Here is a 243793-nt window from a genome sequence, read left to right on the forward strand (position 1 = left end):
CATTCCTCCCTTCTCACTTCTCACTTCTCGCCTCTCACTTCTGAATTTCCGCTTCTCTCTTTTCACTTCCCACTTCTTACTCCTCACTTCTCGCTTCTTACTTCTCCCTTCTTATTTCTCACTTCTTACATCTCACATCTTACATATTACTTCTCACATCTCACTTCTCACTATTTCCTTTTCACTTTTCAAAAATCACTTTCCACTGCTCACCTTTTACTTCTCACTACTCGCATATCATTCCTTACTTCATACTTTCCATTTCTCCCTTCCTATTTCTCACTTTTCACTTCTCACTTCGCACCACTCGTTTCTCACTTCTCAGTTCTTACTTCTCACTATTCACTACTTACTCCTCACTTCTCACTTTACACTACTTACTTCGCATTTCTCATTTTTCACTTCGTACTTCCTACTTCTCTCTTCTCACTTCTTTCATCTTAAATTTCACTTATCGTATGTAATTTATCATTAATCGTATGTAATTTTCATATCGCTTCTCACATCACACTCCTCACTTCTCCCTCCTTGCTTCTCACTTCTCACAAATTACTTCTCATTTCTCACTTGTCACCCCTCACATCTCACTTCTCACCATTCACTTCTTGCTTCTTGTTTCTCACTTCTTACTTTACACATTTTTTCTCATTCCTCACTTCTCATTCGGCCTAACGGCTGTGGCAAAATGACCTTCGGGAATGACGGCCTTTGCTCTAATGACCCAGCATCGTACCTCCATTAAATACTCCAAGTGTTTTCCCTTGAAAAAAAAAATTTGTATAATAAAATCCTAAATCCGCGTAAAAAACGACTTTTTCAAAAATCGATCAAAAATCAACTTTTTACAATTTTCACGTGATTTCAAGACTTTTTCGAAAAATCGCGTAGAAAATAAAATCCGCGTAAAAAAAAACCGCGTAAATCCCAAAAACCGCGTAAAAAAGCGACCCGCATAAAAAAACGCGTAAAAGCGAACCCAGTGTACCACCTAAATATTCTTCGATTTTTCGTGGGGTTTGTGTGACTTCAAATGCCCGGAGCGAAATACGATGACAACAGCTCTGTGTCATGCACGCCATGTGCGTGTGGACGCCACAGAGATCTGACAATCTGGGTTAGCTGAAAGAATGAAACGGGCCATAGTGGATCGAGCAAGAACTTTGTTGTTTGACGGAAGTCTTGGCAAGCATTTCCAGTAAGAAACGGTTCATCAATGACCCCAGAAGATAGTTTTTCCGGAAAGCAACCGGATTTATCGCACTTGAAACTATTTGGTTCAACAGCTATGTCTTTTGTGCCGTAGGTTAGACGCAGGAAGTGGGATTGAAACTCTGAAGAGTGTTAATTTGTTGGATACGCTAGTAACGGGAATGACTACCAATTATGTTTATGATCGAGCAACCAAGGAGTATGTCAGCCGAGACGTGATTTATCTCCGTCTCTCCGGCCCTAGTCAAGATTAATGGGCAGCCGATCAAACACCTGAAACTCGTCAAGGTCCTCGGAGTCTCCATCGACCGCGGACTGACCTTCGTCCCTCATTTCCAAGCGATCAAAGTCGGCTGCAAATCAACGATTTGCATTATTAAACAAACGTTAGAACATTATCAAGACCGCATAGGACGAACAACAGGGCCACTCGGTATCGTATCGGCCAAGCGCTGATTGACAGCAGACTGCTGTACGGACAACTGACTTGTGTAGCACATTGTGAGCTTGTCAACATACTATCTCCAGTCTTGAACTGTTGGGAGCCACAGAACCACCAACAACACTGCTTGCTTACTGGTAGCCAGGAGAGTGAAACGCCTGTCATCCGCGGTACAATCGCACTCTACCCAACATCGTTTCTGGTACTTCTGTTTTTGGTACCCAGTTTCTGGGGTGTCAGGCCATTAGGTCGAAGGCCGTTAGGCCGAAGGCCATTTGGCCGAATGGCCATCAGGACGAATTAGCAAAAAAAGGAAGAAGTGACAAATGAGAAGTTCTTTCTTCACCTTTATTTATTTATTATCAGACTAAGGCCGGAGTGGCCTGTGCTGCACATAAAAGTCTTCTCCATTCAGCTCGGTCCATGGCTGCACCAACCACGCAGTCTGCGGAGGGTCCGCAAATCGTCCTCCACCTGATCGATCCACCTTGCCCGCTGTGCACCTCGCCTTCTTGTTCCCGTCGGATCGTTGTCGAGAACCATTTTCACCGGATTACTGTCCGACATTCTGGCAACGTGCCCGGCCCACCGCAGTCTTCCGATTTTCGCGGTGTGAACGATGGATGGTTCTCCCAACAGCTGATGCAACTCGTGATTCATTCGCCTCCTCCACGTACCGTCCGCCATCTGCACCCCACCATAGATGGTACGCAACACTTTCCTTTCAAAAACTCCCAGTGCGCGTTGGTCCTCCACGAGCATCGTCCAGGTCTCGTGCCCGTAGAGAACTACCGGTCTTATAAGCGTTTTGTAGATAGTCAGTTTGGTACGGCGGCGAACTCTATTCGATCGGAGCGTCTTACGGAGTCCAAAGTACGTACGATTTCCAGCCACTATGCGCCTCCGAATTTCTCTGCTGGTATCGTTATCACCAGTGAGCCCAAGTACACGAATTCTTCAACCACCTCGATTTCGTCACCACCGATAGAAACTCGTGGTGGGTGGCTTACATTGACCTCTCTTGAGCCTCTTCCTATCATGTACTTCGTCTTCGACGTGTTGATGACTAGTCCAATCCGTTTAGCTTCGCTTTTCAGTCTGATGTAGGCTTCCTCCATCCTCTCAAAGTTACGTGCCATGATATCAATGTCGTCGCCGAAACCAAATAACTGGACGGACTTCGTGAAAATCGTACCACTCGTGTCAATCCCTGCCCTTCGTATTACTCCCTCCAAAGCGATGTTGAATAGCAGACACGAGAGACCATCACCTTGCCGTAACCCTCTACGCGTTTCGAAGGGACTCGAGAATGCCCCTGAAACTCGAACTACGCACATCACCCGATCCATCGTCGCCTTGATCAACCAACCGTATCAGTTTATCCGGAAATCCGTTTTCGTGCATTTAGCTGCCATAGCTGGTCCCGATCGATTGTATCATATGCGGCTTTGAGGTCGATAAATAAATGATGTGTGGGCACGTTGTATGGGCACGCTGCGGCAGAACCTCATCCTCCCAAACCTTGGTAATCACCCAGTGCAGCGCTCTAGCCAGTGCTTCAGCACCGTATTTAAACGGCTCTCCTGGTAGTTGGTCAACTCCAGGGGCTTTGTTGTTTTTCAGCCGGTCGATCTCCTCCTGGATTTCCTGGAGATTCTGAGCCGGAAGTCGCATGTCCTGCGCGCGTGCTCCTAGGTTCATTACCATACCGCCACCGTTGTCTGCCATATCGCCATTCAGGTGCTCTTCGTAGTGCTGCCGCCACCTTTGGATCACCTCACGCTCGTTTGTAACAAGATTCCCGTTTATGTCCTTACACATATCGGGCTGTGGCACGTGGCCCTTACGGTGCAACTTCTCATAGAACTTTCGTGCGTTATTAGCGCGGTACAGTTCCTCCGTCTCTTCACGGTCTCGATCTTCCAGCTGGCGCTTTTTCCTCCGGAAAATCGAGTTTTGTCTGTTCCGCGCCCGTTTGTATCGTGCCTCGTTCGCCCTCGTGCGGTGTTGCAGCAATCTCGCCCATGCTGCATTCTTCTCCTCAACTAACTGCTCACATTCGCCGTCATATCAGTCGTTTCTCTTTCTTCACCTTACCCATTTTTTATTCTGCCTTTTTGCATCTTCTTTCTTCCTTCTTCCTTATTCGTTCTTCCTTCTTCTTTTTTCCTTCTTTCTTCTTCCCCCTTCTTCCTTCCTTCTTTCTTCTTCTTTTTTCTTTGTTACTTTCTTTCTTCTTTCTACCATTTTTTCCTTCTTCGATCTTCCTTCTTTTTTTCACCTTCCTTCTTTCTTCTTCCTTCTACTTTCTTTCTTCTTCCTTTTTCTTTATTCTTTTCTTTCTTCTTTCTACCGTTTTTTTCTTCCTTCTTCTTTCTTTCTTCTTTCTTCATTCTTCCTTTTTCCTTCTTTCTTCTTCCTTCTTCCTTTTTTCCTTTTCCTTTCTTCCTTTTTCCTTATTTCATCTTCCTTCTTTCTTCTTCTTTCTTCCTACATCCTTCTTCCTCCTTTTTCCTTTCTACTTCTTGCTCATTGCGCAATACTCACTTCTAACTCCTCAGTTCTCATTCGGCCTAATGACCCAGCATCAGTTTCTGGGTAGTATACCCCAATTCAGCGCTCATTTTGGGTGATTGGTTCGTACGCAGTTACTGCTAATTATCGGCAATTAACTTCTCCTGGCGAAAACTTGCAATTAGTTGATGTACATCGAGCCTTTTATGTTTGTATGGCTTCTTTATGTCGAAAAATAGCTCGTCGATACTTCCGAAGTTTTGTTATCATGAATTAAACGAAAAAAATTAAAGAACAACAACAATATTCTCCCATTATGTTTTGTTATGTATTCAGACCGCATGCTTCCCGCGAATGTTTGTTTATGTTTTAGTTCGTCTTCTAATAAAGTTTTTAATATGTTTATTTTGTATGTGCGCGTTTAACTTATGTGCAACGATGCACTCGAACACCCTGTCGGCGTGTACATAACATGAACCAATACCTCCGCATAGCTTCCGGACTTCTTCCTTTCACACCACACTTGCCTGCGCTGAAGCAGGTGTTCTCCCATTTCGCCATCGTGTGCAAGTGGCTTCCGCCACATCCGGAAACCATAGGAACCCTCTCCTTGTTCAAGGGGATCGGATCATGCACATACTGGCCGGCGTCAATCTGCCCCCGGTGGCCCCCGGAGCGAGGAGCTGGTACTCCTCCACAGCCAACATAAACAGCTCCATTGCGAGGCGCTTTAAAAGAGGGGACAACACGAAAACTCTTCGAAGATCGGTCGCCGAGTTGCTAAACACTGAGTTTAGGGACCATGAGCATCGATACACTGACGGTTTCCTTTCGAGAGAAGGGGTCGGCTTAGGCGTTACTGGGAGCAACCTAACGGTCTCGGACAGCCTTCCTGCACAATGCAGCGTCTTCTCGGCGGAAACCGCAGCTCTGTTGATTGCCGCTACTACCCCTTCCGACCTAGTCCTAGTTTTGACTGATTCCGCTAGTGCCAATGCTGCGCTACAAAGTGACCACGCGAAACATCAATGGATCCAGGCCATCCTTACTGGTGAACAACAATCGACAACTTTCGCTTGGATTCCCGGCACTGTGGGGTGCCAGGCGACGTCACTGCGGACATTCTGCCTGGAGCCGACCACCAAGGCCAGCATTTCACAACATCGGTTCCCTTGGCTGACGTTAAAGCCTGGATCAAAAAAAAATGTCAGACAGGATTGGGAAAACCAATGGGCTGCTTCCAGTACCACACAATTCCGGAAGGTCAATGGATCCACCCTGAAACGACGTGCCCAGTCTGAAGGACCAGCAAGTAATCTCCCGCCTCCGCACCGGCCACACCCGGCGGAAAGCCCTTTCCTACCGTTTGTGACATCTGCGGAGTACAAAACTCAGTGGAATACGTGATCTGCCGATGTCCATAGTTCGACATTCCTCACTCCAGCTACGAAATACCGACAAACATACGAGATGCCCTAGCTGACGACACCGCTCTCTGCTTCCTCAAAGATGGAGGACTGTGCCACCAGATCTAGATCCAGCTTGACTTTCGGGGCACTCCAACCCGGAAATAAGTCCCACCCAGTGCTGTAAGTCCTCACGCTTCCCACAGTCCCCATGGCTGCGTTTCCTTCCTTCCCAACTTCGCTAATATCGTCTCCTCATCTTGATACCAACCTACAAAATCCTGTGTAGCAGGAATACGAAAGCTGTCGCTTTCAGAGTGAGCCACACTTTCTCCGAAGTTTTTTGTTTTATTTTTAAATGCGGTCTGAATTTTGTCATCGCTGATCAGTTTATTGCGGAAATCCTCCGCTCCGAATATTTTTTTTTTTCAAAAGTCCTTCGCTCTGAAAAGTTTTCCCATCTTCGGTCAGTTTCAAGGATCGATGTTATGCGCTAAGGTTGGGTTTCCTATCTGGTTGCAGCGACAATTGGATTCTTGTATACAGAAATAAGTCTGCGACGAAAGACCAGCAACCGGTTGAGCTTCTCAAACATGACAGTAAGCTCGAAAACAAAGGTTCCCCGTAAACCCCCAATCTATCAGCTGTTTCGCTTGCTGTAAAGACGTCCTTCCTCTTCAAGTTTCTCCCGGAGCTGACCGACGACCATACTCTCAATGTGTATGGACGGCAGTAGATCTGGAAGTTGATCATTCGACAAAATTAGAGCTCACATCGGAGGCGTTGGTACGATAGATGGAGACACCTCCGATGTTATGGACGAATTTGAAGACCTCGAATTTCTCCTAGCAGCAGATAATCCTTGAGAAACTCGAGGAAAACTCAGCGGCAAGACATTACTATGAAGAATGGCCATACAAATGAATGGACAAAAATATTGCTTCTCAGATATAAAGAGTATTCGCATAGAGACATTCGCGATGCAAACAAACTGAGAATTCGTTTTAATGAAATAAAAAAACTCGTTTCCCTTTTCAGATAAGGATGTGATACACACTAACCAGCAGTTCCAAAAGTCGTCGGCGTTCAATGTTTTGCATGTTTTTGTTTTTGCTTCATGCAGTTCCCTATAACCTGTCGGGAACCAATATCTATATTATGTCACTGATTTCTTTGTTTTTAAATTTACCTTCAGTACGATATATCATAATTCTTAATGTTTATATGCAACTGTTATCCTTCCTTCAAGTTATAAGAATTAACACTTACGACGATCTTTCTTCTTTTACATTACATTATCCTTCCTTCCTGTGCATCGTTTCGACTCCTATTTTTCCCATCCTGATCGAACTTTCTTTTTCGATTTCAAGTATCTTCCACTAGACAACAGGGAGGGGGACAAGTTCCAGGTTTTGCTATCCGAAAGGCTTACTAATAGTAAGGAAGGGACCACCATTCCTCAGATACTTGCAACGAAACCAAGACAAACCGAAACAATCAATAAAGTGATTCTACAATTTACAAACTAGCGTTTTGTCTCAGTTTCGAGCTTTTCTTTTTCGTGCAATTTTTCCGCTTCATCATCAATCGAGTAAAAGTTCAGGTAGCATTTTTCCATGTGTATTTTTGTTTGCTCTCTATTATTATTCCGAATTCAATGACCTCGAATCAATTTATCATTCCGAACAAAGGTGATTTAGATAGTTTCTGCATGACGTGATGCGATCTCAAAATGACTATGCGCTAATACAAACGATCAAATATGCCGGAACAAGCCAAAAAATGCAATTCTACACTGAAACAAATTTTCTTGGGGTGTGGAACGTATCCTACGTGCTAAAAAAAAGTGTTATTTTCCTTCACTAACTTTGAATCCAATATTGTAGTCTAAAACTTACGAACGCAGAGAATGAGGAACAAACAGACAAATGTTATTGGATCTAAAATGATCTAAAATTGTGTTAAGTTGTTTGAATTTTGCCTACTTGTCTGCTGCGTGGGTCTACTTTGATGAAGTTTTTATATTAGAGTTTTATATTTTAGTGTCACATTTATTCCAAAAAGAAAAAAAAGTAATTCTTGTTAAACAAATATCAAGTGAATAAATGTGCTTTATCCCACCGAGTAATCGTTAATTTTGTTAGTTATACATTTTGTTTTGAATATTTTTTTCATATTGTTCCATATTATAAGATTGTTTCTATGTGTTTTTAATGTAAGCTTAATTTTCTAATTTAGCTTGCTTATATGCTTGAATCTGCTACCATTATCATTCTCATATCATATGTTTTCCACTTACCCCTTACTTCCGTTTCCTGCGATTGCTTGACTGATCTTGTTCCTCGAAAATTTCGCTTTTCATCTCGTAGTATAAGTAGCTAATGGCTAAGTTGCTACTGATCGCACGTGTAAATGTTTGTCTTTGCCTTAGCTGCTAAACAAAGGAAGAGTTTCTCTACGTCGGAATCGGCGCCTTCTCTATTTCCACGTAGCTGCCGTCGATACCGACGCCACCCTTTCCTCCTCACGACAGGTAGATAGTTTGAGTTGTTTCAAATCTCACTCGGTCTCTTCTAATGCTTCATATCAAAATACAATAGTAGGATGCGATCGGTTTTTGTGAAATGTGTAAATCCTTATGTAGATGGTGTGTATAGATTAACAGTATAGATAAGGTTGACTTTCAGTTTTGTTTCGCAGAAAATTTCAATCCGCTCGACTTTGATTGGCGGCAATATTAGCAAACTTCAATCACTTTTTTTTCAATTGCTTCGAAGAGGTTCACCGGACTCCGCTTCCAAATATGCTCAAACAAAATGGATCATTGCTGCCTCGATTTTTTTTCCATTTTTTCTTCTTCATCTCCAAAACAAAAGAGGGGTGGCAGGCAGCGTGAGTGTGTCCCGTTCTCTCGATCCGATACGCTTCACGGGTGCGACCCCCTCGATGCAGATGGCGCTTCATGTGCGCGCACGCAGTCACCTTAAAAGTCGCGGGCAAGCAAATTGACTGGCTTGATGCGGCCACCGTCACCCTCGGAGACGAACCGCTTGCGGCCTCTGGAATTGACAAACATAAATATAGGAAACATTAGCTTAATAATCATTGAATTCAGCCGAAACATGTAAATAAGCGTTTTACATTCGAGGTCGTCTTATTTCATCTACCTATTTAGCAATAGCATTGAATAGCCCAAATTCTTGATAAAGCTCATAATATTATATCAACCTCCCTCCATCCACCCACATGCTTTACATTCCCCGGACCTCTAGGAAAACAAGAGACACACAAGCCGTAAATGGGTATCTGAGTAGCCGGGCCTCGTCGGTGCGGACGCTATAACCCAACCGGAACTGGGGAACAATGCCCGACGCTCGGATGTCATTCCACAAGGACCGGAGTCAGTCTCTGCTGATCTTTATGACAAGCTCAATGTAAGAAGGTTTGGTCTTGCCCTTAAATTGCCCGGCCCCTCCTACAGCGGTACCAGCAGCTGATCGCGACGAGGGACATGCCTTCGAAAGAGCTCTGAGTAAACCTACGCACGTCCTCCTCCAGCGGTCTGCCGAAGTAGGTGAGGACGTTTACCAATTGATCGCAGTTGGAGTATTGGTGAAGGTACCCATCTCTGAGATTGTTGTTGATGACGATTTTTCAACGGTCGCGGTAAGGTTTCAGTGGCTCTTCCCCATAACTGTGGCTTCCATTTACATCCACAAAGGAAAGTTTCCTTGCTAAACAGGCTATAGCAGATTTTCGGAAAGCCGACGCCAGCCTCATCATATTGAACGATGGCTCACCCACCTTCCGTAGATGACTCGTGAGGTCAACCATCGACAGCTCATGTTCAGTCGTGGGTATGCTGCTCTGATCCACGGACATGGACCCTAGAGGTAGCAATCACGCTCCGAATCTCGTGGCGCTTAATAGTCACCGGACAGAGATCGCTCACAGACTACGGTGGATCCTATGACCGAGCAGACTGGGGCAGCTACGGAATTAGAACTGGACCAAAAACCACCAACAACGATTGTCCAACTGAGGTGGTTCTTCGGGCAGCCAAAAACTTCATTCCTAAAACTAGCCCAAAACCAGGAAGAAAAGCTGTCCACAGCAAAGCAAAGAAACAAAGAAAGCGATCATGTACGGGCGCAAGGCGCTAAGAACACTCAAAAGGGCCAAGAATCAACTGTTACCGGATAGCTCAGCGTTGGATAATATGATGATCAGAGAAGTCCGCATGTCCAGGCAATATGGGATACCCCGCCCAGCGGAAAAATTGCCCTCCTTGAGGGATACAAGGAATAGCTAAGCGGCATACTCCCTACGGAATGGAATTCTAGCAACGTGGTATACCCTTTCAAAAAAAAAATAATTGTGCCCTACTCCGTCGAACTCGGAGCACACTCTTTCAAGACCATGAAGGAGGAAATCGAGGTTCCTCAAGGATCCGTGATCGCCGTAACACTTTTTCTGGTGGCCCTGGAAGAGGTGTTTGCTGACCTACCGAAGGGGGGTCTTTACCCAGTTCTAAGCGGACGACATCCTTCTCGTCGCTGTTGGAAAGAACCCAAAAACCGTTAGGAGGAAGGGTCAATCAGCAGCCCAGTCAGCAGGCTACCAAGCGACTGCCAACGAGTATGTACGAGCGCATATCTGCGAGCCCAACCATTGGCCTCCAACAGGACTTCATCCTGTACGGGAGTGCAGAAAAAAACTTCCAGTAATGCAAGTGTTCTTACATAACGCTAAATTTTGTGATTTTGGACCCCCAACCTCCCCCTCGTAACATTTCTTGTATGGAAGGTTTACATTTTTTGTATGGATCGTAATGCTCGAATGGACCCCTCCCTTCCCCTTCAGCGTTACGTAATTTGCGAAAAATCCCCTAACTCGTTGTGAGTGCAAAGCGAGAACAAATATAATCAGGCTAATCTTCCGAAATTGAACCAGGAGCGACCGTTCCACTCGGTACCGTGTACCAAACGTAGTCATCACCAGCCATCTCCTATATGGCTTTCAGCAATTTCCCAGAACTCATCCGGTCCCTCGCGCAGGTCCAGAACCGAACGATAAGATTCGTTTCCTGTCTTCTACCATTCACACCGGCGGGAGTAGAGTGTGCTGAAGCTGGCGTGTTTCCTTTTCGCTACAAGGCTACTTGGGCTCACTGCTGCAGAACAATTCGCTACCTGGAGAAGACCAGGGGTAGTCATGATTCCTGCTGCCTGATCAGCTAAACCAACTTAGTACTCCAGCAACTGTGTCTATACATCTTCGAAGAATCGCTGGTCAATCTTCCGCCAAAAACTGACCTACGCTTAAAAAGCTGCTGAAAAAATAATTGAACAAGCAGCAAGCACAAAGAGACAAGACGAGGACAAGCACCGATCTTCAACAATCCGTTACATATCAAGCATCGGTCTTTCAAGCAGTCGTTGAACCAAGTAAAGATTCTACTTATTTTAATAACTAGGATAATTATATTGATGAAATTCAGTTCGAATAAGATTAATTTTGGGCGAAGTTAGGGCTTGCGAGAGTTATGCGTGAGTTATGCGCTCTTGTATGAATATCTGAAAATATGCCACGAACTGTTAACGATTTCCGAACATCACATTAGCGGGTTGAAGTCGCTGTTATTTTAATGGACGTTAAGCAGAATAACAGCGATCTCAACAATGCTTGTTCGCTCACATGGCCCTCTGGGGACTTCCACATAAGGCTGAATCACACTAGGCTGAAAACTCAAATCACGAAAGGCTGAAAAAGTAAAAATCTTACACAAGGCTCAAAATCGTGAGAAACCGATTTTGGTGGAAGAATTCACATTTGACGTTAATAGCCCCTAGGGGCTCAAATTAAAATAATTCGAAACTTTCTTGCGACTTCTTGTTGTCTTTAAATTTTTATATGGAATTCTCATTTTTTAGTCTGTATCTGTACAGCTCAAAAAATTTGGATGTAACATAAAAAGGAACGAGACTTTATTCCTCTTTATGTCTTATATTTCTTGTATTTGGTTTTTGATTCTTGCCAAGACTACTTTCATAATTTTTATTGTCTATTCTTTATTCTTCACTTTCCTTCCTTCTTCTTTTTCCTTCTTTCTTCCTACTTTCTTCTCTCTTTTCCTTCTTTTTTATTCCCTTTTTCTTGTTTTTCTTCCTCTTCCCTTCTTTCTTCTTCAACCCTTTCTAGTTCCTTCTTCCTGTTTCATTCTCCCTTCTTCGTTCTACCTTATTTCTTCTTAGTTCTTCTTCGACAGTTCTTCCTTCTTAATTCCTCTTTCCTTGTTCCCATTTCCTTCTTCCTTCTCCTGTCTTCCTTGTTCCTTCTTTCTTTTTTGTTTTCTTCTTCTTTCTTCATTCTGTCCTTCTAGCTTTTCCTTATTTTTTCTCCTTTCTTTTTTCCTTGTTTTTTCTTCATTCTACCTTCTTCCTTTCTGTTTTCTTTCATTTACCTACTTCCTTTTCCTAGTTTCTTTTTCCTTACTCCTTTTTCTCTATTCTTTCTTCATTTTACCTTATTCCTTCTTTTATCCTTTTATTCCTCTTCTTTAGTTCGTCATTTCTTCTTCTTCATTTTCGTCCTTGTCCTTTGTTTCTTCATTTTTCTTTTTTTATTTCGTCCTGTTCCTTCTTCCTTCACATTCCTTCCTTTTTTCCTTTTTCCTTCTACCTTCTTCCTTTCATTTTTTTCTTCATTCTTGTTCTTTCTTCCTTCTTTATCCTTCCTTCTTCATTGTTTCTTCTTGCTTCATTATTATTCCTTTTTCCATCTTTATCTTACTTTTTTCCTTCTTCCTTCCACTATGTTCTTTCTTCAATCTTTTATCATTTTTTCTTTTCCCTACTTCCGTCTTGTTTCTCCCTTCTTCCGTCTTCTTTCTTCCTTTTTCCTTCTGTCTTTCTTCTTACTTGTTTCTTCTTGCATCATTCATTCCTTCTTCCATTTTTATCTTACTTTTTCCTTCTTTTATGTTCTTTCTTAAATATTTCATCTTCTTTTCTTCTCCCTTCTTCCGTCTTCTTTCTCCCTTATTCCGTCTTATTCCATCTTCTTCCTTCTGTTTTCTTCCTTCCTTCTTCCCTGTGCAATTTTTGTTCTTTATCCATTACTCTTCGTTATTTATTCTTTATTCTTTACTCTTCATTATTTTCGCGTTATTCTTTATTCTTTACTATTTACTCTTTATTCTTTAGTCTTAATTCTTTCTTTATTCTTTTTTTTTTTCATTATTCTTTATTCTTTATTTGTTATTCTTTGTTCTTTATTCACTATTCAACCACTCAACATGGTTAGTACTACAACTAGTATGGTTGGGATTCATTTCATCCCATCAGACTTTCAGACTTTCAGGATTTCAGCATTTTAAGTTCAGCCTTATGAGTATTCAGTCTTATGAGTTTCAGCTTTTCGTAGGATACCCGCTCTTTGCTAATCTTCAGTTTCTATTCATTTCAAACTTGCCGCTCGCAGGAGGTTGTGGGTTCAATCCTCGGTCCGTTTCATTCCTTCTACTTTGTATCTTTTCATATATTTCTCATGTTCTAGCAATCGCTGGAACTAAAAATGGGCTTTCATACCGTTTCCATCTTCTATCCCTATATCTACACAACTTGATTAGTTCTAGCAGGTTACTGTTAGAATTCGAAATGAGCAAAAAAGCTCGTTTCGGCATCCAATTAGAATATACACCACCCTTTCATTACTATCACATTGGCAACCCGTTAACCAAGACGAACCTCTGCCATAAAACCTAACCCCCAGATTCCAATAAAATTCCGCAGGAACTCGTGGCGAGTGCAGAGGTGTTCTCGGCTTGCAGTGGGCGAGTAACTGCATCATCAGTTCCTTCCCATCCCCGATGACCGTGAGTACGTGGCCAGCGCTGTTATCGACCGTCCAAAATACTAGAGCTCTCGGCCTGTGCACATTGAGGTTGCAGAGCAAAATCCCATGCTTCCATCTATTGGTTCCCTGTGCAATTGCGATTGTTCTGGTCGATCACGGAGTAGCAACTACGAAATGCACGGTCATCATGCTCATGCATGCTCATTTCAAACTTGCCGCTCGCTTGCGGAGTCAATCGAATCTGTATCTTCATTACTTTCATTCACTCCCTTTCGCTTTGAGTAGTATAATTATCACCGAAAAAGCCAATAAATTGATTTCGATAAAGATTCGACTTCCCTTCATTCAGACAACCCACATGAACATCACTCTGATTTGGGTTGTACCCTCCGGCCACGCAAACATCACACGCAACCTGAGCTACGGTGATTTCCGTCGTTCAACTCTTGCCAGCTTTACCATAAGCTCCGAATGCTGAATAATAACCAACGCCGTAACAGCACTACAAAACAATGCTGTCGATGAGCGACACACCATTAACTTTTGTCCAACAATATGAAGACCTGGTCACAAACCATGCAAGTTCTTGGAAAATGGAACACAAAAACGGTTGGAAACGGATTTTTTTAAACATAAATTTGAATCGCTATTCACCTGGACGCATAGAATAACAAATTTGCAGCAGTACCCCTCCGGTCCGACCTAGACTAACACTAGAATAAAACTAAGAACTAGAATAATAAATTAGACTCTGTAAACCACATATTGTTAAAGATCTTTTGGAAGTGGGACAAGGTCTTAACCGAACCGTAGGCACTATGGGTGTCAAATCAGAATCTACAATTGGGGACCGTTACGAAATCATGAAAGATTTTGAATGCTAGTAGCGCCGGGGGAAGCCCATATGGCATAATGCCGTTTGGCATAATGACATTTGGCATAACAACTTAAATGTCTATAGGCATAAAGACCATTTGGCATAATCGTTGAAAAGATGTATCAAATACAATGGGCCGTTTGGCATAACGACAATTTGGCACAACAAAATTAATCGTGAGAAACAGTGTTGTGCTGAATCATTATCAGACGATAATGGTTGCAATTTTCATGTGAAAACTTTTCACGTGAAAACAGTAGGCGAGTTGCCGCCGGCGACAACTTCTCAAATTATGTACTCAAATGATAATAAACACAGAATTTTCATTCAAACATTAATCTTTAATATGATCAGCTAATTGCCAACAGTCCCGTTATACTATTTGGCGTTATGGTTCCATGGTAGTAACGAAAAAGTGTTCAAAATGTAACGGTAAATGCTTCAAATCAAGATACGATTTTCAAACGATTCTTATTCGCTTGATAATTTAAAAGTAAGATAACGGGTAAGTTTTGATCATCCTCGTTTTTTTTTTAATTTGATTTTTCCCAACCCTGATAAGAAAATATGATTTCCATTTTTAGAAGTATGTATTTACCTGGAATAAGGCAAAAGAGTAGGTGACTCCTTAATTAAAAGTATGCATTTGCCCGGACAGGGTGACCACTTAACTTACATTTTAAAATTCCCACCTATTTCCCGACTTTTTTCCGATTTTTTTTTGAGAAATTCCCGTTATAATTTTGAAGATTCCAAATAAAAATGAAAAAAAAAAATGATCTTATTGTATTCTAGAAGTGCTTTTAATTGACGTTTACTGTCAAAAATTTTATCTAATTTTATTGTCACAGGCAATTCTTTAACTATTTTTTTAAGGCTCCTTAGAATATAATCAGCAATGATTCAGTTTCATTGCAAATTTTCGAGCACTATTCGAGTTTGAATTTTGAGAAAAATAGAACAAACTTGCCGGTTTCCCCAGCAGTGTTTGAAAAAAATCATCATTTCATGAAATATTTATGTTGCGTTGAACCTCAATAAAATGACGCCCGAAATAAGGCAAAAAAGTAGATGACTCATTTAAAAGTATGCATTTGCCCGGAAGAACGCAAAATAGTAAATATAATAAAAAGTAAATGACCCCTTCTTCAAAAGTACGCCTTTTTCCGGAAGAAGGCAGAAGACTAGATGACCCATTTTTCAAAAGAACTCAAAGCTCGAAGCGTTTACGATTTCTTTTCAACGCATACGATCGGATTAAAACAAATGAGCTGATGTTTCTATCTTTTAAAGCACACAAGCACACGATTTCTCCTTATAACGAGAAAGCATGCATGCGTTTGGTTGGAAGAATTCTAATGAGTAGATCATTCCTCAATTCAAAGTTTAAAAACTTTAAAAAATCACATTTTTCAGGAATAAGGCAAATTAAGCACATTATTTCTTTTGACGTAGGACTTACGTCTCTCTTTACTATACCGGGTGTCATTTCAAAATTTCTAAATCGGCCGCGTTACGCTGTGTTGAAAGATTTCAAACGTTAATAGCTTTTACCCTAGTGAACAGATTTCTGCAGTTAACCCCTCAATCGACAGCTTTCAAGTATGCCTTTCATATTAATGCTTGATAATATCCGAAAACTTGTTTCAATAGACCTAAAACTGTTTTCAAAGCAAAGCATTGAATTCACGAAAACCTATAAATATGGGTACCGCATCATTCTTGCATCATTCCATTACCACGTTCTGATTGGTGCAGACGTCAACGAATGAGCTCACGCTAGGTCTGCTAAGAAGGCATAAAATAGCGCAGCGCGAATTTTTCCTCTCAATCAATGTAAAGGTGTAGCCATCAGCTGATTTATAATGGTATTATTCTTCGAAAATGCGGAGCTTCGGCGGATTTCCTATGCTATAGTTCATCTTTAGACGTAAACTACGTCTAAGGGGAAGACTCAGATACAGGGTGTAAAACCGAAATTTCCAAATTCGAGACCGTCACGAAATTAGGATAGATTTCAAACGCTAATAGCGTCTTTATCTTTCGGTGGATTTTCGACATTTGCTTATCAATCGATTCAGAAACTCTCCAGCAATTTGCCAATTCTATTGATTCTATTGATTATCAACGTTAAACTATTGAAAATGTTGTTTCTTTCCAAACCGGGTGAAAAATTCAATTCCGTTCATAAATACCCAACATGGACATCAGATTGCAGTAAGGTACGGGCCTTTTGATACACTGCTTCGTTTTCCCTTTGTATAAAAAGCCCCGTGTTTCGCGTGCGCGCGTCATTTTCATTCTGGATGTCACGCCGAGCGGACCAGGGCGTCCAGAAGCGGTCCCAGTGACAACGGCTGTCTCAGCGGTGTGGTGGTGCGGATGAAATTTTTTCGGTCGGTGGTGGTGGCGGTCGTGGAAGCAGCAGCACATCATTTTCATCCGTGTCCCATCTTCGGCAGATCTGGCAATCGACGGCGTTCGTTGAGCCGAATCATTGGATGGCGGTCGCGCAGCCCAGTGGCTGCTGATAAGGCTCATAAGTGGCAATTAATCGGTTCTTTTCAGGACCATCATTATATTTGGGAGGAAGTTGAAATAATTTTCCTAAAGTGCAATCGTTAGGAACTGGAAAATTCTTCGGTGAAATTTTCTAGCGTAATTCGGAGTTATATGATTTTAGTGATTGAGAATGTTTAAATTAGACGAACTTTTGACGTAGGACTTACGTCTCTCTTTACTATACCGGATGTCATTTTAAAATATTCAAATCGACCGCGTTACGCTGTGTTGAAAGATTTTAAACGTTAATAGCGTTCGTCTCAGTGGACGAATTTCTGCGGTAAGCCCCTCAATCGACAGATTTCAAGTATGCCTTTCATGTCCATGCTTGATAAGACCCGAAAAACTTGTTTCAATAGGCATGAAACTGTTTTCAATGAAAAACATTGAGCTCAAGGGAACCTATAAATATGGGTACCGCATAATTCTTGCATCATTCCATTACCACGTTCTGATTGGTGCAGACACCAGCGAATGAGCAGCCGCTGGGTCTGCCGAGAAGCCATAAAATAGGGCAACGCGATTTTTTTTTCGTTCATTCTGACCGGGACAAGAGAAGCAACTGCATCATTGATTGAACAGCACTTTTAATAGGAATGAAGTCTGCACCGACCGCTTTTTCGGCTCGACACCATCGAAGCGACCATCATCAGCCGAAACCTAGCCAGCACATCAGCAGTCCACCCTACAGACCCGACAAAGCAGCAATGCTGAGCAGATACCGGCAGCAGCAGCAGAGTCGAGCCGAGACCGGCCGGCATCGGTGCTGAGCCGAGACAGGCTGAAGAAAAGCCACATGATGCAGCATGTATGTCCAAAAACAAACGGTTCTTCAGAGAGCCAATAATAGAGATCAATATCAATGCTTTCAATACCCTTCGGGATAGAAATTGTACTTGGGTGCCAAATCCAATATTCTAGAGATAAAATTTTATGCGTGATTTTCATAAATAGCGTCAAAACTAACAGTGGATAATTTTTCTGATTTAACCGCGAAGTGGACGAAGTACTTCGCTTGACCATGCCTTTAAAGATTCATAAGATGTCCAAATCTCTCACATAATCTTATTTGGATAAAGAAAACACCGATTACAGCTAAAACATTAATAAACTATCAATCGATTTTTCATCAAATGTTGGATTTTTTGGCATTGATAAAAAAATATGTAGATAAACATTGTTTCCGGGTGTTTCCTTCCTTCTACTACTAACAATGTTGTCTCAGAAAAGAACACGTACTTCTCACCTGAACTGCAATTCTAAGCTCGCTTGCCCGGCTTATTGGCCTGTATCAAGCGAAAAGTCCCGTTAGGAAATAGACGCCAGCAGCGAGCAACAAGCGTAAAAAAGAAGAAGCCCTTCTCGAACGCGTTGATGATGATGACGCTTTGGCTGACAAAGAAGCGGGATACAAGACACTGGCAGATTGGCCCACCAATTGGGAAGCAGAGAAGATTCAAAATAAGGTATAAAAGAAAAGTGCATTCGCTCGCAGAGCATTCAGTCTTTTTTATACCACCACTAGAAATTCGCGGTTATTTGAAAAGATCGTTTTCTTACTTTTGCACTTAGCCTTTTTCAAGGCTCTAAGCGTTAAAAATAATGTTCTCCTCCAGTCGCTATCGCACGGATTAGAGGGCCCTTCAGTGGAAGGGCTGAGATACAGTCTACATCCCCTGCTGAGCCAACTTGTGGTTTATTTCAGGCAGTCCTGAGAAGGTTGCCAGATACTTCCTGATTTTTTTTTTATGATTCTTGTTCGAGGTAGATTTGATTTCTGTGTCGGTTTGATGAGAAGATTTTGCCAAGGAATGGTATTTATTTATTTATTCAGACTAAGGCCAAAGTGGCCTGTGCGGTATATAAGAGTCTCCTCCATTCGGCTCGGTCCATGGCTACACGTCGCCAACCACGCAGTCTACGGAGGGTCCGCAAGTCATCTTCCACCTGATCGATCCACCTTGCCCGCTGCGCACCTCGCCTTCTTGTGCCCGTCGGATCGTTGTCGAGAACCATTTTCACCGGGTTACTGTCCGACATTCTGGCTACGTGCCCGGCCCATCGCAGTCGTCCGATTTTCGCGGTGTGAACGATGGATGGTTCTCCCAACAGCTGATGCAATTCGTGGTTCATTCGCCTCCTCCACGTACCGTCCGCCATCTGCACCCCACCATAGATGGTACGCAGCACTTTCCTTTCGAAAACGCCAAGGAATGGTATGCAACGCCGATTATTTATCTAAAATAGTTGATGTGAGAAATTTGGACATATTATGTATCTTAAAGGCATGGTCAAGTCAAGTCCTACGTCCACTTAGCGGTAATGTCACAGACATTACCCACTGTTCGTTTTTCTTAATTTAAATCCATTTAAATTGAAATTTACCCGGAATCAGCTTCTGCTTAGAGTTTTTATAATTCTTTTTATTTTTATGCCAAATAATCTTAAAATCATTGACTATTTTTCTGTATAATGCCAAACGGTCGGTATGCCAAATGACCTTTATGATTATGCCAAATGGTCCCTGGCTATTCAACTCGTTATTCCAAACGGCATTATGCCAAACGGACTTATGCCATTTGGGGTAGCCCCGTAGCGCCTTTATTTTTCGATGGATTTTGGAGATTTACCCGACAGAGACATTAATTTACAATTTTCTGAAAAAATACGATGTGAATGTATTGGAGGTAACAACTTTTCTTCAATGGGACTCGCATCCATGCCCCTCAGTACGCTACACTGCGTGTTTTTATCCAGCTAATCAACGAAGGACCTCCGTCGGCCTGCGCAATTACTGTATGAGCCCGATTTTCCCAAATTGGACGCATAGTCGAAGCACCCACAATCAATTTCCCAAGCCAATGTTTTCCCATGTTGCAAATTGTTCATCAGCAAATACCGGTGGTCCTTTAAGTGCTATGAAAACATCTGAAGCAATTTCTCGATGCATAAGGAAACGTATTATCGTAGCAGCTGACTCGGAAGGTTGTTTTTCATATCAAATACAAGAAGTTTTGATGCCTAATTTGTTGAAGTAGGTAACAAAACTTTTTAGGGGCCCTCCTTAGCCTAGTGGTAAGATGCGCGGCTATAAAGAAAGACCATGCTGAAAGTGGCTGGGTTCGATTCCCGGTTCCGGGACCATGCTCAGCAATTTCTGGTTTGGAAATTGTCTCGACTTCCCTGGGCATAAAAGTATCATCGTGTTAGCCTCATGATATACGAATGCAAAAATGGTAACTTGGCTTAGAAACCTCGCGGTTAATAACTGTGGAAGTGCTGAATGAACACTAAACAGCGAGGCGGCAATGTCCCAGTGGGGGATGTAATGCCAATAAGAAGAAGAAGAAGACAAAACAAGGGGCAACTAACTCTAAACCTTCGACAGTATCCAGAAATACTAACAAATACTAGCGAAAAACTATGCCGTGCCGTATCTACGGTAAATCGATCAAAGATCCCTGGTTGGGAAAGCATGACACACAACGAAACCCAGTCGATACAATCCACGCAGTTTTAGACAACACGTGATTTTAGTCTCCTTTAAATTCTTAAAAAATCACTGAGCATTTTTTTCCATTACTACTACTTTTTGAGCAATCTTTAGGGCCCAACGTTTCAGTTTGATGGCATTGGAAATATAAAATGCGGTAGGTTTCCTAGAATCTGCAGAAGGTAGAAATCAGGTATTTCCAATATGGAGGAGAACTGTGTTTCATCAACTAACTGACAAACGCCAAAACAACCGAACTAGCAACCGTTTCTTTTGTTTGACGAAAATCGTGGATACTCGAAATATCACGAAATACTATTGCGAGACAATGAGTAATATTATCGCAAATTTTAGAGATTCTTACCCCTTGAGACAAAACTTTATTCCCTTTGAAGCAGTTCGTCACCCGTCCATATGGATCATGCTGTACTGTTGTAAAACTGTTGTAAATTACTCAAAAGGTCCTATATTTACAAGTTTGCTAGATAATCCCTCAATTCCCTACATCATGTTTATTTTCATTGTTTTGTACAATTTCCCTCGTCTTACCTTTTCTAATTGTTTTATGTCCTCGTTGTTCAGTTTTATATATTAAATATTTTGTCATTTAATTGCGTTATTTGGGCGATTTTGTATTTTTCCCTTTTCATCAAAATAAAAACAATAACGCAACTACTGAATCATCGATTGTTGTTGCTATCATTGCCGATGTGCGTTTCCCAGCCGGCAAGCCGGCCGGCCGGTCAATTTGCTACTTCTCTGCACAAATCGTTCCACGTTGCCACATTTTACCAACGTTTATAATTCAATTTCTTTTGCGATTCCTCGCAACCCTCTCACCAAATACTCTGCGCCGCTCTACCGGTGCAAACTGGCGGTGGCCGCACATTCTGGCACGATCGACCAGCCGATATGATGATGGCGTAATACAACAACAACCATCTCGCTAACTACGAGCGGTCTGCGGAGTGCTGTGGAGTGCGGCATACTAAACAGACCAATTTGTTGTTCACCATGGCAGGCCGGCTTAGCTGCGACGAGGCAAGTTGTTCTGAAGTGAGTCTGAGTATGGTAAGAGATGTGGGTTAAGAACACTAACCGTGTCCATAACTGTCGTTGTCGCTTGATGCAGTCACTGTTGAAAAAACGTTCTGGTAAGAATGCAACTTTGGGGAAACTGTGGAGAAGGGGGGAATGTAGCGGCGGTAAATACAAGTACAAGGCGATAAGAGGCCCGTAGCAAGCTTTAGAACCGGTTACCTGACGCGAAGAATCGATTTTCTGTCGTCTTAGCTCATTCTTATTTCTACAATGCTTTCCCGTGGCCACAACTTGTGGTGATCAAATTTGTCATTGTTTATGTTTGAAATTCTGCATATATTGGCTAACAAAAACACAACAAAACAAATTTGGGCATTGCGGCGAAATTGCGCAACAGCCATTCAAAACAGCATAAATTACCACGATGCCGCCGACAATAACAAAAATATTCAAAATTGTTTGGTCTGTCTGGGCCTACAGTGTAATGGTGACAACGTGTGAAAAAGAAGATAAAACCGGCAAAACAGGCAACGTGTTTGTCACCACACCATATAAGATTGTTTACGATTTTTTATTCTTCGGTTGAGCGGATTTCAATTATTGCCAATCTCTTTTCGGGTGCTGTTTGTTTTTAACCTTTCTTTGACCGTGTGTCTAGTTTCTTATTTTTGATTGTTTACCTTCTCGCTGGGCGATCAAAAATGTTTACGACTGAACGCGTTCATCCACGCTGAATCATCGATTGATGATACAGGTGGTACGTGTTTACTGTTTGTCGTTGGATTTGCGACAGAAGATATTTTTAAAATGAAATTAGTTTATATGTAAGAATAACCCCGTTAACGTATCGCAAAAACTGACCATTTTATCTCCCTCTCTTAACTATGTCACACTTTTTGTATCTGAGAATTTTAAAAGGATCGTCACACTTCAGGCAACATCCGGATGGATTCCGGAGGGAATCCTCAACGGATTGTGAAGAGAATTCTCAACGGAATCCAGAGGAAACCCTTAACGGATTGTGGAGGTAATTCTCAACGGATTCCGAAAGGAATCCTCATCGGATTACAGAGGGAATCCTCAATGGATTACGGAGGGAACCCTCAACGGATTACGGGACTCCTTAATAGATTCTGGAGGGACTCCTTAACGGATTTCGGAGGGCTTAACGGATTCCGGAGGGGATCCTCAACGGATTGTGAAGGGAATTCTCAACGGATTCCGGTTGTCCCAATCCCTTAACGGATTGTGGAGGTAATTCTTAACGGATTCCGGAAGGAATCCCCAACGGATTTCGGAGGGATTCCTCAACGGATTGTGGAGGGCTTCTTATGGATTCCGGAGGGACTTCTTAATGGATTCCGGAGGGATTCGTCAACGGATTTCGGAGGGAATCCTTAAGGGAATCCCAAGGAAATTCTAAACAGATTTCGAAGCGCACCCTTAACGGATTCCGGAGGGAAACCTTAACGGATTCGGAGAGAATCCTATACGGATTCCAAAGGGAATTCTGAAGGGATTCCAAAGGGAATTCTCAAGGGATTCCAAAGGGAATTCTCAAGGGATTCCGGAGGGAATCCTCGCCGAATTCCGGAGGGAATCCTCACCGGATTCCGGAGGGAATCCTCACCGGATTCCGTAGAAATCCTCGCCGGATTCCGGAGAGAAACCTCGCCGGATTCCGGAGTGAATCCTCAGCGGATTCCGGAGAGAATTCTCAGTGGATTCCGGAGAGAATCGGCTTCAACAGATCCTGGAGGGAATCCTCAGTGGATTCCGGAGAGAATTCTCAGTGGATTCCGGAGAGAATTCTCAACGGATTCCGGAGGAAATTCTCAACGGATTCCGGAGGGAATCGTCGCCGGATTCCTGATGGAATCCTCGCCGGATTCCGGAGCGAATGCTCACCGAATTCCGGAGGGAATCCTCACCGGATTTTCGGAGGGAATGCCCACCGGATTTTCGGAGGGAATGCCCACCGGATTTTCGGAGGGAATACTTACCGGATTCCGGAGGGAATCCTCACCGGATTCCGGAGGGAATCCTCACCGGATTCCGGAGGGAATCCTCACCGGATTCCGGAGGGAATCCTCACCGGATTCCGGAGGGAATCCTCACCGGATTCCGGAGGGAATCCTCACCGGATTCCGGAGGGAATCCTCACCGGATTCCGGAGGGAATCCTCACCGGATTCCAGGAGGAATCCTCACCGGAGGAATCCTCACCGGATTCCGGAGGAATCCTCACCAGATTCCGGAGGAATCCTCACCAGATTCCGGAGGAATCCTCACCGGATTCTGGAGGAATCCTCGCCGGATTCCCGAGGGAATCCTCACCGGATTCCCGAGGGAATCCTCACCGGATTCCGGAGGGAATCCTCACCGGATTCCGGAGGGAATCCTCACCGGATTCCTCAACGGATTCCAGGAGGGAATCCTCAACGGATTCCAGGAGGGAATCCTCAACGGATTCAGGAGGAATCCTCAACGGATTCAGGAGGAATCCTCAACGGATTCAGGAGGAATCCTCAACGGATTCAGGAGGAATCCTCAACGGATTCAGAAGGGAATCCTCAACGGATTCCAGGAGGGAATCCTCAACGGATTCCAGGAGGGAATCCTCAACGGATTCCAGGAGGGAATCCTCAACGGATTCCAGGAGGGAATCCTCAACGGATTCCTGGAGGGAATCCTCAACGGATTCCAGGAGGGAATCCTCAACGGATTCCAGGAGGGAATCCTCAACGGATTCCAGGAGGGAATCCTCAACGGATTCCAGGAGGGAATCCTCAACGGATTCCAGGAGGGAATCCTCAACGGATTCCGGAGGGAATCTTCAACGGATTCCGGAGGGAATCCTTAACGGATTCCGCAGGGATCCTCAACGGATTCCGGAGGGAATCCTCAACGGATTCCGGAGGGAATTCTCAACGGATTCCGGAGGGAATCCTCAACGGATTCCGGAGGGAATCCTCAACGGATTCCAGAGGGAATCCTCAACGGATTCCGGAGGGAATCCTCAACGGATTCCGCAGGGAATCCTCAACGGATTCCGGAGGGAATCCTCAACGGATTCCGGAGGGAATCCTCAACGGATTCCGGAGGGAATCCTCAACGGATTCCGGAGGGAATCCTCAACGGATTCCGGAGGGAATCCTCAACGGATTCCGAAGGGAATCCTTAACGGATTACGGCGGGAATCCTATGCGCATTCCAGAGGGAATCTTCTACGGATTCCGGAGGGGATTTCTCAACGGATTTCGGAAAGAATTCTCAACGGATTCCGGAGGGAATCCTCAACGGATTTCGGAGGGAATCCTCAACGGATTATGGCGGGAATCTTCTACGGATACCTGAGGGGATTTCTCAACGGATTTTGGAGAGAATTCACAACGGATTCCGGAGGGAATCCTCAAAGAATTCCGGAGGGAATCCTCAACGGATTCCGGAGGGAATCCTCAACGGATTCCGGAGGGAATCCTAAACGGATTCCAGGAGGGAATCCTAAACGGAATCCGAAGGGACTCCTCAACAGATTACGAAAAAAATTCGCAAAGGGTTCCGAAAAAACCTGAACGAGTTTTGGCGGGAATTCTCAACGGATTCCGGAGAGAATTCTCAATGGACTTCTGAGGGAATCCGCAACAGATTGCGTAACGGATACAGCAGGGTTTCCGTAAAGCGACTTCGAAGGGGATCTGTACAGGGTTCGAAAGAAATCTACATCAGATGACGAAGAGAATTGGCATCGGATTTCCAATGGAATCTGTAATGGATTACGAATGGAATCTGAAAGCATTTGTAACCGTTGGTCCCAATATGTTGCTTGTTGGCTCCTCCACAAACATCCTTCTCATTATTCCGCGTCGCCAGTGAGCCTCTAATTCCACTACCCCACCCTAAAAAAATAAATATTCGACGTTACAACCTTACTGGCGACGTGCATCCGATTGTAGCGTACCATGCTCGAGACAAACGACTTCTTCCATACTACCCGTTACAGAAAACCAAATGTACGATACCTTTTCAGCGGTTTGAGCGGGCACCCATTCCGTGCCCTGGTGGTTAATTTTATGACCGACGTGAAATGGTTGCCAACATTGACGAACCGTCGAAGGGTAAATTTCGGATTCTCTTATTTAATACCGAATAGAAATGAAACCTAGGTAATAGATCGGCAATCACTCGGATCAATCGACAAGTGACTACCAAAGAATAACGTCGTGTGCATGCAGCTATTTTTTCTTAAACATATTCACGTGGTGAAGTTACGGTGCCTTAAATTGCGTCTTGTTCCAGGGCAGTAGTAGTAGATTGAGAAAACAATACCGTAGTGCTAGTGTAAAAAGGATAAGCCTCAATCGACCGTGTAGTAAAGCACGGAAATAAATAAATAATAGAGAAAAGGTAATTATAAAAAATGGTGTACGGTGAGAGAAAAACGGAAAGTGGTGTACTAATAACCTGATTAGGTCCAAATCGGGCCTTTTATTTTACAACCCTCGTGCGAGGATCTTTTCTCCGCGGCGGTCCCTAGAGCCCGATTCGAGAGTCAAAAGTGAGCGACACGGAACGCCGTGGAAAGCCACCTCGGCGGCCATTTTGGAATCGACTTCGGCGACGACGAGCGCCATCTTCCTAAAAACGTGGACTTAGAAATAAAACGTGCATATAGGAGTTTAGCATTCCTGACATCCACTCTGCCGTTCGAGTCGGCCTTCCTACGTCCATCGCCACCGCAGTGCGGCACTCCGCCGTTGCAATCGGCCTCGCTTCGTCCATCGCCACCGCAGTGCGGCACTCCGCCGTTCGAATCGGCCTTGCTACATCCATCGCCACTGTAGTGCGGCACTCCGCCGCGCCGTTCGATTCGGCCTCACTACATTCATCGCCCATCCTCCAAACGAATCCAGCCAATCAACAATGCTATCCAACGAGTCAACCAGTCTCCAAAGAAAGCGTACACCCTTTAAAACCGTTTCTCTCATTAGCCCTAATATGGGCAAATACAACAAACATGTAAAATGATTCGTTAGACCAAATTATTTGAACAGACGTATTCCTCAAGATTTTTTGAATTCACCTAATTTTTGTACTGCAATTTCCACTTTGTCGAGTCCACTGTAAGAGTTGTCGTTTACCGTGAATAAGATATTCCTTGATGGTAGAAATTAGGTGTTACCAACCCCTAACGGTAAGTTTGTCAAAAATTTGAGGCTCCCGCTGGAGTGAGTGCATGTTGGAGTGCAACGATACTATAGAATAAGACTGCTCAGCATAAATTCCCATAAAATTTATCCCGTCGGAGCAACCGAGAGGCTACACATTCCTCGAAGAAATTTGCACATAATCCACATCGGGTTTCGAAGGAAATCCGTAACGAACTCTGAAGAGAATCTGCATCGGAATTCTAAACGAGTTCCGAAGGGAATTCGTAACGGATTTCGAAGGAAATTTTCGGTCCGGTCTAGGGAATCCACACACGATACATACTCATGCAATGGCGGGAATAGAAAAGCTTTCAATTATTTACTGTGAATATGCTAATAGAATAGGTACTAAGTTGAACAGCAGGTCAAGTTCAAAAGAAGTTCGTTACAAATAAGTCGATGAACCTGAAACCCTACAGGGTGCGTGACGAATTTTTGCAGTAATCGAAAAATTGAGCAAATTTACACCAGTTATAAATATGCAGTATATCTAAATATATCTGAATCTTTTTCTGCAATCATAGAAAAAATCTATTTGGAATTTACTGCAAGAATATCCATTGCTGACAGATATGTCTGAATCTTGTAATGCATTTTTTTAAATCCATTTTTAAATTTACTGCAAAAATTCGTCACGCACGCTGTACATAGACAAGCAGCTTAAAAAACGAATTCATCCATTCCCCAAAGCATGTAATGGCTTGTGAAGTTTTAATATCAGTCAAGAGACATCAGAGATTCTATTTGAAGACCTTAACCCACTAGTTGTAGAAATAAGAAAAATCGACAGTCAAGTTGTAACGATTTTTTTTAAATTCAGCATAATTTGAAAACCTCTGCCCATTTAGAAGATGGCACTCCGATTATGATGGAATCGTCTAGAGCGTAATAATGCGTAAATGATTAGGCGAACAAACAGTGTGTGGAACGAGAGCCGAAAAAAAACAAAACATCGACCAAAACACGTGGTTGCTCACCATGGGGGACGACCACGCACCATCTAGGTCTACCGCTTCGATTGTTGTGAATGGAAAATTTCGGCAGACTTGGGGTGGAAGGGGGTTTAGTGTGCTCTGGCAGTGGATCGTGTAGTAGCCCCGGCCCCGGACAATAATGAACGATGATGTGTCGAATCGAGCATGCAGCGAGAGACGAAGGTCCACTACGATCGAAGGTTCGTAGTGTTTTTGGATCTCGGTTTTATCGATTAGCCCCATAGGAGGTTAGAACTGAGGATTACGTGACGATTTGTGCGTACGCAATGGTGCGGAGTGATACCTTTTCTCTGCCGGGGAGAACCGTTCTGCGCGTTCGTAGTGCGTTTAGGGTAGAATGGGGAACTGGTTTACCGGTTGCAGTTGGATAATTTTATCAATCAATTTATGCATATTTATGGAAGTAGCTTATAGCAAAAACATTGATTTGAAAGTGATTCTTTTGGTTGAATTCAGTACACATATTTTCTGGATGTAATGAGGGCAATGTGCGGAATGATGTGAAACTGCGAAGAACAATGGTGCTTTTTTGTTGGTTAGTTGGCAAAAGCAGCCGTCTAGGATACTGTGGGTATTGGGTTCGAATCCCATCGAAGGAGGAAGGCTATCATTTTTTTTTAATAGAGGCATATTGAGTTTTCAAACATTGCATAAAATGTCGCAAAAATTAACCATGAGCTAGGGAAATTGAGATTCGTGTTCATCGTTTGAATATTCCTCGCAACGCAATAACCCCTCTATACTATAGATAGTGGAATATATAGATGAGCGAAGATAAATCCTCTGTCTCCAAACGAACTGTCAAACGTGTCTCCAAACGAGCATGACGTCACGATTTCAATGGAAACGTTAAGGGCTGTGACGTCATATGCGCGTGTGCACGGGCAAAAAAATTGACTCAGCCATGCTTTCGCTCATCTATAGATTCTACTATCTATACTCTATACCATATACGGTTTGTTGTTTACATCCTGCGTAGTTACAACGTTACATGGTATCGCGCGGGTGCGGCGCCAAACGAGGAAAGAGCGGTCGCGAGAGCGGCTCGTACAGAGCGAAGAGTGAACAACAGAGTATTTCAAGGTCAAAACCGCACCCCAAAAATACGAGAGCCTACACCGAATAAACAGTGGAAAATTCCCACCGGCCGTTACGATGCCGGGGTGTAGGTTATGGATCTAAATCAACGCAACCTAATTGGCTGCGAAAACGGGGGCCGGTTGCGGTCGTGAGGAAACAAACGACAAGCGGTTATATTTACTAGTATAGGACTAATAGGAGGTTTTTTTGTTTTTACGTCTCTCGCAAACGGTAAAGGAAGAGAAAGGGGCGAGCTTATCAAACCTTGTTTATATGAATCAACACAACAGATTGGAAGGCTTGTTTTCGACGGCTAGAAGTCGGGCAGAAACTGGTTCTGGTGGAACAGATTGGCCAAAATTTCCGGTTTGGTTGTTGTTTTCTCCTTTCTGCGGTCGATAATTACATCATCAACCGGCATCGTTGAAAAATGTTAACAACCACGCTTAATATTGCCGAATGTCAATCATGTTGTTTCGATTGTTTTGACGAGAAGGTGAATGGAAAGAGAAGGGTTTGTTTTTATTAGATGCAGACATTGATTTCAAAGGTTCCAAAAGTTATGTGGACAACAATTATTGTGCGAGCCGTAAACAAGGTTTGTGACAAGGATTCCTTTCGGTTGCTAACCTTAGTCTGCTGATAATCGATAATCTTCCAAATATTATTGCAACGCTTGAATAACATCAACAAAGGACAAAATTAGCATGAAATGGAAATTGATCGCAATGTTGTTAAAATTCACATCATATTGACAAGTTTGTTTCATAACGCAAACAACTTTTCAGGAAAATTAGACTATTTACGATATTTTCCACTTCAATTCGGTAGAAGACTGGGTGCTCAAACATTTCTTGGTGACAGTTAAAACGAATTGGTGCCGAGAGGATTCTACTTGATACTCTGTCTTAGGTGTAAAATTCATTCGTTTTATCCAATGATTTTTGCTGTTTCAAGGATAAAATGCTATCAATGTTATTGTACAGAGGTGGCCTTTGTATCCTTGTTTGTATATGAATTAATCGATGTATATGAGATGATTTTCATGTCGTTGGTTGGCTCCTTGTAGATTTAGTTTTAATTATGTATTTGTTTCCCTAATGTCCAGTATCATTTCCAAAATCCCGAGCAGATCCTTTCGGTTGGTCACGTCAAAAATATCGTTTGTGTCATTACCATTCCTTGGCTAAAATTCCTTATTCCTACAAGTTATCGATATAGGTATCTGTAAATAGCTTGAATTGAAATGCATTAGCTTTTATTGTAAACAAGTTAGAACATCTTACTAAACAAACTGATTTCGTAACAATTCGACCATTACTAATTGAACAACCACTGCTGTGAAGCGTGCAACTTCCTGTCCTCCGGCTCCGTGCAAAAGATGGCCTACGTGACGGTTTCGTCCAAATAACCAACCAAAACAACGTGGTTGCAGGCAACGTGTGCAACGGTTGTGGTGGCGCGCCGCAACTGCGCAGGGACGAGGTCACCTCATGGTCTTCTACCTCTTCTTCATCCACCAACCAATCGTCGAATGGGCCCGGAAAGAAATTCCCGCACCTTACATGCTGCCGTATAGTATGGGCAGCGCGGAACCGGAGGGGGGCTGTAAGGGAGCCGGATTGCGTAAGTTTGTCCGGGGTTTCCACAGAGAGCCTTGTTTTTGTTTTCGTTAGTCATATGCTTAAGGTTTGTTATTATTTTTGTTTGGGTCTTCTAGGCCGATTTACAGCCAGTTCAAAATAAGACGCATTTTATCTGGCCACTTTGATGATATCTGGTCGCACCCAAACACAAGCTTAGTAATGTTTTGCCGGCTTTTCCAACGTACACATTGGGATCGAAGTATGCGTGGAGTTGTGACACAAACACATGGATATTGATCGCAGTATGCGTTTTGTAATCGAACGTAAGCGTGTGTGTGTTTGTGTGAATTGAGATATAAGACGATTATGTGTGTAAAACAGGCAGGAATGCCTTTGCACAAGTACCGAGACAAAGTGGACACATCGGATCGGGCATATTTTTCAGAACCAAAATATTATGCAAGTGAAAAACAACAACAGAACATGGCTCTCGATAAAGGACAGGCGGAGGACCTGCGCAGACATGTTTCCACCGTCTTACGTGACGTAAATATTTTGCTCAGGTCAAAATTCCCAAACAAGTTTACAGAAAAATCTGCCTTTTTCAACTCATATGTCAAACACGTGGTTTCTCAAACCAGAGCTGCGGTTGGTTCAACTGATGGCGCACGATCAAAGTAGGCACGACGAGCGCACCTTATTTGCTTGGGCAACGTTTGTACGCTGCTCCAACTTCATTTTTTTTTCTGGTGCGGAGGGTTTGGTCTATTTTCAGGTCATCGATTCGTTCAAAACTGGCCGGGGACCAGTTTTTGCCCTGTTCGGTTTGTCGGCCAACGGGGCCTGATTGAAGACGGTTGATTCCGTTTTATATGGCTTACACATGTCGCCGGGCAGCTGATAACCGGTTCTCGCCTAAGTGGTCAGTGCTTTTTCTTTATCGATACTGGCTCTCCATAAGTCAATCATCTTATGCTCTAGAAACATAAGCAAGCGAGCGACGTAATATTTACCAACAACGTGGTTTGATTCGCCATTTTTTCTCTGTTATCAGTCAACCGCACTCGATTGCTGTTCTTTATTCATTTTGTCTCTGTCTCACGACCAGTTCGACAAACCGGTAGCGTATTTTCGGTGTACCTAAATGGCAAACTCTGTTATTATTATTAATTCTCTTCATTCTGTAATCATTATTATTCTGACTTGATACACATCAGCCGAAGAAAGAAAACAAAACATAATGGTTCACGAGATAAGTCAAAAACAAAATCGTAGCAACCCATATACGACGGTCGTGTGGTGCCTCGCCTACTGCGAACCGTGATAACATGCGTTCATAAGGCAGCAGCAGCAGCCGCGCTATAATTTTCATCATTTCCAACCGAACCGGTCGTTTCCCCGCAGAGGAGGCAAACGTTCTGGTTGTTTCGAGAAGGTGCTGCCGTTCCGAAGCGGTGTGGGTTGGATTGAGGAGGAATATATTAAAAGAGAGAAGCTCAACCGAACAGAATGCTGTCGGTGGAATTGAAGAATTGACTCAGCTGATGTGGCGAAATAAAATTTTCTCCTGGTGATGTAAAATATGTTCTAGAAAAAAAGTTTATTTTTCAAAAAATAAATTTTTAATTTATTCATTACTTTACTAATCTTCCATGCTTTATTTTTTTTATATATATTTCACGATTTGTTCTATTTCATCATTTGATCTTTTCGAATTGTCTACCCTTTTCAAGTAATGAGACAGCCGATGCCGAATTCTCCACTTTCCGCAAACGTACGGTTAGTCATGGGCGGTCGGAACAATATTAGCAAGGATCTAAAACAGAAACTTCTGATAGTTCGACAGCCTGTCTTCGTCCGGTAATGCTGAACTTCTCATGACCCACAGAGCCAATCGGCGGTTGTTCGTTACGGATAGCGGTACAGCCGAACTTGGCGCCCAACCGTCGAGAGAGGGTGCCTAATCAGGCGAAGCAACGAGGGCATTGTTACAGCCCAGGCTACTGAACTTCCGGGTGATACTAGTCAATCCGCGACAAGTGTTCAGCGCACCAAAATCTGTGGCAACTTATCAGCAGAGTTTCATCAGCTGGCTTCCCACCTTTTGAAGGACAGAGGTGAGGCCTTGTTGGTGAAGACCGACAAAGACAGGTGTTATGATCTTTGGCTTTGCCGACGACATAACGCTGGAGGTTCACGAAGAATCTATTATTGAAGTGGTATTCACGGCGATCCACGCGATTACCGCAGTGGATCAATGGATGAGCTCAAGGAGCTCGTCATAAGACAGAGGTGGTTGTTGTCAACAACCGTAAGACGGTACAAGAAGCGTCATACGGGAAGACGATGAAAGTTTAGATATACGCGGAACCAGAAGAGCTCGTAAAGCCGCTAGAGTCACCTCGACTATCAAATAGGAACGAGACTGGAACAACTTTTCTACGAAGCGTGTCAGTAGGCAGGCAGTATGGGCATCCAACAAGTTCGGGCATACGGACTCTCCCGTCGAGAGGTCGACGAAATGGCCGAGCACGTACTATTCGTCCTCGTTTCGCTGATGAGCGGAACGGTGGAGATTGTCTGCATCTTACAGTGCAACTGACACACTGAGCAGCAGTCGATAAGCGCCGACTAATGGGTAGCTAGTTAGGAGGGATTTAAACTAGCGGGTGTCTCGTTACGAGTTTTGAAGCTAAAGGAGAAGCTAGTGACGGTCTCTGGATTAGCGCAGCGATGGTCAATCGACACGACACAGCGATTTTACAAACCAGTACGTTTGTGATGGGCAAACTTACGTAAACGCTCCCTGAACAGTGCGTGCAGCCAAATTCGAAACTGTTTCAGAAGAAAATTCAAGAACCTCTGGGGGATCCAACAAACAATCAACCAGAACCAGTACACATCATCCTGAGTTCAGATGTTTTTCTTTCCATTATTCAACCAGTGTTGTAAGTCAAGGACAATTTCGATACCCTTGTACCCCAGAAAAACGATTACCGTTTCGGCTGGTTCGTGTGCCGTAGTCAATCTACCCAGTAGATGTACTCAGCAGTACTTCCGATCAAACAGCAGCTGATTTCTTCAGGTTCACTACAACTTGTGAAGATTCGGAACGCTTCATCGTTCGGCTGAATCAGGACGATTCGAAACCAGCACCGGACGTAAAGAATAGCTTCAGTACGGTGCAAGTGTCCGGGGGACGCTGTCCAGCTTGCACATCAAGAATTCCTGCAGAAATTGTAAGGGTAGACACAGGTCTGTTTTAAGTCGGAAAGGGATTCCAACCCAAGGCCATCATCCAAGCAACGTGGTACCAACGTGGCCGAAGGAACCCCAGAACCAACTCCATCGACATCTGGCTCCACTTCACCCCAAGTAGCTAACCTGGCGGCTACGGAGAGCTTGGTGGCATTCACAGTTCACCAATGCTCGTCGAAGGTTTTGTTGGCAACAGCAATTGTCGTTGTTCAGGATGACGACGGCAAAAGGATTCCTGCTCGTGCTCTCCTCGATTCGGGATCAGTGAGTAATTTCATTACCGAGCATCTCAGCCAGCGGCTGAACGTCTTTCGGAGTAAGGTTAATATTTCGGTTCACGGCATCGGTCTGGCAGCAACCAAAGTGAACCAACGGATTGTGGCTATCGGAATCGGAATGCTTCCGAAGGTAACAGGCAATCTTTCCACTGCTAACGTCAACATCGCTGGTTGGACAATACCTAAAGGAGTCGAGCTTGCCGATCCATCGTTTTGTGTGTCATCTCGTTCTTGGAATTGAAGCATTTATTGACTATTTCGACTCTGGCAGGAAAATCGAGCTTGGAGCCAAACATCCAGCATTACATGACTCCAGTCATGTCAGTGGAGGATTCTCCGAAGATATTCAAGGTTTGCAAAGCAGCTGTAACATCGCAACTACAGATCGATTAGAACATCTACTAACTGGATTCTGGGCCATGGAGGAAGCAGACTCCTTGAATAGCTATTCCCCCGAAGAATCTCGTTGTGAAGCCATCTTCTCGAAAACAGGTCAACGCAGATCCAATGGCCCCTATTCCGTAGCACTTCCCAAGGACGAAAATGCCATTTCCAGGTTGGGAGAATCCAAGGAGATCGCATTTCGGCGGTTTCTGGGCACCGAACGAAGGCTTATCAAGGATACTAATCTTCGGAAGCAGTACGTAAAGTTTTAGTACCTGCAGTTAGGTCATATGCGAAGGGTTGAAAAGGATCCAGAACCCACTAAGTGATGTTTTCTCTCCCATCATCCGGTGGTCAAAGAGGCCAGCACCACCACTAAGGTCCACGTGGTGTTCGACGCCTCCTATAAGACTGCTTTGGGATTGGCGTTGAACGAGGTATTGCTGGTAGGGCCAGTAATTCAACAGTCTCTCCGATCAATAATCCTTTGTAGTTGCACAAAACAGATTCTCTTGGTGGCGGACGTTGAGAAGATGTTCCGGCAGATACTTGTGCACCCTGAGGATAGACCATTCCAATATATTCTCTGGCGTCCGTCCCCTTTGGAGGAGGTATGTGTGTACGAGCTGAACACCGTAAACTATGGCAACTCGTACACTGACTCAACTGGTCATGGATGAAGGAGAACGGTACCCACTTGCAGCGCAGGCAATTACTGAGGATACGTTCATGGACGACGTCATCACCGGCTGCGATAACTTGGAGTATGCCAAGAAGATACAGCAGCAACTAGACGAGATGACAAGATGCGGTGGTTTTCAGCTTAGGAAATGGGCGTCAAATTGTGCAGAGGTTCTGAAGAGTATCCCGGATGACAATCGTGCAATTTGTCTGGCGGAAGGCATAAATCTCGATCCATATCCATCGGTGAAGGCATTGGGTCTAACTTGGTTACCCGGAAAAGACGTATTCCGCTTTAAATTGACGTTCCACCGGTCGTCGAGTCAGTTGAAACATTGACGAAACGGAAGGTTTTATCGATCATCGCTACTTTGTTTGAACCGTTAGGGTTCATAGGCGCTACTACGACTGCTGCAAAGGTGTTTATGCAGCTACTCTGGACGACCCTAGACGAAAAGGGTCAAAGGTTGGACTGGGATTAGCCATTACCTCCGACGGTGGGTGAGTCCTGGAGGAAATTTCACGTTTAACTGCCCATTTTCAACGAATTCCGGATAGAGCGATGCGTAATCATTCAAAACGTGGTGGATGTGCAGATCCATTGTTTCTCTGATGCATCGCAGAAGGCTTACGGCACATGTCTATATATCCGCAGTCAAGCTGTGGACGGAAACGTGAGGGTTCAGCTGTTATCCTCGAACTCTAAGGTTTCCCCTCTTAAACGTTGATCGCTGCTCATCTCTTCGAAAAGGTGCAGCAAGCAACTAACCTCCAAGTTCGAACAACATTTTGGGGTAGATTCTTAATGTGCTCTACCTTCACCTTCTACGTGGTCCACATTTGTCGCAAATAGGGTTGTAAAAATCCAGGCACTCACGGAAAGCTGCGTTTGGAGGCACGTAGCTGGTGTTGAAAATCCAACAGATTTAGTTTCAAGAGGTATAGGACCAAAGGATATCGTTAACAACGGTTTCTGGTGACACGGACCGAGCTAGTTAGCTAAAGAGCGAAGTAATTGGCCAAAACGAACCTTTCGATACCAAACATCCCATGGTACTTCCGGCAAGACACCGTTTGATCAAGTTGATTTTCGAGCATTATCATCTCCGATTGCTCCACGCCGGTCCGCAACTTCTTCTGGCAACGGTTCGGCAACGTTACTGGCCTCTTGGTGGAGAGAATGTTGCAAAGCGTGGTCCACAAATGCGTAACGTGTTTCAGGTTAAAGCCAAGACAAGTGCAGCAGTTCATGGGAGATCATCGACGATTGATGTCCACTTTCTGCGCCAGAAGTCGGTCAGAAGGTTAAAACAAAACAATTGCACTTTCAGTATTATTGTGTCCTCATTTTGGCCTTCAGGACCTGCTGCAAGCGCTTCGATATGCTCTCTACCATGTTCTTTCTCTTCCCAGACACCCTCCAGTGCTTAAAAATAATCATCTTTATTGGTAACACCCGTTTTATCAACCTTTCCATTGAGAATCGCCCACAAACTCTCGATGAGGTCCGAGCTTTGTGGTGGCTATTCCAATGGTTTGATCCGGCAAGACCGGAAGTAAGACTTGGTCTTCTTGGTAGTATGCTTCGGGTCGTTGTCTTGTTGAAATGTGAATTTCTTTTGAAGGCCCATCTGGATCACCGAAATTTTTCCGCAGGATGTTGATGTAGGAATCAGCCGTCATTCGGTTAAACAGCTCGAATTTTGATTCGTCTGTCCATAGAACCGTTTTCCAAAACTCTAGTGGCTCATCAGCATGCTCCTTAGCGAATTTAAGCCGCTTAGCTATGCTTATCTTGCTGATAAATGGCCCTTCCGGGAAATCTTGTTTTTCAACCTCTGTGCTACGAGACGGCGACGACAGTTCGACTTGAAACTGGCAGTTGAAGGGCTTTCCTGGATCAATTATCTTCGGGTTCTACATGATCTAGGCGTGCGTTCTTGCATCCGTTTTGCGCTTTCTACCTCTACCAGGACGACCCATCATTGATCCGAAAGTTTTTAGCTTTTCTAGAATTTCCCCAACCGCTACTTTGCTTACATATATTGTGCTTCGTAGCAGAGCGTAAAACATTCATTTTCATGAAGCTACTTCAGTCCGAATTTTGACAAACATGGCATGATCATTCAAAACATAGAATGAAATAGTCAGACGACTACTCCCCGAACTCATTCATTCGACTGTCACTGACTGTCACAAGTGCATAATTTGCTTCAAATCATGACAAAATATCAAAACATGAACAATCGAGGGGTTCTCCGATGTAACCTAACGAAAACATATCGATTTTTGTCACTTTTTTTTCAACCGATTCAAATTGTATTTGGTTTTTGTTTAAGAAAATTCATTTTTAATATTTTGTAAATGAAACTTAATAAAGTACATAAAAACAAGATATTAGAAAAGACCGCAGTGTGTTTACTTCAATTTTAATCAAAGAAATTAGGGAAATTATAAAAAAAAATATGAAGGGGCACTTTATTTTGCCTACCAGTGTACATACAATCAAGAAAATTCAAGTTTATTTGAATATAATTAATGATAAATCTATAATGAATTTTTACCAAATATAATTTCAACTTAAATACCTAGCAAAATAAAAAAAAAATGAACTTTCGAAAAAATGAAGCTTAATGTAATGTGAATGAAATAATTAGAAATGCAATTTTTGGATATTCCATTTGAATAATATTAGCAGAAATTCAAATAAAAAGCATGTAGCTTTGTATCAAATTCATAGCAATTCGAACGGAAAAACCAAACCAAATATCACAGATGCATAAATCCGTTTAAGTATTTAAACGATATCGTTCGTAATCTGCTCACGTTTAGCAACAATGAAATGCACTTTTTATGCAGTGATCGTGCGAGGAATTAAAAATAGTAACACACCTCCATGCACATTCATTCGGAGTCGTCGTCACATTTCCAGATCCTCTGTTGGAGCCGTTCCAGTCACGGTAAAGTTCAATGTCATCAACCTCTCTCGCCTAGCGAGCACTTTGCGACAATATCCGCTAACGACAATGCACAGATATCCCGAGTTCCTATCACTCATCGATTAATTAGATAGTAAGGTTACTCATAGCAGGCAGCATGTCTTGATGGAAGGTTGTTGCGACTTTTATTAGTACCTACTACTCGCAACAAAGTTACAAATCTATTTCGAGCGTTCCCGACTACAACAAAAAACATAGAACGAACGCAGTGCCGGTTCTATCTGCCCACATATGTAATACTCTGCCGACGAGAGGAACGCTATTTTGTAATAAAAGTTTGTTTGTCTATTCAATCAACCCGTGCTTAAACCGGCAGTAAACAAGCAGTTTCGCCTGCTCGCTCGGTACCACCATAACCGGTTCCCGCTCCTCGTATGAAGTGAGATTCGGCTTTTGCGCAGCGAACTCACATGCAAAGCACAACCACACCACTACCACACATTTTCAGTGGGGCTGAATTTGCTTCCTGCTGCTGAAAGGCGTCTCTCGGGAGGAACGGGCTGTTTTGGTTTTATGGCTGTGAAATTGATTTCCCTCGGTGTCAATGAGTGCGTAGTTAGAGTTGGACAGAACGTGGAGGTTTGACTATTTCAAAACACGAAAACAAGTGTTTGAATTTCCGACTGCATTATTCCACATGGTCTTACATAACTATTAAGTCTTTCCCTTGCACAGATTTCAAAATTGATGAAGTGACCCAAATTCACAATTTCAATGTAAAAATGCTAAAACACGCTAAATGAAAAAAAAAATAATAAAACAACGCTTTCTCACTTACCTCGAGGGCAAATCCTTGATGACGGCATCGCTGAGGAACCCGGCCCGCTGGCAGCGCTGTACGAATCGATCCAGGATCGAATAAGCAAGCGGAATGTCCAGCACGATGTCGGCCATATCGTCGTAGACCCGGCGGAAGCCCTGCTCCATCTGGTCCGGGCTGACGATGCAGGTGTTGTCCAGCGATTGGAAGAGCATACAGATGGCTTCCTCCGTTTGCTCATTGAGGGCTTCCAGCGTCATTACGATGGCCTATCCATAAAACAAACAGGAAGAAAACTTCAGATTAGTCCAGGAACGCACAAGAGTCGTCGATCGATGGGGTGGTGGCGGCGGGACGGGTTCCTCCTTCCTCATTACCTCGTAAATCAGCTCATGGTGGAAGTGAATCACCTCGAGCTCCTTGATTGAGCGTTGCGCTTCCTCGAGATCACGCGACAGCAGGTACTCCTTCAGCAGGATGGCCATCTGCCGGGTCAGGGTTTGGACGGGTCGCAGAGCGCCGCCGACGCCCCACACGTCATCCAGGTGGCCCCAGCCCTGGTGCTGCGACAGCAGCGAACACGCCCGGATCAGGGCCTCCCGGGCTTGCGGGCACAGCCCCTCCCGGTCGATATCGTAAGCGTACTTTGGTGGGACGCAATCGTCCGCGACGGCACGGGCAATGAAGTTGCCGAGGATGTGCGGCGCTTCCGGTGTGTCCAGGATCAGGTCCGTCATGTTGTCCAGCAGCATGTCGAAACCTGTGCGAGGGGAAGACAGAGGAAAGCGGGACAGACACATAGCGGTTATTTTCGGGAGTCTAAAAGAAGTTTTAAGGGACAGATATTCAGATGAAAACCCTCTGATTATGAATGAAATTCAAAGAAGTTCACATGAGATTTATATTCGCTAAAACACAAACTTCAATTGATATTAAAAAAATCAGTTAAAATTCCATTTAGGATTCGTTGTAAGAAATTCTACTTTATTTCTTAAACAATTCCTTGTTATTCTTGTTATTCTCTAGGCATTCCCGGAAACTTTCAAAAAATTTCAAACAGAAACGATAATACAGAAGTTTTGTGTAAATTTTCTGCATAGTTTCTTAAACAGAAAGCCTTCAGCATTTTTGAAGAATTCAAAGGGTGACAAAATCTATCGGACAATCACATTAATTAGCTTCTCATCTCCGAGAGTTGTTTATTGATTACCAATCGCCACATGTCACTGTTTATCAAAACAATTCCCCGCTTCCTTCCTTATCAACCGTCGCGGTCTTGGTGCGATAACGAAATGGTTTCAATTTGTTTATTAGTCGGGGCCCAAAATAAAATGTGTTCACGGGAGATAACGCCCCGCTATGTTGGAAGAAACTTTCTTACCTGCGCAAATATCTTTGCTGGTGACTGTGCGTCCGTACAGGTCGGAGATCAACACCGAGGTCATCTCCCGCTGGGACTGTTTGTGCTCGAAGGCCATCTCGACGGCAATCTTGGAGAGCAGCGGTCGTCGTTCGCCGGTGATGAACTCGTCTAGGCTTTCGGCCACCTCGTGGGTGTCCCCGTGCTCGTAATACTCCAGGAAGATGGGTTCGACCTTTTTCTGGAACTCTTCGTCCGTTAGCTCCAGGACGACCTCCTTGAGCTCGAAGTTGTGGTGACTGTTGTACGCATCCAGGTCGAAGTTGGGATCGTTCTGGTCGTCCTCGTCCACTTCCTGATAGATTTCCGAGCCGGGTTTACCCCAGACACCCTTGCCCCCGGCTCCGCCCTTCTTTGGTAGACCACGGCCGTAACCGTTGCGCGATCGTCGACTGTTCTTCCATTTTCTGTGCGGAGCGACGAAGTTGGGCGTTCCGGCGACTCCCAGCACGCCGTCCTTGCTGTTGGAGCGGGACAGTTTGCGTACCCGCTTCTTAAGCCGCTCGTCCAGCACGGGGAGGGGCTTTTTCATGAGACCATTGCTGCCGGGTGAGCCAACGCTGGCGGTTGCCCCCTGAGGGCTCCCGACCGGACTCATCGAGTCCTCATTGTGGTGTCCGTTTTTCTCTCGGACACCGTTTGCAACGGCGTGGTTTCCGTTCAGAGGTTTCTCGATATCCATGGTGTTGGCGGTCCTGCGGTGTGTGAAAGTTAAATGGTTATAATCGGAACTGTGTCTGAATTAGGTTGCAAAAAGTTAGTCAATAGGACGGTTAACACTCTTACTAATCTATGAATGTTGTCGGAATTCTCATAATTTCTTTTTGCCTTTCTCGTATACAAAGTATACGTAAAGGCTATAGGATCACTCCAAAACCAAACTTTTGATAGAAGGCTCGGAGACCCATAGTGTTATATACCAATCGACTCAGTTCAACGAATTGAGGTGATGTCTGTATGTGTGTGTGTGTGTGTGTGTGTGTGTGTGTGTGTGTGTGTGTGTGTGTGTGTGTGTGTGTGTGTGTGTGTGTGTGTGTACAAAAATGTGAGACACACTTTGTACGAACGCACGACAAACGACCGAAAACTTTCGAACCGGCGAAAATTACGAGCGGATTTCAGAACGCAGCAGGCCAAATAAGGTAGACAAATTCCTTTCTTGTGGACTGTATAATAATAGGTGTTTATTTTCCGGTTGTTACATACAAACTGAAACTTTTTCTTCTCTCTCTAGTGCTTATTCCAGCGGATGCTGAACGTCAAAAAACTGTCTTGAAATTGGGGAACAAGTCTCTGATCAACGAGGGGGTAGGACGCGTAAACACACTTTTTGGTACTTAGCTTTATTCGATTTGCTCGCAGTTGCAGTCGACGCGGATTGCGGTCTAGTTGTTTGCTATTGAAAATTGGCCCGATCGGTCATTGCGTTTCAAAGTTATTGAAAAAACATTGTTTTTCTGCCAAGGGTCCCCCATTGGGAAAAAAATTTCAAAAACGAAAAAACTTTTTTTTAAAAAGATTGCTGCAATGCATTCAAATGACCGCAAATGCATATGAATTCAGGCTTTTGCTGAGAATTGTCAATTTTAAAACGGGAATTCTATTTGGAAATGGTCGCAAAACTTCATTCCGATAGTTTTGAATTTCTCGTAGACTAAATTTTACTTAAATCACTAAAAACAATTGAAGGCATATACTGCCCACCGGCACCATACACTGCTCCATGATGACGGGGCACCCACCAAGAATCCGAAGTCCAACGTTCCCATTCGCACGGAAGCAGGGGTAAACCTATCACCAAGTCCATCAGATCCGTCCCAATCCAGTATGACGGTGCAGAAGAAGCCGCTTCCGGCGGACCCGCCTGTGTCTACCACCTGTTCATCGAATTTCGCGCAGTCTACCAAGACAGTACTGCTGCTTACCGCGGTTGTACAGGTGTTTGATAAGAAGAGCCAGCCGTGTTCATGCCGCGTCCTATTGGACAGTGGCTCGCAGGTAAATTTCGTGACGGAGGAGTTGATCAATCGCCTGGGTCTGCCGAAGAAACCAGCGAAGGTGACGGTGAGGTAGGTGACGCTGAAAATTCAATCCCGCGTATCCAATTTCCACGCAACCCTCGAGTGTCTAGTTACACCGAAAGTGACAGGCACAATCCCATCATCCAAAATAAATGTCTCTCATTACGACATTCCCTATGGCGTGGTGCTAGCGGATCCCGAGTTCCACACGCCAGATAAAGTGGACATGCTGATAGGTGCCGAATTATTCTTCGTAATTTTGAAGCCCAGTCAACTGAATCTATCAGACAACCTACCGATGCTGCGAGATAATCACTTTGGGTGGATCGTAACGGGTGTTACCATCGATTCCCAAAAGGTCAACGTTTCCGTTCAATAATCCTATCACGCCACAGTGGATGACATCAAGCGAAAGATGCAGCAGTTCTGGCAAATAGAGGAAGTTCCGGACGTTCCTAAATTTTCTATCGAAGAATTGGCATGCGAAGCCCACTTTTTGTCCTATCAACGGGATGAGAGTGGCAGGTTTATCGTGAGACTTCCATTCAAAGAAAATTCTGACCAGCTAGACGATTGTCGCGCTCTAGCACTGAAGCGGTTTTTATTGTTGGAGAAGCGGCTCATCCGCAACCCCGATCTACAATCGCAGTATGTGGAATTCCTCCGGGAGTACGAAGCTCTTGGACACTGCCATGAAGTAAATGAAGACGACGATCCATCGAACCAACTAGCGTACTACATGCCGCACCATGCTGTCCCATCAAGTACCACAGTGAAATGCCGAGTTGTGTTCGACGCTAGTGCCAAATCATCTTTAGCGGAGCTGTCCCTGAACGATGTGCTGCAAGTCGGACCTGTGGTACAGAATGAGCTACATTTCATCGTTCTACGTTTCCGAAAGTTCAAAATAGCATTTTCCGGAGACATATCTAAAATGTATCACCAGGTAATACATGCGAAGAAAGATCAACGATTCCTATTCATCTTCTGGAGACCTCACCCGTCGCAACCGCTGCGGGTCTTGGAATTGTGTACCGTTACATACGGTACAGCATCGGCACCGTTTCTGGCCACACGGTGCTTGGTGCAACTAGTTGAAGAAGACGGCAAAGCTTTCCCAATCGCTTCGCGCATCGTAAAGGAAGAAACATACATGGACGACATACTTTCCGGTGCGGATTCGGTGGTGGATGCCAAGTGAAACCATTCCCAGAGCGAGGAGGAATTCCCATTCATAAGTATTGCTCGAAGAGGTCTTTTCACGAGACATTTAAAACAGCTGATTTTATCGTCAATTGACAGTTCTTCTATGAAAGTGACAGCTTCGGGGTTGCGGGCCTGTTCAGCGGTCGTAAACAAGTGCAGTCTCGGCAGTGTCACATGAAAAGGCCTATTCTCGAGAATTTCTCGAGCACATTCCGGAAGAAGATCGTGAGAAAACAGCCCAAATAGAAGAGCGAGGAGTGAACGAAGCCATTAAGGTACTCAGCTTACTTTGGGATCCGAGTGCTGATACACTAGTGCTGTCCAATGAGCAGCTCGAAGTAGCTCGAAGTTGTTCCCGTCCTGCTCGTTCTTTTTTGTCAACAAATGGGCATGAGCAGGACAGGGAGAAACTTCGAGCTACTTCAAGCTCTCATTGGACAGCACTACTGTTTATCGCCAACCATTCCAAATCCCTAACAGCGGCCGGCCAGCAACGTGTGACAAAGAGAGATGTATTCGGTTCGGAGATTGTCAAATTCTTCGACCCCCTCGGGTTGGTGTCACCTGTCATCGTATTGGCGAATCTCCTGGCTCAACAATTGTGGTAGCTCAAGATCGGGTGGGACGATCCAGTCGACCGAACTCCAAAAATCCCAAGCCGGCATCTGACAGTCGCCAAGTTTCGTCGGTCAACTGAAGTCATCATACATGTAATCCAACTCATTCATTTGGCGGATGAAATAAAGCGAGTGATTGCCAACGAACCATGTAAGAGACTCGCAAACCTTCGTCCTATTTACTTCGATGGATTACTTCGTGTGGGAGGTCGTTTAGATCATTCCCTACTACCATTTGAAGGACGTCATCGGTATACTTATTATTTAGTGCTTGCAAAACCTCCACTTTTTGGTTCAGAGTAAGCGAATTTCGAAATGATTTTCTCAGTTTTTCCGCTTTTCTATATACAATCTAATGGAATCATTCTTTCCTATTGTAGCGAACAAATACAATCTAACTTCCTTTTTTTGGCAACACTGTTGTGCCGAGTAAACAAACCAAGTATATGCGGTCCAACTTGTTTTCGAATATTCTATCCAGGCTTGTAAAATGTCATCTGCATGTCATTTGACTAATTTGTTAATAACTTTCTTTAGAAATAAAATTCACATCATAATTTTAGATGTACTCATAACGCTTGAGTAGTGCTATATTTTTGTTCAAGGGTACATTGCTCTAAATATAACATCTAAGGCTGGAGAGTGGAAACTCTCCAAAATGTCACGTGTCATTTGACATAATGTCATTTGAATGACATTTTGCCTCCCACGCCCCAGATTACATATTTACAGCAATGTCTTGTTAGACAAAGTTGTAGGCACATTTATGCGCTATAAGTTCGACATACATCCAGAATCAATAGCTAACTTCTGAAAAAAGTTTTGGAAAAATTATACAAACGAATGCAAATGACATTTTACAACACTGATTCTATCGTTATCTCCGAAGTGTAATTCGCGAAACGGCAATCTGAAGTCACAGAAAATCCCCCCGCATCCGACCGGACAAAATGCGGCCACCGAATCACGTCACCTGACCTTAAGGAGCCATTCCAAATCAACGCAGAAACGCGAGCTGAACATAGAGCACACTGAAAACCAAAACTACCCAAAAGTGGGTTGTTTGCACTCAAAACCGTGGTTTGGGCCAATAACCCAAATTTGAGTAAAATGACTTTTCTGGCACTAGGTAGTTTGCCTTTAATCCCATGTAAATAATTTACCCAAAGCTGAGTTTAATTCATCCAAAGCGGACCTTAATCAACCCAAAATAGAGAATATTGAATTTACTCAAATTTGGGTTATTGGGCTGAGCAACTTCGGTGAGGTGTTTGCATCTTGCTCTAGTTTTGATAGCAATCATGGGAAAGAAAGGGAAAACTACTCAATTTTGGGTAAATTTTTTCTGCGATATTCTCATCAGTGCGTATATTGAACTCAAAGTTTGGGTTGATTTATCTGTCCGTGCACAACGATGACGCCATCCCACGGCGAGCGAAAAGCCCCTGTATGGATACACCGGCGTCTACCACCACATCGATATCAACACCCCAACAATCGACAACCTACCTTACTGGCAGCATCAGCGACAACAGAAATACGGATAATGGAATCGCAGTGAGTAAAGCTATCAGTACACTGTTTGTCATAATGACAAATGTTTGTCAAGTCAGCCTGATATCCATGTCGATTTCTAATCGGTTTGGTAGATGTCCGGATCAACTTGACAAATATTTGTCATTATGACAAACAGTGGACTGAGGGCTTAACCAAAACTGCAAAACGAAGAAGAAGAAGATGACATCACCGACGAAATGCCAACTCTAACTCCGAGCATAACAATCCATCCGCCAAAGGAAAAAAAGGTTCGTGTTCCTCCAATTTTAATTATTGGGCAATCAACGAGACAGCTGCGAGAGCTGATGTGCAAATTCAACATACCGCAAACCAAAACGGGTGTTCAACTATTCTGTGCGGGAGAGCAAGCGTACCACGACGTTATGGAAGCGTTGAAGAAAAAGAAAACATTCAGTACCATACCTACACACCCGCTACGGAAAAGTCGATTAAAGTTGTGCTATCGGGTCTCGCGATATACGATATTGCTGAGTTGAAAACAGAGCTTATTGCGCACGGTGTCTTAACAACCGAAGTTAGACTGTTCTCGCGTAAGATAGTTGGTCTGGAGGAAAGCGCGCTATTGCTACTCGACTTCGTGAAAGGAACCGTAAAGCTGTCGGAGTTGCGATAGGTGAAAGCTCTCTTCAACGTAATAGTAAACTGGCCTTACTTCGAACGACGACCCAAAGATGCCGTCCAATGTCACCGGTGTCAACGTTTTGGGCACGGAATGCGGAACTGTAATCTTCGTTCGTCATGCGTCAAATGTGGTGAACAGCGTCCCTTAACTGAGGGCAGACTTCCTAAAAAAGCGGAATTGGAGCGCGCTGATAAAAATGAGACACGTAAGTCGATCAAATGTGGTCAGTAGTGGTAGTGGTCAACATACTGCAAACTTGCGCGGCTATCCCAGCCGTAAGAGCTACATAGAAAAGTTGTCCCGAATGCGTGCCGAGCGCAAAACCGCTTCTTTTGCCCCTGGCCCACAACGTCCTCCCCCACAGGTCTCACCAACAATTCTACCACCCCACCGGCGGGCAGCTCTTTCGCTGAAGCTGAGAGGTCAATCAATTGACAAGAACGGTCTTTTTTCTATGTCCGAATTTCTTTCTCTAGCGAGAGAAATGTTTGATCGCTTGGTAAAATGTCAAACTAAACAACTACTTCTAGCTCTTTTCGAGCTAACGACCAAGTATGTCTATAATGTCTAATTTAGGCTGCTTGCGTCTGATCAATTGGAACGGACGCTCCGACAAGAAGCTTGAACTTTTTGATTTTTTGGAACTGCACAATGTTCCGTAACCGAAACCTGGCTACAGCCAAAACATGCCTTTATTCATCCGAAATTTACTTGAATTCGAGTCGACCGACAATCGAATATTGCAGATAGGGGTAAATGTGTACTGATCGCTGTTCGTTAAGGTATCAAATTCTCTGAGCTGCATGTTTCGACCAAGATTATTGAAACTGTGGGAATCTCGATTGACACACCGGAGGGTAACATACACATAATAGCGGCCTATTTTCCTGGAGCAAAACGTCGTTCGATTTGGACACAATTCCGTCGAGACCTCTCTACAATAACAAGAAGAGAAGAACCTTTTTTCGTTGTGGGTGATCTGAATGCACGCCACCGTCACTGGAACTGCTTGAAAGCCAACAGAGCAGGAGCAATACTATGCCAGGAAGCGGAAATTCGTATTTTTTTCATACATTTCCCAGACCCCTTCACTTTTAAACCGACTGGCCGTGGTCGACCATCCACCCTGGATCTAGCTCTCTCCAACAACCTGTTAGACATGACCAAACCGATCACCTTAAACGAACTGTCTTCGGATCACCTCCCAGTAATGTTCAATATTAGTGTCACCATTTGTGACACTAGCAAAGTAAAAATTCCGATGCTATGCACGAGCTAACTGGCCACGTTTCCACCGCGAGGTTAACTCTAAACTGAACCTGCTAGAACCAGCAGTTGCGGCTCTAACTAGTGAGACTGAGATAGATGTTGCAATCGAGCTCATTTCTTCGACAATTCTGGAGGCAGAAGCTCGATCCCTGAAGTGCAACAACGAAACTGCGGCAATTCCACAGAGCACCCGAAGATTGATAGCGCTACGAAATAAACGTTGGCTCCAATGGTACAGAGGAAGGGATCGCATCTATCGGGGTATAGTCACATCACTGAACCGCCGGATCTGAGAGGAGTCTGATCAAGCTAAATTTTGCAAATTTAAAGAAACGCTGCGCACGCTTAACGACGACCGTGACACACTCTGGAGAATCACCAAAGCTCTACGCAAATCCACCAAGTACAGCCCACCATTACGACAAGGAAACAATATTATCGCATCATCCACGGAAAAGCCCAACAACTGGCCATGAGTTTTGCACAGGCTCATCGCAACCAACTGGAAGATGATCCAGATACTGTCGCTGCAGTGCACGAGTCGATCATACACATTGACCAAACACATGGCGATGATGGTCACCTGTGGTTGATTCATCCCAAGGAAGTCGCACAAATCATTCGAAGACTCAAGTCCAAAAAGTCTCCCGGTCAGGGTAATATTAGAAACTGCTTACTCAAGAATTTACCTCGGAAGGCCCACATTGTTCTAGCGAAAATCTTTTCCGCTTGTCTTCGGTTAAGCTATTTCCCGTCGAAATGGAAACACGCAGTAGTTGTTGCAATCCCGAAACCTAACAAAGACCCAACAATCTCCCCAAATTATAGACCCATAAGCTTGCTACTCAGTCTGAGTAAACTTTTGGAGTGGATAATCCTGAAACGCATTGAGCAACACCTGGAGAACTATCGGATTAGTCCTAATAAGCAGTTTAGCTTTTAAAAAGCACATTCAACTAACCACCAACTAGTCCGGCTTGTACGAACGAATTTTGCACGAGGAAAATCTTCAGGCATGGTGCTTCTTGATGTGGAGAAAGCCTACGACTCTGTGTGGTAAGAAGCTATATTACATAAGATGGTCCTAGGTAATTTTCCCCCGTTTTTTCCGAAAGGAATTCGCTCCTTCCTGTCAAACCGCTCCTACTGTGTCTCGGTAAATGGGCACACATCTGATCGAAACGAAGTTCCATTCGGTATCCCACAAGGAGCTGTCTTAAGTCCTACGCTCTACAATATCTTCACCGCTGATCTTGTGATGATTGACGATGTCAAATATTTCCTTTTTGCTAAAGATACCGGTTTCATCGCGTCGGATTCCGACCCATCCATTGTAGTAGCGAAACTACAAGAAGTTCAAAATGCAATCGAAAGCTACCAGAAAAAGTGGAAGATAAAAACGAATGCCGGCAAATCGCAGGCTATTTTCTTCACTCACCAGCGAAGCCCGCAAAAACTTCCGCAAAGCGAAATATCCGTTTGGGGTCTCCCAGTTCCATGGTCGGATGAGGTTCGATGCCTAGGACTATCAATGTACCAGAAGCTAACCTTCGCTACCCACATAAAGCACAGGCTGAGTAAATGCTACAAATTCATCAGAGTGCTCTATCCGCTCATTAACCGACGTTCACATTTGGACGACAACTCCAAGATCCTGCTGTATGAGACTGTCTCCAAGCCATCTCTAACCCAAGATTTTTTTTTATGTACAGGTTATCCGACTTCGTCAGTAGATGGGAATAACCAGCGCGGGGGGGGGGAACATACATTTTTAGTGCAAAACGTAAACAAACGAGCATAAATTCCATACAAAAATCCAAGATGGCTGAGTTGGGGATATTGACAAGTCGGATAACCTGTACATAAAAAAATCTTGCTCTAACCTACGGCTTCCCAATATGGTATAGCTGCGCCGCTAGCCATAGGAATAAAATTCAAGTGAAGCAGAACAGGATATTGAAGATGATCCTGAATTTGGATGAATTCCATCCCACCAATGACGTCCACAGAATCGCGAAGCTAGAACGAATCGACGATTGGATTGATGTATTTTGGACATCTGAATATATTTTGGACTTTTGGTTATAATTTACAATGTTATGAAAACTCATATGTGAATATGTACGTTATGTGGAAGATATTGATTTGGAAAATGTATTGGAGGTAACCACTTTCCCTTCGATAGGACTCGAACCCATGACCCTACAGTACGCTAGACTGGTGCTTTAACCAACTAAGCTACGAAGGACCTCCGTCGGCCTTCGCAACCTAGCGGCTACTGAACGAGCTCGAGATTCCCAAATTGGACGCATAGTCAAATCACTCGCAATCCATTTCTCAAGCCAATACTTCTACATGTGTATTGTACACGTCCACATTAGAGGAGCGTGAGTATTTAGAATGTCTGGCGGCTATACGCATTCTTAATGCTAGGTTGCGAAGGCCGACGGAGGCCCTTCGTAGCTTAGTTGGTTAAAGCACCAGTCTAGCGTACTGTAGGGTCATGGGTTCGAGTCCCATCGAAGGGAAAGTGGTTACTTCCAATACATTTTCCAAATCAATATCTTCCACATAACGTACATATTCACATATGAGTTTTCATAACATTGTAAATTAACGTCCAAGTCGGGTGGTTTAATCCCCGGAAATAGGCAATTACCTTTGATTGAACTTTTGGTTATATTTTGCGAGTTTTTCGACATAGCTTTCTTCAAATAAATAGGAATCATGTGCCTCTTAAGCCTTTTTCATTATCACATTTCTTTTATGTAACAAAATAAACAAAATATAGCCAAAAGTCCAAAATATATTCAGATGTCTAAAATACCATCGTTACCCTTTACTTCCGAAATTTTGGATGGGATGTGCTACTTCCGCAAACTCGTTGCTATGGCGTCTGTCAAAGTCTGTGATATTAGGGTATAGAATATTAGAATTAAAAATTTTCCTTTAGCTATCCCAACACTTATGCTACGTTTAGACAAGGCAAGTGAATTGAGCAAGTCGCTTGAATCGAACGCGAACTGAAAGTGTAAACACCTTAATTCAATTCACTTGAACGAAAAGAAAGTTGAACATGTTCAACTTTTGGCAAGTCAATTGAATTCAACTGAGTTGTTCAATTCACTTGCCCTGTCAAAACGTAGCATTAATGCTATTTCAAGTTTTTTTTTTTTTACTTTTTCCTTAAATCGCCAAAACTGTAGATTGAACCAGACCAGTAACTTTCAATATTATTTGAACTATATAATAGCTGTTGAAAGGAGTTCCATAACTCAGCTCAAAACTATTCTTGTAACCGAATAATGTTAAAACAAGAAAATAAACTAAACAATCTAACCTGCTTTTAATATAAACACCAGATATTCGCGATAATGAAGGTACCTTTACTTACTCTTATGGCAAAAACTTATTGCTATCTGTCAGACAGGGATTGAACTTATCATTTCATTATCATTTAGTATTCAGCCAATAACTCATTCCAGAGGCGGAATTCCGAAAAGTGTTGTATGGCGGACTTCTAGCGCTGGTTCCCCTCTACAACTTTGTCTAAGGGTACATTGCTCTATGTCTAATATTCACAGCGGGAAACGCTAGTATCATTTGATATACTAAATGATAATAACACTTATTATCATTTAGTATATTGAGTGATCCTAGCGTTTCACGCTGTTAATATTAGACAAAGAGCAATGTCCCCTTAGACAAAGTTGTAGAGGGGAATCAGCGCTAGAAGTCCGCTATACAACACTTTTCGGAACTCCGCCTCTGGAGTGAGTTATTGGCTGAATACTAAATGATAATGAAATGATAAGTTCAATCATTGCTGTCAGACTGTGCGTGAAACATGGCCGCCAATCATCCATTCTTGTTCCTCCACAGTAGAATCCCATAAGACTGTCAGACTGTGCGTGAAGAATTTATCATCGTAGACGCGAATTATGAAAATCTTTTGTTTACGCCATAGCTATATCCTCGAAACGCGATTTTTAATGAATTCGGTTACATTGCATAATCCGTCGATAAAAACATAACTTTTTTTCTTTAATCATTATCATTGCCTAGAATGTAATTGTGTAATTAAAATGGATTTATCCACGTATGGGCCTTTCTCGTATGTTATAAAAATAGTATTTTGGGCCCATAGTCCGATATGGCCAATTATCAATAGGAAGCAATAGGAAAGGGTTCCGCGTCTAGCAAATCGATTAAGGATAAGTGCCTAAACAGTTTTTGCTACGTGTTTTGCGTACACACATGCACACACAGACATCACTTCAATTCTAGCTGAGTCGATCGATATATAACACTATGGGTCTCCGGGCCTTCTATAAAAAGTTCATTTTTGAAGCGATCATATACAGTGACCGGCATAATAAAAAGCCCACTCGCCGTTTTTCATACAAAAAAAAAAATCGTTTTGGTATTACCGCGATAATTTTTTACCCTATGAATCAATATGGTCGAAACTTAGGTGTGGTAAAATTCAAGTTATATCTGAGCTCTGGTCAAATTTTCAGCAAAATTGGTTCACACGCAATCGAGATCTAGATCTCCAAAGTTGACCATTTTGTATGAAAAACGGCAAGTGGGCTTTTTAATATGCAGGTCACTGTAGGCTTTACGTATACTTTGTATACGAGAAAAGCAAAACTAAGAGAATTCGATTTTGGTAACCTAAATGTACCAAACGAGTTGCCAAAATCGAATGGGTTCTGTATTCCGAACACCGCTGTAACTGTCAATCACTAAGTTGGTTGCAGCGTCGCACTCTAGATCGATTTCAGTTCGAGGTTGATGTTTTTGCCTTTCTCGTATACTAAGTATACGTAAAGGCTATAATTTCACTCCAAAACCAAACTTTTGATAGAAGGCTCGGAGACCCATAGTGTTATATACCAATCGACTCAGCTCGACGAATTGAGGTGATGTCTGTTTGTGTGTATGTATGTATGTGTGTGTGTATGTGTGTATGTGTACAAATTTTGTAGACACACTTTTTGGAACTTAGCATTACCCGATTTACTCGCAACAAGTTGCATTCGACGGGGAATGCGGTCCCATTGTTTGCTATTGAAAATTGACCTGATCGGACATTGCATTTCGGAATTATTGAAAAATCATTGTTTTTTCCCAAGGGTCCCCCCTTGGAAAAAAAATTTCAAAATCGAAAAAAAAATTCAAGAATGGTGGGAATGCATAGTAATTAATGCAAAAACATGCAAAATGATAGAAAATATGCGATCTATCCCCCTAAAGTGCTTTTTTGACCTTTCCTATGTGATTTTTTCAGTACATTTTACGATGCACGAGAAAGGCATCATCGCCGCTAGGTGGATTAATCTGGGTTTTTCAGAACACTTCAACTTTCCAAGCGTTATGTTCTATCTTTTACACACATAAACACAGCTGATCCCAAGAAGTATCGATTAGTCAGGAAATCTTGCAAATCGGTCCATCCGTTCGTGAGTTAGGGGAACTGTTCCGTTTCCATCTCACTGAACATATATTCACCTCATCGCAAAACAAAGAAATACAGCACTAATCTCGTCGCTTCTTTTTGCCAACACGCGTGAAAAAAAATCACAAAATAAAAAACAAACCAAATTCTATTTTTTTTTTGTGTCTTTATTAAGGAGACTTTCAGCCCGAGGCTGGCTCGTCTCCGATTACCAAATTCTTTTTCTTTGCTTTGTTTTTGATGCGACGGAAATAGGAGCTATGGGATAAAGTGCCGAGCCGTTCCCCTATATTGCCTCAAAGAAAGAAATGTAAACTTATTTTTTTATATAGAGAAGATAGAAAAGAAGAAGAAATAAAATAGATAGATAGACAAGCTATAACTCTTGGGATGACTTATTGGTTTTTTTTATTATATCTAATTCACTAAAAGGCACAAACACCACTAGGTGGATTAATCAAGGTTTTTCTTACTCCTGCTTCATTACTTTCAATCAAAAATAATGCTGAAATTTGACAGAACAAGTATAAAGTGTATAGACGTTCAAGTCAAACGACTTACTTCGCTTTCTTAATCTGATCTTATCTCGTATAAAATATTTTAATCAAATTTTGATCTATCTCCTATTATACTACACTTATCTATTAAATAACTTTCTGCAAAAACATATATTCAGAGATACATGCAAGTCCAATACAACTCTCCCATTGCTGCTTACCGGTTAAAAACAATGTCGGAACGTAGAAACGTCTGAGGGGGATTTTCTCACTCACGCACACCGGGAAGATTCCTCCGACACCCAACTGCACTATTTTTCAGGCTATTTTCGGATGATTCTGGTCCCGCCGCGTTCCGTTTTCGATCCCTTTCGGCTTTTCACATTCACTTGGGGACACTAAACCCAATGTTTTCTTCTCTCCAAAGTACCGACAGGCTTTTTTCTTTATTCAATATGCACAAAACAAAATGTCCTCCGGCCTTGAATTCTCAGCTAAGGCCGGCTGCCAAATAGCGTTAGAATCGAATCTTCCCAAAATCTAATCCTTAATTTGCCTTATCGCTATCAACTAATTCTCCCACGGTAATCGCTCCAGAACTTTTTCCTTGTCCTAAACACCGGTTTTACGCAATTCAACCCTAATCTCCGCACTTTACACCAAAGTTTCAAAATCACCAACCGAAAGTCAGAAACGTTCCACCTTTTTCACCGTCCGATTCGAGAATCTCCGTCCGTCTGGCTGATAGATTTTCGTAAAAAAAAATACTGCCTACTGCGTAATTTCACACACGCGTTTTCCTTCTCTCGCCAACCGACTGGCACTCCCGTACGGGTGAGCAACAGAGACAGAGCGACAGATATCGGCCGAATTCAATGTGAATAAAAATATTCAGCGGAGGAGATACTGCACGCAGAAAAGCAAACACGAGAAGCCGTAAACCGTCGACAACCCGACTGTGCGGGAGCACAACGCGTCAAAACACACGCACGATTTCGGAGAGCAAAACACGGCGATCCGCTGGCGGCGACGATGATGATGATTGGTCACTGCACTTGATTTTGATAAAAACACTCCAATTCCACACACGGGGGGTTATCAACACGGATCACAAAAAGACGTCCAACTCGCTCGACTGTTGCCGATGGATTGAAATCGAAGCGAACCAGACACGGGAAAGGATATGCTGCCTGCAGGGCCAGTCCCAGTCACACCACCAGCTGCTGCGTCGCTTGCATCAGATTCCGTTCCGTTCCGTGCGGTGCGGAGACACACCTCTACTTGCGCAACGGTGCTGCTTTGTATGGCGATACGGTGCGAGAGAGTGTGTTTGTGCGCGCGCGTTGTTTTGATTGAGTCACCCGATCGAAGTAGGCGCAAAAGTGGGTGGTGGGTGTGTGAAGAAGGTCGCTTGTGTGCGTGCTGCACACCTCGAAGCGCAACATAAAAATATATGTTGTTTTGATTAGTTCAGAGGTTCTCAATGGCAGAGCATGCGATACATTTCCGTTCCGAAAGAATGCACCTAGGTAGTTGAAATTTTGATTATCTGGTAATGTTCTGGTTCCAGAGTCAGTTGCATTCAGGAAACAAATTGAGACCTATGCGAGACTTGACATCATTTAGCATTTATCGTTCATATACATTCATATGAGGTCGCTTGATGACAGATCTTTAGTGTACGGCAAATCCTTCAAAAAATGCTGTGAATATCAGGTCTTAATTCACCATCTGTTTATTGTGTATCCGGAATAAATTTATACCGCTTTTTATACCGAAGTTGGATTTTTCTCCAGATACAGGCAACTTTCCCAACTTCGGAAGTAGTGCGCTGAATTCGCCTAAAGATGCGCTAAACAACGCATCAATTAGTTTGACAAATAAAACTTCGGAAGAAAGTTCGGTTCGGAAGTCCCGACTTCCGAATTCTAACTTGGTGCTACGCCGACAATATCGACTTCAAGGCGCCATACTACAGTATAGACCGTGTAGAGCTCTGCAAAATCATGGACGAGAACAGCTTTCTCGGGAAGCTTATAGCCTATTCAGATTACGCCATTCATGACATGATAATTGGCGTTTCAGGGTAAATACGCTTCATGATGTCATTAATTACGTTATATTTCATACATTTTGCGCTGTCAAAAGGTACCCGCTAAAAAGAGTCATAAAGAATTTATTACGAACAATTATTACGAGAGAGCTTTCGTTCTAACTGGGATGCAGGGAGAAATTCAGCAAAACAAAACTGGCAAGCGTCACGCTCTCTTTGCCAGAGAGAAAATTCTCTCTGTTTTCATTTCGTTTCGTAGTTGACAGTCATGCTCTTTCTGTCGCAGCAGGGTCGAATGCACGTTAGATGGAAATCTTCTGAGCGCTGAAGAATAACTCGGATTGTGATGGTTTTGTGGAAAGCATTTTATATGATGAAAAATAATGATGATAATTATTTATTCTCCACTTATTCAACATGAATTGTTTAAAAAACAGATGCTCTCTAGAATTAACATGAAGTATTTAACTTAAACCTAGATTTAATAGAACAAATCGATTAAATTTTCAAAGTTCAAGGGCCAATGCGGAAGACAATTTAAAACGTAGGAATGGTTGTAAAACGAATATATTTGATGAATAAACATGATTTCATAAATTGTTTCAATTTGCTCCTTGAATGGCTTAATATACTTTGGATTTCAACATTTTTCACGTGGGACAACTGTACGATTTGAATGGGATGTATATATAAAGTAGAATAACCTTAAATAAAACATGGATTGGTAATGCATTAATTCATTAAAAATCCAGTTTAAATCATATCACATTCACACGATTCGATTTTGTTAGTAGCTGTATCATTGATTGTCGAGTAAAACGCAATGGTTCAGTTTCCATTTTTGAAAAAAAAATTAAATTGCTGAGTTGCCCTTCATACATGGAGATACTGGTGGAAATATTTTAGTTCGATAATATTTCTTGAAAATTGGTCCAATCGTCCTTTTTTTTTATTTATTTGTGAGAATTCCCAAAAGTAACTAAATTTTTCTATCAAATCTCCGTTCGATCATAGTACAGATCCAAAATACTTTTTAAACTTAAAAATAAATTGAGGAATAGTCTGATTCCCCGAAGAACGACGCACACAACTAATGAATGTAGCTTCGCTCATTATCCTTAATGAGAGCTTCAAATATTCTTCGAAAATCCCTTTTCATATATTTTTTTTTTCGTGGAAACTTTGTTCAGAAAAAAATGTTCGATTGTCGCCACACAAATGCTTGATTTCGCAAATTAAATTTTAAAACTCTCCTTGAATTCAACTCTGTATTAGCGTGCAAATGAGGAAACATGGAAACGTCAAGATATATTATCTTGCTGCAGTCTGAACACCTCGTAATAATTGGATACTTTCTCACTTAACAAAGTCATAAATAGCCCAATCTGAATAGGCTATTACAAGACTGATCAAAGCAACGATGGATAATGCGCAAAATTGTGTGAAGATTTGCAGCAAACACTCCAGTTGGTTCGAATCCCGCTGGGACTAAAACAAAGTGATGGACTTTCGTGCCTGCTGTTCAACATTGCGCTAGAAGGTGTCATGCGGAGAGCCGGGTGTAACAGCCGGGGTACGATTTTCAACAGATCCAGTCAATTTATTTGTTTCGCGGATGACATGGAAATTGTCGGCCGATCATTAGCAATGCTGGCAGAACTGTACACCTGCCTGAAACGTGAAGCACCAAAAGTTGGACTCAAGGTTGGACTGATGGTGAATGCATCGAAGACTACAGTGAACGTTCGCTAATTGGGTTTTCTTTAGTTGGGACACTATTTAGTTGGGGCGAAACCTAATTAAAGCTAAACGTTAAAATGTGATGACAAATTGCGTTGGCGTTTGGCGGTATTGATATTTTTTCCTTTGGGGATCGTTAAAAAATTACGTCCATTGTTTTCAGCATTTTCAACCCCCTGCCTGTCACAAATCATTGACTCCCTCCCCATCCTCCTGTACGTATAGTACATGCGTCATTTTTAATTTGGCGATTATTTTGGTTTTACTTTTTCTTACATGATTTTTACAATAACATAGTGAGTTATGTACCTTACTAACAGTTTGAATATGTTATTGGAATGCAAATTGTTTCTAAAATGCTTTTTTTTCTGTGCACGGACGTCACAAAACTCGGATCCCCTCCCCCCTCAAACCTTGGACGTAATTTTTGAACGACCTCTTGTTCAATAGGCTCTTTTACAAATAACGTAACGCTGTAGGAGGTCATACCAGTCAGACCAAGCGTTACGATCAATACAAACAAATTAACCTTTCATACAAAAGGTATAACGAGGTGGAGGGTGGGGGTTCGAAATCATCAAATTTAGCGTTACGTAATTTGTGAAAGAATCCAATGCAAAAAGTGAACAACATTGGCGATTGTCAAAACGACCCAACGGCATCCGATTGTTAAGGAGAGGTCCTGCCCCAATTAGCGAACGATTAATTAAGGGATTTCTCCGCGAATCCTAGAGGGATTCCTCGGAGAATCCTAAAGGGACTTCTCCGAAAATTCTGAAGATATTCCTCCGAGAATTCTGAAGTCATTCCTCCGAAAATCCTTAAAGGATTTCTCCCAGAATCCTGAAGGCCTACTTTCGAGAATCCTGTAGGGCTTTCTTCGATAATCCTGAAAGGTTTTCTCCGAGAATCCTGAAGGGATTCCTCCGAAAAATCTGAAGGGATTCCTCCGAGAATCCTGGCGGGATTCCTCCGAGAATCCTGGCGGGATTCCTTCGAGAATCCTGGCGGGATTCCTTCGAGAATCCTGGCGGGATTCCTCCGAGAATCCTGGAAGGATTCCTCCGAAAATCCTGAAGGGATTCCTTCGAAAATCCTGGCGGGATTCCTCCGAAAATCCTGGCGGGATTCCTCCGAAAATCCTGGCGGGATTCCTCCGAGAATCCTGGCGGGATTCCTCCGAGAATCCTGGCGGGATTCCTCCGAGAATCCTGGCGGGATTCCTCCGAGAATCCTGGCGGCATTCCTCCGAGAATACTGGCAGGATTCCTCCGAAAAATCCTGGCGGGAATCCTCCGAGAATCCTGAAGGGATTCCTCCGAGAATCCTGAAGGGATTCCTCCGAGAATCCTGAAGGGATTCCTCCGAGAATCCTGAAGAGATTCCTCCGAGAATCCTGAAGAGATTCCTCCGACAATCCTGAAGGGATTCCTCCGACAATCCTGAAGGGATTCCTCCGAGAATCCTGAAGGGATTCTTCCGAGAATCCTGAAGGGATTCCTCCGAGAATCCTGAAGGGATTCCTCCGAGAATCCTAAAGGGGTTCCTCCGAGAATCCTGAAGGGATTCCTCCGAGAATCCTGAAGGGATTCCTCCGAGAATGCTGAAGGGATTGCTCCGAGAATCCTGAAGAGATTCCTCCGAGAATCCTGAAGAGATTCCTCCGAGAATCCTGAAGAGATTCCTCCGAGAATCCTGGAAGGATTCCTCCGAGAATCCTGGAAGGATTCCTCCGAGAATCCTGAAGGATTCCTCCGAGAATCCTGAAGGGATTCCTCCGAGAATCCTGAAGGATTCCTCCGAGAATCCTGGAAGGATTCCTCCGAGAATCCTGAAGGATTCCTCCGAGAATCCTGAAGGATTCCTCCGAGAATCCTGAAGGGATTCCTCCGAGAATCCTGAAGGGTTCCTCCGAGAATCCTGAAGGATTCCTCCGAGAATCCTGAAGGATTCCTCCGAGAATCCTGAAGGATTCCTCCGAGAATCCTGAAGGTATTCCTCCGAGAATCCTGAAGGATTCCTCCGAGAATCCTGAAGGATTCCTCCGAGAATCCTGAAGGATTCCTCCGAGAATCTTGAAGGGATTCCTTCGAGAATCCTGAAGGGATTCCTTCGAGAATCCTGAAGGGATTCCTTCGAGAATCCTGAAGGGATTCCTTCGAGAATCCTGAAGGGATTCCTTCGAGAATCCTGAAGGGATTCCTTCGAGAATCCTGAAGGGATTCCTTCGAGAATCCTGAAGGGATTCCTTCGAGAATCCTGAAGGGATTCCTTCGAGAATCCTGAAGGGATTCCTTCGAAAATCCTGAAGGGATTCCTCCGGGAATTCTGAAGGGATTCCTCCGGGAATACTGAAGGGATTCCTCCGGGAATCCTGAAGGGATTCCTCCGGGAATCCTGAAGGGATTCCTCCGGGAATCCTGAAGGGATTCCTCCGGGAATCCTGAAGGGATTCCTCCGGGAATCCTGAAGGGATTCCTCCGAGAATCCTTAAGGGATTCCTCCGAGAATGCTGAAGGGATTCCTTCGAGAATCCTGAAGGGATTCCTTTGAGAATCCTGAAGGGATTCCTTCGAGAACCCTGAAGGGATTCCTTCGAGAACCCTGAAGGGATTCCTTCGAGAACCCTGAAGGGATTCCTCAAAGAACCCTGAAGGGATTCCTCAGAGAATCCTGAAGGGATTCCTCCGAGAATACTGAAGGGATTCCTCCGAGAATACTGAAGGGATTCCTCCGAGAATCCTGAAGGGATTCCTCCGAGGATCCTTAAGGGATTCCTCCGAGGATCCTTAAGGGATTCCTTCGAGAATCCTGAAGGGATTCCTTCGAGAACCCTGAAGGGATTCCTCCGAGAATCCTGAAGGGATTCCTCCGAGAATCCTGAAGGGATTCCTCCGAGAATCCTGAAGGGATTCCTCCGAGAATCCTGAAGGGATTCCTCCGAGAATCCTGAAGGGATTCCTCCGAGAATCCTGAAGGGATTCCTCCGAGAATCCTGAAGGGATTCCTCCGAGAATTCTGAAGGGATTCCTCCGAGAATCCTGAAGGGATTCCTCCGGGAATCCTGAAGGGATTCCTCCGGGAATCCTGAAGGGATTCCTCCGGGAATCCTGAAGGGATTCCTCCGGGAATCCTGAAGGGATTCCTCCGGGAATCCTGAAGGGATTCCTCCGGGAATCCTGAAGGGATTCCTCCGGGAATCCTGAAGGGATTCCTCCGGGAATCCTGAAGGGATTCCTCCGGGAATCCTGAAGGGATTTCTTCGAGAACCCTGAAGCGATTTCTCCGAGAATCCTGACGGGATTCCTCCGAGAATCCTGAAGGGATTCCTCCGGGAATCCTGAAGGGATTCCTCTGGGGATCCTGAAGGGATTCCTCCGGGAATCCTGAAGGGATTCCTCCGGGAATCCTGAAGGGATTCCTCCGAGAATCCTGAAGGGATTCCTCCGAGAATCCTGAAGGGATTCCTCCGAGAATCCTGAAGGGATTCCTCCGAGAATCCTGAAGGGATTCCTCCGAGAATCCTGAAGGAATTCCTCCGAGAATCCTGAAGGAATTCCTCCGAGAATCCTGAAGGGATTCCTCCGAGAATCCTGAAGGGATTCCTCCGAGAATCCTGAAGGGATTCCTCCGAGAATCCTGAAGGGATTCCTCCGAGAATCCTGAAGGGATTCCTCCGAGAATTCTAAAAAGATTCCTCCGAGAATCCTAAAGCGATTCCTCCGAGAATTCTAAAGGTATTCCTCCGAAAATCTTGACGGGATTCCTCCGAGAATCCTGACGGGATTCCTCCGAGAATCCTAACGGGATTCCTCCGAGAATCCTGACGGGATTCCTCCGAGAATCCTGAAGGGATTCCTCCGAGAATCCTGAAGGGATTCCTCCGGGAATCCTGAAGGGATTCCTCCGAAAATCCTAAAGGGATTCCTCCGAAAATTCTGAAGGGATTCCTCCGAAAATCCTGAAGGGATTCCTCCGGGAATCCTGAAGGGATTCCTCCGGGAATCCTGAAGGGATTCCTCCGGGAATCCTGAAGGGATTCCTCCGGGAATCCTGAAGGGATTCCTCAGAAAATCCTGAAGGGATTCCTCAGAGAATCCTGAAGGGATTCCTCCGAGAATCTTGAAGGGATTCCTTCGAGAACCCTGAAGGGATTCCTTCGAGAACCCTGAAGGGATTCCTTCGAGAACCCTGAAGGGATTCTTCCAAGAATCCTGAAGGGATTCCTCCGAGAATCATGAAGGGATTCCTCCGAGAATCCTGAAGGGATTCCTCCGAGAATCCTGAAGGGATTCCTACGATAATCCTGGAGTTATTCCTCCGAGAATCCTGAAGGGATTCCTCCAAAAATCATGAAGGGATTCCTCCGAGAATGCTGAAAGGAGTCCTGCAAGAATCCTGAAGGGATTGCTTGGCAAATGCTGATGACATTCTTCCCCAAATCCTGGACAGATTCTTCGGAGAATCCGCGAGCTATTCCTTCGAGAACCTTGGTGTACAGATCTGTTAGCTTTCCAAATGTTCGACCGGGAACGACTTCCATATCATCCGCGAAACAAATTAATGGACTGGATCTGGTAAAAATCGTTCCCCGGGTGTTCACTCGCTCACCGCATGACAAGCGCAATATTGAACAACAGGCATCTTGAGGATTGTTATGGGTAACGTCTTACTCCCCGGCGGAATTCGAATGAACTGAATTTCTCGTGAAATTACTTCAATAATACATCATTCTGTTATTGATACCATACTCTGTTATGAACTAGCCTTGCATAAGAGGTAAAATACCGAAGAAATAATACCAAAAATACTTTAGGCATAACATACTTAGGTATTTCAATACCAAATGAAGACGTTTTAAATTTTCTGCTGCTTGTTTTTTCGCTCATCCGCGGGTGACAAATATTCGGCCGTTTCAGATTTTTTCAAAAATGCTTTTAAAAACACCTATATATTTTTCTAATTAGGACAATTCGTTAATTCTTGAGTTTCTTGTGTACTTTAAAAGTAATCAAGCAATTAAAGTGAAAGTGGAAGCAATCTTCTCCTCAATCCGTGGTTATTTGTCCAGTTCAGAAATGCTATCATTTAGAAATGTGAATTACGAAAAGTGTTAAGGAAAAAATTCATGTCGTGAAGAGTGCTGGTGTTAAGACGTGTAAGTGTTTTAGAAGATATTGCTGAAAATGGAAGCTAACAAAACAGCAACGCAGGAGTTTAAGATAAGTAACAAATTAATTAAAAATTAATTAACAAATTAATGACGAATTAGATCTAACTTGTAGCAATAGAAATTAACTTTTAAGCAGCAATACAAATTAGCAAGCAAACAGACTTTTTATTCTGTTGCTTTCGTTCCCAAAATAATAGTGTATATGCATACAATTGCCTTTACACAGTATAGAGGAATTTCTTGGTTTACTTTTCATTTAACGGCACAACTACTCTGGATTGTTTTATTTTTTTTTTTTAGACTTTATTTGGGTGTTCTTTCTTAGGCCTAGAATTTATCACTGAAATACACTCGATTGTTTTTAATTATTCAATGCATTTATTATCTGATCTACATTCAATCGTATTTCGATATTCGATAATTTTCAAATTTGTACTTTTATAACACATATGTATGTATGACATTTTTCAGAATTCTGGGATTTTGGTATGCCGTGAACAGGATTTTTAAATTCGGAATTGTAGTATAGAAGTATTTCCGGTAGAAGTATTATTCTCCCATTAGGCAACTGATAATTTGGAGACTTATTTTTTTAAAACTGATCGATTAAATTAGTAAGCAAGTTGAGTTGAGAGTTGAGCAACACGCAAATTATGGAAAGAATGACAATAAACACCAATTGAAATAATTTGCTTTCAAATTCACTCAATAGGAGAGGTGGTTCGGTTGTGGGCACCTCCACGTATCTTTTGACAGAAAGCAGATAATGTTATTATGACATCTGTGATTCATTTGCTATCGAAATACGATGTTTTGTGCAGAATACCAAACCAGGTAGTTTACTTTACTTTGAACCATGAACAAATAAAAAAAATTCTACGTAAAAATCAACACGAAAATTTTGTTAGACCTTTTTCAAAGTGTCATAAAATGGTGTTATTGAATTGAAAAAGTGAGTTCTAATGCGTATTCATATGGTAAATTTAGTCTTTTTTGTGGATCAATAACGATTGCCATCAAAATTTCAGCCCGAAAATTTGTTTCATCACTTTCCTGAAACGCTGATAAATTCGGTTGTGGGCACCTTTATTGGTTCGGTTATGGGCACCCTCTTTTTATTGACAAATCGTTCAATATCACTGAGTATATCAACAAACATATTAATAAACTCATTTTTATGCTGTCTTTATGCATATTCTGCGAATCATTCAGTGATAATTTATTGTAATAATAAATTTTATTATTTATATATGCGTTTGTTTGTTGCTTGAAAGACAAATGTACAGTATTCATAGGTCACGTACAGTCGTGATTTATTTAGTAGGCAGAACGATCGGCCGGTCATCACATAATTTGTTCTGCTTTGTGCGGTTAGCAGAACGATCGCCCGATCATCGAAATGTTGTTCTGCTTTGTGCGGGTGAGTAAATTAATTAGAAAGTGAAAATTCAGTTCGCGTCAGTAAGCAGAACGATCGGCCGGTCATCGAAAAAGTTGTTCTGCTTTGTGCGGATAGCAGAGAGATCGGCTGGTCATCGACAATTTTGTTCTGCTTAGTGCGGTCGGTAATCAAAATAATTAGTGTTCGTTCGATTATGTTTTGAATTGATTAAACTACACGCTATACACGGCATACCGTTTACCAAAACGAACCCTGCCACAATACCTACCCCATATATCCAACATCCCAGTGATTTCTCGTGGAAGTGCAGATGACTCGTCGGCTTCTATCAAAGCGAGTATCACGTCAACATTTTCCTACCCATTCCTTAATTGACCTGCATTCGGACACGGCCGGCGCTGGTATTGCTCATTTTTTGGGTCACCAGTTCTTACACATTGAAGATGATGTTAGTCCCAAACTTCATCTGTTGGTTCTCTGTGTAATTACAGCTGACCTGGCAATAACGGAGTAGCAACCGTGGGCGGTCAATCATGCTCATGCTCATGCTCATACTTAGGTATTTCAATACCAAACGAATAATAATTTGTGATGCGTTTGATATTGTAATAACAGAGTATGTTATGCCAAATGTATTTAACATATTAATTTTTGGTATTATTTTTTGGTATTTTACCTATTTTGCAAGGCTACCTCATACCAATTTTTGTTACCGATGTCGTCACTCCTGCTCCGGAAGTATTCGCCCGAAATTTAAACACAATTTTGCATACCATCCATCGTTGAGCCATACCATCCAGCTTCTCAAGAAAGTTATTCTCGTTTGTGTTTTTCCGTAGCTCTACGCTATGTCTCTGGGAACCTCTGATTCAAATTACTCCCTGCAAACAACACGTCTGAAAACGTGTTTTTGCATCAATTTGCACATTCTACATCGCACCGGTTTGAGGCTGTTTTCTTCTGAAGAACAAAATAGGATACGCAAATCCGATATTTTAATTTTTCCATGTCCATCATCTTTATCAGGGACTATTAATTGTTTAGCAAATAAATAGACGCAATTGGCAAAAAAAAACAAATCTCTTCTCGCTTCATGTAAGTCAAGATTAAATTTTCTTCTTATCTGAGTATTATCACATACCGTACGTGCCTATACCTTTACTAAACTCATTCAAACAGCGAGTGCATTCTCCGCCAAAATGCCGGCTATACAAATCAACGATATTACTCAATAATAAAATAAACAAACAAACAAACGCAAACGAAAGTGATAGGTACCGGAAAATGAAATTGCGCGTTGACCTTGAGAGCAGTATAAAATGCGATCGAAAGCACGTTGCCCAGCTGACGGACTGATTCATACCGTGGCAAAACTAGGGTGACGATAACATGTGGAACGATCATAGCTGGGAGAACATTCTATACCTTTAATAAATACATTTCAATGCATTATTTATCAAAAGAGGAAAACTGAATCGTATGCAAAATTTAAGTCTCGATTTTCATTTTTATTATTTTTGCAGGCTATTTTCCTTTTTCGAACAATTTTTTCTTAACACAATTTTCTATTTATTTCATATCCTCCTGGTTACAAAATTGTCACATTTCAAGAGCTCAGCCTTCACAGCTTTTTATCTTCATTTGTTATTCAGTTTTGATTGTAGTTTATTTTAATTCGTTTTTGCTGAGCGCTCCGAGATTTGGCAGCGTAAGTACTCTGAACCCTTGGAACGACTCACCAAAGCGCCACAGTGAGAAAAAAGGGACCCCAAATGCTGCTGCAGCTCTCTTTATTTCAACAACAGGTACGGGATCGTACTCAAATTACGTAAGCACTTATGGTGGAAGGGGAAGGGGTTGTCTGCCATTTTCTTACTTTCCATATAAATAAAAAATGATTTGTATGGGAAAAATCTTACATGCACAGAAAAAAATGATTAAATTTCAACGACATGTAAACAGGACAAGCTGTAACATCACAGTACCTGAATTTGTCATTTGATTGAAATTTACATCAAAATCGATGCACATATTTAGAGCATTGAAAAAGATATAAAATTACACGGCTTATTACTCATTTTTCAATTGGTGTAAAGATACATCAAAATAGATTTATTTTTCCATCAATAAAACTTTAATTTTACACGATCGTGTAAATGTCAACCCATGTACATTAAAACATTAAAACAACATGGAGTCAGAGCTCGTTATCTCGAGAGAAGTACCACCTGTACTGTGTTCCGAAACCGTATATTAGTGAACCAGTTTTACTTAAACAGCGGAGCAACTACGTGGATGGTAAGATTAATTTTGGTGAATATTATTTAATGTCTCAAAAGTAATCGATTGCTTATTTTGCAGCCAATTTGTTTAGCCTGGCGCGGCTCTCAATTTCTGCGTAAGAATTTTCGTGAATGTCTACGAATTGAATATTTATGCAAATGCAACAGTTTGCCGGATCACATACCATATTGAACGGATAGATGTATTCAATGTAATTTTGTATATTTATGATTTGTATTGTGCGAGAAATAAAAATATTAAAAATAATGAAACGAAATGTTGTTTAAATCACAATTTGATTTAATTTGGGAATGGGGGGAATCAAAGGTTGTCGTCTATTGATTTTTACATTCATTTAATTTTACACGCGTCTGTCATATTGAACGTGTGAAATTCAACGATCTTAATTGAATTTTAAAGCGATGTAAATTTAACAGCTAACATAATTTTAGATGTATTTTGATGCTCCAAATATGTGCATCAAAATAAACGTAAATTTACACAGAAATTCTAACTGTGAGAGTGGTGCCACACTGATTGAGGACTATCTGAGCTTCGAAATGTCAACAAATGGGTACTTCCTGCAAGGTACCTAGACCTCGGCCTGACGACAGTATCATAGCTCGTGATGAGTGATAGGCACGCGTGACGGGTGTTCCACGCCCAAACGATGCACAGGAGGTGCATAGAGTGGAAGCAAATGGGATATGGGGGTACTAAGCCCCACGGAGCGAGTTACTGAATGTCATAGGAGTGGTGCACAAGCGAAAGGGACGGAAAATATGAGCGAGCACACAAGTAAGCCTTGCATGGTACGTGTAATCAAAGTTACTACTTAGGCAGTAGTGTGATCCGGCTGCCAGTGACGGATTAAATGAAGTATCGCTAGGCCTGGCAGAAGTGTCGGGGCAGATACCTCTGCGGCACCTCAGAATTAGGGGACACGAAAGCCTCGCTATGCCTGGTAGGAGTGTCGGGAGGTTTATGCTTCTGCGGCAGCTCAGAAATAGAAGACATGAAAGGGTCTGCCTCGTAGCTGAGGTAGACCCTGTTGCAGGACAGGGTGAACACCATACTGAATGAGGACTGTCTATGTTGTGAGATGGCAGCATGGGGTACCTCCTGCAGGGTACATGTAAGACTCTTGCAATCATTCGAGCGGCATAGGCAGGTGAGTGTTGGGGCACATGTGGTGCCAGTATGTCTTGTGCGCATGAGGTGGATGGGGAGTACTAAGGAAGTTTAGGCGCATACGTGCACTTGTGTAAGTACGTTAGATTTGGATTTAGTTTGTCCCAACAGTGGTCCAAACTATCGAAAGACCCACTCCAAAGTGGAATTTTTTTCGATCCGAATAGGTTCAATGGCAATTCCCGGCCATCAACCACGCCCACTCCAAAATAAGGTTTTCCCTGATTCGACTAGATACGATAGCAACTCTGACCTTCGACCATCTCACCCCAGAGTGGAGCTTTTTAATCCAGTTAGCTACCGTCAGACCGACTCCAGAATTGGATTTTCCTTGACCCGAGTAGGTTCAATAACGATTTCGATCATCGACCGACGCATCTCAGCTGGATTTGATTAACCCAACTAGACCTAGCAGTGCGTAGGCTCTGGAAAAAACCTCACCATTTTTAATGAACTTCCAGCGTGGCTAGGGAAGATCCCTTACATAACTTTTGAAATAATCAAAAAAGTATCACAAAAGTAAATGTTTTTGCATTTTTATTTTTATTTGTTAGAGTGGGGCGCCAAATTATGATTTCGCCAAGGGCGCTGGCCACACTACGGCTCTGGTTGTATGGTGGACTTCTAGTGCTAAGGTATTTCTACAACTCTGCCAAATGGCTCGTTGTTTTAATTCAACTCATAATGGAGTTATAGCTGCAGTAACTCAAACTAAATGATTGGAATTTTGTTATCATTTAGTATAAGTTACTGAAACTATAGCTATAACTCCGTTATTAATGGAATTCAAACAACGAATCACTTGGCAGAGTTGTAGAAATACCTTCGCACTAGAAGTCCACCATACAACACATTTTGAAATTCACTTTCTGGAATGAGTTATTGACAAACTACTAAATGATCGAACGCAAATTACTAAATGATCGATAACATCCTTGGCCAAAGAGCAACTACAACTAACCGGCGCCTAATTCCTATTCATCTTCCATCTACTGCGAGGAGTCGCACACTACCTGGTATTCCAACATTCCTCCTTAGTGTGCACGCCTCGCTCCACCGAGCCTTTTGTCCCGAGCTCCTCCTGACCAGAGAAATTCCTGATCCAAATCGTTGCCCGTACAAATGGCCTCCACCGGACGCGTCGTTTGCACAGCACCTGGACTCCTGCTGACCAGTCAGCAACTTTTCGAACATTCCGACCTTCCGACCCACGACTTATGTGGGTCCCACCAGATAGTAAAGCTGCGAATGGATATTCAAGATAATCCGATACATCCTGGAATTGATGTCCCCAATAACTATGGGAACTTTTGCAGCATATATTTTCTGCACTTGATCTCTAAACAAACCTGCAGCAATCCAGCATGTTCATGTAAGTTTCTAGATGCCTTTCGATGCAACATTATTCAAATAGCTCCAAAGCTGATGTTCCAGGTTCTCCAAATTATTCTGGAGTTCAGATCAATTGGTCTATCAGGTCAACTTCACCTGATACATACCAAAATGTGTAACATTTAAGTATGTATGAAAAGCCGTAAAAAAGGAAGCCGTAAAACCAAGCGACGTATAAAAAACTGCCGTAAAAAGAGGGTTGAGTGTATGAAAAGCGAACGTTGGAAGTGACATTGCTAAGAGATTAGTGTCACTCCTTGCTGATCAATCTTCCAGGGATGGAACACAGGTATTCCCCCCCGTATGTCCTGGCTCTTATGCCGCTCCGACGCGAGGCCGTTCACTCAGCCTTGCCGTTGGCATTGCAGCGAGGTTTGTGGAGTTTTCCTCATTGCGACCAACAGGTTGATGCTCCTGAAGCGGGTTTGGAAGTCATATGACTACTGCTTCTGCCTCATACACAGGAGGTCGTGGGTTCAAGCCCAGGTCCGTTCCATTCTCCTACTTTGTATCTTTCTCTATATTTCTCATGTTCTAGCAATCGCTCGACCTGGAAATGGACTTCTATACCGTTTCCATTACTATTCCTATACCTTCTTCAATTTGAGTATTCTAACAGTAGTCTGCTAGAATTTGAAATAAACTATAGAGCTCGTTTCCTACATCCAATTAGAAATTCCATAAGTTGCCTTCTCTATATATCACATTGGCAGCTCGTTAACCAAGACGGACCTCTGCCTCTCGAACCTAACCCAAAAATTCCAACAAATTCCGCATAAACTCGTGGCAAATGCAGAGGTATATTCGGCTTGCAGTAGGCGAGTGATTGCACAATCATTTCCTCCCCCTTCCCCATTGACTTGCATTCTGACGATCACCAGTACTTGTACATTGAAGATGTGTGCTAGTCCCAAGCAAACATTTGTTGGTTCCCTGTGCAAGAACAGCTAATCTGGTCATAATGGAGTAGCAACTACGAGCAGTCAATCAAGCTCAAGCTCAAGCTGCGACCAACAGGTTGATGCTCCTGCTATTATCATGACGACGATGACAGTAAAATTTTATGTTCGCTGTATTAAAGCGGCGAATAAAAAAGCCCGGTCGCGACAATGGCGCAACATGGATGGAACATTGGCTCCCACTTGCTAATAAGCTGAGAGAGAGAAGCCAGCTCACTGACAGATCGTTTATTTACTATGTCTTCTTCTTCTTTATTTGTGTTGAAACCGTGGAAACTCAACAAATCAAAGTACCATTTCATAACGTCGGAAGCAACATTTTTCACTCCAATAAAAACTTGTTCGAATTAGCTGATTTTAATGGTTATGAACTTCCTAACGTGGAACAAAACCGATTTCTCATAATACGGGATCATTCACATGGATAATTACGGGTTCAATTCACTGTAGCAGACATAAGAAAAGTTGCGAACATAAATTGCTAAATAAATAATTTAGGTTACGACCATTTGAAGTTGCATCGCATTGTTTATTTTTTCGGTTCGCAGTGACTGGATCGCGGTGACATTAGGATGAACGTACATAAAGCGAGCTGTCTTCTCTCTCTCAGCTAGTAAGTATGGATTTTAAATAATAACGAACGAAAAGTTCTTGAGAAAATAGAACTTTAGTTTTGCTCCGGTGGAGATGGACGGAGTGCAAATTAAAAATCGTTGAAGGAAGTTATGCATCTGGTGGAAATAGACGGAATGTCGGACGGAAGGGTTTCTGTTTCTGAAAATATAAAAAGAGTTAGACCAAATATAGTATATTAACAATATAGTCCACTTCGTGAATCCCCATATATTAGGCAAGAGACAGCATATGCACACCATCTTGCGTCACAAAAGGTAACTAACGCCTGAAAACGATAGCCAAGGGGTGCGATGATTGCAAAAATTACACTGATCTTACAATTTTTGAAAATTTGAATAACATTTTTCAAAATTTTATTTTTCAATTCGGATATCAAAATGGGGTTTTGGAATGTTTTCTAGCATATTATTTCGACATATTATACTGCATATTGAATCATACGTTTAAGCACCCCTCGGAATGTCTCTTCACTGCATTGCTTGCCTTTTGTGACACCGCGGCGCTACTGCGTTGTCTCTTCAAATCAGCCAGAGTGGACTATATTGGTAATAGAGTATATTTGGTTAGACTAACTACGAAAAGTAGAAATGAACAAAGATAATTGAAAAGAAATTAAGATTGAATTCGGAAATGAGGTTGTGAGATACAGTTAAACCTCCATGAGTCGATGTTCTATGACTCGATATCAGGGGTCTGCGAAGCGGCCATGTTTCTGATGCTAGCATCAAAATCATCGATTAATTTAATACGAAGGCGTAATCATAATCGTTGAAACCTGCACTCAGCGAACTGTACTATCGAAATTCATAACTGGCGCCTTATGAATATTCGACTGATTATTCCACCATCAGTGCTTCTTATACGCAGTTACCTCTTTGAATACCCAAGCGTCGATGGGCGTGTGGTCTACATACCGGCCTCCCGACCCCGACGTCCATGGTTCGAATCCAGTCTGCCGCACTTCACTTTTTTTTTAATGAAAATCATCATTCATAAGGCAACATATTGAAATTCATACCGATTCCTTGTGGCAAATTTCCATAAGGCGTTTTATTGAAAATCGTACGTCCATTTTCCTCAGTGTGCCATTGAAAATGTATTTTGAATATCATGATATTTTGGCGAAGTAGAGCGCTTGGTGCCGATTGAAATATGAAAATTTATTAAATACATCAATATTCTTGTTGAAATACACCTCGCATTCATACTTTCGCACAAGTTCTTGAAAAATGATGAAAAATAATTACGTCTATTTGGAAAAATCACTTCGGAATAGTGGTTTGTTTACAAAATAGAATTGTCAGTGGGAAACCCAATTTCAATAGAACAATGGGAAACTCAAAGATGTTGGCTATTGTCAAACGTAGTGGGTAGGATTGGGGTTGCCAGATACCTGCTCGATATCGACTCATAGAAGCAAATTACTCCATATTAAAAAATATTTTCTGGGTTACTACGACGGTCCCTTCAAACAGCATCACAAGGTTTGTATATTCCACATCTCGATATTTCCTTGAGTCGATGGTCCCTTCAATATCGACTCATGGAGGTTTTACTGTATTAGAGTTGATTAAAAAAATGCGTATAAATAAAAAAACATACGTGGAAGGAAATTTAAATTCATATGTAGAATGGAATAAGATATGAGTTTGAACATTGAGTTTGAAAAAAAAATATGAGATTTAAATTGAAGTTCTAATTATGATTATTAATGATAATTAATCGAAGAACGAATTTCAAATTTTAATTGAATTTGAAATTGATTGAATTGAAAGACTACTTAGATCCTAGACAAAATACTGGATTTGAAGAACAACTTTTTAATTTAAATTAATAAATTCAGGCCGGAAGTTTCTCCAGGAATTCCTCCGGAAGTTCCTCCAGAAATTCCTCCGGAAGTTCCTCCAGAAATTCCTCCAAGAGTTCCTCCGGAAGTTCCTCCAGGAATTCCTCCGGAAGTTCCTCCAGGAATTCCTCCGGAAGCTCCTCCAGGAATTTCTCCGGAAGTTCCTCCACGAATTCCTCCGGAAGTTCCTCCGGAAGCTCCTCCAGGAATTCCTCCAAAGTTCCTCCAGGAATTCCTCCGGAAGTTCCTCCAGGAATTCCTCCGGAAGTTCCTCCAGGAATTCCTCCGGAAGTTCCTCCAGAAATTCCTCCGGAAGTTCCTCCGGAAGTTCCTCCAGGAATTCCTCCGGAAGTTCCTCCAGGAATTCCTCCGGAAGTTCCTCCAGGAATTCCTCCGGAAGTTCCTCCAGGAATTCCTCCGGAAGTTCCTCCAGGAATTCCTCCGGAAGTTCCTCCAGGAATTCCTCCGGAAGTTCCTCCAGGAATTCCTCCGGTAGTTACTCCAGGAATTCCTCTGGAAGTTACTCCAGGAATTCCTCCTGAAGTTCCTCTGGATCTTCCTCCAGGAATTCCTCCGGAAGTTCCTCCAGGAATTCCTCCGGAAGTTCCTCCAGAAATTCATCCAAGAGTTCCTCCGGAAGTTCCTCCAGGAATTCCTCCGGAAGTTCCTCCAGGAATTCCTCCGGAAGTTCCTCCAGGAATTCCTCCAGGAATTCCTCCGGAAGTTCCTCCAGGAATTCCTCCGGAAGTTCCTCCAGGAATTCCTCCGGAAGTTCCTCCAGGAATTCCTCCGGAAGTTACTCCAGGAATTCCTCCGGAAGTTCCTCCAGGAATTCCTCCGGAAGTTCCTCCAGGAATTCCTCCGGAAGTTCCTCTAGGAATTCTTCCGGAAGTTCCTCCAGGAATTCCTCCGGAAGTTCCTCCAGGAATTCCTTCGGAAGTTCCTCCAGGAATTCCTCCGGAAGTTCCTCCAGGAATTCCTCCGGAAGTTCCTCCAGGAATTCCTCCGGAAGTTCCTCCAGGAATTCCTCCGGAAGTTCCTCCAGGAATTCCTCCGGAAGTTCCTCCAGGAATTCCTCCGAAAGTTCCTCCAGGAATTCATCCGGAAGTTCCGAAACTTTACGCGAAAATATTACGCGCATTTCTCTCGCAATTCTTCCAGAATTTCCCAGCCCTGAATTCCTCCAAGGATTTTCCCGGAAAGTCGATTACAAATAAATTATTCTGGTTATTTTTCCTCGGATGTTTGTTTAGGAATTCTTAGGAACTCCTTCACAAATTCCTCCAAGAATCTCCACGGCAATTCTTACGGAAACTTCTCCAGAATTTCTCCAAGAACTCGCCCAGAAAACTTTACAGGATTCCCTTGAAAACTCCTCCGAAATATATGAAAATACTCCGAAAACTCTCCCGCTTTTTCTTCAGAGACTTCTTTAGAAATTCTCCAAGAATTCTCTCAAAATACCTACAATAATATCCGCGAAACTACCCTTTTAAGAAATATCTTAAAATAATCTCTTGGGAATTTCTTTTGCAAACTCCTCAAGGAACTGCTCCGGGAATTTCTCTTTTATGAACAATTCACGACGGAATTTTTGTGGGAATATCCGAAGGATTTCATAAAAGATTTTGATGATCGATGTATGAAGAATTTCTTGAGAAAAATTCGCAAAGGAAATCCTTAATTGAAACTCAGATTTTTTTTTTATCTAAACTCTTGAATGAAGTTCGTGTGGATTTCCCGATGGAAATTCGAAGGAATTCCTTAAAGAGTTTCTGCAGAAAATCTAGAAGTAGACATATTAGTTTATAGAGAATGCCAAAAAAAGATTGTCGATTCTCCAAACAATTTTTAAATGGCCGTACTGCCGAAGAAGTTTTTTTTTATTTTTCGTTTGTTTTGGAGGCTTATGCCGAAGAAGATCTAGGAGAAATTTCTTGAAGTCCTGTAGAACAATTCCCTTATTTTCTAAAAAATAAAATGTCAGGTGCATTTTAGTTGAAAAATATTGTTTTATTTGACCCTTAGCAGCACACATGTTCCATATAAGTAACTCTAACTCATATGTGACCAGATTCAGTCACAGTAAAGTTGATGCAACATTTTTTGGCTGACTGACTCTGGACCGAGCATACGTTGAACAACAAGAAATGTAGAGGTTCCCCAACGTACAATTCAGGCTGAATAAGCTACTTCTTTAGCTGAAATAGCATATTTTTAATTTTATTCGGTTTCCTTCTTGGGAGCCCTTCTCTGGATTCCGTTGCAAATCCTTTTCAGGATTCCGTTGGAAATCCTTCCCAGGGTTCCGTTGGAAATTTTTCTCAGGATTCCGTCATTTTAGGGATTCCGTTGGGAATCCTTTTCAAGATCCCGTTGGGATTCAATTCGGATTCCTTCTCAGAATTTCGTTGGGAGTCCTTCTCGGGATTCCGTTGGTGATCCTACTCAAGATTTCGTTGGAAATCTTTCTCAAGATTCAGTTGGAAATCTTTCTCAGGATTCCATAATTTTCAGGATTCTGTTGAGAATCCATCGCAGGATCCCGTTGGGAATCCTTCTCAGAATCCAGTTGGGTATCCTTCTCGGGATTCCATTCGGATTCCTTCTCAGATTTTTCTCAGGATTCCGTTACGAATCCTTCACAGTTGAAAATTCTACTCAGAATTCGATTCGGTTTCCATCTCAGAATTCTGTTGGAAGTCCTTCTCAGGATCACGTTGGAAATCTTTCTCAGGATTCTGTCGTTTTTATGATTCTTTTGGGAAGCCTTCTCAGGGTCCCGTTGGGAATCCTTCGTTGGGGATCCTACTCAAGATTTCGTTGTGAATCTTTCTCAAGATTCCGTTGGAAATCCTTCTCAGGATTCCGTCATTTTCATAATTCTGTTGAGAATCCATCTTAGGATCCCGTTGGGAATCCTTCTCAGCATCCCGTTCGGTATCCTTCTCGGATTCCTTTTCAGAATTCCATTGGGTATTTTTCTCAGGATTCCGTTGCGAATCCTCCCCAGGATTTCGTTGAAAATTCTTCTCAGAATTCCATTCGGTTTCCTTCTCAGAATTGCGTTGGGAGTCGAGTTGGAAATCCTTCTCAGGATTCCGTCATTTTAAGGATTCTGTTGGGAATCCTTCTCAAGATCCCGTTGGGTATCCTTCTAGGGATTCAATTCGGATTCCTTCTCAGAATTCCGTTGGTAGTCCTTCTAGGGATTCCGTTGAGAACTCTCCTCAGGGTTTCGTTGGGGATCCTACTCAAGATTTTGTTGCTAATCTTTCTCTAGATTCCGTTGGAAATCCTTCTCAAGATTCGGTTTGAAATCCTTCTCAGTATTCGGTTGGAAATTCTTCTCAGGATTCCGTAATTTTCAGGAGTCTGTTGAGAATCCATCTCAAGATCCCGCTGGGAATCTTTCTCAGAATCCAATTGGATTTCCTTCTCGAGGTTTCATTTGGATTCCTTCTCAGAATTCCGGTGGGTATTTTTCTCACGATTCCGTTGAAAATCTTTCTCAGGATTCCATTGGAAATCCTTCTTAGGATTCTGTTGAAAATCCATCTCAGGGTCCCGTTGGGAATCCTTCTCAGAATCCTGTTGGGTATCCTTCTCGGGATTCCATTCGGATTCCTTCTCAGATTTTTCTCAGGATTCCGTTACGAATCCTTCACAGGATTTCGTTGAAAATTCTTCTCAGAATTCCATTCGGTTTCCTTCTCAGAATTCCGTTGGGAGTCCTTCTCAGGATTACGTTGGAAATCTTTCTCAGGATTCCGTCGTTTTTATGATTTTTTTGGGAAGCCTTCTCAGGATCCCGTTGGGAATCCTTCTCAAGATTTCGTTGAGAACCCTCCTCAGGGTTTCGTTGGGGATCCTACTCAAGATTCCGTTGGAAATCCTTCTCAGAATCCCGTTGGAAATCTTTCTCAGTAATTTTCAGGATTCTGCTGGGTATCCCTCTCAGGGCCCTCCTTAGCCGTGCGGTAAGACGCGCGGCTACAAAACAAGACCATGCTGAGGGTGGCTGGATTCGATTCCCGGTGCCGGTCTAGGCAATTTTCGGATTGGAAATTGTCTCGACTTCCCTGGGCATAAAAGTATCATCGTGTTAGCCTCATGATATACGAATGCAAAAATGGTAAACTTGGCTGAGAAACCTCGCAGCTAATAACTGTGGAAGTGCTTAATGAACACTAAGCTGCGAGGCGGCTCTGTCCAGGTGTGGGGATGTAATGCCAATAATAATAAGAAGAAGAAGAATCCCTCTCAGAATCCCGTTGGGAATCATTCTCAGAGTCCCGTTGGGTATCCTTTTCAGGATCCCGTTGGGAATCATTGTTAGGATTGCGTTGGATTCTTCTCAGGATTTTCCCAAGATTCCGGTGCGTATTCTCAAAATTCTGTTGGGTATCCTTCTCAGGATTCCGTTGCATATCCTTTTCAAGATTGAGGAAGCATATGCTTCTACTCTAGCGCATTGAAAAAATGGCCTATCTTTATTACACGTTAAGTTTAAAGGAAGTCTCTAGGAAGTACTGGATTGGGAGAAGATTCATAGATTGGATTTTCATAAAATTCTTGGTTAGGGCTCACAGAGTAATTCTGCCAAGCATCCCTCTGGAAAATCTACATGTTGTATCTACTGATGATTCATAAGAAGTTCTTTACGTTCTACCCCATATAATGTTTGTCGCAGTTGAATGCTCTATTAGCGTTTTATTTATTTTTTGTCAATTGTTTTGCTGCCAATACGAATTGTACGAAAACTTTTATAATGATTCACTATTTGCAACTTTTAATATTCTAGTTTCTATAGAAATTCTCGTTTTTCCTCTCTTTCTATCATTAAAGGCATATCTCTTTCAGTGTATCAATTAACCTTTGTTTCAGTAATCCTCTATGTGTGAATTTTTCTTCAAATATTTTTTCCTTATGTCCTTATGTCACAACAAAGAAGCATCACAATTTTAAGCCTACCTGCTTCTTTACACACCTGTAATGTAATGCATGTTTGTCCATAATAAACTACTGCACAAACCTAAAACCGAAATTAAACAACAACAACATATCTTACTGATTACAAGTAAAATCTCACGTTACGGCCATTGTTTAGTAAATCCACTAAGCGATAACACGCGCACATCGGGTAATAAGCAAGGACGCGCCTTTGTTCACGGCTCTCACATTTTTTGTACGTTTTGCTTACGTTACTTTTAGAGTGTGATTCACACAACTAAACCGCGGTTATAGATAATTATTTGGAAGCATATATGGAACGAGTGTTCAGAATGAGAAACACAGAAACACTTACGGCTATGGGGTGTTAATTGTTAAAGGTACAAATCCTCACTCTGAACGTCGTCATTGGAGTTTGGGAACTGTTTTGAGGTTACACAATTTTAAATTAAAAGCATTTGTATTTGTTTCAAACAGCTAACGGTCAACGTTGGATTCGAATATTGCTTATGGAACAGGAAACATGCGGTTGGATCTGCAAATTTGTGCAGCCTACTTTTAGTTTGGTGACTCTTAAAACACGTAAATAGAAAGAATTTAGTGGCGTCGGGGGAACCTACAACACGAAAAAGTTACATACACAGCAGACCGACAGAGCGATCTACTTTGGGTCGCTGCCCTTATCGGAACCGGCCGACGAGCCTCGTCTGGCGCCATTTTTCTTCTGGTCGTCACTGTCCTCGTCCGAGTAGTCCTCATCGTGCGTGTGAGTCACGGAGCGGGGCGTTTCCGGCCGGGTGTGCGGAACCGAAACGTTTCCGCTCACAACCAGCATGTTCAGATCCTTTTCGGTGATGGCCTGGAATGGAAAGAAAGAAGAAAATGGTAACGCTGAGTAAGGAATTTTGGAAAACCTAATTCAAAACGGAGGGATTCTCGTGGAACCTTGATTCGTGTTGGAGTTCGGAAACGGGATGGAATCCTACTCGGAAGGAATCCTACTCGGATTCTTGAAGCAGTTCTACTCGGATTCCGGAAGGAGTTCTACTCGGATTCCGGAAGGAGTTCTACTCGGATTCCGGAAGGAAACCTACTCGAATTCCGGATGGAATCCTACTCGGATTCCGGATGGAATTCTGCTCGGATTCCGGATGGAATCTTACTCGGATTCCGGATCGAATCCTACTCGGATTCTGGATGGAATCCTACTGGAATTCCGGATAAAATCCTACTGGAATTCCGGATAAAATCCTACTGGAATTCCGGATAAAATCCTACTGGAATTCCGGATAGAATCCTACTCGAATTCCGGATAGAATCCTACTCGAATTCCGGATGGAATCCTACTCGGATTCCGGATGGAATCCTACTCGGATTCCGGATGGAATCCTACTCGGATTCCGGATGGAATCCTACTCGGATTCCGGATGGAATCCTACTCGGATTCCGGATGGAATCCTACTCGGATTCCGGATGGAATCTTACCGATTCCGGATGAACTTCACCGATTCCGGATGGAACTTACTGATTCCGGATGGAATCCTACTCGATTCCGGATGGAATCTTACTCGATTCCGGATGGAATCCTACTCCGGATTCCGGATGGAATCCTACTCGGATTCCGGATGGAATCCTACTCCAGATTCCGGATGGAATCCTACTCAGATTCGGATGGAATCTACTGATTCCGGATGGAATCTACTCAGATTCGGATGGAATCCTGCTCGATTCCGGATGGAATCCTACTCGATTCCGGATGGAATCCTACTCGATTCCGGATGGAATCCTACTCGGATTCCGGATGGAATCCTACTCGGATTCCGGATGGAATCCTGCTCGGATTCCGGATGGAATCCTGCTCGGATTCCGGATGGAATCCTGCTCGGATTCCGGATGGAATCCTGCTCGGATTCCGGATGGAATCCTGCTCGGATTCCGGATGGAATCCTGCTCGGACACCGGATGGAATCCTACTCGGATTCCGGATGGAATCCCAGTCGAATTCCGGATGGAATCTTACTCGATTTCCGGATGGAATCCTGCTCGGATTCCGGATGGAATCCTGCTCGGATTCCGGATGGAATCCTGCTCGGATTCCGGATGGAATCCTACTCGGATTCCGGATGGAATCCTACTCGGATTCCGGATGGAATCCTACTCGGATTCCGGATGGAATCCTACTCGGATTCCGGATGGAATCCTACTCGGATTCCGGATGGAATCCTGCTCGGATTCCGGATGGAATCCTGCTCGGATTCCGGATGGAATCCTGCTCGGATTCCGGATGGAATCCTGCTCGGATTCCGGATGGAATCCTGCTCGGATTCCGGATGGAATCCTACTTGGATTCCGGATGGAACTTACTCCAGATTCCGGATGGAATCCTACTCCAGATTCCGGATGGAATCCTACTCGGATTCGGATGGAATCCTACTCGGATTCCGGATGGAATCCTACTCAGATTCCGGATGGAATCCTACTCGGATTCGGATGGAATCCTACTCGATTCCGGATGGAATCCTACTCAGATTCCGGATGGAATCCTACTCAGATTCCGGATGGAATCCTACTCCAATTCGGATGGAATCCTACTCGGATTCCGGATGGAATCCTACTCCATTCCGGATGGAATCCTACTCGGATTCCGGATGGAATCCTACTGATTCCGGATGGAATCCTACTCGATTCCGGATGGAATCCTACTCAGATTCCGGATGGAATCCTACTCCAGATTCCGGATGGAATCCTACTCGATTCCGGATGGAATCCTACTCGGATTCCGGATGGAATCCTACTCAGATTCCGGATGGAATCCTACTCGGATTCCGGATGGAATCCTACTCGATTCCGGATGGAACTTACTCCGGATTCCGGATGGAATCCTACTCAGATTCCGGATGGAATCCTACTCCATTCCGGATGGAATCCTACTCGGATTCCGGATGGAATCCTACTCGGATTCCGGATGGAATCCTACTCGGATTCCGGATGGAATCCTACTCGGATTCCGGATGGAATCCTACTCGGATTCCGGATGGAATCCTACTCGGATTCCGGATGGAATCCTACTCGGATTCCGGATGGAATCCTACTCGGATTCCGGATGGAATCCTACTCGGATTCCGGATGGAATCCTACTCGGATTCCGGATGGAATCCTACTCGGATTCCGGATGGAATCCTACTCGGATTCCGGATGGAATCCTGCTCGGATTCCGGATGGAATCCTACTCGGATTCCGGATGGAATCCTACTCGGATTCCGGATGGAATCCTACTCGGATTCCGGATGGAATCCTACTCGGATTCCGGATGGAATCCTACTCGGATTCCGGATGGAATCCTACTCGGATTTCGGATGGAATCCTACTCGGATTCCGGATGGAATCCTACTCGGATTCCGGATGGAATCCTGCTCCGACGCCGGACGGAATCCACCTCCTATCCCGGATGGATTCCTTCTTGGATTCCGGATGGAATCCTGCTTGGATTCCGGATGTAATCCTGCTCGGATTCCAGATGGAATTCTACTCAGATTCCGGATGGCATCCTACTCGATTCCGGATGGAATCCTACTCGGATTCCGGATGGAATCCTACTCGATTCCGGATGGAATCCTACTCGATTCCGGATGGAATCCTACTCGATTCCGGATGGAATCCTACTCGGATTCCGGATGGAATCCTACTCAGATTCCGGATGGAATCCTACTCAGATTCCGGATGGAATCCTACTCAGATTCCGGATGGAATCCTACTCGGATTCCGGATGGAATCCTACTCAGATTCGGATGGAATCCTACTCGATTCCGGATGGAATCCTACTCAGATTCCGGATGGAATCCTACTCGGATTCGGATGGAATCCTACTCGATTCCGGATGGAATCCTACTCGGATTCCGGATGGAATCCTACTCAGATTCCGGATGGAATCCTACTCAGATTCCGGAGGGAATCCAACTCCGGACTCCGGATGGAATCCTACTCCGGACTCCGGATGGAATCCTACTCCGGATTCCATAAGGAATCTTACTCCGCATTCCGGAGGGAATCTTAACCGAATTCCGGAGGGAATCCTGCTCGATTCCGGATGGAATCCTACTCGATTCCGGATGGAATCCTACTCAGATTCCGGATGGAATCCTGCTCGGATTCCGGATGGAATCCTGCTCGATTCCGGATGGAATCCTGCTCAGATTCCGGAGGGAACCCTTCTCCGGATGCCGGAGGGAATTATACTCCGGATTCCGGAGGGAATCCTACTCAATTCCGGATGGAATCCTACTCGGATTCCGGATGGAATCCTACTCAGATTCCGGATGGAATCCTACTCAGATTCCGGATGGAATCCTACTCCAGATTCGGATGGAATCCTACTCAGATTCCGGATGGAATCCTGCTCGATTCCGGATGGAATCCTACTCCAGATTCCGGATGGAATCCTACTCGGATTCGGATGGAATCCTACTCAATTCCGGATGGAATCCTACTCGATTCCGGATGGAATCCTACTCAGATTCCGGATGGAATCCTACTCAGATTCCGGATGGAATCCTACTCCAGATTCCGGATGGAATCCTACTCAGATTCCGGATGGAATCCTACTCGGATTCCGGATGGAATCCTACTCGATTCCGGATGGAATCCTACTCCAGAATTCCGGATGGAATCCTACTCGATTCCGGATGGAATCCTACTCAGATTCCGGACGGAATTCTACGCAAATTCCGGATGGAATCCTACTCGGATTCCGGATGGAATCCTAACCGGATTCCGGATGGAATCCTACTCGGATTCCGGATGGAATCCTACTCGGATTCCGGATGGAATCCTACTCGGATTCCGGATGGAATCCTACTCGGATTCCGGATGGAATCCTACTCGGATTCCGGATGGAATCCTACTCGGATTCCGAATGGAATCCAATCCTGCTCGGATTCCGGATGGAATCCTGCTCGGATTCCGGATGGAATCCTGCTCGGATTCCGGATGGAATCCTGCTCGGATTCCGGATGGAATCCTGCTCGGATTCCGGATGGAATCCTGCTCGGATTCCGGATGGAATACTGCTCGGATTCCGGATGGAATCATGCTCGTATTCCGGATGGAATCCTGCTTGGATTCCGGATGGAATCCTACTCGGATTCCGGATGGAATCCTACTCGGATTCCGGATGGAATCCTACTCGGATTCCGGATGGAATCCTACTCGGATTCCGGATGGAATCCTACTCGAATTCCGGATGGAATCCTACTCGGATTCCGGATGGAATCCTACTCGGATTCCGGATGGAATCCTACTCGGATTCCGGATGGAATCCTACTCGGATTCCGGATGGAATCCTACTCGGATTCCGGATGGAATCCTACTCGGATTCCGGATGGAATCCTGCTCCAGATTCCGGATGGAATCCTACTCGATTCCGGATGGAATCCTACTCGATTCCGGATGGAATCCTACTCGGATTCCGGATGGAATCCTACTCGATTCCGGATGGAATCCTACTCGGATTCCGGATGGAATCCTACTCGATTCCGGATGGAATCCTACTCGATTCCGGATGGAATCCTGCCCAGATTCCGGATGGAATCCTAACCGGATTCCGGATGGAATCCTACTCGGATTCCGGATGGAATCCTACTCGGATTCCGGATGGAATCCTACTCGGATTCCGGATGGAATCCTACTCGGATTCCGGATGGAATCCTACTCGGATTCCGGATGGAATCCTACTCGGATTCCGGATGGAATCCTACTCGGATTCCGGATGGAATCCTACTCAGATTCCGGATGGAATCCTGTTCGGATTCCGGATGGAATCCTACTCAGATTCCGGATGGAATCCTACTCAGATTCCGGGTGGAATCCTACTCGGATTGCGTATGGAATCCTGCTCGGATTCCGGATGGACTCCTACTCCAGATTCGGATGGAATCCTACTCAGATTCCGGATGGAATCCTACTCCAGATTCCGGATGGAATCCTACTCAGATTCCGGATGGAATCCTACTCAGATTCCGGATGGAATCCTACACGGATTCCGGATGGAATCTTACTCGGATTCCGGATCGAATCCTACTCGGATTCTGGATGGAATCCTACTCGGATTCCGGATGGAATCTTACTCGGATTCCGGATCGAATCCTACTCGGATTCTGGATGGAATCCTACCAGATTCCGGATGGAATCCTACTCGGATTCCGGATGGAATCCTGCCGATTCCGGATGGAATCCTACTCGGATTCCGGATGGAATCCTACTCAGATTCCGGATGGAATCCTACTCCAGATTCCGGATGGAATCCTACTCGGATTCCGGAGGGAATCCAACTCCGGATTCCGGATGGAATCCTTCTCCGGATTCCGGATGGAATCCTACACGGATTCCGGATGGAATCCTACTCGGATTCCGGATGGAATCCTACTCGGATTCCGGATGGAATCCTACTCGGATTCCGGATGGAATCCTACTCGGATTCCGGATGGAATCCCACTCGGATTCCGGATGGAATCCCACTCGGATTCCGGATGGAATCCCACTCGGATTCCGGATGGAATCCCACTCGGATTCCGGATGGAATCCCACTCGGATTCCGGATGGAATCCCACTCGGATTCCGGATGGAATCCCACTCGGATTCCGGATGGAATCCCACTCGGATTCCGGATGGAATCCCACTCGGATTCCGGATGGAATCCCACTCGGATTCCGGATGGAATCCCACTCGGATTCCGGATGGAATCCTACTCGGATTCCGAATGGAATCCTACTCGGATTCCGAATGGAATCCAATCCTACTCGGATTCCGGATGGAATCCTGCTCGGATTCCGGATGGAATCCTGCTCGGATTCCGGATGGAATCCTGCTCGGATTCCGGATGGAATCCTGCTCGGATTCCGGATGGAATCCTGCTCGGATTCCGGATGGAATCCTGCTTGGATTCCGGATGGAATCCTGCTCGGATTCCGGATGGAATCCTGCTCGGATTCCGGATGGAATCCTGCTCAGATTCCGGATGGAATCCTGCTCAGATTCCGGATGGAATCCTGCTCAGATTCCGGATGGAATCCTGCTCGGATTCCGGATGGAATCCTGTTCGGATTCCTGATGGAATCCTGCTCAGATTCCGGATGGAATCCTGCTCGGATTCCGGATGGAATCCTGCTCGAATTCCGGATGGAATCCTGCTCGGAATCCGGATGGAATCCTGCTCGGATTCCGGATGGAGTCCTGCTCGGATTCCGGATGGAATCCTGCTCGATTCCGGATGGAATCCTGCTCGATTCCGGATGGAATCCTGCTCGATTCCGGATGGAATCCTACTCAGATTCCGGATGGAATCCTGCTCGATTCCGGATGGAATCCTGCTCGATTCCGGATGGAATCCTGCTCGATTTCGGATGGAATCCTGCTCGATTCCGGATGGAATCCTGCTCGATTCCGGATGGAATCCTGCTCGATTCCGGATGGAATCCTGCTCGATTCCGGATGGAATCCTGCTCGATTCCGGATGGAATCCTACTCGATTCCGGATGGAATCCTACTCGGATTCCGGATGGAATCCTACTCAGATTCCGGATGGAATCCTACTCGATTCCGGATGGAATCCTACTCAGATTCCGGATGGAATCCTACTCAGATTCCGGATGGAATCCTACTCAGATTCCGGATGGAATCCTACTCGATTCCGGATGGAATCCTACCCCACTCGGATTCCGGATGGAATCCTACTCGGATTCCGGATGGAATCCTACTCGGATTCCGGATGGAATCCTACTCGGATTCCGGATGGAATCCTACTCGGATTCCGGATGGAATCCTACTCGGATTCCGGATGGAATCCTACTCGGATTCCGGATGGAATCCTACTCGGATTCCGGATGGAATCCTACTCGGATTCCGGATGGAATCCAATCCTAGTCCGATTCCGGATGCAATCTTACTCAGATTCCGGATGGAATCTTTCTCGGATTCCGGACTGAATCTTACTCGGATTCCGGATGGAATCGTTCTCGGATTCCGGATGGAATCCTGCTCGGATTCCGGATGGAATCCTACTCGGATTCCGGAAGGAATCCTGCTTGGATTCCTTATTGCATCTGGGCAATAATTGATGCCGAAATACTGCCAGAATCTCTGAGGAATCTTGTGAGAAATTCATGAATGAATGCTAACGACATTCAGAAAGAGATGCCCAACAAACTCTTGTAAGGTATTATCAACGGAATCGTGAAAGAGATTCCCAACCCCATGGGTTTGAATGAAACTGCTAACAGAATTCTGGAAAGAATATTTTTTGAAATGCTGTAAAGGAATCGTTGGTGGTATTTCAAAAGACTTCATAAGGACGGAATCCTAGATGAATTGCATATAAATTCCCGATTGGATTGCTTAAGCGGTTTATATTATAGTAAGAAATTTACTGAATTCAATGAAGAACTCAAAATCACACCTACGGTAAATGGAGACCAATCTTTGTATTCCAATTCAGGACAACTTACACTGACTTCTTTGGAGACCTCTTCGACCCCGGTGGCTTGCTGATCGTTTGGTGTTCCCGGGTTCCTCGATCGGGTCCTCTGAATCATCGGCGCGTCCAGCGTGAATCGCTGCTCATGAGCCACCGTTGACTCGTGCGGCAGCAGCATAGCCGGCGCTCGGAACATGTACGAGAACGGGTAGTACATCAGGTTCAGGATGGTGGCCGCGTACAGATCGGCGTATCTGACGACCTAAAACGCAGAAAGATCAGGTCACACTTGCTAAAACTTGTATTTCAATCAATGATTCTACAAACCTGACTAGAGAAGAAGGTCTGTCGCGATCCTGATCGGAACAGCGAACCCATCATACCATAGGCCAGGTCCATCTTGTGCGTCACGTCGCGGATTGCCGTCCGGACCGACGAAATGTCAGGCTTTTCTTTGGCGCTAGAGTCCAGATTTTTGTACAGATCTCCCAGCTTGACGTCCAATCGCTGCAACTCGGCAAATAATTGGCACTTGTCAGTCCACACGTGCAGCTCCTGCACCAGCTCCGGAATGATCAGGAACGTGCGCCATCCGCGGATTTTTTTGCTCTTCAGAATATCACCGAAGATGTGATCTCCCACGTACAGGACGTCCTTACCTTTGGCTCCGATCAGTTTGGTGAACACGTCGCACGAGCCCCCGGAGTAGACCTGATTCACCTGCAGCGGTCCCATGTGAGTTCCCACCCTCAAAGCACCCGTCGTTGTGTCCACCTGTCGCAGAATGGTTCCCTCGCCGAAGAACAATGGCTTCCGAGCGTCCACCACGATGGTGTCGAAGTAGGTCTTCCAGTCCCGGTGGGGTTCCTCCGGCTTGGCTCCGTGCGGGAAGTCGAACAGGAAGGTCATAATGCGGTCGGTGAATTTGTAGTCACTGTTCGTCAACAGGAACAGCTTGGCTCCGGATTCGCGAATCCGAGACAGGACCATCGGCAGCCGTTCGTCCTTCTTGACGTATTCGTCGAGATTCTGAAAAAAAAACAAAAATATTTGAGAATTGTTCAAAGATCGGCATTCACAAAAAAAATATGAACTGACCTCCAAAGTCTTCTTTTTCAGGTCCCCGTAGATGTGCACCCAATCGACGGCTCCACGCACGTCCTGGAAAATTGATCGGAAAGACATGAACAGTTCGCCGTACTTGACGCCGGTTTTGTCCACCTGCTCCGCGTACTGCGGCGAATTGGTGAAGAAGTCCACCAAGCAGGCCAGCAGATACGTCTCCGGCAGGTTGAACAGCGTATTTAGTACGTACACTCGGCTCTCGTCCAGCTGGAGGAATTTGTTCGGGTACAGCTCGTACACTTGGGAACTAGAATTAAATGAATGCTACATTAATCGTTCAGAGATGGATCGTCGTGAAATACTGACTGTTTCAAGAACTCAAATCCGTGGACACAAACCAGGATGTTGCCGTACGCGTCTACCTTCAGCAGGTTGCCGTAGAGGCTGTCGAACCACAGGCCACGTACCGGGAACGAAGGATCGTACTCAAACTGGAGGATTTCCACGGGATAGCCCAGCGTCACGAGGCGTTCCTTGACCAGGTTGAAGCCCAACTGTTCGTACTGTGGGGATTTGTACTCAGCGATGGTGTAGTCCATGTCGAAGCCATAGAACTTGATATTCTCCAGGTGGAGTGAGCGGTTCACGAAAATTCTGTTGAAGAAGAAAAAAGAAGTCAGCGCCAGTTCGAGGCATAGTAAAAAATATTGTGATTTTGAGGGGAATCTGGGCAAAATGGGCACTTTAAAGTGATCTGACCAGCACGAAACCACTGGAAATCGATTTATCACACGTTTTCCCTTAAGGAAACTTATAATCATTGAAAAAATATCAGCGTCAGTTCGAGGCACAGTAAAAATATTGTGATTTTTAGGGGAATTTGGGAAAAATGGGCACTTCAAAGTGATCTGACCAGCACGGAACCCCTCGCAATTGATTTATCACTCTTTTTTCCTTCATGAAACTTATAATTATTTAAAGAATATCAGCGAAAGTTTGAGGCGTAGCAGAAATATTGTGATTTCAAGGGAATTAGGGCAAAATGGGCACTTCAAAGTTGTCTGACCAGCACGAAACCTCTCGCATTCGATTTATCACACTTTTTCCCTTCAGGAAACTTAAAATTATTGAAAAAATATCAGCGTCAGTTCGAGGCATAGTAGAAATGTTGTGATTTTTAGGGGAATTTGGGCAAAATGGGCACTTCAAAGTTGTCTGACCAGCACGAAACCCCTCGCAATCGATTTATCACACGTTTTTCCTTCAGGAAACTTATAATTATTGAAAAAATATCAGCGTCAGTTCGAGGCATAGTAGAAATATTGTGATTTCAAGGGAATTTGGGCAAAATGGGCACTTCAAAGTGGTCTGACCAGCACGAAACCCCTCGCAATCGATTTATCACACGTTTTTCCTTCAGGAAACATCTACTTTCTGAAAATTTTGCAGCGTCAGCTGGAGTAATTGAATTTCGAGTCTTTTGCTTTTGAAAATCCCCAGTGTGCAGCGTTTCAAGCAAATAGCTTGGTTTATCGACCAGCTCTTGATCTCGGAGACGAGCCAGCTTCGGGCTGAAAGTCTCCCTAATAAAGACAATAAAAAAAAAGAAAAAAAAGAGCTCTTTAAAAGTGCGCTCTTAATTATGACAATTCAATTAAAATATGTTCCAAGTCTAAACCGAATCTAAATTTGCTAAAAAAATACTTTTTCAAACCCGCTGAAGGTTAAACAATAGAACCAACTCGAACCCCAATAAGCCTTAACTTATTATTTTTTTTACAACAGAAGGTGAATTCAATGATTTCATAAACAGAAATAGTCCTTTCATTGCATGAAACATACTTTCAGCTACCGGGTGCAATAAATTAACACGCACCGAAAACAATAAAGCCAAAACATATTTGTTCAGATTTGGATTTGTTGAGGCTATACAAGAATGAGCAAAAAAGTCCACAGTGAATTCCCTCAGATAATACACTCCGGGCCGAACGGGAATCATTTGTTTGCGAAAGGCGAGAGCTTGTAGGTATCGGTCGGAAAATATAAGAGAAAACGTGATCCGAATTGAAAATCTTGTTTGTGTAAGTTTGGCTTTACGGACGGAAGGAACTTTTTGATTGAATCTTATCAATCTGGAATAGCAGATTTGTGTGCCAATCGTCGGTTGGAATCCCTTAATCTGTCGTTATATTTTTCTCCTTTCAAATCGTAAAAAGGGATCGATAATGAATAATGGATTTTTTTTTTGCTTCTAACAGAAATTCTTAAAGACATCTATTCGTATACATGCCTTGGGGCTTGGGGGGCAGCAGGTACTATGTCCAAGGGCTTGAAGATCCCTCCCCAGGCCATCTGCGAGTTGTGGCGCCTGCCTAGGATGTGGTGGGGTTTGACAGTGGGATCTGTTAAACCTCTATAAAAAGCTGCATGAATCCGCAAGTAGGCTCCGCCAAAGCGACCGTGTGCCGCTCAAAGCGCACAAGCTCAAGTGCTGGTATTAGGTGGGACGCTAAACAGCCCTGACACGACGGCCCTCCGACGAGACAGGAGGTTTGCGCAGGCCCAATAAGCCGCCTTTAAAAACAACTATTACGAACGATATAGAAGATAATACGACTCGATACAATCGGCAAAGACCTAGGCGACGAATACAGGATCACGATTGGAAGCTTGGAACATGGAACTGCAAGTCGCTGGGTTTCGCAGGTTGCGACAGGATGATCTACGATGAATTACATCCCCGCAACTTCGACGTCGTGGCGCTGCAGGAGATTTGCTGGACAGGGCAGAAAGTGTGGAAAAGCGGGCATCGAGCGGCTACCTTCTACCAAAGCTGTGGCACCACCAACGAGCTGGGAACCGGCTTCATAGTGCTGCCAATCAACGCAAGGATGTGCAAGCTGAGGATTAAAGGCCGTTTCTTCAACTATAGCATCATCAACGTGCACTGCCCACACGAAGGGAGACCCGACTGCGGGACGTCAAAATCGTCATCGGTGACATGAACGCACAGGTAGGAAGGGAGGAAATGTATAGAACGGTCATCGGATTGGATAGTCTGCACACCGTATCGAATGACAACGGCCAACGATGCATAAACTTCGCAGCCTCCCGCGGAATGGTAGTTCGAAGCACCTTGTTTCCCCGCAAAAATATCCACAAGGCCACATGGAGATTACCTAACCAAGAAACGGAAAACCAAATCGACCACGTTCTAATCGACGGTCAATTCTTCTCCGACATCACGAACGTCCGCACTTACCGCAGTGCGAATATTGAATCCGACCACTACCTCGTTGCAGTATGCCTGCGCTCAAAACTCGACGGTGATCAACACGCGTCGGAGTCGTCCGCCGCGGATTAACATTGGGCGTCTACAAGACGGTAGACTAGCCCAAGACTACGCGCAGCAGCTGGAAGTGGCACTCCCAACGGAGGAGCAGCTAGGCGCAGCATCTCTTGAAGATGGCTGGAGAGATATTCGATCCGCCATTGGAAGCACCGCAACCGCTGCACTAGGCACGGTGGCTCCGGATAAGAGAAACGACTGGTATGACGGCGAACGGAGCAGTTAGTAGAAGAGAAGAATGCAGCATGGGCGAGATTGCTGCAACACCGTACGAGGGCGAACGAGGCACGATATATACAGGCGCGGAACAAACAAAACTCGATTTTCCGGAGGAAAAAGCGTCAGCAGGAAGATCGAGACCGTGAAGAGACGGAGCAACTGTACCGCACTAATAACACACGAAAGTTCTATGAGAAGTTGAACCGTTCACGTAAGGGCCACGTGCCACAGCCTGATACGTGTAAGGACATAAACGGGAACCTTCTTACGAACGAGCGTGAGGTGATCCAAAGGTGGCGGCAGCACTACGAAGAGCACCTGAATGGCGATGTGGCAGACGAAGATGGCGGTATGGTGATGGACCTGGGAGAACGCGTGCAGACCATAATTCTACCGGCTCCGGATCTCCAGGAAATCCAGGAGGAGATTGGCCGGCTGAAGAACAACAAAGCCGCTGGGGTTGACCAACTACCAGGAGAACTATTTAAACACGGTGGTGAGGCACTGGCTAGAGCGCTGCACTGGGTCATTACCAAAATTTGGGAGGAGGAAGTTTTGCCGCAGGAGTGCATGAAAGGTGTCGTGTATCCCATCTACAAAAAGGGCGATAAGCTGGATTGTAGCAACTACCGCGCAATCACATTGCTGAACGTCGCCTACAAGGTACTCTCCCATATTTTATGCCGTCGACTAGCACCAACTGCAAGGGAGTTCGTGGGGCAGTACCAGGCGGGTTTTATGGGCGAACGCTCCACCACGGACCAGGTGTTCGCCATTCGCCAAGTACTGCAGAAATGCCGCGAATACAACGTGCCCACACATCATCTATTCATCGACTTCAAAGCCGCATATGATACAATCGATCGAGACCATCTATGGCAGCTAATGCACGAACACGGTTTTCCGGATAAACTGACACGGTTGATCAAAACGACGATGGATCGGGTTTCAGGGGCATTCTCGAGTCCCTTCGAAACCCACAGAGGGTTACGGCAAGGTGATGGTCTTTCGTGTCTGCTATTCAACATCGTTTTGGAAGGGGTAATACGAAGAGCAGGGATTAACACGAGTGTTACAATTTTCAATAAGTCCGTCCTTTGGCTTCGCCGACGACATAGATATTACGGCACGTAACTTTGAGAAAATGGAGGAAGCCTGAAAGTAACCATGAAATGCCCGAAAGTCTCGAGTTGTGGGAACTTGCTCCCAAGATTGATCTCGGGGTCCCAGTAAAGCCGTTAAATTAGTTTGTATTGGCCCCATCTTTTACGAAAGAGATGAGTGCGGCGGTGCTAGTAGCGTGCATCCCTGAGAGCCTGATATTTGGGGCATCGACAGACATAATGTTCCACGATGTTGCGAACATCACAGACGTCGCGGGTTGTATGAAAAGGGCTCCCGTCAAAGTTATGCGAGAGCCGCGTGTGTCCGGTTCGAAGCCGGAAGGTGATTTGCTGGTCTTTGAGGTTGGATAGCTCTGTCCATACCGATGTGGTCCCCTTAATTTTTCGAAGGTATCCGGAAGTTATGGCAATCCAGGAAATTTCCCAGTTTTCTCGTACAGCTTTCCTTATCTAGGTTTTTACGTCACCCAACGGGACGGATGGCCTAAAACGCTGGCCCTGATATCCGTCTCCGGCAAGGAGATCTGCCGTGATGTTCCCAGGCACTCTGCAGCAGAGCTCCAGAACCCAAGCGAAGGTCGTGTTCGGGAACATGTTCGTTAAGATGCTTTGGATCCAGGGGTGCTTATGCTCGTCGCTCTGGAGTGCGGAAATGACACTGGCTGAGTCGGACAGGACGAGGATGGGTTTCCTTCATCAAGGAATGTGCGATAGGATTGCTAGCTACAGTCAGACTTATGGGGGCAAAATCCTAATAGCTATAGCTTGTATCTCCACAATGTGCATATAATAATCTAATAATCATAATAATCTCCACAGTGTGCACTACATCATCCACTAGGACATTTCCGCATCACAGCACATGAGTTCATTGGAAAGTACTTCGGATATAAATCCAGGAATTCGTGTGGAAATTCCTCAAGATATTCCTCAGAAAATTCGAGAAAGGAATTCTAAGAATTAATTTTGTTTTTCATTTCCAGGAATTCCTTCAGAAAATCTTCCAGGCGGAGATAAATTCAGAAATTCCTCAAGACTCTAAGAATTTTCTTCAGGCATTCTTTCAGAACTTCCTCCAGGACTTTCTTCGGATATTATTTCAGGAAAACCAAGAAATTTCTTTGGGATTTTTTTTATCAAAATAAATCCAAACCGTTATTTTTAGAACAATTCTGTCTATTTAAGTACAAGGAGAGTGAGAAAAATGTTCAATTTGGTGGGTCACGTACCCCATCGTGGTCCAGCTTCAGAAGCCAAGTTACCATTATTGCATTCTGTAGCCAAGAAGATCTTGGATGATCTAACACGCCAATGCGGGTAAAAGTGACAGAAATAAAAGCAAACAAATCTGCTAAAGGTATAATAGCTAGGGGTAATGACGGCTTTGGCAGGTTTTGTTCTATTATTGTCAGGGGGGTTTTTTATGACTGATTATGCTCAAATTTGGCCCAAACATTCTTTGCATATCAAATAATATTGTTCATAAAATTCGGTCGACAAAAACCCCCTGCCAATAATAGAACAAAACCTGCCAAAGCCGTATATTCCCCTATTTAAATTATGCCTGATAGGTTGCCTTGGTTCGGCAGATCCAAACGCACTGCATACTGTGATTTTTGTGTTGGCCAATCATTAGCGTGAAGTACGAAATTCGGCGGCGTGGAGCCACCCGGCGTATGGCGCGCCGCCGACACCTTGACCGGCGTCGGCGTACCTCAATAAGTGTCGGCGGCGCACAGGTCTAGTCTGAAGTTCTCGGAAGAAGTCCAGATTTCCACCACTCGAACAAGAGAATCCTTTCCTGGGTAAGCCTTCGTAATAATCCCCAATTTCCAGGTTTGCGGTGGAAGATTGTCCTCAATCAGAAGCACAACAATTCCCGGTAGCACGTTACTGGTTTTCGAAGTCCACTTTCCACGGGTCTGAAGCGTTGTCAACTACTGCCGTGACCAACGGCCCCAAAAATGTTCGTTCAGTTGGTCCAGGTTTCGCCAGCGGGACAACCGATTCTTTGGTACATCCAGGCAAGATGGCTTCGGAGTACTCTGCAAGGGTCTGCCAATATGCAAGTGGCCTGGCGTTATTGGCATTGGATCGGTAAGACTGGACGCGAATTCAAGATAGCCTCCACGTGTGTCAAGGCAGTTACAAACTCCTCAAATTCAGAACAATAAGTATAGGCTTTCTCCTTTCACGTAGGTGCATTTTTAAAATGTTTTATCGGCGGACATTTTTCCATACATTTTTAGGTGGGTTAAATCGGCTATCAATTGAGATTTCTATAGAGTTTGCACAAAAAATAATGAAAAAAAATAAAAATTGTTCTAGAACCGCCGATAGAACATTGTAATTTACCCACCATATAAAAGAGGAGATCATATACTTTTGCGTGGTGGGTGTTTCAGAGGTACTGATTTTTGAAAAATAATATTTCCCCATAGAGACACCGTGCTCTTCAGGTGAAACTTTTTGCTTTTTATCCCAGCCTATTACAAGCCACCAAAGTTAGGTGCTCGAGGAGGGATAAAATGTCATGCAATCTCCTTTGGTACCAATAAATTGTTAATGCCTAGACGATGTATGTCCCCTTGGAGTTGTCGGTACAATTCATGTAGCTCGTGTGATGCCCCGACGAAATTTGTTCCATTATCAGAGAACATTTTTCGTACAATTCCACGCCGGTTCATGAAGCGCTCCAACGCAGCAAGAAACGCTTCTGTAGTAAGCTCAGATACCAGTTCCAGATGTATATTTTTGTCACCATACAAACGAAAACTGCTATATAACCTTTGACCAGTTTTGATCTGTATTTCCCTTGCTTCACTGTTACAGGGCCGGCGTAGTCGACACCGGTGTACTCGAATGGCGCAGCAACGTTGACTCGTTCCTCTAGTAGATTGCCCATTAATTATTGGATCTTTGACGGCTTGACTCGAAAGCAGTTCAAGCACCGTCGAACCTTTCGAACAGCAGATCAGGCACGGAGTAACCAAAATTGACGTCGAACTGTTGCAAGTTGGACCGGTTGGACCAACATGCATATTTTCGACATGCAGCGTTCGGATAAGGGCATCTGTCACTGGATGTGGAGACATTATCCGATGGTGCTTGGTTTCGAACGGGAGATTTGCATTCTCCAAACGTCCCCCAACCCTCAACAAGTTGTCACTGTCAAGGAAAGGGTTCAGGGCTGTAATTTTCTTGAATGAATCACCACTTTTAGCTGCACGAAGCTCCATCGTCCGGAGCACCATAACGATGGTTTTCAACGATTTTCTCATTTCAGGAAGTATAATTCGACACGATTTTGGGTTGGCCTGTAATGGGGCTTCTGCAGTTCCGAATTCCGTTGCAATTTTCGAAAATCGCTGAATCTGCCAAACACCGGTAACATCTGGTTAATGCAAATGGTATCTGCTACAACAATTGTTATCATCTCTGGAATTTCACTTTCTGGAATCAGCGATGGCTCCTCTTCGACGTACTCCGATTGTATTCAAGAACTCAAAAACGTGCCACAACAAAGCATCTTACTTTAACTTATTCAACGGTAATGGCTGTTGCCCGCGCGATACAATGTCGGCCGGATGCTCGGTAGTTTTGACGTACTTCCATGTAGATCCGGCGGTTATGTTATTTATCTGGACCACACGATTGCGGACGAATGCTTCCAGAGTGCCCGGGGCTCGCTTTAACCAGGCCAAGACTATTTGGCTATCCGACAACAATACGATAGCTGAGAATGTCAATTGGACAGTAATTATTATCTTTTTGACGAGATGAGATAGCAGAAGCGCTGCGAGAAGCTCCATCCTCGGAATGGTGACAACACTTAGCGGCGCTACTCTCGATTTGGCGCACATCAAACTCGCAGTCGCTGAACCATCCTCCTTGATGCACCGTATGTAGATACAAGCTCCATACGCCGCATGTGAAGCATCCGGCAATTCCATGCGCACGGAGACACTAGTCCTAGTGGGTCGAACAATTTCGCGATCGTTGAAAGTATGTACAAGCCTTTTCGTTTCTTACCCTTTTCCTTGCACTCGGTAATAGAAAGCCATTTGTGCTCTCGAGGGTCCCATAACACACCTAACGCTATTGTCGCTTCACTTTCACTACACTCTTTGATTCTTATTAATTTTTCTTGATCTTATTCAGACACATTCTTCATCACCGCTTGTGAATTGAAGCACCACTTTCTTATTGGGAAGCCGGCTTCTGCCAGCAACGGAACCGAAGGAGGATAGAGAATAAATCACTCTGTTCCGGTCATCGGTACATCGTTGAGTGAATATTTACCGGATTTGGAACTGGCGTTGAACACTACCCTCAACTTCGTCGTAGAACTGGATGGTTTCAATACCGCGTGGTGCGGCAAGTAATACCTTTTCATACCTGGTACGTCATCCTGCTCTTGAATCTCCTGACAGTGTCCAAGGGCCTCATACTCTTCAACGAATTCGGTATATTATCGCTTCAATTCCTGGTTACATGACAATCTCTTCTCAAGCTGGGAGAACAATTTCAACGCCTGATCTCGGTTGTCATCTAACTCACAGACGGTGTCCTTGAAAGGCATTTGAACGACAAATCGACCTGTATTGTCCCGACGAGCTGTCTTCCGAAAGTGAGCTTCAACTTCTTCTTCCTCGTTAGAGTAAGACGATGAGTCGCCTACCTCTTCAATCGTCCAAAACTTTTAGATCGCACCCTGCAGCGTGTCTCGCATCGTAACGTTGGATAACAAAATGGTTTAACTCACCTGAGCGTAAGGATCAAACGTACCAGTCACAATCCATCCCAAATCTGTTTCGCGCAGCGATGTCGTGCCGTTAGCCAGTTTCAGACATAATTCGACGCCAAGATGAGATCCACTTCGTTCGGTTCAAAGAAATGTGGATCGGCAAGTTGTATGTTGCTAGGAATGTTCCATTCATGCACATTTACTATTGTTGCTGGTATCGTTCCGGTTGGACGATCTGACATCAGACACTCAATACGATCCCTGTAGTTCGCCTACCTGGACGAAAATTCAACCATCACTCCCTTTCTTGCTTGAGTTTTCACTGCGTTGGCTCCAACAACAGTAATATTTGCACTTCATAATCGGAAGCCTAAGAACTCGTTGTAGGAACACTTGTTTCGTCGACCGTACCATTCCTACGCTGTGGCACGTTGTTGTCGCTTTTGCATATATTAGGATTACTGGCTTGGTCATCTCGCACCGTTCTAGTACAAGGCATCGCTTTTTCAAAAAATCCATTGTTTCCTCGTATACAGGCAGCTCTCCGTGCTCGATCGTGCCTTCCCACAGCTCGCGAGTTTCGCTGTCCAAGGCTGAAGCAAGAATGTGTACCACAATCAACTCAGACACCCCCGTGAGATCCCGCCCGTGGAACCGCAAGTTTTTGATATGCCTCGTACATTCGTTGATCAGCTCCCGGAGCTGTTTCGATGATTTCTTCGAAACTTTCTTAAGCTGCAAGATCCCTTCAATATGGATGTCGATGATTCGTCGCTTGTTTTCATATCGCTCTTCAAGAATTCTCCAGGTTTGATGATAATTATTGTCCTGGATAGTCTTGGTGTCCAAAATACCCTCTGCTTCTCATACAAGGGCTTTCTCCAGGTGGAAAAGTTTAACAGCATCGGAATCTGGTGAGTTTCTCATCAAATCAACGAACATTGATGTAAATGGGTAGACACCTTTACGCGGTGTGTTACGGGGTAAGATCTACCACGGTCACATTGCCAGCTACATGCAAATCCTGACTCAACGAAAATCTTCCCCAATTTCCAATTCTGTAGTGCTTAAGAAATTGTCGGTAAGTTATTAAGTAAATACTACACTAATCCTTCTTTCCAACTTCCTAGATGCTTCCCGACCGCAAGTAGTAATACTCATGTCCCTGTAATGTTTTTCTTAAATTGGAATCAAGGATTAAACCACCCCTTGATTTCTGATAGCAGTCTGGAAAAGCATTTCAAAAATAACATGAGTATAATTAAAGTGTCCAATCTTCTAATGTTGTGCTAGTGCTTCTTTTATTTTCAGAATTGTCATCACATCTGTCACCGAGGAAAGAAGCTGACGTTACCGTCTACTAATGATGATTTCCTTCTTTTCTTATTTATAGTGAACGTAGTTATTCTGAACACGACGTCAACCATCACTTGCCGAATGGAGCATTTCATAACTTTTAAATAGCTTCGCTCCCAACGAAAAATTCATTAATATAATATTTTATTACTATTTATATTAACTGGAAGCGTTTGGTACGGGAGGTCCACGCTTTCTTCCTTTCCCCTCGATTTCATGTTATGGATCAACTTTAAGGGTTTACAAGTTCTGAAATCGCTCAGTATCTAGAAATCATCTCTGCGTAGTTGGCCTGGCCGTATGAAAAGAAAAATGACGGAATTTAGAAACCGTCATTTTCCAGGATGCTTTTAAGTATTGGCTGCGCAAGTATGAGATTAGATTAGATTAGATTAAAAATCAAAGAACATTGATTTAAACATCGGCCAGTTTTCATATTTTCCATTGAAAGAGGGAAATGGCGCTTTCAACGACTAATCACATATTGTGGTTGGCCAGGAGGAATCACTCCCCTCAGCTGACTTCCTGGCTGCGGTACAGCTACCCTTGTGTGAGCATCGAGAAACGTTTCTATAACCACAAAGGTGTTATTATCGATCTGTTCGAACTCAACAAGCTTCCCTTCGTGTAGTTCCGCTTGTTCGTCTGGTGCTAACGAGATGATCTTGTCATGAACGTCAATGTACTCAGTGTAGTACTTTTTCACATTTCGTGTGTGTACTCGTAGCTGCCGCTGAAATATCGTTAGCTCCACTCCTTCATCCACCTGGAGGGCAGTCCAGATACGAGTAAGTTTTGCTTTCACTTGGCCGCGCTTGTTGACCAGCGGTTTGAATTCCCTTTCGGTCATCTTGAGTTTCTTCTCGTTCTTCTTCGTAGTTGGGGTATCACGGTTGTACACGGAACCGCTTTCCGTTATTGGATCATCAGAGAAAGTTCTATGCGTCGAAGAATTCCCATGCTTTGTAATCTTCTCGAACAAAATGGCGGCGCTCAACACACAAACACGACGCCTCTTGCATTCGCGCTGCGGTTAGCACTTCGGTATTTTCCGGTACGTACTGACGGAGCGGTTCTCGCTCGTACCCGTAACCGACACTACTTATCGAACGGAACCGATGACATTCATGATGTTCCGAGCCTCGTGAAACGCTCTATCAAACCGGCGTAAATCCGGATCGCATCCGGTTCGAAGGACTAGGGCTTTCATTCCCGGAAACGTTTTCCCGGTAAATCATATTTCCCGGGATTCCCGATTCCCGGTATTTATGTATCAGTTTCCCGAATTTCCCGGAAAATGAACATACTAAAATATTTTGTAATAATTGTTTTAATTTTTAAATTTGATGATAACGGATTTTGGGGTATCAATTACATTTATTTACTATCATCATCTCACTATTTATTTCACGTTTGAAGTTTAAGAATTAATAAACCGAAAATGCTACAGAATCATACGGTGCATTCCAACACGTGTTGAAGAGAGGCGAGACAAAGAACCAGTTTGTATCTATCGTTCGTTTCTTCAATAGGTCCAAACGTCGGTAAGCGTTGTGAAGTCGAATTAAAAATTTAGTTTTTTTTTTTTTTAACTATCGTTTATTTGGAAGGCACTAATATTACTAATATTAGTTTTGGGGAACCGAAAGACTCGCGGTTTGGTCGAGGTTAGGGAATACAATTATACAATAGGAAAGGAAGGGAATTTAGGGTGCTTAATTAATTACAATGCTGATGTTCACACAGTTGAAATCCATGGCAATGTTTCACATCTGTAACGAGACAAACATTTTTTGGGAGACAGCAGCGAGAGGAAGATATACGAGTGGGGTTTAATGGTAGACATCAGGAGGAAGACATTTACAAGGGATTGCGACAGCAAAAGAGATGGAAGGGCGACAATTATAATCTAACATCAGCAACTTTCAAGAATTGGTGGACAAGGGACATGTATTCGAGATCAAGGCCCGCCAACACTTCCCTAATAGGCTTTGGCTGCTTTCCTCTGACCCGAAGATGTTCAGTTAGCGCCGATCTGGGGCCACGATGCTCCTCGCACGCCCACACGACATGGCCAATATCCTGATAATCTGCCTCGCAAACACAGAGATTGCCTTCTGAGAGCCCCACTCGAAAAAGATGTGCATTTAAAGAGTAGTGATTGGACATTAGACGACACATGGTTCGAATGAAGTCTCGTCCCAAATTCAATTTTTTGAACCATGGCCGCTTCGACACCTGTTGGCGAATTGAATACAGCCATCTACCCATCTCCCCATTTGTCCATTTTTGTTGCCAGCTGATCAAGGTTTCCTGACGAACTAATGAGAAAAATTCATCGAAGGTGATTTGCCGATCGTAAATATCACCTTCCATAGCGCCCACCTTAGCCAGAGAGTCCGCTTTCTCATTTCCCGGGATCCAGCAATGAGAAGGGACCCAAGCCATGGTGATTGTGTAAGACCTTTGCGATAAAGCACTCAAAGCTTTCCGTATCCTAGTCATAAGATACGCTGAGTGCTTAACCGGTTTCACTGACCGAACAGCCTCCAAGGAACTCAGACTGTCGGTGAAGATGAAAAAGTGGTCAGGAGGTAGGGACGCGATATGCATGAGAGAATAGTGAATAGCTGCTAGTTCAGCAGTATACACGGAGCTGGGCTCTTTGAGCTTAAAGTAGGCGCTATGAAAAACGTTGAATACTCCGAAACCAGTGGAGTCATCCGATTTTGACCCATCTGTAAAAAAGCTTCTTTCTTCACTGACGTGCCTGTATTTGCTTGCAAATAATGGAGGTATGACCTCGGGACGAAGGAAGTCTGGTATTCCATGAACCTCCTGCTTCATGGACAGATCAAAAGTTACAGAGGAACTGAAGGAGTCTAAGAAGTTAGCACGATTGGTATCTACCAAAGAAGGGCTTATCTCCAGCGTTATGCACCAGTGGTAAACACATGAATCGAGATTGAGGGTTTTGTTCGAGCAGCTTTTCGAAGTTGTCAATGACCAATGGATTGAGAACCTCACAGCGGATGAGGAACCGGAGCGATAATTCCGCGAAACGATCTGTCAACGGCAGTACTCCCGCAAGTATTTCCAAACTCATCGTATGCGTCGAATTCATACAACCTAACGCGATACGGAGACAGCGGTACTGAATCCGTTGAAGCTTCAGAATGTGTGTTTTAGCCGCGGACTGGAAGCAGAAACTACCGTATTCGAGAACCGACAAAATGGTTGTTCGATACAACGTTATAAGATCTTCGGGATGCGCTCCCCACCATGTTCCGGTTATTGATCGCATGAAGTTGATCCGATTCTGGCATTTTTGTGTCAGATACACAATGTGCTTCCCGAAGGTGCATTTCGAGTCGAACCAGACCCCGAGGTATTTTGAAGACATGCTATGAGTGATTGTCTTACCCATCAGTTGGAGCGGGAACTTTGCCGGCTTATGTTTTTTTGAAAAGACAACCATCTCAGTTTTCTCCGGAGAGAATTCGATACCCAGCTTCGTAGCCCAAGTGGACAAATTGTCCAAAGTATCTTGCAATGGTCCTTGCAGATCAACCGCTGTTGGCCCCGAAACGGATACAACACAATCATCTGCAAGCTGTCTCAACGAGCAATTTGGCATGAGACATTCATCAATGTCTCTGACGTAAAAATTAAAAGAAGGGGCTCAAACATGAGCCCTGGGGAGACCCATGTAGCTAATTCGTGAAGTTGCCGAGTCACCATGAGAAAAACTCATACGCTTCTCTGACAACAAATTGTACAAATAGTTGTTAAAAATTGGTGAAAGTCCACACTCGTGGAGTTTGTCAGATAAGACGTCGACGCAAACTGAATCAAAAGCCCCCTTAATGTCCAAAAACACTGAGCCCATTTGCTCTTTTTAGCGAAAGTAAGCTGAATTTCTGAAGAAAGCAACGCAAGACAGTCGTTCGTTCCCTTGCCCTGCGGAAACCAAATTGTGTATCTGACAACAAACTATTCGACTCAACCCATTTGTCTAGCCGGAAGAGAATCATCTTCTCCAACAGCTTCCGAAGACATGACAGCATCGCGAGGGGGCGATACGAGTTACAATCCGACGCGGGTTTTCCGGGCTTCTGGATGGCTATCACCCTCACTTCCTCCAATCATCCGGAACAATGTTGCACTCCAGTAACTGATTGAACAAGTTCAATAAGCGCCTCTTCGCGACGTCTGGGAGGTTTTTGAGCAAATTGAACCTGATTCTATCCATCCCTGGAGCGGAATTGTTACATGAAAGGAGAGCAAGTGAGAATTCAATCATCGAAAAGGGACGATCCATATCATCCCTGTCTGCAAAAGCATCACGTAGCTCTTGCCTCACCGGTACCGAATCCGGACAAACTTTCTTTGCGAAGTCAAGTATCCACCGCGACGAGCTTTCACGATCTTCGTTTACGGACGACGCGTTGCGCATTCTTCTCCCGACGGTCCACAGAGTTTTCATTGAAGTCTCGCGCGATAAACCTTCAACAAAAGTGTGCCAATATCCGCGCTTCTTCACTTTGACCAGTTTCTTGAACTGGATTTCGAGCGCGGTGTATCGTTTGTGAAGAACGATCGCCCCGTGTTTCCGAAATTCTTTGAACGCGGCGGATTTCTCGCGATAAAGTTGCGTACACTCGATGTCCCACCACGAACTGGGTGGTTTCCTACGAACCGAAGCTCCTGGTACCGGCCGGCGTTGTACCTGAAGAGCGCTGTCAAGGATCAACTTTGATAGAAACTCGTACTCTTGTCGCGGGGGAAGTGCATCTATCGACTGTACGCCATCAATGATGGCCTCCGCATATTTTCCCCAATCGATGTGCTTCGTGAGGTCATATGAGAGGTCGATAGTAACAGATTGATTATGTCCATTGGAAATCGAGACTTCGATCGGCAAATGATCACTACCATGGGGATCTTGGACCACCTTCCAAGTACAGTCCAACGATAATGAGCTCGAACAAATTGAAAGATCTAGACGGCTATCTCTTGCTGGAGGAGCCACTCGTGTAACTTCTCCTGTATTCAAAATTGACATATTAAAGTCGTCGCAGAGGTCGTATATCATTGTTGAACGGTTGTCGTCGTACAGTTCCCCCCAGCCTGTTCCGTGGGAGTTAAAATCTCCCAAGAGCAACCGTGGCTCGGGCATAACCGAGCAGATGTGCGAAAGATCTCTACGAGAGATCGCGGTGTTTGGAGGAAGATATATCGAGGCGATACTGAGGTCTTTTCCTCGAATAGTCACCTGACATGCGACAGCTTCGGTGCCTGACATTGGAGCAAGATCGACTCTGTAGAAGGAGTGTTGTTTTTTGATCCCTAACAGCACTCCCCCATATCGATTTGCCCGATCGCGACGAATTATGTTGAAATCTGGAAAATGAAGGTTCTCATCGGGTCATGTTTCACACAAAGCGAAAACGTCGCATTGTAATTTGTTAACTAAAAATTTGAAAATATCTAATTTGGGAAGAATACTTCGACAGTTCCACTGTAGAATCGAAATCATGTTACCCTTATTGACTAAGCTAGCCATCGAAGGATACAAATGACTCGAAGAGGGGCATTTTTGAAGCCAGCTGCTTCAGGAGAGGAGTCAGGATAGGAAGAACGGCTTTGACCATGTTCTTCACGGGGTCGGAAGCATCAAAGAAGTTAAGGATGAGCTCCACGATGCCAGAAAGCGTGAACATTGGAGCGCTCGGGTGTTGTCCCGTTCGCTTTCTATGCTCTATTTCTGGCGGAAAATGTGAAAAACTTGGGACATCAGGGATTTTTGATGTTCCCGGAAGCGGAGGAAACTCTCGTTCATCCTGATGTGAAACCACAAAAGTTGAACGTTTTTGAGCATTTCCTGCCGCTTGCGATTTGCCCATGTTGGAATAGGACTCACTTTGAGGCTGTTTTCTAGGCTTTTTCGAGGGTCGCTGGCTTTGTTTTACTCTTTTCCTCGTTGAGCCTTTGAAAACAAAGGGAACCCCATTTCCAACTTCAGAGTCAGAGCTGCCTTGATCGTCCAAAGGAAGAGACGAATAGATGGTGTCAGAAACCACCGGTGAAGCGGCCTTCCTCAGCATCTCGGCGTAGCTTCGTCGAGACCGCTGCTGAAGAGACCGTTTCTGGTGAATTCGCCGCTGTATATACGTCGGGCAAGCTTCGAGAGCATGTGGAGGGCCTTCGTTGCAATAAACACATTTCGGCACCGTCTTGCACGCGCCATACACATGCTTCTCTCCGCACGATGCACAGCGAGGTTTATTGCAGCAGTACTGAGCGGTGTGGCCCAGCTGCTTGCAATTAACACAATTCATCACCTTCGGTACATACAGCCGAACAGGTAGACGAAGTTTTCCAATCACCACATAATCAGGCAGTGCGGACCCGGAGAAGGTCACACAGAAGGAGTCTGAAGGCGAATAAACTCGATTCTCCCCCTCCTGCGACACTGAATACATTTGTTTGCAGTCCAGTATCTTAACAGGAGGCAGAGAAGCATTTTTGAAACGGCCGCAACCTTGTTTCAAATCATCACAAGTCATGCTCCCCTCTGTGATCACTCCCCCGATCTCACATACTGCTGATGGAAGATATACCTTATATTCTAGAGTGAAGAGCTCAAAGGTGGCAATCTCGTTGGCCTGTTTGCGATCAGAACAAGTGACGCGCAGCTTATTAGGCCCAACCATGTCAATGGTTGTGACAGACGAGAATCGCTTTTCCAGATCTTTACTGATCTGACTTATATTCAATCGTTTGCCTTTGGATCGGAAAAAAACAACGTATGGCCCACTAGAGTCGGGTGGGTAGGCCTTGTGGCGGGGAATAGTAGGGGAAACAGCGTTGCTAGTTGCTCTCTTTTTTTCCGGTAGACCAGAATGCAACATAGTGTCATCAGACTGGGAGTACAATATACCCCCGCCATTCTCGCCATCGCTCATTGCGGACACGAAGTGACCGCGGGAGCGAGGCACACACTATTTAAAATTGACACTTATTACTAAGAGAGAGAGAGAGAGAGAGAGAGAGAGAGAGAGAGAGAGAGAGAGAGAGAGAGAGAGAAAACTAACACAAAAATAATGATTTGAAACTCAGGGGAAGACGAGAGAATAAAATGACTGGATTAAATAATCGAAAAGATTCTGGGAAGGGGAAAACTTTTTATACTTAGCTCTAACACTACGATGTCGCCAACGCCGATTGTTGCGGCTCACACTGCAGCTGGACTGTTGGCAGCCGCGGGGCAGCGGGACGCCGGCGTCTGTGCTCGATCGGAGAAGATGGTGTTTCTTGGGATCGTTGTTCACCACGTGGAACTTACAGCGTGGGGCGATGAAATTTTCACTTGCGGATGAACGCCGATAAATAACTCAATAACTTCTTTGGCGGAAAACCTTACTACACTTCCACTGAGACTGAAGTAACACTTGAATTCTTCGGATGAATTAAAGACCTACGGTAAAAACCTGTCTGTCCAGGAAAACCCGAGGAAAACCGACTGTCCGTGGAGAAAACGACCGTCTCGCACGGTTGCTCGACGTGGAATCAATTAAAAATTTAGTGTCTGTGGTGAAACAGCAGAGCAGATATTCAGGCAATAGCAGTGACCACTTTGGCAGGTTTGTCCTATTATTGTCAAAGGTTTTTTAAGATCCTTTTTGATTCAATTCCCAAACATACTCATATTCCGAAGACTCGTTTGTATTTTGAGATATTTCTGAAATATTTCATTTGAATATCTTATATATAAAAATGAAATGGTCTGTGTTCGTATCCGCATAACTCGAAAACGGCTGGATGGATTTTTTTCATTTCTTCAGCAGAAACATTCGTTATAGTTTCCGACGGGTTTATATGATATTTCCTAATGCGAAAATTACGAGTAAAGTTGAGCAAATAGTGAAAAACTAAAATTGTGATTTCTATGCGAACTTTGCATGGGCAGTTCGGAATGCACATTCTCGCCTACTATGCAGGACAACGTCTGCCGGGTCAACTAGTTTTATAATATTGGTGGGCTAACAGACCTTGATGGAAACACAGATTTTAGGTCTTAAGTATGCGATCATTGCAACTGTCTTACAAAAAATACTCGCAAAACTTTTGCAATTTTATGCGTTTTAGGTGCTGTTCGGCATTTCAAGCAAAGTTTGACTGAAAAAAATGTTATAGTCAGGATCATTAAAGTACGACAATCAAGCACTCGCCTGAAAGCTCTTTTTTATTTCGAATGGAAGAATTCTCATTTCAAATATTTCATTCATCTGCTTTAAATACATTCAATGACGAAAATATGTTCAAGTGGACATACATGAATAAAAATGGTTTATCCTTCAAAGTTGACCAGAAGATTCTATGCACCAAAAAAAAAAGTCGTCGAGTATAAGAATAGTTCATGTTAGGAATATTTTGCGGATAATAGAAGAGAATCTCTCGAAGTCGTCGTTGTCCAAAAACTGGAAAAAAAGCTGATACAATATGAACAAGTTTAAAAAAAAATATGGAAAAGTAGTAGAGATGGTCGGGTTTGACATTTTGTAAACCCGAACCCGACACGAACCCGATTTAGAAATTCTTTTCAACCCCGGACCCGACCCGTACCCGGAATGAAAAATCTTATCAAACCCGAACCCGACCCGTACCCGACAATTTTGCAGTCTTAAACCCGAGCTGGACCCGAACTAGTTTTTTGGCGGAAAACTCAAACTAGATATTTTATATTTTTCTTTACACTCAAAAGGGTAAAGGCCCAAACAACGAACAAGCTTTGAAATTACCAGAAGCGAATAAAAAAATATTAAATACTTTATTTCTTGAAAACCCGAAACCCGACCATCTCTAAAAAGTAGCACATAGCGGAGCTCATCAGGACACAGCATATCTTACTCTAGAGCCAGAGCAGATGCTGATACTTATGACATGGCGAACGTTTTATAGAAGGAGTTAACGCTTTTCGAACTGAACAAAAACTTTCTCAACTTTTAACAGGACAAAATAGCAAGCATCCCTGATGTCGAATGTATATTTTCGAAATCATGTTTTACAAAAAAAATTAAAAAACTACGATTTTGAATACTAATTCAAAATTTCAAGAGTTTTTTTAATTTCTCGGGATCCAGGGAAATCCCGAGAAATTATTATATCATTTCCCGTTTCCCGGGAAGTTGATTCCCGGGAAAATGGAAGCCATAAAGGAGCAATGTTGCTGCCAATTCACTTCAACAATTACATGTGGTTTGTTTTACAGCACAGGACTGAATGAAAAAAAAAATGAAAAGACAAAGCAATAAAAAAGGATGGTGCAACGTTTTTCTTCTCTGTTTTTCAAATCGCTTCCATTGTTTTTGCTCATCGCAGTTGGCAGCGGATCGATGTATAAAAAACGAAATCATCGCAGCAACCGTGCTGCTGGTTTGCAGCAAATTTTCATTAATTTCAAATCGTCAAACCTTTCGGATGGGTTTTCTTGGAACAATGTTCATTCAATATCTTATGAAGTACAAGAGGGCCGTATATATGCCTTAACCAGCCAAACAAGAACTACAAAGTAAAGTTTAGCTGGAAGGAATATACCGATAGATAGGAATCTAGTCAATACATTGACTCACTCTTCCTCATGTTTGCTTCGCCCTGCGTCAGCGCTCGGACACTTGGACATCATATTCATAATTTTCTGTCTTTCACACTCCCATTCTGTCGCACCTTTCATTTTTTCATTTCATATGTCGCATCGCGTTTATACGCGTTCCATAACGCGTCAGACTAGAGTGTGCCAAATACAGAGGGATCACCCTTCTGAACTCGGCGTACAAAATTCTGTCGCGTATCCTGTTTAACAGGCTGAGACCGCTTGTCGGCGGCGAATACCAGGCAGGTTTTCGTGAGGGCCGATTAACGACGGATCAGATGTTTAGCCTGCGAATGATCCTTGAAAAAATCCGGGAGTACAACTTGCAGACTCACCATCTGTTCATTGATTTCAAAGCAGCGTGCGATTCAGTGAAGAAAAATGAGCTGAGGCAGATAATGTCCGAACATTGTTTTCCGGCGAAACTGATTAGACTGATACGTGCAACGCTGGATGGTTCGAAATCAAGTATTCGGATTGCAGACGAAGTGTCAACCTCGTTTGTGACCTTAGACGGATTGAAGCAGATTGTTCAACATTGCAGTCGAAGGCGCTATTCGGAGATCTGGCGTGCAGAGGAACGGCACTATCATCATACGGTCGCATATGCTCCTGAGCCTTGCGGATGACATCGACCTCATTGCAATCGATTGCACAGCAGTAGTAAAGGGTTTTGTACCACTGAAGAGGGGGACGCCGAGGATAGGCTTAACCATTAACTCTACCAAGACAAAGTACATGGTGGCAGGTAGAGATAGAGGAAGACCTAGTAGTGCGCTTGATGGGTATGTGTTTGAAGTTGTTGAAGAATTTGTTTACCAAGCGTTCCACGCTTGTGACATGTGAGAATGACGTTTCCCGTAATTTTTGTATGGATCGTCACTGCCGGAAGTGCTTCAAAAGTTCCCTTATTAAAACCATACGCAATTTCTCAAGGAATTCTTTCTAAAATTGCAGCAGCAGTTCTCTAAAAAAATTAAGGTTTTTTTCTGATGAAATTCGTACAGGACTTTCCGAAGGAATTGCTGGAGTAGACATAGAAATTTCTTAAGGCATTACGGAAAGAACTCATGAAAGTATTTCCAATGGAATTCCTAAAGGAATTTCCGAAAGAACTAATACATTTTCGAGCGAACTCCTGATGGAGTTTTCAAAGGATTTCCAAAGATATGTTATAGAAATTTTCTAAGGAATTTCTAATTCCCGATAGAGTTCTAAAAGGAGTTTCCGAATTAATTGCTTATTGAAATCCCGAAGGAATTCCGAAATTTTTTTCTATAAACGTTGCAAAGGAATTTTTGATGAAATGTCTGGAGGAATTTCCGTACCTAGAGGAATCTCCTTTAGGATTTCTTGAAATAATTTCTAAAAGAATATCTAAAAAATATTCCAAAGGAATTTCCGAAGGAATTCCAAACAAAAATCCCAAAGGATTTCCCTGAGATGTTCCCTAATATATTGCTAAAGAAGTTTTTGAAGGAGTTCCTAAAGAAATTCCCGAAGGAACTTCCAAAGAAATTCTCGAAGTAGTCCCTGAATTGAATTTCTGAAGCAATTAATACTGCAGATATATTTTATTAAACAAAGGATTTTCAGAAAAATATATTAAGCTCTTTTAGTGGAATGTATTCAATCGTCTAAGACGAATTAAGTACTCTCCATTTAATTCCACCAATTATTTTCGATATCTTTCCAGATACGTATTTCGACCACAACTGTGTGGTCGTCTTCATTGTCTCGTACTTGACTCGACTTGACTCGACAAATCAAATTCAAATTCAATTCAAATCCATTCTCAATTTAATTCAAATCCAGCCCAAATTCAATTCATATCCAATTGACCTTTTCCGTCAAAAATTGAATCTCGTTTTATTGTCTCAGTCGATTCTTTGGCTTATTCAAGGTCAACTTTCCTCTCCTTGGAAGGAGACTTCCGAGGCTCTTGAAAGGATGTTTCCGAGCCTCTTGGAAGGAGGCTTCCGAGTCTCTTGGTAGAGGCTTCCGACCCTCTTGGAAGGAGGCTTCCGAGCCTCTTGGAAGGTAATGGTAGTGCTATCAATAACAGAATTAAGTATTATTGAGCCAATTTCTCCTGCTCGGGTTCCGACCCTCTTGGAAGGAGGTTTCCGAGCCTCTTGAAAGAAGGCATCCAAGGAACTTGAAAGGAGGCATACAAGGCACTTGAAACGGGGCTTCCGAGGCTCTTGAAAGGATGGTTCCGAGCCTCTTGAAAGGAGGCTTCCGAGACCCTTGAAAAGAGGCTTCCGAGACCCTTGAAAAGATGCTTCCAAGGCACTTGAAAGGAGGCTTCCGAGCCTCTTGAAAGAAGGCTTCCGGGCCTCTTGAAAGGAGGCTTCCGAGCCTCTTGAAAGGAGGCTTCCGTGCCTCTTGAAAGGAGGCTTCCGAGCATATTGAAAGAAGGCTTCCGTGCCTTTTGAAAGGAGGCTTCCGAGCCTCATGGAAGTAGGCTTCCGAGCTTCTTGAAAAGAAGCTTCAGAGCCTCTTGGAAGGAGGGTTCCGTGCCTCTTGAAAGGAGGCTTCCGAGCATATTGAAAGAAGGCTTCCGTGCCTCTTGCAAGGAGGCTTCCGAGCCTCATGGAAGTAGGCTTCCGAGCTTCTTGAAAAGAAGCTTCCGAGCCTCTTGGAAGGAGGGTTCCGAGGTTCTTGAAAGGAGGCTTTTGAAAGGAGGCTTCCGAGCCTCTTGAAAGGAGGATTCCGAGCCTCTTGGAAGAAGGCTTCCGAGCATCTTGAAAGGAGGCTTCCGAGCCTCTTGAAAGGAGGCTTCCGAGCCTCTTGAAAGGAGGCTTCCGAGCCTCTTGAAAGGACGCGTCCGAGCCTCTTGAAAGGAGGCGTCCGAGCCTCTCGAAAGGAGGCTTTCGAGCGACCGAGCCTTTCGTTCAAAAACGGGCCAATTAAAAAAACAGCACTTTTTCGATTTTTGTTTTATATTTTAATGTACAAAACAATTATAGGATCGGTGGTCCTCTACGAACATCAGACTTGGGCCATGCTCGTGGAAAACTTACGGTACATAAATAAAAAATAAATTTTAAAAAATGAAAAATTGTAGAGAAATATACTTTAAAACAAACTTCAAAGATAGGAATATCTATAATTTGTTTTATTCGATCATCTTCAATTTGTACAAATGCTTCAATAATATAACCTAACTACATTGAGCTACCTTCTTGGAACCAATTTCAAAGACAGTGAACATATTCGCTTCCCATGTCGAACGGTCCCGGTGCTCTTCCCAGAAAACTATAAACCATTTCATTCCCGTCACGTTCGCCGGGCACCAATAAATGAACAGAAAAGCCACCAGAATCAATCCCTTTCAATCCGTCAATCTCCACCGGTTTTACAGTCCCGTATCAGTGCTCGCAATAAACACTTCGCCGCCTGTCAGCGGCAATCATACGATCGGTGGCGGGAAACTGATAATAAATTTCCTCGTAAAAGTCGGCACCCAACACTTAAATCGGAACGATTTTCCACACTTGGCAATTTTGTTCCGGTGGTTTCAATAGAAGTTCGAAGCATGAGATTCGTTAAAGGTAGTTCATAAAATGATTGTAAAATTGATACCATTTTTAATATGGTCAGTGAGAGCACATCAAAATCAGTTAAATTTTCGCCCCAGTGTACTCACTCGTGCGGCGGAGCCGGAAGCCGATTCTTCACATACAACAATGTATCGTCCTCGAAGCTGGAGCAGGACGACGACTGGGAAAGCCCCGGACGGGCTGGTCGGGAATCCATGGCACGGTGGCGCGAACAACGGGACAATGATCCGGAGACGTTGTTTTGATTGGTTTTCAATGACGGAGAAGCGAAGGACGACGTCGCTGGCATCGTCGTGATTTGATTTGTTCTTATCTCAGTTTGCTATTACTTTACACTAGGAACCTGTTTATCGCTTTTATTGTCGTTGTTGCTGTTCTTGGCACGAGGATGGTTCTTTGCGAGCAATTGAGAGGATTTACTTGATTGATATGAATTGTGGCCTTGGTTGGAGTCTCGCTTTACATTGTCACTGTAAGTTGTTTGTTTAACTGTTACTTCAGTCTATTCAATTCACAATTAAATTTTAACAGGTTGAACAGTTTTGATATGTTCTGGAATTATTCATACGAACCACAAATCGATAGAGCTAGTGTACCTTTCCGGTTTTTTTTTTTCAAAACCGCCGATCGATATTCACCGTTCAGACTGTGTGTACACTTTCGTATTTACAGCGACGCCCCACATATCCTTATCTGCTTCGTGCTTCGCTTCGGACGCCAAACCCCCATCCAGAAGTTATGCAACCATCGATCGCAGCCAGTTTTACCGGAAATAAACCCAACCATGAATCGAATCACAACCCCCTTTCGCTTTTCGCACTCGTGCACAACAGACTTTCGCACAATCGAACCCCCGTGTCGGGTGGAGCCTTTCGTTCAACGAGAGTGGAGCACACCGTGGCGAAACCTTGACCTTAGCCACCGCGGAACGGAATGCACTTGACTCACTAACTGCTGACTGACTGGCACAGAAAACAGATGTTTTTTTGTTCGTACGCCACAGCGCCACCGCACGGAAAACAAAGCAAACAATAATTCAGAGCACTTTATTTCGTCTTGCCGGCTCGGCTTGGCTCGACAAGACAAGTAGGCGATGCTGCCGGACAGATGCCTTCCTTCGCTCGTCGCGCGGGTTATCAAACTAAGCGCGCAAGCAAGCGTTGGACTCCGCAAGGCTGGTGATTTATAAGCGCCGTCATCGTCTAGTTGGCACCGTCGCCAAAGGTGGACTGCTGCGATGCAGCGCAAAACGGCCCGGTCGTTGATCATCCGCAGCATCGTCGTCCCCACATACTTAGATAGGTAGGTGCCTACCAGTTAGTAGTACTGCCATTTAGATCCGGGAGAAGGGAATTGAAGTAGTAGGGTGGACATGCAAAATGTCTGCTCCGTGGATGGATGACTGAATTGAGTGAATGGATGGGGGTCAGACAGGCAGGAGTATGTCCGTCCGCCCACTTGCTAAATCACATTATGTACTTATATTAATAATAAGGGTAATAAAGTGGAAAATTGTATTAACCGGTACCAGCGGAACGGCGTCGTTGGCAACTAGGCAATAAGAGTTTCTAAGTAGGTATGTATGCTAAGCATTTTTTATGGTAGGCCGAATCGCATATAACCAATTGACTGAGTTCGATGATACACGAAATGAATTGCTTGAAGCAGAATCTGAAGTATGAAATTCAAGTCTGACTGCATTTATATTCGTCATTTACACAGCTAGAAATATTTTATTATTTCACTTTGATATTGATGGGTTGATGGTCCCGTTTTAGACTTCAAATCCATTGAACGCATGCTTCCTGTCTTCATTACATCCTTCACAGTGACATAATCTTGCGTTTTCATAATGCGTGGGGTTGCCGGTGTACCAACCTGAGAGGGTAAATCTTGCTAGAGACCCTAGCCAAGCTGGACATCGTGCTTGAAAACGATGGTACCTTCGAACAAAACGGGGTAGAATCGAAAATCGACGTATAACGTTGTGCAATCCAAGTCTGGTCGGTAAACTGCTCAGTGGAGGGTGGAAGATAATTACATCCGCGGCAACCATTTGACTGTTTGGTAAAAAGAGGAAGCCCGAGAGCTACTCCTACAACGGAAGCATGGAAGGTCGCTCATCTCGATAGCGGGACCTCAACTAAAGCTCTGAGACTAGAAGTCTGAGCGGGTTGTATCACTATGCAAATGATGAGGCGACTGAGGAATGGCAGTCTACCGGTATACCGGTGTGGAGGGAGTAAATTGCAGGGGAAGTAAGTCGAAAGACATTTGATCGAATGGACATTTAGTCAAAAATTAATTTTTAGTCTACTAGAGACGTAGGACATTTGGTAGAAGGGACATTTACTCAAAAGTCAGTTTTAGAATGCAGAATATTCGTACATCTATTCGAATGACGTTTGGTCCAATCCAAAGAACATTTCGTCGAATTGAAATTTGGTCCAATGAACATTTGGTCGAATGGAAATTTAGTCGGAAGCATTATCTTTGCACATTTCGTCGAACGACGTTTCGTCGAATGGGTATTTGAAAGAAAGAAACTTTAGTCAATCATAATTATATAGGTATCAGAACGTCGGCTCAGGAGGCACGTTCCCCTCAATTTGGGAGATTTGTGCCATCGCCTTCACTGGCCTTTCTCATCATTTACCTGACGGAAAAGGAAGTGAAAAGGGGAAAGGAAGAGGAAGTGAAGTTGGAAAGGAGAATGGAACCATTTATAGGAAGCCAATTATGTAGACTCACACGCATTCAGCTAGGGACTAAAGAGTGGTGTCACAAAAACACAGAGGACGTAACAATGGACGAACGTCAAAGACGAAACACAGAGTGCATTGTGAAAAACGCATAATGCGAATCCATATACAGTCAAACCTCCATGAGTCGATATTGAAGGGACCATCGACTCAAGGAAATATCGAGATGTGGAACAGAAACTCCTTGGAAAGCTCTTTGAAGGGGGCATCACAGTAGCCCTGGAAATATTTTAATTAAATTTTTTAATATGGAATAATTTTTTTCTATGAGTCGATATCGAGTCATAGAACATCGACTCATGGAGGTTTGACTGTAGGTGACAATCACAAAGTACATTGTAAAAATCGCATAATGCGAATCCATATAGGTGGCAATTTGTTGAAAACTGAGTAAAACACATATCCATAACCCCACTCTTATTTAACCTCACGATGAGATTGAACAAGAGTAGCCGAAGCCGAACGTCAAGGACGAGACACAGAGTACACTGTGAAAAACGCATAATGCGAATCCATTAAGGTAACATACACAAAGTACATTGTAAAAAAAACGCATAATGCGAATCCATATAGGTGACAATTTGTTGAAAAAAACTAAGTAAAAAAACGTTTGGCCATCCTCAGCTATCCTCAGCATGGTCTTGCTTTGTAGCCGCGCATCTTCACGCACGGCTTAGCAGGCCCTTTAGGAAAACTAGATTACAACGTAGTGGAATTAAATGGAATAGTACTAAGCTCGAGATTTTTCCGAGAAATCTCTCAGAAAATTTGAAAATCATTCTTCAGGAAATTAAGGATTTGCTCCTAGAACGCCCTCTGAAATTTCAACTAGATTTTTTTGGTGTTGGTCTAAAATTATTTCAGAATTTTATTTGATTTGTTTCGGAAACTCAAAAATATTTTCTTCTGGAAATTCCTTTGAAAATACTCTTTATTTTGATGCTGGTTCATTAGGCTGAGGGCCATTAGGTCGAATGGTCATTAGGCGGAATGAAAACTGGGGAGCGTGAAGTGAGTAGTGCGAAGTGAGGAAGAAGTGGAACGGAAGAAGAAAAAAAAAGAAAAAGGAGGAGGAAGTAAGAAAAAAGAAGGAAGCAGGAAGAAATAAACAAGAAGAAAGAAGGAAGACGGAAGAAAGAAGGAAGAAAACGGAAGAAGAAAGAAGAAGGAAGAAAGACAAAGGAAGATGGAAGAAGAAAGAAGGAAGCAGGAGTAAGGAAGATGAAAGTTAAAGGAAGAAGGAAAAAGGTAGAAGGATGAGGGAAGGAGGAAGAAGGAAGAAGGAAGAAAGAAGAAAGAAGAAAGAGGAAGAAGGAAGAAAGAAGACAGAAGAAGAAGGAAAAAGGAAGCAAGAAGAAGGAAGAAGGAAAAAGGAAGAAGAAAGAAGGCTGAGGGAACGAGCAAGAAAGAAGAAAGAAAAAGGAAGAAAGAAGAAAGAAGAAGGAAGAAAGAAGAAGGGAGAAAGAAGTAGGAAGAAAGAAAAAGGAAGGAGTAAGAAGGAAGAAGGAATGAAGAATAATGAATACGGAAGAAGATAGAAAGGAAAAGGTAGAAGGGAGAAGGTAGAAGGGAGAAGGTAGAAGGGAGAAAAAAGCGAAGGAGGAAAAATGAAGAAAAAAAAGGAGGAAGAAAGAAAGAAACAACAAGAAAGAAAGATAAAAGAAAGATAAAAGAAGAAGGAAGAAGGGGGAAAGAAGATAGAAGAAGGAAAAAAGAAGAAGGGTGGGGACAAGAATAAAAAGAAAGAAGGAAGGGGAAAAAGGAAGTATGAAGCAGAAAGATGAAGATGAAAGAAGAAGAATAAAGAAAGAAAGAAATAAAGAAGAAGAATTAAGGAAGAAAGAAGGAAGAAGAATGCAGAAAAAGAAGGGAGAAGAAATAAGTAACATAGAAGGAAGATGAAAAAAGGAAGAGTGAAAAAGAAAAAAAAGGAAGAAGAAGGAAAAAGAAGACAGATAGAAGAAAGAAATTGCAAGAAGGGGTAAGTTGGTGAAAGAACTTCTCATTTTTTGCTAATTCGGCCTAATGACCATTCGGTCTAATAACCTTCGGCCTAATGGCATGACACCCTTTATTTTAGATTATTTCCTAGGTTTTATTAGATTAACTTCCGGAGGAATTCCCGGAGGAACTTCCGGAGGAATTCCCGGAGGAACTTCCAGAGGAATTCCCGGAGGAACTTCCGGAGGAATTCCCGGAGGAACTTCCGGAGGAATCCCGCAGGAACTTCCGGAAGAATTCCCGGAGGAACTTCGGAGGAATTCCCGGAGGAACTTCGGAGGAATTCGGAGGAACTTCCGGAGGAATTCCGGAGGAACTTCGGAGGAATTCCCGGAGGAACTTCGGAGGAACTTCCGGAGGAATTCGGAGGAACTTCCGGAGGAATTCCCGGAGGAACTTCGGAGGAATTCCGGAGGAACTTTCGGAGGAATCCGCAGGAAATTCGGAGGAATTCTGGAGGAACTTCCGGAGGAATTCCGGAGGAACTTCCGGAGGAATTCCGAGGAACTTCCGGAGGAATTCCTGGAGGAACTTCCGGAGGAATTCCTGGAGGAACTTCCGGAGGAATTCCTGGAGGAACTTCCGGAGGAATTCCTGGAGGAACTTCCGGAGGAATTCCTGGAGGAACTTCCGGAGGAATTCCCGAAGGAGGAACTTCCGCAGGAATTCTCGAAGGAGGAACTTCCGCAGGAATTCCCGAAGGAGGAACTTCCGGAGGAATTCCCGAAGGAGGAACTTCCGGAGGAATTCCCGAAGGAGGAACTTCCGGAGGAATTCCCGAAGGAACTTCCGGAGGAATTCCCGAAGGAACTTCCGGAGGAATTCCCGAAGGAACTTCCGGAGGAATTCCCGAAGGAGGAACTTCGGAGGAATTCTGAAGGAGGAACTTCCGGAGGAATTCCTGAAGGAGGAACTTCGGAGGAATTCCGAAGGAGGAACTTCCGGAGGAATTCCCGGAGGAACTTCCGGAGGAATTCGGAGGAACTTCCGGAGGAATTCGGAGGAACTTCCGGAGGAATTCCCGGAGGAACTTCGGAGGAATTCCGGAGGAACTTCCGGAGGAATTCCGGAGGAACTTCGGAGGAATTCGGAGGAACTTCCGGAGGAATTCGGAGGAACTTCCGGAGGAATTCCGGAGGAACTTCCGGAGGAATTCCGGAGGAACTTCCGGAGGAATTCCGGAGGAACTTCCGGAGGAATTCCGGAGGAACTTCCGGAGGAATTCCCGGAGGAACTTCCGGAGGAATTTCCGGAGGAACTTCCGGAGGAATTCCGGAGGAACTTCCGGAGGAATTCGGAGGAACTTCCGGAGGAATTCCCGGAGGAACTTCCGGAGGAATTCCGGAGGAACTTCCGGAGGAATTCCGTAGGAACTTGCGGAGGAACTTCCGGAGGAATTCGGAGGAACTTCCGGAGGAATTCCGGAGGAACTTCCGGAGGAATTCAGGAGGAACTTCCGGAGGAATTCCCGGAGGAACTTCCGGAGGAATTCCGGAGGAACTTCCGGAGGAATTCCGGAGGAACTTCCGAGGAATTCCCGGAGGAATTTCCGGAGGAATTCGGAGGAACTTCCGGAGGAATTCGGAGGAACTTCCGGAGGAATTCCCGGAGGAACTTCCGGAGGAATTCCGGAGGAACTTCCGGAGGAATTCCCGGAGGAACTTCCGGAGGAATTCTGGAGGAACTTCCGGAGGAATTCCCGGAGGAACTTCCGGAGGAATTCGGAGGAACTTCCGGAGGAATTCCCGGAGGAACTTCCGGAGGAATTCCCGGAGGAACTTCCGGAGGAATTCGGAGGAACTTCCGGAGGAATTCCGGAGGAACTTCCGGAGGAATTCCCGGAGGAACTTCCGGAGGAATTCCAGGGAACTTCGGAGGAATTCCTGGGAACTTCGGAGGAATTCCCGGAGGAACTTCCGGAGGAATTCCCGGAGGAACTTCCGGAGGAATTCCGGAGGAACTTCCGGAGGAATTCCGGAGGAACTTCCGAGGAATTCGGAGGAACTTCCGGAGGAATTCCGGAGGAACTTCCGGAGGAATTCGGAGGAACTTCCGGAGGAATTCGGAGGAACTTCCGGAGGAATTCCCGGAGGAACTTCCGGAGGAATTCCCGGAGGAACTTCCGGAGGAATTCCCGGAGGAACCTCCGGAGGAATTCCCGGAGGAACTTCCGGAGGAATTCCCGGAGGAACTTCCGGAGGAATTCCTGGAGGAACTTCGGGAGGAATTCCTGTATGGAACTTCCGGAGGAATTCCTGGAGGAACTTCCGGAGGAATACCCGGGAACTTATGGAGGAACTCCTGTGGGGACTTCCAGACGAATTCCTGGAGGATTGCCTGCAAGAAATTCTGAGAAAAATTCTGAAAATATCTAAATAATGAAATTGATTCACGCTGACAATCAATCAACAAAATGTGCCAAAGCCGACTACAATGAAGTATTGGAAAAATAACATTGACATTATTTGTTTTTGAGCTTGTGCCAAAAATAATAGAATAGAAGCTATTTATTGCTCAGTACCAAATATTTTGCTATTTTTGTAGGTTTTCCAGTTCACCAGCGTCTCCAGAAGTTTCAATTTGCGCAAGCAAAAATCCTAATTAGTATTCGTATTCGTTTCTTCCGCTGCTGATTGAACTTCCTCACGTAGACTCAATTCCTCCAATCAATCTATCCATGTATCTTGTTGGTTATTAAATCAAATTTAATCAAAAATCCATTGACTAATTATTCATTTTACTAAATTACTTTTCACCTATCTATTATGCTTAAATTCGCCTTTCCAATCGACCAAATGTTCATTCGACCAAATATCTATTCGACTAAATGACCATTCGACTAAACGCTATTCAACTGAACGTCATTCGACTAAACGTCATTCGATGGAATGTCATTCGACGATCTGTTCCAAAGCCTAACCCATCATGTGCGACATCTGGATTTTGTTCCAAATGTAACAACAGTATTAATTCTTCACCACCTTTTCGTTATGGCGAAGCGAACTTTATGCACAGTTTTCATTTAGATATTTTGTCCAAATCAAACAAACAACAATGCTTGAGAGAGCCTATGACGAAAGAAAAACAGGTGAAAGACGAATGGTCGAAAGAACAAAAGGTTGAAAAGACAAAATGCCGAAAGGGACAGAGGGTCGAATGGAACACAATGTCGAAGAGGTAAAAGAAGAAGGAAAAAGAAGGTAGAAATAAAGAATATTAAAAAAGGAAGAAGAGAAAAGGAAGAAAGTATATGTGAGAATGGTTTAGGGAAATGGAAGAAGGAAGAATGAAGACGAAATCATACATTAGGCACAGGAAAGAAGGAAGACGGAAGAAGCAAGAAAGAAAAAGGAGTTAGGAAGAAGCAACAAGGAAGAAGGAAGAAGAAAGAAGGAAATATGTATAAGGAAGAAAGCATTAGATAGTAGGAAGAAAAAAGAAAGAAGATGGAAGAAGGAAAAAAGAAGAAATAAAATAAGAAGGAAGAAAGAAGAGGGAAGGAAGACAGCAAGAGAAAAGAATTGGGAAGAAAGAAGAAGTTAGAAGGAAAAAGGAAGAAGTAATAAGGAATAAGGAAGAAAGGAGAAGGAGGATGGAAGTAGAAAGCAAGAAGAAAGAATAAGGGAGAAGGGAGAAGGAAGAAAGAAGATGAACGAAGGGAAAAAAGAAGGAAGAGTGGAGAAGGGATAAGGGAGAAATAAGATTGAAGAAGGAAGAAGAAAGAACGAAGAAGGGAAAAGACAGAAAGAAGAAGGAAAGAGATTAGGGGAGACATAAGATTGGAGAAGGAAGAAGAAAAAAGGAAGAAATAAGATTGAAAGTTGAAGGACAAAAAGGTCGAAGGACAAAAGGTCGAAGGGTCAAAAGTTCGAAAGTACAAAAGGTCGAAACAAAAATATCTGTGTCAAAAGGTCGAACGACAAAAGATCGAAAGTAACAAGGTCGAAGGGCAAAAGGTACATGCTCAAAATATGCGATTCCATGGGGTTCAATGGCGATCCTCGAACAGTGAATTGTAGGTTGAGGAACGCTTGGAAAAAATAATAAATAATAATAACTAGCGCTCACCAATTAGTTGGAATACCGAAGGTTCTCTCGTAATAAATGATGGCGATCCTTACCTGTAATGAAAAAAGAGAGATACAATATGAAAAAACAGTCCAAACAGTGCCGACTGAAAAAAGTAGAGATAGATTCTGCGTATCTATCGGGTCAACTACACCTGGTATCAAACTAAAATCATGGAGGGCATTTTACCCAATGCTGCTGAACAGTTTTCAATATCCCTATCTACCGTTTTCCCTGGCAAGCCTATTTATGCCTGAAAAACACTCATTGGACATACAGATATCGTAATAAAGTAGATTATCGTAAAGTTTTAACTTATATCAAGCAAACATGCAAATAACTTCAACGCAGTTAAATCACCCTCCTATTTTATGACCAAATAATTTCGGATTTTTTCCAATCAATCAGCTAACGCCAGTCACCAGTCGATTTTACAGGTCAAGAACTACAAATGCAGCAGATGAGTATCACGATATATATACCAAAGGTATGACAAAAGGTTCATCATTGATGCTACCTTTTGCAGTTCTGTTTTAGCGAGGCATATGAATTGGAAAGTCGGTGAAGTCTATACGCATAGCTATCACTAAGTGGTCCGAACTGCATCACTGATACAGTTCGGAAAATTGTACTCATGATAAAAAGTCAACTGGATATGCGAGAAAAAGCTAGAATTCGCCCATCCGAACCGAAGTGATGATGATCAGTATCCAGAAGGAAGTGCATAAGGTAGGGAATGTCTCTCATAAAAAGCTATTGGAGGAAGACTGTGGGTGCTATCGACTACGAGGAACGACTGGTTTTGCTTGCAAGATTGCGAGAGTCGATTCTATGAGTAAGTGGCAGCTAACTTGGGACACAAGATCCAAAGAAAGGTTCGTTCCGCACCTTCTATCGTCGGTGGATAGAAAACACGGAAAGGTCAACTTCTACCTGACGCAATTTCTGTCGGGCCTTGGGTGCTTCATCTGCACAGATTCGGACACGCAGAGTCCCTAATTTGCCCGACCGCGATCAAACAGGGAGCTGAGTGGCTCAAGATCAAGGATATCGGTTTCAGAGAAAATCCGCCGTCGAGAACATCTCGTCGTATTAGGCTAGATCCACCTTCGCGTCGGGAACTAGACCAAGTAGATCATGACGCATTGAAGGACCGGTGTCGAATCGTCGTGGCGCCATTGAACCGGAAGATTTGCCAGAAGAGATTTTCCCGCCGAGAATCCCCTTGTCGGCGTAAGACAGATACGCTGTCGAGATTTTTCTTAATAGCTTGCGTCCAAGCAGGGAACTGAATGGCTAAAAAAAGGGTTACAAAAACATGAGAATGGATCCGAATAGCTCAAGGAGTTATGGAAGTCAACGCGCACATAAATGAAGCTGTGGAATCTGGTTTCCATAGCGGCAAAGATCATCTTATGTTGTCCCCCTAGCAGCAAAGGGAGGTGGTAAATGTTTCAAGTCAAGTCAAGACAAAGGTGTCATAATTCGATAACAAAAAATACACACGTACCTGAGTTGTTGAATTACAAGCAGATGAAGGATTTTTGAGGTGCCTAACTATGTCGATGAAAAAAACATCTGTCGGCGCTTTTTAATTAATGTCTAATAGGATTCATTAGCCATTAAGTGACTCTAAATAAAGTATGCGGTTATTTACGAGTGCTCAATTAGGTTGTGAAGTATTCCTTAATATCGTCGTAAACTGGCTGGCTGGTGATGTGCGGCTTTGGGATGGGCGGAACATAGAGGACTATGTATCACACAGGCCACTTCAGGCTTAGTCAGAATATAAGTATATTAAGTAAATATTTCCTAATGTGTGTATGCTTGTATGCACATCATTTATTCATATTGAGTAGCATGGCCTCCATGGAATCTGACCTTTTGTCCCATTTCATATAATTGAACTAAATCGAGTTGATTATTTTGAACTCGGATTAATTTCCTTGATCATTTTTAATGACGCCTTCAATATTAAATCGCTTGACATACAATTTATTACAGCAATTTATTCCTCTTATGAAAAAAACTTTGGTCGAATTTGTTGTTCAACATCCATCGGAAGGACGACCACACGAACTGCACCGCGGCAAATAATATTAGAAACACACACGCGTCTTCCCATTTCGGACGTAATTTTCTCCCGCCTAAAAATAAATCAGAAATTCACACCACCGTCAATTTACGTACCCCGAATTACGAACCGGGAGGAAATCTTGTTTTGCGTTGTGAAAAATTCCGTCAATTATGGTACAGCATGTCGGATCAAACTAGGCGTTTGAAAAAAGGTTCCTTAACTCGTTGGATTGGGGCCAATGCAATGGGTGAAATATGGTCGGCTTGCCGGCTAGCATGACGATTGCAGCCGGAAAGGAATCTTTCACATTTGCATCCCCGTAACCGTAGCAAAGGGGGTTTGATCGGGTTTTTGACCGAATGTTTTCATTCCCTCAATTCTCACTATTGTCAAGTTATTTTTGTAATGTAACTCGTGAAACAATCAGCGCTCGAGCGTCAAATAGGTAATAGTTTTTTTTCCTGTGATGTAATTCTCATAAGTAACATATTGGCGCCCAATCGTGCTGCCGTGTTCCAGTGTCCCACAACCAACATCCAGTATCTTGCATGTGATGCTTTTTTCAACTCTCCAAGTTGATTCGACATAAACATTTATTTTTCTTCGACCGTGGCAATGAATTTTCAGTGTCGCGGTGTCGCGTTTGACATATCCGAACCATACGGTGTTTTTCTATCGCATATCTGTCCTAGTACAGGAACACGCTCATCCACATTAGTGGAACCGCCATTGAATGGAGGAAAGCGATGGCATCATACGACGACGACGACGACGATTCGCATTTGCCGTTCAAATTTTCTCACGATAATTGCAACCGAAGTTGCTATACAAGTGGCAACAGAGGCTTTATTGCACGGGGAAATGTTCCATTAGCTTGATTAGATTAAAGGGCTTAGGCGTCATTCCCGTAATGACAATTGATTGTTAGAATTCTTTTCAAATGCTCATCGCATAGTTTACTTATTGTGCTTCGACGCTAGAATTTTAGATCGTTACCAATTAATTTTCGTATGACACAGCGAGATTGACCGGAAGTGATGAATTGACATTCAACTCTTCAGTGCTCGAAAGTAAAAGCTCGCAAACGATTTTTAAATTCATTAGGGTTCCATTTATTTGACCATGGCAATGAATCTTTGACATGAGATTGACGTGTCGTAGCTGGCGCGTTCAATATGGATATTTTTGCACGAGTCATAATACAAACCAGTTGGGAGCGGTTTCAATAGAGTGGATATTTAGCACTTGAACATACCCGAGGCAAAGGCATTTGAAGAAGATAGATTTTTAACTTGACTTTTGTTTTTCAATTTCAGTTTGATATGCGTAGGAAGTGGGATAATGACTGCGTTCAAAAATGCAACCCTTGTTGTGATCAAACATCAAACCGTTGCAACCTCAAATGAATCCAGCAGACGCTTTGTCTAACCAACCAAATTACCAAACCCAACAAGTCAGCCCACTCAAGTGAACTGAATTGTTCTGCGCCTTATCATCACCGACCGTGACCTCGGAAGCTTCTTCGGTCGGTAATCCTTCCCACCGCATCGTACCATATCAGTGCCGGATTTACTCACGCGAATATTCCAATAATTTCCAATTCAATGGGCCGCCGCTCCTTATCGTTTGCAAATCGTCTGTTCACTCGAACGGACGGCAGGCAATTGACGCAATTAAGCTCCGGCAGCTGAATGTGGTTATCAATAAGCTAACAACCGACTGGTTGTCGGCCAGTGAATGAACTTTAGCGAAGCGGAATGATGGAGAAAATAGTTTCTATGTTAGTACTCGCGTAAGGGAACATCCACAAATTACGTAACGCTTAGAGGGGGGAGGGGGGGTTGCCCGAAGTGTGACAATCCATACAAAAATTTTAGAGGCTTCATACAAAAAGTGTGACATAGGGGGGAGGGGGGGTTGAAAATGGCAAATTTTTGCGTTACGTAATTAATGGATCTTCCCTAAGGCCATACTTTAAGGGTAGGAGACGTTCAGTTTTCTACGGGAAACTCTTCTGACATTCCAGGAAAAAATCTTTTGAACTTTGAAAGTACCTCGTGCTTATCAATAAATCAGTGCCAGACCGAACCAAGATGCAACAAACTTTTGGCTAGCTACTGAAGAGCTTCGATACCACAAAGTTTTGTCTAGGCATTCGGTGAAATTGTCCCCATACCAGGTTTGGATCATATTTTCCGTACATCGTCCTGCCAGAACATGTAATGTAATAAATTTAAGCCTTTTATACAAATACTGTATTAAAATCTGAATGGGATTATTTAATCATTCTCACTGTGCACGTTTCAGTGACTTAATAATTACGATCGATAACGGCCCTGATAACGTCCTTACAGTCAGTAAGAAAAAATGAAGGAACGTTAGTAGGCGATTTTGGAAATTTGAAAAGCGTCACAGGAACGAATATTTGCCAATGGGTTGGTATCGTTGGGTATGGATTCACACTGATAAGTGAAGTGACCGTCAGAGCATTTCAAATATTAATATGAACGCAATCGCAAGAATCAAACATTTACTGACTCTCGCGCAAAATGGTAAAATTTTCAAATATCCACGGTAATTATACGGATTTTTGATATTTATTTCTTCGTGAATTCAGTGAGGATTTCACTGAGTAATCTGCAAGAATTCCTCCGAATTCTGACATTCCAGGAATTACTGAATTCTGCAAAGATGAGTCCGAGAAACCCGCGAGAATATCTCCGAGAATTCTGCGAAGATTCTTCCAGAAATCCTGAAAGGATTCTTTTTACAAATGCTAGAAATGCTCCGGAAGCTCTGCGGTAATCTTTCCGAAAGTCCTGCGAAAATCCAGAGAGGATTCCACCGAACACCCTGCAAGGATCCATCCGAGAATCCGAGAGAATTCTTTAGAGAATCCTGCGGTGATTTCTTCGGGAATTCTGTGAGGATTTCTCCAAAAGTTTTGCGAATGATAACCCGGCGAGGATGCCTTCGAAAGTCTGCGATGATTTATACGTGAATCTTGGGAAGGTTCCTTTGAAAATACCGGTTCAATAGTTCGGCGAGCATATCTCCAAGAATCGAACTAGGATTCCCCCGGGAATCCTGGCAGCATTCCTCAGAGATGATTTCTCCAAGGATACTGCAAAAATTCCTCCGAGAATCCTGCGATGATTTTGCTACGAATCATGCGAGGATTTCTCCGAGAATCAACAAAGAATTCCCTAGAGAATAAGGTACACCGGGGCAAGTTGAAATGCGGGGTAAGTTGAAACGGAAGCTGTTATTTAGATGGGAAATGACCGAGTGCTCTGATTATTTTTTTCAACAAACTACTCCCTTAGACGCGCCTTTTGACTGCCATTCCCGGAAGATTGCAGCTTTCAAAACCAATTCCTGCCATTGTTTATTTTACGCCCTTTGCAAAATCCAAACCAACTATTTAACGTGCCAATGAAATAGGTCTCAAACGATGTTTAAAAGAGTTTTTTTCATCAAATTTTCACCGTAGATAATCATTCAATGTTGAATAAGCATAATGATTATGAAAAATCGATGAAAGACCCGATTTAATTTCTGTTTTTTGGTTGTTTGATATTGCTCCGCATGTTTAACTCATCGGGGCAAATAGAAATGCGTGGTGCGGGGCAAGTTGAAACAACGATTCAAAACGTCACCCTCGCAATTAAAAGTAATTTTTTTTTCCAGATGAAGGACCATACATTCCGAAAACATAAATTTATAAATACCTGCAAACTTCTGAAAATAACTGTAATAAATTCCCGCTCATTTAGTCATGAATGCAACCCTCCTACAATCTCCACTAGAATGAAAAGGGGTCATGTTTAAACTGCAGTTTTGAGATTCTTAATCTACTGAGCACTGACTCTCAGAAATATAAAACATAGTATATGTAAGCATTTCGCTAACTCCACCTTTCGCTTTCCTAGCTGCCTATTTCTCCAATCGAAGAGTTTATGAGAGATCTACTGGCTGATTAATTAATGTACATTTATGAAGAAGCCACAACCGAATTAATCAAGTGCATTTGTTTTACATGTAGAAATACAAAAAAAAAACTAATAGATTTAGAAAAATGCTATCTTTCCAAAAATTTGACTAATATTCTTTATTTGTATATCATTTGTATTTTATCAGTTTTTCTTAAACAGGAGACAATCTTAAACTAATTTCTGAAAGAAAATCAAAATCGTCAAAAACTTACATGGGACTCTTATGTGAATCCTGGCAATATTATAGTCACCTTTACAACATCGTGCTACTTGAGTCTCCCTGAGTACATACAATTTGGTATTAATACGGCAAAATTAGCTTATGTCTGTGGATAATGCATCGTTTCAACTTGCCCCGATACGCGGGGCAAGTTGAAACGATGCATACAAAAAAGTAATTCAAATATACAAAATATTTATAAAAAAGTTAGTTAAGGTTGCTTATTTTTTATGCATAATCTTTCGCCTGAACTTGCAAACACCGCAAACGGAGTCAAAAAATATCAAAGGGTGATTTTTTTACAGCACTTCGAATTTCAACTTTGAAAAAACCGTTTCAACTTGCCCCGGCGTACCTTAATAAGAAAATTCTTCCGAAAATTCTGAGAAGATTCTTCGAAAATGTTGCAAAAATTCTTCGAAGAATCAATCCTGCTAGGATTCTGCAGTTATTCCGGCGAGTATTCTTCCAAGAATCCGGTAAGGATTCTTCAAAGATCTCTGGGATAATATCACCGAGAATTTTGTGAATTTTCCCTGAAAATCCAGCGATCATTCTCCTGAAAGAATGCCTCTAAAAATCCTGCGAGGGTTCCTCTGAGAATCCTGTGACAATCCCTTTCTCAGATAATCTGGCGAAGATTTCTCTGAAAATCATGTGAAGATTTCTTCAATTACCAAGCGAGCAAACTTGAGGAGGGGATTCCTACCAAAATCCGGAAGGCATTCCTGTCGGAATAGGGAGAGCATTCCCATCGGAATAGGGAGGGCATTCCTATCAGAATCGGAAGGGCATTCCTATCGGAATCCGGAGGACATTTCTACCAGACTCCGGAAGGGATTCTTGCCGCATTCCAGAAAAGTATTCCTGCCAGAATCCGGAGAGGATTCCTACCGGAATCCGGAGAGGATTCCTACCGGAATCCGGAGAGGATTCCTACCGGAATCCGGAGAGGATTCCTACCGGAATCCGGAGAGGATTCCTGCCGGAATCCGGAGAGGATTCCTGCCGGAATCCGGAGAGGATTCCTGCCGGAATCCGGAGAGGATTCCTACCGGAATCCGGAGAGGATTCCTGCCGGAATCCGGAGAGGATTCCTGCCGGAATCCGGAGAGGATTCCTGCCGGAATCCGGAGAGGATTCCTGCCGGAATCCGGAGAGGATTCCTGCCGGAATCCGGAGAGGATTCCTGCCGGAATCCGGAGAGGATTCCTGCCGGAATCCGGAGAGGATTCCTGCCGGAATCCGGAGAGGATTCCTGCCGGAATCCGGAGGCGATTCCTACCGGAATCCGGAGAGGATTCCTACCGGAATCCGGAGAGGATTCCTACCGGAATCCGGAGAGGATTCCTACCGGAATCCGGAGAGGATTCCTACCGGAATCCGGAGAGGATTCCTACCGGAATCCGGAGAGGATTCCTACCGGAATCCGGAGAGGATTCCTACCGGAATCCGGAGAGGATTCCTACCGGAATCCGGAGAGGATTCCTACCGGAATCCGGAGAGGATTCCTACCGGAATCCGGAGAGGATTCCTACCGGAATCCGGAGAGGATTCCAACCGGAATCCGGAGAAGATTCCTATCGGAATCCGGAGAAGATTCCTATCGGAATCCGGAGAGGATTCCTACCGGAATCCGGAGAGGATTCCTGCCGAGATTCGGAGAGGATATCTGGAATCTGGAGAGGATTCCTGTCGGAATCCGGAAGGGATTCCTCTCGGAATCCGGAAGGGATTCCTGTCGGAATCCGGAAGGGATTCCTGTCGGAATCCGGAAAGGGTTCCTGTCGGAATCCGGAAGGGGTTCCTTTCGGAATCCGGAAGGGATTCCTGTCGGAATCCGGAAGGGATTCCTGTCGGAATCCGGAAGGAATTCCTGTCGGAATCCGGAAGAGATTCCTGTCGGAATCCGGAAGAGATTCCTGTCGGAATCCGGAAGGGATTCCTGTCGGAATCCGGAAGGGATTCCTGTCGGAATCCGGGAGGGATTCCTGTCGGAATCCGGGAGGGATTCCTGTCGGAATCCGGGAGGGATTCCTGTCGGAATCCGGGAGGGATTCCTGTCGGAATCCGGGAGGGATTCCTGTCGGAATCCGGGAGGGATTCCTGTCGGAATCCGGAAGGGATTCCTGTCGGAATCCGGAAGGGATTCCTGTCGGAATCCGGAAGGGATTCCTGTCGGAATCCGGAAGGGATTCCTATCGGAACCCGGAAGGGTTTCCTGTCGGAATCGGGAAGGGATTCCTGTCGGAATCCGCAAGGATTCCTGTCGGAATCCGGAAGGATTCCTGTCGGAATCCGGAAGGATTCCTGTCGGAATCGGAAGGATTCCTGTCGGAATCCGGAAGGGATTCCTGTCGGAATCCGGAAGGGATTCCTGTCGGAATCCGGAAGGGATTCCTGTCGGAATCCGGAAGGGATTCCTGTCGGAATCCGGAAGGGATTCCTGTCGGAATCCGGAAGGGATTCCTGTCGGAATCCGGAAGGGATTCCTGTCGGAATCCGGAAGGGATCCCTGTCGGAATCCGGAAGGGATTCCTGTCGGAATCCGGAAGGGATTCCTGTCGGAATCCGGAAGGGATTCCTGTCGGAATCCGGAGGGGATTCCTGTCGGAATCCGGAGGGGATTCCTGTCGGAATCCGGAGAAGATTCTTTTAGGAATCCGGAGGGGATTTCTACGAGAATTTTTCGAAGATTCCTCTGAAAATCCTCCGAGGATTTCTTCAAGAATCCTTCAAGGATTTCTCCGAGAATCATACAAGCATTCCTGCTAAAATCTAGTGAGATTTTTTTTCGAAAATTCAGCGAGGATTTCTCCGAGATCTTGAGAGAACTTCTACGAACATTTTGCGATCCATCCTCTAAGAATCCTGACAACCCCTTTGTGAGCCCTCCGTGAGTCCTACGAACATTCTTTCGGAAATCCTGCGAGAATTTATCTGAGAGTCCTGTGGGGATTCCTCCCAAAAATGTTCGAGTATTTATCCAAGAATTGTTATGATAAATCTCCGACGAACCATTTTAGACAACTCGGTTTCAGATTCCTCCGAACATCTGGTGATGATTTCTTTGAGAATTCTGGAAGAAATTTTCCTAGTTTTCTGATTCCGAATTTTCGAGAATTCTAAAAGGATCTTTCTAGCAAAACCGAAATTCCTGTGAAGTTACCTTGGAGAATCCTACTAGGACTTCTAAGAGAAATGTTTTGAAGCACCTAAAAGGATATCTTCGAGAAAAATGCGAGAACCTCAAGAGAATTTCTCCAAGAAAATGGCGAAGACATCTCGATAATCCTCCGATAATCATTTGACAATTCCACAAAGATGCCTCAGAGAATTCGGCAAAAATTTCTTCAGGAATCCTGGAGAATCTAGTGAGAATTAAAAAGGTCTTCCAAAGATGCGGCACGGCTCCTTTCAAAACCCTTTGGCGATTTTTCCGTGAATTCCCCGGAAAATAATTCAAAATTTCTGCAAAGATTCCAGTAAATTTGTGTCAAATGTCAGGATTTTTTAGAATCCTGCAATGCCGTTCTCCACATAACTGGATAATAATCAAACTAGTTTTAGTTTGTCCCACCAATTTTAGAATCGATTGAATCTGAACATTTTTACAATATTTTCGGAATGTAATGAGCGTAGGCAACATTTTTTCAGAACATAAAACGAATCACTAGTCATGTAAATGTTTTTAAGTATCTATTGTCAACAAATGACAACTCCAATGTTCCAGTGGGACAAACTGATTTGAGTTTGAGATTTTTTAGGACAATTATGCATACAACGGAAAACAATAAAAAATTCTGAATATTGTTCCTATCTGGTTTAGTTCCTCACAATGATTACAATTTTACAAGGGATATCCTTTTCTCCATCTTTATGAAGACTGTTTAGCTAAATAATTAGTAGTGTTTTGACATCGTGGATAGTTATATTATAGTCCTTATAGGGTAGACATTATTCGGCTATTAATGTATACTTATTTTAATTAATATTTTCAAACTTATGTTTTTTTTATAAAATTTTTATTTTATTTTAACTTTTGGTATTTTGTATACGTTTAATTTATAAAATTCTTGGAAATTTCAGGTTTGAATTGTATCAGCTAAATTATGCAAAACTGTAAACAATTTGGTATCATTCATATATATTATTGCTCTTATAAAAAGATCAATATTTGAGGCATTTTGCATAAAATGCGTGAAAAGTGTGGCACTTTTGTTATACTTGTGCTTTGTTCTGAATGCTATTTTTATTCCAATTTCATAGAATAACGCTTCATCTTCGGCATTTTATATCACTGTATAATATAGTTCAATATTTTAAACATTAATTTCAAGTATATTTTAATTTTTATAACTGTTACTTGTTATTTAGAATGATGTAATGTAAATTTATAAACAAAAAACTTTACAGATTATTCGGTTATTTTTTTTTATTTGATTTTACATCCATGGCTAATTTATTACTGCTTAGATCTTTTTTATCCTCCATTTCATATGAATTATATAATTAATTGTGAATCGCTTACCTTGTTAAAACTAAAATACAATTATTTATTTCCATCCACACAAATAGATATTCATTAATTATGTTTGATTAGAATTTGGATGTTAGTCTTCGTATACTCCCACACATCCAACACAACTTTTCTATTTTCTTCTATTCCTTTGTCTGTTACATTTCCTTCAAAACACTTCCAATTCCTAAAAAGAGTTCAAATGTTTCGCCATGATTTTCATCTTCTCTCCGTGTTCGGAGAACTCCCTTGCTTAAAACTTGTTTCGACAACTCACTCATGTGAAAAAAAAAGAAATACCGTCACCTATTCCTCCTTCGTAGTAATTCCTCAACTAAAACACTCTTTCACTACGGACCCGCCATTCGGTCCCTATTCTTAACAGAATCTCCCGAAACCCACGACCGCCCGGCGACGCCAAGCCATCCGTTCGGCTTGTTTTAATTATCTAAAATACCGTTCACTATCGCACTACACACATAAAAATCATTAATGTAAGAACTGTAAGCGAGTCTCTAGAACATTTGTTTTTTTTTTTGTTAAATTCGAGAAAATTGAAAAATTCGTGACAGGAAAAACTATTGGAGCCAACCGCGCCCGTCGATTGCTGCGATCCAATTCTGAATTGTAATAAAATCTAATTCAAATAAAATCCAAAATTTATTTTCAAATGTTTAAAGTCAAAATTTGTCTCCCAATTTTATACAAGCTCTACCCAAATTTGCCGCAATTCGTATCATATTTAATCAACCTCCAAATTCTATCCAAAATGCAATATCATTTTGGTTATAGTCAACTTTATTGATACTTAGAAGCTATTTCTTAGGACAAAGAAAAAATAACACCAACTAGATTCAAACATTGGAATACTCATCAAATCAACAGTTGAAATGCACGTGATGGGATCGTTTATCTCTGAAATTGGATCCAGTCGTGCTACAAAGTCCTGTTGTAGGTGACGCTCAGAAGAAAAAAACCATTTCATTCTCATTTTACTGGCGATACTCTTCCATCAATGATGCCAACTGACAGGTTCGAATGGGCACTTTTTTTCATTTTCAAACAAACTTCACGAGGGAGCGAACGTCGCAGTTCGAATTTCAAAACCCCGGATCAAATTTCCCACAAACAATAGAACTGGTGATGCTCGACCTTGCCGTCTACGAAAGGGTGACCTGTTTCCAAAACAAACCGTCGTATAACATTTCACGTTGCTGCACATAATCACATATCGGGTTGACAGTTGTTTCGGTTGATGTCGTTGGTCTGTGAGCTAATCACCTCGTATGCGAGTGAGTCGCTAAAGCACACACAAATCGTTGCTTCTACTACTGTCGTCGTCGTCGTCGTCACAGGCAGGCGTGACCTTATCACGGTTGCCACAGTGTTTAGACCCGTTCCGTTGCCGTCGTCGTCGTCATCGTGGACATCGGTTTTGTTTTGGTTGCTGGTGCCAACGACTGTGGAACGTGCGAGTCAAAGTTCATCATCACAAAGCCCATCAAGTAATAGTCGGGTGGGTACTAAAGAGGGTGAACGTGAACAACACTGATAACGAATTCAATCAACCGTTCAGTACGGAGATAAGCCGATGGTCGATTCGTCGCTGCTGCTGCTGCCACCGACATCAACCGAGAAAAGTGTAAAATTTCGCATGTCCAGTTCGATCAGGGCTTACGAGTTACGACTATCCGACATTCGTTTCGCGTGTCACCCGTCACGATATCGCGCCCGCTGGCGAATGAGAGTGACAAACAGGTGAATTCGCAGAAGCGAAGCAGCATCCGAAAAAAAGGAGGAAATGTATTTTGGATTTTCTTACTTTATCTATTGATGATTCACAAGACTTCGAAAAACTGCGGAATGCTTTAAATTGATTTGTTCCGAATGTGTTAATTAATAGTACCTAGGAGCTAGGACTTAAAGACGAAATATATCGCATGGTTTAAAGATAATTATCTGCAAGTGTTACAACATTTATGAACGCGTCCTTCGTATCTATCAACTTGTTTAGATAATAGTAGAAATGTAGCTCTCTGACAGGTCAATTTTGTAAGAGAAATACGATCCGATTGGTTTCTTGTTTGGCATTTGTGGGTCAACGGCTGCGTATCGTTTCCCAAGCCGTTGTCACTTGTCTCCACCAGTAAGTGACAATCAACAAACGTTTCACATGTCGGCTCTGGAACTGGAACTGCAAATTATTTCTAACACATGGCAACTACTCACAATATAAATATTCATTAGCTGCCATGTGTGCCAATTTATAACACATTGTAGCTAAGGCATGAGAAATATCTGCTGCTAGAAAAATGAGGGGGTTTGAAGCAGGGAGACCTAAAAGACAAAAAAGGAGTTTCGAGATGAGTTTCAAAGGTTTTCCATATTTTTTTCAAACTATTATCTTCGTAAGAATTCTCGAAGAACACTCGGACGAACTCTCGAAGGACTCTGGAAGAAATCCTTATCGGTTTTTTGAAGGTATCTTCGCTGGATTCTTGAAGGAATCCTCGCCGGATTATTTGAGGAATTCTTACCGGATTTTCAGAGGATTCCTCCCCAGATTTTCGGAGGAATCCCGGCCGTATGTTCATCGGATTCTTGGAGGAATCCTTGTATGATTCTCGAAGGAATCCCCGCTGGATTCGCGAAAGAGTCCTCTTTAGAATCTTGATAGAATCTTAGCCGGATTCAGGAAGAATTATCGCCCGATTCTCGAAGGAATCCTCGCAGGTTTCTCGGAGAAATCCTCTCCAGATTCTTAGAGGAATCCTTGACGGATTCTCAGGGGAATCTACGTCGGATTCTCGGAGGAATCAACGTCGGATTCTTGAAGGAATTCTCGCCGGATTCTTGGAGGAATCCTCGCTGGATTCCTGAAGAAATCCTCACTGGATTCTTGAAGGAATCCTCACCGGAATCTTGAGGAAATTCTCGCCGGATTCTTGGATGAAACCTCGCAGAATTCTAGAAGGAATCCTTGCCGGATTCTTGGAGGAATCTTTCGCCAGATTTTCAGAAAAATCCCGGCCGTTTGCTCACCGGAATCTTGGAGGAACCCTTGCAGGCTCCTCGAAGGAATCCTCTTGAAAGAATCCTAACAGGATTTTTGGAGGAATCCTTGCCGGATTCTTGGAGGAATTCTCGCCGGATTCTTGGAGGAATCCTCGCCGGATTCTCGGACGAATCCTAGCAGAATTCTCTTCGGATTCTTGGTGAAATCCTCACCGGATTCTTGGAGGAATCCTCGACGGATTCTTGGAGGAATCTTCGCCGGATTCTTGTAGGAATCCCCGCCGGATTCTTGAATTCTCGCCGGATTCTTGGAGGAATCCTCGCCGGATTCTTGGAGGAATCCTCGACGGATTCACTTGTCATATGACGAGTTTGTACCATCCCATTGAATTCCACCACTTAATTGTATCTTGACAGATACGTATTTCGACCTCAACAGTAAGGCCGTCTTCAGTGTCTCGTACTTGACTCGACTCGACTCGACTTGACTAAGTCGAGTCAAGTACGAGACACTGAAGACGGCCTTACTGTTGAGGTCGAAATACGTATCTGTCAAGATACAATTAAGTGGTGGAATTCAATGGGATTGTACAAACTCGTCATATGACAAGTGAAGACATTCCACTAAAAAGCTCAAAATAATTTTCTTAACTCGACGGATTGTTGGAGGAATCCTCTCCGGATTTTCGGAGGAATCCTCGCCGGATTCTTAGAGGAATCCTCTCCGGATTTTTGGAGGAATCCTCTCCGGATGCTTGGAGGAATCCTCGCCGGATTCTTGGAGGAATCCTCGCCGGATTCTTGGAGGAATCTTTGCCGGATTCTTGGAGGAATCCTCGCCGGATTCTTGAAGGAATCCTCGTCGATTTTGGAGGAATCTTCGCCGGATTCTTGAAGGGATCTTTGCCGGATTCTTGGAGAAATCCTTGCCGGATTCTTGGATGAATCCTAGCCCGATTCTCGCCGGATTCTTGGAGGAATCCTCTCCGGATTTTTGGAGGAATCCTCTCCGGATTCTTGGAGGAATCCTCTCCGGATTCTTGGAGGAATCCTCTCCGGATTCTTGAAGGAATCCTCTCCGGATTCTTGGAGGAATCCTCTTCGGATTTTTGGAGGAATTCTCGCCGGATTCTTGAAGGAATCCTCGCCGGATTCTTGAAGGAATCCTCGTCGATTTTGAAGAAATCTTCTCCGGATTCTTGGAGGAATCTTAGACGGATTTTTGGAGGAATCCTTGCCGGATTTTTAGAGGAATCCCCGCCGGATTCTTGAAGGAATCCCCGTCGATTTTGGAGGAATCTTCGAAGGATTTGTGGAGGAATCTTAGCCGGAATCTTGAAGGGATCTTCGCCGGATTCTTGGAGGAATCCTTGCCGGATTTTTAGAGGAATCCTGGCCGGATTCTTGGAGGAATCCTCGTCGATTTTGGAGGAATCTTCGCCGGATTCTTGGAGGAATCTTTGCCGGATTCTTGAAGGGATCTTCGCCGGATTCTTGGAGGAATCCTCGCCAGATTCTTGGAGGAATCCTCGCTAGATTCTTGGAGGAATTCTCACCGGATTTTTGGAGGAATCCTCGCCGGATTCTTGGAGGAATCTTCGCCGGATTCTTGGAGGAATCCTCGCCGGATTCTTGGAGGAATCCTCGCCGGATTGTTGGAGGAATCCTCGCCGGATTGTTGGAGAAATCCTCGCCAGATTCTTGGATGAATCTTCGCCGGATTATTGGATGAATCCACGCCGGATTCTTGGAGGAATCCTCACCGGATTCTTGGAGGAATCGTCGCCGGATTCTTGAAGGCATCCTCGCTGGATTCTTGGAGGAATCCTCACCGGATTCTTGAAGGAATCCTCATCGGAATCCTCGCCTTATTCTCGGAGAAATTTTCGCCGGATTCATGTAGGAATCTTTACCGGAGGAATCCCTTCCGGATTCCCTTCCGGATTCCTGGAGGAATCCCTTCCGGATTCCTGGAGGAATCCCTACCGGATTCCCGGAGGAATCCCTACCGGATTCCCGGGGGAATCCTTCCGATTCCTGGGGAATCCTTCCAGATTCCAGGGAATCCTTCCAGATTCCCTGGGGAATCCTTCCGGATTCAGGGGAATCCTTCCGATTCCTGGGGAATCCTTCCGATTCCTGGGGAATCCTTCCGGATTCAGGGAATCCTTCCGGATTCAGAATCCTTCCGATTCCTGGGGAATCCTTCCGGATTCCCGGGGAATCCTTCCGGATTCAGGGAATCCTTCCGATTCAGGGAATCCTTCCGATTCCAGGGAATCCTTCCGGATTCAGGGAATCCTTCCGATTCAGGGAATCCTTCCGGATTCAGGGAATCCTTCCGATTCAGGGAATCCTTCCGATTCCTGGGAATCCTTCCGGATTCAGGGAATCCTTCCGATTCCTGGAATCCTTCCGGATTCCCGGGGAATCCTTCCGATTCCCGGGGAATCCCTTCCGGATTCAGGGAATCCTTCCGATTCCAGGGAATCCTTCCGGATTCAGGGAATCCTTCCGGATTCCGGGGAATCCTTCCGGATTCCTGGGGAATCCTTCCGGATTCCCGGGGAATCCTTCCGATTCTCGGGGAATCCTTCCGATTCCCGGGAATCCTTCCGGATTCGGAGGAATCCTTCCGGATTCGGAGGAATCCTTCCGAATTCCCGGAGGAATCCTTCCGGATTCCCGGAGGAATCCCTTCCGGATTCTCGGAAGAATTCCTTCCGGATTCCCGGAGGAATCCTTCCGATTCCCGGAGGAATCCTTCCGGATTCCCGGAGGAATCCCTTCCGGATTCCCGGAGGAATCCTTCCGGATTCGGAGGAATCTCTTCCGATTCCCGGCGGAATCCGTTCCGGATTCCGGCGGAATCCGTTCCGGATTCAGCGGAATCCTTCCGGATTCGGCGGAATCCTTCCGGATTCGGCGGAATCCTTCCGGATTCCCGGCGGAATCCCTTCCGATTCCCGGCGGAATCCTTCCGGATTCCCGGTGGAATCCCTTCCGGATTCGGTGGAATCCCTTCCGGATTCCCGGTGGAATCCTTCCGGATTCCAGTGGAATCCTTCCGGATTCGGTGGAATCCTTCCGGATTCCCGGTGGAATCCTTCCGGATTCGGTGGAATCCCTTCCGGATTCCCGGTGGAATCCTTCCGGATTCAGTGGAATCCTTCCGGATTCTGGTGGAATCCTTCCGGATTCGGTGGAATCCTTCCGGATTCCCGGTGGAATCCTTCCGGATTCGGTGGAATCCTTCCGGATTCCCGGCGGAATCCTTCCGGATTCAGCGGAATCCTTCCGGATTCCCGGCGGAATCCCTTCCGGATTCCCGGCGGAATCCTTCCGGATTCTGGCGGAATCCTTCCGGATTCCGGCGGAATCCCTTCCGGATTGGCGGAATCCTTCCGGATTCCCGGCGGAATCCTTCCGGATTCGGCGGAATCCTTCCGATTCCGGCGGAATCCTTCCGGATTCAGCGGAATCCCTTCCGGATTCGGCGGAATCCTTCCGATTCCCGGCGAATCCTTCCGATTCCCGGCGGAATCCTTCCGGATTCGGCGGAATCCCTTCCGGATTCCGGCGGAATCCTTCCGGATTCCGGCGGAATCCCTTCCGGATTCCCGGAGGAGTACCTTCCGGATTTCTGGAGGAGTCCCTTCCGGATTCCCGGAGGAGTCCCTTCCGGATTCCCGGAGGAGTCCCTTCCGGATTCACGGAGGAGTCCCTTCTGGATTCCCGGAGGAATCCCTTCCGGATTCCCGGAGGAATCCCTTCCGGATTCGGAGGAATCCTTCCGGATTCCCGGAGGAATCCTTCCGGATTCCCGGAGGAATCCTTCCGGATTCCCGGAGGAATCCTTCCGGATTCCCGGAGGAATCCTTCCGGATTCGGAGGAATCCTTCCGGATTCCCGGAGGAATCCTTCCGGATTCCCGGAGGAATCCTTCCGGATTCCCGGAGGAATCCTTCCCGGATTCCCGGGGGAATGCCCTCCGGACTCCCGGAGGAATCCCTTCCGGATTCGGAGGAATCCTTCCGGATTCCGGAGGAATCCTTCCGGATTCCCGGAGGAATCCTTCCGGATTCCCGGAGGAATCCTTCCGGATTCGGAGGAATCCCTTCCGGATTCCCGGAGGAATCCCGTCCGGCTTCCCGGAGGAATCCCTTCCTGATTCCCGGAGGAATCCCTTCCGGATTCCCGGAGGAATCCCTTCCGGATTCCCGGAGGAATCCCTTCCGGATTCCCGGAGGAATCCCTTCCGGATTCCCGGAGGAATCGCTTCCGGATTCGGAGGAATCCTTCCGGATTCCCGGAGGAATCCTTCCGGATTCCCGGAGGAATCCTTCCGGATTCCCGGAGGAATCCTTCCGATTCGGAGGAATCCTTCCGGATTCGGAGGAATCCTTCCGGATTCGGAGGAATCCTTCCGGATTCCCGGAGGAATCCTTCCGGATTCCCGGAGGAATCCTTCCGGATTCCCGGAGGAATCCTTCCGGATTCGGAGGAATCCTTCCGGATTCCCGGAGGAATCCTTCCGGATTCCCGGAGGAATCCTTCCGGATTCCCGGAGGAATCCTTCCGGATTCCCGGAGGAATCCTTCCGGATTCCCGGAGGAATCCTTCCGGATTCCCGGAGGAATCCTTCCGGATTCCCGGAGGAATCCTTCCGGATTCCCGGAGGAATCCTTCCGGATTCGGAGGAATCCTTCCGGATTCCCGGAGGAATCCCTTCCGGATTCCCGGAGGAATCCTTCCGGATTCCCGGAGGAATCCCTTCCGGATTCGGAGGAATCCTTCCGGATTCCCGGAGGAATCCCTTCCGGATTCCCGGAGGAATCCTTCCGGATTCGGAGGAATCCTTCCGGATTCCCGGAGGAATCCTTCCGGATTCCCGGAGGAATCCTTCCGGATTCCCGGAGGAATCCTTCCGGATTCGGAGGAATCCTTCCGGATTCCCGGAGGAATCCTTCCGGATTCCCGGAGGAATCCTTCCGGATTCGGAGGAATCCTTCCGGATTCCCGGAGGAATCCTTCCGGATTCCCGGAGGAATCCCTTCCGGATTCCCGGAGGAATCCCTTCCGGATTCCCGGAGGAATCCCTTCCGGATTCCCGGAGGAATCCCTTCCGGATTCCCGGAGGAATCCCTTCCGGATTCCCGGAGGAATCCCTTCCGGATTCCCGGAGGAATCCCTTCCGGATTCCCGGAGGAATCCCTTCCGGATTCCCGGAGGAATCCCTTCCGGATTCCCGGAGGAATCCCTTCCGGATTCCCGGAGGAATCCCTTCCGGATTCCCGGAGGAATCCCTTCCGGATTCCCGGAGGAATCCTTTCGGATTCCGGAGGAATCCTTCCGGATTCCCGGAGGAATCCTTCCGATTCGGAGGAATCCTTCCGGATTCCCGGAGGAATCCTTCCGATTCCCGGAGGAATCCCTTCCGGATTCCCGGAGGAATCCTTCCGGATTCCCGGAGGAATCCTTCCGGATTCGGAGGAATCCTTCCGGATTCCCGGAGGAATCCTTCCGATTCCGGAGGAATCCTTCCGGATTCGGAGGAATCCTTCCGGATTCCCGGAGGAATCCTTCCGGATTCCCGGAGGAATCCTTCCGGATTCCCGGAGGAATCCTTCCGGATTCCGGAGGAATCCTTCCGGATTCCCGGAGGAATCCTTCCGGATTCGGAGGAATCCTTCCGATTCCCGGAGGAATCCTTCCGGATTCCCGGAGGAATCCTTCCGGATTCGGAGGAATCCCTTCCGGATTCCCGGAGGAATCCCTTCCGGATTCCCGGAGGAATCCCTTCCGGATTCCCGGAGGAATCCCTTCCGGATTCCCGGAGGAATCCCTTCCGGATTCCCGGAGGAATCCCTTCCGGATTCCCGGAGGAATCCCTTTCGGATTCCCGGAGGAATCCTTTCCGGATTCCCGGAGGAATCCTTTCCGGATTCCCGGAGGAATCCTTTCCGGATTCCCGGAGGAATCCTTTCCGGATTCCCGGAGGAATCCCTTCCGCATTCCCGGAGGAATCCCTTCCGGATTCCTGGAGGAAACCCTTCCGGATTCCCGGAGGAATCCCTTCCGGATTCAAGGAGGAATCCCTTTCCGGACTCTCGGAGGAATCCTTTCCGGATTCCCGGAGGAATCCTTTCCGGATTCCCGAAGGAACCCTTTCCGGATTCCCGGAGGAATCATCTTCGGGTTTCCGGCGGAATCCTCTCCGGCGAATTCTCGAATAAATTTCCGCCGGAATTCATGAATAATGCTTCCGGCATATTTATCAGAATGCTTCAGGAAAGCCTTTAAGTAATAATCTTTCTAACACACTAAATCCGCATAAGAATTTCAAAAGGCTTTAGTTCTTTTGTTTAGTTACAAAATTAATCACATATTGCTGAGTAGAGTAACTGTTCCGTTACTTCATTTTTTTTACAGAACTGCCATATTTTTGTTTGATTGAAATAATAAGGAAATGGAAGAGAAGCGAACCTGTTTCTTATTTTACGCAGAAAAACTGACGAATTCGTCATTTTATCATTTCGCAAGATGAAAAACGGAACAGTTGCCCACATGATAAATAGATACGGTGTCACTCAGCTTCAAACGTTCATCAAATCGCAATTCGAATTATTAATAGGTCTTGTCATGTCGCATTCTGTATTACGTACTTCTCCGACGCTGGCTAGATTCCATCTGGCATCATCAGAACCGGAAAAAAATCGATATCTCACTCAGCAACATACAGCACCAAATCTCGTGCCAACCCAAAACGATCCATTGTTTAAAAACAGTTTCATCCATCACCGGCGGCATCCACCATCCAGCGAGATGGTGGAGTCTAACCAAGCGTTAAAAAAAGTGAAATTGTTTCGTTCTCTATCGAAGCACACACATTCCGCTGCTACCTGCTTCTGGTCTTGTGGAGAAATTGCGCTGGAGCGCAACTGATGAAGTTCGTTCTATTTATTTTTTGATGAAATTTATTACGCTCATACAAAATACCTCTGTTTACCATAAATGATAATAAGAGCAATTGATATGAATAAAAAATTAACAAATATTCACCATTGGATAACGCTTGTGTATCTATCCATCACTGAGTTGTGTTATTCAAATGTGAAACCACATTCAATCTCTTCCCGTGATTTCGACAAAATTTATTTTCTCGTATGCATCGTAGTTAACATGAAACATGCAACCGCCCGCTCTGCATTTTGGAATGGGTGTGGCAAAGATGCAACGTTGCTCCATGACGGGAAATGAATGAATACGCCCTAGAGGGCGTTTTTTTTGCTTTTTTACCCGCAAGCCATGACTGAGGTCGGACTGTTGCATCTGCTCCCTTGGAGCCAATGTGCTTGCTACAGGAATATGATGTTGATGGAATTCAAAGCAAAGATGCTCCATCGACAACGTTTGCGGTCCATTGTTCGCAACCATGCGTGATAAAGTTAATTAAAAATGTTTTTTTGTTTAAATTTTTTTGGTTTTTTACCTACTGCGGTAGAAATATGAAAAATCTCGGGTACTTATTCAAAAGGACGTATAAGATTTTGTAAACAAATATTCAAACGTCTTTTTGTCCAATCTGATGGCACTCCCATGCAAACCAACACCACCAACAGGTAGCCGAAGGCTTCCCCTACCTGTCTGTGGTGACGGTTTGCGTGGGAGGGCTATCAGATTGGACAAATTGACGTTTGAATCTTTGTTTACAAAATCACATACGTCCTTTTGAATAAGTACCCGAGAAATGTAGATGAATTTTTACTCAGGCACGCTTATCATATAGATAATAAATAGAACAAAATTCACTCAAAATCGTAACTAATGTTCTATCTATTATCACTTAATTAAAATGTTCTGGTTAAAGTTGGGCGCCAATTGTTTCAAGCATTTCAAGAGCAACAGCTTCCCCCTTTTCAAACCCGAATTGGACTAATTTCTTTGTAATCATCCAACAAAGCACAGACAGAATGATGTAATCTAGAACCGTTATCCTGGTTGTCAACTTAATTAAACAAAAATTCCATACAAGATCTCAAGCCCAAAACTTTCTGTCTTGCCACCACACTCGCTTGGAAGTATGCTAAGCAGTTGTTGGCGCGATTAGTGTCTCATTTGCATTAACACGCAAAGTTCATCCCACGACACCATCGAGCCATAGGTTGGATAAAGGTGGTTATAGTCCTGTTGTAGACGTACCCATAGTTGGGTCTCTGGCTGGGAATTTCTTCCATTTCGTCAAGTGGAAAATTCGCACTCCCTTCCACCGGGGGTGTAATCCCTCTACCTTAATATCGTCGCCGGAGGTTACCTCTGTGCCCATGATATAATATGGCCAAATTATAATTCCACCTTTTTGTTCGGTGGCGGCGTTTGTGGCACTGCATGTCTCGACGTCGTTAGCATTCCACGAGGCGTGAAGTTGGATCGGATTCCGGCGTTTTTTTTCTTTACCGGGAAGCGATGAATGGGTGCTCGAAACTAGTTTTTAGACACGCAACCGTAGCTTGCTTTACATGTGGTAAGACTACTTTAATGATCAAACTTGTTGAAAATCACTCCAACATTTAATTTATGCTTCGATAAGATCATATCAATGGAATTAAAGTTATAAATTAATTTGGAAAGTTTTTATTTATTGACAGCAGTGAACGTTGGACGGTTTTTATACAATAGACAATGGATCCTTGAAATGGTGTTCAATTACTAAAAAATCGTTATTAGGAGACCATTACGCTTGATTCGTAAATACTATCAAAAGATTGATTTGAATTGAGGCTATCCGATAATAAAGATATTATATAGGACAGGATGGCATCAAATTGGGGAGGTACATTTCGAATATATAAGATATTTATTTACGAAATCCGAAAACGAGAAAATATTTTGATAATCCTGGAGCAAGTCATCTCATGACCGACTTGATTTACTTTCAACATATTCTCTTGGCAATAGCACAAATGTTGAAAAAAATATCAATATGGAGGCGCATGGTATCTCAAGCACCTTTATGAAGATTGAATGTTAAACACTCTTACTTTCATCTATTCAGTGACTGAGCAAATTGTATTGCCGTCTCTTTTCTTCCCACGGAAATTTCAATCAATTTCCGTCAAAAGCAGGATTAACCATAGTTTTGAGTAGTCCCGCTTTAAACGGAAATTGAGTAAAATTTCCGTGGGAAAAAAGGAAAGGGCATTACAAATTGACTCAGTCACTGAGTAGATGAAAGCTAGCGTGTACACGCAAAAAAAGCGTTCATGAATTCAAGGTAAGGCTACTAGGCCATCTTTGCACAATAACAAGCACTTCAACAACAGGAAACGACATTTGTTTTGTTGTTGTTTTTCGTAGCAACGAGTTTTTTTTGGATCTAGTACCAATTTCAATTTTCCTTCTCTCCCGATCTCTCCCAATCTCGATGATCCCTTCAATATCGAGATGTGAAGAGGCGAATCGCGTTAGTAGAGTCGATAAAATTAGTATTCCTGGAGATGATACATTTTTATTTGCAGTTTTTTTTTATTATTGCTTCCAAATCCTGAATGAGGTTCTGAACGATAAGTCGATCCAGTTCGAAGTTTTTTTTTGCTGGATACTGTTAATTTATCGAATTAGAACTGTTCGGACCTGCAGAAACTTAATATGAACATGTGTAATACCTTCATAGTTTTATCATCCACCATGCTAGGGTGTAGTAGGGTAGGGTCAAATGTGATATCGAATTGTGTGTCATTAAGTTTAAAAATATAGCCGAATGGGATTCCTGCCGGAATCCGGAAGGGAACCCTGTCGGAATCGGGAAGGCAACCATGTCGGAATCCGGAAGGGAATTCTTTTGGAATCCGGATGGGATTACTGTCGGAATTCGGATGGGATTCCTGTCGTAATCCGGATGGGATTCCGGTAGGAATCCAGATAGGATTCCGATCGGAATCCGGATGGGATTCCTGTCGGAAAGCGGATGGGATTCCTGTCGGAATCCGGATGGGATTCCTGTCGGAATCCGGATGGGATTCCTGTCGGAATCCGGATGGGATTCCTGTCGGAATCCGGATGAAATTCTAGTCGGAATCCGGATGAAATTCCTGTCGGAATCCGAATGGGATTCCTGTCGAAATCCGGATGGGATTCTCGTCGTAATCCGGATGGGATTCCTGTCGGAATCCGGATGGGATTCCTGTCGGAATCCGGATGGGATTCCTGTCGGAATCCGGATAGGATTCCTGTCGGAATCCGGATAGGATTGCAGATCCGGATGGGATTGTTGTCAGCATTCGGATGGGATTCCTCTCGGAATCTGGATGGGATTCCTCTCGGAATCCGGATGGGATTGCTCTCGGAATTCAGATGGGATTCCTCTCGGAATCCGGATGGGATTCCTCTCGGAATCCGGATGGGATTCCTCTCGGAATCCGGATGGGATTCCTCTCGGAATCCGGATGAGATTCCTCTCGGAATCCGGATGAGATTCCTCTCGGAATCCGGATGGGATTCCTCTCGGAATCCGGATGGGATTCCTCTCGGAATCCGAATGGGATTCCTCGCGGAATCCGGATGGGATTCCTCGCGGAATCCGGATGGGATTCCTCGCGGAATCCGAATGGAATTCCTGTCGGAATCCGGATGGGATTCCTGTCGGAATCCGGATGGGATTCCTGTCGGAATCCGGATGGGATTCCTGTCGGAATCCGGATGGGATTCCTGTCGGAATCCGGATGGGATTCCTGTCGGAATCCGGATGGGATTCCTGTCGGAATCCGAATGGGATACCAGTCGTAATCTGAATGGGATTCCTGTCGGAATCCGGATGGGATTCCTGTCGGAATCCGGATGGGATTCCTGTCGGAATCCGGATGGGATTCCTGTCGGAATCCGGATGGGATTCCTGTCGGAATCCGGATGGGATTCCTGTCGGAATCCGGATGGGATTCCTGTCGGAATCCGGGTGGGATTCCTGTCGAAATCCGGGTGGGATTCCTGTCGGAATCCGGATGGGATTCCTGTCGGAATCCGGATGGGATTCCTATCGGAATCCGGATGGGATTCCTATCGGAATCCGGATGGGATTCCTATCGGAATCCGGATGGGATTCCTATCGGAATCCGGATGGGATTCCTGTCGGAATCCGGATGGGATTCCTGTCGGCATCTGGGAAGGATTCCTATCGGAATTCAGAAGGGATACCTGTCGGAATCCAAAAGGGATTCCTGACGGAATCCGGATGGGATTCCTGTCGGAATCTGGATGGGATTCCTGTCGGAATCCTGATGGGATTTCTGTCGGAATCCGGATGGGATTCCTGTCGGAATCCGGATGGGATTCCTGTCGGAATCCGGATGGGATGGGATGGGATTCCTGTCGGAATCCGGATGGGATTCCTGTCGGAATCCGGATGGGATTCCTGTCGGAATCCGGATGGGATGGGATGGGATGGGATTCCTGTCGGAATCCGGATGGGATTCCTGTCGGAATCCGGGTGGGATTCCTGTCGGAATCCGGATGGGATTCCTGTCGGAATCCGGATGGGATTCCTGTCCTAGTCCGGATGGGATTCCTGTCGTAATCCGGATGGGATTCCTGTCGGAATCCAGATGAATCCGGATGGGATTCCTTTAGAATCAGGATGGGATTCCTTTAGAATCCGGATGGGATTTCTATCGGAATCTGGATGGAATTGGAAGGAATCTGGAATCTGGATGGAATCTGGAATTCTTTCGGAATCCTGATGGGATTCCTGTCGTAATCCGGATGGGATTCCTATCGAAATCCGGATGGGATTCCTGTCGGAATCCGGATGGGATTCCTGTCGGAATCTGGATGGGATTCCTGTCGGAATCCTGATGGGATTTCTGTCGGAATCCGGATGGGATTCCTGTCGGAATCCGGATGGGATTCCTGTCGGAATCCGGATGGGATGGGATGGGATGGGATTCCTGTCGGAATCCGGATGGGATTCCTGTCGGAATCCGGGTGGGATTCCTGTCGGAATCCGGATGGGATTCCTGTCGGAATCCGGATGGGATTCCTGTCCTAGTCCGGATGGGATTCCTGTCGTAATCCGGATGGGATTCCTGTCGGAATCCAGATGAATCCGGATGGGATTCCTTTAGAATCAGGATGGGATTCCTTTAGAATCCGGATGGGATTTCTATCGGAATCTGGATGGAATTGGAAGGAATCTGGAATCTGGATGGAATCTGGAATTCTTTCGGAATCCTGATGGGATTCCTGTCGTAATCCGGATGGGATTCCTATCGAAATCCGGATGGGATTCCTGTCGGAATCCGGATGGGATTCCTGTCGGAATCCGGATGGGAATCCGGAAGGGATTCCGGTCAGAATCCGGATGGGATTCCTGTCGGAATCCGGATGGGATTCCTGACGGAATCCTGATGGGATTCCTGTAGCAATCCGGATGGGATTCCTGTCGGAATCCGGTGGGATTCCTGTCGGAATCCGGTGGGATTCCTGTCGGCATCTGGGAAGGATTCCTATCGAAATCCGGATGGGATTCCTGTCGGAATCCGGATGGGATTCCTGTCGGAATCCGGATGGGATTCCTGTCGGAATCCGGATGGGATTCCTGTCGGAATCCGGATGGGATTCCTGTCGGAATCCGGATGGGATTCCTGTCGGAATCCGGATGGGATTCCTATCGGAATCCGGATGGGATTCCTGTCGGAATCCGGATGGGATTCCTGTCGGAATCCGGATGGGATTCCTGTCGGAATCCGGATGGGATTCCTATCGGAATCCGGATGGGATTCCTGTCGGAATCCGGATGGGATTCCTGTCGGCATCTGGGAAGGATTCCTATCGGAATTCAGAAGGGATACCTGTCGGAATCCAAAAGGGATTCCTGACGGAATCCAGATGGGATTCCTGTCGGAATCTGGATGGGATTCCTGTCGGAATCCGGATGGGATTCCTGTCGGAATCCGGATGGGATTCCTGTCGGAATCCGGATGGGATTCCTGTCGGAATCCGGATGGGATTCCTGTCGGAATCCGGATGGGATGGGATGGGATTCCTGTCGGAATCCGGATGGGATTCCCGTCGTAATCCGGATGGGATTCTCGTCATAATCCGGATGGGATTCCGGTCAGAATCCGGATGGGATTCCTGTCGTAATCCGAATGTGATTCCCGTCGTAATCCGGATAAGATTCCCGTCGTAATCCGGATGGTATTCCGGTCAGAATCCGGATGGGATTCCGGTCGGAATTCGGATGGGATTCCGGTAGGAATCCGGATGGGATTCTGGTCGGAATTCGGATGGGATTCCTCTCGGAATTCGGATGGGATTCCGGTCGGAATCCGAATGTGATTCCGGATGGGTTTTCTGTCGGAATCCGGATGGGATTCCTAGCGGAATCCAGATGGGATTCCTGGCGGAATCCAGATGGGATTCCTGTCGGAATCCGGATGGGATTCCTGTCGGAATCCGGATGAGATTCCCGTCGGAATCCGTATGGGATTCCAGTCATAATCCAGATGAGATTCCAGTCGTAATCCGGATGGGATTTCAGTCGTTATCCAGATGGGATTCCTGTCGGAGTCCGGATGGGATTCCGGTTGGAATCCGGATGGGTTTCCGGTCAGAATCCGGATGGGATTCCAGTCGTAATCCGGATGGAATTACTGTCAGAATCCGGATGTGATTTCTGTCGCAATCCGGATGGGATTTCTGTTGGAATCCGGATGGGACGGATTGGAATCCAGATGGGATTCCTGTCGGAATCCGGATGGGATTCCTGTCGGAATCCGGATGGGATTCCTGTCGGAATCCGGATAGGATTCCTGTCGGAATCCGGATAGGATTCCTGTCGGAATCCGGATGAGATTCCTGTCGGACTCCGGATGTGATTCCTGTCGGAATCCGGATGGGATTCCTGTCGGAATCCGGATGGGATTCCTGTCGGAATCCGGATGGGATTCCTGTCGGAATCCGGATGGGATTCCTGTCGGAATCCGGATGGGATTCCTGTCGGAATCCGGTTGGGATTTTTGTCGGAATACGGATGGGATTTCGGTCAGAATCCGGATGGGATTCCTGTCGGAATCCGGATGGGATTCCTGTCGGAATCCGGATGGGATTCCTCTCGGAATCCGGATGGGATTCCTCTCGGAATCCGGATGGGATTCCTGTCGGAATCCGGATGGGATTCCTGTCGGAATCCGGATGGGATTCCTGTCGGAATCCGGATGGGATTCCTGTCGGAATCCGGATGGGATTCCTGTCGGAATCCGGATGGGATTCCTGTCGGAATCCGGATGGGATTCCTGTCGGAATCCGGATGGGATTCCTGTCGGAATCCGGATGGGATTCCTGTCGGAATCCGGATGGGATTCCTCTCGGAATCCGGATGGGATTCCTCTCGGAATCCGGATGGGATTCCTGTCGGAATCCGGATGGGATTCCTGTCGGAATCCGGATGGGATTCCCGTCGGAATCCGGATGGGATTCCTGTCGGAATCCGGATGGGATTCCTGTCGGAATCCGGATGGGATTTCTGTCGGAATCTGGATGGCATTTCTGTCGGAATCCGGATGGGATTCCTGTTGGAATCCGAATGGGTTTCCTGTCGGAATCCAGATGGGATTCCTGTCGGAATCCGGATGAGATTCCTGTCGGAATACGGATGAGATTCCTGTCGCAATCCGAATGGGATTCCTGTCGGAATCCGGATGAGATTCCTGTCGGAATCCGGATGAGATTCCCGTCGAAATCCGGATGGGATTTCTTTCGGAATCCGGATGGGATACCTATCGGAATCCGGATGGGATACCTATCGGAATCCGGATGGGATTCCTATCGGAATCCGGATGGGATTCCTGTCGGAATCCGGATGGGATTCCTGTCGGAATCCGGATGGGATTCCTGTCGGAATCCGGATGGGATTCCTGTCGTAATCCGGATGGGATTCCTGTCGTAATCCGGATGGGATTCCTGTCGGAATCCGGATGGGATTCCTGTCGGAATCCGGATGGGATTCCTGTCGGAATCCGGATGGGATTCCTGTCGGAATCCGGATGGGATTCCTGTCGGAATCCGGATGGGATTCCTGTCGGAATTCGGATGGGATTCCTGTCGGAATCCGGATGTGATTCTTGCCGGAATCCGGATGGGATTCCTGTCGGAATCCGGATGGGATTCCTGTCGGAATCCGGATGGGATTCCTGTCGGAATCCGGATGGGATTCCTGTCGGAATCCGGATGGGATTCCTGTCGGATTCCGGATGGGATTCCTGTCGGATTCCGGATGGGATTCCTATCGGAATCCGGATGTTTCTTATATATTTATTTTTTCCTCATGAGAAAAGCTTTATCAGCGGAATAGTTTGCAGTAGCCTGCGTGCTGCGCTTCCGTTCGGTCGTCCAAAACGCTTCTCCTCAGTTTTCATATGCCACCGGGCATGCATGTTTTAACTTTTTGCTCGTCGCGAGACAGCGAATTAGTGTTATTTCCTATCAAATATATCGCATCACTTACCGATCCAGATAAATCGTCCTTTGTAACTAAAACGATATCCTATCCCAAGACAATCGTGGAGATGCAAAGGTATACTCGGTCTCTAGTAGCAACGAGAGTTGGACTAACAATCCTTCCCTTCCTATATGACTATAAGGACGTGGCCGGTGCCGTTATTGACTTTAAATATTTTAGCTCTCGAAACGTGTACATTGAGATTGGGTAACTAATCTCATTCTCAAGCCCCATTTATTGTGCTCTCTGTACAATTTCGCAAGTTCAATAAATCACGGAGTAGCAACTACGAATTGTGCGGTCTTAATGCTCATGGTCATAAGAAAGGCTTTATCAGCGGTAATTACCCATTTTTTTTAAAATTTTTCATTTTGGTTCATTTCTCCGAACAATACAATAAACTTTATCTTGAATATCTATGCCACATTCAAGATAATTTTAATGAACATTCACGATAAGTTCTTGTAATCAAGGTTCTGCAGTATAGGGTAAAATGCCCAATAGTGGACCCCCTAGTAGCGGAATTTTGCTTTTTCTGTCATAAGGCTTGACCCCTTGGGGGTCCATAATAGGAAATGGCTTCTCTACAGTCGACATTTCATTTGTTTTTGATGTTCCGTTTCGGGACGTTCTTCTTCCCTATTATGGACCCCTCAAAATATTCCTATAGTGTTAATTTTTTATAGAATTGTAAAAAAACATCTAATTTCCAATTTCCAATGCATGTAATCAAATCATAGGACTGTACGGTAGGTTCTCCCGCTAGAATTTCATAGCAAAATGTTGACATTGTGCAGTAATAATGCAAAAATGGCTGGAGGGTCCACTATTGGTTGGGGGTACACTAATGGGCACTTTACCCTATTAAAACATCATTGAGTCCTAGCAAATACTTCTACACTAGACCATTACTTGTTTTTACATGAATAGCACTCAACGCATATCCCAGACATCCATTTTGCGTCTCGTTTTCCGCACCTACCTGTGACTGATTTGGCGCTTGTACCCTTGCACGAAGCTATCGTAGTGATGCAACTGCTGCTTTGGCGCCGATCTGCCCCCGCTGTCCTCCTGGAAGGTGACACTGCTCTTGCGACATCCACGCGATACACTTGGCGCCCCACCCACTCCCTCCTCCAGCGACGTCGACGTCGCCGCCGCCGTTTCTTTCTGCGATGCTGCCGCAGATTTGAGCGAGTTTAGCCTCTTGCGAGATGCTTCTAGCGCGGCAGCCCCTCCAGAATTGGCCCGCTGTCGAAGCTCTTCGACCGTGGCTGGAGGCTTGTGCGGAAGCTTCGCTTCAAACTGATCCTGCGACAGCTCGGGCATTTTGGAAAGTTGAACGAACGTTACCGACACTGGTTGGAATGCGGTTCTCTGGTCACCCCACACTTGGCACACGTAAACAAAGCCCCCCTCGATTCAACGGTTTCACTTCTCCTTTTTATGATACACCCCTCCGACAAGACACAGTGCACTAATGACCTAAATTCGTGTTTTGAAATGCACACTACGCAGCGCGCAGTCGACGATCAACGCAAGTCGACGTGGAAACAGCAAAACACGAAAGTGCGCGTCCGTCCGTTCCGTTTCTTTTTGAAGGCGCAGCGCGCTCGAACTGCGATGTAACTGATTTGAAATTAAAAACAAAAATGATTTACAATGCTGAACTAGCTTCGGTATAGTCGCGCACGCGATTCACCCTCTTGATTCCAGTGTTGGTTTCTCCGCGGTTCGTGAGTTACTGACTGGTCTCAGTGCTCTTCAGGGTTGTTTAGAGCTCTGCTCTACGTACGGGCACGTTGTTTGCTAAGTTGCGTTGCGAGGAGCGCACGGTAGCGGCGCGGTTGACTCAGCAGTATGAGCAACGCGACAGTAGGCGTATGGCACGCGATAGCAACTCTATGCAACGTGTGCATCTCTCCAATACAGTCGTAGCAGGCGATGCACTGTGAGAGAAGACACTTCGAATGCAATCGATTGCACCGCTCTCATTGAATTCGAACAAGTTGTTTTGATTTTACATCGAATGGACCTCAAGGAGAGGAGTAAGCCTATTATTCGTCTCGTTATCAGTTTGGAAAGTTTAAGAAAGCAATTAACATAAATAGCTCAACTTGCACACGTAAACAATTTGATCGCTGATTTCTGGAAATTTTAAGGAAAAATTCAGTGCGAAGCCAACGAAGCAACAATGTCTATATTGGTCGGAAGTTTTCCGTCGAATGCAATCAACATCGAAAGTTTAGTTACACCTCCGTCAAAGAATGGCACACTCTGTGAACGTTGGTGCGTGTTTGTGATTGCGAAGGTCGACCGAATGGAACTTTCCCAAGGACGAGATTTCTCTTTGTGCCGTAGGACCCGTTTCCTATATGCGGTTGCATGAATGGGTAAATAAACAAAGGAATCTGCGTCGTCCCTTCTTGTTTGCAGTTGGCTGTACTTCGGTGGGATAATGTGTTTTGCTAGGCTGTACGACCTGTTCGATACATACAGGGAAGACACGTCGTTATCGAGTGGAAAAATTGTACTGAATTCAAACCAGCTCGTCATCAGCATTGGCAGCAGATTTAAAATCTGAATGGAAATGTTTGGTTTTACAAATAAAGTTTTTCTCAAAAATCTAAATTAAATTTGGAAATTGAAAAAATAAGGGATTATCCAGAACCTACATTGCCATATAGGGATACGCCCAATCCCGTGGCAAGAGATGCTTTTCAGCGTAGCAAACATTCTTGACAATGTATGCCAGCTAATATTTTGAAAAACGCTGTATATAAATCGTGCGTCTACAAGCAACTATAAGTAAACCAAAGTATTGTTTGCTACATATTTCTACTTTGTTCTAAAATATCACCAAATATTGTAGGCATGTAAAGATAATTCAAAAAATGCTTTCTGAATATAATTCATTCTATTTTGTTTTGAGTAATGAATATTCTATCAGCATCTCCGGACTTTTTCAACTGTGAATCTCACCATAGTTTAAACAAGGTTAACATATTTTCTCGTTTGATCCGGAGCGGTAGAACAATGATGATGATGATGATGGTCCCGCCACATACCCCTACAAGGGTTTGAGCTAGACGAGTTATCTTTAAGATAATTAATTGATATGCATTTAATCGGATTTCCAAAAATAAAAACGATCCGATTTCTTATCACAGATATAAATTTGAATATTTTACATCACTATACAGCAAAAAATATAAATTTAAAAAACTGATCTTTCCAAAACCGCAATCTTGCTAAAACATCAGTAGTGATACATACAGCTCTATGAAAATGCAAAACTTGTGATACCTCTCGCACAGATTTCAAAAGTTTCACCAGGAATCGCGTATCAAGTCAATTTTCGTTCAACAACTTATATGTATCTATAGTAGTTCATGATTCTCGACAATATAGGCACCAACACTTGTGATACCGCTCCGTCGATATCAAAAGTTTCAGTTTAACCGCGAAACAATCTACTGGATAGCTATATCGAACATTCAAAACTCTTTCAGCAGTAACCATACAAAAGTCATTCACTCCTAATCATTCAAACAGATCAAAATGTGGCACACGAAAATTAAATTTGAAATAATTTATACCTGTATTTCGCGCACGAGGCTCAAACTCTTGTAGACTACACAAAGAAAAGTTAAATTAATAATTACGTCAAGAAAGTAAAAAATCCATCATCATCATCGAGGCGATCGTTGTAGTCGTTAATGCCCCAAAAACAATAAATAAAATTAAAGTAAAACACACAAAAGTATCCGTTGGGTAAAACTTCGTCAAAACTTAAATTAGTTAATGCTAAAAAATTGTCGAGTAGCTGTCTAAAATGCAGCTTTGTGTCGCTGCACGTTTGATGTGTGTAGTCATCGAATTGAATACATTTACACCCTTGTAGAACAATGAACTTTGTGAAGCACCATGCAAAAAGAAAGGTGTTCTTACATCAACCGCGTTTCTCGTATTATATCTTCCTCTTTCTTCCTCCTCCACTTCCTCTTTCAATTCGATCACACAAATATCGAGGCAGCAAACCATTAATTACTTTAAAAATGAACACCATAGTCAAATAAACAATACGTTGCTTCATTGACAGCCACTGCAAGGCGTCTAACAAAAAAGTTGAGGAAGTGAACCTATTGCATCTCAAAATGAAGCGCATGATTTTATTTTGCAAACGCTGTAGTCTCGATATTTGTGTACCGTTAGCCAAGAATAGGATGGACGGGCAGAAATCCAGATGAGGAGAGATGATTGATTTATACAACAATATTTTACTAGCAATGGTCAAATCGTGTTTAATCGGCAAAGAATTCCATACTTCTTAGCAATTTTCTTGATAACATTGTCAATATGTTTGTCAAATATTAGCTTGTCATCAATAATCACGCCGAGATATTTAATCTCCCGTACGCGATCAATTGCCTCATCATCCATCATAACAGAGACATTTTCACTTATTCGGTTACGCGAAATTATCATGAACTTATGTTCAATTTTAACTGTTTATATTTCAACCATCTACTTAGAGAATGCAAATCTTCGTTTAAGTGTGAAACAGCCTCTTCTAGGGTTTTAGCTGCAATGAACAGCACGGTGTCATCAGCAAAAAGATTAATCACAAAATCGTAAGACTCGTCGCATGTCATTTATGTACATAATGAATAAAATAGGCCCTAATACACTTCCCTGTGGCACGCCGAGCGTGTTCTCCACGGGACTTGATACACAATCGTTAAAAGCAGTCCGTTGAGTTCTGTCACTCAAATAGCTTTCAAACCATTTGTAAGCAGAACCCGAAATTCCAAAGCGCTGAATTGTTTTCAACAATAAGCGCCGAGAAATTATTTCAAAAGCGCGTTTTAGATCCAAGAACACCGCAACAATCGTATTTTTTTTGCTCTACTTTTTCTTTCCATTTATCCAATACCAAGTTCAATGCGGTTTCACAAGAATGACCTTCTCGATATCCCGATTGTTCCGGTATGAGCAAGTTATTATTATTTAAATACTCTAGCAGCTGGCCTTTAATAACAAGTTCTATAATTTTCTCTAATGTGTGCAACATGTTGATGGGACGAAACTCTTCGGATTTAATCGTTCCAGCAACTTTTTGTATAGGAATCACAAGGGTTTCCTTCCAAACTTGTGGCACGTGCCCAGTTTGTATAGATTCATTAATTAGGTCCAGCAAACTGTCTCCGAAGACATCAAAGCAGTCTTGTATCACTTTTGCATTTACGTTATCTACACCAGCCGTTTTTCCCATCGAGAAGCAAATATTCCTTAATTCTTCCAATGTTCCAAATCTACAGTTAACATCGATCGGCTGTCGGATTTCGTCGGGTTCATCAACTAATTCAATAGATGCATTAATCGATGAAACACTGCTGACAAAATATTCGTTAAACTTATCTGCAATTAATTGTTCTGATAGTTCTAGTGTGCCATCAAAAGTTATGGACCGCGGTTTACTAGTACTAGGTTTCAAAAGTGATTTCAATATTTTCCATAACTCTTTGCTGTTGTTTTGATGTTGATCAATTTTCCTCTGAATATATTCGCATCGCGTACATTTCAAACGTTGCGAATATTTATTACGCGCAACCTAGTACCTATTCCAACGATAATCACTGTTCTGTCTACAAAATTTTCTGTACAACTTATCCCTTTTACGTTTAAGGCGCAAGAGGTCTAAATTGTACCAGCTGTTCGAATTATTTTGAGATACAAACTTTTGTTCAACTAATTGATTGGTACAGGTTTTTATGACATTCGTGAGAACAGCTGATTTGTGATCCAAAGATCCGCCATTTGTTTGAAAATCAAAGTTTCTTTCGACAAGATTCGAAACTGCTTGTTTCGAATATTTCCTCCAGCACTTCAATTTATTTACATTACTATTATTACCTTCATTATCATCAACATTGATTAGTATTGTTTCATGATCGGTTATTTTTAAATCGCAATTAATAACAGTACTAACTGAATCAAAATTAGTTTATTGATCAATTAAAGTTCTACTGTGCCGGGAAATACGCGTATAATCAAAAACTTGCTGTTTTAAGTTGAAAAAATCTGCCAAATGTTTCAAATGCTTCGAATTATGAACGACACACCAATTGATATTGAAATCGCCAGCGAGTACATTTAATTTGCTATGATCTAGAAACCTCTCCAACCAGTTTTCAAAAATTTCAACAAATCGCTGGTCATTAGAACTGGGAGAGTGATACAAAACACCATAGTTACCCATCTTCATGCCACGTACAACTGTAATGCCTAAGAACCAGTTTCCATCACATACTTCGTTCAATTGAAGCTTGAACTGAACCGATTCTTTGACATAAATAGCAACACCGCCAGTGTGTCTCGAATGTGATAAACAAGCAGCCACACTGTGACCCGGAATACTATATTGATCAAAAGCATCAATGTCGATAATATGTGTTTCAGATAGAAAGACTAAAAACGGACGTGTATCTTCCACAATCTTACGTAAGACAACGTAGTTTGTGGATAACCCAGCAATATTGAAATACAAAATATTTAACTTATTCACATTACTACTGGAACTTGGTTGCTATTCATTGAAACGTAAGCTGCTCTTTTTCCGATCAAATAATCTTTAGTAAACTTTACATTCGGTGCTAAATGCCTCGTGGTTAACGTCCAGATTAATTTTACGTTCCTTATTCATTTTTAAACAATTGACACATTTCAATACAATTGACGTGCAATCCGAGGTCTTGTGACGTTCACTGCACTTTGAGCACGCAATGTCATTCTTACACTCCGTACTCATGTGCCCAAATTCTCCACACTGGAAACACCTCAAAACGCTAATCTCTGGAACTACAAGGCACCGATCAAACCTTATGTTTACCTTTTTCGCGGTTAACAAACAACTATGAGTCTCTTTATCGACTTCAATTACCACGTTGTACTTGTTGTACTTAAAACGTGGATTTTCATACATCCTAACGACTTTAACATCATTTATAGCGATGTCTTCATTCTGATCTTTTAAGATCTGAATGAAGTCATCGGAGGAAAATTTATCAGACATGCCCATCACTTTCAATCTTGGCACCGATGATGGGACAACAGCGTCATAACTCTCACCCAATTCGTTTTGAATGCCTTCTTTGACAGCGTTAACATTATACCCTGTTGCACACTCAGCAATAATAGAGCCGTCTTTCCCGTTTCTAAAGTTACTGATCTTGTGTGTTTTTGGATCTAACTTTTTGTTCAAAAACTTGCGAGTATCATCGCTACTTAGATTGGACCCTTTCGGTTTTATCACAATAACCGGACGAGTCTTACGAGCCACTTTTACATCATTAATGGCAACACTTTTCTTGCTTTTTTTATAACTACTACTTTTACTCCCAGTGCTTTTTTTAACGACATCCGCGAAGCTAATATTCTCATTGAAAACATCATCAACGTCTTTTATAAAAGTTGATCTTTACGTTTTTTACCTCTGGGATTCAAATTAGATTCCGAAGACGATCTTGACGTACCTTGTGACACATTCATTGCAGCTACTTTATTGGTCGCATTAAATTGTAAAAATGATCCTTTCATATTTTTCAATTCATTTCCAATTAAGTCCTGAAACCATTAACTGCATCATTTAGGGAATTTTGCACCCATTTCCCCAATTGTTCCATCCCGTCTTTTAGCGCGATGTTTATCTGAGCAGCAATGTTATCTCGAATGCCCTCGATCGAATCAGACATAGAAGAAATCTTCTTCATTTCCTCTTCGATCTTTTGGACGTTCGAGAGCAATACATTCTGCTCGCCACAACACTGGCTTGATAAACAATTATCACACTTAAACACAACATTATCATTTTCCGTGACCAGCTTTACCAATGGTTTGGTCATGGATGTGCACTTGTAGTGGTACACTTTAGCGCAACCACAACCAGAGCAACTCATTAGCAAATCACTGGGCAGGATCCCCATGTCACACTCACTGTACTTAACCATCTCGCTTATGCCCTACACAGCTAGCAAACGGTACCATGCAGACGACACAGAACACAAAGAGACAAAACAAAATTGAACGAGAATAACCAGCAGACACAATTTGTCTTTTGGTTATTTCGTCACTTAGCACTTTAGGGCACGCGAATAAAAGCACTTTTTTCGCGGCACTGTCGCAATTTCACACGTAATTAATTGTTTTTTAATCACTGCACGGCAGGAACAAACCACTCCGGTCACCACTACATCACCGAATGCAAAACATATGAATTTGTGCAAAAGCAAAACATATGAATTTGTGTAGCGTTAGATTTGACAGCCCTTACTTTGCACCGTTAAATTTGCAAAAACGATCCATAAACAAATGAAAAACGTTCCGTAAATAACATCTAAATGTTCCATAAATCCATAAAATAGTTCGGGGGTATCCATAAAGAATAATTTTAAGATCCATAACTACGCTAAAATTTAGCAATTATTGGCAAATATGCCTTCTTTCTAAGCGTTATGGATCATATGATCAAAATTATGGATCGTATTACTAAGATAATGGATCATCATCACGATAAAAATTGCGCAAATATCAAATCATAGTTTTTTATGGATTAAAATATAGTTTTTTTTATGGATCATTTGTCATGGGAAAATATCAAGAATTTTATTGTTTTTCTTGACCATGTCTAAAGGAACATATTTTCCAATTAATTGCTAAATTTTAGCTTAGTTATGGATCATAAAATTATTCTTTATGGAGGTTCCCGCACTATGCTATGGATTTATACGGCCGAATAATAAACGTTGGGGACGACAATATGGGTGCTGTCAAATGGTCCTTCTTTCTGTCCCGAAGTAATCGCTGTGAACAATAAATCCGTTCAAAATCGTCAGTCTTTTATGATCTTCATAATGCTGAAAATTTATTTTATAAAAGTTATCGGATTGAAAAATCAGGTAACCACTGCGCCATGATAAGATAGAACAGGGTGTCCATTCAAAATCTATTAACAGATTCCCGCTTTTTTCCTGGTTGGAAGAAGTGATACTAAAATATCATATAAGCGGATCTTAACAAGAAATCCGATAATGTTTATATTCGTTTTATTAGAGGGAAGACTAGGGAGCTCTTAGACCCGTTCAGGATGAGTCAATCCCAGTTTTGTCACATGCGGAATCGCAGAGATTAGAATCCACAATAATTTCTTGTGGATTCTAATTCTAGAACAGAGAAACTCAAAAGATGAGCCAGCCTAGGAATGCAAGTCTCTTTGATAAAAATAATCAATCAATTAATGGCTTAGATTTTCCTCTCAATTCCTCAAGACAGGATTAATCTCAAATAATCTTCTAAAAATAACTCTAGAATCCCTTGGAATTGCTCCAGAATTTTATTGATAATGTTCTTTACTTTTCTAAGACCAACATTTTTGTTTTCACTGCTCAAAAACACTTTCTTAAATCGATATTTTGAATTTTTAGAATTCTGTTTTTCAAGATTGTTTATTCATGCCTAGAGCGACTGAAACAACCTGATGTCGCCACTGCATACGCGGAGCATCTCGAGGCAGCGTTGCCGGAAGAGGGTGAGCTCGATGGGGTCCCTCTTGAGGACTGCTGGAATACAGTCAAAGCAGCCATTAACGACGCAGCGGAGAACAACGTCGGGTATATGGGTCGAAGTCGACGGAACGATTGGTTCGACGAAGAGTGCAGACAGTTATAGACGGAAGCGGAGACAGCAGACCCGCCTTTACAGGAGAAGAAACGCCGTCTGGAAGAAGCGGAGTGCGAGGAGATGGAACAGCTGTGCCGTTTTCAAGACACACGCAAGTTCTATCAGATACTCAACGCATCCCACAAAGGCTTCGTGCCGCGAGCCGAAATGTGCCGGGATAAGGATGGGAGCATCTTGACGGACGAACGTGTGGTGATCGAAAGGTGGAAGCAGCACTACGAGGAACATCTGAATGGCGCTGAGAGTACAGGCAGTGAAAGTCAAGGCAGCGGAGGAGATGACTACGTCAGTTCAGCGGACGATGGAAGCCAACCAGCCCCCACCTTGAGGGAAGTTAAGGATGCCATTCAACAGCTAAAGACCAATAAAGCAGCTAGTAAGGATGGTATCGGAGCTGAGCTCATCAAGATGGCCCCGGAAAAGCTGGCCACTTGCCTGCACAAACTGATAGTCAGAATCTGGGAAACCGAACAGCTACCGGAGGAGTGGAAGGAAGGGGTTATATGCCCCATCTACAAGAAAGGCGACAAGCTGGAGTGTGAGAACTTTCGAGCGATCACCATCCTTAATGCCGCCTACAAAGTGATATCCCAGATCACTTCCAGATCTTCCGTCGTCTGTCACCATTAGTGAACGAGTTCGTGGGAAGTTATCAAGCCGGCTTCGTTGACGGCCGCTCGACAACGGACCAGATCTTTACTGTACGGCAAATCCTTCAAAAATGCCGTGAATACCAGGTCCCAACGCACCATCTCACTATGGGGAATCAGGTGGCCAAAAATAAAAAAATCGACTTTCTCTGATTCGTAATTCAAGTTGACCTACTAAATGCTAATGCTTTGGAGCATTAAACCCCAGCATATCAGCACTCTAAGCCATATGGTTATCAAGATATAGGCATTAGAGCCAGACACTTTTTAGTTCTTGAAAAATCAATGCATTATTCAACTGTCAATATCTTCGGCTACAGTAGCTCTTTTCCAACTCTTCTGAAAACTTGTTTCATGGACTTGCGAAGAACGGGTTAGTTATGGGAAAATAGGTAGTGAAACATCCGAAAATGACCCGAAGAAAAAAAAATTTTTTCATACAAAAAAATTCCATACAAAAAAAGTTTCTCAAAGTTTCGCTTAGCGACTACCACTACGACTTGCTTTGGACCTCCCAGAAGGCATTAAAACAAATTCCAGCTGCTTATGGCTGCAAATCTGCGATTCCGATCACTTTTTCGAAAAAAAAGTCATTAATTTTGAAACATTAAATGTAATTATTCTCATAATACACGGCAGACTGTGATGGGCTGGATACAAATCCCATGCGTATGACAAAAGAGCATCAAGAACAGTTAAAATAGAGATAGTAGATAACACGAAAAGTGTCGTAGGCTTCATGGTAGGCCGTGTACACGATAGTTTATGCAGCTATATGATACTCCATTTGGCGTAGGCTCACGAAGAGGAGGCAGCTCATTATCTATCAAGTATCAAGCAAATAAATATGAAACAAAAAACAATATACTCTTGAGGGTTACGAAAATACTCTAGGTTTCATTTGAAATTATTTCATAAAAAGTAAAATTTTGATATTAATTAAAATCCAATATGTGAATACAAGAAGCAAAAATGTCTGTACCTAAGGACATCTTTCGATAATTATTGGTATGTACCTAGGTGAAATAAATAAACAGAACATTTATGAATGTCTATCTGAGTGCATAGTGAGCTGTGATTGCGAAGGTAAATCGTGTGAATTGTTTGTACTTATTATTTGGTGAATCATGAATTATAGGCAACTCATTGAAGTATTTAGAGCTCACGAGGGACGTCAGGTAGATCGCGTTGAAAAAGCTTTGGAATATATCTGCCAAAGCTTCGCTGTGGATAAACAAAAAAAGAGTCAACTCCAGACAAAATTGAAAAATCTGCATTTGAAATATGAAAAAATATGGCAGGCCGCATCCCGGTCCAAATCTTACTTTGACTCATATAATGAGGAATGGCTTGACACAGAATTTGAATTAGAAGAATTTTATCATGCTGAGCCAGAGCCAGTGGCTTCAACATCTCGTGGAAGGCCATCAAAAATTTTTGAGGATTTAAGTGAGCGTACGAAGCGCAGAAGAATTAATGACGAGCTAATGGATCCAAGAGAGGATACCATAGAAAAAGCGCTACTGGGAGCAAGAAGAACTGCCTACAACAGAAGTGATACGAGTATGGTGAAAGTGATAGGCCATATTTTAAAAAACCGAGATCACGCTTCCAGAATGTACACTACTCTAAGTGATTCTCATGGAATGATGTCCGATGAAGATACTTTTGAATATTTTCTCGATTGTGATATGAGTAAATATGTGTACGAACAAACACATAAAAAAAATCCTGCAAGATTTCCTACTTACAAAGTGATACAAAAAATGAAAGCGATATGTTCTCCTCCGCTGGATTCCATCGATTAATCGATTAAAAGAGCTTTATATTGTATTCCCTTTACTTGTTTTACGGGTTAAGAGCCTGAACCAATCTGAAAAATCCTACAAAGACAACCTGTTACGTATGTAGATGCAATGGCCTGTATTTGACGGAGTCCTTGTGCAACTTAGAACATCTGTACAACTCAATTCACATAAAAACAGTATACAATTTTCTAGTTTGAACTCTACAGGTCTGCGCTGCAATAAAATACACATCTATAGACTGCTGTGTACATGAGACATTCGTAGATAAAAGGGATATGTTCCATAGAGATCAAAGGTCTGTATTCCAGGGAGTTTGGAGACCTTAGAAGTAATAACGACCTGCAAAACAAGTATTTCACATCTTTTAGACAATAATCTACGATATAAGTGTGAAATATTGCAGAAATGAAATGAAAATATTTTCGGCCACCTACTTGTATGGAGCCGCCCCATAGTGCACTGCTCTGCGATCGTTTCCAATAAGGTCGATGTCGTCCGCAAAGACCAGGAGCATATGCGACCGTGTGATGATAGTGCCGTTCCTCTGCACGCCTGATCTCCTAATAGTGCCTTCGAATGCAATGTTGAACAGTTAATTCGAAAGTGCATCACCCTGTTTCAATCCGTCTAAGGTCACAAACAAGGTTGACACTACGTTTTAAATCCGAATACTTGATTTCGAGCCATTCAGCGTTGCACGTATCAGTCTAATCAGTTTCGCCGGAAAACCATGTTCGGACATTATCTGCCACAGCTCATTTCTCTTCACTAAATCGTACGTACGATTTCAATCAATGAACAGATGGTGAGTCTGCAAGTTAAACTTCCGGAATTTATCAAGGATCATCCGCAGGCTAAACATCTGATTGGCTCTCACGAAAACCTGTCTGGTATTCACCGACCAAGGACTCCTCAAACGGTCTCAGTCTGTTAAACAGGATACGCGACAGTGATTTTGTACGCCGAGTTTAGAAGGGTGATCCCTCTGTAATTGACACACTCTAGTCTGTGCCCTTTCTTATAGAAATAACGGCCGGCGCCGTTATTGATCAACATTTGAGAGCTGCTGAAACGTGGATTTCGAGAATAGATGGTAAAACCCGTCCCACATGTCAATTCTTACTTCTCAGTTCTTAGTTCTCAATTCTCAAATTTCAATTCTTAGTTTATTTTATACTTCTCTCTTTTCACTACCCACTTCTCCATCCTCACTTTTTACTTCTCAGTTCCCACTTTTCATTTCTCACTCTTCAATACTCGTAATCTGAGGATTTTTTTACCTATTCGGCCAAACCGCATTCGGCAAAATTACCTGACATTGAAACACCGTAAAGCCCTTTGGCTTGTCAACTAAACGAGCGAATAAAATTGTCGACCTAAGCAGACATTTCACTGTTATTTGAAAAATATTACAGTATACAAAGTGTAGAACTCGTATGTTTTAGATATTTTAGTTTAATTTACTGATTAACGAGCCAAATTGCCTTATTAATGAAACATGCCTTCTGAAACCATGTTTCCATTCAGAACCGAATATATTGCGCAGGATTGATTGATTACGAGTGGGACCCGGAAGCTAAACACCACTCTGATATTTATTGTATTCGTAGCAAACAATTTCAGTATCGCCTCCAACAAACCAAACTCCAAACAACTCATAATCAAAACAATGAACCAATTATACAGAAAATCGACCTGGCACAAACAGCACAAAACAATCCTAAACTGGTGATGATGATTATGAGCGACAATGCAATGCAATGGGCGAGTGCGGAAATTCATTATCGAATACAAATCAGTACCCGGAAGCCGTTCAATTTCGGTGCAGCAGCATATTCGGATGCCATCCTGCTCATTAAATTTCCCTTTCGAATGGATGTATTTTCGTGCATTAATCATTCTGAAAATTGATCCATCGCAAGTCAATTATTTGCACCAGTTTTCGGTGCATATTCAGACTAATTTAACTAAATGCACATACCTACTTACAGTCGGATTATCCTTACCAACAGAAGTGCGCAGTTGGAATCCATTGGTTGTTCGGCTGAAGCCTAATAATAGGTAATTTAAATCCAGTTAATCAAATAGTCTCTCGTCACAAATGTTCATTTTTTTTAAATATTAGTTGATTTTTTATTAGTTTTGTTTCACACTTGCAGACCGTTTGATGTTTGGAATCAAGAGACGAGCCAGCCTAGGGCTGGAAGTCTCAATAATAAATAAAAAAACATGTTTGGAATTCCACTTTTTGACAGGAACATACTTAATTATTTCACTGTACCGAAATATAAAAAAATCATCAATGTGAAAAGCCAATGATTGCGAAAATATTACATTTCCAAATGTTACTCTAGATTTGATTCACATTCTCAAATTCAATCCACAGCATAATATTCCCTCTCGGCTTGAATCAACAATAGCGCTCTGTGCAGCTTATTTTGCTTTATTATTCAGTGGTTTGAATAATCGACTCTGATAACCGTATCAGCAATAGTTTTCCTATTATTAGCATAATCGTGAGAGGGCCAAAAGGGCATGCTTCTAACGCACGAGTTTATTGAACACATGGGACACACGGTCCTCTTGGGAAGTAAACAAAACTACGTCTGTAGGAATTCAAAAAACAATACATATTGGTTTTATTCTCATTCTTTAAATATTAATTTGAAACCGTTTAAATTTGTAGTTTCCCGATATTTATTCATCGGCCCATAGAAAGAGTTTCATGGTGGAAAAGAATTTCCCTTGGAGGAATCCAAAGAACATCTTTGATGAAATCCAAAAACAATCAAAAATTTTCTCGTGGAGATTCAGAAACGATAATCCCTTAGCTTTCCAGATTTTCCTTAAGAATTGAAAAGTATTGCTCATGGAAATCAGAAAAAAATCTTGCATGTAAAGTCAAAACCTTACAAGACAAAACCAGCGACAGGCAAATCTACCTCCAGAAGCGCCTCCTACCCTTCCTGCGGTCTCGTGGAGATGAAAAACTGTTTTGGTCGAATTTGGTATCCTGCAACGACGCGCGCCCCGATAAACCAATGTTGTTTTTGTGTTAAAAGACGACAACCCAACGAGGGTGGCGCTGCGGCCTTTAACATTTGAACCGCATAATCCAGCTCTGGTAGGTGTAGATTCGTTTTTCTTGTTATTTCGCCCTTTTTGGTTTTACGTTATTAACGTAATATCACATTGCGACAAACAAGTATCCAGGGAAACGCACGACCATCATCGTGCCTCATGTAATTATTTCGGGAAAAACTATGGCGGACCAAACCTCCACACCAATTAGCGCAAAACATTCGGATCACGACATGCGCTCCCACCCGGCGTGATGGCGAGTTGAATTTCGATGCCGATTGGATGCATTTTTCACCCCCGGTCTCCGATCACCATCCCAACGCATTAAATCTGCATGGTTGGTACGCGGAGCTGACGCCGCCCCGGTGTGTTATTGATATTTGTTTGCTGATTGGAAAATGCAAGATAATCTTGTTTTGATTCTGGATTGGCGTTTTGTTCGTTTGTGCATGATCTGATTCGACACCCCGATGGGGTGTCTGCCGGGACAGAGGTGCACTAGTAGTTGAATAGAATTACATTTGAATTTGTTTTCAATTGAGGTTAGGAATGTTTGCAAGACTTTGAATTTAAGGTTCTTACGAAAGCTGGTCCTTACATTTTGATTTTTTTTAGGAATCATATAGAGATCAACGTCAGGAAGAAATTAAATTTCGTCAATGTAACAGCAGAGACACATAGAAACCAACACGGCAGTACTGTTCAATCTGTTGATTGTTTTTGTTTGTTCACTGATTTGCGCCAAGCAACAGCATCTCACGCTCGCCAACCGGCGTCATCGACTCTAACATCCTATTCAATGCAACACTAGCAAAACAGACAGAGCGAGTGCCTGCGCCATTACACTGCTTCACACGATTTTCGAACATTTGAATGATTAAGGTCTTTCGTCTAATCGTAATCAATATTTTCAACATTTCATCTTTGAAAACATCAAACCCAACTTGTCATAAGACGAGTTTGTACATTCCCATTTAATTCCACAGATACGTATTTCGACCTCAACCTAAACCTCCCAATTCAATCCGAATCCAATCCAAATCAAATCAGATCTAAATCCAATCCAAATCCATTCCAAACTAAATCCAATCCAAATCCGATCAAAATCCAATCCAAAATCAATTAGAATCCAATCCAATTACAATCCAATCCTATCCAATCTAAATCCAATCCAAATTCAATCCGAATCCAATCTAAAATCAATATAAATCCAATCAAAATCGAATTCAAATCCAATCCAAATCCAATCCTAATCGAATCCAAATGCAATCCAATTCCTATCCAAAATTCAATCAAATCCAAATCCAATCCGAATCCAATCCAAATCGAAATCCGAATCCAGTCTAAACCAATCCAAATCCAATCCAAATCAAATCCAAACCCAATTCAAATGAAATCCAAATGAAACTAAATCAAATCCAAATCCAATCCAAATTCAATCATAATCTAATTCAAATCCAAATCCGATCCAAATCCACATCCAATCCAAATCCAATCCATATCCAATCCAAATCCAATCCTAATCCAATCCTAATCCAATCCTAATCAAATCCGAATCCAAATCCAATCCAAATCAAATCCAAATCCAATCCAAATCCAATCCAAATCCAGTCCAAATCCAATCCAAATCCAATCAAAATCCAAATCAAATCCAATTCAAATCCAATCCTAATCCAATCCAAATCTATTCCATATCCAATTCATATCCAAACCAAATCCAATCCAAATCCAATCCAAATTTAACCCAAATCCAATCCAAATCTAATCCAATCCAATCAAAATCCAATCCAAATCCAAATCCAATCCAAATCCAACCCAAATCCAATCAAAATCCAATTCAAATCCAATCGAAATCCAATCCAAATCTATTCCATATCAAATCCATATCCAAACCAAATCCAATTCAAATCCAATCCAAATCCAATCCAAATTCAATCAAAATCCAATCCAAATCCAATCCAAATCCAATCCAAATCTAATCCAAATCTAATCCAAATCCAATCCAAATCCAATCCAAATCCAATCCAAATCCAATCCAAATCCAATCCAAATCCAATCCAAATCCAATCCAAATCCAATCCAAATCCAATCCAAATCCAATCCAAACCAACCAAACCAAACCAATCCAAACCAATCCAAACCAATCCAAACCAAACCAATCCAACCAACCCAAACACAATCCAAACCAATTTAAACCAATTCAAACCAAACCAAACCCAATCCAAATCCACATCCAATCCAAATTCAAATTTGATCAAAATCCAATCCAAATCCAACTCAAATAAAAAATCAATCCAAATTCAATCCAAATCCAATCCAAATCTAATCTAAATCCAATCCAAATCCAATTCAAATGCAAACCAAATCAAATCAAAATCGAACCAAAGTCCAATCCAAAATCCAATCCAAATCCAATCAAATCATATCCAAATCCGATCCGAATCCAAATCGAAATCCGAATCCAAATCCAATCCAAATCCAATCCTAATCCAATCCATACCCAAATCCAAATCCAATCCAAATCAAATCCAAATCCAATCCAAATCAAATCTAAACCAAATCCAATCCAAATCCACATACAATCCAAATCCAATCAAAATCCAATCCAAATCCAGTCCAAATCCAATCCATATCCAATACAAATCCAATCCAAATCAAATTCAAATCTAATTCAAATCCAAATCCAATCCAAATCCAATCCAAACCAATCAAAACCAACTCAAAGCCAATCCAAACCAATCCAAACCAATTCAAACCAATTTGATTCCAATCTAATCCAAACCAAACCCAATCCAAACCAATCAAAATCCAATCCAAACCAGTCCAAACCAATCCATATCCAATACAAACCAATCCAAATCAAACCAAACCAATTCAAACCAATCCAAACCAATCCAAACCAATCCAAATCTTTATCCAAATCCAATCCGAATCCAATCCAAACACAATCCAAACCAATCCAAATCCAATCCAAACCAATCCAAACCAATCCAAATTCAATCCAAACCAATCCAAATCCAATCAAACCAATCCAAACCAATCCAAACCAAATTCAATCTAAACCAATCCAAATCCAATCCAAACCAAACCAATCCAAACCAACCCAAACACAATCCAAACCAATTTAAACCAATTCAAACCAAACCAAACCCAATCCAAACCACAACCCATCCAAACCAAACCTGATCAAAACCAATCCAAATCCAACCCAAACAAAAAATCAATCCAAATTCAATCCAAACCAATCCAAATCTAATCTAAACCAATCCAAACCAATTCAAATGCAAATCAAATCCAAATCGAACCAAAGTCCAATCCAAATCCATTCCAAATCCAATCCAAATCAAATCAAATCATATCCAAATCCGATCCGAATCCAAATCGAAATCCGAATCCAAATCCAATCCTAATCCAATCCAAACCCAAATCCAAATCCAATCCAAATCAAATCCAAATCCAATCCAAATCAAACTTAAACCAAACCCAATCAAAAATCAATACAAATCCAATCAAAATCAAATTCAAATTCAATCCTAATCCAATTCAAATGCAATCCAAATCCAATCCAAAATCCAATCCAAATCCAATCAAATCATATCCAAATCCGATCCGAATCCAAATCGAAATCCGAATCCAAATCCAATCCTAATCCAATCCAAACCCAAATCCAAATCCAATCCAAATCAAATCCAAATCCAATCCAAATCAAATCTAAACCAAACCCAATCCAAATCCACATACAATCCAAATCCAATCAAAATCCAATCCAAATCCAGTCCAAATCCAATCCATATCAAATTCAAATCCAATTCAAATCCAAATCAAATCCAAATCCAATCCAAATCAAATTCAAATCCAATTCAAATCCAAATCCAATCCAAATCCAATCAAAATCCAATTCAAATCCAATCCAAATCCAAATCCAATTCAAATCCAATTTGATTCCAATTCTAATCCAAACCAAACCCAATCCAAATCCAATCAAAATCCAATCCAACCCAGTCCAAATCCAATCCATATCCAATACAAACCAATCCAAATCAAACCAAACCAATTCAAATGCAATCCAAACCAATCCAAACCAATCCAAACCAATCCAAACCAATCCAAACCAATCCAAATACAACACAAACCAATCCAAACCAATCCAAACCAATTCAAACCAATTTGATTCCAATTCCAATCCAAACAAACCCAATCCAAACCACATCCAATCCTAATCCAAACCTGATCAAAATCCAAACCAATCCGAATCCAACCCAAACCAAAATCAATCCAAACCAATCCACATCTAATCCAAACCAATCCAAACCAATCCAAACCAATCCAAATCCAATCCAAACCAATTCAAACCAATCCAAACCAATCCAAACCAATCCAAACCAATCCAAACCAATCCAACCAATTCAAACCAATTTGATTCCAATTCAAACCAATTTGATTCCAATTCCAATCCAAACCAAACCCAATCCAAACCACATCCAATCCTAATCCAAATTTGATCAAACCAATCCAAACCAATCCATTCCAACTCAAATCCAAAATCAATCCAAACCAATCAACATCCAATCCAAACCAATCCAAACCAATCCAAACCAATCCAAACCAATTCAAACCAATTTGATTCCAATTCTAATCCAAACCAAACCCAATCCAACCACATCCAATCCTAATCCAAATTTGATCAAAACCAATCCAAACCAATCCGAACCAAAATCAATCCAAATTCAATCCACATCCAATCCAAACCAATCCAAACCAATCCAAACCAATCCAAATGCAATCCCTAATCCAACACAAACCAATTCCAACCAAATTAAACCGAAACCAAACCCAATCCAAACCACATCCAATCCAAACCAATTCAAACCAATCCAAACCAATCCAAACCACATCCAATCCAAACCAATCCAAACCAACCAAACGCAAACCAAAATCAAACCCAACCAATCCCAATCCAATCAAACCAATCCAAACCAATCCAAACCAATCCAAACTAATCCAAACCAATCCAAACCAATCCAAACCAAACCAATCCAAACCAATCCAAACCAATCCAAACCAATCCAAACCAACCAAACCAATCCAAACCAATCCAAACCAAACCAAACCAATCCAAACCAATCCAAACCAAACCAATCCAAACCAATCCAAATCCAATCCAAACCAAACCAACCAAACCAATCCAAACCAATCCAAACCAAACCAAACCAAACCAATCCAAACCAATCCAAACCAAACCAATCCAAACCAATCCAAACCAATCCAACCAAACCAATCCAAACCAATCCAAACCAATCCAAACCAATCCAAACCAATCCAAACCAATCCAAACCAATCCAAACCAATCCAAACCAATCCAACCAAACAAAATCCAATCCAAACCAAACACAATCCGAATCCAATCCAAATCAAATTTAAACCAATTCAAATCTAATCAAATTCCAATCCAAACCAATTTAAACCAATCAAAGTTCAAGCCAACCAAACCAATCCAACCAATCCAAACCAATTCAAATTCAATCAAAGTTCAAGCCAAATTCGAATCCAATCCAAATCCAAACCAAATTCAAATCCAACCCGAATCCAATCAAAGTCTAAATAAAAATACAATCCAAATCCGATCCAAATCCAATCCAAATCCAAACCAATCCAAACCAATCCATACCCAAATCCAAACCAATCCAAATCAAACCAAACCAATCCAAATCAAATCTAAACCAAATCCAATCCAAATCCACATACAATCCAAATCCAATCAAAATCCAATCCAAATCCAGTCCAAATCCAATCCATATCCAATACAAATCCAATCCAAATCAAATTCAAATCTAATTCAAATCCAAATCCAATCCAAATCCAATCCAAATCCAATCAAAATCCAATTCAAAGCCAATCCAAATCCAATCCAAATCCAATTCAAATCCAATTTGATTCCAATTCTAATCCAAACCAAACCCAATCCAAATCCAATCAAAATCCAATCCAAATACAATCCAAATCCAATCCAAATCCAATCCAAATCCAATCCAAATTCAATCCAAATCCAATCCAAATCCAATCAAAATCCAATCCAAATCCAATCCAAATCCAAATTCAATCTAAATCCAATCCAAATCCAATCCAAATCCAAATTCAATCCAAATCCAACCCAAATACAATCCAAATCCAATTTAAATCCAATTCAAATCCAAACCAAACCCAATCCAAATCCACATCCAATCCAAATTCAAATTTGATCAAACCAACCAAACCAACCCAAACAAAAATCAATCCAAACCAATCCAAACCAATCCAAATCTAATCTAAACCAATCCAAATCCAATCCAAATGCAAACCAAATCAAACCAAATCGAACCAAAGTCCAATCCAAACCATTCCAAATCCAATCCAAATCAAATCAAATCATATCCAAATCCGATCCGAATCCAAATCGAAACCGAATCCAAACCAATCCTAATCCAATCCAAACCCAAACCAAACCAATCCAAATCAAATCCAAATCCAATCCAAATCAAACTTAAACCAAACCCAATCAAAAATCAACACAAACCAATCAAAATCAAATTCAAACCAATCCTAATCCAACTAAACGCAATCCAAATCCAATCCAAAATCCAATCCAAATCCAATCAAATCATATCCAAATCCGATCCGAATCCAAATCGAAATCCGAATCCAAATCCAATCCTAATCCAATCCAAACCCAAATCCAAATCCAATCCAAATCAAATCCAAATCCAATCCAAATCAAATCTAAACCAAACCCAATCCAAATCCACATACAATCCAAATCCAATCAAAATCCAATCCAAATCCAGTCCAAATCCAATCCATATCAAACCAAACCAACCAAACCAAATCAAACCAAACCAATCCAAATCAAACCAAACCAATCCAAACCAAACCAATCCAAACCAATCAAACCAATCCAACCAAACCAATCCAACCAAACCAATTCAAACCAATTTGATTCCAATTCTAATCCAAACCAAACCCAATCCAAATCCAATCAAACCAATCCAACCCAGTCCAAACCAATCCATATCCAATACAAACCAATCCAAATCAAAACCAAACCAATTCAAATGCAATCCAAACCAATCCAAACCAATCCAAACCAATCCAAACCAATCCAAATCCAATCCAAATACAATCCAAATCCAATCCAAATCCAATTCAAATCCAATTTGATTCCAATTCAAATCCAATTTGATTCCAATTCTAATCCAAACCAAACCCAATCCAAATCCACATCCAATCCTAATCCAAATTTGATCAAAATCCAATCCAAATCCAATCCATTCCAACTCAAATCCAAAATCAATCCAAATCCAATCCACATCCAATCCAAATCCAATCCAAATCCAATCCAAATCCAATCCAAATCCAATTCAAATCCAATTTGATTCCAATTCTAATCCAAACCAAACCCAATCCAAATCCACATCCAATCCTAATCCAAATTTGATCAAAATCCAATCCAAATCCAATCCATTCCAACTCAAATCCAAAATCAATCCAAATCCAATCCACATCCAATCCAAATCCAATCCAAATCCAATCCAAATCCAATCCATATCAAATTCAAATCCAATTCAAATCCAAATCAAATCCAAATCCAATCCAAATCAAATTCAAATCCAATTCAAATCCAAATCCAATCCAAATCCAATCAAAATCCAATTCAAATCCAATCCAAATCCAAATCCAATTCAAATCCAATTTGATTCCAATTCTAATCCAAACCAAACCCAATCCAAATCCAATCAAAATCCAATCCAACTCCAGTCCAAATCCAATCCATATCCAATACAAATCCAATCCAAATCAAATTCAAATCCAATTCAAATGCAATCCAAATCCAATCCAAATCCAATCCAAATCCAATCCAAATCCAATCCAAATCCAATCCAAATCCAATCCAAATCCAATCCAAATCCAATTCAAATCCAATTTGATTCCAATTCAAATCCAATTTGATTCCAATTCTAATCCAAACCAAACCCAATCCAAATCCACATCCAATCCTAATCCAAATTTGATCAAAATCCAATCCAAATCCAATCCATTCCAACTCAAATCCAAAATCAATCCAAATCCAATCAACATCCAATCCAAATCCAATCCAAATCCAATCCAAATCCAATCCAAATCCAATTCAAATCCAATTTGATTCCAATTCTAATCCAAACCAAACCCAATCCAAATCCACATCCAATCCTAATCCAAATTTGATCAAAATCCAATCCAAATCCAATCCGAATCCAAAATCAATCCAAATTCAATCCACATCCAATCCAAATCCAATCCAAATCCAATCCAAATCCAATCCAAATCCAATCCCAATCCAACACAAACCAACCAATCCAATCCAAATTAAACCGAAACCAAACCCAATCCAAACCATATCCAATCCAAACCAATTCAAACCAATCCAAACCAATCCAAACCACATCCAATCCAAACCAATCCAAACCAACCAAATGCAAACCAAAATCAAACCCAAACCAAACCCAATCCAACCAAACCAATCCAAACCAATCCAAACCAATCCAAATCTAATCCAACCAATCCAAACCAATCCAAACCAAACCAATCCAAACCAATCCAAATCCAATCCAAACCAATCCAAACCAATCCAAACCAATCCAAACCAATCCAAACCAAACCAAACCAATCCAAACTAATCCAAACCAAACCAATCCAAACCAATCCAAATCTAATCCAAACCAAACCAATCCAAACCAATCCAAACCAATCCAAACCAAACCAAAACCAAACCAATCCAAACCAATCCAAACCAAACCAATCCAAACCAATCCAAACCAATCCAAACCAAACCAATCCAAACCAATCCAAACCAATCCAAACCAATCCAAACCAATCCAAACCAATCCAAACCAATCCAAACCAATCCAAATCCAAACAAAACCAATCCAAACCAAACACAATCCGAATCCAATCCAAATCAAATTTAAATCCAATTCAAATCTAATCAAATTCCAATCCAAATCCAATTTAAATTCAATCAAAGTTCAAGCCAAATCCAAATTCAATCCAAATCCAATCCAAATCCAATTCAAATTCAATCAAAGTTCAAGCCAAATTCGAATCCAATCCAAATCCAAACCAAATTCAAATCCAACCCGAATCCAATCAAAGTCTAAATAAAAACACAATCCAAATCCAATCCAAATACTATCCGAATCTAAATCCAATCCAAATCCAATCCATACCCAAATCCAAATCCAATCCAAATCAAATCCAAATCCAATCCAAATCAAATCTAAACCAAATCCAATCCAAATCCACATACAATCCAAATCCAATCAAAATCCAATCCAAATCCAGTCCAAATCCAATCCATATCCAATACAAATCCAATCCAAATCAAATTCAAATCTAATTCAAATCCAAATCCAATCCAAATCCAATCCAAATCCAATCAAAATCCAATTCAAAGCCAATCCAAATCCAATCCAAATCCAATTTGATTCCAATTCTAATCCAAACCAAACCCAATCCAAATCCAATCAAAATCCAATCCAAATACAATCCAAATCCAATCCAAATCCAATCCAAATCCAATCCAAATCCAATCCAAATTCAATCCAAATCCAATCCAAATCCAATCAAAATCCAATCCAAATCCAATCCAAATCCAAATTCAATCTAAATCCAATCCAAATCCAATCCAAATCCAAATTCAATCCAAATCCAACCCAAATACAATCCAAATCCAATTTAAATCCAATTCAAATCCAAACCAAACCCAATCCAAATCCACATCCAATCCAAATTCAAATTTGATCAAAATCCAATCCAAATCCAACTCAAATAAAAAATCAATCCAAATTCAATCCAAATCCAATCCAAATCTAATCTAAATCCAATCCAAATCCAATTCAAATGCAAACCAAATCAAATCCAAATCGAACCAAAGTCCAATCCAAATCCATTCCAAATCCAATCCAAATCAAATCAAATCATATCCAAATCCGATCCGAATCCAAATCGAAATCCGAATCCAAATCCAATCCTAATCCAATCCAAACCCAAATCCAAATCCAATCCAAATCAAATCCAAATCCAATCCAAATCAAACTTAAACCAAACCCAATCAAAAATCAATACAAATCCAATCAAAATCAAACCAAACCAATCCTAATCCAATCCAAATGCAATCCAAATCCAATCCAAAATCCAATCCAAATCCAATCAAATCATATCCAAATCCGATCCGAATCCAAATCGAAATCCGAATCCAAATCCAATCCTAATCCAATCCAAACCCAAATCCAAATCCAATCCAAATCAAATCCAAACCAATCCAAATCAAATCTAAACCAAACCCAATCCAAACCACATACAATCCAAACCAATCAAAACCAATCCAAACCAGTCCAAACCAATCCATATCAACCAAACCAATTCAAACCAAATCAAATCCAAACCAATCCAAATCAAATTCAAACCAATTCAAACCAAACCAATCCAAACCAATCAAAATCCAATTCAAACCAATCCAAACCAAACCAATTCAAATCCAATTTGATTCCAATTCTAATCCAAACCAAACCCAATCCAAATCCAATCAAAATCCAATCCAACTCCAGTCCAAATCCAATCCATATCCAATACAAATCCAATCCAAATCAAATTCAAATCCAATTCAAATGCAATCCAAATCCAATCCAAATCCAATCCAAATCCAATCCAAATCCAATCCAAATCCAATCCAAATACAATACAAATCCAATCCAAATCCAATCCAAATCCAATTCAAATCCAATTTGATTCCAATTCCAATCCAAACAAACCCAATCCAAATCCACATCCAATCCTAATCCAAATTTGATCAAAATCCAAATCCAATCCGAATCCAACTCAAATCCAAAATCAATCCAAATCCAATCCACATCTAATCCAAATCCAATCCAAATCCAATCCAAATCCAATCCAAATCCAATCCAAATCCAATCCAAATCCAATTCAAATCCAATCCAAATCCAATCCAAATCCAATCCAAATCCAATCCAAATCCAATCCAAATCCAATTCAAATCCAATTTGATTCCAATTCAAATCCAATTTGATTCCAATTCTAATCCAAACCAAACCCAATCCAAATCCACATCCAATCCTAATCCAAATTTGATCAAAATCCAATCCAAATCCAATCCATTCCAACTCAAATCCAAAATCAATCCAAATCCAATCCACATCCAATCCAAATCCAATCCAAATCCAATCCAAATCCAATTCAAATCCAATTTGATTCCAATTCTAATCCAAACCAAACCCAATCCAAATCCACATCCAATCCTAATCCAAATTTGATCAAAATCCAATCCAAATCCAATCCGAATCCAAAATCAATCCAAATTCAATCCACATCCAATCCAAATCCAATCCAAATCCAATCCAAATCCAATCCAAATGCAATCCTAATCCAATACAAATCCAATTCCAATCCAAATTAAATCGAAACCAAACCCAATCCAAATCCATATCCAATCCAAATCCAATTCAAATCCAATCCAAATCCAATCCAAATCCACATCCAATCCAAATCCAATCCAAATCCAATTCAAATGCAAACCAAAATCAAACTCAAATTCAATCCTAATCCAATTCAAATTCAATCCAAATCCAATCCAAATCCAATCCAAATCTAATCTAAATCCAATCCAAATCCAATCCAAATCCAAATCCAATCCAAATCCAATCCAAATCCAATCCAAATCCAATCCAAATCCAACCAAACCAATCCAAACCAATCCAAACCAAACCAAACCAATCCAAATCTAATCCAAACCAAACCAATCCAAACCAATCCAAATCTAATCCAAACCAAACCAATCCAAACCAATCCAAACCAATCCAAACCAAACCAAACCAAACCAATCCAAACCAATCCAAACCAAACCAATCCAAACCAATCCAAATCCAATCCAATCCAAATCCAATCCAAATCCAATCCAAATCCAATCCAAATCCAATCCAAATCCAATCCAAATCCAATCCAAATCCAATCCAAATCCAAATAAAATCCAATCCAAATCCAAATACAATCCGAATCCAATCCAAATCAAATTTAAATCCAATTCAAATCTAATCAAATTCCAATCCAAATCCAATTTAAATTCAATCAAAGTTCAAGCCAAATCCAAATTCAATCCAAATCCAATCCAAATCCAATTCAAATTCAATCAAAGTTCAAGCCAAATTCGAATCCAATCCAAATCCAAACCAAATTCAAATCCAACCCGAATCCAATCAAAGTCTAAATAAAAAACCAATCCAAATCCAATCCAAATACTATCCGAATCTAAATCCAATCCAAATCCAAATCCAATCCAAATACAATCCGAATCCAATCCAAATCCAATCAAAATCCAATTCAAATCTAACCCAAATCCAATCCAAAACCAATCCAAATCCAATTCAAATCCTATCCAAGCTCAAGCCAAATCCAAATTCAATCCAAATCCAATCCAAATCAAATTCAAATCCAATCCAAATCCAATCCAAGTCCAATCCAAATACAATCCAAATCCAAACCAAATACAAATCCAATCAAAATCAAAATCCAAATCGAATCCAAATCCGATCCAAATCCAATCCAAATCCAAACCAAATACAAATCCAATCCGAATCCAATCAAAATCTATATCTAAATCCAATCCAAATCCAATCCAAATCCGATCCAATTCCAATCAAAACACAACCCAAATACAATGCAAATCCGATCCAATCCAATCCAAATCTAATCCAAATCCAATCCAAATCTAATCCAAATCCAATCCAAATTCAAATCCAAATAAAAAAAAATCCAAATCAAATCCAATCCAACTCCATTACAAAACAAATTCAAAATCGATCCAGATCCAATCCAAATCCAATCCAAATCAAATCAAAATCCAATCCAATCCAAATAAAATCAAAATTCAATCCAAATCCAATCCAAATCCAATCCAAATCCAATCCAAATCCAATCCAAATCCAATCCAAATCCAATCCAAATCCAATCCAAATCCATTCCAAATCCAAATAAAATCCAATCCAAATCCAAATACAATCCGAATCCAATCCAAATCCAATTTAAATCCAATTCAAATCTAATCCAAATCCAATCCAAATCCAATTCAAATTCAATCAAAGTTCAAGCCAAATCCAAATTCAATCCGAATCAAATTCAAATCCAATCCAAATCCAAACCAAACCCGAATCCAATCAAAGTCTAAATAAAAAACCAATCCAAATTCAATCCAAATCCAATCCAAAACCAATCCAAATCCAATTCAAATCCAATCCAAGCTCAAGCCAAATCCAAATTCAATCCAAATCCAATCCAAATCAAATTCAAATCCATTCCAAGTCCAATCCAAATCCAATCCAAATCCAAACCAAATACAAATCCAATCCGAATCCAATCAAAATCTAAATCCAAATTGTAACCTGCGAGTTACAATTAACCCGTTTCGTTTAGTCTTGTCGCTGAGTGTATTTTGGGTAGTTTGGTGTCGTTTTAACTGGCTACCCATTATGCTTTTGTTTTATTTTGATATGGCAACATACACCACCACTGTGGATTGTGAATATTTTAATTTGTTTGTTTTTGAATTAAATTTTGTTCACATTGTTTTGTATAGGGTTTTGTTTTGTTGAATTTAAATTATAGTGCTTGTTTAAATAAGTTTTTAAATAAAGTTAGCGCCAGAGCTCCTCCCGTAGGCCTAAAAGCGGCGCTCAAACATAAGCAGCATAACAGCCGAGCACGGTGGCAGGAGCGATGGCGATGATTTGTTTTGGGCTGGTCGATGACGTGAAAAGAGGAGAGTTACGAACCGCGAAGACGATCGCACGCGTTTTGACAACCCGCTAGTTTTGACTCGGAGTTTTGGTGCCGGATATCCATCCGTGGTGCGCGTTTAGCTGGCTAACTAAGTCCCAGCATAGTCGGGAGTGGAAAAGTGGTTCCCCCGAGAAGTGCCGGTTCGGGAACGAAGAAAAGTGCTGTGTTAGTGCAGTGCATTAGGGTGTAGGATCGCCGCCATACTGGGAAGCTCATCGTAAAGGAGTGTTTCGCTTCCCAGCGGTAAAGTCAAAGATCCCCAAAACACCCGCCGTTCTCACTGTGGGGGCTCAGTCAATAGAGTTCCTCGCCCTCACAGTTAACAGCCAAAGAGAGCGAAGACAGGTGCGTACAAAGGGGCGTACCACCTGTAGTAGTGAACTGCGGTCACTACTTGGACCGTCTACGGCGAATAGGCAGGTTCGGTGATTTTACACCAGCGTCGCTAGGGGGGATCCGACAAAAGAGCTTGCTCTTCCCCCTAGCTAAAAGTAAAGGACGGCTGCCGTGGCAGTCTGTAAAGCCCGAGAGTGAGAAAGTGAAGAAGGAGAAGAAGAAGAAGAAGGAAGAGCGAAGAAGAAGAAGAACCGAAGAAGAAAGGACGGAAGAAGAAAGCGAGAGACCAGTTTGCCTGCTGCTGCTGTATTGCTGTCGACGAAGGGGCCCCCAACGAGAGCAGTGAGTCGACCAGTGCCGTAGCGAGGGGGAGCAAGAGGTCAGAATAGAATATAAGGTTTTTAATTTGGAATATTTCTTCTTTTTGCTCATTTTGTCCATCCGAAATTCGAAGGGAAGTGGGAGTACCCTGTTTCTAGGCCGCCCTGCCGGGGTGAATTGTATGAGGGGAAGCTCAGGGCTTTCAATTGGCGCCCAACGTAATTTTGCAGAAAATATTTACGATATTTTCTTCCTGAGCGAGGGGTACTTCCACCAAAATTCGGATTTTGGGTGGAATAAACACAGTGGTGGGGACTTTTTCCACAATCGCGTGACCGTTTATAAAATTTTATATTGTTTGTATTATATTTGTGTTTCTAAATCGGTTATTCGTCCCGTCTGTTGAACGATTTGGCACGAGTAGATTTGCAAAGTTCCAGGGGCGGGATCGCCAATTCTTTCGAGCGGTTTAGGGTGGCACGTGAAGCATTTTGGTGACCTAAAATCATTGGGAACCGTTAGTGAGTGAAAATAAGTACCTTACCGTATTCATACTTCATCGAACAGTTGGTCAAGTTTTGAAACCGTACATATTTTAAAGATTTGTGTCCTCTTTCGTCAAAATGGTGCTCAACGTGTTGACGTTGGGAGAATTCAACGTCGCGTACTTCCATTTTGTAGGATCTAAGCAACACTTGACTTATGTAGGTAACTAATTAAGAGCAGGCCAATAAATGATTCATTCAATACTTTACCTCAGACCCGAGTAGACGTCTCTACATTTTGGCGACGAGGATAAAAGTAGAAAAGGCTTAAATCAATTCGAACGCTTCCTGGAAAATTCTATTCCGATTTATGAAGATGGCGTGGCCTATGGTAAGTCAACCGCAAAGAAAAAAAAAGTTCTAATTTCCTTAGGGATGGAACGTATATGCGTACAGATAATCCTGATTGTATCATGTATGGAACTTCTTAGGGATGAATTTACCCGGAATTCCGGAACATGATATCAGATTTCTGTAAAATATACGACCCGGGATTAGAAACTTCAGGGTAACGGAATCACTTAGGGATGTTTCTTGCAGTTTGTCTACTGTTGACGTAAGACCCGGTGATTGTTAGGAAAAGTAATAAGTTCGCGGAAACCATAACAACGGTATGAAGTACGCAGAGAGAGAAAAAAATAAAACGATCATGTGTAACCCAACGTATCGGGATGCAGTACGCAGAAACAGTGTTAATATCTGTCGAGTGCGGAATTTGATGTGTGGACAAGAGTACGCAGGAAAATATGATATTTCATAGCGGAATCCAACATTGAAAGATTTAAAATCCAAGGTAATGCGGAACCCATACGTTTGGGATGAAGTACGCAGAATGATACGTTTTGAGCTGAATGTACTTCATATACGTCTTTATGTACACATGCGGAAAAAAAAACATTCGTAGAATTCTTCAAATATATCATATTTTAGGTCAACCAACTGATTCCGCCGTTCCTCGAGGAAGCTGAGGGACCAGTCTCTGCACGTTGGGAAAAATGGCGTGAACAGTTTGAGGCTTATCTGGCATGGAAAGATGTGGACGATCAAGAAGCGAAATTCAAAACCCTTATGATGTTCGGTGGACCCGATATCCGAAATGTAGTGAAACAAGTTGAAGTCGATGAAAAACACGCTGTGGACAACCGTTATCACGTTGCGATGTCAATCCTGGATGATTATTTCATACCAAAACTATCAAAAACATATGAGCGCCAGAAATTTCGCGAAATGAAACCAACAGCCGGTGAAAAGTTTGACACGTTTGTCAACCGTCTGAAACGACAAGCAGCCTTCTGCGACTATGGAGACCAACTAGAAAGCATGGTGGTGGATCAAATAATAACCACCACGGCGGACAAGAACCTGAAGCGTAAATGTCTGGAGAAGGATTACAAATTCGAGGAGATTCTTAAAATTGGTCGCACCCACGAGTCAGTTCAAATGCAGATGAGTGAATTGGATAACCGGAATGAAGCTGGTACTCTACAAGCAATCAGTATTACTGAGCCAGAGAAGAATGAAGATATGGTTTTGAAGTTACGCTCTCGACCCGGTGGACCTCGGCGTTTCAGATGTTTTCGATGCAATGGAAGACACGATCCGAAAAGTTCATCGTGCCCGGCCAGAGAACTGGAATGCAGAAGCTGTGGGCAACGAGGGCATTTCTCTCGATGTTGCTTCCTGAAACGAAGAAAGCCAGTCAAACAACTAGCACAACCACCCCATTTCGAAGCTCATCAGAAAGCCAAGAGATTCGTACGAGAAGTATCTAGCGGCAGCGGAAACATAACACAAGATGTGGTGGATCTTTTTCACCTCGGCACTAAGGGAAACCAAATATCAGTATCAGTCGGAGGAGTCTGGGTTCAATTTGTGATCGACACTGGAGCAGATGAGGATGTCTTGAGCGAAACGGACTGGATCAAGACAAAACAAACTGGATTTGACGCATACTCTATTCGAAGAGGAAGCACAAAAGTATTCAAAGCATATGGCTCGAACACACCGTTGAAGATCCTAGGCGAAGTTGACTCGACTGTTGCGGTTGACGGGAAAACCATCGAAACTACGTTATACGTAATCCAGAGCGGCAATTGTTCACTTCTCTCGGGTGATACAGCAATAAAACTTGGATTGATCAAATTTTTGCGGACAGTTGACAAAGAAACATTTCCACATATTACAGGTAAGTAACAATTTAATTGAAACTTGAATAAACCAATTCTGAATTCCATTTATGCTCAGGCATTGTTGCAAATATAAAAATTGACAAAAAAGTTCCTCCAGTCCGCCAAAGCTTACGTCGCATACCATTTCCGCTTGAAGAAATGACTTTGACAAAACTTAAAAGCTTAGAAAAGCTAGACATTATCGAGCGCGTTAGTGAAGCATCAGAATGGGTTTCACCGATGCGGGTTAAGCAAAAAAGCTCTGGTGAGATCCAAATCATCGTTGACCTCCGGGAGGCCAACAAGGCCATAATAAGAGAAGTTCATCCGCTCCCAACACTAGAACAAATTACGAAAAAGATAGGTGGTAATCAATTATTCACTAAACTTGATGTTCGGCAAGCTTTCCATCAAGTTCTCCTTAGAGAAGATTGCCGCTACATCACCACATTTATTTCTCCCTTGGGTCTTTATCGTTATAAAAGGCTCATGTTTGGACTTTCTGCCGCCCCGGAACTATTCCAAAAAGTCATGGAAACTATTTTCGCTGATCTTCCTTGGCTTATAGTATTCATTGATGACATATTAATACCCGCCGAAAACGAATCTGAGCTACATGAACGGACGCTGATTGTATACAACCGGTTAAAACAGCACAATATTCTTTTGAACACCGACAAAATTGTCTCTTGTGTACCACAAATTGATTTCTTGGAATACCACATCTCCGCACAAGGAATCTCCATTTCACGTGATAAACTAGAAGCAATAGAAAAAAATGCAGCCCCCCAAAACTGCGGAGATGGTTCGAAGCTTCCTTGGTTTGGTAAACTTCGTTCACCGACACGTTCCAAATTTGGCAACCATTACCTATCCTTTGAACCAACTCACACGGAAAGGAGTTGTCTTCGATTGGAAACCTATTCATCAACAAGCTTTTAATCAAATTAAAACATTACTCATGAACAAGAACACCCTCGCCTATTATGACGTTAACGATGAAACCTTTTGTTATTGCCGACGGGAGCCCCGTGGGACTCGGAGCCGTATTAGTTCAAAAGGGAAAAGACAACGAAAATCGTATTTTATGTTACGCATCAAAAACTTTAACACCAACAGAACAAAAATATGCTCAAACTGAACGTGGAGCATTAGCGCTAGTTTGGGCATGTGAAAAGTTTCACTATTATCTTTACGGGAAATTCTTTCACCTAGTCACTGATCACAAGCCACTAACGGTGATTTTTGGAGACCGACTTAAACCATCCCCAAGAATTGAACGATGGAAGTTACGCTTGATGTCCTATGATTTCGAAGTTTTATACCGCCCTGGTAAAAACAATATTGCTGATCCTCTATCACGATTATGCCAATCTGTACCAAATAATAACCCGAGCTTCGACGAAGAATCTGAACGGATCATACGAATGTTTGCTAGCGATGTATGTCCAATAGCAATAACACTCGATGAAATAACGACTGCCACCGGTTCAGATGAAGAACTAAAGGAACTCATCAAATGGCTACCATACCCCGCTCGACGGTGGCCTAAAACCTTATCACGATATTCTAAACTGGCAAACTGTTTGACGACTGATGGAAATGTTTTGATGAAAGACCAGCGCATTGTAATCCCACGAATTCTCCAGAACCGAATTTTGCATCTGGCTCACGAACCTCATCTTGGAATTTCGGCAATGTAACGTCGATTATGATCAATGGTTTGGTGGACAAGAATGGACTCTATGGTGGAAAATTTCGTACAATCCTGTACAGGATGTGCACTTGTATCAATACCTGACACACTTCCGATAACAAGGACTGAGATGCCTGACAAACCGTGGGAAAAGATAGCAGCAGATTTCATGGAAATTCCAGGCGGTTATCATTTGCTCGTTATCACAGATTACTTTTCACGTTATGTCGAAGTTACTGTTCAAACATGTATGACAGCAAAAGTAACAATTACCAAGATGAGAGAAATTTTCGCAAGATTTGGATATCCATCTGAAATTGTTTGTGACAATGGTCAACCGGTTGTCTCGGCTGAATTTTCTCATTTTTGTACAACAAACGCAATCAATATTAAACACACTGTACCGTATGCCGCTTTTCAAAATGGATTAGTCGAAAGACAAAATCGAACGCTGTTGAAAACACTCAAGATAAGTTGTACCATGGGACGAAACTGGCGCAACGATTTACAAGATTTCCTCCACTCTTATCGAGCAACTCCTCATAGTATCACAAGACATTCGCCGTCAGAATTGCTTTTTGGATGGAACATTCGAGACAAATTACCAGGAAACTCTAAGCCAGTCGACATCTCTGAAGCAAGACATAATGATGAGAAATTCAAAGAAAAGGGTAGAGTGTATGCAAACTTGAAACGCAATGCGAAACCGAATAATATCGATGTAGGAGATTATGTGATTGTGAAAAATTTTATAAAAAAGAATAAATTAACAACAACGTTCAACTCAGATCAATACCTCGTGATACAACGTAAAGGTACACGTCTTCAACTAAAAAATATTAAAAGCGGAGTGATTTTTAATCGCCACGTCAATCATACCAAGCGGATTCTAAATGCAAACCCTATGCTCGCTATTGGGAGCGATTCGGGTAAGAAATACATTTATTCTATAGACATAAGTTTCGTTTCAGGAATATTTTCAGAAAACTATTTTACAATCCCCGGGGGTACGGTATCGATTCTACAAATCTGGCAGACTCATCTTATAACAATTGCAATCAAACAATGCAGCAGGCTTCAACAAACCAACCATCAATGACGGCTGAACAAACCGTACCAATCAAGGATGGCAAGCGCTCCGGAGGACCTCTTAGAGCTACCAGCAAGAGACCGAAACATTTACCCGTATACTTATCAGAATACAAACTTTAGCATAATAAAATTCATTTTCCATAAAACGTAAGGAGGGAATGTAGGATCTAAGCAACACTTGACTTATGTAGGTAACTAATTAAGAGCAGGCCAATAAATGATTCATTCAATACTTTACCTCAGACCCGAGTAGACGTCTCTACACATTTGCGAGCCGATCATCTCGAACAAGACGAGATCGACTTTGAGTTGAACTCTCGCAGTGTTGTCATCCCTCCCGAATCGGATCAATCATACACCAAAAGGCGTCGTCGTTTGCGTGGGCTGTTGGCCAGCGAGCTGCAGGCCTCTGATCCTGTGGTTCGCTCCTTCAAAGGAGATGTTGAAGTTGATTTGGGTATATGTCGTGGCAAGTTTGAGTCCATCAAGGAGGATTTGGGGTACAGGTGTCCGAATAAAGAGGTTTTTCGAAGCAGGTTGCTTCACTTGGGTGCTCGGCTCCAAATCGTAAAAAACTACGCCGTGGGAGAAGGCAATGAAGCATTTATTGATTTGTTGGACGATGTGGTAGCTCTCCACAGCTACCACTTCGCAAATAGTGCTCCGCCTCCTCTCACGGCCGTTGAAGAAGACACTGAGGATGATGATGAGGATTTGCAAACCCAACCTGCGGAAAGGAACGACAATATTCCGGTCCTGTATAGCAAACCCTCAACCGATGTTGTGGTAAATCAGGTGGCTGGGGAAGAAATTCTCGGTGTCTTATTTGAAATAAGGGCGGAAATTCAAAAGACGCAACAGCAGATTAAGGTCAACGAGTCCCGCAACTCAGCGAGAACGGATTCTCTCGAAGCTGCCATGAAAAACTCGGTACCGGTCTAGCGTCTATCAGCACGATTGCTTCTGAACTCCAAAACGTATCGTGAAGTTCAAGCACTTCACGATACGGTTTCTGAATTACAGGGCATGATTAAAAAAAACATTCCTAACGTAAACTTCAATAGTTTGCCGGTGGATACAGAGGATATTCACTTTAGAGAGAGTCCTGATCTGCCGGATTTGCCTGAGATTCAACAGCCAACGTTAGAAGGGTTGGGTATTTCAGAAGATTTGCGGAGACGTCTTTCGATTCCCGCACAGGACTTACGAATGCCGAAACAACCAAAGCTGTCTGCTCCTGGTATGGCGGATTATTCCAAGATTTTTGAAAAGCCCCAGCCGGCGTATCAGCCGCAAAATATTTTCCAGCCTTCCATCCCAGGCTTCGCAGTTCCGCGTCAGGCGGAGAGTACCAGATCGGTAGAAATTACCGGTTACTATCGTCGGCCCCAACGGGTGGCCGATTGGAACATTAAAAAATATGCTGGGAATGATGAAGGCACAGGGCTGAACGAATTCTTGGAAACAGTCCACCATTACGCAGAATCAGAACAGATTGCCGAAGCAGAATTGTTCAACTCGGCAATGCATTTGTTCACTGGGAACGCGCTAGCTTGGTTTCAAGCTATGCGATCCCAGAAACGGTTCTATAACTGGAACCATTTGGTGTGTGAGCTGAGGGCGAACTTTGTTCACCCGGAACTTGACGCCGCGCTAAAGATGAAGGCATCTCAGCGTCGCCAGTATCGGAATGAGACCTTCCAAGATTTCTATCTTGCGATGGAGAAGATCTTCCGTGCTATGTCCACACCACTGGGTCTTACTGACAAGCTTGACCTTCTTAAGCGGAACATGCGAACGGACTATAAACAAGTCCTCTTGTTCAAACCAGTGAACACATTGTCCGAGTTGATGCTCATCGGTAAAACAATAGATGCTTCAAAGACTCCCATTTACCAAAAAGTATTTGGGAGCTCCAAAGAAGTATCTGCTATTTCAAGTCAGCCTGTTTTCAATGGTTCTCCACAGAGCCAGCGGCAGCAGCAACAGAGTGCTAACGGAAAGGGGTACAAACCCAGGGTGTTCTATAAAAGAGATAGCCCTCCGGCCTCTCCCACACGAAACAAATCGCCACCACGTCGTTTCAACGACAATGGTGGTCAAATTCGAAGAGCTATTCGTGAGAAAACTGGAACAAGTCCTAGAATCCCTACGTCGCAAGACGGTGCAATGTGCCTGAGTGCCCTCGTGGACAAACACCGGCCACAACTGGGAGTTTGTTACAACTGTGGGGCAAAAGGCCACGATCACGAGAAGTGTTCGAAACCCAAGCAAGTATTTTGCATCGTATGTGGATTCAAAGGATTTGACGCCACCAATTGCCCTTATTGCTTGCAAAATGAGATCAGGTCCAACTAAAAGTGTTGAATGGCCAATCCCTCTTCAAAAATAATTTTCCCAAATCCCGAACTGTACCAATTCTTCGTAATACATCCTCATTTTCTCAATAAAATTTGTCCATTGGTACAACGAGACTGCTGTTTTTTCAGCCGTTAGGCAATTTTCAGTTTTGAGTAGGCATTTGATGGCTTGAACATTTTTCGACCACAAATGACCTGCAAATAAGACTCCAAGATTTTCCTGGGTCTGCTATACTCATCCAGCCAACGTGGAACTAAAGCATTATTTGTGCCTCGGATCCAATACATCGACTTCATGTGGTCGTTCACTTGGGAGCTTCCGAAGTACGATGGGTTCGAGGACACAAATCGCATTCATCTTCACGTTGGCAATCCTCTTCTTCCGTTTGGAGTCGAGTCCAACAGCAATCGGCTTCGAAAGCCTTGACAACGTTTAAGGCAAGGCAAAACATTTAGCCACTTGCCGCACAACAACACTCCCAGTGGGAGGAACACAAATCCCATTTCGATGGGAAACACCACAACATATATTTTATTCGGGCACTTGTACCCCAAAACCTCAAATATTCCGCGGTGGAAGACACAAAAAACACTGCTGCTTTTTAAAGCAGTTAAACATTTTCCCGTCGGGGTTAAAAATCTGCCCCTTACTACATACGCCGCAGTAGTCACTTTCTAGCTGTTAGCAAGGCAAGGCAAGAAAACACATACACAATCCTCTCGACGGGATGAACACCCATAAAACCCCACTTCGTCGGGGTAAAATCACCTTGAAACCCTCTCTTTGAGGGGTTAACATTTTTAAAAACACTTTCTTCCACCGTGGAAGGCCTTAAACACTTGCCCGATGATGGTCTCTATCCGCAGAAACCACCAGAATCCGCGATAAACGAATGATTATTACAATCACAGTCGCAACGATCGCGACGGGTCGGCTGGATTGTTTATGTTTACATTTACCAATCGCTTCAGCATCATTCGCATTCGGCGATGTCATAAAAACAATCATCTGTTGTTTTCTCACTTCTGTGAGTGTGCGAAGTGCGTTCAATGATTGTTTCGATCCATTCGGGTTGGTCATTTATGTTGCGCAAAAACACTAAGAAAAATCTTCCAGTTATATTCCAGCGCAATGATGGCAACATGTTAAATGTTTTCTAATTTATTTATTTATTTTATTTTTACTTCGTCGTTACTTGTCCGTTAGTATTAGGGAAATTCTGTTGATTCCTTTTGGAATCGATACGCAATTGACTAGTTGTCCCGTCAGGTCTAGCTCAATTGTTCTCATAATTGGGAACAGTTGATGCGAAAAGGCCATAAGTCTTGCGTCCCTATTGTCCGTTTATTTTGGTATTTTGTGTGGTTACGAATGATATGCGTGAATGAATGAGTGTAACTGAAAGAAAATGTTTGAATGTAAAGTATGAGTGTGTTGTGAAATTGCGGGGTTCGTTCAAATGTCTAGTGGATCGTGTGCAAGTGTACGGCCAGTGAGTGAGATGAGAGAGTGATACACTTTGAATGAATGTGGATGGAATCAGAACCCCAGCTGTTTAAGGAAGTATGAATACCGTAAGGACAGGAATACTGGACAGTCGCAAAAAAGTGAAATGATGGAAAATTTATAATGCCGCGACAACCGTTCCACTGCTATGTTGAACAATCCTTGACCGGAGGCTAGCAGAGTTTTAGGAATCCAGGATGGATCACGTGTCGAGAAAACTAATCGGGAAGATCTTAGCTCTTTTATTGCTACTCGAAAGTGTCAATGGTGGACTGATGTCGCCCAAGGGCGAGTCCCAGTCCTGGTCAGCAGACTATATTGGAAGAGACGATGTACCGATTTAAGATGTCTTTGTTCGGTCGTATACCTAATTGTGAAATTGTAATATATTTTGTTCAAAATTGTGGAAGCTGTCTTTTTTCGGTAGGTTAGGCAGATTTATTATTTTTCTTGTTTATTTTCCCCATATTTTTATTTATTCTATTTTAATTCGTTATTTATCATCATTGTTATCGGTGTTAGGTGTTAGAGTTAGTAAAAAAATGTTGCCATTTTTTTTCTCCTCGGTGTGGGCGAGATTGTAACCTGCGAGTTACAATTAACCCGTTTCGTTTAGTCTTGTCGCTGAGTGTATTTTGGGTAGTTTGGTGTCGTTTTAACTGGCTACCCATTATGCTTTTGTTTTATTTTGATATGGCAACATACACCACCACTGTGGATTGTGAATATTTTAATTTGTTTGTTTTTGAATTAAATTTTGTTCACATTGTTTTGTATAGGGTTTTGTTTTGTTGAATTTAAATTATAGTGCTTGTTTAAATAAGTTTTTAAATAAAGTTAGCGCCAGAGCTCCTCCCGTAGGCCTAAAAGCGGCGCTCAAACATAAGCAGCATAACAGCCGAGCACGGTGGCAGGAGCGATGGCGATGATTTGTTTTGGGCTGGTCGATGACGTGAAAAGAGGAGAGTTACGAACCGCGAAGACGATCGCACGCGTTTTGACAACCCGCTAGTTTTGACTCGGAGTTTTGGTGCCGGATATCCATCCGTGGTGCGCGTTTAGCTGGCTAACTAAGTCCCAGCATAGTCGGGAGTGGAAAAGTGGTTCCCCCGAGAAGTGCCGGTTCGGGAACGAAGAAAAGTGCTGTGTTAGTGCAGTGCATTAGGTGTAGGATCGCCGCCATACTAGGCAGCCCATCGTAACGGAGTGTCTCGCTTCCCAGCGGTAAAGTCAAAGATCCCCAAAACACCCGCCGTTCTCACTGTGGGGCTCAGTCAATAGAGTTCCTCGCCCTCACAGTTAACAGCCAAAGAGAGCGAAGACAGGTGCGTACAAAGGGGCGTACCACCTGTAGTAGTGAACTGCGGTCACTACTTGGACCGTCTACGGCGAATAGGCAGGTTCGGTGATTTTACACCAGCGTCGCTAGGGGGGATCCGACAAAAGAGCTTGCTCTTCCCCCTAGCTAAAAGTAAAGGACGGCTGCCGTGGCAGTCTGTAAAGCCCGAGAGTGAGAAAGTGAAGAAGGAGAAGAAGAAGAAGAAGGAAGAGCGAAGAAGAAGAAGAACCGAAGAAGAAAGGACGGAAGAAGAAAGCGAGAGACCAGTTTGCCTGCTGCTGCTGTATTGCTGTCGACGAAGGGGCCCCCAACGAGAGCAGTGAGTCGACCAGTGCCGTAGCGAGGGGGAGCAAGAGGTCAGAATAGAATATAAGGTTTTTAATTTGGAATATTTCTTCTTTTTGCTCATTTTGTCCATCCGAAATTCGAAGGGAAGTGGGAGTACCCTGCTCTAGGCCGCCCTGCCGGGGTGAATTGTATGAGGGGAAGCTCAGGGCTTTCAAAATCCAATCCAAATCCAATCCAAATCCAATCCAAATCCAATCCAAATCCATTCCAAATCCAAATAAAATCCAATCCAAATCCAAATACAATCCGAATCCAATCCAAATCCAATCAAAATCCAATTTAAATCCAATTCAAATCTAATCCAAATCCAATCCAAAACCAATCAAACCAAATACAAATCCAATCCGAATCCAATCAAAATCTAAATCCAAATCCAATCCAAATCCGATCCAAATCCAGTCCAAATCTAATCCAAATCCAAACCAAATAGAAATCCAAACCGAATCCAATCAAAATCTCAATCCAAATCCAATCCAAATCCGATCCAAATCCAATCAAAACACAACCCAAATACAATCCAAATCCGATCCAATCTAATCCCAATCCAATCCAAATAAAAAATAATCCAAATCAAATCCAATCCAAAACCTAATCCAATCCAAATCCATTACAAAACAAATTCAAAATCGATCCAGATCCAATCCAAACCCAATCCAAATCCAATCCAATCCAAATCCAATTTAAATCCAATCTATATCCAATCCAAATCCAATTCAAAATCCAGTTCAAAATCCAAATCCAATCCAAATCCAATCCAAATCCAATCCAAATCCAAATCCAATCCAAATCCAATCCAAACCCAATCCAAATCCAATCCAAATCCAATCCAAATCCAATCCAAATCCAATCCAAATCCAATCCAAATCCAATCCAAATCCAATCCAAATCCAATCCAAATAAAATCCCATCCAAATCCAATGCAAGTCCGATCCAAATCCAATCCAAATACAATCTGAAACCAATTTCAATCAAATACAAATTCAATCAAAATCCAATCCAAATCCAATTCAAATCCAATACAATTTCAAGCCAAATCCAAATCCAATTCAAATTCAATCCAAATCAAATACAAATCCAATCCAAATCCGATCCAAATCCAGTCCAAATCTAATCCAAATCCAAACCAAATAGAAATCCCAACCGAATCCAATCAAAATCTCAATCCAAATCCAATCCAAATCCTATCCAAATCCAATCAAAACACAACCCAAATACAATCCAAATCCGATCCAATCTAATCCCAATCCAATCCAAATAAAAAATAATCCAAATCAAATCCAATCCAAAACCTAATCCAATCCAACTCCATTACAAAACAAATTCAAAATCGATCCAGATCCAATCCAAACCCAATCCAAATCCAATCCAATCCAAATCCAATTTAAATCCAATCTATATCCAATCCAAATCCAATTCAAAATCCAGTTCAAAATCCAAATCCAATCCAAATCCAATCCAAATCCAAATCCAATCCAAATCCAATCCAAACCCAATTCAAATCCAATCCAAATCCAATCCAAATTCAATCCAAATCCATTCCAAATAAAATCCCATCCAAATCCAATGCAAGTCCGATCCAAATCCAATCCAAATACAATCTGAAACCAATTTCAATCAAATCCAAATTCAATCAAAATCCAATCCAAATCCAATTCAAATCCAATACAAGTTCAAGCCAAATCCAAATCCAATTCAAATTCAATCCAAATCAAATACAAATCCAATCCAAATCCAATCCAAATCCAATCCAAATCCAATCCAAATCCAATTAAAATCCAAACCAAATCCAAATTCAATCCGAATCCAATCAAAATCTAAATCCAAATCCAATCCAGATCCAATCCATATCCAATCCAAACCCATTCCAATTAAAATCCCATCCAAATCCAATCCAAATCCAATCCAGATCCAATCCAAATCCATTCCAAATAAAATCCCATCCAAATCCAATGCAAATCCGATCCAAATCCAATCCAAATACAATCTGAAACCAATTTCAATCCAATCCAAATTCAATCAAAATCCAATCCAAATCCAATTCAAATCCAATTCAAATCCAATACAAGTTCAAGCCAAATCCAAATCCAATTCAAATTCAATCCAAATCAAATACAAATCCAAATCCAATCCAAGTCCAAACCACATCCAATCCAAATCCACTCCAAATTCAAATCCAATCCCAATCCAATCCAAATCAAATCCAAATCCAATCCAAATCCGATCCAAATCCAATCCAAATTCAATCCAAATACAATCCGAATCCAATTTCAATAAAATCCAAATCCAATTCAAATCCCATCAAAGTCTAATCAAAATCCAATCCAAATCCAATCCAAATCCAATCCAAATCCACTCCAAATTCAAATCCAATCCCAATCCAATCCAAATCAAATCCAAATCCAATCCAAATCCAATCCAAACCCAATCCAAATCCAATCCAAATCCAATCCAAATCCAATCCAAATCCAATCCAAATCCAATCCAGATCCAATCCAAATCCAATCCAAATCCATTCCAAATAAAATCCCATCCAAATCCAATGCAAATCCGATCCAAATCCAATCCAAATACAATCTGAAACCAATTTCAATCAAATCCAAATTCAATCAAAATCCAATCCAAATCCAATTCAAATCCAATACAAGTTCAAGCCAAATCCAAATCCAATTCAAATTCAATCCAAATCAAATACAAATCCAATCCAAATCCAATCCAAATCCAATCCAAATCCAATCCAAATCCAATTCAAATCCAATCCAAATTCAAATCCAAATACAAATCCAAATCCAATCCAAATCCAAATCCAATCCAAATCCAATCCAAATCCAACCCAAATCCAATCCAAATCCATTCCAAATCCAAATAAAATCCAAATCCAATGCAAATCCGATCCAAATCCAAATACAATCCGAATCCAATTCCAATCCAATCCAAATCCAATTCAAATCAAATTTAAATCTAATCCAAATACAATCCGAATCCAATTCCAATCCAAATTCAATCCTGTCAAAATCCAATACAAATTTAATCAATCTGTAATCAAAATAAAATTCTAATCTGATCCATTTCAAATCCAAATTCTACGCAAAGGTAATCCATAACCGTATCCAATCCAAATGCAATTCAAATTTAATCTAAATCCAACCCGAATCCATTTTTAATCCATTAAAAATCCTATTTCAATCTATCAAATTCCATTGAAGTCACAATCAATGCAAAATTTAATCCAAATGCAATCGAAAGTAAAACTTATTCCAATATAAATCTAATATTGATTCGAATTTGTTTCAAATCAATTCCAAGTCTAGTTCGTAACTATACATTACAATACAATGTTTAAACATTTTCCAAATCCAGATAGATTTCTCGTCTCGTTAAATTTGCGCCTTGAACTTCTCAAACCACGTTGTAGGTACACAGCTTCCAATCAGTCGATCGTTTCAACATCGTAAATGTCTTGCAATTCCAGCCTATTTATGCCGTTTTTGTTTTCCATGCATGTCGACGTCGAGGCGTGCAGCTTACCAATCGATTTAGTAGCAGCTGACAAAACAAAGCTCGAATTAGCGCCGATAACAAAATTGGCTGAACAATGTCTGGAATTCGATTCGAACTGAAAAGATGCAGCCACGTATTGCGAGTCGTGCATTTGGGCACGTATCGAAGTGACCTCGGCGGAACCGACAGCAACCAAATACGTAAAACCAGTCTGACAGGTTGTTGATTTCGGCAGGGGGCTGTGCATTACATTACAATAATGGATCGAAAGAGCGGCGATGGTGTAAACAAACATAAACATCGTCCGTCAGACTCGGATGCATCCGGGTTGGCCATGACCGATGCACTGAACTCATTTTGTGGAAGTTTCCATCGAATTGTGAAACATCTTTTAAATCCTAATAGGTATATTTTATGTATTAATGCGCAAATTGTTTAATTTTTTTTATCAAATCGGAAGGTTTGGAATCTAATTTCAACATTCAAACAAATAGTTACCTGCAACACCATTCTTGCATAAATGTTCGGGCTTTTCATAAATTATCACTTTATATATTATGACCTTATCTCCTGAATACATCAAAATGTATTTTCTCCTCATAAATTTGTTGTTATCATAGGTTTCTTTGAACTTCTGAAACGGACTCATCAAAACTAGTTAACAAATTTATCCCAAATTAGCGTCCAGCAAATGCACATCGCAAACCGTAATTAATTCACGCCCCACATCACATCTCTTCTGCGAATCACAACAACAACTCGGGCAGAGGGATAGGACCAAGATCTTAAGCAAACGGCGTCCGCGCTCGGTCTTGCAGCTTGGAAGCTATTAAAGCTAATTCAGTTTGTAGCAACGCCGACCGGAGATAAGAAGGATACCCCACTTTTGTTGGTTGTCGACTGGCGTAATTTACACTACAGGACAAGACAATGCGGAGGCGGGGGATGTGGAAGAGCGAAGCGGTTGACCCTTTTTCCCCGCGATGGAGCCCGGGAAAAGTTGAGCTCTTTTATCTTGATTGCATTACAATATTACATTAACATCCGTCTACGCGAGGCTTTGTTGCTTGGTACGACTGACACGCAGTCGTACTTTTTTCACAAATAATTATCAGAGGGAAATTATGATTGTTGGTATTTTTTTACAATAGAAAATTTTATAGGAAATAATATTAACATATGATTTATATATCAAAAGTTTGATCTCTTATAAATTTAAACAAATTTGTAGAAATTACTAGAACTTAAAAACCGATCAGATTAGATGACCTTTTGGTTGGACAGCTTTCTATAATTTAACTTTCTGTAATGCTGATCAATTCTTTAGATCATAACGCTTCGACAAACGTATTGCAGTTAGTTGCACCGTCTGTGGGGTGCACGCAACCATGAAAGGGTTAAAAGGGTTACTAAAATCTGGCAAACTAAAGCAAAAACGAAAAGCGAACAGCGAGTAAAAAATGATGAGCACAGTACGCGCGTGAATGCCTCATGGAGGCAAAACATGACTAATTAATTTGTACCTTTAACTTTTTCGCGCGATTTCGGCTCGACGCTGACGGTGCTCTTGATTCAATTTTAATGAAACATGACAACCCGCGACGACGGTTGGTATTATGAATTTTTTTCCGCGTTTTAAATGAAGCCATTGTATGGGAAACAACTTTTTCAATTAGTCGAAGTAAACAACAGATAAATGACGACAAAAAAAGGAAGCCCCCCAGTAGTACGAACTAATAAACCGGGTGGGATTCTTGCTCGGCATCATAAACATCTGATGGGTAGCCTTATGGGTCTTCAGGGTGAAATGAAAAATAAACGCAATCAGCACTTAAATATTTGCATGCTGTGCGTCTTTTTTTCTTCAGCGATTGAAACGTATACAAAAGGTGAAAAAATACTTGAGTGAATGAAATCGAACTATTCTACGCTCGCAGATGGATACAAATGTAACCATGCATTTCCTTAATTAACCTTTCCGTCCCCAACGTCTGTTTTTAAGGTCTGAAGGAAGTTCTCTCGTGGTAGAGCGCTATTTTCGTACTAAAATGTCTATAACTCGGAATTGGGAACGAATTTCGCTTATCCCAACTGACCATCTCTTTGAAATTTATCAAGGAATGTTCCTACAAAATTTCATGGACCTACTATTTCCTAAATTTGAATTAAGCTCTAAATACTGAACTATTGTACAACTGAAATTTTCGTTTCTCAGTACATCTCTCCGATGATTTGAGGCACAAAGGAACCGAATTTCACAAAACCCAACTGACAAAAGTTTAGAATTTTTCCAACGATCATTTTGATGTAATAAAAAGTATATGTCTTCGCAATAAATTTTGTAGGAAGCTCTTTTTGCTTCAACCAAGTTTTTTAAATTCCATACAAAAGTTACCATTTCGGGAGAGCAGCCAACAGCATATTTTCTTGTGGCGTACGGAAGGAAAGGAGCGATGAAACCGGTAGAAAGTCCGTCAACTTTGTATCTAGCGTGGCACTAGAACAAAGCGTATTCCTATTTGTGAACACGAGGATACCAAATATATATAAGTTCCTCCGGGAATTCCTCCGGAAGTTCCTCCGGGAATTCCTCCGGAAGTTCATCCGGGAATTCCTCCGGGAATTCCTCCGGAAGTTCCTCCGGGAATTCCTCCGGAAGTTCCTCCGGAAGTTCCTCCAGGAATTCCTCCGGAAGTTCCTCCAGGAATTCCTCCGGAAGTTCCTCCAGGAATTCCTCCGGAAGTTCCTCCAGGAATTCCTCCGGAAGCTCCTCCCGGAACTCCTCGGGAAGCTTCTCCAGGAATTCCTTGGAAGTTCCTCCAGGAACTATCCGGAAGTTCCTTCAGGAATTCCTCTGGAAGTTACTTCAGGAATTCCTCTGGAAGTTTCTCCAGGAATTCCTCCGGAAGTTCCCCCAGGAATTCCTCCGAAGTTCCTCCAGAATTCCTCCAGGAAGTTCCTCCGGAAGTTCCTCCAGGAATTCCTCCGGAAGTTCCTCCAGGAATTCCTCCGGAAGTTCCTCCAGAATTCCTTCCGAGGAAGTTCCTCCGAGAATTCCTCCGGAAGTTCCTCCAGGAATTCCTCCGGAAGTTCCTCAGGAATTCCTCCGGAAGTTCCTCCGGGAATTCCTCCGGAAGTTCCTCCGGGAATTCCTCCGGAAGTTCCTCCGGGAATTCCTCCCGGAGGAACTGCCGGAGGAATTCCCGGAGAATTCCTGGGGGAACTTCCGGAGGAATTCCCGGAGGAACTTCCGGAGGAATTCCCGGAGGAACTTCCGGAGGAATTCCCGGAGGAATTCCCGGAGAAACTTCCGGAGGAATTCCCGGAGGAACTTCCGGAGGAATTCCCGGAGGAACTTCCGGAGGAATTCCCGGAGGAACTTCCGAGGAATTCCTGGAGGAACTTCTGGAGGAACTTCCGGAGGAATTCCCGGAGGAACTTCGGAGGAACTTCCGGAGGAATTCCCAGGAACTTCCGGAGGAACTTCGGAGGAACTTCCGGAGGAATTCCCGGAGGAACTTCGGAGGAATTCCCGGAGGAACTTCCGGAGGAATTCCGGAGGAACTTCCGGAGGAATTCTGGAGGAACTTCCGGAGGAATTCCGGAGGAACTTCCGGAGGAATTCCCGGAGGAACTTCCGGAGGAATTCGGAGGAACTTCCGGAGGAATTCCCGGAGGAACTTCCGGAGGAATTCCGGAGGAACTTCGGAGGAATTCCCGGAGGAACTTCGGAGGAATTCCCGGAGGAACTTCGGAGGAACTTCCGGAGGAACTTCGGAGGAATTCGGAGGAACTTCCGGAGGAACTTCCAAAGGAACTTCCGGAGGAACCTCCGGAGGAACTTCCGGAGGAATTCCAGGGGGAACTTCGGGAGGAACTTCCGGAGGAACTTCCGGAGGAGCTTCCGTAGGAGTTCCTGGAGGAACTTCCGGAGGAATTCCGGAGGAACTTCCGGAGGAATTCCCGGAGGAACTTCCGGAGGAATTCCCGGAGGAACTTCCGGAGGAATTCGGAGGAACTTCCGGAGGAATTCCGGAGGAACTTCGGAGGAATTCCCGGAGGAACTTCCGGAGGAATTCCGGAGGAACTTCCGGAGGAATTCCGGAGGAACTTCCGGAGGAATTCCGGAGGAACTTCGGAGGAATTCCCGGAGGAACTTCCGGAGGAATTCCCGGAGGAACTTCCGGAGGAATTCCGGAGGAATTCGGAGGAACTTCGGAGGAATTCCGGAGGAACTTCCGGAGGAATTCCGGAGGAACTTCCGGAGGAATTCCGGAGGAACTTCGGAGGAATTCCGGAGGAACTTCGGAGGAATTCGGAGGAACTTCCGGAGGAATTCCCGGAGGAACTTCCGGAGGAATTCCGGAGGAACTTCCGGAGGAATTCCGGAGGAACTTCCAGAGGAATTTCCGAAGGAACTTCCTGAGGAACTTCCGAAGGGACTTCCAGAGGAACTTCCGGAGGAACTTCCTGAGGAATTCCCGGAGGAACTTCCGGAGGAACTTCCGGAGGAACTTCCTGAGGAATTCCTGGAGGAACCTCCGGAGCAATTCCCGGAGGAACTTCCGGAGGAATTCCTGGAGGAACCTCCGGAGCAATTCCCGGAGGAACTTCCGAAGGGACTTCCGGAGGAACTTCCTGAGGAATTCCCGGAGGAACTTCCTGAGGTATTCCTGGAGGAACCTCCGGAGGAATTCCCGGAGGTACTCCCGGAGGAGCTTCCGGAGAAATTCCCGGAGGAATTCCTGGAGGAATTTCCCGAGAAATTCCCGGAGGAACTTCCAGAGGAATTCCCGGAGGAACTTCCGGAGGAATTCCCGGAGGAAGTTCCGGAGGAATTCCCGGAGGAATTCCCGGAGTAACTTCCGAATTCCTGGAGCAACTTGCGGACGAATTCTTGAAGGAACTTCTGAACGAATTCCTGGAGGAACTTCCGGAGGAATTCCTGGAGGAACTTCCAGCGGAATTGATGGAGGAACTTCCGGAGGAATTCCCGGAGGAACTTCCAGAGGAATTCCCGGAGGAACTTCCGGAGGAATTCCCGGAGGAGCTTCCGGAGGAATTCCCGGAGGAACTTCCGGAGGAATTCCCGGAGGAACTTCCGGAGGAATTCCCGGAGGAACTTCCGGAGGAATTCCCGGAGGAACTTCCGGAGGAATTCCCGGAGGAACTTCCGGAGGAATTCCCGGAGGAACTTCCGGAGGAACTTCTGGAGGAGCTTCCGGAGGAACTTTCAGAGGAATTCCCGGAGGAACTTCCGGAGGAATTCCCGGATGAACTTCCGGAGGAATTCCCGGAGGAACTTCCGGAGGAATTCCCGGAGTAACTTCCGAATTCCTGGAGCAACTTGCGGACGAATTCTTGAAGGAACTTCTGAACGAATTCCTGGAGGAACTTCCGAACGAATTCCTGGAGGAACTTCCGAAGGCGTTGGAACTTGCGAACGAATTCCTGGAGGAACTTCCGAACGAATTCTTGAAGGAACTTCTGAACGAATTCCTGGAGGAACTTCCGAATGAATTCCTGGAGGAACTCCTGAAGAAATTCCTGGAGGAACTTCCGAAGGAATGCCTGTAGTAACTTCCGAAGGAATTCCTATAGGAACTGCCAAAGTTATTCCTGTAGGAACTTCCGAAGGAATTCCTGGAGAAACTTCCGAACGAATTCCTGGAGGAACTTCCGGAGGAATTTCTGGAGGAACTTCTGAAGGAATTCCTGGAGGAACTTCCGAAGACAATTCCTGGAGGAACTTCCGAAGACAATTCCTGGAGGAACTTCCGAAGACAATTCCTGGAGAAACTTCCGAAGACAATTCCTGGAGGAACTTCCGAAGGAATTGCTGGAGGAACTTCCCTACGAACTCCTGGAGGAACTTCCGAAGGAATTCCCGGAGGAACTTACTTTATTTTTCTTCTTAGTCTTATCTATCTTTTTTGTCTTGTTTGTCTTACTTGTCTCATTTGTCTTATTTGTCTTACTTACATCAGCACCACTGTTATCATCCAAATCCTTTCCAAAGCTTGTGTGGAAACCTTGTACAAAAATCCTCTCGCGATATTTTCTAATGTTGTTCTAGAAACGGCTCATGTTTTCATTTTTCAAAACCAGCTGGAGTTTGTTTATTTTGATTTTCTCATTACGTGATTGGTCGGCGCTGCTGCTGTTCTCTCGCCGAACCGCTGCATGACTGATAAATTTCTTCCCCATTGTTGCCAATTCCTTTTGTTCTCCTCTTACGGCAAATTCTCAAGCAATTCTCGCTTAACTTTTCAAAAGGACCTAAGTAACATTTTATTCATGAATTAATTTGAATAGCGCAATCAGCCCTATGCTAAGAGCTCATGTTTAGCGTAGCCAACACCAACACCAACGCCGAGCAACGTACGTCAAATCTAAAAAAGCTTAACATCATAAAACATCCAAATTCAGCTTTCTTCAATATTCAACTTTAATCGGGAATATTATTTAAATATGACTAATGAGTTTAATTGATTCAAAACTTATCTACATGATCAATTTTGATTTTACTTACATGGAGAACAACAATTTGTCTTTTATTCCACCGCGAAAAGCTTGAGCAGAATTTGAAATTAAATCCTGCTCTTTTATGGTTGTGGATATTTTCAAGTATCAAGCTACAATCATTGGTGTTGTTGACGATTGTTGACATCTCATGCAACTGACAGCGGTCTATCTGCACACTGTGCCCGGGACATGGTGGCTATTTTTAGGCTAATGGAGTTAGATAGGGATGTCTATAGCCTGAGCGCAATCAACAGAACAACGTGAAAGCTATTGATTTGTAGTATTCAAATTAATTCTTGAAAAAAATGTTACTTAGGTCCTTTTGAAAAGTTAAGCGAGAATTGTAAACTGCATAATGATGAAATAATTTTGGCGACACTGACAGCGTCATTCTGGCGGGCTGAATTGGGCAATTTTCTCTCTCAGAGAGTGCTACCACGTGCTTTTTTAACGGAAAACCCTTCCCTCAGACCTTAAGGGCTTTCAAAAATATAACTGCTGTAAAAATCGCATTTCTTGACCGATTTTTTTCGCAACAAGTTGCATTCCATCCGGATGGATCCCAATTTTCTATTTATACCTGTTTCGAGGCTATCCACAGTACGGTTCCAGAATTATTTTAGATTCCGTTGGAGTCACTTTTCCCCTGAATAAGTGGACATTTACGATTTTAAGTCAAAACAGGTCGTGCGACACCTCAAACTTCATGATTTCACAAAGCAATGATGAGAATGATATTTTTGGGATTCCTGGTCAACTCGGACTCAATCTGGCCACATCGGTCACAATCCGGGGTCCTACGGAATGGCCATTGTCTAAATTGATCCAAAATAGGTCGTGCGACACCTCAAACTTCATGATTTTACAAAGCAATGATGGAAATGGTGCAAGGGCGTAGCCAAAGGGGGCAGGTTGGGGAAAAACAACTCGAAAAATTTCGGGCTCAAGAATTCTCCTTGAAATCCTTCTAGAAGCTCTCCTGGGAACTTCTAAATTCCTACGGAAAGTTATCCACAAATTCCTATGAAAATCGTTCGAAAATCTTTCTCATGTAATTGAAATTTCTCCTTATCTAGAAACCCCTAACTAAATTAGTTTTTTAGGAAATTCATGACGAAATTTCTTGAAAATTTCTTTTCTTCTCGACATTTCTTTGGATATTCTTCCACAAAAATCTCCGGCATTCGAGAGTTCCCTCACATTCGAGAGTTCCTTCAAGAATACAAACGGAATTTCCTCACAAAATTCCGCTAGAAGTTTCTTCAGAAATTTATGACGGAAATTCTCCGATTTTGCTCACTTATAAATCTATATGAAATTCCTTCGGAAATTCTTCTAGGAACTTCTACGGACATTCCTCCAGGAACTCTTCCTTTAATTCCTCCAGGATAACTTCCGGGAATACCTCCATAAATTTAATAGCGAAATCCTCTAGGATTTCATTCTGGAATTCTTTCCGCTATTACTTCAGAATGTCCTTCAAGAATTCAATTAAACATTTCTTTAGGAATTTCTCCAGGAATTCGTCCATGTATTTCCTCGGAAATTCTTCCAGGTATTTTCCCGGGAATTGCTTCAGGTACTTCTCCAGGAATTGCTTCAGGAATTTATCCCGAAATTTACCCGCGAAATTGTCCTAGAATGCTTTCCGGACTTCACTAGAAATTTACTCCAGAATTTCATTCGGATATTAATTTGAGAGTTACTCCAAGATATCTTCCAAGAGTTCTTCCAGGAATTTCTTCAGAACAAACCTCCGGGAATTCATCCGGTAATTTCTTCAGCATTTCATCTGGGAATTTCTGCATTTATTCCTCCAGGTGTTTTCCGGGAATTCCTTCAGATATATATCCAGAAATACCTTCATGAACTTCTCCAAGAATTAGTTCAGGACTTCCTTGTGAGAATTCTTCCGGAAGTGCTTGTGGAAGTTCCACCGGGAGCTCCTCCAGGTGTTTTTTTTTCCAAAAGTTCCTCCGGGAATCCCTCCAAGAACTTCACAGGGAATTCCTGGAGGATATATGGCAGGAATTTCACGGGAAATGGGATTTCGGAAGTTCCTCTAGAAATTCAACTCCGGGTATTCCAACGGCTGTTCCTCTGAAAATTCCTCCGGGAGTTCCAGCAGTAGCTCCTCCGGGAATTCATTCAGGCTTTTTTTTGGGAATTTATCTACAAAATCCTCCAGAAGTTCCTCGGAGAATTTCTCTGGGAGTTCCTCCGGGAGATCCTTTGAGAATTCTTCCAGGAGTTCCTCCTGGAATTCTTACGGAAGTTCATTTGGGAGTTCATCCAGGAGTTCTTACGAGAGTTACTCTAGAAATTCATCCCATAGTTCTTTAAGAAATTCCTCCAGAAGTTCCACCGGAAGTTCCTCCGAAAATTCCTCTGATAATTTCTCCGGAAATTCCTTCAGAAATTCCTCCGGGAGCTCCTCTGGAAATTACTCCAGGAGTTCCTTCTTAGAGGAACACTCAAAGGAACTCCCGTAGAAACTTCCGGAGGAATGCTCATAGAAACTGCCGGTGGATCTCCTGGAGGAATTCCCGTAGGAACTCCCGTAGCTCCCGTAAGTACTCTAGGAAGAATTTCAGGAGGAACTCCTAGAATAATTCCTAGAGGAACTCCCAGATAAACTATTGGAAGAACTTTGGGAGGAATTTCCAGCTAAATTTCTGAAGAAGGCCTAAATGATTTCCTGAAAAATAGCCTGCATGATTCCCTGGACGAGCTACTGGTGGAACTCCCGGAGTAATTACCGGATAAACACCCGGATGAATTGCCTATGGAATTCCCGGAGGAACTCTCGGAGGAATTCTTGAAATAACTTCCGGATGAATTTCTGAAAAAAATCCCGGGAAAATTTGCAAATGAACCCCCCGAAGGAACTGCCACTGAAACTGCCAGAAGAATTCTCGGAAAAATTCTTGGATAATTCATCTAATAGGCGAATCTCGTCTAGCTGAAACCTTTCTAGGGGTATTCATTCGGAGAATTCATTGAGGAGCTCTCAGAGAAATTCTCGGTGGAGCTTCTGGAGGAATTTCTATACAAATTCCTGAAGTAGCCTAAATGAATTCCAGAAAGAAAGCTTGAATGAATTCCCGGAGGAAATTCTGGAGAAATTCCCGGAGGAAATTCTGGAGAAATTCCCGGAAGAATTTTCAGAGGTATCCCCGTAGGATCTGCCGATAGAACTACCGGAATAATTCTCGGAGAAAATCCTGCAGGAACTCTTTGAGGAACTGCCGGTGGAATTCCCGGAGGAACTCCATGAGGAATTTTCGGAAAAACTCCTGGAGGATCTCCCAGTAGAAATCTTGAAGTTTCCACTGGAATTTCTTTCAGGAAATTAATAGAAAATTAATGGAAATTAATAGAAATTCCTCCGAAAATTCCATTGTGAATTCATTTACGGTATAATTTCTGTATACATTTTCGGTGGAATTCCTGGGTCCCTGGACTGTGACCGATGTGGCCGGATTGAATCCGAGTGGGCCAGGCACCATAAAAATATCATTCCCATCATTGCTTTGTGAAATCATGAAGTTTGAGGTGTCGCACGACCTATTTTGAATCAATTTAGAAAATTGCCATTCCGTAGGTCCCCGGATTGTGACCGATGTGGCCAGATTGAACCCTTTTGAAACAACAATGTCGAATTAACAATAAATAATTGCAAAATTTTCCACAGAAAGTAATAAAACATTCTGATGATAATACTACTGTGCCGAGATCTACTATGGTATTCTGCTGTACAGAATCCACACAGAATCTATTTTTAGATTTCCATTATGCATTTATTGTTGTCGTTGCCAGTCCATCTCATCGTGAGTCCATTGTGTCCGTTTGTCCATGCCGTGCATCCAATAATCGTTGCATTGTTCGGTTGCCATTAATCCGGGTAACAATGGAGGAATGCCTTCGAGAAGAACAAGTTGTCAGTCGTCATCAGGCAGCCGTGACGGTAAGGCGTGTACCCCAAACGCCACCGTATGGGCTGCGGATCCGGCGACCGACGAGGGTTTGGAGGAGGGGCTGGGAATCGAACCCATGACCATCCGCTTGTAAGGCGAACGTGTAGCCAAAGTACGCTATGGGACCCGGGTCTGGGTCATTTGGCATAACGCCATTTGGCATAATTTTGAACTGTGAAAGCGAAAGGGATATTTCATGTAATGTTTAGCGTAGATAAAGTAGGTCGAGGCTGTTTTCTGATAAATTTAGACTGATGGTAGATATTTTCCGGAAGAATGAAATAACAAAACGGCAGAATTACTTCCGAGGGAGGGATCACATCCATCATTGACTTATTCCGGCCACATGCCTACTTTTAAAGTAGGGATTACATCCACCATTGCTTCAATCCGGGCATGCGCCTTAAGACCGGATCAAATCCACCATTGCCTTAATCCGGACAAGCGCCTAACTTTAAAAACTTAAGCAACACACTTGTTATAGACGAGTTACTGAAAACAATCAAGTCATATGAGTTATTGCAACCAAATCAATCTGAATTGTGCTACTCGGGGAAGAGATCACATCTACCATTGATTTATTCCCGGAAAACGCCTACTTATAAAAGAAGGAGTCACATCCACCATTTGCCATAATTCGGGCAGGGCCTACTTTAAAAGAAGGGATCACATCTACCATTGCCACAATTCGTGCCACACACCTACTTTTAAAGAAAGGATGACATCTATCATTGCTTCAATCCGGGCAAGCGCTCACTTTTAAAGAACGAATCAAACCCCTCCATTGCCATAATCCGTGCAACCGCCTATTTTTAAAGAAGGGATTACATCCACCATTGCCTCAATCCGGGAATGCGCCTTCTTTTAAAGAAGATATCACATCCACCATTGCCTCAATCCGGGCAAGCCACTTCTTGCTTCTTCTTCAATCCATGCAAGCCACTTCTTATCACTTCACCCACCATGACCTAAATCCAGGCAAGCGCCTACTTTTAAAGAAGAGATCATATCCTCCATTGCCATAATCCGGGCAAGCACCTACTTTTAAAGAAGGGATCACATCTTTCATTGCCATAATACGGCCACACGCCTACTTTTGAAGAAGGGATTACATCTACCATTGCTCTAATCCGGACATGCGCCTACTTTTGCATTGCATTGCAAATGCATTCTTTCCACGAGAGGATAATGTCTTTTTAATATTGTTATCGACGGGTAATATATTTACTATTCCGGGGTGTTTCCCGCACCACTGAGTCACCATTCAGCGAACGCAATGAAAAGTTATGCCAAATGTCCGTTATGCCAAAAGAACGTTACTTTTGACGCTGGTCACAATTATGCCAAATGTCCGTTATGCCAAATGACCGTTATGCCAAATGGCATTTATGCCAAATGACCTTATGCCAAATGGCTTTATGCCAAATGACTTTATGCCAAATGGCCCGCTCCCATGGGACCCCCTTTTCCCCTATGTGCAACGGCTTTCTATGAAATAATGTTTTAATTTATTTTAATCAATAAAAAAATCAGTCGACAGCAAGCAGCTGACGCGAGCAGTGAATTTTTACTTGCGCTTTAGTTTTAATTATTTCCGTGTGAGGTTAAAACAAACTATAGTGTATTATAGTACATTAAACTAGCCCAGGAAAAAAATGTTGTCAAATTCCACGAGGCACCATCCAGAATTGTGTCTTTGGGTGAGAAAACCAATCTCTCAACATTTCAGCTCAATCGCTTATTGCATGCTGCGGCATTTGATTTGAAGTTTGTATGGGGATTTCGATCTGAAAATTGGTTCTGATTAGACCTGTGCGCCGCCGTCGCCGTCAAAAATTAATGTATGAAAATTGTCCACGCCGCCGAATATTTTTTACCACGCCGATGGCATTTTCCCTGAAAGTCTAGATTTATCTAGCTGTTGTCGGAAATAAATATTTTTAGCCAAGTTCATATGACAATTATTTTCTTTACAATTATGCAGCATTTATTCTCATGTCCAATAAAGTCTAGACCCAACAAAATTGAGAGCTGATAAAAGGCTTATATAATTTTAATCAGGCTTTTTAAAGTTGAAAAGCCAGATTAATCCACCTAGCGATGATGGTGCCTTTCTCGTTTTTTTCGAGTGAGTAATTTCTACGCACTTTTGAAATGTAAAAAAAAACTACTCCGACCCGGCCAATTTTCAATAGAAAACAATGGGACAAGATTCTGCGTTGAATGCAATTTGTTGCGAGTAAATCAGCTAAGAGTAAGTGCCCAAAAGGTGAGTGAGAATTTCTCTTGAGCGATTCCAAGCAACAGCATCAAAATTTAAGAAAATTTTTAATTCATGATTTTCTATTGAGTTGAAACTTTGCACAGTTTTTCAATTTCATCTAAATCGTCATTTTTCGATATCAAATCTTCATATTGAGTCACGACTAACTTTTCAAAAGGGTGTATGTGAAAATGGTTCAAAAATATTTAAAAAGCTGCACAGCAAAAACGGAATGTTCGATTGTTATGATTTTTTCAACAAAGTTACAACTAAATGATGATTCTTAAGAAAATGTACATGGTTAAAAAAATTTTTTGCGTTTGAAAATATTATTTTGTCACAAAAACTCAAATATCTCAAAACCCTATCTTTTTTCGAACGTAATTTTTTTAGGGAAAACGGTCCATTATATTAGCTATCTACCATAAAAATTTGGTGATGGTAAACTAATAAACAAAAAAGTTATGACATTTCAAACATTTCACAATTTTCACATATAGTAAAAAAAAAAATTTCCGTGTATTTTTTTTTTTTTCAAGAATCGCAGTTTGATGCTGATTTTATTGTTAAGGGCCTTGCGTGAGTTAAACAAGTTGTTTGTATGATATTCCATATTTATGTATTCATCGATATTATGTATATTATATGTATAAATATTATATGTATAAATAAATAAAAATGAATTAATATTATCCTAAGTATTAAATTAAATGTGGCAGTTACACAATGTTGTTATAGAAACTCTAAGAGTTTTGGGTTTGAATTTTGGTATGGGTTATGATATCATGAAAACAGTTTATTAATACTTATTTTTTATTTATTTTTATTCAAATTTTTTTCAAAGAATTCAAAACACTTTTGAATTATTATCAGCACAGTTTGAGTATAGTTTTGCTTTAATTTTATTTTCCGACAATGGAATGAAACAGTGAAATTTTTGGGTTCCTTGGATCGTTTTCGCGTTATTAAATTGCTCGCTGAGCTCTGAAGCCTTTATTTCGTACTCTTCAGTAGTAGTAAAACAAAATGATAATTTGGTTAAATCTTTTTCTTTTCTACGATTTGCCCAATCAAAAAGTTCTTTCGCAGTTTTAATTGGATGCTCACGTTCTTTGGCTAAACTTGCTCTTGTGGCCATGCGCTTTATTGTTCCTCCAATAGCATCACATTCTGCATCAATTCCGTACATTGATTTAAATTGACATAGGCTCGAAAAATTCTTACGATTTTTGTACTGCGACGCTGCTCCATCAGACATGAAATATATCTTTTTGACTTCTTTATGCTTATCAACGCGTAAAAAGTTAATCATTTTTCAATGAACAAGTTTACGGATACTGAATCGTGTCTTAAATCTTCGGAAATTATAATAAAACTTAAGTGTTCAATTTGCGTACTTCCATTAAAATAAATAACGAATGGATGAATTGTAGCTTGTTGTACGTTCCAGTGATGGGACTGCACTTCATCTTGCAATACAAAGCTGTAATTTTCAGAAAAATCACAAATGACTAAAAATTCACCATTTTGTAATGTATTTTCGTATTTTTTAAAAGCTGGATTGTTCTGTTTTAATGAAATCGTGAGGGATTAAACTTTCTAATTTCAAGCAATATGACACAAACTCATCTACAGGTTTTACAATAGTTTCTATGTCACACCTATCCGTGGTCACCCATTGCTCAAATGATAACTGATCAATATATTTTTCTTCAAACTCAGCGAATAAAGTATTTTCCAATGATGAAGAATCTGGACAATCCGAACAAGATCGTAGATAGCAATTTGATGTTGTATTTTCACACAAAAGACTACCAGTTAACATTTTAATATCCTTTGTTAAATTGATTCTTTCCAAACTATGTAAAATAAGATTAATATTCTCATGGGTTGTGCACATACACACATTATGTGTTCCTGAATTGGAAAGAAGCTTACATTGCCTTGGCCGAAGGCTTGCAAATGAGGAAAAACCTATTTTAATATTATCGTGAATTTCCTTGAAGCGTGTGTACGCTTCTTTCAAAGTCGTCATCATTAATCGTTTTTGGATTGCTTGACGCTTTCCATCTTATTTTACTGATACATAATCTTTTTGACCAGGCATAGCTCGACTTACTTCATCATCTTCAAAATATTGAACTACTATTTCTTTTGTCTCATCTGTTAATGCAGTACTAGACCTAGTATTTTTGGTTGAAAGATAGTTATTCTTCAATTGTTTTGCCTCTTTTACTGTATTTCTATTGGTTTTGAACTCATCAATGGCATCCTGAATAGACCACGAACTTGGCAGCATCGACAAAATCAATAATTTTTCTTTCCTTGTCGTGGCTGCATTCGAGAACCTTTCCTTCATATTTATAATTACCTCATCGTAGTCTGTATTTTCCATATCATCAGGTCCTAATTTGAAGAGGTTTCTTCGTACAGCTTCGTTTATTTCACGGTATTTTTTCTCCGGGTAATAAACGTAGTCCATCTTACTCCATTTAATCGGAGTCACTTTTATCCCAGCTATGCCCTCGTTAAAGCGTTCGATGTTGACCTTTTGGATACACTCATCTTCCGATTGATTTGTTGAAACAGATTTCGCTGATGGTACGGTGGCAAGGCTCTCAGCACTTAATACTTCTGGTAATTCCTCAGTTGTTGTCGATACATCTGGCAATTCCTCAGTTGCTGTCGTTTTCGAACTTCCTGCGCTCTGCTCAACCGATGATATACAGATTGCTCTTTTGTCAACGTTTAGACGGCAGGACGTGCAAATGCGTAAATTTGTATTCAATGTGGACATTGGAGCATAACCAGTCGCTTTCAGTTTATCTATGGTGCTTTCGGTGAGATTTCGTAACTCTTTTGAACACTTTTTCCATCAAACGGCCTACAACAGTTGAGAAAGCGGCTACTCATGTTGTTCGTAATATTTCAATAAACAAAATCACTTTTAAGTTTTTACTGACTAGTTTGGTGTCATTTGCTTGACTGAAGAAAAAATTACTATAAGATCTTTAACAACCTTAGTAGTAGTAATTTTTTGCTTTTCGTGAGCATTGTCATGGTATGTACCTATCATGCATTTGTTGTTGTTGAAGATACCCGTTTCCTCCCGATCATAAAGTCTATTCTCTAAGAGGTATATTTTTGCAGGTAAACTATAGACGTACACGTGTATATAAATCTTTGATTTTGCAGCTTTTGTCTTAAAAATAACATTTCTGATATGTTTCTATCAACGTTATTATCAACAGGTTTCAACACTATTAAAAGAATTTTTCGCCAGTCACGTGCAATGAAAATTATGACACTATCAATACTTTTGATCACAACACTGGATCGTGTCTAAGTTTCTTATAGATGCTATGAATAATTAAATCAAAATATCATGAAAACAACTTGTTTAAATCACGTCCCTTAACAATAAAATCTGCATCAAACTGCAATTCTCGAAATAACTTACACAGAAAAAATTTTTTCACTAAATGTGAAAATTGTGAAATGTTTGAAATGTCATAACTTTTTTGTTTATTAGTTTACCATCACCAAATTTTTATGGTAGATAGCTAATATAATGGACCGTTTTCCTAAAAAAATTACGTTCGAAAAAGATAGGGTTTTGAGATATTTGAGTTTTTGTGACAAAATGATATTTTTAAAGGCAAAAAAAATTGTTTTACTACTGTGCACATTTTCTTAAGAATCACCATTTAGTTGTCTAACTTTGCTGAAAAAATCATAACAATCGAACATTCCGTTTTTGCTGTGCAGCTTTTTAAATATTTTTGAACCATTTTCACATACACCCTTTTGAGAAGTTAGTCGTGACTCAATATGAAGATTTGATATCGAAAAATGACGATTTAGATGAAATTGAAAAACTGTGCAGAGTTTCAAATATTTTCGAAATGGTCGCTCAGGATCGACTGACATGCCCCCGTGGAATGCCTCTTGTAAAAAATATATTTTGGCCATAACTCCGAAGCCCATAGGACAAGATTCCGAGTTTGATGCAACTTGTTGCGGGCAAATCGGTTAAAGATAAGTGCCTGAAAAACGAGTGAGATTATTTTGCGCACGCACATACACACTTGGACTGAGAAATGGTGAGTTGACATCTGGGAAGGAGTGACCTACACAGCTCTGTTCCTCACAAGTTCCAATCTCACGCTTCCACGGGTCTTCCGATGACAATCCACCGCCAGCTAAGGGTTTTGTACAAAACTCAGATTCTACCAGTGGCCCTTTATGGACATGACTCTGTTGACTGGTTCTGTTGATACATTTCAACTTGTTTTACACAGTTGTGCGAAAAAAATATGGTCCTTAACAAAAAAATGAGCGTTTTATTATCAGTTCTCGATGGGGGCTGCCTATCCGATTTTGTTTTTTCGCACTTGTGTACAAGTTTGATAAACATGTTTTCATGATGATATGGAAATGCTAATATCATCTTCCAAACATAGACGTACATGTTCATGATAGAATTAGAGGCGAAAGTATATAATTGATACTTCCGTTAGGATACGGCAGGCATGAAGAATGTTTTTATAGAAGTCGATTTGAAAGCGAGCGAAGGGCAATATTTGTGATGGCACATATCACACGACCTTCCTTCTGCCAAGCTCCCGTATAAAGGGGGAAGGAACAATATCAGTGTGGAAGCTGATATATCTCCACTGGCAAACAGAAGGTGATTTGATTTGATATGCCATCACGTGGGGAAGGGTTTTCGACGAGTACTGTCTCTAAATTTCTAATATGACATCAGCAGCGTACTACCCCTGGTGGGGGCATCCATCAACTCAGCTGTTATTGGTCGACGGTGAATATTTTTTTAGATTTTTATATCTTGAATTTTAGGATATTGATTTAAACTAAAATTCGCAAATCTAAAATTTTAAAAGGTAGGGAATCTAAACTTCTAATAGTCAAAAAGTTCAAAATTCTAATGTTAAACAAATGAAATAAAAATAAAAACATAGAAATATTAATATACAAAACTCCAGATTAATCCACCTAGCGGTGACGATGCCTTCCTCGATTCAATCCCTTGGTTTTGCCTTAGTGTGATACACATCATAAATAATTGCCTACATTGCGGCTCACGCAAACGCTATAAGGCAAACAACCAACCAACCGTATATGGTTCAACACACCATTTTCTTCATTATATTCAATGGTGATCAACTAGGGTTTGTCCCCCGTCGAATGTAACTTGTTGCGAGAAAATGACTATATGAAAAAGTGGCAAATGTTCTTTACCCGTAATGCTGGGTAGACACCTTTACGTGGTGTGTTACCAGGGCTGGTAGCGACCGAAGCCACTCAAAATAGTGAATTTAGTGACCAAAGCTGTCGAAAAAAGGGACCAAATAATGACTTTCAGTTGCAGAAAAAGTGACCAAATAGTGACTTCCAATTTCAATTGCAAGTTCGATGAGACGAAATCAAGCGTTTTTGGGTCGAAGGAGAATATTTTTTTCGTAATTTGTGGCGGAAAACATCTATCACTCACCACTTTTTTCTCTTAGAACGAGCTCAGAAGAAAAATTAAAATTGTACTCGGTAACTTTTATCTACTCAGTGACTAAGTAAAATTATTGCTCTCTCTTCTAACCCCACGGAAATTTTACTCAATACACACAACTCAACAACTCAAAACTATGAGTAGTCTGCAAGCAAATCAAATTTTTACGCCACTGAAAGTGATCGAAATATGGTTATCACTCTTAACACCTGTTTTTCTTTCCTGAAAATTATTTCTCGGCGAATATCTGCGTGAATGAGCATTCTCTGAGAATAAGTAAAAATTACGATCATTGGATTAGCTGCCTACTTAAGAACGAGGCAGAGAACTCTAACGATATGTAAGGATGTTTTTGGAATTTTTAGTGCGACAGGAACAGTAGGATCGTTTTGGTAGAAAACGATACAAAAATTATGAAGATTCATGTACAACGAGCCTGGGATTGAACGCTCGACCTCCTGCTTGTAATGAGGACCATGCTCTCTGAAGTTTTAAATATTTTTACTTCAAAATACGCAGATTTTCCGACTTGATGTGCGTATTCATAAACGATTTTTGCTATGGAATTCGACAGCGCATGCAATCTTCAAAAGTGGGGAGACTTGATCGTCTTTCTATGATATCTACTCAATAAATATTTGTTTAGAGCGAACCCTTCATTACATCTGTCAACATCTACAAAAAAGCCGCTTGAGAACAAATTGTATTTTCTTGAATTTTTTAGACAAAATTTTATATGGATGCCTAATGAGGGATGAAGTCTCCTCAAATTGAGGCAACAACTCAAAATTCAAATATCCTGAAATTGTGGTGGAATGATGGCATTTTTATCAGTGAAGATCATTTAGCATATTTATGGATTTGTGCTGTGAAAAAATGATAGCATTTGGTCATTATTGGAAGAAGTTGTTCTAATTTTGCGTGGCCACTAAAATTATTTTCTGGAGGAACAAAACACAGTAAATAATAGAGTAAATAAGGTTGTCAATTAAAAAAAACTCGCCACATAACGATCATAGAGGATCTATTATAAAAATACGCTATAACAATACAACTTTACTGTCCATGATCGCATATTTGTAACATAAGCATTTCGATTGATTTTGTAAATCCTCCCCACAAAATCAATAATTTCCAGCTTACCACAGATAAGCAAGATAGTAAATCCTATTTTACTGTTGTGGGATTAGATCCATTAAATTGAGCATTCTGAACGATTCACAGGCTTTTTATAAAATGAACAAAAATGCGAGTGTTACAAATATGCGATCATGGGCAGTTTAGTTTTTGGTAAAACAGTGGACAATCAAGTCTCCCAAGGAATCAAGTCTTCCCACCTTCCCCTACTGCATAAAGTTTGAGTTAAAAAAAACTAAATCGACAGGTCTCCTGCTTGCATGACTGTATACCAATTTATAAACTGTGACATAAAACATCTTCAATTAGCTACTGGTGAAATGCCAATAGGAGCAGCGAATTAAATTAAATGGCTGGCGATGGTTCTGAGTGATCATTTTTCCAAGATCCGTAATTTTATTTCCGCCATAAACAAAACATCTTCCGATGGATACATAAAGCTTTATAAAAAAAATCTTAGTCAATAGTTTCAAAATAGTTGAAATTAGTGACTTTTTGCGAGAAAAAGTGACTTTAGTGACTTGAGGTCGAAAAAAGAGACTTTTTAGTGACTAGCCCGAAAAAAGTGACCAAGTCACTAAAAAGTGACCCGCTACCAGGCCTGTGTTACGGGGTAAGATCTACCACGGTTACATTGCCAGCTACAGGCAAATCCTGACCCAACAATTACCTTCCTCATTATCCAACTCCGTGGTACTTATGAGGGTGTCGCTAAGTCGGTGGCCTCTCGTTAAGTAAGTACTACATCAACACTTCCTTCCTCTCCCTAGTTACGGTGAAGATGGGCGTGGCCAGGAGTAGTAATCCTCATGCTTTTGTTATTTTTATTTGAGACTGGAATCAAGGACCACTCCCCTTCTTGATTTCTGATAGCATTCTAGATAAGGATCTCAAAAGTAAAACATGAGTATCACTAGTGTCCAATCTACGAATTACACCGTAACAATGCTAATGCTAATGCTAATGCTAAATATGAAAAAGTGGCAAATGTTTTTCGATTTTCACGTGCACACACACAGGTACATACACACACACACACACACACACACATGCACACGGACAGACAGACATTTGGGTCTCCGAGACTTCTATAAAAAGTTCGATTTTGAAGTGAAATGATAGCCTTTCGGTACAACTTTGTTGTACGAGAAAGGCAAAAACATAAAAAATAAAAATATGAAAATAAAAAACTTTAAAGTATGCACAATTTACATCAAAAGACTGTTGAGTGTTAATAAGTCGGTTCTTCATGATGATTTTTCAGTTTTAACACAACATTTTTCCTTGTAATGAAATATGAAGTGAACATACACAAATCGTTCTTGTTCTTGATAATTCCACCACTTTGTAATGTTTGCAGATACTTTGCAGACTCGACTTGAGTGGACTGAATTCTAGGAAGAATTCAAATCACACTCCAGACGAACCCACATCTAAAAGAAATTCATGGAAAAATTGCTCCGTGCGAACTCATTTAACCCTTGTATCGATCAGTTGTCCCATAATAAACAGATGACAAATAGCGAAAGAAGACGCTTCCACTCACCTGTGCTCGGCCTTCCGGTAGTACTTCTTCACCAGCGGATCGACGCACGGGTTTCCGGCCTGATCCACTCCCAGCGGCGACGGAAGCTCCATTCCGGCATCGAAGAACATTCTGATTGATGATGACGGCGGCGGCGATGAAAAGTGCCTACGACGACGATTGATAAATGCTGCGAAGGGTGACGTAAAATGGCGTCGTTGCGCGGTAGGGGTCCAGCCCGGTAACGTTTCGACGGTTACGGCTGCCGGACGGTTCGGGTGGGTCCCGCTGAAAAAGGTTCGCCGGCACGGGACGGTGATTGATGGTGGGGCTGCAATGGAGAGGGGCGACGGCCCGGAAGAATAGCAAACCGTGATTGGGGGTAGGGCCAAACTTTTGATTCTAATGAATTGATTCCGAGTGCGATGAAAGGTTGATGGAGGTTGAAAACTGATTTGTAAATAGATGGGTAATGCTGGTCGTTTGCAATTCAGGAACTGATTGCTATTGTTGGGTCACGAAGGGGCAGAGCTAATTTTCATGGGGATGGAAACATGTCCGCAGTATTTTTTCAAGGATTGGTTTAGGACACCCGAGAGAGGGATGCTACATACAACGATAACAAATTTTGTAAATTAACCCTCTTATGCCCGAGACCGCCTTTCGAAAATTGAGTAATATTTTGTTCCTCCGTGTTTTCGCTCGTATACCTTTGAAGAGTGAAATATTTGTGGTTTAGTATTTTTGTACAACTAACCGTATTCAATAGAAGGTTATAGAGATGTTGAAAAATCAAAAAAGAATAATAGATTCAAAAAAATATTTGATTGGATAAAAAACTTGAAAAACAAAATTCTAAAAAATCAAAATGTGAAATTGATAAAATCGCGAATTAAAGTTTTTTTTTCAATATACGAGGAATTTCCTTCGAAACATGAAGAATTTTTTTTTTAAAACGACAAAGAATTTTCGAAAAATACATTTGAAATACGAAAAGATTCTCACGAATTTAAAGAGAATTATTTTAAAAACTGGAAGAATTTTTATTCGAAAATGGAAGAATTTCTCGAACAATTGTTGGCAAAAACCAAACATTTACAAACGACAATATGACGAAAAAAAAACAAATAACATTGACAACATTTTTGACAAAATTAAAACAATTTCAAACGAAATTGGAATAATTTCTGACGAAATGGGAACAAATATTTCTGACAAAATTGAAACCATTATTGACAAAACTGGACCAATTTCCGCCGAAATTGTAACACGTTTTGACAAAATTGGAACAATTATGACGAAACAGACGAAATTAGAAAAATTTCTAACGAAATTCGAACAATTCTGAAGAAAATGGAACAATTTTGACGAAATTGGAACATTTTATGTTGAGATTGGAACAATTTCTGACGAAATTGGAACAATTTTTGACAAAATTGGAACAATTTTTGACGAAATTGGAAGAATTCTGACGAAACGGGAACAATTTTGACGAAATCGGAAAAAAATCTGACAAAATTGGAATAATTTCTTACACAATTGAAACAATTTCTGACGAAATGGGAACAATTTCTGACGAAATTGGAACCATTTTTTTTCCTTTCTTTATTTGTTAGGCACTCTGTGTTTCTTAACCGCTACTGTGCCGAGATCTACTGTGGTATTCTGAAATTGGAACCATTTATGACGTAACTGAAACAATTTCAGACGAAAGTAGAAAAAATTCTGACGAAGTTGGAACAATTTCTGACGAAATGGAAACAATTTCTGACGAAATGGAAACAATTTCTGACGATATTAAAACAATTTTTGACAAAATCGGAACAATTTCTAACGAAATTGGAACAATTTCTAACGAAATTGAAACAATTTTTTGACGAAATTAATTTGAACAATTTTTGACGAAATTAATTTGAACAATTTCTGACGAAATTGGAACAATTTTTTGACGAAATTGGAACAATTTCTGACGAAATTGAAACAATTTCTGACGAAATTGAAACAATTTCAGACGAAATTAGAACAATTTATTATTGACTTGGAACCATTTTTGACAAACTAACGAAATTGGAGCAAATTGGAGAAATTGAAACAATTTCTGACGAAATTAAAACAATTTCTGACGAAATTGGAACAATTTCGGACAAAATTGGAACAATTTCTGACGAAATTGAAACAATTTCTGACGAAATTGGAGCAAATTGGAGAAATTGGAAAAAATTTCTGACAAAATTGGAGCAAATTGGTGAAATTGGAAAAAAAATTCTGATGAAATTAGAACAATTTTTGACAAAATTGGAACAATTTCTGACGAAATTGGAACAATTTCTGACGAAATTGGAACAATTTCTGACGAAATTGGAACAATTTCTGACGAAATTGGAACAATTTCTGACGAAATTGGAACAATTTCTGACGAAATTGGAACAATTTCTGACGAAATTGAAACAATTTCTGACGAAATTGGAACAATTTCTGACGAAATTGGAACAATTTCTGACGAAATTGGAACAATTTCTGACGAAATTGGAACAATTTCTGACGAAATTGGAACAATTTCTGACGAAATTGGAACAATTTCTGACGAAATTGGAACAATTTCTGACGAAATTGAAACAATTTCTGACAAAATTGGAACAATTTCTGACAAAATTGGAACAATTTTTGACGAAATTGGAACAATTTTTGACGAAATTGCAACAATTTCTAACGATTTTTTTTGACGAAATTGAAACAATTTTTGACGAAATTAATTTGAACAACTTTTGACGAAAATGGAACAATTTCTGACGAAATTGGAACAATTTCTGACGAAATTGCAACAATTTTTTGACGAAATTGGAACAATGACGAAATTGAAATTGAAACAATTTCTGACGAAATTAAAACAATTTCTAACGAAATTGGAACAATTTCTGACAAAATTGGAACAATTTCTGACAAAATTGGAACAATTTCTGACGAAATTGAAACAATTTCTGACGAAATTGGAGCAAATTGGAGAAATTGGAAAAAAATTCTGACGAAATTGGAGCAAATTGGTGAAATTGGAAAAAAAATTCTGATGAAATTAGAACAATTTTTGACAAAATTGGAACAATTTCTGACGAAATTGGAACAATTTCTGACGAAATTGGAACAATTTCTGACGAAATTGGAACAATTTCTGACGAAATTGGAACAATTTCTGACGAAATTGGAACAATTTTTGACGAAATTGCAACAATTTCTAACGAATTTTTTTGACGAAATTGAAACAATTTTTGACGAAATTAATTTGAACAACTTTTGACGAAAATGGAACAATTTCTGACGAAATTGGAACAATTTCTGACGAAATTGGAACAATTTCTGACGAAATTGAAACAATTTTTTGAAGAAATTGGAACAATTTTTTGACGAAATTGGAACAATGACGAAATTGAAACAATTTCTGACGAAATTGAAACAATTTCTGACGAAATTGAAACAATTTCTGACGAAATTGAAACAATTTCTGACAAAATTGGAACAATTTCTGACGAAATTGAAACAATTTCTGACGAAATTGAAACAATTTCTGACGAAATTGGAGCAAATTGGAGAAATTGGAAAAAATTTCTGACGAAATTGGAGCAAATTGGTGAAATTGGAAAAAATTTCTGATGAAATTAGAACAATTTTTGACGAAATTGGAACAATTTTTGACGAAATTGGAACAATTTCTGACGAAATTGGAACAATTTCTGACGAAATTGGAACAATTTCTGACGAAATTGGAACAATTTCTGACGAAATTGGAACAATTTCTGACGAAATTGGAACAATTTTTGACGAAATTGCAACAATTTCTAACGAAATTAGAACCATTTTTTTTCCTTTCTTTATTTGTTAGGCACTCTGTGTTTCTTAACCGCTGCTGTGCCGAGATCTACTGTGGTATTCTGAAATTGACACCATTTATGACGTAACTGAAACAATTTCAGACGAAAGTAGAAAAATTTCTGACGAAGTTGGAACAATTTCGGACGAAATGGAAACAATTTCTGACGATATTAAAACAATTTTTGACAAAATCGGAACAATTTATAACGAAATTGGAACAATTTCTAACGAAATTGAAACAATTTTTTGACGAAATTAGAACAATTTATTATGGACTTGGAACCATTTTTGACAAACTAACAAAATTGGAGCAAATTGGAGAAATTGACGAAATTAAAACAATTTTTGACGTATTTTTTTGACGAAATTGAAACAATTTTTGACGAAATTAATTTGAACAACTTTTGACGAAAATGGAACAATTTCTGACGAAATTGGAACAATTTCTGACGAAATTGCAACAATTTTTTGACGAAATTGAAACAATTTTATTACGAAACTGGAACAATGACGAAATTGAAATTGGAACAATTTCTGACGAAATTAAAACAATTTCTAACGAAATTGGAACAATTTCTGACAAAATTGGAACAATTTCTGACAAAATTGGAACAATTTCTGACGAAATTGAAACAATTTCTGACGAAATTGGAGCAAATTGGAGAAATTGGAAAAAATTTCTGACGAAATTGGAGCAAATTGGTGAAATTGGAAAAAAAATTCTGATGAAATTAGAACAATTTTTGACAAAATTGGAACAATTTCTGACGAAATTGGAACAATTTCTGACGAAATTGAAACAATTTCTGACAAAATTGGAACAATTTCTGACGAAATTGGAACAATTTTTGACGAAATTGGAATGCAACAATTTCTAACGAATTTTTTTTGACGAAATTGAAACAATTTTTGACAAAATTAATTTGAACAACTTTTGACGAAAATGGAACAATTTCTGACGAAATTGGAACAATTTCTGACGAAATTGCAACAATTTTTTGACGAAATTGAAACAATTTTTTGACGAAATTGGAACAATGACGAAATTGAAATTGAAACAATTTCTGACGAAATTAAAACAATTTCTAACGAAATTGGAACAATTTCTGACAAAATTGGAACAATTTCTGACAAAATTGGAACAATTTCTGACGAAATTGAAACAATTTCTGACGAAATTGGAGCAAATTGGAGAAATTGGAAAAAATTTCTGACGAAATTGGAGCAAATTGGTGAAATTGGAAAAAAAATTCTGATGAAATTAGAACAATTTTTGACGAAATTGCAACAATTTCTAACGAATTTTTTTTGACGAAATTGAAACAATTTTTGACAAAATTAATTTGAACAACTTTTGACGAAAATGGAACAATTTCTGACGAAATTGCAACAATTTTTTGACGAAATTGAAACAATTTTTTGACGAAATTGGAACAATGACGAAATTGAAATTGAAACAATTTCTGACGAAATTAAAACAATTTCTAACGAAATTGGAACAATTTCTGACAAAATTGGAACAATTTCTGACAAAATTGGAACAATTTCTGACGAAATTGAAACAATTTCTGACGAAATTGGAGCAAATTGGAGAAATTGGAAAAAAAAATCTGACGAAATTGGAGCAAATTGGTGAAATTGGAAAAAATTTCTGATGAAATTAGAACAATTTTTGACGAAATTGGAACAATTTTTGACGAAATTGGAACAATTTCTGACGAAATTGGAACAATTTCTGACGAAATTGGAACAATTTCTGACGAAATTGGAACAATTTCTGACGAAATTGGAACAATTTCTGACGAAATTGGAACAATTTCTGACGAAATTGGAACAATTTCTGACGAAATTGGAACAATTTCTGACGAAATTGGAACAATTTCTGACGAAATTGGAACAATTTCTGACGAAATTGGAACAATTTTTGACGAAATTGCAACAATTTCTAACGAAATTAGAACCATTTTTTTTCCTTTCTTTATTTGTTAGGCACTCTGTGTTTCTTAACCGCTGCTGTGCCGAGATCTACTGTGGTATTCTGAAATTGACACCATTTATGACGTAACTGAAACAATTTCAGACGAAAGTAGAAAAATTTCTGACGAAGTTGGAACAATTTCGGACGAAATGGAAACAATTTCTGACAAAATCGGAACAATTTATAACGAAATTAGAACAATTTCTAACGAAATTGAAACAATTTTTTGACGAAATTAGAACAATTTATTATGGACTTGGAACCATTTTTGACAAACTAACGAAATTGGAGCAAATTGGAGAAATTGACGAAATTAAAACAATTTTTGACGAATTTTTTTGACGAAATTGAAACAATTTTTGACGAAATTAATTTGAACAACTTTTGACGAAAATGGAACAATTTCTGACGAAATTGGAACAATTTTTGACGAAATTGCAACAATTTCTAACGAATTTTTTTGACGAAATTGAAACATTTTTATTACGAAACTGGAACAATGACGAAATTGAAATTGGAACAACTTCTGACGAAATTGGAACAATTTCTAACGAAATTGGAACAATTTTCGACAAAATTGGAACAATTTCTGACGAAATTGGAACAATTTCTGACAAAATTGGAACAATTTCTGACGAAATTGAAACAATTTCTGACGAAATTGGAGCAAATTGGTGAAATTGGAAAAAAATTCTGATGAAATTAGAACAATTTTAACAAAATCGGAACAATTTCTGACGAAATTGGAACAATTTCTGACGAAATTGGAACAATTTCTGAAGAAATCAGAACAATTTCTGACGAAGTTGGAAACAATTTTGACGAAATTGAATAATTTTGACGAAATTGCAACAATTTCTAACGAATTTTTTTGACGAAATTGAAACAATTTTTGACAAAATTAATTTGAACAACTTTTGACGAAAATGGAACAATTTCTGACGAAATTGGAACAATTTCTGACGAAATTGCAACAATTTTTGACGAAATTGAAACAATTTTTTGACGAAATTGGAACAATGACGAAATTGAAATTGAAACAATTTCTGACGAAATTAAAACCATTTCTAACGAAATTGGAACAATTTCTGACAAAATTGGAACAATTTCTGACAAAATTGGAACAATTTCTGACGAAATTGAAACAATTTCTGACGAAATTGGAGCAAATTGGAGAAATTGGAAAAAATTTCTGACGAAATTGGAGCAAATTGGTGAAATTGGAAAAAAAATTCTGATGAAATTAGAACAATTTTTGACAAAATTGGAACAATTTTTGACGAAATTGGAACAATTTTTGACGAAATTGCAACAATTTCTAACGAATTTTTTTTGACGAAATTGAAACAATTTTTGACAAAATTAATTTGAACAACTTTTGACGAAAATGGAACAATTTCTGACGAAATTGCAACAATTTTTTGACGAAATTGAAACATTTTTTTGACGAAATTGGAACAATGACGAAATTGAAATTGAAACAATTTCTGACGAAATTAAAACAATTTCTAACGAAATTGGAACAATTTCTGACAAAATTGGAACAATTTCTGACAAAATTGGAACAATTTCTGACGAAATTGAAACAATTTCTGACGAAATTGGAGCAAATTGGAGAAATTGGAAAAAATTTCTGACGAAATTGGAGCAAATTGGTGAAATTGGAAAAAATTTCTGATGAAATTAGAACAATTTTTGACGAAATTGAAACATTTTTTTGACGAAATTGGAACAATGACGAAATTGAAATTGAAACAATTTCTGACGAAATTAAAACAATTTCTAACGAAATTGGAACAATTTCTGACAAAATTGGAACAATTTCTGACAAAATTGGAACAATTTCTGACGAAATTGAAACAATTTCTGACGAAATTGGAGCAAATTGGAGAAATTGGAAAAAATTTCTGACGAAATTGGAGCAAATTGGTGAAATTGGAAAAAATTTCTGATGAAATTAGAACAATTTTTGACGAAATTGGAACAATTTTTGACGAAATTGGAACAATTTCTGACGAAATTGGAACAATTTCTGACGAAATTGGAACAATTTCTGACGAAATTGGAACAATTTCTGACGAAATTGGAACAATTTCTGACGAAATTGGAACAATTTCTGACGAAATTGGAACAATTTCTGACGAAATTGGAACAATTTCTGACGAAATTGGAACAATTTCTGACGAAATTGGAACAATTTCTGACGAAATTGGAACAATTTCTGACGAAATTGGAACAATTTCTGACGAAATTGGAACAATTTTTGACGAAATTGCAACAATTTCTAACGAAGTTAGAACCATTTTTTTCCTTTCTTTATTTGTTAGGCACTCTGTGTTTCTTAACCGCTACTGTGCCGAGATCTACTGTGGTATTCTGAAATTGGAACCATTTATGACGTAACTGAAACAATTTCAGACGAAAGTAGAAAAATTTCTGACGAAGTTGGAAGAACTTCTGACGAAATGGAAACAATTTCTGACGATATTAAAACAATTTTTGACAAAATCGGAACAATTTCTGACGAAATTGAAACAATTTCTGTCGAAATTAAAACAATTTCTGACGAAATTGGAACAATTTATTATGGACTTGGAACCATTTTTGACAAACTAACGAAATTGGAGCAAATTGGAGAAATTGACGAAATTAAAACAATTTTTGACGAAATTGGAACAATTTCTGACAAAATTGGAACAATTTCTGACAAAATTGGACCAATTTCTGACAAAATTGGAACAATTTCTGACGAAATTGAAACAATTTCTGACGAAATTGAAACAATTTCTGACGAAATTGAAACAATTTCTGACGAAATTGGAGCAAATTGTGACGAAATTGGAGAAAATTGGTGAAATTGGAAAAAAAAATTCTGATGAAATTAGAAGAATTTTTGACAAAATTGGAACAATTTCTGACGAAATCGGAACAATATCTGACGAGATTGGAACAATTTCTGACGAAATTGGAACAATTTTTGACGAAATTGGAACAATTTCTGACGAAACTGGAACAATTTTTGACGAAATTGCAACAATTTCTAACGAATTTTTTTGACGAAATTGGAACAATTTTTTGACGAAATTGGAACACTGACGAAATTGAAACAATTTCTGACGAAATTAAAACAGTTTCTAACGAAATTGGAACAATTTCTGACAAAATTGGAACAATTTCTGACAAAATTGGAACAATTTCTGACAAAATTGGAACAACTTCTGACGAAATTGAAACAATTGAAATTGGAAAAAATTTCTGATGAAATTAGAACAATTTTTGACAAAATTGGAACAATTTCTGACGAAATCGGAACAATTTCTGACGAAATTGGAACAATTTTTGACGAAATTGCAACAATTTCTAACGAATTTTTTTGACGAAATTGAAACAATTTTTGACGAAATTAATTTAAACAACTTTTGACGAAAATGGAACAATTTCTAACGAGCTCGGTGGTCTAGTGGCTACCGCTTCTGCCTTATAAGCAGGAGGTCGTTGGTTCAATTCCAGGCTCGTCCCTTTCCTACTTTGTATTTCTATCCTAGTTCTTTCTGTGTTTCACGTTCTACCAAAACGATTCCTACTGTTATAACCTTCCACACTAACGATTCCAAAAACCTCCCGTGGCACCTATGAGAGGTCGTAGAGTTCTCTGCATCTTTCTTAAGTAGGTGTCCAACTAACCATCCTTTCCTTTCATCAGCATTCGCAAGGACGTGGCCAGGACAGATCTCGACTATTGGAGAGTGCATTGCTTCCATCTAAGAGATAGTGATTCGTCCCAAATCAATCTCTGTGGTAACGGATGGAAGTGATGCTACTCTCATACAATAGTCTTGGCTTGTACCACCTACGAATTTGTGCGAATTGCTCAATGCTAATGCTAATGCAATGCTAAAAATTGGAACAATTTTTTGACGAAATTGGAACAATTTTTTGACGAAATTAGAACAATGACGAAATTGAAACAATTTCTGGCGAAATTGAAACAATTTCTGACGAAATTGAAACAATTTCTAACGAAGATAGCTATATTCGAAGAATTCTTTTCTGCGAAATTCGAGAAGCTTATTTCGATATACGAAAAATTTCTTTCGAAATATGGAAATTTTCTTTCGAAAAAGGGTCGTTGATTTTAGTCCCGATTTTTTTTTAATTTGAAAATTTGATAATAGATGGAGTAGTTTTTTTTCTTTTCGAAACTCCAAGAGGATTTGCAAAAATTTGAGGATTTTGTTGTCTGAAATTCAAAGCATTTTAATCGAGATTCGTAGATTTTTCCATGGAATTTTGAAATTTCTAATGAAAATCTGATACTTTCTAACTTGGAGAAATTGGCAAATGTTGAAGTATATTTTTAAACGTTAGAAGGCCTTTCCAGAAAACTCGATGAATATGTCAGGAAATTTTGTCAGAATTATACGAATTATACGCTTCTGGGAATTTCCCAAAATTCTGTAGACTAAAACTCTGAATGCAATTCATGAGTCGCAATACCAATTGTTCTTCGAGTCGAGTCAAGTACAAGACGGCCTTACCAAGGAATGAAATTTTCATTTTACTATAACTTGCATCGACACTCATTAGACAGCATCATTATCGAGCCGACATTGTTTTGATCAGACGATCGGCAATGCAGACAAGAATATGTCGTAGCATGCTGTAAAACCCCACAACAAAATTTGCCGCTTGATGCTCAATAGCCAATAGATATTCAAATAGGGATTGAATGCTAAAGAGAAAAAACAAGTCTCTCACTTATCATCTCTGTTTACATGGTTTACATATACGATATGTTGCATACCGCGAGAAACTTTTTTCGCAAGCTGTCATGATAGAGAACTGATTCGGGAGGCTATACTTTATGACAAATTTCTTTTAGAAAGCTCCAAATGTGGGGAGCACTGGCTCTGATGATGCATTTCAACTTGTTCTACACAGCTGTGCAGTAACCAACACTAAAGGAGCGAAAACAAAGCGAGAATCACCATTTTCTGTGGGGGCTGCCTATTCGTTTCTGTTTTTTCGCACTTGTATACAGTCGACTCTCTACATCTCGATGTTCTATATCTCGATATCTCTCCCTATGTCGATGGTTTGCTCAGTCCCTTCAATCTACATACATTTGGGCTTTCTATATCTCGATAACCTCCCTATCTCGATATCTCTCTATCTCGATGTGTTCTGATCATATTTTGTTCATGATTCACTTTCCTTATGTCGATATGTTTGAATTTTTAGGCTACTAGACCAGCTTTGGACAATAACAAACATATCAACAACAGCAAACGACATTTGTTTTGTTGTCGTTTTTCATAGCAACAAGCTTTTTTTAGATCTAGTACCCATTCAAATTTTCCTTCCATTCCTCGATCTCTCCCTATCTCGATGGTCCCTTCAATATCGAGATGTGGAGAGGCGACTGTACAAGTTTGATAAATTTGTTATCATGGCTTGTTATGATTCGGAACAGTTTTTGCATCTCTTTTATCGTTGTTCGTTATCTATTGAGAGCCATTTCTGCAAACCCTGTATTCAAACGATAAAAATTTAATATTGACTGGGGCTGAAATTCATTTTTTTAATTGTGATTGAATTGTACCGATAAATGATGACTATTTAAGCAGATGCATATTATTAAGACACCTGAATTCAAAATGTGAAATCGATTTATCGCAATATGAAATGATGCCACGCTGAAGTTCAATTTCGACGCTGCACGCAACAATGCTGATACCGATACTCGAGAGTCAACGTTAGCAGCTGCTCATACACATGCAGTCCTATTCATTCGCAGGGGTTTTTTTTTGTAGAATTTGTAGAAAACTGGCGACTTGATTGTGTGCAGGATTTCATTTGTTTGAGTGTAGTTGATGTGACTTTTTCTGGCTCTGGCTGGGCCTTACTGTTGAGGTCGAAACACATTTAGGGGAACGGATCGGTTTTCATCTCATAGCTCCCATGTTCATCCCATAAAAAAAGCAATGAAAAGGAATTTGATTTGTTTTTTCAGCAGTGAGCACGCATGTTAGCAAAAAGAAGCGACAAGAATGGTGCTGTATTTCTATGTTTTGCGATGGAATGGAAAACGGAACAGTTCAGTAAAGATCACCAGTAAAGAATACAAAGTGGTGGAATCAAATGGAGTTAGATAACGATAGTATTTGTCATACGACAATGAAGACATTCCACTACACGAGCTTAAAACATTTTCTGTATAAAAAAGGTTTGTTCCGTTGTTGAGAGTGGAAAAGTAAAAATACGTGTGTTGAAAGACAAATAAGGTGTGTAACATTGATTAGTGACACACTCAGCCATTTATGGGTGAACAGAGATTTGAAATTAACTTTCCGGGAGACTTGCAAGATTCTGGGTGCAACTCATGTCGTTTATAGCAGGCGTGCGATTTCGGTAAGGCACGTTCTACAACGCAGCGAGTTTCTGGCGCTTAAGCACATATCACCTACTCGCACGGGCGGCCATCAGACAAGTGAATCAGTGCTCCATCCTATCTCCATGTCAGATAAGATAACACGCGAAAGTGACGGCCAATTATGAATACCCGTCTACGAATGCAGCCAGCAGAGTGGCACACTTATAGACGAATCCATTAACCCTCGCCAAGTCTCTTTATCAGCTTCGAACCAGGCCACCCATCAGAACCCAACACCGACCCGCACCGTGCGATAATCCAAAAGTGGCGATAATCGACCACCGGATCGGCTATAGACTTTAGAGTCGTTCGTGCGTAAGTGCTCCACTCGTGTTGGTTTCGCTCTATGGGGGAAGGAGGGGGTGGGGTCATTTTTCATCTTTTGCGCCCGACATGGATCGGAACCCAAACAACATCGCTGTCCTCGGTCGCGGTGGGACTTCCAAAAATAGATCCTCCGCGTTCTGGCATAGTTGCCTTGATGGGGACATTGGCACCATTCTATCAGCACAAGTGCCGCAATACACAAAAACCGAGCTGAAAACGTGAGTCGGCGGAAATTGACGTTCGCACGTAAAAGGTGTCGTCTAATTGATTTTGTACACAAGTCCACCCGCAGGGCTGGTAGTACCCACATAATCAGTGGTGCCATGTTTTTTTTTTCAAATTTTTAACGTATTTTATTTGAAAAATGCTGTCAAAAGTATTGCCATTTGAATACTAAAAAACCTTTTACATTGTCACTGTTGAACAGTGGCTAATAAATGAATATGAAACGCTAATATCATCAACTCTTTTCACTTGACGTAACATAACACAACACATTATGATGCCATCTCTTTGTGACGTGTACTGTGCCGTGTACAAAAATGTAATCGTCCCCCCTTTTTTATTGAGGTTTACTGGCGGGACTTTACAGGCCTTTTATGATACCGTTGCATAATTCCTTTCGAAGTAGTTTGCTAGCCGTACACGGAACATGTCGTTCAAGAAGACGCTGAATCAGAGGGAATTACGTTCATAAAAAGTCAGACAAGTCTTATGCTAACTAACATCGTAATAATTAGGAAAGCTTTGATCACCGCGTGACTTTATGGAAATTAATTTATTGGCTATTTTCGGTGATAATTATACTACTCAAAGCGAAAGGGAGTAGATGAAAGTAATGAAGATACAGATTCGATTGACACCGCAAGCGAGCGGCAAGTGTGAAATGAATAGAAACTGAAGATTAGCAGAGGGCCATATGAAAGAACAAGCATTGTTGAAATCGCTGTTATTCGGCTTAATGTCCACCCAGGAACGGCTTTGATAGTGACGTGGTGATCACTGCAACAAGACATTACTTTCATCTACTCCCTTTCGCTTTGAGTAGTATAATTATCACCGAAAATAGCCAATAAATTAATTTCGATAAAGTCACGCGGTGATCGAAGATTTCCTAATTATAGAATCCAATTGGCGAAAAATTGATGAAATACAGTTCGAATAAGATTCAATTTGGGCGAAGTATGAGCTTGCGAGAGTTATGCGTAAAGAGATTTAGCGCGCTCTTGTATGAATCTCTGAAAATATGCCACGAATCAATAGAACTGTTTACGCTTGCCGAATAGCACTTTAGCAGGTTGAAATCGCTGTTATTTTGCCTGTCTTGGTACAGTAATCACCACACTGAAAACCAAAACTACCCAAAAGTGAGTTGTTTGCACTCAAAACCATGGTTTGGGCCAATAACCCAAATTTGAGTAAAATGACTTTTCTGGCACTAGGTAGTTTGCCTTTAACCCCATGTAAACAATTTACCCAAAGCTGAGTTTAATTTATCCAAAGCAGACCTTAATCAAGCCAAAATAGAGAATATTGAATTTACTCCAATTTGGGTTATTGAGCTGAGCAACATCGGTGAGGTGTATACTGTATCTCCATTACTTTCATCTACTCCCTTTCGCTTTGTGTAGTATAATTATCACCGAAAATAGCCAATAAATTTATTTCGATAACATCGTAATTAGAGGTGTACGCCGCCGCCGGCAGTTTTTTACACGCCGCCGCCGTCGACATTTTTGCATCGGCGCGCCGCCGTTTAATATTTTCCACGCTGCTGATCTATAATTTCACGCCGAATTAAATTTGAAGAAATCCGCAAAATTTTCTGTAGGAACTCCTAAGATTCAGTAGAAGTTCCGTATAATTTACTGATAGATCTCTACAACATCAAGTTGAAACTCCAGACAATTGTTCGTGAAGATACCAATGAGTTTCATGAAAATTCCATACAATTTCATGTTAAAATTTCGGAAAGCTCTACGAACAAACTAGGCTAGAATCTTCGTGTGAAAATTGCGAAGGATTTCTCGTTGAAATCCAAAGAAATTATCATTGAAATTGAATTTTCGAACGGAGAAGAGTCGTTCGGCAGAAAGCCATTTGGCCGAAGACCACAAGGCTGAAAGTTGTTAGGCCGAATATGTAGTTTAACCCAAAATACTATTTGGTAGAAGCAAAGCTTGAGAACAAATCGAAAACTTGTTTTAAGGTTGTGAAATCATAGATTATGTTTACTTAATTTAATATCCAAAACTAATTTTGATATTGGTTTCCGATGACAAAATAAGTACACATTTTGATGTCCTACCATTCAATTTAGTAACATACAGCAAGATGAGATGAACATATGTAATCAATCATGATGATTCATATTTTGTCGGGGTTCAACCAAATCCCACCAAGCGCCGAAGAAAAATCATCAATTTTTCTGTCCAAGCTTTTGTTTCGAAGATTTAATTGATCACAAGTCGTATCGAATACCCCTCAATCCCAAAACTGAGAATATCCTACTGCAAATGTACGCATAAATTGATATGTTTTCCGTTGTCCTTTCACGAACACAATATCACAAGTCAGTCAAAAATCCGCTTTGTGCGGTTTGGCTGAATCCCGACCATTTGAAAACAAATCATAAATCAATTTGATGTCAAAATCAAAATGCAAAACACTCTCATTATGTTTGCAGACTTTGCTAAGGTATCTAGCATAAGGTTATTTGGCAGAGAATGTCATTTGGTTGAACTTTGACCGATAAAACGGTTAACCGAATATGCCCTTTGGCCGAAATAGTGGTTTGATCGAAAGGGCCATTTGTCCGAAACGAAAATTCGGTCGAAAGTGTCGTTCGTCTGAATTGATCATTTTGGATATTTTCAAAACATTAACGGGAGAATTTTTTTACCTCTAGAATTTTATGAACTTCCCCAGAAAATTCTTCAAGTTTTTCCAGAATATTTATTTGGAAACTAGTCGACCCGGCAGACGTTGTCCTGCATAGTAGGCGAAAATGCCCATGCCCATGCCCAGGCGGAATTCCCATACGAATCTTTGTTCTAGTTTCTCACAATTTACTCAACCTTATTCGTGATTTCCGAATGAGGATATATCATATAAACCCGTCGGGAACGATAAGCATCATACCTGTTGAAGGAATGAAGAGAATCCATCGAGCCGCTTTCGAGTTATGCGGATACGATCACTGACCATCTCATTTTAGTTATACAGAAATAGATTACCTTCAGATTTTCCACAGGAATTACAATTTTCGATATTTCTTTGGAACTACCAAGAGGAGCTCCTTGGTTTTACCAAGGAAAATTGTTTGGAATTTGCATGAAGATCTCTTTAGAGTTTTCACGGGAAGCTGTTCCGAATTTCTACAGGAAAATATTCGGAATATACACGGATAGATCCTATTGAGTTTCTGTGGAGTATTCTTTGAATGTTTGAGACGGCTAGTCTTTTATCCTTTATTAGAGTGATTTTTTGCAGGGATAAGTTCATCTCTAGACTACTAGTTTGGCCTAGTCAACTTAAAACAATGGAAAATTGCTCGGAATTTTTAAGGCTTTTTTTTTATTTCTGCAGTAAATTTTCGATAAGAAATTCTTGGGAAATTCCATTGACCGAAGGCGACAAGCGGGCAAACTGGTAATTTGACCGAAAAAGCCGTTTGTCCTAATAGGTCGTTTGGCCGAAACGATCGTTGGTCGAAAATGCCGTATAGCCGAAAAGGATTTTTGACAAAATGGGCCATTTGGCCAAAAATGTCATTTGGTCCAACGGGTCTACGGCCAAATGTAAAAGAATGAACGGGTAATATTGTCAAAAATGGCCACTCCTTTAGCTAAATGGCCTTTTTGTCAATTGACCATTAAACAAAATTCCGTAGTCTTTCTTCTTTTAAGTCGATACTGGCTTTTAGACCAAAAGATATCCAGCCAAGTACCATTTAGCAAAACTAAACGTTTAAAGAAGCTGTTATCAGGTAAAAACTGGACGTACAGCGAAAAAAAACCGGGCATGTACTAAATTTCATTTGAGTTTGTTTGCAGGAATATGCGATGTCAACAAATGAAACTTGAATAAACTCGTAAAATAGCCTACTGTGCAGGAAAATTTATAAAAAAAAAACCAGATTAATCCACCTACAGTGAGATTTTGACCCTTCCTTAATTAAAAGGAAATATTTTCAGACTCCAGTATTTAAAACGAGATAAAACTACTCAACCTCCCACGGCGATTGAAAGTGTAAATGACAAATTAATTGCCTACCAAAAGGCGGATTCCATGGGATGAGTGACAACAAAACGAATGATTCCGCACTGTACGTCAGGTTGCCTATCTATCAGGCACTCGTCGGATTGAATAGCTATTGTAACATGTGGTAACATGGTTGGTTAGAAACTATCGTAACGCTGGCAGCGTGTATACTCGTAATTTCCAGAGACCTTGATATTAATTAATCCAGAACTAACTTAAGCAGTCATTGATCTGAACGAAACTCAATAGCGTTCAATAATAACATATATTTTGCCTTATGGCTAACTAATTTTGTAAAACTAATGATGTTTAATACCTTAAAAATGAGCGAGATTTATATGGTAGTTAATTTTAGAATTTGCACACATACGCACACATACATGCATATAAGTGGTCTATTAGTATCTCAAAACATGCTCACATTTGTTATATATCTTCCACTAAAGAAATTTTTGAAATCCCTTCAAATTTTTACGTTTTTTGCTTTTCTGAGAAAGTTTTGTGGTACATGCTTTTATCTGTTCCTCAATTAAAATCAATTGTTTCTTTAAAACAAATCCGAAAAATAAGCATATTTTCGTATCATATCACTTGTTGCAATTATTTTTTCAATATTAAAGTGAATTTGTTTCAATTGGCATACATTTTATTTCATAATTCAAGAGATTTATTGATAGATTAATGCATAACACGCCTGCGTAACGCATACAAAGTGAAATTATAGACACTTCCGAAGGAAGGGTCAAAACTGATGATCTTTGCACCACAATGCGATTTTGATGAAATTTGGACCGGTAAACGATTTTAAACGTGCATTCTTATGCGATGTAGGGTCTTTTGGGTTGTCAATTGGCAGAAAGAGCCATTTGGCCCAAAAATGTCCTTACTGCAACCTCCTTTGAAAAGTGTCGTATAATTTTGCCAAAATTTAGGTCATTTGACAGAAATTTAGGTCAATTTGACAGAAAATTAGGTCATTTGACAGAAAATGCCGTTTGGACGTGAGGGTTGTTTTGCAGAAAGGACATTTCCGGGCCAAATGACCATTCCTATCAAACGGCCTTTTCGGTCAAATGATCTACTCGTTTAAATGATTTTTTTCAGCTGTATGTCGCTTTTGGTCAAGCCATTTTCGACCTGATTACAGTTAATTCAGCTTAACGGGATTTGCTTTAAAGGCCAGTATCAACTTAAAAAGTAGAGAGGTTACGAAATTTCGGTCATTAGGCCAAACGGATGGATATTTATTTCCGTTCAGTTATTGACATTTGGCAGTATGACCTGTTGGGCCAAACAATATTTTCGGCGTAATAGCCCATTCTGTCAAACGACCATTTCGACCAAACGACCTGTTAGGGCGAACGACTTCGGCCATATGTTGCTTTCAGCCAATGCAATTTTCCAAGAATTTCTTATGGACAATACCAATACGGTTCACGCCGCCGCCGCCGACCAAATTTCTGACAAACGCCGCCGCCGACGAATATCGGATCTCCATCTCAGTGCTCTCATCTAATGGCGTAAGCCCACGCATCGCATCAAGATCACATTTTCGAGGGGAGGAAAAGAAATTCTTCGGATTTCGAAAGAAATTCGAAAAAAAAAATCGAAAAGAAATTATTCGAATTTTAGAAGAAATTCTTCGAAAACCAATTTTTGAATTTTTCGAATTTTGAGAGGTATTCTTCGAATTCCGAAAGATTTTCTTCGAATTTCGAAAGAAAATCTACAAATTTCAAAAAACAAAAATCTCAGAATTTTGAAAAAAAAACTTTAGATTTCGAAAAGCATATTTTCGACTTTCGAAAGTAATTCTTCAAATTTCGAATCAAAATTCTTCGAAATTCGAAAGAAATTCATCAAATTGCTTCGAATTTCGAATAGAACTCTTCTATTTTCAAATGAAATTCTTCGAATTACGAAAGAAATTTTCCGAATTTATGAACAAATTCTCCGAATTTGGAAATTTCAAATATCTTTCTAAATTCGAAGAATTTTTTTTTCTAAATATTAAGAATTCGAAATTCGAAGAATTTCTTTCGAAAGAATTTTCGAAAAATTTCTTTCGAAATTCGAAGAATTTTGAAATTCAAAGAATTTCTTTTTTTGAAATTCAAAGAATTTCTTTTGAAACTCGAAGAATTTCTTTCGAAATTTGAAGAATTTCTTTCAAAATTCGAAGAATTTCTTTCGAAATTCGAACAATTTCTTACAAAATTCGAACAATTTCTTTCGAAATTCGAACAATTTCTTTTGAAATTCGAACAATTCCTTTCGAAATTCGAACAATTTCTTACGAAATTCGAATAATTTCGAAATTCGAACATTTTTTTCGAAATTCGAAGAAATTCTTTTCCACTTTTTTTTCGAAAAATTTCTTTCGAGATTCAAAGATTTTTTTTCGAAATTCAAAAATTCGAATTTAAAAAAAAATTCGATTTCTTTCAAAAGAATTTCTTTCGACGACGCTGGCTGAATCTGTGAAGATTGCAATCGGTTTGTTGCCCAGAACTGTGGCGGCGACGAAGATGGCAGCAGCTTCAGCCGAGAAGATGTTGCATTGACTAGCTAGAATGTCCGATATATTTAAACCGGGTCCGGAAACTCCAAAACCGACACCGCGGCTGGAGACTGAACCATCGGTGTATCGGATTTCATGGTTCTGGAATTGTGTTCCTAACAGTTCTAGGAAAGATCTTCTCAATTCGTCGGTGTTTTCCCCACTTTTATACCGGGTGGCTATGGTGTGGTTGAACCTGGCAGGAGGCATTAGTGTCAATGCAAGCAGCTTCTGCTGGCGTGGAGGGAAGGAGTCCAGAGGCCAGCCGAGTATAACTGTTGAAAACCGGGGAGAGGACGGTCATCAAATCGTTCCGCGTGGAGCTGGTTAGCTCCAGGCCATAGAGTAGGCGACTATCTATAATCGCCTGGCCTACCCTTAACCTAGTGTGTCTGTTGTTGGTCCGATGTTTTTTTGCCAGGGTTTTCATCAGAGTGATCCGGAACTTACAGGCCACCTTAACAGCCCGGAAGTGTGGAACGAAGGTTAATCAGCGATCGATGTCCAAGGATGCGGACGATTTTCCTATTCCGGTGGTCATCCAGAGGCCAATTTATGTCTATTTGATTTGAGTTGTCAATCATTCACATTGACCATTAATTACTTATACTAAAATACCTGTTATGACGTTAACATTTTCAAAATACTGAGCATTTGCTCAAATTATGACTTTTATCACACTTCAAAACTCCCCCTCTAAAAGAGCGAGGTTCATCCTGAGCATTTTACCCATCTCCTTTCTGGAACTACCAGTCCCCTTGATCACAGTTGAAACCGCTTGCACTTTAGTTGAAAATTGACCAAGAACGAGCTGTTTGAAGTTGTTAAGTTTCATCCCGGCAGTTTGAGGGATAAGCCAAACTCTCTACACACTATACTTTGAAAGAACGTATACATGAATCCAGAGAATTGTTGTATGGCAAATTTAGAGAATTTCGAATTAAAATTCCAAAATTTCAAATAAATTTACCTAATTTCGAAAGGAATTCTTCGAATTTTGATAGAAATTCTAAAAATTTAAAAAAAACTTCTCCAAATTTTGAAAGAAATTCTTCGAATTAAAATAAAACAAACCTTATAAACCATTAAATAAAAAAAAAATTCATGTATAAAAACTTTTTCAAACTAGAAAAGGCAACCAGAGCCATAACAATGCGTCCGCTACCAGCCCTGTGAACGATTTCAAATTTCTAATCCAAGTTCACGTCAGCGTGGTCTGCATCGTAGGAGGCTGATGAAAATTCTGTGACCGTGACACAAAAATGATTCAGACGGTCACGACCACATTCCGCACCCTTCTCTCCCGTTTGCTTGATTATTGTTTTGTTTTGAATGCTTGGACGAAATTTTTCCTATGCTGAGAAAAATCTCAACACACTTACCGGATCGATGGAGGTGATTTTCCAAAACAGGAACTAACGTTGACCGGGTCAGAATCTGGCCCGCTAGATGGTGGTGACCTGCGAATGAAGATGAACGATGGAAGAGGGTTCCCGGACAAACGCGAATCGTTTCGACGGAAGGGATACCCCAAGGTGACCGATAATCGTGTCCTCCTGGAACGGCGGGCGAGGGAGGCACACAAACAATTTTCACCGCACTATTCTACGCACAAAAGGGGGCGAGCCGAGATTTTATCCGACGTAATTGCACTTTTCCATCAACCCTAATTGATACGGTTTTACCACTGGACTGGATCAATCACAATTTTCACTAATTTGGTGACACTTTTCCGGATCACGGAACGCGATAAACTGGACGACGAACGAACGATGCGGAATGAAAATTAAAATGTTCTGACTTTCAACTTGCGTTTGCGGCCTTTGTTGTTTTTGTTGCGATGTGATTCTGTCAAAATCAAAATACGATAAACGAGCGGTGCAGTGGTGTGAGTGTGTTCCATGAAAAACGGAGAGCTTTATCGAGTTTTCACACTCTTCGCTCTCGGCGACGCAGTCGTGGGTTGTATGGTGCCGGTTGAAGCATTCACTAGGGCGGTCGATCCGAACTCAGTCTGAATAACAGCTTGTATGACTGTTGTTGCGATGTCAAGCAAATAATTTTTATTTCGAATACCTAAATTCCGGCAAATATTGCTATTTAAAGGATCATAATTGATCTAGAATCATTTTACCAACGCATTTTCGTTTGTGTTAATTATTTCTAGCGTGCGCCTCGCATGGCGGTTTGGAGAGAGTCATCCAACACCCAACCAACACATTGAGCAAGTGGGGTGGGTTGGGTGGCGAGTGAGTGAAAAGAAAATGCTTTCGAGTAGATGGTGGCCGGCTGCGTGAGAGTCGAAAACGTTGACCGAGGGGCGATCGCACGGTAGATTTGAATATGCGACATAGGCTCACATATTATAAATTTATTCACGTGGAAAATAAAACGGAAATTTCTCGAGAATTGGAAGTGAGAATAAAGCCCAAACGCAATACAACGGAACGGTGACGGAAACGGCAAATTTGACAGAAAATCTATGGGCTAACTGTCAAATTTTCCGTTTCCGACGCCGTTCCGTTGTATTGCGTTTGGAGCTTAACTGGCTCAATCTATTCTTCGATCTTCTTTTTTCTATCTATGTGTTACTATCGTAGCCGCATAACTCGAAAACGGCTGGATGGATTTTTTTCATTTTGTTCGTTATGTTCGTTTTCGACGGGTTTATATTAGACCTGTGCGCGCCTAGCCACGCCGCTGCCGCCGGTGATTTTCAGGTGGCAACCTCAATCTTCTTGACGAGTTCCAAACAGAAATCACCATCAGGGACGTTACCAAAGCCAGTCGCATTTTTATCTCGGATGGCAACCAAACCATGGATCTGTTCGATCTATGGTCTGTGCCTATTAGCAGTTTCGTCAACACTGTTCATCATCGTCCGGAACAATACTTTAGTCAGCTTAAGAGGTATTTCTAACTACATTGGGTAGATGCACCAAAGCGCAAGTGAAGCTGTACCTGAACCTCGATGCACGTCCTACCTACCAGTGGCGTACGCTGCACTTCTCAAGGTAGACGAGAACTCCAGACGAAGGCTCCAGAACAACGGAGTAATTCTCCGGTTCGGTTTTCGGACTGGGCAGCTCCGATAGTCATAGTACGCAAGGCAGACAACATATCGGTTCGTTTGTGTGGTGACTATTCAACGGGATTGAACAATGCATTGGAATGTGATCGTCATCCACTGCCTCATCCCGATTACCTCTTTGTGGCTGGGGCGTGCTGCTTTACACACCTTGACTTGGCTGACGCATACTTGCAGGTCGAGAACGAGGAGGATTCACGAAAGCTGCTTACGGTCAACCAGTGTTGGGAAATGTACAGTAAAACACTGTGATTATGCGAATGTTTACATTTTATCCGGTCAAATTTCACGCACCGCACAAACCGAAACAGTTTTCCAAAAAAAATGTACGCCTCATTGAGACATTTTTTACCGATGAGGCAAACTGTTTGTATGTGCCTACCTGCTGCTGCGTGAGAGTCGAGCCGTCGGTGCAGTCAGCAGATTTCTTGTTTTGGTTCGTGCGCAGCGCAAACAGAACAGAATCGAGTTTAATTGCCTGTGGCGCAAAACCTAGAAAGAATGCTAGTCATTGGTACTAATTCATTAGTTCTAGTCTCTAAAATGAGCAAGGAGTAAAGAAATAATCATTTACCACCAAAAACGGTCATTACGTCGTGAAATGAGCGTACAGAAACATTAATTGTGGGGAGAGAAAATAGTAAAATCATGTGCTGACTGTCGTCTGCTTGGTCGTGGCTGCTGCTACGGCTGCCGTGTTTTTGTTTTTCTTTTACTTCGTGGCAGATTGAATGATAAAAAGAAATGCCAACCGTTCCCGTCCCTGCGGTCAACACTCATCGTGGCTTGTTTCAGTACAATCGACTGCCCCCTGGAGTTAAGTCAGCACCCGACGTATTTGGACGAAATATTTATTGCGGGCAGCAGGGACTATGTCCAAGGGCTTGACGATCCCTCCCCAGGCCATCTGCGAGTTGTGGCGCCTGCCTAGGATGTGGTGGGGTTTGACAGTGGGCCCTGTTAAACCTCTATAAAAAGCTGCATGAATCCGCAAGTAGGCCGCCAAAGCGACCGTGTGCCGCTCAAAGCGCACAAGCCCAAGTCCTGGTGTTAGGTGGGACGCTAAACAGCCCTGACACGACGGCCCTCCGACGAGACAGGAGGTTTGCGCAGGCCCAATAAGCCGCCTTTAAAAACAACTATTACGAACAACATAGAAGATAATACGACTCGATACAATCGGCAACGACCTAGGCGACGAATAAAGGATCACGATTGGAAGCTGGCAACATGGAACTGCAAATCGCTAGGCTTCGCAGGTCGCGACAGGATCCTCTACAATGAATTACATCCCCGCAACTTTGATGTCGTAGCGCTGCAGGAAATCTGCTGGACAGGACAGAAAGTGTGGAAAAGCGGGCATCGAGCGGCTACCTTCTACCAAAGCTGTGGCACTACCAACGAGCTGGGAACCGCCTTCATAGTGCTGGGAAAGATGCGCCAACGCGTGATTGGGTGGCAGCCAATCAACGCAAGGATGTGCAAGCTGAGGATAAAAGGCCGTTTCTTCAACTATAGCATCATCAACGTGCACTGCCCACGCGAAGGGAGATCCGACGACGAGAAAGAAGCGTTCTATGCGCAGCTGGAGCAGACATACGATGGATGCCCACTGCGGGACGTCAAAATCGTCATCGGTGACATGAACGCCCAGGTAGGAAGGGAGGAAATGTATAGACCGGTCATCGGACCGGATAGTCTGCATACCGTATCGAACGACAACGGCCAACGATGCATAAACTTTGCAGCCTCCCGCGGAATGGTAGTCCGAAGCATTTTCTCCCCCCGCAAGAATATCCACAAGGCCACATGGAAATCAAGTAACGGAAAACCAAATCGACCACGTTCTAATCGACTGCAAGTTCTTCTCCGACATCACGAACGTACGCACTTACCGCAGTGCGAATATTGAATCCGACCACTACCTAGTTGCAGTATGTATGCGCTCAAAACTCTCGACGATGATCAACACGCGTCGGAGTCGTCCGCCACGACTAAGCATTGGGCGGCTACAAGACGGTAGACTAGCCCAAGACTACGCGCAGCAGCTGGAAGTGGCACTCCCAACGGAAGAGCAGCTAGGCGCAGCATCTCTTGAAGATGGCTGGAGAGATATTCGATCCGCCATTGGAAGCACCGCAACCGCTGCACTAGGCACGGTGGCTCCGGATCAGAGAAACGACTGGTATGACGGCGAATGTGAGCAGTTAGTTGAGGAGAAGAATGCAGCATGGGCGAGATTGCTGCAACACCGCACGAGGGCGAACGAGGCACGATACAAACGGGCGCGGAACAGACAAAACTCGATTTTCCGGAGGAAAAAGCGCCAGCAGGAAGATCGAGACCGTGAAGAGACGGAGGAACTGTACCGCGCTAATAACGCACGAAAGTTCTATGAGAAGTTGAACCGTTCACGTAAGGGCCACGTGCCACAGCCTGATATGTGTAAGGACATAAACGGGAACCTTTTTACGAACGAGCGTGAGGTGATCCAAAGGTGGCGGCAGCACTACGAAGAGCACCTGAATGGCGATGTGGCAGACGAAGATGGCGGTATGGTGATAGACCTGGGAGAACGTGTGCAGGACATAATTTTACCGGCTCCGGATCTCCAAGAAATCCAAGAGGAGATTGGCTGGCTGAAGAACAACAAAGCCCCTGGGGTTGACCAACTACCAGGAGAGCTATTTAAACACGGTGGTGAGGCACTGACTAGAGCGCTGCACTGGGTTATTACCAAGATTTGGGAGGAGGAAGTTTTGCCGCAGGAGTAGATGGAAGGTGTCGTGTGTCCCATCTACAAAAAGGCGATAAGCTGGATTGTAGCAACTACCGCGCAATCACATTGCTGAACGCCGCCTACAAGGTACTCTTCCAAATTTTATGCCGTCGACTAGCACCAACTGCAAGGGAGTTCGTGGGGCAGTACCAGGCGGGTTTTATGGGCGAACGCTCCACCACGGACCAGGTGTTCGCCATTCGCCAAGTACTGCAGAAATGCCGCGAATACAACGTGCCCACACATCATCTATTCATCGACTTCAAAGCCGCATATGATACAATCGATCGGGACCAGCTATGGCAGCTAATGCACGAACACGGTTTTCCGGATAAACTGACACGGTTGATCAAAGCGACGATGGATCGGGTGATGTGCGTAGTTCGAGTTTCAGGGGCATTCTCGAGCCCCTTCGAAACCCGCAGAGGGTTACGGCAAGGTGATGGTCTTTCGTGTCTGCTATTCAACATCTCTTTGGAAGGGGTAATACGAAGAGCAGGGATTAACACGAGTGGTACAATTTTCAATAAGTCCGTCCAGCTATTTGGCTTCGCCGACGAAATAGATATTATGGCACGTAACTTTGAGAAGATGGAGGAAGCCTACATAAGACTGAAGAGGGAAGCTAAGCGGATCGGACTAGTCATCAACACGTCGAAGACGAAGTACATGATAGGAAGAGGTTCAAGAGAAGACAACGAGTTTGCATCGGTGGTGACGAAATCGAGGTGGTAGAAGAATTTGTGTACTTGGGCTCACTGGTGACTGCCGAAAATGACACCAGCAGAGAAATTCGGAGACGCATAGTGGCTGGAAATCGTACGTACTTTGGACTCCGCAAGACGCTCCGATCGAATAGAGTTCACCGCCGTACCAAACTGACAATCTACAAAACGCTCATTAGACCGGTAGTCCTCTACGGACACGAGACCTGGACGATGCTCGTGGAGGACCAACGCGCACTTGGAGTTTTCGAAAGGAAAGTGCTGCGTACCATCTATGGTGGGGTGCAAATGGCGGACGGTACGTGGAGGAAGCGAATGAACCACGAGTTGAAGAACCATCCATCCATCGTTCACACTGTGAATATCGGACGACTGCGGTGGGCCGGGCACGTAGCCAGAATGTCGGACAGTAACCCGGTGAAAATGGTTCTCGACAACGATCCGACGGGCACAAGAAGGCGAGGTGCGCAGCGGGCAAGGTGGATCGATCAGGTGGAATATGACTTGCGGACCCTCCGTAGACTGCGTGGTTGGCGACATGTAGCCATGGACCGAGCCGAATGGAGAAGACTCTTATATACCGCACAGTAAGGGTATGCGATAACACACTTTTTCCTAACGAAACGAAACGAAACGAAATTTAAAATGTCTATGTTGATTCGGATCGAATCGAAACGAAATATGAATTTACTTTCGAAACTTCGAAACGAAACGAAATCAAGGTTCATTTGATTCGAAATTTTTCGAAACGAAACGAAATTTTAATTTTTTTTCCGCGGAATTTTGATTAAATTGGTTTTACGTACGCAATTCGGATTTCACTTTTTGAAAGTCAAATAACTGTTTTACCATATACAGATGTGCTCGACTTGCGGTTAGTGGCAGCACAGTCTTATATACAATCAGCTCGACGAACTGAGCTATTGTCTGTGTGTCCTTGGCATATGAGAACAGCTGTTATGGTCAGTATGAGCTAAAAGCAATCATAAGTAAAGAACTTTCAGCAATTTTAATGATATTTCAACCCGTTCTGGTTTTTTTTGAAAATTTCATGCGAAGATCTAGAAATGCCACAAATCTTCAATGTTCCTTACATATTGTGGAAATAGTCAAAGAAGAGCTTAGCTTGATTAACTGTACACATCTTAGTTGCTTATCATGATTGGCCGAGAAACAACAAATATGCACAGCTCACCAATTAAATAATATTCTTGGGATACAAAAAAGTTATTCTTATTGTACACTTTCTTCGGAGTTTCCAATTCATGACCAATAACGCTGCTGGTCACGTCCTTACAGTCAATTTAGCCTCTAGAAAGGAGGATTCCGAGCCTCTTGTGAGGAGGTTTCCGAACCTCTTGAAAGGAGTGTCAGCGACTGCAACCAGGGATGTTGTGACGTTATCGGCCGTACCTGCCGGAGAGAAGAACCAAATGTCAGCGACTGCAACCAGGGATGTTGCGACGTTATCGGCCGTATCTGTGCTTCTATATTCCGCTTTTGGAATCAAATAAAGTAGGCGATGATAAAGGGGAGTAATGGAAATTTTGGTAAAAGTTTGATTAAAACAGCAGGGTAAAAGCTTGATAAATAGTATTTCTTTTATTTACGGTTTTAAAAATAATAACAATTTGATTAGTTGCTTTTTCTGTTTCTTAGCTTCTCAGTTGGTTGATTTTTGCTTCTCAGTTGGTTGTTTCTCATTGGCGATCCAATCTTGAATGAACTCTTGCTCTGGATGTCACGGCTTTTGTAGCCGCTCCGGTTGACAGGACATAAACAAGGGCCTACTTGATCATCTCGGCTACCCGTGACTACTTTGATTGCATGTTATTTCCAACAAGGAGGCTTCCGAGCCTCTTGAAAGGAGGCTTCCGAGCCTCTTGAAAGGAGCCTTCCGAGCCTCTTGAAAGGAGGCTTCCGAGCCTCTTGAAAGGAGGCTGCCGAGCCTCTTGGAAGAAGCCTTCCGAGCCTCTTGAAAGGAGGCTGCCGAGCCTCTTGAAAGGAGGCTGCCGAGCCTCTTGGAAGGAGCCTTCCGAACCTCTTGAAAGGAGGCTTCCGAGCCTCTTGAAAGGAGGCTTCCGAGCCTCTTGAAAGGAGGCTTCCGAGCCTCTTGAAAGGAGACTTCCGAGCCTCTTGAAAGGAGGCTTCCGAGCCTCTTGAAAGGAGGCTTGCGAGCCTCTTGAAAGGAGGCTGCCGAGCCTCTTGAAAGGAGGCTTCCGAGCCTCTTGAAAGGAGGCTTCCAAGCCTCTTGAAAGGAGGCTTCTGAGCCTTGAAAGGAGGCCTGAGCCTCTTGAAAGGAGGCCCGAGCCTCTTGAAAGGAGGCTGCCGAGCCTCTTGGAAGGAGCCTTCCAAGCCTCTTGAAAGGAGGCTGCCGAGCCTCTTGAAAGGAGGCTGCCGAGCCTCTTGGAAGGGCGCCCCCCGAGCCTCTAGAAAGGAGCCTGAGCCTCTTGAAAGGAGGCTTCCGAGCCTCTTGAAAGGAGGCTTCCAGGCCTCTTGAAAGGAGACTTGAGCCTCTTGAAAGGAGGCTTCTGAGCCTCTTGAAAGGAGGCTTGCGAGCCTCTTGAAAGGAGGCTGCTGAGCCTCTTGAAAGGAGGCCTGAGCCTCTTGAAAGGAGGCTTTGAAGCCTCTTGAATGGAGGTTTCTTGACCTCTTGAAAGGAGGCTTCCTGAGCCTCTTGAAAGGAGGCTGCCGAGCCTCTTGGAAGGAGCCTTCCAGGCCTCTTGAAAGGAGGCTGCCGAGCTCTTGAAAGGAAGCTGCTGAGCCTCTGGAAGGAGAGCCTTCCAGACCTCTTGAAAGGAGGCTTCCGAGCCTCTTGAAAGGAGGCTTCCGAGCCTCTTGAAAGGAGGCTTCCGAGCCTCTTGAAAGGAGGCTTCCGAGCCTCTTGAAAGGAGGCTTCCGAGCCTCTTGAAAGGAGGCTTGCGAGCCTCTTGAAAGGAGGCTGCCGAGCCTCTTGAAAGGAGGCTTCCGAGCCTCTTGAAAGGAGGCTTCCGAGCCTCTTGAAAGGAGGCTTCCGAGCCTCTTGAAAGGAGGCTTCCGAGCCTCTTGAAAGGAGCCTTCCGAGCCTCTTGAAAGGAGCCTTCCGAGCCTCTTGAAAGGAGGCTTCCGAGCCTCTTGAAAGGAGGCTGCCGAGCCTCTTGGAAGGAGCCTTCCAAGCCTCTTGAAAGGAGGCTGCCGAGCCTCTTGAAAGGAGGCTGCCGAGCCTCTTGAAAGGAGGCTGCCGAGCCTCTTGGAAGGAGGCTTCCGAGCCTCTTGAAAGGAGCCTTCCGAGCCTCTTGAAAGGAGGCTTCCGAGCCTCTTGAAAGGAGGCTTCCGAGCCTCTTGAAAGGAGACTTGAGCCTCTTGAAAGGAGGCTCTGAGCCTCTTGAAAGGAGGCTCTGAGCCTCTTGAAAGGAGGCTTCTGAGCCTCTTGAAAGGAGGCTTCCTGAGCCTCTTGAAAGGAGGCTTCCAAGCCTCTAGAAAGGAGGCCTCTTGGAAGGAGGTTTCTGAGCCTCTTGAAAAGAGGCTTCTGAGCTCTTGAAAGGAGGCTTCCAGCTCTTGAAAGGAGGCTTCTGAGCCTCTTGAAAGGAGGCTTCTGAGCCTCTTGAAAGGAGGCCTGAGCCTCTTGAAAGGAGGCTTCCTGAGCCTCTTGAAAGGAGGCTGCCGAGCCTCTTGGAAGGAGCCTGAGCCTCTTGAAAGGAGGCTCTGAGCCTCTTGAAAGGAGGCTTCTGAGCCTCTTGAAAGGAGGCTTCTGAGCCTCTTGAAAGGAGGCTCTGAGCCTCTTGAAAGGAGGCTTCCTGAGCCTCTTGAAAGGAGACTTCCTGAGCCTCTTGAAAGGAGACTCTGAG

General features: G+C 42.3%; 4 protein-coding genes across 7 annotated transcripts; 2 read left to right on the top strand and 2 right to left on the bottom strand.

Annotated features, from left to right (window-relative positions):
- Positions 1 to 6656: 6656 nt before the first annotated feature.
- LOC134207765 (programmed cell death protein 4) lies at positions 6657 to 54510 on the bottom strand. The gene is made up of 5 exons (XM_062683637.1): positions 53544 to 54510; positions 40013 to 40746; positions 39009 to 39391; positions 38650 to 38900; positions 6657 to 8630 (listed from the first exon to the last, which is right to left on the bottom strand). Exons 2-5 carry the CDS (start codon positions 40731 to 40733, stop codon positions 8555 to 8557), a joined length of 1431 nt encoding a protein of 476 aa, XP_062539621.1. The 5' UTR covers positions 40734 to 40746; positions 53544 to 54510; the 3' UTR covers positions 6657 to 8554.
- LOC134207480 (uncharacterized) lies at positions 42488 to 43273 on the top strand. Its single transcript, XM_062683194.1, has one exon. It carries the CDS (start codon positions 42488 to 42490, stop codon positions 43271 to 43273), a length of 786 nt encoding a protein of 261 aa, XP_062539178.1.
- A 22180-nt stretch (positions 54511 to 76690) lies between the features above and the next one.
- Positions 76691 to 235214, bottom strand: LOC134207766 (cytosolic purine 5'-nucleotidase). 4 transcript variants are annotated; one of them, XM_062683641.1, is made up of 8 exons: positions 234904 to 235214; positions 234757 to 234834; positions 213971 to 214280; positions 86849 to 87136; positions 86516 to 86789; positions 85745 to 86446; positions 85449 to 85679; positions 76691 to 77809 (listed from the first exon to the last, which is right to left on the bottom strand). In XM_062683641.1, the coding sequence occupies exons 3-8, from the start codon at positions 214078 to 214080 to the stop codon at positions 77612 to 77614; spliced, it is 1803 nt and encodes a 600-aa protein (XP_062539625.1). In that variant the 5' UTR covers positions 214081 to 214280; positions 234757 to 234834; positions 234904 to 235214; the 3' UTR covers positions 76691 to 77611. The 4 variants fall into 4 exon arrangements, with proteins under 4 accessions (XP_062539625.1, XP_062539624.1, XP_062539622.1 ...); XM_062683640.1 differs by having other exon boundaries at positions 234757 to 235214; XM_062683638.1 differs by lacking the exons at positions 213971 to 214280; positions 234757 to 234834; positions 234904 to 235214 and adding an exon at positions 149631 to 150400.
- LOC134219245 (uncharacterized) lies at positions 179274 to 184885 on the top strand. Its single transcript, XM_062697951.1, has 3 exons — positions 179274 to 179318; positions 179918 to 181172; positions 184197 to 184885. The coding sequence occupies exons 1-3, from the start codon at positions 179298 to 179300 to the stop codon at positions 184883 to 184885; spliced, it is 1965 nt and encodes a 654-aa protein (XP_062553935.1). The 5' UTR covers positions 179274 to 179297.
- Positions 235215 to 243793: the final 8579 nt, after the last annotated feature.

This window comes from Armigeres subalbatus, chromosome 1, assembly GCF_024139115.2.
Source record: "Armigeres subalbatus isolate Guangzhou_Male chromosome 1, GZ_Asu_2, whole genome shotgun sequence".
NCBI classification, from domain to species: domain Eukaryota; kingdom Metazoa; phylum Arthropoda; class Insecta; order Diptera; family Culicidae; genus Armigeres; species Armigeres subalbatus.

What these genes read in the sequence shown, in the direction of transcription:
- LOC134207765 (XM_062683637.1), bottom strand. Translation starts at nt 40,733, where the DNA reads ATGGATATCGAGAAACCTCTGAACGGAAACCACGCCGTTGCAAACGGT. An exon ending in CAGCAAAGATATTTGCGCAG is followed by an intron (nt 39,392 to 40,012) that starts GTAAGAAAGTTT and finishes CCCCTCGCACAG; the next exon opens with GTTTCGACATGCTGCTGGAC. An exon ending in ATCAAGGATTTGCCCTCGAG is followed by an intron (nt 8,631 to 38,649) that starts GTAAGTGAGAAA and finishes TGTCAATTCCAG; the next exon opens with AGGCCGCAAGCGGTTCGTCT.
- LOC134207480 (XM_062683194.1), top strand. Translation starts at nt 42,488, where the DNA reads ATGCAGCAGTTCTGGCAAATAGAGGAAGTTCCGGACGTTCCTAAATTT.
- LOC134207766 (XM_062683638.1), bottom strand. Translation starts at nt 149,977, where the DNA reads ATGCCCGAGCTGTCGCAGGATCAGTTTGAAGCGAAGCTTCCGCACAAG. An exon ending in AAGCGCCAAATCAGTCACAG is followed by an intron (nt 87,137 to 149,630) that starts GTAGGTGCGGAA and finishes CTTCTTCAACAG; the next exon opens with AATTTTCGTGAACCGCTCAC. An exon ending in AGGTCTCCAAAGAAGTCAGT is followed by an intron (nt 77,810 to 85,448) that starts GTAAGTTGTCCT and finishes TTTCCATTCCAG; the next exon opens with GCCATCACCGAAAAGGATCT.
- LOC134219245 (XM_062697951.1), top strand. Translation starts at nt 179,298, where the DNA reads ATGAAGATGGCGTGGCCTATG. An exon ending in TGAAGATGGCGTGGCCTATG is followed by an intron (nt 179,319 to 179,917) that starts GTAAGTCAACCG and finishes ATCATATTTTAG; the next exon opens with GTCAACCAACTGATTCCGCC. An exon ending in AACATTTCCACATATTACAG is followed by an intron (nt 181,173 to 184,196) that starts GTAAGTAACAAT and finishes AGACCCGAGTAG; the next exon opens with ACGTCTCTACACATTTGCGA.